General features: G+C 39.1%; 1 protein-coding gene and 1 long non-coding RNA gene across 21 annotated transcripts; one reads left to right on the top strand and one right to left on the bottom strand.

The window, feature by feature from the left end:
- The first annotated feature begins 119,251 nt into the window (after positions 1-119,251).
- ALCAM (activated leukocyte cell adhesion molecule) lies at positions 119,252-237,903 on the top strand. 5 transcript variants are annotated; one of them, XM_068694579.1, is made up of 17 exons: positions 119,252-120,066; positions 203,106-203,206; positions 205,667-205,886; positions 209,955-210,019; positions 210,411-210,498; positions 211,299-211,481; positions 215,670-215,797; positions 217,539-217,668; positions 222,998-223,110; positions 223,995-224,130; positions 224,207-224,340; positions 225,563-225,695; positions 226,457-226,495; positions 226,813-226,930; positions 228,853-228,909; positions 233,863-233,979; positions 235,585-237,903. In XM_068694579.1, exons 1-16 carry the CDS (start codon positions 119,985-119,987, stop codon positions 233,948-233,950), a joined length of 1,815 nt encoding a protein of 604 aa, XP_068550680.1. In that variant the 5' UTR covers positions 119,252-119,984; the 3' UTR covers positions 233,951-233,979; positions 235,585-237,903. The 5 variants fall into 5 exon arrangements, with proteins under 5 accessions (XP_068550680.1, XP_068550670.1, XP_068550664.1 ...); XM_068694569.1 differs by lacking the exon at positions 119,252-120,066 and adding an exon at positions 120,201-120,670 and having other exon boundaries at positions 224,207-224,344; positions 225,567-225,695; XM_068694563.1 differs by lacking the exon at positions 119,252-120,066 and adding an exon at positions 120,208-120,670.
- On the bottom strand, positions 225,848-253,904 carry LOC137862486 (uncharacterized). Of its 16 annotated transcripts, none has more exons than XR_011100352.1 (12): positions 248,153-253,904; positions 247,328-247,409; positions 245,086-245,194; positions 237,964-238,185; positions 234,083-234,440; positions 232,849-233,360; positions 231,842-231,979; positions 231,056-231,154; positions 230,734-230,884; positions 230,136-230,480; positions 228,834-228,901; positions 225,848-226,912 (listed from the first exon to the last, which is right to left on the bottom strand). It is a non-coding gene; the product is annotated as an uncharacterized lncRNA (long non-coding RNA). The 16 variants fall into 16 exon arrangements; XR_011100358.1 differs by having other exon boundaries at positions 230,136-230,210; XR_011100314.1 differs by having other exon boundaries at positions 230,136-230,884; positions 248,153-248,224; positions 249,678-253,902.
- Positions 253,905-263,931: the final 10,027 nt, after the last annotated feature.

Genomic DNA, 263,931 nt, shown 5'->3' with positions numbered 1-263,931 from the left:
TTCAGTGAACTTTGGCTCAAGCCTTATATTAAATTATAGAACAGAGTACTTGGTCTTAATAAGAGCAAATTATTTCTTCAGGGTAATAAAACTGATCCAGTTGTAGTGAGACAACTAAGAAAACAGACTCAGGGAAAACTAATTAAAACATCTTGAGTACAAGAACTAAGTTTCACCCTCCCTGACATAAGAAATTACCTTCAGAACTTTTATAAAACATTTATCCTCATACAAAGTAGGTAATAAAAGTGATATACTGTAGCCTTCTCTCTAACCAAGATCAAACTACCTACCTTCTATGAAAGGGAGTAAATTGCCCAGGATGTGTTTCTTGAACACTGAAAAAAAAATTGTTTGCCGTTGAAATGTGAAAGCCTATTAAGTACTGCACTGTGATTGCTTTTCAATTAGCTTTTACAAAGTTCTAAGGAAAAAACGAAAAGTTGGTTCCCTAGCTTGCAAGCTAGCTATTAGGTTTTTACTCAAACAAGGTTCACCAGAAGACTGCACTTTGTTTCATCATGTAGACATTTCTTTATCAAGGATAAAAGGATTTGTAGAAGAAAGAGCAAAGCTAGAGAAAGCAAGTTGTTCTTTAAGTAAAAGTCATGCTGGCTTTTCTGAGGGTCAGCTGTCCATGGCAATGGGCATAGACTGTTGCGGTAAATCTCTTTGGGTACTGAGAAGGTATTTGATTGGGTTGAGTGGGGCTGTTCAGATGCAGGACTGAAGGGAAAGAGTTTGGGCCAGAAGAGCTTTTGAGCTTGAACTAAAGCATCATGCAGCAAGTCAAATGACAGGGTGTTTGTCCCAAGGGAAAAGTGACTCATTAAAGTGATTACCGGAAACATATAACAAGGCCCTCCCTTACGGTGACTACTGTAGGTACTTCAAGCCTTGATGCAGAGGGGTTAGATCTAGATAATCATTAAAGCAAGTATTTAACTGCAGATACATGAGAAGCCCTGTTGACATTACCAAGCCAATTTCAAAGTGAAGAAGAAATGTAAGTGCTTTGCTGGATGCAGGCCAGAGGCAGATGAAGTTAACAATAAGACCACTTTGGAGACATCTTTTTATCTCTGAATCCTCAGAGCACCCAGACTTCTTCCTGGATAGTCTTGGGAAGGATTATCAAGGCAAAGCAGATCTCAAGCTGTCAGTTTTAAAACTACCTGAAACATAATTTGAGACACTACCTGAACCCTTTCCACATAGAACAAGGAATTTTCCTTTACTCCATAACCAGAAATTTTGTATCAGCCTTTCAAGCAGTTTTAGAAGCTGTTAGTTTATTTAGAAGCTATTTGTTGATTGAGAATTAAAACAAAACATCTGGGTCAATTTTTATTTCCCTCACTGGAATTGCTTTTTAATTTTCCAGGCCAGAAAGAGCATTGTGTCCAAAAGCATTTGCTCAGAAACTGGATTGTAATAATAAATGTCAGCCAGGTATACCAGATCCCCCTTTTTCTGTATATCATCCTCCAGTGTTTTCAGATGGCATTTGAAATCAATTATCACACTGGGAAGGACTGTAAAGTATGTCAGAAGGTGGGCTCCAATTCAACACAATTGGCTTCAGTGCCTTCTGGATCATGGAACAGATCTTTTCTCCTTAGTTTTATAAAACTTTCTATTAGGTTGCTACTATTTCCCTCTAGTTGTTTTAGATTGTCAGGGAAATCCCACTTCAGCTATGCTTGATTATTGAATTCCTTCTGAATTCACAGGAGTCAGGACTTTTTTTCTTTTTTTTTTTTTTTTTTTTTTTTTTTTTTTTCCCAGTATGGTCATTTCCAGTGTGGTTTAATCCCTGAGATGACCAATAGAAAAGGAAGACTTCCAAAGCTCTGAAGTGGTCAGAATCATTACAGATAAATAGCTGAGAAGCAAAGGCCCTACCACCTGTCATTACAGTCGTTTTGGGCATGACAGAACAAGTACATATGTAGAGATCTGGAACAATGCACATTTCCAGTCCACTAACTGTTGCAATTTCAGAATATAATGCAGTGCTAGAACATTGTTACCACTTATTTCAAAGTGAGTTAGGCCTTACTTGGTTGGATGTGATAATTATTGCCATTTTTTCTTCTGTTTCTCAAAAAATAGGTTTCCTCATGTTCCTACTGAAAGTAAAGTATTCAGTACAAACTTCAAAAACTGATTTTTGTTCATGACTTAAAGACTCCCACAGAGGTTTTTTTGGAAGATTTTTTGTTATGCTATAATGGAGCGCTCTCTGTTTACTCCTACAATTTATGGATTTGGACAGTACATATGTTCAAAAGAAACTCCTGCTGTACTGATTTAGAATATATTGAAGTCTGTCCTCCACTGGTTCTTATCTGGGACTTCATGAATCCTTTGCTAATTGATAGTGAAGATTAGAAAGAGTAACTTTACTTCATGTTCTCTGGGAGCTGTTTCTGTGACATCTGTGTGAGTAAACAAGGGCTACAGCTGAAGTAGGGCACTAGTGACCTGCTCTGAGCATGTTTATTCAGGGAATGTTTATTATTATTTGTCATGGGACAAATACCTGTGTGTAAGGATGAAAAGCTGAATGGTAAGAGTGAAATTCTTACTGGGGAACTATTTCTCACTGATCTTTGCTGTAGAACTGTTCAGTGCCCCAGCAGCAGGCACAAGGGAGACAGGCACAAAGTACTCTGTGTCTTAGTCATTCTCAGTGCCAATGGCTGCATCTGGACTAGACCGTCCTTACAAAGTCAAGAGAAATACACTCTCAGCACACTCACCATTTGATCAGATGCTGACTTCAAGATTAGACAAACTGTACATCACACCTGCCTGTTTTTCCCTCATTGACTACGGAAATATATAGAGTGAAAAACTTGGTGTAGTTGTTTCTTTTGATCAGGTGAGCTTCTACCAGAGAGAGACACAGACACTACACCCTAGAAACAGCAAATAGTCTCAGCACCTGCAGCTGTCAAGAGAAGACAGAGAGCATGTAAAGATGCTAACGTGCCCTTAGTAGGCCTTAAAATGCTTCATAGAGAAAATTTCACTATTATCTGGGCTTTGTGATTCTAATTCCTAGGATAGGAAAGGCTGAGAAGAGATGTCAAAAGAAGCAGCAATTAAAGGAGTGGCTATAGCTGCAGAAGAAATGGTCACCTTATCTCTGATACCTGGTACTAGCCACAGGATTCAAGAACATACAGGTTCAGGCACAGGTGGATTCACAATCACAGGTAGGTGCAGGTGTTGAAAAAGGCTACCTGGAAGAAGTGTTATCTAGTTTCACAGAGAGAGGGTTATAAATTAAGATAAATCTGCTTGCCACATTTGTATTAATGTGGTTTTACATTAGCAATTAGGCTATAAAAGAAAGACTGCTCTGAGGAGGCGTCCCTCTGGCACACCACCAAGATACAAAAATCTTGCATCCTGACAGAGCTCTCAGCTAAAGATACAATGAAATCTGTGCTCCTTCCTGATTTAACATCTGAAGTTTGGGCATGATTTACCCCTAAAAAACTCAACACCTGCCAGTGTTTCTTCTTGCCTTGCAATTTATAAATATTTCTGACAAACACTCTTTCTCCCCTCAGAAATATATAAACATTATCGTAGATAAACACTTTTTTTAATTGATATTTAAATGCAATATTTTAAAGTAATTTCTTGTGACACTTGCTTAATATTTTCAGTGAATTTCCTTTGAAACTGTTCATTTGGACCATTTTGTTCTTCTGAATGAGGTTCTTCCCTGAACTCCTGTAGCTCCCAGCTCATGTCTATGGCCAACAGTAGTTCATGTACTTCTCAACACCTCAGGAGACAGGCTTACACAAATGTCTTTCATGAGTCAGACCAATGCTCCAACTGGTGTTTCTAAATCAATTCTGTCTCCAAGATTTTCCTTCCTCACAGACCTTCTCTAGGCCTGGACCACTTCAGTGTTTATGCTCTTTAAAAATTAAATAACATTATTTTTAAAGATTGAAGTTGTAGTTGAAAGTGAGTGGTATTGTAAATATACAGTTTGATACTTTGCAACAATTTTTGTGAGGTGTTATCACCTGCAGAGAGCCATCACCTTTAAAACATTAAAAATCTGCTTAATTTTTTCAAAAGTTCAGAGCTTCCTGGTTTCCAGCAGCTTTGATGGGAATGCTGGGTCAGCTGTGGCCTCCACTGCCGTCAGGAGAATTTTTATCAGAGAATGGGTTTTGGCCTGTACATTCAAGCAGTGCTGATCAAATCACTTTCTTTTTGAGCCTAAATAAGGATTTCTATTTCTCAGTTTAATGCACTCAACCCTGAAACATTTGTTCCTTGTGACTATGAAAAAAAGGAAATGTTCAAGAGAAAGTTGTACTTTATGCTGAAGTTGAACTTGAAGTGATCTCCTGAGATGTCTTTTATTTGTCTGTTAAGCAGAATGCACATTTATAGTACTGTATAAATAATAATAATAATGTTATCACCTCTCTGTATTCTGTTTATTGTAATCTGTTTATTCGGCAAAACTCAGCAATGAAAGTAAAAATAACCTCAATATGTGTTTTCAGTAAAGATCCTTAGCCATTTTTATTTCATACAAACTAGTTCTCACTTCCCCAGTTATAAGACACTTTGTATTTAAAGCTATCAAAAAAAAACAAAACTGAAAAAAGAGCAAGTCTCAATAATAATAATAATAATAAAAAAGTTCTGATAGCATTAAGTTACTCAATTCCATAGAAGTATGGGGCCATATCATCCAACCATTTTTTTAAGTACTCCCCAATCAAACCAGTGAAGAGTTCTACTGAAAATCAGTGGTTGTCGATGGCCCAAGGAATTTCCAAAATGAAGTGGAACCATACAACTCAATAAATTAGTCATAAGACAAGGAATCTTTTACCTATAAATTTCAGTTTGAAACCACCTCAGCTTCGGTAAAAAGTAACACTAGTTGGGGATTGATGACCCGCAGGGATCAACATTAAAAGGCAATTGCTACCACAATGTGGTATCTGAGATATTAAAGCTATTTCCCGTACCTAAAAAGGGATATCAAGAAAGTATTCAGATATTAATGTTGGCCAGTGTTTTTGAAATGAATAGGCTTGACCTCCGACTCCCTTCTTTTCTAGCAAATAGACCTCAACATTACGGAAACACTGCAAAAAGAGCCTCCTTATTTGTGACCTTGAAATCACCAGCCCTGTGGATGACTAACTTAGTGCAGAGCAATAATGAAGGGACACACAATGGTAAAGGGAAGAAACACAGGGAAGTTTTGCAAAACCTACTGCTTGTATGTGCCCTTTCCATGGATAAATAGTTTCTCAATCTCTTAGGCTGTCAATCCTGCTCTTTTATCACCTATATATACACTTACAGCATTAAGAAAAAAAAAAAAAAAAGTCCTGAAATAATTAAGGCAGAAAATATGAACCGACAGTCTAGGCATTAATCATGGTCTTTTATATTAATCTAGTACAAAAGTCACCACCTTTTGAAACTTTCATTTATCATACTTCCCTGTTTAAGCAATTCATAAGGGATTTACACTAGTTTCCTTATTCCAAGTCTAAGGAATTACTACAAATGCAATAATCAATGTTGCAAGTGCAAGACGGTGCAATTTTAAAAACAATAGCTGTATACTGCTGCTTGAGATTTCAGTGTGCTTTGCTGCTCATAAGATAGTATCAGCCAGCCTTTCATTGAGCAATGTGGGCAAGAAGCAGGGGAGGGAAGTTTCATCTAGGAAGAGAGGGATATTACATGTGTTTTTAGATGTGGCCACAGAGATAATTGATTTCTTCCAGAATAAAATATAGAAAATTCAGTAAAGCACTGTTTCAACACTTCATTTGCAGAGGAACCCTATAAAATGAAGGCAAGGAGGCATTAACTGAAGACATGCCTTTCCCAACTGCAAGTGAAGAGTTTCCCCGTGCAGCAAGGACCCTAACATCTCCAGGAAAATCAATCTGGTGCCCGTCCTTGAAAAGCAAAGGCCGTGATGCACCTCTTGGGATACTTCAGCTGCATGCCAAGGACTTGGGAGCATGGAATAGCCCATCTACCCTGTATGGCAATGGCAAGATGAGACACTGGCCTGTGCTGGGCTAGTTTTGCAACCTCCTGGACAGCCTGGCCTTGGCACAGCCCCTCCCAGCTCCAAAAGCTTAATTATCCTTCAAAAATGTTCCTGTGGATGCTGCTCATATCCTGAAATAGAGTTTGCCTGGCATGGAGGCTGTTTGGGCAGCAGAGAGCAGTACACAAGATGCTTTATTTCTCTCGAGCCAATTCCAAGCCCTCACGTTTAACTGGTGCCTAATGAATGGCCTTCAAAATAAATTGCATCTCCCTGGGGCATGATGGAGGTGCTGTTCCTCTCCTTTCCAGCTGCTGGAAGAGGCTGGGTGCCTTGCCCGTCAGGGTCCCTGCTCAACAAGACTCAGTCTCACAAAGCACTGGCCCTCATTAAGTGCCACACGGTTTGGGGAGCTGATGGGCTGCCTGCGTGAAGGCTCGCATCTTGCATGCAATGCAGTTGCTCACCTGCAAAGTCTTTTTTCCCCTCCTTATTTTGTCTTTATAAGCTAAACATAGCAAGACCACATCCACCCACGTGTCCAGGGCTGGGTACATCATCTTCTTGCATCTATCCAACCCAATACCTGCATCCCTTCTGACAGCTTTTGCTACAAAGCATTCTGAAGCATTTTAATCCCATTTCAGTCCTGTCAGTCCTTTTCTTCAGTCCAGCCGTTCCTGGCCCTGGGTTGAAGTAGCTTATTAAAAATTCCATACAGACCTACATTAGTATAAATTAAGAGGTAGAGGACATTATCCTGAATAAAGTGTGAATTTTTATTCAAATAATTCTATTAGCATAATTATCTTTTTGAGAAATTAAATGTACATTATTACACTTGATGTGCTACAAATTATAAAAGCAAAATTTCGCTTGTAAGGTTGCACAGTTCTCAAGCAATTAGCCATATTGCACCCAGAAAACCAAAATTAAACACATAAATTAAAACAGCAGGGGGGATAATAATGTTAGAAAGGGGGCGTAGATTATATGTGGTTTGTTGCTTCTGAAGCTCACACTAAAGATAGTTCTGACAGGAACAGGTCAGACAAGTGGGGTTAACAGGTTTCCCCACATTTTTCTAACTGGCGATGTAAAAAACTTACTTGACAGAACAATTATGTGAGCTACTCTCACCAGCAATAATAACATAATCTAAGCAAGTCATTTACTTGTGTGCTCTGTATATAATCTTGCAACATGCCCCTGATTTTTACAATACATAGCTGCTGTTGGCATTTTACTCAATAGGTACATTGGGTCTGAATTCAGCATTCATACTCTTTTTATGATTATTGAATGCCTGTGGTTGCATCTACATGCAGCTACCTACACAAAAACATATAGCATTTCCTAGCACTTTATATATACACCTTTTATCCAGCAGGTATTAATTATCACAACCACAAAAATTTAGCAACACACAAATATTTCCAGGATGACTAAAACATGTAGATAACAGCAGTAAATTAAAGAGCATGGAAGCACATGAATGATGTTGAATGGGTTCCAAAGGTGTCCTGCACTCCCAGAGTTTGTTAAAATTCCTTAGCACAAGCTTCAGCACAGGAAATGTCCCGTGTTTGGGAAATACACATTTATCTTACCATGAAAAGTTGAATTAAATTTGAGGAAATGCTGGAAATCTGGAATGAAATAGCAAAAGTTGTCCCAGATCTCTCAGCTGAGAGCCCCAGTGTGTCTCTTGCTGTGCAATCCCACACTGTAATTATGAGGAGGAGCACTGCTCATCTACTATCCACTAGATCACAGCCAGCAGGGAGCAGGAGCACTTGTACCACATCTGTCTGTCTATGTCAGAAGAAAATTTTCTTTTGAACCAACCCCGTATATTGATTATCTTCTGCATTTTATACAGTTCTTCCTTGGCAAATGCTAAAAATTCCCTCTGTTTGCTTCCTGTTTCCTTGTGCAGAGGAGGCAGATTACACGCGCTTACCATGAAATGTTCTGGGGTTTGTGTAGTTTTCTAGCAAAATCCAGATTATTTGCTTTGGCCTGAAATATACAGAACTGTTTGGATACTGACTGCTTAAGGGAGCATCTGTCTCCTCATGGTGCTGCAGTACTGTGGTGATACAGAAGGGATTTGCCGGTTAGGGGAGATTTCAGGAGAGGGATTTTGGACTTGCTTTTTCCTTACTCCTCCTTCTTCTGGCATGCCAGAGTTTTATTTGTTCAGTTTCTGGGCTCATATCCCGTGTTTTCTTTATTTTCTTTTCCATTTATCAAAGAGACTGTTCTGATGTTCAAGAAGGATCAGATTCACAAATAATTTTTTACACAGGAAGATTACATTGTAAATATTTGTCTAGTCCATACTAACTGTGTGGCTTTTTGTATATAATTGTACATGCATCTAAAGACACTTCTGATAAAATCCAAGAAATGCATTTAAAATAACTTACAGGTGTTTTGCTAAAGCTGTTGGGAGAAGGGGGCAAAATTAATGCTTCCTGGTGCCTGTTATAATGAAACTGAGCTCAAAAAGAAAAAAAATAAAATAAAATAAAATTCAGAACATCTCTCCAAGTTCTTGCCAATGAGGTTAAATTCAAGATTACAGAAAATAATTGAATCAAATCGATCTAACATCACTTGTATTATTTATGTTTTCCAGCATAAGAAAGTCTTTCTATGCATTTCAAGAAAAAGAACCAATTCATTCATTCAGTTGTACAGGTACAATGTTTTCAACTGGCAAAGAATGGCAGGATTAGTTAGTAGCACCAGTCTCTGCCAGAACATTGTGCCTATGCAAGAGCAATCTCAGGGAGCTCAAAATATAGTGTAATTTCAAAACTCTCTGATTCACTAACACTATTAGTTTGAGTGTTTCTTCACTCAAATACTGTTTCTTTCCCTCCATACCCTCTGGCCCTCTTGGTACTGGCAATCCCCTTTCGCAGTGTATTTCCCTTGGAATTTTCTTTATCCTAAAGCCGGACATGTCTTTCCAGCACAGATCTCAACTCTCATGCACTGTAAGATTCAGCATCTTGGACATTTTGAAGTATAGATAGGTGACAACTGGCTACTGGATGTCTTCTATAAGCAACAGTGCCCAAATGAGAGTTCAAAGTTGACTGGATCTGTTCTTTAAAATACCTGCAGGCTCACGTTGCCCTGCAGAGCATTAATGACTCCCTGCCAGCACTCTGTACTTATGAAATGAGCTATGTCCACACTTCCCAGGGCTGTGTGTATTTGGCTGTGACCACCCCAGTTTGTCTATATCCCAAGTTCATCAGCTTCCATAAAAATTAATTTAGTATTTTTCCCTCCTGTTGCTGTAGCTTTTTTCCATAGTTGTTGTGGCTGCCACGGTTTTTCATTTTGCTCTTCACCTCTCTATTTGCCAAGTCCCAGCAATGGTGAGGCATCCACTCATGCCATCTATCTCACTCCCTCTCTTCAGAAGTGACATCTATTTTACCTTCTCCCTTTGGCAGCAGTAATGCCTTCCTTCTAGTAATACCTACCTCCCTGCCTCCTTTTGTAGCTACCACTCGAGGACGAGCAGAAAAAAATATAGACAAGAAGGTAAAAGTTATTCACAACAGAGAGAGGGTGAGGCTCAAGGGATAAGTCGGAAGCTGTCCAGATTGAACTAGAAGGAAGGCAGCAGGGGCAAGGAAAAGACAAAATAACTATCAGGTTATCAAGTAAAGTTGCATCATGGGGAGCGGGAAGTTTTTCAATACTGGATAAAGGAAAGGGCTTTGCAGCTGTCTTGCAAAGAAACAACAATAATGGGAAATCAAGAGTGGTATGATTTTGCGAGGTAGTGTCACATATGTCCAAAGAAAATTATCAAAAGCTCACATAAATCAGTCTTAAAATGCTCACTTTTCTGCAGTGTTATATGCAGATGGAACTTGCAGACCTTTAAACATTTTTGCAAAGAAACTGGCACAATGTCATGGTTTGATCTATGCACTGAAGAACATCAGTTTGAATGTTCAAGGGCTCTTACTCCTCTCACTATTTAGAAAAGAGCTCTTTAAAATCGGTCCAAAAACTACATGTAAACTATGTTTTTGATGATTAGAACATTAATGGAACTAGGTACCAAAAGTTCAATATAACAGGATTTCTGCATTCCTCCAACTTTTTTTTTTTATTTATCTAGTACAACAAAGTAAAACAGATAATGAAAGGTGAAAAGCATGCAAGGGAGCTCACTGGAAATGTGAGTCCAAGTTATGTGACTAGTATTCAGGAGCTATGATAAAGAAATAGAGAACTAAAAAATACTGAATACAATATATAGATGTCTTGCACCACCTTATCAGGTATAAATCCTATATTGCATATAGAGAGGCTGCGATAGAGAGCTTACGTGATTTTCTGAAGGAATTTTTGTCAGATGCAGATTGTCCTGCTTTCTGTTTAAACGCTTTGACCACTACGCTATGTGAAGTTAAAGATGATCATTGTCTTCTGAGATCTCACAGGGCTTTATCAACCTTTTATTTTTAATCTTAAATAATTAAATTAGGTGTATTAGTGAAATGTTGATGCAATTGTTGCCTGGGGCAGTTAAAACTAGAGCAGGAACCATGAGAGAATTTCAGGGTAAAAACAGAGGTAAAATGAAAATGAAAAAGATTAAAACCAAAAGCCTGGGATAATCATATGCTTTTAAAAATGTCAGGAGAGCTGGAGACAAGGGGGAGTCTTCTAAAAGCTTGTCTCCAGCATGTGATAAAAACACTTAGGGCATTCACTAGGTAGGGGAGTTGGGAGAAGTCCATGTGAGGCTATGAAGATGACCCTCCAAGGTCACTTTTGATTACAAGATAGTGGTAGGAGGAGAATTGAAATGCGAGATTCATATCTTACATGGAGAGGCTGTAGAGTTTTCAGCCACTATATAAGAGGAGAAATAGCCTGTGTTTACAGTACAGACGGGTGATAGGGGCAAGCAGAAATAGCAGTTTGCAGCAGCTGAAAGCAATAATCCCACAGCCTTGTGTTGCTGGAGGACCATGCTCCTCTCACTCTGCATGGTTTTGTAAGATTAGTTTTTTGTGGTTTAGCTGCCTGTGCCAGCTAAACATGGTTAGCATGGCTTGAGAAATGGGAAAATATAGAATAGCTCTTTTTAGCCACAAGTAAGGACCTCTTAGCCTATAGTTGTTTGAAAGGTCTTGGTTTCTTTCAGACCTGTTATGTCCTCACTGGTCATTAGCACAGGAAGTGCATCGAGTGGCTTCAGTATCAAATACTGGGTTATTGTCCTTGGTTTGACCATGTAGGTGTGAGCCAGGTGTGCTGGGCTGGACTTTTGGGGACATTTTGGGGTGTCACTGTGCGTTGGGTGCCTCTTGACTCATGAAGATCTGGGTCTTTTCACTTTGTATTTAGGACTCAGGAAACTGACTGAGCTGTAAAGGTATAATGAGTTGGGTAGAAGGTCCTAAGAAGGAAGAGCAAATATAAAGAATATACAGGTAGAATCTTGCTTAAACAAAATGTCTGCTCCATGTATACTTCCTCCAGTACTAATTTTAGAGAGAAGCAAGAAATCCCATGTTTTTGCATCTGAAATTTCAGAGAAGATTCTGTCTTTGTAGGAACAGGACATAATCTTTTACACATCCATCTTTCTTTGCCAGCATTTGGCATCATTTTATATTTGTCCAGGGACAATGTAATTAAATAGAGCAAGTTGTCTAATCATCTGTGTGACACTTAACTTTCTGAAAGCAATCCAGTACAAAGACTACATTTCAAGCTATATTAACTAATTTTCAACACAATCTAGTGTTGAGAAGATGGAAGAAGCATAATGTTGGCCAGAAAAGTTAGAAGAGAGTAAAGCCCTTCCTGCAATTTGATAAAGTTGTTTTAAAATTAATCTAAGGTGTTTTCTGAATATATAGATTCAAAGGACTTTTTTAATTATTGTCTCTAAAACAATGAAAATCAGTATTATATGAATGATGGGGCTCCCTTATTAGCTAATTATTGTTCCTATAATTAACTGAGAACAACTAATCACACTGATACATCCTTTGAATAATTGACTGATTGAGGTAATGACTAGCTTTCAAACATATTTGTCATTAATTTGTAACTCACATAGGTGAAAATATGCAATAAAGTCGATGGCTGCTTGGAATCTGAAGTAAGAGAACAATCCTCTATTCATGCCCATGTCACACTGTTGTGATGAAGCAGCTTTTTAAGTGCTCCTTGAGGGAGTTTGAACATTTGCCTTTTTGTCATTAGTATACTCAGTTCTCTTCCCCCAGAGGATATCAGCAGAAGGAGATTGAGGAAGGTAGAGTCAGCATCCTAAAAGGGGGAAGATACTCCTCTATTTATTTGAAATGTTACCCATACGCTCTCTGAATTACAAACTGGTGAAATATGCCAGGTTAACAGCCTGCAAGACTGAAATTTGTGTTTATCCAAAGGCTACAGGAAAAACAGAAGCTATCTACTTTAATATATATCTGGCTTTAACCTTGAATATTTTTCCAGCAGAATGGTTACTTTGCTAGAAAACACTGTTCCAAGGCAACAAAAGCCCTTCACAAATCTGGATCAAATACAGCAAATAATTTTGGCCAGAAGAATAGATGGAAATGGAGAAAAATGGAAATATTGTATGTCAGTATTTTGGAACTACCAGAGCTTGTTTTTCCCTTCGACAAAAATGTTAAAAAATGTTGGGGGGGGGGGGGGGGGGGAAAGGAAAAAGGTCAAATAACTGTAATAAAAGTATTAGGAGAAACATGAGTCTGGAGTGGAATGGCGAAGTTGGGGTGCTCTGGTGCTCACCTGAAGAGTCGGTGTCCATAGGCTTCAACATAGCTAACCCCAAAAGACAACACCTTCACGAGGTGACCCATACTTCATATTCTACTGCAAAAGCCTTTCTGCCTCTATTGCTTGTTCAGAAATCCTGTGTAGACAGGTCAACTAAATTAGTCAACTAAATTAGACATCTCTCTCAACTGCCCGAAATTCAACACATGCAATATGAAGCTGTTCCTACAAAACAGAATTATGACAAACAAGGGCCAGAAACTGTCTTGTGGAAAAAAACATCTTGTCATGGATTTCAGACTTGGGCTTGCAAACATAAATTTAGAGGCTATTCTTCTTTGGGGACAGGGAAGTGAAACAGTGGAGTGTAATAGGCAATTATTGATAATCTAGAGAGTAACGTGAGCATTAACCATGAACAACTTAAGAGTTGGTTTCCTCATTTTGGTATGTCACTCCAAAGGAGAACCCAAATTAATGACAGAAACACTACTTGTAGAGATACCTTCCACGACTGGATAAAGAAGAAAGGCAAGTAATTTAAATCTGAGATCCAGATATATCTCACTGTGATTCTGACCTGAATGGCATGCTCAGCAGTGACATCAGCAGTGAAGATTTGGCCTTGAAACAATTTCCATATTTACACAAAGTTACTTTGATTTGAGGATATAGATTCACAATCTGGACAGAAGTCAGGCTTGAAAATGTTAATGTTGACTTCCACCTTCCCTTTCTGCAATTACTAGGATGGTTTCCATGCATGGCATCAGGGTCACCATAACTTGTGCTACCTGATGATTCAGGAGGCAAATCCAGTGGCTCTTGATGATGATAATGGTGAAAACCAACAGGTCATGCTGCCTGGAAACAGACACATTTAAATATTCAGTTTAACCATATCTTAGGCATGAACAAAGCTAAAATACATTTTTATTGAGTTATATCACAAAGATAAAAGCATAGGAGAATATACTATGGCAAGCTACATAAGCAAACTGAATAGACAGAGGAGCCAACTATCATTATTACACCCTCTGCCCATATTATCAATAAAGCTGAAGTATCTGAGTTAATTTTATGGTGTTCCTTATTCTTCTCCTGCACTGATTTTCCTATTTTCCATCTTCATTCTGAGAAATGTCCCTATAATGAAAGCTCTAAATCCACCATCTGAGCGGGACTCCTTCCTAGATCTTCACTGTTAGACTGGATCTGCAAAAGGAAAGCAGCAACCTCAGATCCACCTTACTCACATGGAAGCACAAAGCCTTCCTATCACACAACCAATTGCCCAGGAATTCCCACAGATAAACTCTTGCTTCTATTAGAGATTGACTGAAGAACGAGAAATTTGATGTTCTTTTTCTGCTGAAACAGTGCATTTTCATTCCATATGTGATCTAGACTCCATAAGCGATTTGCTATTTGTCATGGTAAATTCAGGTTAGCCCTCACTGTTCTTATGCATTTTACCTGCCTTTGTGACACTAGAACAGTACAACCTCTCTCAGACCTTTAGTGCTTGAATAGTCCTACTTGATCTCAAATCAATTTTAAAAATATAAGATCTAACTGGGTAAAGGATCAGAGAAAAACATTCAAAACCCATCTGTCTACCCAGGCACTAATCACGGTGTTATCTGAGCACCTCACAAACAAAGCATGTCATACAGAACACTTACTGCCATTTACCTCAGGGATGTTGTTTGCATATCAGTCTTTATCTTAGGATTTTGCAAAATACCTAAAAACATTTTAATCAAAGCACAGAGAACAAGGTAAGCAGTAATTGCAGTTATACAGACATCGTGACACTTTCCACAACCGTGAAATAACAAAGCTAACTACCAAGATAGTCCACACCTGTGAAAGGATTCATAAAGAAACAGGACTCTATCTTCTCTTCTTACATGAAGGTTTCAGTTACTTGCTGAAAGACCAACCATCACAGAATCAATTCTGTGCATGTAAGTGTACCTAAAGTGAAAAAAAATAAACAACCTGCTGTTAAAACAACATGCAAGCTTGCAAGAGAGGTTAAGCACGTGCCTGTTGGTTTAATTCATCAAAGTAGGATGAAAGAACACCAGACCATCTTCAGTTCTTTTAAAACCTACCTAAGCCCTAAGCATTTTCCTCCATACCTCTACATTGAAAATGGAGATAACCATGCTCATTTGATTCACGTGGCTACTGTGAAGATGTTTTAAAATCACTTTCAGAAACTTGTCAGAAGACATTTCTGAGTTCTAATTGATCAGAAACATTTTTTTATTTTTTTTTATTTTTTAGATAGCAAGGTAATGATGATACAAAAGCAGTGGGCAGCATAAAATATTTAAAGTTTGGGTTAAAATTACATACAATGTAGACCACCACACAGCCCTTCTGTGGGAGGTGTTACAGAAATATTTCCACTTCCAAGGAACATGCTGTACTAGGGCACAAAATGTCAAATCTTATTCAAACACTGACCCTTTCTTTTCTCTCTCTCTAAGTTGCACCACAAGGGGCCAGAAGTCTAAGTGTTTTTACAAGCAATTATACATAATTACATAGTGATGCAAAGTGCCATAAAATGAATGATAGAAGACATTTGCAAAAAAGTGCTTTTATAAAACTTGTCATGGTGTATATGGAACATTTTATCCTCACTCAATCCTTATATTTCCTAAATTTACATTATGCATCACAGTCATATTATAGGTGATATACTCAATTGAAGTATGCATTAATTAGCTTGGCTTTACTTCTAAACAGAGGTCATACAGTTAATTATTAAGCAGTTGAAGGAGTCAGAGAGGTCCTTTCTTATCATGTTCTGCTCCATAAGCTTCATAGTGCAGTATCTTTCAGGGAAGGTACAAGGACTAGTCCTAAAAGAAAGAGATAGGAAAATCATTATTCTCTTAAAGTTATCATCTCCATCTTGCAGTTGTGAGTCAAAGATGTCTACATGTAGCAAGGCCTGATTTTGTAGGGAGTCTGACACTGTCCATCTATTAAATGGGGGCAACTCCTATCATAGTAATGATTAATTATAGGGCAATGTTGCTGAGTTCTGCAAAGCAAGCATGAAGGAATAAAAGCATCATGCAAAGGAGCTGTGTTACTTATCTTGTAGGCTTGGCTACTCATGGAATTAGGAAGGACAAATAAGGAGATCAATTTATATAGCCTGAACTACCTCACATTAGCTACATGGCCACATTTTCTCATTCATGGTAAATGCAAGGTAATCTTTCCCTGCTTATAAATTTACAAATTCACAGTCCATCGTAAGGGATGGCATCTTGTTTATAACAATTCCCCAAATGCCTGTTCCTTAGAAGAATCCTCTGGCCCTACATGGTAAACTGCTGGGATCTGTGACTCTTTAAGGAAATTCTTCTATATCCCAAAGACGTGCACATTTCACTATTCTGGAAAAAGAAAAAAATACACACCCCACTGCAGGCAGAAAATTTATGTTTTGTTCAGAAAATAAAAGAAACAAACACCAAAAAAAAAAGGACAAATCAACAACTGATTTACAATTTATGACTTGTTAAGTGTTTTGCTTCATAACCACAATCTGTTTACATGAATTGCTTTAGTGTAAGAGTCAGAAAGTTAATTGCTCAGTTGCAGGAACCTTAGATAAAAGCTTGTTCAGTAACTATAATTCACTACAGCCTACCAGAAGTCTGCAAGTAAATAACTTTACACCAAAGTAATTCTACTGCCCTCTGATGACTCACAAGTAGCAGAAGGGTTTTGAAGCAAAAGGAGGGAAGATTGTCTTATGAGAGGGTGTGCTACCGATTGTGATTTATTCCAATCAAAGCTGCCAAGTAGCATCATTTCTGTGCTCTTTCGCATCCGTGAGCGTCGATTTCAAGAACATCCTATAAGCTTGGGTCAAGGTTTATGAAAAAAAATGTCTGTGTTGATCTGTTTTCCACTCCTTTTCACCAGTGAAATAGCTTAAATGCCACAGCTGTACTTCTAACAATGTATGTTTTTTGACACTTAGTAAGAGTCCAGAAGCCTTTAAGATAGTGTTTTGTGACAGAAGTGATTGCATAATACCCTTCCTTATGCTTCCCATAAACTGAAATGTCATCTCCATAAACTCCTACTCCCTTTAGACCCTCTGGGCAGCACCTCACACACTTTCCTGCTGACCAAGTGTCTGCAGTTGCAGTAACTCCCAGCCAGCCCTTTGCACTTTGTCACCCGCCATTGCCAAGCTGGACAAGGACTTTGGGGAAGCTGTGGGCTGCACCTCATGAGGGCTATATTGACACATTAAGTGGGACACATGGAACCTAAACCCAAACAAGCAGTCTTGATGTTCTTTTTCCTTCCTTCCCTCTTGCATGGTTAGGCACCTTTTTCTTTTCCACCCAAGAACAGGGTCTTGTGCAGACCTATGGGACTGTTGACTGCACAGAGTGGGTTTCCATCTTCCACAGCAGCCCCCTTGAATAACACACTTCTCACAAACCTAAGGCCCAGGGACTTTCCTGTGCACTGCCAGAGCTGGCCTTGGATTACCAGGTTACAAAGACATCACTCATATCCTCTTTGCTTTTGTAGAATGTATGGGCTTTGAATGGATCTAGACAACTGATTTGTCACCTTGAGCCAGTGCACTTTTGTACCTTTACAAATCTCAGTCACCTCTGCCCTGGAATCAATGTGGAATTCAACAACTGTATTGCAGACCTTAAAAATAACAGTCTAGGCTTGTTCATGAATGCCTGCTTTGGACATTGAACTCAGAAAATAGGTAACTCGCACTTGTATTTGCCCTTTCTCCCTGGCTCCTTTGCTTTGACAGACACATTCCCAATATCCTATTATCTTACATGTTTGTACTACAGCAAATAGGCATAACTGATTTACCTTTTCTCCAGCATTCATTGCTTTCTATACTTCCATCCTGCCCCTTCTTATTCATCTTTTCTTCTGAACCGAACAAAGAACTTTGTTAGAAAAAGGAGAACAAGATTAACGCTGAAATCTACTGTGAATCTTTCTTTCCTTCACTGCACAGCCTCTACCTAAAACATTTTCCCAGATTTTTATCTCCCATTTAAAGAAACAACAATTTCCTAAACAGAGCTTTTTCCTTTTCTTCCCCAGCATGGGCTTTATCTGAGCACAGAGACAGATGACTTTCCAGCACCTTCATCTTCACAGTGTTACCCCACACCAGCCCCAGCCCTTGTGTAGCAGTCTTGGGCCAAACAAAGCAACAGACAAAACAGCAAAGTTGTAGCAGAGAAGTATTCTGTATACGTCTTCATCTTTTTAGTGCAGTTTAGCAACTGAAAATCAGGATAATTGTCAGGACCATGTCACCAGCAGGGTCTGCCATCTATGAATGTGTCCCACCCAAACCATAATCTGGTTATGAGACAAAAATTTCAGCAAGCCACATGCCATTGAGGGACTTTCAATGCACACACGATGCTTCCTTCTTGTCATAAAAAGATATTTTTCCTTTGACTTCTCTAAAGAAGCAAAATTACCTAGCAGGAAGCAAAGAGGGTTAAGAGATAAAGAGTGTTATAATCACAGAATTAGTACCAGCACAGAAGTCTCCAAGAGCAACTGCACTTAGGAAAAAATTACTCAGTAAACATCTGAACCTTTGCTAACCCAAGAATATGATTCATTAGGTACCAACTGACTGTCAGTGACTACTGTTTGTTTGTTCTCAATTTTTATTTATTTCTTCTAGCTCAGATAAATAAATCTCATTTCAACCCTAATGCATGACTCACTCTTCTGCAAAAAAGCGGGTTAGTAGCAGCAGTTTCCTCAGCTGGGAAGTATCAAGCGCCTCTCTCTATCTCTCACCTCTTTTGTAGTAATAACTACTTGGTGTGGTGATGATAAGAGAAGCGCCATTCAGGAGTTCAAATGCTCCCAGTGAAACTAAAAATTAGTGTCGAGAACAGCCCCAAATTGAAGAGCAGATGTCAAAAAGTCCCCCTCGAATTGTGTAAAGGGGTAGGAAAGAGGCAGAGGAAATGAGAGATAGGAGGATGACCTGCTTTTTCTGTGCTATTTCACAGACTGATTCCAATAAACCTAAAGCTCTCTTTTTTTGATAGTAAATAGAAAGTTACTTCAATGAAGCCCATCCCCTACAGCCACAGGATTCATTCCTTTTTTTTTTTTTTTTTTTAAAAAAAAAAAAAAAAAAAAGTTACCTCTTCCTTTTGCCAGCCTGTAAAGGTGAAGGAAATTAAAGTTCCGGGGATTAAGCCTGCTGTACCATCTACACAGTCATTCACCTCCTGACTGAACTTCAACCATGCTGCAGGGTATGGTTCAGCATGCAACTGGGGACCAGGGGGCAAGGCAGTTTCACAGCTCATGACCCATGGGCAGCATGAGGGTAGAAAGGGTGCCAGCACTTTCTGCAACCAGATATGAACATGTTACAACCTGAAGCTGTTGGAAAATATTTTATTGCCTACAACTCGACTGTTATTGTTGTTTTCTGGGCAGCTGAAGTTTAGTAAGCCCCACCTATGCCCCAAAACTTTCATTTGACTGGCATATATTTGCACAGGGAGAGCACTGCACCCCATTTGCTCACTCTAAGAATTTTAATTGAGGAGGATGTTTCCTGCCAGGAAGGGGATGCAGAGACTGTGTACAGGTTCCTGCCACTGTGGCAGGATTTCAGCCTTCCTGCATTGACACAGCTTCTGCAGAGACGTCCACTCTAGAAATGAAGTACTGACTAATATGAATTTCAGCACTGGTACCAAAAAGAGTGCAAGTAAATAATATGATGTTTGAGTGCCACTGCATCTAGTGAAGGATGCAAAGACTTTCAGAATTTAAATTTGACTTAGTTAATAATGCAAATCTGTGTGCAAGTGTGTATTCCTTTCCTCAGGTTAGAAGTGGCTTCTTTTAGCTTAGTTTGAAACTTTTGTTTTTGTGTGTATATATGCATATATCTGCATATGTATATAAAAATGAATTAAATTGCTCTTAAACAAAAATAATGTCCTCTGTCTTCAAATAAGCTGAAAACTATTCTATGGGCTGAAAGAAAATGAACAACAAAATAAGATTGTACAATTCTCCACATATACAGTATTTTTGTATTGTGCAGTCTTGAAACTTGGTCTTCATTGGCAATCACCTTTGAAATTCCTGAAATCTGTTTAGAGACAGAAAAGCTCTTGAGGACTTTTCTTATTTTCATGTGATCCACAGTACTGCACACAAAAAGAGAATATGCAGAAATTTATGGAGAAGAGGCAGATTCTTCAGGCTGTGCACCCAAGAGAACAATGCTTGAGGCCAGTGTAGATGTGTCATTCTTTCCAATAGTTCATTTCCTGCTTTCTGTATATTTATAAAGGGAAAGTAACATGCAGAAACATTTCTTGACAGATCCTTCTTCTACATAACTTGGAGCATTAGCTATTATAAGGTTTTTTTCTGTACCAGGCCATACTTGTATTGCTTGCAGTTGTGTGAAACTGCTGCTATCTAGGTGGAAGTACTCAGTGTTCAAGTTTTGCTTTTGTTGCTGGGTAATGGTTTCCCATATTTAGTGGAAATATGAGAATGGGCTTAAGGGAAAGCCCACCACTTTCTTCTTTTTCCTTTCTTCTTCTGTTGTTTTCTCCCAATCTAACTTTGAAAAGCACCAGCATCCTTGTATTTCAAAGCAATTGTGGTCCTCTCCCCATGAATAAAACTCCAGATTTCACATCATTGTAGTCCATTGGAAGAGAAGAAAGGAATCTCTCAGTTCATGTGTAGGGAAAATCTAAGTAAATGCACAGGTTTCAGAACATTTTTTTTCCTCAGATTCCTGCCCTGCTGTGCATGAGCCAGCCCAAAGTTGGGCAGATTTCTTGCAATTACATTTCTGAGAAAGCAACGTGGTTCAAATGTCAGCAAGAACACAGCCAAACCTTAGATGAGTTGTTGTTTAGGAAAAAGTGCTTGTAAAAAAAGAGAAGAGCTGAAACTGCAGGAGAAGATGATAATTCAGGGAGAAAGAGACCTGGGGAGGTCCCCAGTCCAACCTCCTGCTGAAAGCAGGGTAAATCAAGAAGCCAGACCAAGCTTATCAGGGCTTTTTACAGTTAGTTCTTGAAAACCTCCAAATACTGGAACCTCGCTTTGCACCCAGCTCCACTACCTGGCCATTTTCAGCAGGAAAAAGTTTTTCCTTATATGCAGGCTGAACCTTTCTTTTTTCAACCTGTACCCATAGCTTACCATTCTCTCACCACACACCACTGAGAAGAGCCTGTCTGTTTTCTTGATGACCTCCTCAATTTGTGTGGGTTGAGTCCTTGCAAGCCAATCTTGACTCTCTCCTCATCTACTTCTGGTCATTCTCCTCCACTTCAAGCCCTTTCTTTAAGCAAGAGGACCAAGAGACTTTCTTAGTATAGATTGAAGCAAAGAGGGCGTCGAGCACCTCAGTCTTATCTGTCTGTTGTCACTGTATCACCTGTTCCATTTAGCAATAGTCCTTCATTTTCCTTGCTCATCCTTTTGCTGTTAATGTAGCAGCAGAAACTCCTCTTATTTTCCTTGACATCCTTCAGAAGTATCAACTCCACCTGCACTTTGGTTTCCATAACACCATGCCTACCTGCCCAGGCAATGTTTCTAAATTTCTCCTTTGACCATCCTCCAGCTTCCCACCCCCTGTATGTTGACTTTTTGCAGTGCTTGGCCATGCCAGGGCTGTGCCAGACCCTGGTTCCCCTCACCAGGCCTGTTCCTGACACCCACCCATGGGTGGGTGGACACTACAGCCCAGCCTGGATCCGTCCCTATCCCTAGGGAGATGTGTGATGCCCAGGGTCAGGTCTGCACCCCATGCCCTCCATCCTGCCCTGCTCCTGGCTGGTGTGGTGGGACGGGCCCTGGCTGCAAGTCCCTGCCCTGAAACCCTGGGGAGCCCTGGGGGAACGAGGTGGCAGTGTGCTATGGGAGACAGGGTGAAGGAGAAGGAATAGAAGTCAGAAGCAGCAAAAAGCAAACTCTAAGCACAAAGTAATTTTGCACATTTTATTTTCTGGGTATCTGACTTCATACCCTGGGGCCTGATTTGCTGAAATGCTGAGTATCGCAGCTGCAACCAAGCTCAATAGGACCTGAACTCTGCTTTAAACTGATAAAGCTGAACACACTGGAAAAATCTGGCCGTAGGTGCCTCAGACTGGAAACCCAAAATTTTGTCTGTGAATCTGTAAAATAGGGCTAATAATATCCCTTATTCTCACAAGGGTCTTGTATAAATAAGTGCATTCATTGCAAAGTGCTCAGATACCACAGGGATGAGCTCAATAGAAAAGCCCAGGAGGCAACTGAAAATTCTGTCTTTAGAGAAGGATTTGAATAGTGTGCAGTAAATAAGGCTTGGGGCCTTACGTTTTATAATGAGCAGTAAACAAAAGACTGAATAACTGCTGATTAAGTGAGCAGCATCCGTCCTGTGTGCTAAATGAAGAATGATCCTTTAGAACAAAAATTAAAAAAAACTATATATGACTATGTCATTAATGACTATGTCATAATACATAGACACAATGGAGGGGACAGATTTATCTTCTCCAAGGTTTTAATTCTGACATTTCCTGGCTTTCTGGTAAAATAATTCTGCAGTCATAAAACTATTCTTTTTACTCCACTTATGCACACACTTGTATGCATGTGTATTTAAAAGAGTGTGTTCTGATACTGCTCCAGAACTGGTCTATTTTTGGTACACAGTCTTATTCCCATAACATTGATAAGGCAAGAAATACTGTCACAGTTTACATTTTCTATGTGTTGTACTAGTTCCTCCTGCTGTACATGAATCCTTCTAGCACTATCAGTGACTGAGAATTCATTTCAAGTATGGTTTGTAGTCCTTCTATTTAATCCATTACATCAATAATTGTACTACAAATGTATGTGTTAAATGTGTATCTAGCATAAAACAGGCAATCCCATTAGTTAAGGAAGGTGTATTCATGTCTCCATACCCAGAAAAATCCTGGATGACGTGTTTGTCATAAACACTTATAATGAGAAAGGAAAATTGGGTTGTGGGTTGCTAGAAGGAGATTAAATAAATTGTTTTATTGCTACTGAAAATTGCAAAGATAAGAAGATGTTTTCTAAAGCAAGGTGCAGCACTGCTCTCAGGAAGTATTTTTTTTTTTCTTTAAGCCAAAATAATAAAACCCATGTCAAGCCCTGGTGTCTACTCCAATGTGTTAGTTACAACATCACTAAAGCAAATGGGTTTCTACAAGGGAAAGGAAAAGAAAGTTTACATGAAGGTAAAATGTCTGAAGACACAAATAAGCATCACCTACATGAAGGGTTTTAAAGTTCACATCCGGTTACATCTAGCATGAAGAAGAACAGATGGCATGTCAGCACCAGAAACAGCATCAATATTTTGGGATTAACCTGACTTTTCTGTAGCCAACAAAGTGCAGGGATTATCAAGATTTCAAGATTTTGTTTTCCTCCCCATGCTTTAATGTCACACAATTTCACAGCAGCTAAATATGACAGACAATGCATCTATCCCTGCTTTGTATTTCATACCAGAAACTTATTGGAAAATTCAAGAAACAGCTGAAGATGGCTTAAGCTTTCAACACCATCTTTCTCATCAGACCTAGAACCTGGTTGGGCACAAGGGGGAAATGAGCATTACAATTACAGAGGAACAAATATAAAACTTTTCACTGTCCTCTAACTTTTGTTCTTTGGGAGGCTTTAAGGATCTTCCCACACATTCACTGTCAGATTAAAATCCTGCTGCTGTAGTGATCTCTATTCCCTTGTTGTCCACAATATCATCTCCCAAAATCTGCTGCCCCTGCAGCTGTGGTGGCTGGGTAGCTTTTGAGTTGCCTCTTGACCATGACATTTTGCAGGATGGGATGTTGTCACAAATCAAAATGGATTAAGCATACTTCAATAAGCCTGGCTGTAAACTGCAGGGTTTTTGGAGGGGACGCACAGTCCATACCATGGGGGCAGAATTTTCCAAGAGAGGGGCAAGGCAGAAAGCTATAAATGGCAAACTGTGTTGCCTACCACTGTTCAATCTGCTGCTGAATGCATGTCAAAGCCTTCAGTGAAATATAGTGGGGAAAAAAAAAAAAAAAAAAAAAAAAAAGAAAAAAAAAAAGAGGAACCTACCCAGAATAATAAGATTCACATGGTACCTCGAGAGTCAAATAACTCAAATAACTTAACATACAATATCTTATCCCTCCCAAGAATTATGTCCTAGTGCCATGGATCACAGAAGAAATCACTGCTTTTGTGAACAGGGAAATTGTCATTTAAATTTAAGTGTTTAGCTTGTTGAGGTGAGATTCCTAGGGACTGGTTGAAATTAAAAGGAGGAGAAAAGAATTGAATGGTTTGGTTTCATTAAAACTCCACATAATCTTGGATAGTCTAAATATTAATTGCCAGTTAAACAAATAAATAAAACAAGAAACAAAGCACAAAGCAAAACAAGGAATAGTACCAGCCCAAAATAGTATCTTTCTTACTCTCTCTCTTGCCTCAAGACTGGATCGATGTGCAGAAAAGAGAGAGAAATGTTTAAACTAATAGGATACAATTATAGCAGTTAAGCTTTTTCACACCCACCTTTCATTCTCTCCCCCCTAACCCCCCAAAGTGTATTTGCCATCCAGACAATAGCATGCAAGATATGACATCCTTTGTTTCGGTAATGATACTGGTGGGTGGAACAGGGCCTCTCGCATGATCCCATGGCAGAGAAAATATCCCTGTCACTACGGCACGCTTGAAACACTGTGTCTGACAGCCCTGCCTCATCCAGCTCTTCCTGCTCAGTGTGGAGCACGGAGGAAAGTCATCTCCTTTAGTTGGTCTACCTGGCTGGGCTCCTAGCTGGTGGGACCCAGGATGTGTGTGCTCCCCAGGATACCTGAGCTGAGCAAGAGGGGGATCAGGATCAGAATCACACCACGGGAGCCAGCACATGGTCTGCTCTAACATTCAACAGTTGCTAAAGCACCAGTGCAATACCTGAGTTCTGCTTGTCTTTTTGCTAGCCATATCCCACTGCCCAGGCTGCAGCAAGGAGAACCTGTTGGAGCTGCAAGGACAGTGTTGGAGGCCTGGGGACACCCAATGCAATGCAAAACTCTGTGGTGCAAGGGTGCCCAGCCATTCAGGGCAGCTTCGTGTTGACCAGGCTGCACTATCGCATGAGAGAGATGCCACAGGGAACTTGTTTGTGTCATAAGGAAAGGCAGTATATATCAGTAGAATAACAAGCAGTTTTTTTCAACTTTGTTTTCTCAAGCTGTATATTGTCCTGCTGTGTGAACTGCAGGCAGTGGAAGGTAACTGGTGACCAACAGAGAGCTGTTTTTAAAAAATACTGATACACATACTTCGGAGTAGTCTAAGTATTTCAGTTGACATCTTATTCTGAAAAGCAGCACCCTTTTTGCCTTGCATTACAGGGGGTCTGAACAAGCAGCCCCCTTATCAGCTATATTATTCCTAAAACGAGGAAGATACGAAGCCAATGAATTACATATGGATATCGGAGTGAGAACTGGCTGTTGCTTTTAGAAAATACATATCTTCATTGCTGCCTGTCTGTAACAGAAAACTGCATCTGGAACCCCTATTGTTGTGGCAGAGGCTAAAAGGAAGCTTTATTTCTTCAGCCGTGAGAGGCAACGCTATGTAGCTTTCAAGTTGCTACAAATTTTACATGCCCTGTTCGGAGGCTGCTTTTAGAAGACACTTCACCTGTAGCAAACACTGCCACAGGGCAACATCATAATGGAAAATTCAAGTCCTCTGCCCCTTGCAGTACCTTTCTGGCTGCCCAGCACAGGGTTCAGTAAGCAAAGATACAAGCTAATAACAAAAGAGATAATGCTTTTATTTATTTTTCCCTGATCTCCTGGGGTTTCTGGTGACACTCAGAACATACCTCCCAAATGAATAATTTAAGTCTTTATGGATCATTCAATTTCAGTTTACACACTGCATTTTATCCAGCTCAGGCTATGTCAGCATAATGCAAGAGATAGCCATTCAGATACTGAGCCGCTATTCTCCATATATGTAACGTTGGCCCGTATTCAAGCCCAGAGACATAACAGAGGCTTTTGTGCAGATATTTTTGGCTGATATTAGGAGCTGCTATGATAAAGAGGGATGGAAGTCATCTGCAGAACACACGCGCGCACGCGCACACACACAAGTGCAGTTTAACTGGTCAAGGAATCCAGGATCAATGCTCTCCTTGAGCTCTGGATATTATCAGAGCCATGCAGCAGCCAGAATTTCTTTCTCAGAAACAGAGCAGGACTTTGAATCTCCCCATCTCAGATCAGAACAGAAGGTTCATTTGCAGAATTTGCCCTACAAATGCTTTTAATTAAAATGGTACTTTCTATTTTGACATTTGTCATTTATACTTTTTCATTTTAAAATAAAATTTGAAGTGAAAACAGAACCGAGGGGTTCCAGGCTGATCAGCTTTAGTGTTTTCAAAACACTGCATTACAGAAAGGAAGGAGGTTGCTTCCTGAGTTTTTATTTTGTTCAAAATGAAATATCATTATCATCAATACATCCTGCAAAATGTCCCAACTATAACAAGCTGATATTTTCTAACACAAAGTTGCTTCCACCAAACATTTTGATCCTATCTACTGAGAGGTATTTATCTACATGGGGACAACTCAGATACCTGATGTTCCTTCTGTGCAATCACTTACTTCTGCTTCTCTCAACCTCTGTTCTTATTAAAGCCACAAGAGGAAAAAAGCCAGTAAAGATGTAGGGCAGGGAAAAAGATCTGAAAGGAGAAGCAACCACTGATACAGTAGAAGAATGCCTTACTCAGGGACACCACTATAGCTAGCAATCACTCCCTTGCTTGCATATTCCCCTGTCCCAAAAGGCTGGGGTAGCAAATGATGGTTTTGGTGGGAGGGCGAGCTGAGCAAAACTGAACTGAGTCCATCATTTCACTCATGCAGACTGTGTTCAGGGCTCTGGAGCCAGTCTGACTGAGTTTGGATGAAATATCTAGCAGGAAGATCATCTCTGCACAAGGTAGACTCCAGAGCTTCACTGGTCCCTGCCCTGCCAGAAGAGGAGGCAGAGGCACTGTGCCAGTATTGTGCCCTGCAGGACACATCCAGCCAGGCTCTGCAGGCATGGCAGGGAGACCTTCCTTGTGAGGGGCATCAGCTGGCTTTCAGTGTAAGGAGAACTGGGAAATTACCACAGGGAAAAAGGGCAACACATTAGTTTTAAGACCAATGATAAACACATATATTTATTTCCTTGTAAATCAAAAGATGTAGCCCAGACACTCTAGGAGGATGTAAGTGCAGTTTGCCTCCTGCTACCTTGCCCCTCTGACACTTGACCTTCATCCCTATTCTGTGCCTCAGTCCCCACCCCGGCCAGGCTGCCCTGAGGGGCTGTGCAGCTCTGGGGGCTGCAGGAAGAAGCCCTTTCATCCTTCTTCTTCTGCCTGGCCACGCACACCTGTGTGGAGGCTTGAGGCATGGCTGGGCCACAGGGAATTTATCGCTGCTCCCAGCCTCCCTCCTTTCTGTTCCCCTCCTCTCTTTTCCACCCCCTCCAGGAGCTCCACACAGGTGGCACCCTACAGTGGTTCAGTGAGAGACACGTCAACATCAGCTGCAGAGAGGTGGGTGCCAGCTCCGTCCTGCCTCTCGCTGCACCAGTGCTTCTGCCTACAACGGCATGGCAGTGACAGTCTGATTCAGACCCTTATGGCATGTTTACTTATTGCATCTCTGCGAGTTCGTTCTGCTCCATTGCGTTCTTCATGTAATGCAGGGAAGATGAGCAATCTTTCCAGCTACAGATTCAGGGTTCCAGCTCTGGCTCTGCATGCACAGAGACAATCTGACCTTAACTCACAGTCCACTCCATAAGTATGCACTCATCCTTTGAAGTTAAGACCTCTCCAGAGTTTATTCAGAGCATGTTGAGTGCTTTTTGGTAGGACAAGAACAATAAGGCATCAGCATAATGAAGAATCTGGTATAATGGCTTTGCTTTTAAATGGAATATTTCTACTTCTTTTTAAAACAAAACATGAAGATTTTCCTCCCTGTCTGAGGTTTGTTTTGCAGTGTCTCAGCACAGACTGGGACTTGTATGGTGTATTATTAATACAAGTTATTAATAGGAGTTAATAATGGAAGCACAGACACTTTAGGGAATGAGATCATTACAATTAAGAATAAGAGGAGCCTACACGATAAAATGAAACCTTACATTGCTTAAACAGCTTTAATAATAACCAGTGGGTTTCCACTCATTAAGATTACTTCAAGTATCTGCATCTGAGAGATGGCCAAAGAAAATGTATTCAGAGATAAACTGAAGAATAAAACAGGGCAATGAATGGAGAATGAGATCACACTTCTTTCTAAATATGCAAATAGATAAACATCAGAACAATAGATTTTCTTCTATTCTTTTCACAAAGGTGCAGTTTGCTTATCTGAGATCATTCTGAGGCTGGTAAGAATACAAGGCTTAATACAAAATACCCCAGAGGCAGACAAACAGTTTAGCCAGGCTGGCTTGAGTGTGATAGAACTCCCTCTATATCCACATACACACACACAAATACATCTATATGTCTATATGTAAAAACAAACAAACAAACAAACAAACAAACAAAAAACTAACAAGGACCAACCCACACTTATTTTTTCCTTTTACCCACTGTTCCCTTTATACAGAAACATAATTATGTAGTTAGAACATTTAACACAGGAAGACTTATTCCTTCGCTTTAACTTACTGGGATCTACACAGCCCTATAAGGTTGTCATCTGTGTTGCATGCATAACTAGAAGACTTCTGCAGACCTTTGTAGACTTCATGTATTTTTCATGTGTGAGATTACCCTGTGGTAATAGTAATGAAATGCCCTAGGCAGTTGAAAGAATAGAGTAAGTCCACATTTTTTTGCTAATCTAACTGTAGCTACTATGTCAGTACCTAAATAGAAACAGCATCCATCTGCTACAGGTTTTAACACACTCCCTATTTTCTCCCTATTGAATTTCCATCTCTCACCCATCCCACACCAAACAAGACTACAGATAGAGAAAACTATTATATCCTTCTAAACATGTCACCCATTCAGTGTGGCTTGACAAGGAGTCCTGAAACCTTTCTTCTGCCAGAGTTCCCATGGTTTTCTTTTGGCTGATAATACTTCAAAACCTGAACTGTGGGCAGGCTGGTTGGAGGGCATGCAAAAGCTCTGGTCTGCTCTATTCCTTCCCCTTCCATCTACTTTCCATGCCCTTGGTCCTTTCTCTTCCATCAGAAAGATTTCTGGCTCTGATTCCTGGACTCTTGCAAGCCCAGTCCACACCTCACTGCAGTCTAGAGGCTCTTTCCTCTTGGTTTGTGGGGATTTAGCTCAAGTATTGAGTCTATGGAGGAAAAGTCCAGCAGCATCACCTAATAAAGTGGTGTCTGATGTTTGGCCATCGTGACAAAAGATTTTACAACTAAGGTCTTCCCATGGAAGCTTCTTGGTGACCCTGCCATGTGAGTAGCATCTTTTACACTGCATGAAGGTCATGGAATAAGACTAAGCTTAGCACTTTTCACAACTGGACTCGAAGGTGCCTCATTGTTGTGAAAAGGGAATGGTAGTTGAGTGCCCAGTTTCTTACACAACCATGTAAGGCCTCATAAGAGGTCATGGCTGTTTCTTCTTATCACTCGCTGACTTCTAGTGCTCAGGCAGAAGCAGAGCCTAATTAGCATAGAATCATAGAATCATAGAATATCCTGAGTTGGAAGGGACCCTTAAGGATCATCAAGTCCAACTCTTGACACCGCACAGGTCTACCCAAAAGTTCAGACCATGTGACTAAGTGCACAGTCCAATCTCTTCTTAAATTCAGACAGGCTCGGTGCAGTGACCACTTCCCTGGGGAGCCTGTTCCAGTGTGCAACCACTCTCTCTGTGAAGAACTTCCTCCTGATGTCAAGCCTAAATTTCCCCTGCCTCAGCTTAACCCCGTTCCCGCGGGTGCACTTCATGTTAGTGTCATTTCACTGCCTCTGAGGGTGAGCAAAAAACGCACCCTGTGAATGGCCAGGTCATTCAGACATCCTGCCTCATATTTACATCTAGTTGCACCTTCCTACATATGTGTAATCACCTACAGGTCCCATGCAATGAAGACAAGGTGACATGAGCTTCACTAAGGGCTGGACAAAGTTTCCAGGAACCCATCTGGTTCTGAGGTCTGAACTACCACATCTTCAGTAAGATTTGCTTCAGCACTGGCCAGACTGAAGTTGTTAAAGGGCATGTGCCCATGTTGGGGTCATTCCTTCAATTACAACATTAAAAACTCACACAGTTACGATCCCAGATTAAACATTCGGTTAATGAGATGGGACAAATGTTCTCTTCAATATATGCCTTCCTTGCAAATTTGACTTCAGAATTTTTTCATTGTATGTATCACATGCATTCTGAGCTTGCAATATCATAGCATATAACCATACAGCATCCCTGTAGTCTCCTTTTAAAACTACACTTTCCTGGGTGTTGCAATCCAGATGCAGAAGGCAGAACTATTGTCCACCTGCCTGCCTCCCTCATTACATCATCTTCCCCAGCAAGAATGGGGAAGTGGAGGAGGCTACAATACAAAACAGTATGTCAAGCTTTTCAAAACAGCAAACAATAAATTATCAGGGCTTCCAGATTTTCATTATTATTTAATATTTATATTTAAGTAAATCTGTTTCTGAGACAGGTGTTTTCTGTAATCCAATTTCTTTCATGAAGAGTCCAAACCCATAGATTGTTCTACTATCAATGGCTGCAATGGGAACTGATGACACCACGTCAGCCTGGCAAAATCTAATTCATAGGCATCAGCTGTGTTAAAAATAAACTGCAACAGTATTCATAAAACATATTGTCCATGAACAAACTCATGGCAAATATAGCCTAAGTAAGTTCTCATTCTCACTGTTCTCTTAGAAAGATATGTCATTCTTTGAAAGGTATGCATGGCAAGTGGTGCTGAGAGTTGCAGAGCAAATGCACAGTGACTGGGTGCCAACAGTTCTGCAAAATAATATTCTCCAGATAAAAGAGAAGTTGTCATCCAGAAAGCTGCAGTCAGTAAAGATAAAAAGGTTGTTTTAACAAGGGAATCAGTGTCAGGAGAAAACAATGTTAAAAAAATGAACAAAAACAAAAATATAAACATGAAAAATGTCTATTACATCATTCTGTTTTATTGGAACGATAATGTACATACTCACAGGAAGAAAAAAAAAAAAAAAGAAAAGAAAAAAAAAAAAAAAAGCCCAGAACAACCAAGAGAGAAGAACTGTGTTCAACTTTAAAATGTCAATAGTAAAAAAAGAGGTATTAAAAATCTGAGCCTGAAGGGGCTTCCATAAATTAGTGTCACTGATATTTCATCCATATGTTGTTTTTTTTTCTTTTCTTGTAAATATATCTATCCTTTACCATAATTAAAAACTTCATTTACATGTACTTTGTCTCCCTCTTTCTCTTTGTTGCTTCATTCTATTCTGTTCTTTTTCTCTCTGCCACCTTTTATCTTTCCAGATACATTTTTAATTATTTTTTCCTGAAGATATTTTTTCTATTTTGTTCCTCTTCTCTCTTTTCCTGTCTTTCCTTCTTCCTTTCTTTCTTCCCTGTTTGTTTTTTTGTTTGTTTGTTTGTTTGTTTGTTTTTCTCCAGCACTTTTTCTCCCTCTCTTTAGCCAGCTCTTTTTTTTTTCTTTCATGCTTCCTATTTTCTGGCTCCCTGTGATCTCGTTTTTCCTGCTTCATTCATCTTTCTTATTTTATCTATTCTATCACCACAATTCTCACATACTCCCTTTGCAATCCCACAAAAATGCTGATTCCAGTACACTCATCAGGCACACTGTCCTTTCTTGGCAGATTTTTTTTTTCCTCTAAACCCCTCCTAAATGCATTGCTGCCTCATCCCAAAACCTGCTCACAATTGCAAACTCTCTTTCCACTGAATTTCCTCATAACTTGTATGTACTCTGACAGGTATTCTTTCCCTGTCTGTCCACAAATAGAAATAGGACAAATTATCTACTGTTATTGCAATGCCAGACTTGCAATCTCAGAATTGGATATTTTTAATTCTGACCATCTAACCTCTGACAACTGGTCTAAAATTCAGACTTGTTAGCCATAAGGCATATGCACCTTTGTGTCCTGCTCCTCCAAAGAGTTGTATATTGAACAGCTGCTACAGGAACATGCAGACAGAAAGGTTCTACCTCTGATAATAAGTGTATGTGTCTTATCATCAAAGCCATTTTAAGGCCTCATAATCTTGGATGAATACCTCTTGACCCAACAACTACACAAAACAGGCACATCAGAAGAGGGAAAATAAAGAGAAGACTAAAGAATGTGTCAAGGACCATATCAAGAGCCTGTAAAAGAGATAGAAACTCATCTTAATTCTGTTGTTTTGCCAGGCTCTCCTTCCTCAGACTCCCACCCAGGCCATGAAAATTTTCTTGAGCTTTCTCCATACAGCACTGATCTTTGGACACATAAGCATTCTGTTTTTCTTGGGAAGAAATATGGCTCTACACTCTCCTTAAACACATGTAGACTTCTTTGCTTGTTCCTATCTACTCCTCTCTTACCTAAATTCTTCCTTCCCTTCCTCTTGTTCCTTTCTGTATTCATGTTACTTTATATTTTTGAGTGCTGTCACAAATTCACTCCCAGTTTCTTGACCCCCTCTTCTCACTTCCAGATTTCCTATACCACCACCAGCATCCACTATCAGCCCAGTCTAATAAAGGCAGCTCAGTCTGGAGACAAAAAGAAAAGCATAGCTTCTCCTAACCCTGTGAGCATTAGGACCTAATTAAAGCTGAGCATTTTGCTGGAAACAAGCACCGACAGTAAGGAAGGGTGACCCAAGCTAGAGTTAAAGTAAGAAATGGAAGAAGCTCCTGAATGTTTTTAGTGCTGAAGGTGGCAGCATCACCAGGTCCAGGAAGACAAGTACATACATCATTGCTGCCTGGGCAGGGGCCATGCACTAGGGTCAGGCCAGCATTCCCTGACATCAACATGCTTCTATTAGTGCCTGTATATGTGTCCTTCTAGCATGGCTTTCTAGGTCATTTAAATACACATGCATGTGTAGCATAACATTTTGTAGTCAGTTTTCAGCCGTTGGGTGGCTTGTTATTTCTCACCCCACACACACAGTCTAGAAAACAGCCTGTTGAATAGCCAGTTTGAAATCTTTTTCCTTCTTCTCCTGATGTACCTCTGCTCGCTCACTCTTATGCAGATATTGGCACATGCTCAACAGCTGAGAATCTGTCAGAATACCAAAGAACTGGAAGTCCAAGGGAGTGATTAAGAAAATCTATGACAGTTTCTAACATACCTTTATTACCTCTATAATGAAGTTTGATTGAGTTGATGCAAGCAGGTCATTATCATTGTTTTTAAATCAATTTACAGCTCAGAAATTCTTGCAGAGCTGGCACAATGAGAGAGTATTGGATAGCTGCGAGAGGCGGCACTGCCTGGCGGCACCACGTTGTAGTGCTGCAGTCTCACTACCTCTATAGAAATGTTCATCTGCAGCAATAGGGCTGGAAAGATGAGGAGAAACAAGAAGAGCGCCCTGATGAAGTACATTAACTGGGACATTAGCAGACCAGCCAGGCTTTGTTTGTTCTTTCTCATTAGCATTCGTTCTCCCCTAATTCAACACTGAAATTTAGCTGGCTGTTCCTTAAAGATGAGGCTGCTGAAGCCTTCTCCCAGCGTCACCTTACGTTCCCAGCCTCTTACCTCTACTTATCTAAGCTACTTTAAAAATGTTTTGAAGGGATCAGCAGCCCCTCAAGCCAGACTTCTCACACACTGTCTTCATGCCCATTCACACCTAAACTTCATCCTTGATAAGAAATATTTGTCAGCTCAAGAAATATGTGTGTGTGTGTATATATATATATATATATATGTATGTATGTATGTATGCAAGCAGTCTAAGTGCTAAACAGAGCCTGACTGCAGGGGAATTGGAGGCAAGCTGCTGTCTACACTAAAGCTAACTCATGCTTTTCTGCCTTTCTTTTTTCACTTACAATTATTATTTTTTATTATTCTGTATTTACACTGTGACAGAAGCTAAAGCTCAAATCAAGGAGAGGGGCAACTGCTGAGCAAGACCCTTGCAGTCAAACAGCTAGAGCTAGTAGAAAATACCCTGAGGGAATGTGCCGATCCCTTAAGCCTGACAGGTTCTGCAGAAGAGCTTTTCATTTTAGAAAAAAAAAAAAAAAAAAACTTTATCTCTCTTTTTTTTTTTTTTTTTTTTTTTTGGCACAGCAAAAGCAGAGTGTTTTCAGTTTTCCCAGAAACAAATGTTTTGAAGCCTATTTCCAAAATCAGTTTGTATTTCAGACTATAGTACATATTACCATATGTTAGAAAAGTGTAACACAAAATAAAATAAAAATGTCCAAATTCCTGCACAATGTTACACTTTTAGCAAAAAGAACAGTGTCATGCCTAACAACATTAAATTTTGTGCAAAAACACCTTTTCATGGGGGATTTTGAATTTTCAGAATTTCATCAAAAATTGGAATAGAATTATAAAAAATCATGCTTTGAATGGTAAGGATGTAAAATTTCCACAGTTTAGGAAGTGTAAAATACTGTGTGTTCTGGAGTTACATTTATGTGTCAGGAAAAGAATGCTGCAAAGTTGTAAAGGAGACAGTTGCTAACTGACTGATGTGCTATCTTGTGTCATGTTTGCTGAATTAATATTTTGTTCTGATGCATATGTTTGATTTGAAGAGTTCCCTGCTCTGGAGATTTCATAATTACTTGGATATAAAGATCCAGATTGAAAAAAATGACATTACTAAGGCTCAGCCATATTCAGCCAGAGGTTGTCACCAGCCACAGAAAACACAGCCTCTAGAAAAAATGCCATTATTCAGTAGATAAGGATGGCAACTCACAATTATTATACTTCCTTTCAATGTTTTAATTTTCATGCTGTGTTTCAGTGACATTGAGACTAACAGGCAGGACAAACAAAGCCTAAGCATCAGCTCCTCGCCATTGCTCCTTAATGAAAGGAAATGTATCACTCTCTACTGCTTGACCTTTGCAACGAGATGTAATGAAGTGACAAAAAGAGAAGGGGTGATGCAGCTACCAAGTTTACACTTGAAAGAGTTTATCGCAATGCTCAATTGATATCTGAAACTTCCACCTAAACAACACATTTACAGAGGTCAGGGAAGGATGTTCTCATGCATTCATATGGTTCTGGTTAGGCTCTTCAAAACTGCACTGGCTACCTGAGTGTCCACTTCATCTAACACCAAATAAGCACAGAAAGCTGGTGTATGCAATAGAAATGTAAAAAGCATGGAAATAGAAATAGAAAAGATGGAAGGTAAAAAAAAAAGTGCAGTATACCAACTCTTTGACACTAATTTTCTTAAATAAAGATTCCTATTTAATCCTACAAAATACTATTGTATTTTAGCTGAATTAAACAAGCAATGTAATCAAAATACTTGTTAATCCTATGCTGTTCTTTTTCTCTACTGTTAACACCACCCAGAGTCGAGGTCTATTTAGCAGCAGACAGAATTATTGATTGCTTCTGTTTTGCATTTAAGAATAGCAAAACACCCATTTGGAGTTCTTTAACAAAATATCCAACTATTAATGAGTATATAAAAGGTACAAAAAAAAAAAAAAAAAAGAAAAGGGAGAAAGTGAAAAACTAGTCTAGACATGTTAGAAATAAAGACACTTTCCTGTCTTAAAACAGCTTGCAGCAGTAACACTTGCAGAATATTAATTCTAACTATTTGTTCTGGCCAATTTGATGACAATTTGTAGTGAATACAATTTAAAATAAACATTTTTGTTTAACAAAATATTTCATTCATTTCACCAACACACATTTTTAAAATTCTAATTCCTTCAACATAAATCAGAAAAATATTTCTAAATGAAAATTCAATGGAAATTAACTTTCTCATTTCTTACATGCTGCTAGTAGCTGAATTTCCCTAAGCTTTTTGGAGAAGAATAGGCTCTCACCTTGACCACTCAATGTTTCGGGAATTTTTGCTCAGGGAATTCTCTCATCACACTTTAATGCACTCTAGAAAGGGAACTGCCTCCCAAAATGCCATCACTTTCATGAAAGCTGAAGATTCCTATGACGTCAACAATATCTACTAACAAAGTTAGAGGAATTAATATCAGATATACAAAATTCACTCCATATTACCTACAACTTTTCTTTGGAGGCTATTAAGTTGGGAGAAAATAATTAAAATGAAGCATTAAATATTTTCTGAAAAGTCACTGAATTATTGTGGCCACCTTAGTGCTTTATTAAGGGATGGCTGCTCCTGTCCATCAGCAGCAACAATCAGCACACCACTTAGACATAGCGCTCAGAAAATTAGGGAAGTGAATAAAAATAGAGGGGAAAATGCCATGCAAAAGTGGTCAATTCATAACACTCACTTCCAATATTAGTTGGTTAATTAATTGAATGCTCAATTACGCAAACACTTTGCCTTCTGTCCTAATGATGATTCAAATAAGTGAAAGAAAAAAAAAAAAGAAAAAAAATAAGTCCAGCTAAGCTAGAAAGCTAAACAGAGAAAAAAAAAATACCTTTCCAGATGGAATACAGAAAGAAAATCAGACATTTGTTAAGGAAATAGTTCACTGAGTAACGTTCCCTCTTATGTATGATTTTTCACAGAAGACGAAGGGTGTCAGTTCAAATGTAGACATTGTTTTCATTGCTGATTTAGATAAAGATGGTGCTGTCATTAAATCGCAATGTACTCTAGCTGAGATCTGTCTCTTTGTTAAATACTAGCAAATAATTTCTGTGTTTGTCTGTGCTCACTTTTATAAAGTTATTGTTTGTTGACTTTGAACCTTAACATGAGGCATTCCTTTTCAGCATTTTAAAATAACAACATCTTTATAATTTTTTCTTAATATTTAAACAGGTTGAATTATTTAGCAAAGAGAGTAAACCTCTAATTTCACTTTAATGAGGGTTCTGTAAAGTCAAACCCTGCAGAGGTTTCAAAACTCTTCCATGAAAAACACAACCATGAAAAAAAAGTTGCAGCTATTAAATACAGCAATGTTGTGGCCACCGGGGCAATTTGCTTGCATCTAACCAAATATAGATGAGTCACAAGCACAGCATGAGCAAAACACGATTCCAGATTCAATGGGACCTGTGTAAGGTTGGCCTGAAGATTGAAACTACCCAGCTCCTCAATGTACTCATGCCAAAAACAGTAAGAGATTCAGCACCCACTGCATGACAGCTAGGCAGAAGCTTTCCTTCCCAGCTCAGTTCAATGTAGCCAGCCTAAATCTGTTCAATGGGAGCTGTACTGAGGTTTTGGGTCCCAATGCAAACAGTGTTTAACCATATACATAGCTTTAAGCATGTGAATCAAAGTCACAGACTCTTACGTTAACATTAAGCACTTACCAAAACGCTGGACTGACTGAGTACCTCTAAGATCAAATTCTGTTAACTAACAGAATAACCAAACACACTTTGAATTTTGGACTTGATCATACATAACTTTCTTACATACAACCCAAAACAAAGCAAAACAAAACAAACCCCCAAAAGCCAAGCCCCATCCCCAACCTCCGTTCAAAGGCAGTATAATGACATGCATTCCAGCATAGCTCTACAAATCTGTAATGCGAGAACAGTGTGCCCAAAAACAGCCTCTGGACATAGCGGTGCTGAAAATATGTTGTTGTCTTTTTTATCAGTGAAAACAAGGGGAAAAATACCTTATTTGTAAAAATAAATGTCCAGGTTTTCATTTACACAGGAATGACTTTGTTGTGTGGTATGCCCTTCAATAAAATTATAGCTTAGGTCCACGAGTGTGTGCATGTTTTGAGGTCTTATACTTAATCTTATCCTTTCTTCATTTTAAAGGTATTCAATATTGTTAACAACCAGGAATGTAAATTACATACATACATACTCATGTACGTTGCCTACCTAATTTTACAACTTCTATTAAATGCTTTAATTACACACAATAGGTTATAAATATTAAACCAGAAATGTATCTAAATATTTTTTACAGCAACACCTGAAGCAATGAAACTTCTTAGAATATGAAAGGTCCTCACCGAGAAATAGCTTTCAAAATTTACAAATGAAAAGTCTTTGAGAATTCAGACCCTTAGGTAGCATTTTATTTATTTCCAAATTTTAATCCACTTTACAATACATTAACAGAATTTTAAAAGACCTCTGTTTTAAGGCCTGTGTTGTTATGCTAGTGTGCTCAGATATTAAAAACTACACTGGAAAGCCATTACTTTTACCTAATTATGAAGAGAATGAAATTAATATACTTACTCATAATAACTCAACACTTCCCCAAATGCACGTATTTTCATTATTTGCTTGTACATTAGTTATTTCTATCCCTGCGACCTTATTCCTTATAAATATGTCCTAAACTTCTTCAAGAATATGGAAAGAATATTTAATACAAAGCAAAGTAATTATAGTCTGAAGGTTCTGAAATATAACTGAAGTGTATCCCTGGGGCTATTTCCTGATAATTAGGTATGACATAAATAATCATGATTAATTATGTTTCTGGATAGTCATCTGCCTCCAATGAAATATTGCTATCCTTGATAATGCTTAACAATAAAAAAATAAATAACTACTCGTGCTTAAACAGAATATTTTCTTAAACCTCATGTGAAACTCAGCCACACAGGCTGTAAAAGGCTTTGATGTTTCTCTGATATATTGTGCCACCAGAATACCAATTCTTCATTTCTGAGTGCATTGAATAATATTGTTTGGCAATAAATCAAAATTCTGGAGATGACAATTACAGCAAATAATTTTATTTGATGATTTTTCATTAAAGAGGTTTTGAATATGATCTTGATTTCTCTTTTGTCTGGTTTATTAAAGATGAGATAAATTGCCTGTTTCTTACATACCTCTAGTTGTAGATGTACCAGGACACAGTACAGGCTGGTATGTGGGTCAGAGCCTGGACATTCTAAAATGATTTTAAAGAAAAAATTGTTGATTATATTGCTGATAACTTTGTGAGTACCAACTGTGTTTCTGGATCAAGAACGGAACTTTCTTTCTTTGAAAGAATGCCAAGACCTTTCCTGTTTACATCCAGCACCATCACGTATTGTTATTAATACCCCATGACTGCCTTGAGGCTCATCTTGAACTGTACATTTCACTGCCCTGCAGAAGCAGTTCAAAAATAGAAGTGAAGAACATGGCTAGCAGTATTTTGCCCAAGAAACACAGAGCCTGATCTTCAGGACTGGACTTCCAGGTGAGTACTCACCCTACCAAGAGCAGCTTGGCTAGACCTGAGCATGCCCAACAACATACCTGGGCTCACCCCTGGCAAAGCACCAGCAAAGCCAGCCCTAGGCATGGATGCTCACCGGCATCCCTGGCTGTGCCCTACATGGGAGCACAGGCAGAAGGAAGATGACACTGTCCTGCTCAGGCTGGATCCAGAGATCCCTTCTTTGGAGAAGAGTGGTGAGAAATGGCAGTAGTTACCACTGCCTGAGCCCAGCAAGAAGCTAGCATTGCCTCAGGTTCTCTGGGCAGGATGTGATCACAGAAACACGATTAGAGCTCAGCAAGCCCAGAAAGGCAAGCAAACACCAGTTCTAGGCATCACAGGCTAGGCCTTCATTCCTTCTTTGCCTTTTAGTTGTGACTTAGTTACCACCTTCTTTGGCAGGGGAAATGGAGGCAAAGTCACCTTCAGTCTGTAAGCAGCACAGGCACAATGGGAAAATGCAAATTTGACTGCTGATGTAGCAGGGTGATCTCTGGAGATCCGTGGCTTCGGCAAATCTGCCACTGGATGCATGGACCCCAAAAGCTAAGGCAGAGGAGGTGGGGAGTTCTCAGGCTGCAAGCTGCATTCTCAACAAACCACAGGGTGGAAGCAGAAAAGCCAGAGGGGTTGCCAGATGCCAGAATGAGAAACAAGATGACTGAACAGGGTGCTCAGTTGGAAAAATAAAATAAAATAAAATAAAATAAAATAAAATAAAATAAAATAAAATAAAATAAAATAAAATAAAATAAAATAAAATAAAATAAAATAAAATAAAATAAAATAAAATAAAATAAAATAACAACAACAAAAAAAAGCAGGAAAGAAGGTGGCATATGGTTAAAATACTGTCATGGAAATAAAGAGGGGACTTGTCAGGAAAAGTAGGCAAAATAACAAAAAGCTTATAAACCCCCCACCTGTCACTTGCCAAGAGTGTCAATAAAAATTATAGGAGCAAAAGCAAAGGATTTCTTTTTCTCAGCAGCAAGAAGCACAGATGGGCAAATATATAAAACAAAAGCCTATATGAGGTTTTCATCTGTGTTACATTTCCCATGAATGAGTGCACAAGAAAAATGTTTACCTGAATTATGTTAAATGTGAGCAAACTATGGATTTGTATTCATGAATATTCTTAGCATAAAGCCATGTTAAAGATTTTAAAATCCTGTTTGTTTAGGTCTGATAGAAGTATCATAGAGCAGTTACATATTTGGTGAGGTGTGTTAATTTAAATTGTGAATGGAAATATGAAGAGTGCTGAAGAGATTTATTTTAAACATATTTGTATTTGCCGCATCTCCATTTCAGGAGTAGGGTAAAGTAACACCTAAGTTATGTTTGTAGCAAATCACAGAATTAGAAGGCATTACCAGTCACTGTCATTTTGCTTGAAGGCATTCCTCTATTTAGTATACAAATTTGTACTATTGTCACTGATGTAATCCCTGCTTGTGCAAATATTCAATAAATATGGTACAAAGTTTCTGCCAACATTCAGTCACCAAGCCACAGCTGAACTCTGTTCATGTTCTCAGTGATCGAGAGCATGTTATTTTTAATGCTGCTTGACAAATAATTTACATGACAGATATAACTAAGCAATACAATATTATCTGACTTCTGCAACTGTAACCTTAAAGACTAGTTGCATCATTTGAAGAAGCATCATTCAGGGAGACAATAGTATGGAGATAACAAAATCCCAGCACAATAAAGACTGTCAAGGGACTATATCCAAAAGTCAGGAAGAATTGGCAAGTCTCTGCTGTCTTTGGGAAATGCAGAGGTGAACAGGAGTCAATCCCTGGGTTAATTACTGAGCCTGGACTCGTGTCCTTACTGATTCTTTAGAAGTAGCCTGGCCAAATGTACATTGCATATCTTTATATTGATGCTGGAACAAATGATTTGCTCAGATCTCTCATAAGGAATGAGCTGTTTTAAGGGTGGGAAGACAACCAGGGAAACCACAATTCAGGACTGAAGCATGGAGTGAATCAGACGCTTTCACACACAAATAGGAACCCAAACCAAGCAAGAGAAGGAAGCATCAAAAGCTGTCTCCATTCCAGTCTTGATGGGGTCATTATAAGTAGATTCAGTTTTTTTTGTTTTGTTTTGTTTTTTTTTTTCCAAACATTGACTACACTTATCTTTCCAATATGGTTAAGCATTGTACATTGATTTCAAAATAAGTTGTGCAAGTGCACATATGATCCAAAGTTATCTCTTCAAGGCAGTTTGAGCACTCTTTCAGTGCAGAAGTTTCCCTGATAGTTTTTCTGCATTTGTTTGTGGTTCTGTAGTGCTTGGCTTGGTCAGCATATAGTTGCTTCTTTCTTTGTCATGTTGTTTTGTAATGAACTCTTATTTCAGCATGGGGCCACTTCTCATCCTGCGTTATAACACAGGCATGTGGTAATTGGCTCCAGGAAGAAGCAAAAGCATATGTTTCCTTCTGGCACTAACTAATTAGTCATACGTACACTCAATACTTAATTGCTATTGTACTCTCTGGCCTGTGTGACTTCTGTGAAAATATATGACTCTACACCAATCTCAATTAGAAATTCATGGAAAAGTGAAAAGTGTTTGTAGTTACTACACGCAAGAGAAGCAAAATTTCACTGGTCACACCAGTAATTTCTAGCACATCACTTTTTTTTTTTTTTATTTTAATCCTCAGAACTATGCTCAATATATTTTTCTAATGTACCCAAGCCTGGAAGCATAAAGCATCTGTGCTTCACTTAAAGCTGCTGATATGACAAAGAAAAACCTCTTCCTCAGTACTACTACTTCTCTCCTGTAGCATAACAAGTGCTAGTCAACCACAAGTGCTCCTAAGAATGGCTACTTTTAGTGCTTCTTACCAATAACAGGCAGAGGTTTTGCCCATTAAGGGTTTTATTTTCCATCTTGCAACAGTGACGACCATTTGGAGTTTTGCCCATACACTCTGTGCTGAATTTTTAGGTATTTATAACATTTCTATGGTACTTACTGCCATATTACCAAAGGTCCTCACACTCATTAATCTCCAATATAAATTGTTCCTTTGTTCATTGCTTAGATGACTTATATAAAGACCACAGCCTCTTAAGCAGAAATTGAGAATAAATTAAATATTCTTATTTTCTCATTACTTCTCCACTTTAAGTGTTCCTGAAATAGCAAGTATGATTAAAACAAACAAAGAAAAGCCACAGGGCTAAATTTTGCCCTTAAAAATATGTGGGTGACAGTGAATTTGAAGCTACTGGACAGTCAGTAGCTAAGGGAGATTTTGGGGTCTCTCTTCCTGAAGATATACAAAAGCCACCTGGACATGGTCCTGAGCAACCTGCTCTGGGTGTTTCTGCTTGATCGGGGAGGTTGGACCAGATGGCCTGAAGAGGCCCCTTCCAACCTCAACCATTCTGTGAACTCCATACGACCCATGTCGGCATCTCCAAGGAAAAAACAGAGATCATTTTAGTTTAAAACCAAGGTAAAACATAACAGAACTTTCAGGTCACTGCACTGACTCATTCAAAGAAGCACATGCTTAAAGGCAATTGTTAAAGTTCTGAGAGTTTGTAAGTTTTTCAATGCAATAATCTTACCAACAAACCAGTATTAAGCCAAAACCTCGAGATGCACTGGATTTACAAGTGGAAGCCTGGCTAAATGAGCAGAACTAATGAACTCACTATACAACTTCATGAAGGAATCTGAAAGGCAAGCAGGATGGATTACCAGGAAAGAGTCATGGTGGTCCCTATCCTCAGGGGTTCATCTCTGAGGTCCCAACCCTCCACTGCCATGCAAACCTCAGCTTCTCATGAAGCAGTAGCTGGGTGAGCTCAGTTTCTAACCCAGAATATTAAACAGGCTCCCACTTTTCTTTATATATCAGGTTTTTATTTCTATAGCTCATAAAGCTAGTATTCAAGCAAAGGAATATTCCTGTAATGATGGCAAAAAGGCCAGCTGAAGTGAAGACTTGTGCATTACAACAATAGTAACCTATGTCTGGAAACCTACACAAGATGGATTTTTTTACAAACAGAAGAATATGTACAGAGTAGTATAAACTGTATAGAGCAAAACCTGGTATTTTGAAGACAATATTGCCTGATCTAGGATTATAAACTTGAATCTAAAATCAGGTTTGTGCAAGATTTGATACAGTATGCCAATACGTAGTGATCAAAGTAAGATTTGATGCCATTCTATACATTTGTACCACACAACACATACAGCATGACATGAAAATTGGTAGTTCCCAGTGTTTTCTGAACCTCAAATTGCAAGCATAACTCAATGCTTGAGTAGCTTGAGCTAGACCTAACTCCTGACAATTTTGTGTCTTGTCATTTACACCTTGGCAATGAGAGGAGCAAAAGGAGCACTGCAGGCTGCTATTTTTCTCCCACTCCTTACAGAGATGTAAATGAGTTCAGCAAAGTGAATGCTAGCAAAGACAGTGGTGCAAACTCTAAAAATATGAGAGTCAGGAATATAAACCCCTGTACTCCTGCAGAAGGGAAATTGTCTAACAGAAGCAAATCAACAGGCAAATGTACAGAATTGACTGTGAAATTAGAAGGGAAATGTAGGAATGCAATCTGAAAACAACACTAGCAAACGTTTCTTATGAGTCAGAGGGCCAACAAACATGAGTGGAACAGTCCGTTCTCCCAATGACAATACATGTCACAGACAGAGCAGGAAAACAATGTCTGAAATCACTGTAGCCCACAGCATTTTTTCCATAGATATTTGACTGCAACATTTCTGCTGCTTAGGAAAAAGAAATTGGAAACACATTTTGTGAAAGACCATTGACATCACGGCAAACTATGTGTAGTAAACCTGAATATCTAAAGTGATGGGAGAGAGAAACTTACTGATAACCTTAAGTGATACTGACTTCATATAAAAATCTTTCATCGTCTCTTTGGCCATACTGCCTCTTTATTGAGCCAAGAAGTAAAAACAAAGTTAAATTTTAGAAGGTGATGTGTCCTTAAGAAGTGAGCTGACAAGAATTGAAAAGTCTCTGGTTTCACTACACTGAGAAAACACACAGCCTGGAATTTCATGTTAGATCTCTGGCATCAGTGGTCCAATGTATGAGATACTCACGTTGCTGACTGATACAAGTCTGGCAACATCAGTGGTGACATGTCAGTTTACATCATATCATATAGTATAAGGATTTGAACTGACATAGATTTTTTTTTTTGGAAGTTAATTATAGATCATCTTTGAGGACTCCTCTGTGCATGCTTTTGTTTTGATTTTTCAGCAAATTTTGAAAGCAATGGATTCATAGTGGCTGAGTAGCTGGGCCTCTGTGTATAATTTTATGGTTCTTATACTGAATGAACCATAATAAGGACACAGGGAGAGATCTCCTGTTACACAAAGGAGAAATTCAGTATCTAGTTTCAACTGAAAGGGGGGGAACTTTCCTACATGTCTTGGAAAACCTTTGTCCCCTTCCCCCCTCCCAGAAAAAAAAAAAAAAAAAAAAAAAGACTAATCCCACATTCCCACATGCCTACTAACTTCTGCAGAACAGTCAGCTCTCATATTTGTTTCTGAGTTCAAGCACTTATTGCAGATTCAGGGGCTAAACACTATCCACATTGAAAGACAACAGCAGTACACCCATTGGTTTTAAAGGGGTCAAAATTTCATCAATGAGAAAGAAAATTTCATCAAATTGAAACAAGTTGCTGTATGTCAATGACTCTCTCAGTAGGATTCTGTCTGAGGTCTGACTGTCTCTTGTGGGCACAGACCACACAGAGTGCTTTCAGAAGACACCAGTACAGTGTGAAATGCCCTCTGAAGGACAACTGCCATCCTCTCAAATCTAGGATGCTGCTGCACAGGTGTATCCTCAGAGTTCCTCTAATGCAACCTTATCAAAGGGCTATGGATCATCTCAGATTGTGAATGTCTGCCTGAGGTACTCACCATCTCAGTGCAAAATATTCATCTTTTGAGGGCATATCAGCACCAACACGAGCACTATAATTATGCACACATTCTCAGAGTAAAAGATTATAACTACTTATGACTTAAATTACAATGACTCTGTTTAGAATGGAGAGCCAGTCCCCTGCCTGATTCCATTTGCCTTGAGAGCTAATTCAGAGTTAAGGAAGTAAAAAAGGGAAGAAAATTATACTGAGTTTAGGGTTAGGAAGATATAAGCCCACCTCACACCCTAGTTGCCTTTCCTTACTCAGGTATAGTATCTGTATAAGCATCTAAGCTCTTGGTAGCTACAGGTGATAGACGCTTAAAACAGAGTTATTTATTCTGCTGTGGAAGGGACAAATACCAAATGTCCGTGCTCCCTTACAGTGCTAACAGTTAACTCACTTCACAGAAATTTACCTCCAGATACTGTGAGGATAGCAGAGTACCAGGAAACAACTGTCTGAATTCCTGCTTTGGGCATTTTGGAATGTTTACTGGTTTAGTTCCTCAAACTTTCAAGTTTCATTAAAATGATACAACACTACCTGCTGTTCAGGCAGAACTCTCTCTATATCTCTCTTTATTGTTCCCCTACTGAATCAGCTTCACAATAATTATGTGCAAAGATGCAAAGTGAAATTACTGTAGCAAAGGTGCAAATTCAACCCAGAATGAAAAGGGGCATCATTTTCAAAGTCTGTAACTAGATACGCTTCAATATCAAATGCTCAGTGGGAGGCCAAGAACTTCAATATTTATTGAGCACATTATGCTTTCTCATTACATAAATATGGTCTGGTGCTACAACACAAACATATATTTTTTACAAAAGACTTCAGATGAAAGTATTGGAAATGTTGCATTAATATTCAGTTTAGGTTTAGTAGCCAGAATAAATGTATTAAATCATGAAGCCTGAGGTCACAAGTTCTCCTATATATACACAGTATTTGTAACAAAAAATAAATAAATAAATAAATAAATTCACATTTCAAGAATGGAAAAATTGGCAAAATAAATGTTCCCAGATGATCTGCTAACCTCTGCTGATTGTGCCAGTGACCCTTTGCAAAAGTAATTAAAATAATTTGCAGCAATGGAGAATTAATATGAAATTCATCTCCATTGCATTGTCATTGATCAGTAATAAAGTATTTGTACTTGAAAAATCTTTTCTAAAAATGGCAAAAAATGAGAATTTTCATCGTATAGAACAGTTTAGCTTTTCTGGTATGCTAAATTAATCAATTAATGTTACATTTAACATTTTTGCAGTTGCCCAGACTTGACAAGGAATTTACAGTAAGCTGACACATCATTCACTTTTGGCAGGCGTCGATTACTCGCATCACTATTTTTAAAAGGAAAAGAAATGATAACTGCAAGAAATTAAAAGGAAGCTTACATCATTGTCAATCCAAATGAATATACATTACTGATTAGCTTTATGACAATGCAATGTTTTTCTTATATGTTGTTTATATTATTTGCTCAGTAGTTTCTTCTTTTTTTTTTTTTTTTTTTTTTTTCTGTTGTGGTAAATATCTGCAGGTAAGCATTTGCTTTCTCATTTATGATTAAAAGATATAATGTTTTAATGTACATTTCTCTGACTCTCTAGAACACCTGATGGCAAATACTAATATAATATTCACATGGCTCCTAGTAAGCCTGGCCATTACAGTCATAGTGTCAAGTTAAACCAACTCTGTAAAGAACTTCAGTGATAACTATGGAGATTTGTCATACCATTGTGGGTAGACAAATTTCATTCTTCCTATGAATGAGGATATGAGCCAGATATGAGCCAGCCACTAGAAATTAAATTAGAAGCCATTTAATTAAAGTTAGCGCAGTGCTGAACCCAAATTAACAAGGCTTCCCAAGAGGCAGCGTATATTAACTTGAGTACAGCATGGTGATGTAGGTATGTACTTCCTATCAAGTTAGCATGAATGGGGTCTCCTAAGGCATGATGCCTTCCAGAGGACCCAGTCTGACAAAGAACATGCAATGCTGAAAGAGTTAAAAGTTAATAGACAAAAGTTCTATTATGTCTTTTCTTATACATCATCTTTTTGAAAAAGTAAAAAACAGGGAAATAACAGCCCAACAGTTACACACAGCATTTCGTATTCCAGCCCCACTACATTTAGAAAGATGATTTTAGTTTTATCGGACAAGATATGCAAATGGAGATCAAAGGAACAACAGACTCAACAAGTTTCTTGTCTGGACCAGTCTTTACTAGGGATACTGACAATCCTCCTAATGAACTGAATGTGCTAACTTTCAGATTCTACATTCAGTTGTTACAGAAAGAAGTTATGCTAGGATAGCTTTATAATCCAAACCTTCCTTACTCTATAGCTCCATGTAACAGCTCCTTCAACTTCATACAGTCCAAGCAGAAGACAGGAAATGGGTTATGGGAAAAATGAAGAAAACATCATTTATTGCTCTAGATGAAGTATGCAAAAACTGTGGTCTTAAACTGCTTTGATATGCAGGTCTGGATATCGCCATTAAAATACCACGTATGGCTGAAATACTTAGCATGTAGGCAATCCTAATTATCTCTTAAGTGGTATGTAAACATCAGAAAATGCCATGATATTCCCAATTTACAAAGCAGTAAATCAAGACAACAAAAGGTTATTGCCACTCTAATACAGCAGGGAACTATTTAGCTTTTAATTGTTCTTCTTGATCATTCTCTTTTGGTTTATTTCTTTTCAACTTTTTTGTAACTTAGTTAGGGAAGAACTATAATCTAGATGCCATCTCTCAAGTCCATTAAATTTCATTCAAATCAGTAGTCCAAATTTGAAACTGGATCCAAAATTTATAACTGGTGTTTTGTCTAAGGGTCCAGGCTCTTTCTCAGATCTAGGTAGATTGAAACATTGGGGCTGCTCTGACTGAATGTTCCATTTTTGATGTGATATATATTCTTTATGTGGTGCAGTGAAACACAGTATGAAAATACAGTCTGAATGGGAAGACAATCCCGGAGGAAAGTATAGTGTATGTAAAACGATTCATTTAACCCTTCTGGTAAGTACCAAGGTAAAGCAGTTCAACTAAAATACTTGTGTTTTGGAGCATTTGCAATTCTGTTTTATTTTTTTTAATGGAAATAAAAATTGTCCTCAAAAACGTTATGTTAAATATTTTATCAAAAAAAAAAAAATCTTCGAAAAAAAGACAGCAAATGTTCTGAGCTTGACCCCTTACTATGTGTAAAGTCAAGAACATAACATAAAGTCAAGAACAGAAATATTTTTGAGCAACAGAAAGGAATGTATAGAAAGTTATAGTAAATGTTTTTCATAAGCATTTTTTAATTAAAAATAGAATGAAAATTTCAGTATAAAAGTCTTGCAAATGTTACTATACATTTGAAACAATGAAATGAAAATCCGAAAATTCAGTGTTTGAAGTACCATAGTTAATTTACATTTGCACAGAAGATGGAATAACTCAGGGAGTGCTGCTCCACAAGCTGGATCATGGAAGACAATAAGAATCCTTTCATTGACTTCCAGCAAAATAAGATGAAGGTTCTAGGGAAGGGATTGGAGAAACACCTCTTTTTAAAGAACTTCAGCTTATAAGCCTGTAGATAAAGCTACACATAGATAAGTTATTTGAGAAGTAATGGGTGATCACCCTGTTAAAGATTATAAAATACATGGGACCAGAGTTATGATTACATGATCTACCTTAGCTTCTGAAGTGCTTAACTTCAGAGTAAGTATTAGTGGAGCCATAATAGTCACAATGTCATATCCCATATGTTTCTATACTTAATGTTATTTTAAAGGATGTGTGTGCACATGAAATTCATATATAGGGAGCACACACAAATAAATACCTATATATATGCACCTGCACACAAAAATTTATATGCAACATATTATTTACACATAGTAATAAGAAGAATAGGTCAGGTTAGAGAAGTACATCCAAAGTATTTAGCAGGAATGAACATTTTATCTTCAAGTTTGCTGAGATATTTTGTCATTCAAATTTCTAAAGTGAAATGGAAAACATGCATCATACTTAGAGCTTTAAAAATAAACTTCCACACAGAGAATAATTTCAGCTGTGGAATCAAATGCTTGCTATTTGAATTTCCAAAGAGAAAAAAAAAAATTGCGTCAAAGGAGACTTAAAGGTTTTCATAACAATTACACAAAAGATGCAATTTTTCTGTTGCAAAAACAACAGAAAGACATTAAATTTGCAGGAAATAGCAGCTTCTTAGAAATGTAGAGCACAATTAAGTATCCAAGACTACAACACATTGGGACATTTACCTGAGCAAGGTCATCTTCAATCTTATCTCAGTTGTGTGAGAAGATGTGATAGTTATTGATATTAAAAATAAAACATGAGGGTATGTGTTAAATTCTACTATTCAGTATTGCAAATGTTGATTTTTTTCTAGAGGACCAGTGATGCACATAAAGAAAAAAAAAAAAAAAAAAAAAAAGAAAGGTTGCTAATTATCCATGGTAATAATTATACATTTAACAAGTTACCATTATACTTCAAAAAGTTCACACTAATGCATGAATAATTATTGGCCTAATTAAGCATCTGATATTGCATCTACACACAAAAATGAAACATTAGTTAAGAGCGTGACTGTTTTTTATGTTAGATAAAAGGAAGAGGTAATTTGGGTAACAAATGCCCAGACTGAATTTATAGCATACAGCTCACAAAAAGCAGGTAATTTCTATCCTTCAAAACATTTTAGGAGCATATTTCCCCCCTTCCTCCCCGCCCCTCTCTCTTTTCAGCCTAGCTTTCAGCTGCACATCCTTTTTTTTCCAGAGGTGAAATGGTGAAATAAAAGAATACATTTCAGGAATATTTGAAGCCAGAGGTGTCTGGGTTTGGTGTGTGGTTGTTTTGTTTTGTTTTGCTTTGGGGGGCGTGGGGGGTCCCTCTCTACACAGTATGCATCAGATTAGCATGTTAGAACTCAGGTGTGTTTTGTGGTGTTTCAAGCTGTATGAGCAGATGAAAGTATACAGTAAACATGATCATGTCTCTTAAACAGACACAGAGATGCACAATTTAAATGTTTGGTGAAAATCAGTTTAGGACGTAGCACTTCAGAAAGAATGGCTATTGTTACAATGGCGTTCATCGGGTTGTTTTTATGTTATTTTTCCTCCTACCATTGCACAAGGCATACAAATCCAGGTCACGTGGTAATAGACATCTATCCACATTGTTATATGGGCCTCAGAAAAAGTAGGGTAAATTTCAGGAAGGAAGACAAAAGACTCCCTACTATCCAGCAAGTGTCATATCACAGATTTCCATTTTTATTAACATCTGAATGAATTTCCTGGGCCAAGATGACTACATTTCATCAAATACCACTCCAAGACATCTATGCTTGAATGCCCTCTTCTCACTGGTCAATGACAGAAAATTATGCAAGCCTAAGGAACAGCCTATCTTTATGACATTTTCCCAAATGAGCTTTCTGCCTTTTCTCCCCACTCATAACAGAATCTTCTCCATGATAGACAGGCTACACAGCTGGATCTCCCATAAGTGTCATGGGTCCTATGGAAATACATGGTTCCATTCACTGTAGCTCTTCTAAGGAATGCCTAAAGCTTTAGGATAACGCATTTGAACAGAAATACAAAATCATGTATGAATTCAGTCCTGAAACTTCCAAACCCTAGCCAGGCTGCATGGCTTTGTATCAGTCTATGCATCTCATATCTGTCACTATGTGCACAAGGTTGAGAGAAACATCACAATTTGCAACTATCCAGCCTGAAATCACATTAAATGTATAACTGTTGTTTGACTCTCTGTAGTCTGGTCCAAAAAACATCTATGCCATTGCTTTGTGTCCCTGAATCTCCTGTAGTTCCCGCCATATCCAGCAACAAGCCTTCAAGACATGCATACTCAAAGGCCTGTTTTAAAGACTCACTGAAAAACAGACTGGAAGCTATGTGATGTTTCCATCTTAAGGCTTGCAGTACCAATAACGAGACAACATATAGCCTAGGTATATTCATTGTGCAAGTCCCTAAATACACACATTCCCCGCATACCCTGGAACCATCTAATAGGAATCTTTTCTTACCTGATTCTAAATGGAAAGCCCCTGGGAAATCTGAGAGCCATACTCTTCCTTGTACTCATTGGCAACTCCATTATGTCTGGGATAATTGAAGTAACATCCTTAACAGCTGTGATTGAATCTTTCCATACTTGTATATATGGATTCTATCAATAAAAAAGTACAAATTTTAATGTAACCTGCTCTTCCTACATCCATCTTCCATCTCCTGATTTCTCAGTACTTTCCATGTACCCCACGGATACTCCTGAAATTGAAATGTTCCTGTTCTCCTTTAACTCTGCATGCAAAGCTTGTTGGCAACAGTAGCTGGGGGCACCTGGAGACAGTCTCTTGTATTGCAGAGAACCTGGAGAAAAACAAGACTCATTACTCTGTAAGACCAGCAAAAGAGGGGAAATGACAGATAATTCTGGTGGAATGTGCTTCAAAACTTTCTCCAGTCTTTGCCTAAAATTGAAAGTTAGATAGGGCAGAGGCTACATCCCCTGTAATTCTTTCACCTGAGCATTTATGTTAGGGGTGCATTAACATACTGTGGAATGAGCATTTGAGAGCCCATCCTAGCAAACTCTCTAAATAAGCCTCCAATGGATATCAGCTCCTTGGATATCAGAAGGCTTTGCATCAGCCCATATTTACTTCATGCTAATCATTTGGGATGCACTTTTGCCATTAACATCAGCACAACTTGACCACACCTTTGAAGTTCAGCATATGCTTAAATGTTTTGCATAGTGACAGGCTTTATTAAACACACAGTTTAAATGTCAGCACAGATTCTTAAATGCTTCTCAGAATCATGGAATAAGCACTCTTGGATACGTGTTACCCAACACATTATGCTTTCTTCTTACTTTGCTTCTATCATATATTCCTCTGTCTTTTGAACACATCATTGTTGGTTTCCATATAGTTACACTGGGCTATGGATAGCTATAGAAACAGGGACTAATGATTATTACGCTTTTTATGAAACTTGACATGTAATAACAGAATACATTGTGTTTTCAAGTGAAAGCTTCAGATGGGTATGCTATAAACTATTCATCTGTAGAAGCCATTCTTGGTTAAGGATGTTTTCACAAGTCTTTCAAAGTTAAAGAGATTACTGGAAGAAATCTCTCTCAATTGCAGAATGAGTCAGCAATAACTACATTTGGGGGAGGGGGAGATGGACTGGACTTTGCAGGGGTTTCTTTTATTTAAGCCATTAGCAACTATTAACATAATTCTCTTCATTTCACATTGTATACTGCTGATGGAAAATGTGGGAGGAAAGGCAGTCTTCAAGGCATTAACCCCCTCACTCCTGAGGATGATTTTTATGCTTGAAAGGAATTTGATGATTTCAGCTTTCTTCTTCTTAGCTTTGCCTCCATTAGGATTGCTTGCATGAATAAGGGGTTGCAGAAACTGGCCCTTATATTGTAATGTAATCACAGATTGATTCAGCTCTGCAATCAGCTACTCATCTGTGATGATCATTTCAGGGTCCTGCCAAGACTTTCTGGAATGCTCTGTGCTAGCTCTGTACTGATCATATAAGCCGCTAAAAAAGTTCCTTACATATTACTTTGTACTAATTTATAGATCTTTATCTGAGGGCTGGGAGAAAGAATCATAAGGAATCATAAAGAATTCTGCTTCTGGACATTAATAAAATATCTATGCATACCATCCCCGACAAAAAAACAAACACTATAAAAATGCAGGCACAAATATAAATTGCTGAAAAAAAAAGATTTAAAAAAGGGAAATGGTTTGTGATTTGGAATGTGCATTTGGAGAGAAAAGGAATATCCAAGCATCAGCATCCCTGAGAATAGCCCATTTACCAATGTCTAAACAGCTAATAACTGAATGTAAAAGTGTCTACTCAATCTAATAAAAATGTGCGATTTATTATTTACTATGGCATAAACTTTAAAACATTAACATGAAGAAGGTAAACAGAAAACTGAATATTTATTGTGTCAAAGACTAAGCTTACATTCCAAAGTTTGAGTCAAATATTGCCACTAATAATAATGACAAGAATATTTCCCCTGGCATAACTGGAATTACTCAGAGATAAAGGGAGTATACAGAAGTACTGAATTTGGCCTTTTGTCTTTTGCTTTGTGATAACCATCTCTACTGATTTCCTTGTGCTTTGGACAACTGCACAGAGCCATGGACCCAGGTATTAGCCAGTATCTGGGACTCTCAGTTCTGTGCAAGGGTGCCACAAAATCATTTTATTTCTGGCATACAACCTCAGTATAACTGCCCCTCAGAAACTGCCACTGCAGTTCAACAGTTATCTTCTTGTTCAACAGCTTGTATGTGGTACTTTCAACAGATGTTTCCCCCACTGTCTATATCCTAAAAGGATAAATACATTACCTTAAGGCTGTATCCACCAGTTCGTTTCCACTTCTCTCTCAAATGGTGCTTTATTCTTCAAAAGCAGGAGAAAAAAAATCCACAAGGAATTCTGAAGAGGGGAGGGGAGCATATGTGAAACTGCAACCATTCAGTGAACTAATCTTTAACCACAAATGTCAATGTCCTTCTAAAGTACAGAACAGCCCTACAATGAGACACTGGTTAAACAGCAAAATATAAACCAACACACAGCCACCAGTTGTAGAAGCTTCTTGTATCTGTTCAATTGTTATTTTTTTTTCCTAAATTGGAATAGTTTTCCATGGTGCAAATAATAACCTGAGCTAACATACTTCCAGATTCTTGCAATCTGGCATCAGTGGATGTGCTATCTACTTGTTAAAGTTATCTACTTTTCTTCACATCAGAGGATCCTTTGCAGGAATTACTGGTTCTCTCCCAGCTCAGATAACTAGATGTTTTTACCTTGGAAAGCAGAGTGTGATCAAGGGATGGTGCAGCCCAGGCCATTGTCCTGCACTATGTTCCATGTGCAGCCAGGGAACACCACCCCAGAGCATCTCTACCTGCAGCATTGGTAAGGCAGTGTGGCTGCAGTGCCTATAAATGACCTTCTCATGCCAACATCCAGGGTCCAGATGTTTTTATGTTTGACATTTGTCTTTCTGAGGAAATCTCTTTCCTACTTCATCTAATTTGCTTTTTTTTTCATGGGGGAGAAGACTTACTGCAGCTGCATGGTTATTTCCTACTCAGCCTGTGTTACTGACTTCACTGAAAGACTTGTCTTGTTACTGTAAACTAGAAAGGTGACAATATAATCTTCTGAGACTATAAAATTATTTTCTATCTGTCTTAGGAATACATTTCAGGACAAAGTATCAAGACTGGGATTTACTCTGACAGTCCAGAAATTCCCTGCATGACAGGTTGGGTTTTCCATGCCTACAGGAGGCCACAGAAATCCTTTAGAACACTCTTACAATTGCACTCACTCCTTATGCAGCTTACTACACCAGCTGGAAGTTGAATCTAGTATCAATCGTCAGCAGTGTTCCCCTGATGTGGGAAGATCCACTTTACAGCGAGGGTCACAATATGACCTATCATTATTAAAGACCAGAAGAGGATTCAATTCCCCTTTGTGAGCTATATCATTGACTTTTCATGAGAATTATTGCCTCTCAGTAAGGGAGGTAAAACACTTACAATCCCCTTTCACACACAAAGAAAATAGCAAGTTATCATATCCAATGAAAGTTCCAACCGTATTTTCATTATGGATAATTCTATCTGTTTTTTATCAAAATAGAGAATATTAGTGATTCCCTGAAAACTCTGGAAAGCTTTTCAAATTAACTTATGTTATTGCTGTAAGGCCAGACATTGAAAAACTAAGTTGCATTTTACTTCCCAAGTATTTCCACTGATCCTATAATAGTATTATGAATTATATATGAATAGTAATAGTTCAGGTTCTACAGTGATGTTCAGAAGTGAACTGTACAGTGAAGTTCATCCAGTTTTGAAAACTGAATCAAGATACAAATGTATCAAGAAACTAAAGCTCCTTCTCCTTACCTTAAAAAAAAAAAAAAAAAAAAGTGAAATTTGGAAAACTTTCAATAATTACTCATTATTTCTGTAGATGGCTCATACTCAGATCCAAGAATAAGGAGAAAAAAAAAGTCAAACCAGTACTTAACTTGAAGTATTAAGTACACATTGTTCTCCTGTACGCACTCAACATATCTCTTCTTGTTAAAATTATAGCAAATTGGAACAGTAGTTCCCTTCTGAATCAACATTCATTTCTCTCCCCTTCCCTCCTGAAGACTGTTACATTTTGAAGTCACAAATGATTATTTATTTATTCCCCTATAAAAATGCATACATGGTCCCAAAAGCCAGAATATAACATTCTGCAGTACTCACAAATGCAGTACTCATTATTACAAATTATTAGATCACTTAATCTTCTTTGCCAGTTCCTTCCTTGAAAAAATATTCACAGTCCCCCCAATACCAGCCTAAAATACAATACAATAAAAATAATAGTAATAATAATGATATGTTTGCTTGGTCTTTTATGGCACAGAAAACAAATATCTGCTGACTTGTATTGCAGGCATATACACATTGCAAGTTGATGTATGGCTGAGTCAGTCAGTTCCTTACCCTGAGGATGCTCAGTCTGGGTAGAAAACATTGAATTGGTTTTTAGGATCTGGAAACAACTATAAGAATCAGAAGATGAAGCCGCATTGTTCCTGCTTTGAGTTCTTTGCTTTAAGATGAAATAAAACTGTCTGAGACCTTTGACTCAAAAGGCCCCTATTCTGAGAGCAGGATCATTTGACTAGACTTGTTCCCTTTGTACAACTAAGCACGCATTGCCTGGAAGAGTGAAACAGTGCAGCATCAACCTCCAGGCTGACACGAAATCCTATGTTGGATGCTTGCTTTGCCCTGGCTTTGTAGCTTCCTTTATCCCTTTTCTCAAACCCAGCTCTGCTCCAAAAAGCTATTCACTCACCTGTTTTTTTCATTAGTCCTTTCTTGTATGTCAAGGGCTGTTTTCCTGCCATTACTGTCATTGAGAGTAAGCATCTGATTACAAAGGGAATTTCCTAGCAAGAACAGACAAAAGCAAAGGCATGCTTTGCATCCCCAATCACCTAAATCATGATACAAGTAACGTAATAAAATACATATTCGTTTTCTGCTGGAAAGAGATTGTGATCAGAGGTGATGTATAAGGAATACAGGCTGTGCATGTCCTCAGAAATCCTTACAATGGTGATGAAATCCAATTAATCTCTTAAACTCTCCTGCAGTAAAATTACCTTATTTACATAGGGTACAAGTCAACTGGAGATGAATTAGGTGAGTTCTGAAAACTTCATATTTCAGCAGTGTACACTTCCTGAAAGTAACAAGTTCCTGGTTGATGTAGGTGGTATACTCTAACCCTTTACCCTGAATTGCACATCTAAGAGTTCCTTGCATACATACAAAGACTGAATTAGAAAGCAAGAGCACATTTCCACACCTTAGGAAACTACTGCAACTGATGTGGTGATGCTGAAACCTAACACATGTAAAACCCAATTTATTATTGGGTTGAGTATCTCCAGAAAAAAAAATATAAAAAAAAAAAAAAAAAGTGAGAGGTGGAAATAGGAAACTGGACCTTCCTCCACTTGCAAAAAGACTCTGGGGTTTAACAGTGAGTGTGACTAAATTGTATATTCACAGAGTTTGTTATGATTTATGTTGGTTGTTGCAACAACACCCATACACAATACCTGTGGGATTGCAGTAATCATTGTTTTATTGTATCATAGCACTATTTAAAACTACACCTGTAGGAATCAAAGTCAAGACTGAAGTCTAATATGGCAATATGAACCTAAAGGCTTTTACAGTATGGGAAATGCAGACAGCGTCTCTAGGACTTGACTTTAATTCTGGGAGAAGACCCTGTGGAAAGCAACAGAGACATTTATGACATCCAGGAATATTTTTAGAAAGGGCCTCTAATCAGTTACCTATTATGTTTGTGGTTTGTTTTTTTTTGTTTTTTTTTTAATAAGAAATGGAGTACATGTAAGAATTTCAGCACAATCTATTTTCTGTCACCAATGTGCTGCAGAAGCACATATGAAAAACAGGCAAATCAAATTTGAAAGACAGAATCTGAAGTGTTGCATCAGTCTGACCAAACCAGAACAAGGTAGGTGGCTTGATCCTGTGGAAGGAGTTGTGATTTTGCTTCTCCTTCTCCCTTTTTTTTTTCTTTCTTTTTTTTTCTTTCTTTCTTTTTTTTCTTTCTTTTTTTTTTTTTTTTTTTTTTCAGGCAAAGGCAAAAACACCTTCTTAAATAGGCTGAAATTCCTAACCCGTTCTTTCACTCCCACTCTTCTAGTACCTGATAGTGCATCGAACAATTATACAGAGACCTTAACAAGCCATGCAACCTATGTTGGGAACATACAGTAAAAGAGTCTTATTAGCTGGCTCTATTAGGTGAAATGAGCAGGAGCAAAATAGTGAGCTGAATTTTAGGTGTGGGGCATTACACATCCCACTGAGATGCACAGCAAAAATTCACGCCTCTTTTAAATGCTGTCAGAGCGTAGGCTGGGGAGGATAATACAGCACTGGGTTACACAAAGATCAGGTACTGTGCAACCAGGAAAGCTGAAAACTTAAGCAACACCACAAAAGCTTAAATTCTCAAGCTAAATCTGCAACAAAGTCAGATTTCCATGTCAGTAGGTAGCTGAAGAATCCCAGAAAACAAACAGCCATGCATACAACGTTACATCACAGGTCTTTGCAAACTTCCCACAGAAATCTGCTCTGAAGAGGGAGACTTTGGCCCTTGCACACCTCTTAGAATCACAGAATCATAGAATCATTAAGGTTGGAAAACACCTCTAAGATCATCTAGTCCAACTGTCCACGTACCATTCATATTGCTCACTAAACCATGTCCCTAAGTACCACATCTACCCTGTTTTTTTTTTTAAACTTTCAGTCACTCTTGTCTTCCCTTCCCTCTCCTGACCTACAACTGTGTACAGTCTCAGTGTGCAAAGCAGGACTTTCTACAGCCACAAGTCTGTGCCTCTACTGTTGCAAACAACTACATTGAGTAATCCCCACCATCATTGACTCCAGACCCTCTTTAGACTGTTTGTACTTTTCATATATCCATACACATATATATTTATATATATATTATATCTTCATTTCTCATAGCTCTTCCTCCTTTTTAAAAACAAGCCATAACAGCTACAAAGGACCAACTACCAAGATGACATCCCTCCTTGTCACATTTGCCATCTCAGTCAGAGTTGTACTGAAATCCATAGTTTTTCCTCTGGATTTAAATACAATGGGAAGAAAAAAAAATGAATGCTGAGCCAGGGAAGCTCAGAATGTGTGAGAGCAGAAGAGAAATCTCAGAAATGGCAGGATGTCAAGACACTTTCTGGCTCCTGTGTTCTAATTGAGAAACTGAGATGAGTAACACAGTGGAATGCTTTGGGCTGATGGTCTTACAGGCAAGAATTGACAGAAAGGGGTAAGGGTTATTTCCAGGAGCTAGGTCTGTGACTACCACTTCTCTAGCTGGTAAACAGTAAAATCAAGTGCTACTCCTCACACATGGGCATTACTTTTCCCATGAGTAAGCAAAAGGAAGGAATTTGGCACCCTGGGAAGGATTGCCGCCCCTGCCAAACCTACTGAAGCACAAAACAGCTTCCCCCAGGGATCCTCAGGTATTTTTAAATTTTCTAAATTGAATTGACAACACCATCTGCAGCATTTGGGCCTGCTAAAAGCCTTGTAGTGTCTAGTTATCCACCAGCATCACAGACTTGGTTTTTTTAGAAATGAATCAGAGTTGGATGAGGGGGAATTTGAGAATGCATGAGTTTTTTCTGCCTGGGAAATCTAACAGTTAATTAGAGAAGAACCTTCCAGTGTTTTATTTTTGCAGGCAAAAAAAGATGCGGGGATCCTTATTCCCTCTTGCACAGAAAAATACATTGACATATTTGCAGATAGGAGGCAAGCATGGATACTTTTGTTGTTGTTGTTGTTACAGAAGCAAGTATCTGCATACTCGTTAGGTCCTTCATGAAAGGGCTTAACTAAAATTCTGCTCAACAAATGTGTTCCCAAAAAGTCTCCTCAGGGGGTTGTCTCATCTTCATTAGCAGTTCAACCATTTTTAATATCAATTTGGGGGACAGGTAAGGAGGGAGAGGAACTGCTGCTGGCGATTACTGTTGACAATGTATTTTTTGGGGGGTGTGCAGAATCAATTTAACATGGACCAAAGCATATCTGAAGTGGTTAGGAAGTAATGAAACCTCTCTAAACAGACACCTGTGCTTTCCGCATAGAAAAATATCGCTCTCGACTATCTAGTATCAGAGACTTATATATGGACAAGTACAACATGGCAGCTGGAGTAGGGTTTGTGATCTGACAACAGAAAGAAAAAAATAGTTTTTCTTTTCCTTTTTTTTTTTCTTTCTTTTTCCCTGTAGGTACAAAAAATAATAATGAATGAACTGTGTTTTTATGTAATTCTGGCTATAAGGAACAGAGATATTTATTCTTATCCTATATATGGGTCCAGATCATCCTCCCTAGCACACTTTACACTCAAGAGGGGATTTCCTGACTGTAAAAAAACACCACAGATGTTGTGACACTGTGTGCTCTTGAATTCTCTTCCCCCTTCCCAAGGTATGGGGAGAGCCCTGATAGTCTGGGACAAGCAGGAATTGATCTAGGACTGATTTATTACTGTCACTGATAAAACAGCCCAGGGAATAGACAAATTTGTTTCAGGAGCCAAAATAAAGATAAAAAGGTGACAGAAATTCACTCTTGTCCACCCTACCAAAAAGTAGGTACATTCTCCATGTACACATGAACAAGGAAATGCACATGGCATATCCACTTACTTTAGACTGCAAAGAGGACTGAGTTTTTTTTTCATGTCTATGAAGGACCTTGACATACCTTAATGGAGAATGACTGCACAAAGATCAAAGGCAATTTAGCTCTGAGGTAGTTTATACATAGTTTAGGGGTGCACTATGTGAAGGATGCAGCGCCAAGTGACCTAGCTAACTCTGGAAATGAAATACCCACAACCACCAAGGGCTTGAAACTTGGCTAATTAACTCTTTTGAGTGGTTAGACTTGTTTTCTCAAGCACGGTGTGACGTATTGCCTTTGGAACCAAAATTACTGTATCGTCATCTGATTCTTTGCCAACCCTTACCAGAATGACCAGCTGATCATGTTCCCTACAAGTATGGTTCTGTCTTTTCACTTCTCTAAAGTGACGGCATTGGTTCACTGACAGCAAAGAAATTGTTCTTAATTCACTTATGTAAAAGCAGAACTAGATCAGAATCTCATTCTTTGGAAATAGAATTTCTTTCTTTGCAGAAATTTTTACTTTGCAGAAATCTTTACTTTCATTAGCTGCTAATTCCGTTTAAAAATGTTTGCAATTCACATCAGATTAAGTTATATATGAAAGTACAAGCATATCTGTTTTATTTATTAATGTATTTAGTTTGCACTATTCTGGTTATAAATATTGATCTGTTTGGATCATTATCTGCAGTACAATTTTAAAAATAGAATGATTAAATTCAATAAAACCTAAATTTAAGAATAGCTGTTTTAGGCTTTTAATACAGCAACCACCATATTAGTGAAGACCAGCTGGATTTCAGAAGAAACAGCAAGCTATGAAGCTGTTTCCCACAGCAGCTTCTGAAATAAAAGATTACAAGCGTATTATTCAGCTGTTAATAAGAATCATAGTTTCTCCTACTAGTTTACTAGTTACAAATTGCCTTAACAGAGTCAGTTTAAATGCATAATGTAGGGTAGCCTGTGTTAAATGCTTTTATTACATTATACAAAAGCATTAATCTTAAAGGCAACATGGGTACTTGCACACGTTATAAAGCCACCAGTGTGAATGGCACTCGGTGTTACAATTGGGATAGACCTCAGAGAACTCTGCATTATGTATCATCTACGACTTATAAACACGGCACCGTGACCACTTTCAACTAAATCCTTAAAAATGACAACGGGATTGAAAGGTTAACGACCATCCATATGTCATTATCTTGCAAAGAAGGCAGGAAACTCAGGTGGCCAGCAAAGCATACACAATGAGCAGGGGAAGGAATACAGAAATTCTCCTTTTCTAGAGGAATAGAATAATCCATCTATGCCAGTTGAGGATCATTGCAACAAAGGAAAAGTCCTTGGTTTACTACCCCAGACCAAACAGAGTAAGGCGGTCTCCCCGTGGAAGGAAGCTGCTAGCATCTCCACCCAGAAAGCAGCAGTTTGGATCCCCATGCTCCTTCTACCTTCCAGCCTCAGCTCAGCAGGTCTGTGAAGGGCATAGCTGGGAAGATGTGACCTGGCACACAGCAATGAGGTGGGTAATGAAAAACAAATATTTAAAGCGGTCTAAAAGAAGCCATCATATCAGGATCTGGATGAAAAAGCATTTCATGGGTTGACAAAAATGTATCAGTATTGACTACAACGTCTGGAAAAGAGATAAGCAGTTGGACATTTCACACATTATTCTCCTTCCTCTCCTCACCAACTGAATTTCCCACCTATTTTGTGGGAGTATTGCTGGTACAGTGCAAAGGACATTCTTATTCCCTATGTTATCCTCAAGGCTTTGGTTGATCATGATCAGAGCACACAATCTAGATGATACAGAATGCAGAGTGATAGCAGAGTTTGGAGTGAATCAGAGAAATAAACATGTTTTTGCCTAGAGCAGAACTGATGTTGATGTTAATGGCCAGCAAAGAAGACAGTAGGGCAGTTGGCTCAGAATAGCAGGAAAACTGAGCACTTACCTACCATTTCACGTGTGAATCTGGGTAAAGAAAAAAGGTAGGACTGAAAGCTAGGCACTTCCACTTCTGGTGGGTAATAGATGCTGGGTAGCACCCTCTTGGTTATAACTCCCACATCTAACTGATTCCAAATCTGCTTCTGAAACAGCTGCACATTTGCAGCTACTCAGGATGAAATGAGAAAAGCCAGCCCAGCCCTTGCACGGTCTAGCTTTACCCAGACAGCAAGTGGAGGTTCACAAAGTTTCGTACCTGCTGAGCTACAGACCCCTTGAAACAATCCAATGTGAATAAATGCTGTTTAAATCAATAGTGTGCATTCACAGACAAAATTGGTTTAAAATTTATTATATGTTGTGGTTCACTGTGTCAAGACAGAACACATCATATATTTAAAAAAAAAAAAAAAAAAAAAACAAGCAGGTTTTCTCAAAATAATCAAACATTCAATAAAAGAGGTTTATTGTTGCTTTCTTTATTTGTTGAGCTGGTGGATGGTGTTTTTTGTTTTGTTTTTAATCTTTCTCTTGCAAGCTCAGCAGTGTTTAAATTATCACAAGAAGGATATGGGAATTTGTTTTACTAACTTTAGTAAAAATTTGAATTGTCATTGAATTTAGTTTAATCCTGATTTAAATGTGAACTGCAGTGTATACATCTCAGTGCTTCTTGAATTGCCCACTTGCATAAGAAAATACACTCCAGAATATGCTTACTAAACACATAATGGCTTTGAGAGGGTCTTAGAAGCAGAGACATATAACAATTTTCTTTCACTGTAGTAGCTGCATACTTCAAATATGGGCAACATTTACTTTACAATTATTAATTATTATGGCTGCCAGACACAATTAAAGAATGGTTTGTGTTCTTCCTATGGTTTCCTTCAAACATTCACCATGTAAGACCTTATTGAAATGGCTAAATTAAGAAGTAATATAGAGTAGTAATTACATGATCTTTACTCCCCCAAACCCTAAAATAGTTTGCAAAAGAGGGCATTATTGACCTACATTGTTGTGAGGAGAAGTGAAGGATAGTGAGTTTCAGGCAAAAGTCATTGTCCATTTGAGGTGGTTTTGCTTGTAGTTATTGTACATGGAGAGTACAAACCTTTCCAAAGGCTTTTCACAGCACAGTCAAAAGACTTTCAAGAAGCTTTCAACAAGCTCCCTCTCAGAAGGCTTTTAATAAACATATTCAAAAATGTCCCACAAAGAGGAGGGAAGAGTGAGAAGACAAATTTGTTAACAGTGCTAAATTATTCAGGGCAGTGGAAATTAACAGATGCTGTAAAGTTATATAGAAAGATGGCATAATAGTGGAGGATAAAGTGAAAGATGAAAAACAGCATTGCTAAATGTGCAGTGGTGCACCTAGGAGACACAACCTCAACTTGATATGTGCAACAAGAGGCTCTGAACTAGCCACTGCATCTCTTGAACAAGAACTCCTAGTCAGAACAGCAGGTTCTGTGAAACCATCAGTTGGCCTGAGAAAAATCTAATGGGATGCTAGGAATTACTAGGACAGAAACATGAAACAAATCTGAAAACATAATTATGCCCTTGTATAAACCAATGGTTTGCCCACAGCTGAACACTGCCTGCAGTCCTGGCTTTCTGATCAGAAGGGTTGTAGTAGGATAAGACCAAATTGCAGATAGGGGTTTCACATAATAAAGAATAGCCTCTGAACAAGAAATAACAAGATTAAGAATTTTGTGCACTGAAAAGAGACAACCAAGGGTAGATATGACACAGATGAACAGAAATGACAATGTCATGGAGAAGATTATTAGGAAATGATTACTTTGATTTCTTGTAATGCAAGAAGTAGGAGAGAAAAAATGAAATTATCAGGTGACAGGCCGAAAACAACAACAACAAAAAGGTACTTTTTCAAGCAGCACAGTTAAACTGTGAAATTCCTTGCCCAAGCATATTCTAAACACAGGAAACAGTTACAGGTTCAAAAATCAACAAAGCCAATTTATGGAAGCAAGTCCACCACACCTGCTAAGCTCAGAAAGGACTCTAATATCCAAGGACATCGTTAAGCTATGGATTGCTGGAAGCAGGGACAGCATGCCAGGGAAGAATCATTGTATGCTTGACCCTGTTATTACAACTTCCCAAGACATTTGGTACATGACTACTGTCAAAAAACAGATACAGGCTAGATGGATTTTACTATCCTTCCAAAAAATGCCTCAGAGGTTTGAAGAAAGAGCTCTGTAAATAAAAGTAGTTGTGCTGTGGTGGTTACTTGTGTTGTTTATTGTGGTCAGTAGGTTTGACCAAAGAAGCCCAAAGGATCCCTGACAGAGTTTGATGCCATAGACAATGTCTTCATCTATGAATAATATCATGGAAGGTGGAAAACTTGACCATACTGAAATCAGCAAGAGTTTTGGCATTGCCTGACAAGGGGCAATGGGTGCAAGTTGGAACTTAGGAGGTGCTGCTTAAATATGAGATGAAACTTTTTTTATGTTGAGGGTGACAGAACACGGGAACAGGCTGCACAGGGGCATTGTGGAGTCTCCTCTGGAGACATTCAAAACCCACCTGGATGTATTCCTGTGTGACCTGATCTAGGTGTTCCTGCTCTGTCAGGAGGATTGGACTAGATGATCCTTCAAGGTCCCTTCCAATCCCTGGCATTCTGTGATTCTGTGAAGCAGGATCTTACCTCATGTTCCCTGAGTCCCAAGGATCAAGTACTCCCACTAACATCAGGGCTCCTCCTGGTGACTGCCTGAATTTTCAGCGTGAAAGAACAATGAAATTTTCAAAGCACAGAATTTTGTAGCATGCTCTTTAACACAAAGTGAGGGGAAGAGTTTAAGAACTGCAGGAACTTTATACTAAAACAGCATACAAGAATGCACTAGCACAGCCACCGTGGAATTGATCTGCTTTAGTCACTCTTGTTAATGCCTTGGCTCTGTTTTAACATTCAGACAGCTGAGATTGGAAAATGAACCCGATTTTGAATCTTAAAGAGGGGAATAGAAAATGTTTTATAGGCTTTCATGTTTTATTTGAAGATTATCATAAAGTGAATTTTTTCATGTTGCAGACTCTCAACCATAAACCTTTAAGACTGCTGACAATCATCACAAATTTTTCAGAGAATGATCTGGTCTATATTTTCATTAGAGTAGAAAGTATCAGAACTTAAGTAAAAAGTCCACCTTTTAAAATGAAAAACTACCCCTATGTGAATAAAGTCTTCCTGAAGAAAAAAAAAAAAAAAGTATTTATATGGATTCTGTTGGAGCATTTTCTTCATCCTTTAAGAACCTTTGATTGAAAAGATTATTTGATTTTTTAAAATGAACATGTTAGTGGATTTCAAAACACGTTTCATATAGTACTATTTAGGGGCTGAAACACAGAGTTACAAAATACAGAATGAGCAATCAGCCCTGTGAATCAATATATATTTGCCATATTAATATTTACTTGATCCGTAATAACACAATAAAAGAATGAAAACAGAATCACTGCTCGCAAGGAAAACCTCTCCATAAGGCAGTGTTTTCTGCACATACCTGTCATGGCCCCATATATTAGCACGTCATTTCAATATTTCTTTAAGAACAGCAATTTGCTTAATTGTGTCTGAGCTAGATGGTTGGAAAATGCTGAGATACAGAGAGATTTTTATCCATGACAATTCATGAGGTAAACTAATCTCTTCTTGATGGATGAATCAGATTTTTGGAATTCAAGTCTAAATCCAACAGATGATGTTACTCCACTGAGGGTTTTAATAATAAGAAGCAGGGAATGAGAAGAACTATATAGCTAAATCATTGTAACTAGACAGTTGGAAAGGCAGAGGCAGTTTGCACTTGTACCAACTTAGATCTCATGAAACCATGTAATGGAATAAAAACCTTAACAAAGAATTAAAACAAAGATGGAGGGCTTTAATTGAAAACTTGATCAATTAGCACAGAGGCCATAAGGAGGAGGCAGCAGAGCATGAAATTTGATTAAACAGAACCATACGTCCTACTTCATTTTCAGTGATGTCACAAAACTGATGACCTTGAAAAGAGAAGACATTAGAAGGGTGTAAAATAGCAGTTATCTCAATGCTGGTTAAAATAGAGAACCGATAATAAATATTGTACAGTAAGGAAGCCTTAAATTAAAATCACATACATATTCAGAATGGAGAGATAGGTAGCCATAAATTGCAGTAATTGACATGCAATCCAAATTTATTACAATGGATCCAGGCAGAAGGAATGTAGGAAAGTGCCCCAAACTTCACAAATCTGATAAATGGAGCACATCACACTGTAGCTTTCTGGCTACTCAGATTATTTTTTGACAGTGGGCACAATTGTATTGCATTGCATGATCCTTTTGTAGTCAGAAAAGTAAATTAAATTCCAAAGATGCACAGCATCTACAGCTACATGACACTGGAGTCACATTGTGATTCTTCTCTGTTTTGCCACAAACGAAATAATGACAGGACACTCCTCCAGCCATGTGGCACTGCCATAAACCAACAAAAACCTCTTTCCTTTTGATGGTTGAGGAAGGAGGTGAAGTTGATAACCTGCATTGAAAACAACAACGTCTTTGTTCCTGTTGCAAACAGGTGTGGCTGCACAGTCTGTCATCCTGCTTACTATAGGACATACTCACCCACCCATCCACATTCTCATAGGACCACGTGCAATTCTATATTTCTGACAAGTATCCAGAAAAAAAAAAAAAAAAGAATAGAAAAAAAAAAAGAGCATGGGACTTATGTCTTAAGCTGCATTTCAGCTTTATGCTAACTATGAATAGGCAGACGGTGCCTACTGGAACAGAGTTTTCCCTTTAACAATTTTGAACAACTTGGACTGACAGGGAGACTTTGTACAGGTCCAGCACTTTATGTTATGTGGCCATGGTGTTTTGATTCTCTACAGTGCACTTTAAAATTAGATGTAGTCATGTGGAAATTCAGTTTAAGTGATTCTGAGGTGGATTTTTTCCAAAGTGGCACGTCCTTGCAGCCACTTAGAGCCAGCAGGCAGTGAATGAGGCCAACACAGAGTGCTTTTGAGAATTCCACTCATTGTGCACTCCAAAATAAAACAAAAGCATATGTATAGATATAGCGTGATAGTTTTGCCATCAGTGTTCTTCTGAGGAAAAATATTATGGATAAAGGTCCCCTATAAGAAACTTGAAAAATTTTCGCTTAGCTTGAAGAGGACTGACAACTCACCCTACTGTTCACACATACTGCTGTTCTCCTCCCTACAAAACAAACGGAGTGTGGAAGAATAATATTAATATCATGTCATTTTCTGTTACAAAGTTAGAAAGCCAAAGAAAGAATATATATATTTTATGATGACAGGAAGTGAAAGGAATTTGGGCACATCATGTAGCATTAAATGTCTCGCTGTGCTCTCTGAAAAGAACTAAATTGGTTAAACACAATGAACTAGATTGTCGTAACTATACACTGGCACTCCATTCTTCATTGGACTATTCCCTCTGCAAGGAAGAAAGGGACAAGCACTGGTGTAACACTGAGTTGCAGTGGTCATAGCTCCAACACATCCTGTCCTGGGATACCGGTGCAGAACACATGGAACACAAATGCGAGGAATGTTTAATTCTAATCAAACCAATCATGAGCAATTTTGCTTTTCATCTGTTTCCTCATTTTTAATTCTCTGTTAAACAAACCACAAATATTTTTGCCTGTAAACTTCCCAGTCTGACCTTGTGGGGTCCCTCCTAAACTTCTGTTCCCTAACTTAGTCAGAAACAGAGAATGAAAGCTTGCAAACACTGTGCATTTGTTCTGATACATTTGTTTACACTTTACTTGGGCTGGAACAGTACAAGCAAAGGCCCTGATATTCCATTAATGCTGCATTCGTTTTATCTTCTGTTCTTCTTCAGTGCGTGCACAGCCTTGTCTCTCCAAAGAAATGAAAGACACCACCATCCAGTCCCATAAACACTCATCTAAACAACATCAACATACAAGGAGAAGGAGTATTATTTATGTAAATTGATTTTCTTTCCCTTTTGTTCCAATGAAGCTTACACCAATTTGTATCAATCTCGTTTCTTGGTGACCATGGCTATTTGTTTCTTTTTTTCTTTCTTTCTTTTTTTCTTTTCTAGCATCTGGCTCCTTTCTAAATTTCATATCATGCATGAGAGGCATAATGTATTTATTCAGAGATAGCAGTACTTTAATACATTGCACTAAATTAAGTGTGCTGCTAAATACTACTTTTTTTGACAGCCAAGTGAGATATGGGAATAAACATTAAAATATTAACATTCGTGGGCTGGTGGGAGGCGGTGCAGTCTGTTCATGCAACCATCTTAGAAAAGAAAAACCCAAGGAAACCAAGACTTAGTGTTGTAAAATATTAAAATAAGCAAAACTAATCATCTATTCACATTCCTCAGAATTCAGAGGCACCGGGAAAAGACCACTACTATGTTTTAGATGTGCACTGCTGAAATATGGGCAATAGGGACAGAAGAAGCTTGGGTTACTTCCACGAAGGCACTTTCCTTGTCGATCATGCACAGCTTTTGCGCTGCCCGTTAGCTGCTTGTAGGACATAGGTCTCAGAAAGATACAGTAACATATGAGAAAAGACTCTCCAGAAATCTCTTTGCTAGCAGAGAACACAAAATGAATAGAGTTTATCCCAGAAGTTTAGCAGATGCTGAGTCTGCACACAGTCACTGCAATCACCAATTTCTGTTAGCCAGGTACTTGCAGAGACCTTGCACACTTACAACACAAGAGTGTGGAGCTCCTTCTTCCTGGTAACAAGCACAGGTTCCTTCCTCAGCCTTCGGAGAAAGCCCAGAGAGGAGAAACCACTAGCACTTCCCTCCGTGGGACTAAATGGCCAACCATATTATTTGTTTATTTACTGAAGACTTGCCACATTCTTAAGCCAGTGGGTGGATGCTTTCTGTGGATTCCACATGCTAGCTCTGATATAGAAACACCATATGGGTTGTTAGAACTGGTGAAGTTTGCTACAGATATTGCAGGTTTTGTTACAAGAAAATAAAACAAAAAAAATGCTCCCAGCATTTCTGGGACAACATAAAACTTAGAGTCAATGCAAAACAGAAGAACATGGGAAAGTAAGAAATTGGGCTTGGGAATAGAAAAAATCAGGAAGTGGAACTGTAGGATTTATTCCCAAACAGTCCTTAAACCTGAAAAGCCAGCATCATTGTGCATCCTGTGAAAGACACAGATGAGGAATAGCTGCATTGCATTTTGCTCTTCTCTGGGGATATGCACCAGCCAACCAGCAATCATTCTCATACCTTTGCTTCAGCTCCAACAGAGAAAAGAAGGAATGCATAGGTCCTAAAAACTTGTTGCAAGTTCATGGGCAGTCAAAGACTCTAGTCTTAAGTCTACTGTCTTTCAAACCCCAGCTTGCCTGTGTCTGAAATGTGTTGAAGGAAAGGCTACTGCAAAGCTCATTTTATCCTCTGCAAACTTCCTGCAAGCAGGCAAGTCTTAGAATGGTCCTGCTGTCATGTGCAGCCAGGCAGCATAGGAATTATGGGCTGCCTGGCTCACAGGCATACAGTAATGAAGATGGACAAACAAGCTATTAAGTAATGCAGACCAACAGGAGAAGCTTTGTAGATGAAAACAGCTGGTGCTTAGGAAATGATATCTGCATGAGCTGCGCTTGAGAGCACTTGTACTTCACACTAGCTTTGGCCTGGACCCCTGCACTGAGCCCACTGCCTTTGAAGCATGACTAGAGCACAACTCCTGATTTAGCTTCATCTGAAAAGAATCCACTTTGAACAACTGGTCCACAATGTGAAAGCTTGCTAAGCATGGACAATGAAGAGATTAACTCCAAAACCAGTCAAAAGTAAACCACTAATGCAAATGCATTCTGGACTTTTCTCTAGAAGAAAAGTTAGGGAGTTTTCAGCCATTTCAGTGACCTGAGATGGTTTGTATGTTATCCCACTAACTGTGGTGGCTTCTGTACTTCCCATTTACAAAGCTTCACTGGAGAAAGTTTTTTTCACAGGCCTGGAGCTGTTATACAAATTGCATAGCAGAGTTTATGATACGCAGGATGACTCTAGCAATATTCTTGGTCATATCTGACACCAAGTTAGGTATTAATATCAATTTAGAACCGGGGGCTGTGTCTCACTATCTGCTTAAACTGTGTTATTGAGTAGAATCTGATATCTTGGCTGTGAAATATGTGATAAGCATATTGTGGGATATTGGGCAAGAAACCGTAATGTGAAGTTGGGTAAATGAGGCATTTCAGTTCTTAGTTTCCTGCATTCATATTTTTTTTAGGTATTTCCCAATTAAACCACTACTGATGTTCAGCTTTTCTCACCAAAAGCCAAGTAGGTTTATAAAACTTATTACCAACAAATTTGCTCACTTTACTGGTTAGCTGTTGACCTTTCACTCTGTCTTCACTTAACTGGTAATTTACTAATCTTATTTATTATTTCAAAATCATCAACATTATTTTAAATATGTTACTTGAAAAAAATAGTGAATATCAGTCATATGAATTCTTCCTTTCAAGTGGACACAGCAAGCCTTTTGATTTTTCCCACTTATTTTTATCTGCTATAAGGCTTTAATTGTAGTAGTTCTTATGAAAAATTCAAGAACTACAGCTATGTTTTTCACTGCAGCTTCTAATTTATGATTCACCACTTTTGGAATACCAATCTCAAGATACCCTGGAGCTAATTTTCAGAGGTGCTGAATGCCCACAGCTGCTCGTGGCAGCTGCTGGATGCTAGTCTGTCTTGAGATTGGCAGAGGGATGGCATGTTAAGCACTAGTGTACATGTATCCGCAAGATAGTTTTGCCAGTGGCCCTTTGTCAATCCTGACCAGAGGGGATTGGGTCTGAAGAGTAGAGTGCACAAATTAGGAGACTGCACAGGCTTGAACACAAGCCATCCTACAATAGCTCTCAGTTTATTAATGCCACAATCATGAGTGACATACCTCAACCCATCTTCAAAGACATTGAGCATTTGAAATAGCTTGGAGAGCCAAACAGCTTACAAAGCACATTTCTAAGTAAGCAACCTCTCTTATTGCTCATAAAAATGTCTACACAGGAAGGTAGTTTGGAGAACTTAGCTTAAGCCTGGATTAAGAAAATGCATCTGCATTTTTATTCTTTGTTCTGTACTCCTATTTTACTAATATCACATAGTGTGGTACCTGGGTTTCCAGAACATGACCAGACAAGGTCTCACAGCTATTTTCTTCTTGTCTACTGCAGATGCAGTTGTGGACACCCCTGCATTGTAGTTTCATACTCTATCTTAGCACAGGACTAACTTCCTGTGAAGAAAAGACCCACGGATGATAAAATAGCTTGATTGCTACATCCTTTTAATAACTGGTCATTCATTTAGCCCTGCATCTAAGCCAAGGCGAGTTTCTGCTACTGGCACAAGGCCCTCAGGAATCTGATTGAGACGCATTTCTGCTATAAGGAAGATCCAGCAGCAGTAATACTTTGCAGCCACTGCCAGGCAGAGTCAAACATGTATTGTTACCTAGATTAAAGGAATCAAGCAAAGACTTATGCTAATATACATTTTCTTAACAGATAATGTATGGTCAAAGTATTTTCCAGAGAAATGTTTCACACTGGGAAACGTTGAATTAAAATAAACACATGCCAGTTTCCATCCCAGAATTGAGAGAGAAGTATCAAATTGAAAAATGTTTCACCTAAAAGTATCAAATTGAATAATATTTCACCTTTTGCTTTGATTCAGTCATACTGAAACCTTGTGTTTTGATAAGTTGAAAGCATTTAATTTCTCTTTGTTATTACCTTTAATTTATGAGGTTTCAGATTCTTTATGTGTTATTGTTAATACTTTAGGTTTAACATAATATTCTGTTTCAGCACTACTGAAATAAAACTGTTCAGAGTTGCAGAATAAAATAGATCAGAATGTCTAGCCTAATTGAGATTTTCATTGTAATGGAGAAAGAAAGCACATTTTGGAACTCCACAATATCTTGTGGGATAGTACTTGCTGAGCTGTTCTGCTTCTAGATCTTTATTAATGTTAAATGTAAATAAGAAATACAAAACAGTACCTCTAGAAAATGACAATGCAGTTTTACTAAATCTTGATTTAGACACTATTTCTGTACCTTCACCCAGGAATGAGAAGTGGTACTTGTTACCAAAGATCAACGCATCCCATAATCATGTCAATTGCCATTATATATATATATATATACATTATATGTATATATACACATATATCATTCTTTCACAATAACATCAAAATGGTGAATGGTAATTTTAACTGCAGTTTACAATTTCTTTTCAGGCCTAAGAGGTTCTAATATGCTTCAGAAACATTTACAGAAATGTGGCTTGCAGGGATTATTTAATCTGCCACTACAGTTCAGACACCTCCGGCATGAAATTTGGCAACTGTTCAACAGTCTTATCACACAGGAAACTAGAGCTGAATGGGCAATTTACAGGTCAAAATATAATTACCCACCAGAGATGAGATCAGCATTGCAAGATTAATGCTAATAGCATAACCAGAACACAGCAAGGTAACATATATGTCTGAGGCAATCACCTGTATGGAGATGCCTCTTTTTGGCAATGTAAAAGAACTCCTCTTCAAGAAGAGCTTGTAAGACCCTGTCTCGCTTGCTTCTTATGGTGGCAGGCAGACATATTTCTACATGGTACATAAGTTAGAAGTTTCCCTATTCAGCCTGCCTTTCAATGAACAGTAGTTATCAAAACTGTGGGTTTTAATGTCACTTAATTCCATTAATGCTTCATGGTCATTCCACGATTTAAGAACATGCATAACTTCGTGATCTAAAACATTTCTGTGATCTTTTACTTCACGTCCCCTTGCATTCTGCTTTTGCTGGAACAGAATTGAAGGTATTTAGTAAAAAGGAGAATGTCAAATGCCTGTGCATTGCATCCTCCCCTGCAAGCACAGCACGAAGACTCTTGTCAAAGAGTAGTGCAGAGTTTATTATGATGCTACATTTGCAACTGTGAGTCAATAGACTAAGTCACACCTGCCACACATACAGAATGCAGGTGGGACCTTTCCCTTCCTCTTGCCAATATTAGGTTCTGGTAATCCATATACATGTGGCCAAATCATCACTGGATATTCCAATCGCACCTGCATTACTCAGGATCTTGGCTTCAGACCATACTGTTAATAAGACAGAGAGGTTTTTGTGCATTGAGCATACTGTGTGCATTGAGAATGGACTTCGCTGTGCTTCTCTGACTGGTCATTGACAACCTCACACAGTATAAAAGAAATGGGAATTTTTTAACATAGGTCAAAATCACATTCACTTCATTTTTGTAGCTTAATTATTTAAAGTGCCAAGGCTTAAATGAACTTCTGAAAAATGAGATATCATTCTAGCTGGAACACCATTACTATACTGAGAGCTAATGTCCCACAGGTATTGTCATTCTGACACTTTGTTTTGATTCACTCATAAATTTCCAAGGAAACACATTTTAAACTAAAGTTTTCCATATTTGGTGACCTTTCACATATCCATTTTGGTTTTGTATTGCATTTTTTGACAGTATGAACAGGAATGTTTCAAACATTACTATCAGGAAAGCGGAAACAAAGAGAAGATGAACATTTTTGCTTATAGAAAAAAAAAAAAGATTTATACAATATTTTATGAGTTCTGGCATCAGAAAGACATAAAGCTGAAAAATTGAAAAGAGTTCACATTGAATGTTCTTGTGAATGTGTGCCTCGATGTAGGTAGGTCTAGGTTGTTAAGGGGCTCTTTGAGCACACAGAGAATACATACAGTTTTACATAGGAAATAAGTCTTTAACACATCTCATTCAAAGTCCTGCCAAAGTAGGGGTCTTTTCAAGCATTATAGAAGAATATAGGTTTAACAGAAATAAAGCCATAAATGGTATCCAAATTTTGTAGAGGGGAAAAAAAAAAAAAGTTTCATTTCTGCAGGGACTCAAAAGAGTTGTCCCTCAATACATTTGGCCCTTTGGCAGACCCCATCTCTGGGACTGCACCATGGCTGTGAAAATGCAACGCAAACCTTAAATATGTCTGTCACACTACTGCTCACTGTGCCTGCACAGAGCAGAAAAGAAACTCCAGCTGGATCACTAGAAGAGACTGGAAATCTTTGCTTTAGCTCTTAATGTACATCTTCTACACTTCTCATTTAAAGAAAAATGAGAAGTTGTTGGCTTGAAGTGGCTGGCTTCTTTCTGGTGAGAAAACTTGGGCATGTGGCTCAGCAAGGAGGCAGTTCCCAGCCTTGGCAATATTGTGCAGTGGGATGAGCTCTGCATTGGTTTTACATACTGAGAAGGTTAACGAAATGATGGCTGTGCCTGGTTGTTCTTATATAGCATAATATTTAGCACACTGCTCTCTGAAGTTTGAAATTTCTTTTGGTGAGATTAAATGAGACTATCAAGGGCACATTTTCAATACAAGAAATGCACACTGAAAGACCCATTACCTTTAATGGAAGCTGCACAATTCAGGCTGCATACTTACTCCCTAAAGTTGTTAATCCTTTTTCCTACTTTTCATCTAGTTTTCAATAGTAAGGTCCCTACATGTATATTATAAATTCACAATGGAAATCTTCAAGGCAGTTTCCATGAACCTGTATAATTAAAGGTTGCTTTTTTCCAGTTTTATCTTCAAAATTCTGCTTTTTTAAAAAACAAAAACAAAAACAAAAACCACTTACTTTTTCTCAAAGTCTATCTGTTAATATGCTGTACATTCAGAAATATCATTATTTATTGATGTTAACAGCACACTTTGCTGTGTCACAAGCTATTGTTGCAATGGGATATGTAGATTAGCATCATTTGTACTGTGCCACATGATAAAATAGCTAATTTAATATGTGTTACGTCTCTTCTGTTTGTATGCTACCACTGGGATACAAATATCTTTCCCTGAAGTGATTGATTTTTTGTTGATGAAAGCTTATTGGAAATCCTAAGACTCCAGAGGCTATTCAGCTGATGGCTCTGAGTCCTGAAGATGGATTTAAAAGTATATTATTTCTTTCTTTCAATTTGCAAAAGAGGCGCTGAGAATCAGATTCTCTTTTAAGACAACATGGAAAAATTAGACACAAACTTAAGAGTGGTTGATTATGAAAAGCAATTCCATTTGAGGCTTCACATATGATTGACATAGTCTGTGCTTTGATAAGATTAAAAAAGTCTCCAGAGATAATCACTCATAATGAATCATTTATTACGTACATCTTAATTCTAGAGGGGTTAAGGATGAGTGAGCATGAAAGCCAGGGACAGAGCTTTGTGAAACCCACAAATACTCCTTGCAGATATTTATATGTGTCCTCAAGCAGCTCTGCATGAAATACAGGAATCAAGGACAGATAGCACTTTTCCTAAACAATGCTTGCTGTGCAAAAAAAGAGTTGGCTCATGCATATCTGAATTCTGTTACAAGCCCAGAAACCAAGGTAGGCAAGAACAGGAGAAGCACCAGCAGCACAGCTGCAGAGCAGAGATCCAAGGCAAAGCAACCCTTCCTCTGTGCCTTGCAATAAAGGCAGAGAATGAGAGCAGGCAGCCTGGCTGTAGCCCATCCACTTATTCACCACAGGTCTGAAAGGCAAGCACATTGCACAGGAGGCTGGGAACCACTACGGGCTGGTATAGCCTCTGCTATGCCAGAGGATACATATCTTTGCTTACTGTGCTGCCTCTTCTCATTTTATTCACACTTGGATTCATAATTCTATTCCGTAGGGTTTGTTCCAGGGCAAAAAGCACCAAGAGGTGTTTTACATCTAAATATGGTACAATTTTCTTTAGTAGTATCATCAGACTAAAATTTTCTGCCCTAGAACCAATTATGCATGGAACATATATATATGTGTGTGTGTGTGTGTGTGTATTCTTGCATAGAGTCTTAAAAGCACAGTGTCTTCAACTGTCCTTTACAGGGTCACATACCAAAATTCAGATTGGTTTCATGAAACATAAGAGGAAGATTTTGTAGCTAAACTGTTTGTATACCTTTTTACAAGCTGGCATATGAGCAGTCAGCAGGTGCCCCTCCAGAGTGACAGGCATGATGTACAGCTCTTATAGCCATACAACACTTACAGTCATAAACACGGCATGTTTTACAGGCTGCCTGATGACTTAGACAAAGAGCCATCATAATAACTTCCCTGGCTCCATAATAGCTCCATTTACAATTAGTGTTAGGAGGCAACACAGCTCAGTTCTGTGTCAGGAGCTGACATGGATTTAGATCTGACAGTCTGGTGAACAAAATGTGCCTGGGTGACCATCTGTAGAGATTCATGCTCCCATTTTACATTGCTGGTTACTGGAATCATTGGAAAAAATAAATAAATAAATAAATAAACAATAAAAAAATCTTGTTTTGGTGCTGTTGGGGAGGTCTTTTTTGCTGTTGGTTGCTTGCTTGTTTGTTTTTTACCTATGTAGTTTGGTTGTAGTACTCCTCTTAAACCTTCAGACAATGACTGTAATTTGTATTTTAATAGTCACCTTTTATTATCTGAGTTGCGTGGCCGAATGGATTTTTTCACTTTTTTGAATGGGAAAAATGCCAGAACATACTGCAGTAAGTAGGTACAGTTGGGGTGAAGTGAAGGATTGCAGGGAAGTAGGTTACATACAGGGAGATGTGGTATTCACTGCCCAGTCTAGGCCATACTCCCATGACTAGGTTTCCATTACTTGGGGTGAAAAGAGTACTTGGTTTACAGCAGGAGGTTCTATTAAAAATGTGTGATAATATAGATCATAATCAATACCAATTTTCTGCTAATGGAACCATTTTGCTTGGGTTTGGTCACAGGTCCTAGGTTAGTGAGCAGAAGCAGCAGTGCTTCCCCCGAGGCTCATGACACGCCACACAACTGTGCTTCCTGCTTCAGACCTGTGTGCTACAAATTGCCCAGTATAAAACAACTATCAACAGCAGCTGTGCTCCAGAAACATCTTGTGTGAAAGGTGCATAAGATAGGCAAGTGATTTAGAATGTCTTTGGTGTTCAAAAGAGATGCATATAAGAATTGCATTTTTTTTTTTCTCTCCTGTCTAGTATTGAAATGCTTGGTCATTGCTATTTGTCCTCCCATCTACTGGATATAAGCAACATACTCTGTCTCTGTCTTTCTACTTTTCAGGATCAGGAGAAAGTTATTTCCTACACAACTACAAACCTTCACCAAAATATGTTCAAGAGCATAGAAACAAGAAGAGTGTTCCAGCTTGCCAGAAATTAGTGAAAGGAAAACAGGAAATTGTTCCTGTTTATCTTTCACTGTGTTTTATTTGTTTACTTGCTTGCTTTATGAATGACATAAAAACCTTTTAAAAGGTTCTTCTCCACCTGCTCATTATCTAAAACAAAACATAAATCACTATTAATGTCACTTTAAAAAGACTTGGAATGTGGAATTATTCTAATTTGATGGGCAAAAGGTACTATCTGCTATGAAAAAGAGAGCAGAAAATTGCGTGTCGTACATACTAGGGAGGTCATCAAATTAAAAGAAATCTATTTTCCTTCTAAAGATAAGAACAAATAAATAGAAGAGGTGCATTCACAAAATATACTAAGCACACTACTGCTGGTGCACATGCAGATTTTTCCTAAGAACATAATGGAACATAATACAAGTGCATAGAAACATGAACAGTTGTACACATATGTGTGTGCCCTTGCATGTCCGTATGTGCATTCTCTAAAATATTTCAGGTTTCTTATGCTAAGAATTTAATCATACGAAAAACAGAAATAGCATATTCCAAAATAACTAGTAGAAGATATCTAAGTCCTAAAAGAGAGGTTTTTAATGCTTTTTTTTCTCACACTGGCACATCTGAGTAACAGAGACCATCACACTGAACCTGTGTCAAATTGACATTAAAGTTTCTTATCTGGTTATTGTACAAGTCTGTAAAGCCACAGTCTGGCAGGTCATTCTCTGAGAATCATAGAACCATAGAACTGTTCGAGTTAGAAGGAACCTTAAAACCCACCCAGTTCCAACCCCTCTGCCATGGGCAGGGACACCTCCCACCAGACCAGGTTGCCCAAAGCCCCATCCAGCCTGGCCTTGAGCACCTCCAGGGATGGGGCATCCACAGCTTCTCTGCGTAACCTGTGCCAGGGCCTCACCAACCTCTGAATGAGGAGTTTTCTCCTAATGTCTAATCAAAATCCCCACTCTTTCAGTTTAAAGACATTACGCCTTATCCTATCACTCAATTTTCGTACACAAAGTCCCTCTCCAGCATTCCTGTAGGCCCCCTTTAGGCACTGGAAGGTCGCTGTAAGGTCTACCTGGAACCTTCTCTTGTCCAGGGTTCACAATCCCAACTCTCTCATCCTCTCCTCATAAGAGAGGTGCTCCAGCCCACTCATCTTTGTAGCCCTCCACTGGACTCATTCTAATAGCTCCATGTCCCTCTTGTGCTGGAGGCCCCAGAGCAGAACACAGTGTTCCAGGTGAGGTCTCATGAGAGCAGAGCAGAGGGGTACAATCACCTCCCTCACTCTCCTGGCCAGGTTTCATTTGATGCAGCCCAGGATATGGTTGGTTTTCTGGGCAGCAAGCACATATTGCCATCTACTCTCAATCCATTCTCCACACAACCTGTATTTGTGCTTGGGATTGCCCTGGCCCAGATGCAGGACCTTGCACTTGGAGCTTGGGTTATTTGTTTCATATAGACTGCTCTATAAGGGGTCTTATAATAAGTAAAAATCTGGTCTTTCATGTAGTCTTCGTGCCACTGAAAAGTGAGCGAAAGAAAGACAAGTCTTTCATGAGACTACAGAGAAAAAGACATCTTGTTCTGCCCACATTTGCCAAGAGCAGAGCTCAGGAAAGGAGACAGAAATGGGATGACCTTCCTCAGCATCAGACAAGGACACCACTCGTCCTACTCATGGCCCTCTTCCCCTGAGCAGATGGTCACCCTCATCTTCAGCACCTGAAGGTCCTCCCCTGTAATTTTTAGGCATGTGGACTGCTGGTTGCTGTGTATGAGGCTTCAAAGAGCTTCATTATGTAGCAACAGCCTGTGAGTTTTTTGAGTTTTGGGGGGACTGTTGAAATGAATTTGAGACCCCAGGCTTGAGAGCACTTATAAAAGAGGGAAAATATATTCGCATGCACACAAGCATTGCCACTGAAGATTTGCATAAAATTATCCAGACAGAGAAACCCTAGATCCTTTCCTTAAAATAGCTCTTGCCATACTTATCTTTAGGGATTTTTCACCATGTGGATGTAATTCCTTAATTAATCACTTCATCTTCTGTCTACAATCCTGCAAACCTCTTGGCAGATCTGTTATAATACAGTTACATATTCATATGATCCAAGCTTTGTCTTAAGTCAAATGTGCTTTTTATTAATAACAATGTGGATTATAATCACAGTTCTTTTCTTTTGGAAGTACTAGCTCACCAACACACCTAGGCAGCATAAATAGCTGGTTAATAAAAAAGGTAAGTAACAATTAGGTTGAATCTTCTGATGAAGACACACTAAAGCATACATGCCATTAAATGTACATCTATCCAGACACTCAAACTACTGCACATTGTTGATAATTAAGGTAAGCATTTACCTCTTTAAGATAAAATAAGGAAAACAAGTATTCATACTTTCCTACAAACACTGACATAGATGCAGCCATTCTGTCAATGATGAAGGCTGCATCACATGGTTTAATTGTTTAAGGCCAGGGTTATTATGGCTTTGAGCAACCTGATCTAGCAGGCGAAGTCTCTGCCCATGACAGGGGGTTGGAAATGAGTGATCTTTAAGGTCCCTTCCAACACAAACCATCCTATGATTCGATAATTCTATGATTTTGGTTAGGAGTACTGTCCAGGACAAATAGGAAGGGTGCCTGGTGTCTGTTGTAAACCTTTGCTGTCCAAATTTATAGCAACCAGGAAGCTGATCTCCTGGGGTTCATCTAAAAGTATAGTTGCAAAACAAGTTTGCATATGTATTTATTTAACTATTTGAAAAAGTATTCCTCCAAGTAGCCATCAGCTCACACAGGCATGCATGTAGGTGCGGGTATACATGTCAGGTACAGAAGGCCAAGAGGTCAACAGGAAGCTTTTTGGGCTCAGGTTTCAAATGGGAGAAGATGGCATGTCTGGAAGGTTCAAGACAATCAAATGACACATTCTATGAATAATAAATAATACTAAAAAAAAATTTATCCCACAAGTTGCTTCCTAGTTATGAATATTGCTTTCAGCTCTGTGATATCTAGATGCCAGATGACTCTTAAGGACATAATGACTCTCTCCTCCATCTTTTTATTTTCCTCCTTCTCCTCCTTGAGTTAGAGCATTGGAAAAAAAAAATGTTGATTTTTGAGAAGCTAAATCAAAGAAACAAGCATGTCTGACAGATCTTTCTGGGCTGATACCCTAAGTGCTTGATAAAATAAATGTTGCAGCTGACATAAAACAAGATGTTGTTTTGCACCCTGAGATTAGAAATTTCACTATTACGGTAGAAGTTATGAGAGATGATGCTTGTAGAAAAAGATGTGCTTACTTGAGTAGCTTTGGCAGCTAGTGTGATTTGGCTGCTGTTAAACTAGTGTGAATGTCACAGGGTTTGGCTTCATTCCTGGCTTGTTTTGTGAACTTGCCCAAAAGTCATCACTCTGTCTTGTCCTTTTATTTTTTTTCTCAATGGTGCCAGTGGAGGGACTGTCCAGGTATAAATTTGCAAACTACCTAATATAGTAGGTCTCTGTTACAGCTAAGAACAAACAAACAAACAAACAAACCAATAAATTGCCTGTAGGGTTTTGAACATCAGGCAGAAATCTCTAACTTCATTTCATATTCAGTGGGGAACCAATGGAAAACAGAGCAATAGGGAAATAAACTTACACTTGACGGTGTTTCTAAACAGACAAGTTGCTGCGTTCAGTCATCTTGGGCTGCTTTCAGAGCAGATAGCTGTATTTCCAGATAATGAGGTGCAATTTCTCTAAAGAAGCTTAAAATACTGCTGCATATGATGAAGCGTTGTAATGCTTTTTCATTTTCTTATTTTTGTTTTGCAAAAGAGAACAATAACAGGGAGTTGATTGGAAAGACAATGGGGACCATCAGATTCTTTATAAAAAAAATCACAAATCTTAAAAATGCTAATACCTACAATTTGCTAAAAGAAGTAATTTTACTACACTTCTTTTAGTGTTTCTTCTTCATTAAAGAGAACTTTATGGGAGTTTAACTTACTTTTTGTCTGTGTTGACCATTTGGATGGAGCTTGGGATTTGTTTGTGTGTTTGTTTATTTATTTATTGTTAATTGGATTATAAATGGTCACAAAGCCAATTCAGTCTCCAGAGCCTAAGATTTAATGATGCTCTGAATCTGTTTCTGAAGGTTAGCCACAGGGGAGTAGTACTGAGAAAGATGCCACCTTCTCTTTGCCTAGTGTAATTAAACTTTACCTGACTACCAATGAATTAATTTACAAAGTCTTCCTATAATTATAATGAAAAGTGCAAATTATTCCTTCCTCGACTTTTTTCAGCAAGCTGGATCAACGTAGCTTAGGAAACTAAATATTACCCTGGTGTGTCATGGAGGTTGATACTAAAACCACCTCCAATCCCTTGCTTTCTCTCATTTTCTACCAGAATGGTTATACTCTGCATAGCTGAATGGCTAACCATAATTTTCTACTTTCTCATTGCTAGTACACCATCACACAATACCAGGCATACCGACACACATGCAACAAATGCATAGCAAATTCTCATCATTGGTGAATTGTCAGAGCTAATTTTTTCTTCCTATTTTTATTTAACTTTCTGCAATGTGCCAGATTGGCAGCTGTCGAAAATAAAATTTAATCTATAATTAAGTGCAGACAGAGCACACGAGGAAGTAGCATGGCTGCAGTCCTGCCAATATTGCATGATATGAGTCCAGAGAGAGAGTTTATTCATGTGCTGTGTCATTTGGACTGGGAGACAGAAAACAGGCCCTGGAGCATTAGCAAGGATGCAGCCTATGAGAAGAAGACATCTCTGAAGAAAGGCCAATACCACTAACACCAGCATGAGAAGGGATTTCTGGTACAAGTCACAACAGATCTGGTGGTACCCAAGAAAAGTGCTTCCTCCTGCAAAGCTCTGCTGGCACAGCCTGCAGGGCTGTACCCAGCCTCCTGGCACAGCCTGTCAGTACTCTGTTTTGATGTTGCAAGCGGAGGTTGCCAGCATCTGTTCAAATTATATCATGTTTCAGCTCCCCTACCTGGGACTTGGAAAGATCATCTCTGCTGAGGTCAAACGTTAGTGGAAAGGCTTCCACCTTTGCCTTATTTGCAAAGCCATCATTTCATTAATGCCTTAGTTAAGAGTACTCAGGATCTTCAAAAGTGTTTCATCTGACTCTTCTTTCCTGCAAAGCGAGTGGAGTTAGTCCAGGGCACATCCACTTTTATTCCCAGAATAATTTCCCTACATTGCAGACACCAGGGTCCAACCTGCAGTCATGTCAGAGTCTGTTCTAGTAACAAAGTTTTCAGTGGCTGGTGAATTTGAAAACTTAAATGCCAAAATTCAAGGCAGTGTTACTGGCATTTAACTGAGCGTATATGTTAGGAAGGAAATTTCAGAAGGATTTAGGGTATCACTGCAATGAAAGTAGATAGGACTTCCATCTTCTTGAGTTTCTGAGGGGCTTTGGAAAGTTTTGTCTTCAAAGTGGAGTCTTCAGTGCAGCTTAAGCAATGCTTAAACAAAAGAGTGTGTGTCTGGATCCAGACAAAGCCATAATTCTCCTGCTGTTGGAAGGGGAAGATGTGAATACAGAGCTGGGTGAGATAGCCAGTGTCAGGGCTCCACAGATTTGCTTTTGGTGCTTTTTTTGCTGTCTGGGGACCAGGGAGAATCCTTGCTCTCACCTCTAACAACAGTTGCTGGCCCCCGGTCTATCTACCACCTCTCTTCAGCATCATTAAAAGTTGCAGCCAGACTGATCGGCACAGACAGAGCTGTCAGAAGGCTGCAAACAGACTACTGCTCCAGAATAACCTGTTATCTCAGGCAACTGTCTATTCTTGCCTATACCTACGGAGAGTTCTGCATTCAGGTGTTAGTGAGAAGCAGTTTGCAGGTAAAGATGTGCTGAACTGCTGACCACCAAAAGCCCTGGAATGAACAACTCAATTTGTTTTCAGTGATAATGCCCTACTTTGCCATTGTTAACTGCTCTTATTCTTTTCATTCAGTGTTATGCAGTTTTGAAGTAAAATAAAATTGAATATAGAACACAGCAGGAAGATAATGATCAAAATAATGCCAGTAAATGGTCAAATCAAATTGCAATCATACAGCATAAAGAGCCTGACACAAGACCAAGAAAGAGGAGAACAAGGGAGAAGAAACTGTTATTTTACTGGTTATTAGTGGTACTGCTGCAGTGCCTAAAAAACATTGGCACAGGCAGAGGACAGAAAGACAAGCCTCTGTCTCAGAGAATTTACACTCCAAATTGAAGATAAAAATCTAAAGATCATTTCAAAGAGAATGTGGAAGTTGTTTATTAAAATAACAATGTAGATGATATGAGTTAGCTACATGAGTATGAAAGATAGGCACAAAAATGTACTTCCAGGGTTCAAAACCTTGCCAGATCTGTCAGTTGCATGCAACAACGGTACAGAAGTCTAAAAGTAAAAACAAATATACCACATGGAATATTACCACTTCTGTGGATTTAGTGATTTAGAAATTTTGGGTCAAACTGTGACTTAGCTAGCAGCTGTTCATGTTTCTAGTGACACTCCTGGTCTTGCAGATGAGATCAAACTTGGTGGGATGACAGAGGTGTAGTCACTGGGAAACAGACTTTAAGCTATTGGGAGAATGACAGTAGTTAAACCATTAACTCTTGGTCCTTTATATCCATGATAGAATTTAGTCCATCATAGTTTGTTCCCAACACAGCCACATGCTTTATGTTATTTTGCACATCACACAGCACCATGATAAGTCCTGATGAATTCCCCTGCATCCATCTCTCACCTGTTATAGCAACTTGTGATGAGTCTTTGCTCTGTCAACTGTATCTGCCCAAGATCATTTGCTCAGCCCCTTAGGAATAGCAGATGGGTCTGCAGTGTTAATACGTCACAGAGTACATCCAGATGTAAGTGAGACATCAGCCTATCATGCTCCTACAGTCTCCAGATCTCCTTGAAAAAGTTATTAAGTCACCTTGTGAGGTCATTTCAAAGCACTGTTGAAAATTAAAGGATGTGTTTGACTGAGCTGTGTATAGTTACTGAGCATCCTCAGAAATAGGCTGATTTTAGAAGTAATCCAGCTTGAGAAAGAGAACCAACCTGAGAACCTTATGCTTAATTCAGTAAAGGCATTTTGGCCAATTTACTTCCGTAGTTGATTTGTCCTGTACTATTGAAGTTAGCAGTGGGATAAAGACCCAAAATATAGAACCTGAATCGTTCTTATTGTGAACCTATGAAAAAGCTAAACCAATTTTTGCAAATTATATCTGTTTATATAAGGTCAAATTAATGCAAAAGCTATGGATCAAGACCGTTAGTTTTATAAATGAAAAAAACTCAGAAGGATGGATGGTTGAACCAAACAAAGGCAATAGGAGCATTTGGCTATACTGGAACGTCTAACAATATTTCAGACAAATTTCAAACTAGGTGGCCTGAAGAATGGCACCTACATTCCTACGTATGACATGAGTGATCAGAGCTACCACAAATTCAGGCAACCACTGCTGCCTACATCATCTACTGCTGATGAGTAGAATCACTCATCAAAAATCTGGCCATAGCCTTCTCAGCCTAAGTATGGATTTTACCTAAATTAGGCAGGATATATTGAAAGTCTTCAATAGGATATCTTGAAAGCTTCGGAGTTCCGAGTCTTAAAAATACTAGAAGACATCAACAAAAACTTAGTGAAAAGCCCTCATATAATATAAAACAGCACAGCCTTGTTGACATCATGACAAAACACTGATTTTCAATGAGCTGAAGATCTGGCTTTGCAGTCCACTATGACATCTGTGTATCCATGTAGAGATGACAACTCTGCATTGGCAGGCTGAGTTGGAGAGGAACAAGGGAATAGCCCCAGAAAGCAGGAGTTATGAGTTCATGCCAAGATTTTCAAACAATCTGCTGTGAGATCTTGCACACATCACTTCTCTATTCTGTGACTTTTCCCCCACACACATTCACCTCTCTATATATTTAGACTAGAAGCCTCTTCTTACTATATACTCATGCAACATTGAGCACGACTGGAGCCTCACTTCAGTTTGTGCCCTCACCAATTATTTCAAATGCTACCAATCTTAAATATATTTCTACAGTCTTAAATATATTTCAACTCATACAGCCAGCTGAGGCTCTCTGGCATGGCTGGGTAAAATCTTCCCCTGACTCAGCAAAGGAACAATATACCTGTCGAGCCGTGAATCTGCATCTGCCTAGGTGTAATAGATGTAACTGCACATGAAATGTTACAATAAATACACATAAATCTACTAAACCGATGAGCATTCAGTACGACCTGATTAATGATGCCCTCAAGAGTAGCAACAAGCAGCACTTTCATCCTTAAAAGTGAAAAGCAATAGTTTTAAAGGACATGAAGCAGTGCAGAGTGCCATTTCTCTTCTAAGCCCTTGAGAAATATTTCCAGCATGATTCTGCCCATCACTACAAGAGGTACAAAACCCCATCAGCTACACCATCACAGGAGGGAGAGGAGCTTCCTCCTCACACAATCCTAGGACAATCCTGGAGATACCCTGCAATGAAGGAGGCAGCTTCATTAGCCAGAGGTGCAGCCTTCTGCCCAGATGAGTACACCCAGGCAGGACATCTCTGCAAGTTGTGAAGCAGGGTTGGTTCTCATCCAGCCAACACAGAGGACCACAAGCTTTGGTTTACCTGTGCTCATTCATGGAGGCATATCTAAAGCAAGGCACTGGGACCTGAACTTAGCATGGCAATGTGGACTTTAAGGATTTCTGTAGCCTGTCCTGTGCTCAGACCAGCAGCTCTGCTGAATGCACACAGTTTTATGCTGCCAGTGTAATTTAAACTGAATAAATTGGTTTTCAGAGTATTTAATAAATATTGCCTGCTGGCATAAAGGGGACTGAAGAGCTGGAGATCTGAAAGAGCCAAACATCCCTTTTGGCACCTTTGCTCTAATGATACAATTGTATCTCTGCCAGCCTCTGCCAGTCTCAGCAGACTGGCATTAAAGTGATGCTTTGCACAGGAAAAAGTAAATAGACAGATTATGCTCCATCTGATCCATAAACAGTGGGATCTTTTTAAAAGCCACCAAGTGCAACTTCAAACAGCAGCGTGTTGTATCCTATGATTCACTTGCAAACCATTGGCCAAGCCAATACAATCTCTCAGTGCAGTATTTTTGTTTTGAATAACAGGTGGAAATGGATTTTCTCTTGGGACACCAAAGTAGCTCTGATAATTAGGCTACCTAGTTAATTACTAATACTCTATAAAACTGGCCAATAGCCTGGTTTGTCAACATAGCTTAATAGAGAGATGGAAATGAAATATGCCTAATTCTCCTAGCCACAGTACTTTCAGAAGTGATAGAAGTACTTATGCTTCCTTTTTCATCTGAGGTTGAGAATTTCCATCAGTCACGGCAAGATCCTAGGAACAAGTACAACCAAGATTTGATCCTGAGTACCATTAACCTTCCTGGCTTTTCCCTGCCCTGGTCTATGTCCCTGCAAAGAGACTCTAAGATTGTCTGTCTCCCAGGAATAATTATCAATTCATTTCAGTTTGTGAGCTCCTCACTGTTACACAATCTCACAAAATAAGAAAAAGCATGAGTAAGTCATAAATTTGAGAAGCTACTTGCCATACAGGTGACTCTATAACAAGGCAGATTTCTAGCCTTTGTTCTAAACAGTCAGCTTTGGAAACTTTCACCATGTCAAATAACTCTGTCTTTTTTTTTATTTTTTCCCAAAGTAAGCACAATACTTTAGAGTTAAGACTGACCCTCAATTCATGTCTCTTTTCTGATGTAAAGGACAGTGCATTGGGCTCAGCCCCAGGTGATTTATGCTCTATTTTCACCATTATAATATAATCCTTTAGGTGTGTCACTTCCCTTCTGCATGCCATGGCTTCACCAGCTGCAAAATTAAGATAAAGCTAACAAATGCCTTTGTGAAAAGCTGAGATTCTCCCCCTTCCCTCAAAAGAAAAAAAAAAAAAAAAAAGCAACAGAAAAGTTAGGCACTATTATACACATTAAAACAAATAGAGTTAGTGCTTTTGTTCTTTTGTTCTAACAGTATCATGGAAAAAGGAATTGTTCTCTAGCTTATACACATATGCTTATATTTAATCTGGCCTAGGCAGAGACTACGCCCTCCCTTTTGATAGTCTTTTAATTTAAAATGAATAAAATGAGCTAAGCTGGCACTCCTAACAACAGAGCCTGACTAGCATATTTACGATTTTGCTTAGTCCAACAAACATTGCTTCTACCAGCTCTGCAGGAGACAGCGTGGAACATGGGACTCAATTTCCAGAGAGATCAGCTATCCTTCCTCTGGTCTTGCTCCACATGCTCAGAGCCCCTGAAAATCTGGCTTAAGTTAAGAAGCAGTAAACTGAAGAACACAGAACTGCAGACTTCTCAGAAGGATGTCATTGATGTTGAGTTGTGATGTGTTATAGACTGTACTAGAGAGAGGTAAAACAACAGTTGGAGGTGAGGTGGTGTTGCTGGCGTTTGTTCATTGAATATGCAATTTTTATACTTACTAATATGACTATTTTAGAAGTGTTCAAGTAACAAGAGCTACAGCCACAAGCTCATAACTCATCTGCTCTTGTTGAGAGCTAGCAGAAGCTCATGCTCTGAAGAGCCTGCAATCAGAATAGACAAGACAGCCAAAGCCTGAGCTCAGCACAAGTATAAAGATGTGATTGTCACCAAGCTGGCAAAGTCAGCAACAAATCTAGACCCAAATCTCAGTCTAGTATCATATCCAGAAAACTCTTCTCACTTTTCCACTTTATATTTTAGCACAAATTCTGGCATTGTATAAAGACTAGCTAGGCACCTTTAATGAATTAGAAGGAAGATAAAATAAAAATACTGCCTAATGAATGGTCTTCTTTTATCATCATTAGATTCTCTGAAATACCATCCTAACTTGGTCCTCTTTTTACATTCTTCTAACTCTGTACCTTTAATAGGTTTCAAGGATAACATTTCACTGTTCTCACTTTCAACTTGCAATGGATGAGGCCGAGGACTTTTATTACAGTTTAATAAATTGTTAATATTGAATATGAATAATGAAGTAACTAATGTCATGTAACCCCTAATAACCATTACAAAAATATGCTTTCTGGCATAATTTAAATGTATTACTAAAATATATATACCTGCCTCTATGCAGGCAAATGTAGTATTTCTGACATAACTGTTTCTAATAATAATTTTGTTTAAAATAAAACATTATTTTTTATGAAATAACAGCTTTCACTCAAATAGAACACTTTTATATTTTAAATGGAAGCATTCTGTTTCAAATGTAGCTCTGAAGTTGTATCTATCTGTTCTGCACTGCTTTATATTTGGTAGTGAAGACGGTAAAGCTACTCTACATTTACATCAAAGCACCTGAGGAGAAATCCTGGCCACTTTTTTGCATACAAACCTATTGCACCTGTGCCAGAGCTGTAGCTAGACTTACAATATCTTGTGTATGCTGACTATAGGGCCATGTATATGTCTGGAGCATGGTCTCAGAAGATTTGAAGAACATGGGGTGTGTAATTCTGGAATTTCACCTGGAATTTTTAGGAGGTGGGTTTGTTTGTTTGTTTCCTTGTTTTTAAGTTTGTTTCCTTGTTTTTAAATTACCTTAACATTAGCTTCTAGCCATACTTGAAATTGTATCAAGCCAAAGTAAAAAAAAAAAAAGTCCTTTAAATAGACGAGACATTCAGATTACTGTAAAATGTCTTTAAAAGACTATGCCAGGAGCTAGTCTGCCACAGCTATCAGTGTCTAGCCATTCTCAGCGCTAAAGTAAGTGAACTAAACTAAATTGGTACGGACCTATCTTTATAGCTTGACATAGCCATATTTATGTCAGCGCCGCAGAGACAGCTGACAGGAATCGATAAACACCAATGAGCAAGGTTATGGCTATCCTGGACTCAGGCTGGCCTTCAGCTGTCTGCATCAGAATTAAGGCTTTCATGCTAAAGAGTCACACTGCAGAGGCTACCTGGTGGCGGGTGGGTAACTCCGTGCTGTTGAGTAACTCCAAGCACTTGAGTTTTCTTCCACGTTACATGCTCGTTTGAACTTACACATCTAACTTCCCTCAAATTAACACCTGAAATCTCCATTGAAACATAACATTTTATGAAGCTGATGCAGTTCCATAAATCACGGGCACCTTTAGCCTCGCTTTCCACCTCCCATTTTAATCCTGAATCTCCAGAAAACCAGTGGACGTGTCTATATGACGAGCTGTCCCATGACTGCAGCAACGAATCCGATTTCTGATTCAACAACCCATACAGATATGTTAAGTGAATACAGAATCAGGGCCTACATAATTATTTTCAAAATCTAAAATTCCACTTTTCCCTTTGCTAAGGTTGCTTGGGGAAATAACCTGGAAGTTTTATACAAAATGCATTAAAAATAGAAAATAAGGTCCTCTCATCTACAACTCTATTTCTATTGCTAAGATGTTTTTTTTTACAGTTCTCCTATGTTATCAAGTGTCACTCACTTGCCTGGCACTTTAATATTCTAGAACACTGATTGCTAATTTACACCAAAGCAATTAAACATTGAATCCTACAGTTTCTTTGCCTTCAAAGTACAGCGGAGATATGAGATAAAGTTTCAGGAATCTGTCAATATTACCAAAGCACCATACAAAACAAACAAACAAACAAATTACTATGAATATCATTTGTGTTGTTTCCTCCTGCTTCTGCCCCACCATTTTTCTCATCTATTAGGTTGATCCTCTTTTTGCTTGGGAGCAGTTTTCATTTGATCATAATCCTTCTCCTTTTCTAGGAACCTGATTAATGTCTTTACTTGAGGTTCTATATGTTCAAGATTAAGCAAGCCGTTAGAGATGCCCTAAAGATGGTTAAGTAAATCATGTTCACAGCATTTTCCTGATTTGTCCAGAGGCATTATAACGTCTAATGCTGCCAAAACATGAGCCAGACCTTAAGGTTCCATTCATATAAAAGGGGAAATAAAATATAATTTAACAAAGACCAAAAAAAAAAAAAAGGTTTGAAACCTTTCTAGTACCAGAATCATTTTGATGATAATGAGACATGAACTGTGAATTCCTACAAGAGATAATTGAAGAAAGGAATGCTTTATCAAAGACAACATTTCTTCTACTTCTTTATAAGAGGCTAGCAAAAACAAACTGAAGTATACTTTAAAGTCTATGATCTGTGTTGTGAATTTTACTGTGTTCTCACTCATTCAAGAAGTCTTTCAGAATAGGCAAGATCCATATCTTTTAACTGTAAAACAAGCCGGCAAATACCCAAAGCAACCAACCCAAAGCAACAAGAAGTCTTCTTTACATAAAAAGGGGAAGGTGATGGTCATCTTTAAGACAATAATGAAGCACAAAGGGACTGGAAGCAAATATTCACAAGTATTCCAATGAACACAGGAACATGACATGTATCACATCAAAGGGCTGCAAGTTTTTAAAGGAATTACAGAACTCACTGGGAACCTTTAATTGTATATACTGATACAATTACATATTCCTTGAGAACACTCTAATTGTGTATCCATGTAAATGTTCTAATGTGCAATGCCATGAGGGAATACCCTCTCTATTTCCAGCCAGAAGGTAAGAAATATTAACAGAAATACTGGCCAGGGCACACTTCAGGGTAGTGGTTTGGAAACTGCATGGTGCACCTGGTGATAAGTAGGGCTTGGGGTCTGAATGGAAATACACTGCTCCACTTTTAAGAGCTTCCAGTATCCTGGGACGTAACACAGCACACACTAAGTAAAAAGCAAAATGAGCTCTCCTGCCTTTTTCATAGGCTCCAGGTGGAGAAATGCCAGACTCTTTCCGAGGGCTTTCCTTGGAACAAACACAGATGTCTGGCACAAAATGTGCATTTGTGTTTTTACTGGATGCCAAGATGAAGCTCGGCTTTACTTGATGTCTCTTCAGCCATTCATCATACGGATGGGCAGTAATCTCTCTCTTGAGAATTTCTTCATCAGTTTAAGTGCACCTGACCTCCACTCAGCCCAGGAAACCAAGACAGGAAGCAACGTGTGAAAGGAGGTGCCTGAAACTCGTAGTCTGGGTCCTCCAAACCATCACACATGTGAGTTTATTCACATGAGCAGCTTCCTGAGGATGAGATGTGGAGCAGCTGTAAGCATGGTGCACGTCCCGGTTTGTCCCTCCCACCCATGCAGCTGCCCCTCAGTGATCATGGTCTTCTTCATTGACTTCTGCATGACAACACATTAATTTTCTGAACTGAAAACTATTTCAGTTCAGAAATTGATTGGAGTAGAAGGAATATTTAGGAGCAAATGCATTCGTGAAAAGAATGTGTGGAAGCAGCATCTACTATCACATTTTGATGTGCCACTTGAAGTCCCCGTGTTGAAACAGAGATAATAATAACTTACTCCAAGCAGTGTGAATAGAACTAAGAATTCTTCATGAAGCATTTAAAAACTCAAAAAGTGAAGAACGCTAAACTTATTGTAAAACACAGAATGGTTACAAACAACTATCAGATCCTAAAATCTTAGTCAAAATGACTAAAAAAAAGAAAAGCCTCCTCATTTTCAAAAGGATACAAAGGCTATATGCTGTATTTTAATACAAAAGATTCTCAAACAGAAATTGAATGCATATGTGTGTCAGACTTAACTGGAAGTACTTGCTAAGCACTAAGAACTGAAATAAAAACTTCTGGACCATTTATTAAAAAAAAAAAAAAAAGTAAGCAATCAATATAATAATACAATCTTTTCTTTATCTCTATCTTAGTACTCACAGAACAAGAGTTGTTAACAATGTCAAAAAAGTAATTTGAAAGATCTTTGATTAAAAATTTCCCTCAAATGAAAAAATAATGAAATAACATTTGTAAGATTTTATTAAAACCTCCAAGCAAATTACTACATAGGAATATAATTACACATCAAAGTAGAGCTTAAAAACTACCACACGCTTTAATAAAAGTCTCACCAAAATAGTGTAATACTGTCTGCGATATTTGAACATGATATTTTGATTGCCAAATGTCTGAATTCATCTTTCAATTCCGTGGAGAGTTAAAAGATCACACTTCCTTCTCTCTCTTCCCATTAGAAAATTGACCTGGATAATTTGATTTTGAATGAAATCCTTAAAATTCTTATGCAAAGGATCAAATCTTTATGTGGAATTGCAGACAAAATTCAAGATAATTGATTTTTATCGCTCTCTTCTATAGATCTTATACACCAGATTGGAAATTAAAACTGGAAATGTAAAAGTGGAAATGTGGAAGTGGAAATGTTTAAGTGGAAATTAAAACTGAGGCTGGTCATGTTTAGAGTGATGGAGGACTGATCATGAATAGTGCCTGCTGAATTAATATATTACCAAAGTTCAGCTCTAATTGAATTCATCCAGGTTTGCACACAAGCCTAAGACATCTCTTCTGGGGGGAAAGCAAAACTAAAATTTGTCACAGCATTTTGCTGCCACTCACATACCAAAAGGCATACTGGCAATTACAAAACCAATTTTACCGGAAGATTGTTTCCTTATTTGAATTCCTCCTGACTTTTAGATGAGCTTTAATAATATATATACTAGAGTAAAAAATATTTTCCTCAGCAAAAGCCAGACTGAGTTTTATCACTTTAATGCCTCTTTTCCAGCCCTTTCTGAGTGAAAATAAAGAGCTTCAGGTAAAAGTTTCTATCTGTGGTCTACAACACAGAGTATGAATGAATTCCTGCACTACCTTCCAGTTTGGACTAAGGGAAACAAAAATAGAAATTAACTGGGCTTAAAAGTTATAGAGGATCAGAGCATTTGACTAGTGACGGACAAGTTACAATAGTCTATCTCCAATCCACTTTGCTATCAAATAAAATATAATTATATTATCATATTGGTATACCTTACTGAAATACTGTGGTGTTTTGAAATTGCAGAGGATTGGTTAATGGAGAAAAAAGTGGGAACTTCCTAGAAGTTTCCATGGAAAAAAGATCTGGAAAACTCGTCAAGAGCTGTGCATCAAAAGATGCTGTCACACTACAAATTCTATTCCATGAGAAATTGTACTATTGTGCCTTTTCCTGCTTCAGACAGATGAATGACAGTTTGGGTTCTCCCCAAGAAAATAAATAAATAAATAAATAAATAAATAAAATATAAAAGATGAAAAATACATTCATGGAAGATTAGCACAAGCTTATCAAAGCACTTAGTTTATTTACATTTTTATCAAATGCATGCACACAATAATTTAAAAAATGTACCTACAATAGTATAGAATCAAAGCGTTAAAGACAAAACAGCAAAAATATGATCAAAGAAAAAAAAAAAAGAAGACTTTTCACATCAAAATATTTATGAAACTGCTTTTTCCTACAAAATGTTTCTATTCAATCATATAAACATTTGAAATAGTCCATCCCAAAATATTTTAACTACTGCTAGCAGTAAATGCACATGTGAAAGCCAAGGAAACATTCTGGCTTGCTACACTTACTTTATATAAAAGATACACATCTTTTCAAGCAACTTATTTCTTACTTTAACTCTTCCTGGAATGTGACTTGTCCAGCAAAGCATAACTGCAGAGCTTTGAAGCAGAATGAAGCAGAAGGAAAGAGAGAAGCAAAAAATACTAAAAGAGCTCAAAGGCAAAGAAAATATGGCACTATAGCCACTATAGTCTATGGCACAATATCTGCACAATCCAGAAGACCAACAAGGTACAGAAATATTTTCTTGCTGTGCTGGAAGCAATCAGGGTAAAAAAAAAAAAAAAAAAAAAAAAAAAGAGCAAACAACCTCTAAAGTGCTACTTACAAGTGTGAAGCAACAGTCATGACTAAAGCACAGTGCACTGGCGCCTGCCACGGCCAGCTGCCATTTCGAAAGTGGTGCTTGAATAGTGGTTTGTGGAAGGAAGCCTAAGCTGGATAAATGCCTCCAGGAGCCCCAGGGAAATACAATTGCTCTACAGACATTAAAAATAACAGTGTGAGTTCCTGCTCTGACAACAAGACTGGTGGAAAGGTCTTTGGCCCCACGTAAGTTACAAACAGATACTAAAAGCCTGGAAGCCCCTTGCAGTCTTACCCTGGGCCAGCCCCACAGATCCCACAGGCACCCTGCCTGGAAACTGAATTCTGATGAGCAAAAGCGAGGCAAGGGATATAGTTTTGGGATAAAGCAGAAAATGAATTTGCTGAATAGAAAGCTCTGCTTGGCCTCCTTAATCCTCCGCCAGTTGGAAATAATTGCAGTGATTCTGTAAAACACTGTCACAGAGGGTGCAGTGGTTAGCTGGTCATGTCTTTGGCAGGTAGTGGTTCATATTAATAATGTTCCAGGCTTTCAAAAGCAGCCTGTATGTCTAAATCAATTAATTCCCGCAGCCTTTGTATGCGGTAAGCAAGCAATGCTATCTCTTTTCACAGATAAGGAAACCAGAAGGAACTGCAATCTTTACAACAAGAATGCGAAGCAGACAGGATGAGGACCCCGTATTTCTTTTGTTTAGAGCTGTGCTTTGAAGACTCCCTCCAGCTTGTTTCTCTGTCTCCTTTCATGTTACTCCGTGTTATCTGTTCAGATCTCAAAACTGAGTTAAGCACCAGAAAATGTACGGAGTTGCTGAAACCCCACCAAAAAGGGCTCTGGGAGCCTTGAAAGACCTACAAGAGCAAACAGAAAGTGTTTCACGCTTTGGTCTTGCCATTTAAAAATGCTATTAGGTTGTGTTTGCAAAGAAAAATGTGAAAAACATGCAAAATGCAAGCTTTATTTTAGAATGAAAGCTGACACTTAAACAGATAGGTAGAGTAGCTGGGAAACTGAATGTAGCATTCCACATTGACATTCATTTGACATAATGTCATTTCATGTGGGGAAAAAGAAAAAAAAAGAAAAAAAAGAAAAAAAAAACTTATTTGAAAAGCTTGTTCTATTAATCCTCAAAATTACTTCAAGGGAGGGATTTTAATAACAAGGAGGATCTGCATGGCTGGCACCGGCTAAGATCTTCAGGGATTTCCGGTTTTTTAATGACGATTTGTAACATACCTGGAGCCGGAGGTACCCACCAGCCTTCTGGAAGCAAGTTGAGATGTGTATTTTCTGAAGAGACTAAGATTTATCCTCTTCCTTCTGAGCACTATGATTTTATTGGCACTTCCACTGGGTGGGCCTGTGCTTGGTCTTGCAGTTTATCCAGGGGTATCTTTATTAAAAACCACAGTGGCTGGAATCCCAACCCTACTCAAGCTAATGGCAAAAACTCCCAAGTGCTTTGATGAAACTTGTCTGGTATTAAATTCCAGGCTCATACTACAATTTGTGTTATTATTAGAGGGAAAATACCCAAATCTACACAGTAATATTTGAGACCAGATGGAACAATTATTAAAGTATAGGAAATATATCTGCTTTGGGGTGTCCATGCACACAATCTATAATTCAAGGGCATTACAGAATAAGCTATATACTGTAGAGATATGGGACTTAGTACAGAAGCAATCCAACTGTGTAGTACAGGTGTCTGCCTTGATGAGAGAGGTTATAACTAGCTCAGACCTCTCTGTGCATTGTGGCAGCATGCAACGAAACCATTTCCTCACTAACAAAATAAATTTACATTCATCCCTTTTCTCAGAATGATATATAAGCTAATTTATAAAGTAAACAGATGTTATAAGGGAGACTTCATACATTGGTTTACTACAAACACTCTCCACCTCTTTTTAGTATCTGTTCTGTTCTGGCTACAGCTAACTAGGGTTTTTTGAATAATAATAAGATTTTCCAGAAATGTCTCATAGCCCATCACACATTATTTCTGTTTTAAATTGGAGACCTACAGAAAGAAATGAAAGATAAGAATCTATTCCATAGCTGGACAGAAAAGCCATGCTAAAAGTATTGATAAAATAATAAGGAAAAAAAATAAATCAAGAAATATCTCCAAACTCTATCACATAGGGTATTTCACTGTTTCAATACAATATAAAAGAACAAGTTGGTACAAAGCCCTATTATTGCTTTGAGTGCAGCATCAATATTGCACACGTCTTCATATACTGTTCCGAATTTTTCTGTAAGTTCAAAAAGCTAGAACAGGCTGCCTACAAACTGAAAAAGAACTTCAGTTTCTGAGGCAAAATATGATGTCCGCATCAGAAGCAGCTGTGACAGGAGGTTCTGACAGATCCTTGTGGTCCCAGGGGTCATTTCTTGGTGAGGTACATTTGTTCCTATCACTGCAAAGCTGCAGGCAGAATCCTCAGATTGCACAGATGCTTTGCGCAGCATTGTCAGTGAACAGCCTGGGCTTCCTAACCAGAATTAATGTCCTAATTTCAGGGGAATGATGCCACAAGCATCCAGTTCCCCACAATATGACTCTGGAATCTTTTTGTCCAGAAGAGAGCTTGAGCTGCTGAAGGTGTAGGTGAATCCAAGCAACCAACAGCGTGTGTGTCCACTAAGAAAACATCAGAGGAGTTAGCATCAGAGTGACCCACCCTTTGGTGTCCTGCTTTCAGATCTATTCTTCTGATCTTTCATGTCACTAACTGCTGAAATGAGGGGGGACTGCATCTCCAAGCTGTTTGTGATAAAGGATGAAATCTGATAGTTACGCACAACAGCAATAGTGTGGCCAGCACAGGCAGGGATCACATACTCTGCTGACTCTATAGATGGCATATGAACCACAAATACAAAGCTTAGCATGAAATGGAACAAGGTGCAGGCGTGAGGGTTTCAGCTAGGGGCAGGCACAGTGCATGGGATGAGACTCAAAGAGGATACCTTAATTTTTGTGTCTGAACTGGCTTACCTGAAGCCAAATAAGGGGCAAAATAAACATATCATATTAATACTTATGAGATTATCACCTGGAATGACTGAGTTCCCATTTTGGCTCATAAATTGATACTTCATGTGCCTTTGGAAAGGGAATAAGGAGTACCAAGTTACAACACCTGGATTCATGCTGCCTTGCTTCTTGTTCTGCAAACAGCCCTATCAGTTCCAACAGAAGATATGAAGTGACACGTTATACTTCTTGAGCAAGAAAGGTTGCAATCTGATTTAATATTTTCACTCATAAAAGAATAATACATACTCTTCCTGCTGACAGTTGGATTATGAGATTTAATGTTTCTTCCAATTCTTTGAAGATGTAAAGGTTGATGCTGAAATTAACTATTTTTGTAAGTTGTTTATACACCATAAAGGCAGGATAATCTGCATAGATACTCTGCAAGATGTTCTTTACCTTACATTAATGTGTGGAATGGCTCAGTGTCAGAGAAGGAAACTTGTTGGGATTGTTTTGGAGATTTCTCTATCTGGTAGATCATAGGCCAGAATGGGCAACATTTTCCTTCTTGTCCCATCACTTTGGTACCTCTCGAGCAAACAACCCTACATTTGTGCCACTGCCTCTACCTTGTAACTCACAAATGTACTACTCTCTCTCAAGTTATAAGAAAAAGATACAGATTTTAGGGAACTTTGAGTAATATCAGGTTTAAATTGCAGTGTTTCTCCTGAAATGTAACCTTCCCAGAGTGACATTCTCTGCTGGGTAAGATGCACACATGTTAGCAAGACAGCACAAAATTTTTCTTCTTTCCTGGGGCCAGAAAGTCTGTGATATACATTTGGCCAACCTGCTTCCACCTAGCTTGTGTGCTTCTGAAATCCTATTTTCAGATTTCCGCATGTGGGGATAAGCCTCCAAAACATTAACTCATATGGTTATGAATGAACAAGACCTTGTGATCCCTCACACAGCTACAAACTCCAAAATATTGGCACTGAGCACACCTAAATCTGAGCTTTGAGAGGAAGAGCAGGGAGTTGGTTACCACATGCACCAAAGGGGCAGAAACCATCCCCAACCAATTCCATTCCCCTGCTTCCTGTCAAGGGACTTGCCACACACCTACTGAACACTGAGGGATCCTTTTTACATGCATTTTGCATATAAACGCACTTTCATATGTGTTTCATTTTCTTTCCAAAACATTCTGAACACCTTTTGAGTCATTGGGCTGGACCAAATCCAGCATGTCCGAAGTCTATAAGCAGAAACATGATGTATGAAACTGGAGAAACTGACAGTACAGGATTTCAGTATTTACTTCTAAGGCTGTGGAAGAAGTGAATATAGCACACACACACAAAATACAATTAAAAGAAAAAAAATGTGGAGGATAAAGAACTCACTAAGTTGAACTTACAGGATATTAAGGTCTAGGCTAGCAAACCTGACGCTTACGTTTTTTCTCTGAAACTCTCATAATTTCACGCTGTATGTCTGCTACAATCCATGCCACGTATTTCCTCTTCCCACTTCAGTAATGAATTTATTAGATTTCTTGACTACAATCTGGAATAGCCCCTACAATGCAAGAGTCTGGAAGAAGCTCCTTCAAGCTAAATTTAATACTACTGAAACTGTTTAATATAACGTTTTAAAACTTTTTATTATTTTTGTAAGAGCCCTGCTTCCATTATGAAATTGCTGTGGGACTCTAAGAGGGAGTTGTTACTGCTGCAGGTATCAGGTTTTAAGAACTGAGCACAGATGATACAAACTAAAGCATTGTCATCTTCTTGCATGAATGTATGTGCACATAAGTGCATGTGTGGATGTATGTGTGTGTGTACCTTTATGTATCTGTATATATGCATGTGTTTGTACATATGCCTCCCTCATCCTACCATCAAACAGGCAGAAGGCAATGTTGAAACCTATTTCAAAACAAAACAAATTGCCTGCTGGCATTTCCATTTTCAAAATGTTTCAGTAAATTGTTTTGTTAAGAGTAACATCATTTCCATCTCACTTAATCATTATTCTTCTAAACAGCGTTTTCCTTTTAAAAACTCGCTGCTTTTTACTAGTAAGTTTCTCTGATTTATAAACTCCACTGCCCCTAAAGTAGTAATATTGTAGAGTATGCTGATTATATGACGAGATTTAATGGTGCTATGCCTCAACTTCTTTCTGAAAATGAGGTCTGAGCCACAAGGCTGTACTGTCTTCATCCCGAGTGAAAACAAGGGCACAAATAACAGAATTTACTTATTTGTGTCAATGAAACAGAACCTGTTCACTTGAAAATACATTTAAAAATGCATGCCTTGCTTAAGATGACCTTTCCAATAGAAGTTACTAGTCTCGTTTGACATTTTTCTTTAAGATGTCAAGAAGCAAGATTTTCAGGGGAAAAAAAAAAAAAAAAAAAGTGACCCCTCTTCTACTGTTCTTAACTTCAAATACTTGTACCTTTTCTGTAGGTATTTCATTTGTTAACTGGTAGAAGTGTACTGATAAAGGCATATTTCCTTCAGCCCTGCAAAACAGTCACCATCACTTCCCTAAGCCTGATTCAAACATCCACTGCAATCACTGGGAATCTGCCCACTCCCATCCACAGACTGAGAAGCAGCTCCAGATATATATCTGCTAAGTGTGCAGGATGGGGCACTTTAATGCTGCAGGTACACCAAAAGCAGAACTGCAAATAGAGCATAGACATGCACGATTCAGAAACACACGGGCTCCCCTCTCAGATTCATAGGCAGATGCAAATTACAAGCAATGAAAAATAGGAAGTGCTTGATTCAGCTCTCTGCCCATGCAGTAAACTCTCAACCGCAACAAACACTATATGTAGGACTGCAGTTTCACAAAAGACTTCATCCAGCCTTCTGTGACAGTTTGAACTGAATGTGACATCTGTGGCCTCCGTATCCTCTTATGAGGAAACCTAGGTCAAATTCTGAAGAAAAAAAAATATATATATATTCATTTCCCTTTTCTTGAGCAGCTTTTTCATCTTTTACAAGCTTTATTCCTCACATAAAACCGATCAATGGTTAAATACTTAACAAATAAGATATCTTGAAAAATATTTCTGAACTAATACAACTAGTGGTAAACTTAAAAGAATTAACATGCTAATTATAACAGTTCCAATAATAATGTTAGTAATGACGATGCACATGCATAATGCACAGTAAACCCAAACTTCCCTTTCTAGACTCAGTCAAGCACAAAGAAGAGTCCAGACCCGTTTTCCTACCTACATTTGGAAAGACTATTTCTTTGCACATTGTCATTGGATTTTCTGAAGCAGCACAGACCTTTTCCTCATGCTCAGGTTAAAAAAAAAAATAAAATAAAAAAGTATCAACACATATGAGTGATTTGTCCAAACCCTAGACTACATTTTCCTAAAAAGTCAGATACGTCATACATAGCAAATATTATGTAATGCCTCTGTCAAACCCCAGTCCCTGTCATGAAGGGGTTACAGAGTAAGCAATAAGAACTACAACATTTTGAAGCAAAAGCTTTCCCCATGCTATCACATTCTGCTATGGCATTGTTATCTTGTGGTATATCTCTCAACTGAACAGCAGGTGTGCTGCGCCTTTCACTTCAATTACATGCACTCCCCGAATGTTGTAAGTATTTCTGATGCAGTGTGTATGCATTTCCTATTTTATTTTATTTATTTTATTTTTTTCTGCCAAGTAAGGGGTAGCTGGAGCCATTGTTGCCATTCATAGCAACTGGCAGCTTCCAATCTGAAGTAAAATTATTCTTTGCTAATATGAAATATCTGCTAGTCATGATGTGTGCTGTTTCTCATCTCTGAACATCTGAACATGTGTTTTAGGTATATACAGCCATACCGTGCTATCTATGGAGGGCGAGTTTCTGAAAAGTGTAACAGTTAGCAAGTCAATGGATAGCAAAATGATTTGTTTTCAATAAGAATCGGTGTAGTAAAGAGGAGATGCATTCAGGCACTCAGTATATACAGACAAGGGCAGCACACTGCATTATAAGATATTTCCCATTCATGTACTGGGAACATTAACCAGCAAAGTAAGCTCCTAAAAGCTCAGATGCAGAAGGAAGATGTCACTGCAAGCTGCACACCAGACAACCCAAACAGCTCTATGAGCATCAGTGTGATAAAAAAAAAAAAATACTGAAACAGGAAAAAATGTTGTATGGTACACAAGGACATCCATTTTCTCAGCACTTACTGTGCATATGTCAATATTTTATGGAAACAAGAAATCCAGTCAGCAAAATATATAGAATAGAACATAAGTACATAGTTTAAAGCATCCTTCATGCCTTAAGATGGTTCTGTGCTGTCCAGTGCTGCTGTCAGACATGCCTCAGTATGACTTCAATTGCACCTCAGGGAAATTTTTGGCACAAGCTGGGTGGTGGAAGGGTGGACAAGGAAAACCAGGGTAATAATGATGGTTAGCAGAGCAGAGTATTGAGTAGCTGGCAGTGGAAATCCAAGATAGTAGGCAGACAAGTACAGATAGCAGAGTGTTAGTTACTGTCTGTGTGTATATTTAACATGTGTGTGTGGAGGCAGGGTAGATATATGTACATGTGAGAGGAATGGTCTCATTTTTAAGGCATGATACATATCAACATTAAAATATATGTTGTTTATAAAACAGAATTCTTTACAAGCCTGCTAAGATGCATATAATTGTTTCTGTACTGGAGTGATTAAAATTAAATGAACAATGGTTATATTTCAGCAATGTATTCTACCACAAAAATTAGAACTAAACATGTCCGTCAGGGAAAAAGGTAGGTGCTATGTTATTTGCTGCATGCTTCAAGCGGAAATCACCTAAACAATTTCCAAGAGGCAGACATTTTCTCAGTGGTTTGCTCAGCTCATAAGACCCATTTAAGTTGAAATGTATGTCCTTGTTTCTACTATATGAAATTTTATTCTGCCTTCCTGGGAATACAACTTCAGTATGAAAGACTTTGAAATAATAGAATTTGCAATTATTGAGCTTTGAGATTATTGAGTGTTATTTGGAAGTCTTGAAAAAATTATTGTTAACTTCCCTCAATTAGAATAAAACACAGCACTCCTATTTCCAGTGACTTCAGCTACAGATGCAGAAGTGATAGAGAGGTATCATCATTTCTATCCTATAATGTTTTTACTATCCTTCTTTAAAAGTCTATGTTGATTTAAGGTTCTTTTACCTCACAAAATCTTTATGGTAGCTAGCTAGCATAGCTTTCAGATTTTATCTTGCCATATGTTTCAAGTTGTGTGCTTCAGTCTGCATCTGCTGAGTATCTGTTACAGTATGGCTACAACATCAACTCAAAAACAATTGGGACTACAGCCTTTATAATAATTACTCTCTGCAGCTGTTGAAATCAGAGTTCTTGAAAAAAAATAAAAATAAAAAATGAAGAGCTGTAGCTTCTTTCTCCCTTTATTTTAATCTAAAACAAAACCAAGCATGTTTTGATGGGACTTTTTGAATAGAAAAAAAAAATGAAGTAGATTTTTTTTCAAGGTTTAGTATAAACATGCATGGTTTTAAACTATGGAATAAAGGTATACCTGGCTTTTTCCATGATATGTGATTTATAGTAAAACCCATGTGGAAACAAGTGTGGTAGTACAATACAGCTAAGGTGTTAGAAGTCTCATTTGGAAATCTATATTGGCTAAGTTCTGCTTTTCAAAAAAAATTTGTTGGCTGTCAGAAACTGAAGAACTTATTAATAACTAAAGCCCTCACAATCCTAAGCTTCCTTCTCTTATGGTTTATGAAGGCATTAACAACCTCTTTTTCTCAACAGCTAGACAGTGAAAACAAAATTAACCCGTCTTTCTTTAGAGCAAATATATTTGAGGACCTGAACGACATTGGATACGACATCACTACAATGATTGGGAAGCTATAATGGAAAATGCTGAAAGTATCAAGAAAGGGGTTGATTCTTCAGTTCATATGGACAGTCTGGTTACACTAATCTATTTGCAATCTGAATACAATACCCATTTTTAGCTGACCCATTTTTTTATTTTCTTTTAATATTGTGATTCAAATAGTAGGATCATAGGATCATATAAAAATTTGGTTGGAAGGGACCTCAGGAAGTCAAAAGCAGAATCTGAAGTGAGGGCAGACTAAATTGCTGAGGGTTTTTCCTGTGAGGACTCGAAAAGTCTTCATAGACAGAGGCTGCACAGCCCTGCTGAGAAACCTGCTCCACTGTCTCGTGAGGAAAAACTTTTTCCTTTTATCTAGTTTGAACTGAACTTCTGTTTAGACTTCTGCCCACTGATTTCCATTAGTTTTTGTGGAGGCCAGCTATCTAGATACTTTCAGATGTTTAGCCACAACAGTGTAAGAAAACACATTACTGTCATCACCATCTGAGCCCTTGACAGTCCAGAAAACAATAATTTACTACATACATGTGAGCAGCCACCTTTGCAATAATTTCAAACCTACTATGAATATATGCATAACTATTTTCAAACTAGTACCTAAAGAAAGACATTGCACAAAAAAAAATTAGAAGGTAACAAATACAGGGACAAAGGATATGTATGTGATGCTCCGAAATACACATTAATAATGAAATACCGTAACTGCTTCACGGTAGTGTTGCAACAATTCTTCCAAATAAATCTCACTACTGTGATGTCAAAAACTTCAACTGTGGAGTAAATCTCAGTTCTTCTGGTCATCTGTGTTTTGGGAGTAGAGGAGCTGAATGCTCTATGACATTAGCAATGACTCTCAGGTTCTCTTTTGAATGCATTCCTCAGTGGTACTGAAAGCCACCTCTTTCCTTTCGCTTCAGAACTTGACACAAGATTCACATTTTTTAAATAGCATGTATAATTGTGAATATTGTTTAAATAGAAAATAATCATTTTGTCTTATTTTTGACCTACTCAGTGATTTCCTATCATTTTACAAGGATGATATTTTTGGTGGGGATTTATTACACTTTCAGATATGTCAGAAGCATCAAGAATGTTCAGATGGGTTCCTTCCTGGTAGTTTTATTTTATTAGTTTCAGAAATAATAACTAGAAAATAAATGTGAAGCAAATTACTGCCACACCATAAACCATTATACCATCATTTTATAAATGCTAATGATAATTTTAAAAATGTTGTGAAAATGCCTACCCAGATTCTAACTTAACAATTCTGTAACCTAGTCAAATCTTGATTACCTACAAAGGAGCTACTGAACATGTCTATATGTGGATGAATTTACTCATTTTCTGCAGAGTTCAGAAGCTAATTTGGAGACACTGAAAGAAGACATACAGGAAACATTTCCTTTCAAGTATTAAAATATTACTCGTTTAAAATTTCGGGGGATGAAAGATGCACTGGAATGAAGCTGATGTGCTGCTAGGATAAGATCTATAAGCTAGAATATTAAATGATGTGTTCTGATATCTCAGTTCACCTGAACTCACTTTAGAAGATCCTATAGCATTTTCTTTATCCCAGTGATGATCAGCACTATATGATTATTTTTTCTTTCTAAATATCTATATCAATATAGATATAAGAAATGAGGAAAATATACTAGGACTTAACAAAAGCAACAACAACAAAAAAAGTGTATCTGTCAAGCTACTCCTTTCTTTTCCTTCTTGAACTTTAGAAATGCATGTGGAAGTATACTAGATGAGACCTGTACACTAGAACTAAGAAGCATCATTTATGAAAAATACTTGGATAATACTTGGAAAATAGAATAAATTGATTACGCTAATGCGATAACTATATTTGAACTACCTTCACAATTCAATATAATGTTTCCCAGTCTTTCAGTTTTTCCACAGGAGCACTGTGGTGAAGACACGAGAGCTGGGAAAGAGTGCTGCTAGAATTTTCCATTTTAATGAATTTTTATTTTTTTTTTTTAAAGCAAGATACCAATCAAATACTTAAATAACAATAGGCTTTTCTTTGCTTTCAGGGACAAGGTAAAGATGATAATTATATAAAATAAGTCTTATATTTTCAAGGTTACTCCACCTTACTCTGTCTGTCTCTACACCAACTAAATGTAGATGAGAAGCACATGAAGAATAATAAATTATGGATAACAACTTTAATTCATAGACTGCATAACAGAGAACCCTCAGTGATCTGCACTTACTTTTCAATGCACCAGCAAACAAACTATAAATCTTCTGAATATTGTTACTGATGTCCCTATCTCTTCCAGTAATTACAAACAATATCTCAAGAAAATAGTTGCCTTACTCACTCCTACAGTTTTGCAGAACAGTTTGATAACCATGGATTTAACATTAGTGGAAAGTTCAAATAAAGTTTCAGCCTCAACAGAAAATAGAGATTTTAGTCTGTTACTAGGACATATGCTCATGTAAGTGCTTTGTTTATAGTATTCACATTTTTATTTTTTTTTTTTTTCCAAATTGATAGTGGATAATTGGGAAAAATATATAATAATAATAATACTTTTTTTTTTTTTAACCTTATTTAACCTATTATCTTGTCATTACAAAACAGGAATTTTAGTTGGTTTAAAACCAGCAAAATACAGCCATTATTTCTTGAGTACCAGAGGCATGCCAAGTAACCCATGCAACAAAAAATGTCCATGAGAACTTGCTTGTGGCATGCAGATGTCCTGCCAAAAGGACATCTCTTTAAAGTAAGTGAACACCATTTGGACTACCAGAAATTGGAAGCACTGAGGATGGAAATGGGAGCCAGACACCAATTAGCAATATGGTAAAAGAAAAGCAATGCTGTTACACAGTGTGTGTCTACAGCAGAAACGGCTGGTTCCAGTTAGGGCACTGAGAGCAATATAACAATAGGAGCTCAGAACAGGTTAACTCAACACACATTTATAGAATTTCATGAATATTTCTTGCAGCCTATGTTAGCTGTATCTAGGCTAAAGGGTAATGAAGACATATTTTTCCAAAACCTCTATTTCTTTGAATCAGCTATAAAGATAGTTCTTTCATTTTTGATACAAACAGAATGTACTTAAGTAGGTGCATAAATAATTCCTCAGGTCAGCAGTAATTTATGCAAAAATACTGTTCCCTTTTGATGATCCAGGCAAGTTTTGATATAGATAAATTAATGACAACTAAAACTCTCAAATTCACATTAAACTCTACAATAATCTGTTTATTAAGATCAGTTTGCATATTCTCCACAAGAGTGTTAGGACAAGGGTCACCTCTTGAACATGCCATTGGAGTACTTTTGAATAACCAAAATAAATTAGCCCTGGACTGCACTTATGCAAAGATTATCCTAATGGAAAAGCTTTATGTTAAGTGATAGATTCTATTCAAATTTACTTTAATAAAATAAATGAGTTCTAAAGCTAATAACCAAAAAGGCCAAAAACAAGAATGAGAACTAAGAGTAACTAAGACTACTATGTTAAGTGTATATCTCACTATTCTGTTTTTATATTCAGCCTCCTACCAGCTGTAACTGAATCATTCATTTTTCCAACTTGTTAAAGAGTGGTTTAGCTCTTTAGTTAATGTACTGTTGATCTGAAGGGGAAGGAATTTCCAAAATGAGTTCCAATCTGCGCTTTCCCTTATAAACACACATACACGTTCATGGGTACCCACTGCATCTTTGTTCCATGTGTTCAAACAGTAGGAGTCATCAGCAACAGCAGCTGCTCTGCATGAGGAAGATGGTATTCCTCTGAAAAAAACAGGAGCCAATTCCTACAGACCTTCATCCGTGAACAGCCTCAACCATCCAAATCACACCAAGAGTCACACATTTGCACCCACCCTTTCATATTAATGTTCAGCAAGGGTAATGATAGTACTCATCTTCTTCTCAGGACTTAGGGCCTTGGGATGAAAAGGTCAGAAAAAGTTTGAGCAGTTATAATGACTATTATGTTCAATATTCACACAACAGGCACCTCAATAGGAAAAGTCTTTCTGTCCTCTGCAGTTTCCAGATGCCCTTGTCTACATCCAGTTTGTTTGCAGGTTAATAGCCTGTCCTAGAGATCACATCTATAAGATCTCTAAAGATGCTTTTATCAAAATTAAAAAGAAAATATCCAAATCACTTAATTGTAGTTTATTTCATTATGCACAGCTGAAAGTCACTTTCAACCAACACTATCTAAAACTTCAGGTGTTGTAGGAATTCAGTATATGTATTTTTTTATAAATACCTTGAGAGTCTGCTGTCATAGGAAGACATGTACTCATCACAAAGACCTTGTGCTCTCCTTCTGTTATCTCTGGCTCAGCCTTTTCCCAGCTCTTCATTCTGGTCCTTGTGGATGACAGCTATTGAAATAGCAAAGACCGTATTTCTTTTAATGCAAAGAAAGTAAATGAGCATGCTGTCTTACCCCCTAATAACACTGTTTCCCAGATTACCCATGGCTTCTACAAAGGCCTCACGTACATGTTGTGAAGGGCATGAAGGACTCAATACCATAGAGGCCTTGGATTTAAAATTGCTCAAATTCAGACTTGTTAAGATCCCTCAAAGAAGCTAAGTAGCACACTTGAAGAGTTTTTCTCATGGACAGCTTATTCTAAAGCAACATCCAAAGGAAGAAACAAGATGGTAAAGATTACAGGGCAGTATTAGCATTCATGGGACACTACAGCTGTTCCCGTGTTTTACAGACCTATAGGATGATTTGGGCAACCATGCTGCCTCCACTGCCTCAGCTTCCCAATCTGCAAAGTGCAAACAACGACACCACATTCCTTCTTTAAAGTGCTGTTGGGACTGTGTGTGATGAGAACTTCATGGAAGCTGTGCATTATTTTTCTTTTTCTTTTTTTTCTTTTTCTTTTTCTTTTTCTTTTTCTTTTTCTTTTTCTTTTTCTTTTTCTTTTTCTTTTTCTTTTTCTTTTTCTTTTTCTTTTTCTTTTTCTTTTTCTTTTTCTTTTTCTTTTTCTTTTTCTTTTTCTTTTTCTTTTTGTATATATTTGACAGGCACTCAGATTTTAGAGAGATAGATGCCATCTCTAAGGACCTCTCAAGATCTCTGAATTTGTTTCATACAATATAAGAACGGTATGGCAGTGCCATCCTCCATGTCATCAAGTAGCATTTGAAAATGTAACATTAATTCAGCATGAGGTCGATTAGAGACTCAAATCCTTCTGGTTGCCTTGTTAGTGGATTTTGCTTTTCAAGGGGTTCATCCCTCTCCAAAGTGATATGATTTGAAAAAGAGAGTCCACAGTGAAAGCAAGGACTAGTTGCAGTGGTTAAAAAAAAAAAAAAAAAAAAAAAAAAAAAAGTGGAAACTCTTCTGTTACCACTTCTACCTTTTTAAAACCTCACCTCAATTCTAGGAAAGCTGAAATTTTGTACATTGCTGCCCTGTTTCAGTGAAGCAAATTCCAACTTCCTACCCCATATAACACAGAAAAGGACTTCTATTACATACATCCTCTCCCCTGTTTTTTTTTTGTTTGTTTGTTTGTTTGTTTGTTTTAATGTGAGAAAACAATTATGCTCAGAGACTTATACTTGAAGAGCAAGTAAGTGAATGTGTACAAGGTCTACAAGGACTCTGATTAATGCATCCATTTTCTGATGTGCCTTTGTTTGTTTAAAAACATTTTACAAATGTCTTACAAAGAACATCAAGCAAAAGTATAGTTTGAGGACCAAATAGATCTTTACTCTGCATCTTATAATTGTAAACATCTTTATCCTTGTACAAATGCATCTTCATATCTTGGACTATGTATTGAATGTATAATTTTGTTGAATAGCTGGCATGACCGCTATCTTGTGTATGTCATTATCTATCAGTAAAACTATATGAAGCCATAATAAGTCTGTTTACTTGTAATAACTATATAGCACCTCTGGCTCAGAGTGAATTGAAACAGCCCCACACAGAAAATAAAATCAGCTGATGAGACACAAGTTATTCTGGAATGAATGAGACTATAGGTGAATTTCCAAGGAACAGGAGAATGCCATGCCGCTGAACTCAGCATGGTGGCAACCAGAGTCAAAGGGTTCATGCTCATGGTGAGAGCAAGAGGAAGGTAAACAGAGAAGAGTGGGGAAAAAAACTGACTGGCAGGTTGAAGGTTGCCTGGCTGTGGACAAACAGGTAGAAACCTGCCTGTAAGCTAAGACAAATGATTTAAAAGTGCAGGGGGAGCCAAGAGATAAGCACACATGTGGACTGGGACTGGCAGAGAACAGCAACAGAGATACTGGGATGTGGGAAGAACATCTTGTCAAAATGAGACATGGGAGACTTTATGACAAAGGAGGATAGGGTGAGCGGTAAGCCTGAAAATAAGTCTGAAGTCCAGGTAGTACAATCAGGGGAATAAACTGCCCTCTGAAAAACGTTTTGGACTAAAAATGTTATTTTAAATGCAAGCCGGAAAAGCAGAGAGATCTTGTTAAGTCTACCCTTTGTAAAACAGGTAGACTCTGTGCATTGTTACTAAGTGCAATTTTTCAGAACATTAGTGTTGGGCAGGTCTGAACCCTTTTGAATGCAGTCCCTAGCAAATAACCTTTTAGCACATCCTGAAAGAACATGAACAGGACCTTGAATCCACGATGTGCCACCTCTTGCAGAGCCTGATCCTGCGACAGCCAATAACAACCATCTTTCAGCCGCTGAGCTGCAAAGCACTACTAAATAGAATTGGCAAAATATGTGTATTTGTTATCCATCCTTATCAGAAGCTCTCAGCACTCTGTATGAAAAAGGCCCCTGCAGTGCCGCTTCTACAATCACACTGATTATTTCAGCCACTGGGAGCACAGGGGGCTGCTACCCCAGTTAGCCTACCTAATAGGGACGCACCAGCCACCGGTATTATCTTTTAGGACACAACTCAATGTGAGTCCCTAATCTGACAACTTGTGCTTACATCTTCTGCCAATATACTCGTTGTCATAAATCTCCTTCCCAAAGACATCTTCACAGTTTCCTGAAGATAATTAAGAGGTAGTTTTTATCGAAATATATCTCCAGCTTTAGTTTCTGCAAATCAAGAGTTTCTTCAAGTTTGGTTTGATTGTTTTTCCTATACTTTTTGCTTTAGTGCTAAAATGCAACGTGCAGAAAACTTTAAACTATTCAACTAAAACAGGATGATATTTTACTGGCCATCTTTTAATGTGGATGCATTTTTATTTAATCCTGAAATATTTGCTACAGTAGATTGGCAATATTTTAAAATATATACATTTATAGATGGATCCTACAATTTTATTCATTTTTAAGGATGAGCTGCTTTTTTTTTTTTTATAGAACATCTTTTCTGTGATTTTTGACATATGCAAAAACGCGGACTTCAGGGCCATTTAAGTTTAAAAATTTCTTTCTCCAGAGAATCACGTCAATCTCACGATGCCTCATTGCCCCATTTGCAAAATAAGAATAATGTTTTTCTTTTCCCTTCAGCCATCCTTTTCTCATCATGCGTATTTAATCTGTAAACTCCCTGTAGCCAGAGTTTTTCCTTACTCTGGAACAGCAAAAGCTATTTAAAGGGAGTCCAGTCACTTTGGACACTTCTGCTGCTGTTTTGATGCAACATATTGCATAATAATCATCACTCCTACATGGTTTACTCCCACAACCCACTTCCTGTCCCTCCTCTCCTTCAAATCTGTTGGCGCATTTCTATTGATTTGATAATAAAAATGTATTTTCAACATTTATAATCATTGCATCCTTCTTCCTGAGGGCTAAATTTACTTTCTGAGGAACCAGCACTGTGTATATGACAGATAATCCAGTACTTCCCCCCTTTAAGTTGTCCTGCAATCCAAACAATCTTGTCTTAAAAGCCTTTCAATCTTCAAGCATTAAAATAAAATAAAAAATACAAAGTTAGCCTTGGCACAGATATCCAGTTAAAGAACAGAAGATCAAAGGCATTTTGCCACGAACCTGACTGTTCAATAACATGGCTCTAAGGCACGTGTGATGGACACATGGTGTGTCAGTCCCCTGAGGCAGGCTCATCCCTACCCTGGGTAACTAGCAGGCTGGGAAGAGGCAACTGCTTTTGTTTTCTCGGGAAAACTGAGAAAAGCCTCTCTCTTTCTAATCTGCAAGTGCTGATGCTGCACAAGCAGGGGCAGGCACACTGCAGTAAAGGTTGCAGGGAAGAAATTGCAATGCTGGAACGTAGTCAGTGGATTCATTTAAATGGTTCCGCATACGGCTAGATAAAAAAGCATCATTGATTTCCTGCTGACCCTCTCCTACAAGTTAATGAATGAAAGCTACTCATGTTAAAAGGCATGCAGCATGAGACGGTCTGCTACTAATAACAAGACTGGAGGGAAAAACTGATAAGGAGGGTTTGATGTAATACCTGTCACACAGGGAAACTGTCCAGGTTTGGGATGTACAGAATCCAGTGTGCTAGAATTGCAAACCAGTGGGAATCCAGTACTACTTCTATTTTAACTCTTCCTTTTCAGTTCTTATTTTGGTGAATCTCCCAGAGGAGTTCTTTGAAGGAGCCGAACTCTGAAGTGTGGTGCAGCCAATACACCTGTGTTATTCAACATTAACTCATCAGTCTTCAACTCTTGATCCAAGTTCTTTGGTTTGCTCAAGAGAAGAAGGGAAGAAAATCACTTCTAAAGAAGGAGTAAGAAATTTTCTTTGGTTCCAGTAAGTACTAAGTAGGCATGAAAGGCTCCAGGCTGTCTGCTGTTCTGTGCCTCTTCCACACAGAGACCTCCAGGCTGCTTGGAATTTCATTTTTTTCTTTGTTTCTACTTTTTCTTTCTTTTATTTTTTTTTTCTCTTTGGCTGCAAGCAGACCTAAACCAGTTGGTCTCTGTTTAGGTGGATAGAGTGAAGGCTCAGACCAGCCAAGGATTTGTCCCAAATCACCTGCTTTGCAATAACTATAAAATTATATCCTGTCAAGAATTCCTCTCATATCAATTGTACTATTTATAAAGCAAGATGCTGAAATACTTTGAGAAAAAGTAGCAATAAGTAGACCTTAAAAACATCATTATCATTTATTTTTATATGTTAACCTTTACTCTTTTGTTCCCTTATTCCTCCTTTACATTTCAGATTTCTAGACTTGGATCTTTCTTCTGTTATCATTATGTCCTTGTGTATTTTCTTCTTTATCATAGCTAAGAATTATGGAGAGATGAGATGGGACTAGAGGATTTTTCCCCTGCTTTCTCCTACAGACATGGCAATGGTCTGCTGGTCAAAATGAGCAATAAACCAGACTCCCTTTCTCTTTCACTTGTTGACTTCTAAACTTTCTATTAAACATACCCCATTTCTTTCCATTTTTTTCCTTTTTTTTTTTTTTTTTTCTTGGTTGTTTTCATAATGCAAAGGAGAACATCCACAACATGCTGTGATGCATGACTGCTCTGAATGAGTTACCTCCCCTTTGTTAGGTTTGAAAATTAAACATGAGCACACTAACTGCTACAGGCAGCTGCATTTCACTGACTTGACTACCAGCATTACTATGCAATCTTTATATTTGTAAATAAATGAAACATTCACAAATTAGATCTAACACAACGTATAAAAAGTGTCTTTAGTTTCATGGTAGATGATGGAGACTCAGGATCTCTGAATTTTGCCCTGAACTTGCCATTGCTTTTTAAAGTAGATCTGGGTAAACTGCTCATCTCTCTAGGCTTCAGCATCTCCTCCATTGTCCTATGCCGCCAAGCATATCTGAATTCCTCAAATGAAAGGCAGGACTAAAGTGAAAGGTATTTGAGTATCTACCTTACAAAGGTGTCATGATTTGAGGCTTAATCAGTGTAAGACCCTCAGATGAAAAATTGCTCTGCATCAGTATTCTGATTAGATTTGATCAAGCAGATTTTTAAAATTACATGGCTCATACAGAAATCAGTGATCCAAGTAAGAATTTGAAATTTTGGACCAAAACCAGGCATAGTTCCTGTTAAAAGTATGACAAAATTAATTTTGAATATAGTAATACATTCTGGAGTTGCTGTGGGAGAGGGTATCTATGGCCTCATCCATTGTTGCTGGGCTCCAGAGCCCTCGTTCACACTATCCCACACTCCAGAAGCTGTTTTGGCACCCCCAGTGCTGTCCCAACACCACCTCATCTAGTGTCACCTATCAAAATACTTTCAGATTGCTGTCTGACTGACAGCACGGCAGCAGAGATAGAAGGAGGATGTTGGCCAGAAGGGGCCTCCAGTCTTCTCTGTTGCTTTGCCAGGGTGCTGTCTGCACTTGCACTGGCAGCGGGGGCAGAATCAGGCAACAGAGGCCCAGCTCTGGTAGCACTGTTGTGACAGAGCTGACCTGGCAAGAATCGAGTTAGTTCAAGTTGTAACTAGGAGTGACAGTGATAAAACAGAAGGGGGGATGTTTTCATGTGAGGTCAACACCAAGACCAGCCCAACAGCCCTGTGAAAAGGCCCCTGTGCCCAAAAAGCAACCTGAGCTCTTCTGGGGCTGAGGGGAAGGTGTGTGTGTGTGGGGGGGCAGCTGCTGTCTTGGGGCCCTGTGTCCCCCCTGTGTCCTTTTGTGTCCCTCCTCTATGTCCCCCCCATGTCCCTTCATGTCCACCTGTGTCCCCAGGAGCTCCTGGGAGGCACCAGGCGGTCTCCTCACACCTGGCTATGGCGTCCAAGCCGCCCCTGGAGGGCCCGTACCTCCCTGTGACAGGGCCATCGTGAGGCCTAAGATGGTGGCTGGAGCACGGCTGGGGCTGAGCTGCGCTCTGGGGCCTCACCTGCCGGCTGGGGGTGGTGGTGGGGTGGTGGTAGTGGTGGAGCCTTCTGAAGCCAGCAAGGCTTATGTCCTACGTGTTCAGTTCTGGGCCCCTCACTACAAGAAGGGCATCAAGGCCCTGGAATGTGTCCAGAGCAGGGCTACGAAGCTGGTGAAGGGCCTGGAGCACAAGTCCTGTGAGGAGTGGCTGAGGACACTTGGGGGTGTTTAGTCCAGAGGAGAGGAGGCTCAGGGGAGACCCTATTGCTCTCTGCAACTACCTGAAAGGAAAGTGTGGGGTGCTGAGGGACAGCCTCTTCTCACAGGCTGGTGACAGGATTCTGTGATTCTGTGACTAGAGGGAATGGCCTCAAGTTGCACCAGGGGAGGTTTAGGTTGGAAATGAGGAGACATTTCTTTTCAGAAAGAGTGGTCAGACATTGGTTGCCCAGGGAAATGGTGGCGTCACCATCCCTGGGGGTGTTCAAGGAGAGGCTGGACGTGGTGCCTGTGGCCGTGGTTTGGTGGGTGACATTGGTGGTAGGGGGACGGTTGTACCAAATCATCTTGGAGGTCTTTTCCAGCCTTAATGATTCTCTGATTCTCCCTCTGAGAACCGTGCTTCCTTGCTGCTTGAGACACATGGAAGTCCATCTTCTGTGCAGACAGACCAGCCTTGGGCAAGCATCAGGAACTGGCTGGAGCCACCAAATAGGACAAAGAAACCCAACATCCTCCTAAATCTCATGGCATTATGCACTTTCTTGCTCCCTCATGGCGTGCCAGCAGTGCAAGCCAGATGTTGCAGAAGTGTTTGCAGGGTGCTTTTTGGCAGAATGAGACATGCCTCGTTAAGGATGCTCCTTAGTATGGAGTGGTCTGTCAGTTCCTATAGGTGGTGATTAAGGTGTTTTCCTTCAAGGACTTGAAGGCATGGAAAGTCACAGAATTTGGCCCCATGGATGCTGAGAATGTGGGAACACAGAGTAACCATTTTAGCAGTGTTAACAATCTGATTCTTTGTATTACAGCTATTTCACATCTCTGATACATTATCAGAGCTATGCTTCACATGTGCTGTTGTGTATGCTACGGGATTTTCATACAAAAACAATTCTTACAATTCTTCACTCTCTAGAGTGGCTTTTGGAATGAAAAAAGAGACCTGAAAACTGCTCACTTTTACCTGCCTCAAACCTGTTTTAAAGAAGACTGAGGAAAAGGGAATTTCAAGAATATTTTTTAAAAGGTGAGAAGGTGGCCACCAAAGTTGATATATACTGGTGCAACTTGAACAACTGGATTGGTTTTGTTCTTTATGAACTTCTTAGTTAACATGTCAAGCCACTTGGGCTCTACCTATATTTCTTGTGCACAAGAGCTGCTTCTAAGCTGGTATTTTTCTTTTATTCCTTTTTTTTTTTTTTTTAAAAAAGGCAAATCACAAACTTTTAAAGACAGTAATCACCACTGATTCTTCAAATATCTTCCTCCCACCTCTCACTCATGTTTTCTGAAAACTGTCTCAGCTGAAGGCATTCTGGATATTTTGTATATAATGTAAGTGTAATATCATTTTAATGAATGTTTGTACAGTACTGGTCCTTTAGTTAAATTATGTAAAAGCAGGTGCATTGGACATGGATAATAGGAAAATAAATTTGTTTCCGAAGCCTAATTTCTATGCTGATGACTATAATAACAATACTGTCAGCCATTTGCTGATTGTTTTGAGTGGGATCATTTCTGCAGTGAAGAAATATTGGAAACACAGATTCCAACTATTATTCCACTGCAATTTGTTAGGTTTGTTTGTTTATTTATTCATTCATTCCAAATATCTGTGTCTCATTTACTTTGATCCAAGTCAGCTAAATCTGCAGATTCTTGCTCAAACCCTGGTCAGTAAACTTTTTCCTGTGCTAAGATTGGCCACAGTTGATCATTAGCACCAGTTTGGTTTTAGTCCATTTTCTACTTGCATCCTGCACTTTGTTTGAAACACCTTACAACCCAAAGACACTCTCTACCACACGCAGTTCATGTAGTTTGGACAGACTTTGCTATCAGTTATACTAATGTGCTGATACTGAGCAATGCAGAACTCCTGACAAACAAGACTGTTCTACCAGGGCTCATCCCTTAATCAAAGTCATCAGAAAGCCTGCACTCAACTTCAACATGCTTTGGATGAGATTTGCAGAGCCTGGTGTGTAAAGGTACTTGGGTGCCTAAGGGAGCAAGAAGCACCTTGTGGATTTCCTAGCTGTCATAAAAAATGTGGCCCAAATCCCAGATAATTCACTGACAGCAGCTGCCTTTAGCAGCGTCATAACTGGCAACATAGTTTACATTCGTCTTTAATCCTTGGTTTAAAAAAAATGTTGCAATGAGTACCAACACAAATGATAAGACCCATATGCATATATGTATCACCTGAAGTAATACCTCTAATTTAACAGCATCCAGTTAAACTAACTGAACTAAACTTACAGAAACACAAGGCTGGACATTGCATTTGGTGGTTGCTTAAGGCTCAGGGACAATTTCAACAATATAAGATTTCCATTTTGCAGAACACACCGCTGAACACTGAGCCAAAATAGCATGTACTGCTTCATTGTCATGATGTTAACAACCACCCAAGACTAAAGTTTACTCACTCAGTATTAACAATGGATTAAATTACCAGGTGTCTCAAGTATTGCTCTAGTTGACAATATTCTGTACTATTAGTGCTAGGAATTTGCTCCCAGAGGAACATACATTACACATACATTGGAAATGGAAAATGGTATATCAGCTCAGCAAAAACTCATTGCTGTGATGCATGATCTATTATTAATGGATTACATTTTTAATCCACTCTGTCACATAAATACAGAATCTATGGTTTGATAGGATTAAGCATATATCAAAGAGCTTTCTTTTTTTTATTATTATTAGTGCTTTTGAAACAGTGTTATTTTCTACAGAAAAAAAAAAAATATATATATATATATATACTAGTAACTGTTTTAACTCCTTCAAAAAAATGTTTACTTTGGACAGTAAAGCCAGGAAGTTGCTGTTTTCCCAAGAGATCAGTGACTCACTCATACTCCCATTAACTTCAGTGGGAACAGGAGCATGCCCTAAGAAAATAAATTGTAAAAAAAAAAACAAACTTATATTCTGTCAGCCCAATAGACATTAAAGGAATTAATTACAAATCTTAGTATTGAGGACAGTTTAAATGACATAGCACATAAAGATATCTTTAATAATTATCTTGAAAATTTCTAATCACATTTAAATTCCTGTAAAGTTATCAAAACATTTGAGTAATCTGAGCTTGAGATGTTTTCTATTTACTCAGAATTCAAAGAGCTCCTTTCAAGTGAAAGGTAGAAACAGCTTTGAAGAGAAATGACAAAGTAGTGAGGGAAACCCGAAACAAATCATGCTTCTGATTTCAAGTATTACACCCATAATGTTATCTTCCGCATTTCTCATATTTCTTACAGACTTTTAACAACACATTCAGAATTGACATGAGAGCAGAAGAGTCATCAAAGATATTTATTTTTTTTTTTGAACATTATCGTGAGCATAAATTGTAAAATGACACTGTAAGTTCTGGGTGTTTGAAAGACACGGTTCTGTAGCTCACCTTGTAGTCTCTGCACCGTGCCATTGGAAATTATTTGCCACATTCACACAGATTTCCTCATCCTTTCTCCCACTGATAGAAAACATACACTATTTGTTATTTTGACGCAAATGAGGGAACAGTTAATCATCTGCTTTAAAAACAAGGTGCTTGGGCATTATTTACTTCTCTAATCCTGCAAAGCAATCCATGTATTTGTTTGATCCTGACAAATTGAACTCACTATTGTCATGCTCAAAACAAAACATACACTAAGTGCACCATTATTCTGGCCTACAAGCCCTCTCCTCTCACTGCTTGCATTCGGATCATTTTTAGAGTTTGACTTTTCAATCTTTTCTCCCATCCACAATCCAACTGGCTTTAACAGGCTTGTCCATATCAATAAAGAAGGCAGGGTTAGGCCCTTAACGTGTAATGGAGCCCGAGCTGTTGCTAAACCAGCACATACTAGAAGTTAGAAAACAAGAGAAAAACAACTTTGAACTAGATTAGGTGATCACCTCAAGGTAATTCTGTACAATGCCTCTCAAGATTTTGAGGGGTCTCCAGGCTCTACAGCAATAAAATTACTGAATATCCCTACTAATCGGTACTCAGCACTGCTTTTAAACGTACAAGAAAAAAAGGAAGAAAACAAACAAACAAACAAAACCAGCCCTGAATTGGAAATCGAAAGCAGCTTTAAAAGGAAGACAAAAAAGATTCTTGATCTTAAAAGTAGTATTTTTTGTAATCAGCTTAGTAAAATGCTCATTGAGAGAAATCTCCTCAGAAAACAAAGGATGGCAGAGCTTGATGAGCAGCAAATATAGAAAGTAAAATACTTTTTAAACTGATTGTGTGGCATGACTTAGAAACAAGAAAGGTAGTACTGGTAATGTGGAAGGACAGAAGGACGATGTGAACTGAAGGCAGTGCTTTAGACCTCAAGTGAAAGATCCTTACCCCATTTTACTGGAAACAAGTGCAGTACACGAGGAATAAAAAACGCACAGGCTGTGCTCATTTAAACCTTCCCTGTGCCCTGGTGAGCGCTCTTAGTTTTTAGTCATCGTGAAAATCGCTTTGGGAAGAGCAAACGCATTTGCAGAATAAACTGCTCGCCTTTGATTTCCAGGACTCTGGGGGGAAGTTCCTGTCTAAAAGTTCGCAGCGTCACATGGCGAAGCGAGTCAGGGCTCTCGTCACTTTGGGTTTCACTAGCAGAAAGTCCCCGGGGGCCGGCCGCATGCCGTGCATTAATCACCCTGGTAGGTGCCGGGCAGGCTGTGGGCTCGCTTCAGACGCCGGCTGGGGCTGCTGCAGGCTGCTCGCACGGCGCTGGGCGAGCCGAGGAGAGGCAGCGGGTGCCTGCAGGGCGCTTATTTCCCCCTTCCTCCCTTCCCCTCTCCCAGCTCTCCGCCGCACCGCCGCTCAGCTGTGGCAGCCGAGCCAGAAGGCAGCGCAGCGCAGCCCAGCACAGCCCCCAGCTCCTCGCTTTCCGCAGAAGCAGCGGACAAACCCCAGCAGCGCGCAGGAGAGCTCCCTCCTTTCCCCGCGTACCACATCTCGGCAGCACCTCCCCGCCCGGCTTCGGGGGGTCTGGCAGCCGAGCCCACCCCTCTCCTCCCCGGGGGGGCCGGCTCGGGGAGGCGCCGAGGCCGGGCTCCTCCTCCCGGCCTCCGCTCTCAGTCCTGGAGCGCCGCTCGGCTGCCGCCACCTGCCCCGCCGCCGAGCCGCTCGCTGCTCCGAGCCCTCCTCGGCTCCCGGGACTCCACCGAGCCTCCCTCCTTCCCTCCCAGCCTCGCCGCGGCTCAAGCTGCCTCCGTGCTGGGCGGCGGGAGGGAAGAAGGCCGCCTCCTCTTCTTCCTCCTCCTCCTCCTCCTCATCCTCCGGTCCCGCGGCGGGCAGGCGGGATGATGGAGCCCCGCGCCTCCCGCAGCCTCCGCCCGCTGCTCAGCCTCCTCCTGCTGCTCGGAGCCCTCTGCCTGCCGCCAGGTGAGACGCCACCTCGGGCGGCCGCTAGCTCGGGGGGCAGCCCGGCTCCTCTCCCCGCTCCCCGACCCCCTTCTCCGCCCCAAAAGCCTCCGAGGGGTGGGAGCCTCCCGGAGGCTCGCCCGAGGGGGGGACCTCGACCTTCCCCTGCGGGGGTCGCTCGGGGAGCGGTTTGGCGGCCGGGGCGCCCGTCGGCTGCGTTTATTTTATTCTTTGATTTCGGAAATGCCGAGAGTGTGAAAGTCTGAGGGAGAGGGAGAAGCCGCGAAGTGAGGAGTTCTGCATTCGCCGTGGAGAGCCGGCTGGGTTATTCCTGTAGAAAGAGCGGCAGCCCGTGGTAGCGCTCTGCATTGCTCTGGGGGTGCCTCTGCCTGGATGTGCCGGCTGTTGCGAGGGCTCGGGCTTTGCACAGGGCTTGGAGTTGGCTTTTTTTTTTTTTTTTTCTTTCTTTTCCTTTTTTTTTCCTCGCTCCCGGCCCCTGCCGTGGTACTACGTGCTCTCCGGCTGGCCGTGTGCAGGCAGCGTGTCCTCAGCGCACCGCAGAGCAGCCCTTTAGGAGCCCTTTTCCTCCACCGCTGTAATTGCGTTTGTTTAGTGCGAGCTTTGGGTAAGTAGGAAACCAGCTACGCCAGCGTAGTGAGGCTGCCAAAGCTTTAATTTCTATTAGAGTAGTTTTAAATAAAAGCTCCAAACAGACCCAGCAGCAGTAGGAGAGGCATAAGCGATACGTCGAGCTGTTGTGCTGGGTTTTTGCCTTGGCGTTGCAGCGTATAATCACCATGAGACTTACATGTGTAAGTCTCAGTGGCAGAGTACGGTGAATGCCGATTTCTGTGATGTAGAGAAACTCTTCAGGAAGGATTGTGCATTTCATGACATTTTAAAGGCATGCGGAGCATCCTGAGAGATAAGCACCACAGCTGAGCAGCAAGACGTGTCCCCTGTAGAGAGTTTTGTCCCACTTTCCTCTAACGTAAATAAGAAATGATCCTACCGACTGGGTGGCTGTCTACGCTTCCCTGCTGAAGGAAACCTGAGTCATAAAAATACTTCACCTCAAGGGCTACATTGATGGAGGGCTATAAAAAATGGAACTTGACCGGCTATTATTACATAAATAGGTTAGAGATAAACCATTTCCCTAGGCAAACCTAGCTCTCTCTGCCCTTCGTTTCTTCCTTGCCCTCTCAATGAGAAGCTCGGGCTAACCGATCACAACGCAGGCAGATACACAGGGGCAGAAAACAGCCCCACCCCAGCTTAGAAACTTTCCCAGCCATACTGCAAGTACAGGGAAAACTGATTTGAGCCTCTAGTTCTCGTGTGTGGAGGACAAAAGATACTTAAACACATTATCTTCCAAAAGATTTTTGGTATTACTCTGTATTTCATATCTCTTTCTATCTCAGCTGTTTCACTCTGATCTGCAGTCATTCACCACAAATTCTGGATATATTACTCTATCACTACATTTGGCTTTTTGGCAGTTCCGTTTCAGGTTTGCATATGGAAAGCAATAGGCAAGATATTAAAAGCATATTAAAAGTTGACGTGCATCAAGTGTAGGTTTCTCCAGCAATACTTAGGCTGGTTGGGAATTCCTACGAGAAACATTGAGGTTTTCATCTCAGAATATACTGCCTAGGTAGATCTCCATTTAAAAAAAGAGAGGTGGTCCAAGTCCTGGTTTGGTGCCAGGAGTCCAACTGTAGGTCAGACTAAATAAGAATACCAATTAAAATCTCTGGCTCTTCTGGAGAAGATGACTGACTGTATGTGGAAAAAGTCAACTCTTAATCAAGAGCTAACCACAGTCTCTGTGATGCTTCCTCCTCCCTCCTGCTTTCTAGTGGATGATAATTATAAGGATGAGTCTCTCGTTTCGTGTCCTGTTACTAAAGATTGGTTGCATACTACTGTATTGTGTAATGGTAGTAAGACTGCAGTATGTAGTCTTCTCATTTGCAGGATGCTTACTGTGTTCTCACTCCTGCCTCTTTTTTTTTTTTTCCCCCCTTTCTCCTGGTATATTTGGCATGATGTTGATCTAAGGAAACCGGTTTTTCTGTACTAAGATCTGGAGTTCACATGACTTTACCGACACTGGGGTCAGGAAACCTCCATACCGTGTTTGGTACATATTTATTTTGATACGCTGTTTCTGTAGTCCAGTACACAAACAGACTTGTTTTTAAGTGAGCTAGGAATTGTTAAATCATACGTTTTGGGAAGTGTTTGACTTGTTTATAAAACCTTTTGTTTCTTCTTTTGGTAAGAATATACTAGGAAAGTCTTGCAACATATGTTCTTTTCTTCTTGTGCTGTCCCCTTGTCTGCTGGTTTTCTAGCACTTCTCATAAAGCAGAAAGCAACAATAGAAATCATCCAGGTCTGGAGATCTTTGAAGTTTCAGACTGAATGAAACTAAATTCTTCAGCTCCTTAAAGGACTCAGCCCATTGATTATTTTTTTTTTTTTTTTTAACTGGAAAAAATACATTTTGTTATGTTCATGGGATAAATACCTCTGTGGTAAGTCATATTTAATGCCAAGATAGCTTATTTCCACTTCCCAATCTGCGCAAGAAGTAATACCCCTAGTTACAGTACCGTCCATTCTCTTTAGTGAAAGTAACCTAGAATGCTAACCTGTAACCCCAGGGAAAACAGTTTCAGTTGTCTTAATTCTAGAACTAAAACTATTTCTTGGCTTATCTCCATCTGAAAGTTTGGAGGAACTGAATCTCTAATATCTGTGCAAGCTGACGCATGAAGGGGAAAATGAAGAAAATGCCATTACTTTACATAATGCAAATTACATCTGTGCAATCAGGATAAGCCTATCTTCTCCATTTTCTTACAGATACCCTACTTCTGTAATGTGGTTTGTAGTCTTGTGCTGTTGAGTGCTTGCTGCAGATTTTCCAAATGTCATATCTTTTAACACGTGGTACCAAAGGACCTAATGTAAAAACAAGGATTACTGTAGTGGCAGTAATTTTAATGTGCTTACCAGCCGTACCACGTTCCACCACCATGGGATTTTATTAGATTACTACCATGGGGACTTCATAGAGAGTATTTTTTATTATTTTTTGCACAGTTGGAGTGATCTGGGGCTGATTATTGGGCCTGTAGTGAAACAAAAACAGATGGCAATGCAGAGAGCTGGCTGTGGGAGAGCCAGGCCTGTCTGGATGCACTTTGAACCCATTTATAGTTGAGAGACTGAATGAGTTGACTTTGTAGTAGCTCCAACTCATAACTGAATTTCCTGAGAGTTGATGATTAATATTAAATCTCCCTTTTTTTGTGACCTGCACTGTATGACCATAATCACGATAATCAGAGGTAGGTCTGGTTTGCAGTGCTGTTGTTCCACTGCTGTTTCATGCCATTTATTTATTTATTTTTAAATATTACCACACTGACTGTGGAAACTGTGTTTTCACTTCACTAATGGTTTTTTTTTTTACTATGGTCTTATTCACTTCTGGAGACTGATATGTGGCTAGACTTTATGTACTGGCTTTTGAGAGATACGGCTGTACATAAACCCCATGATCTCTGTTCAGTGCTCCTCAAGGTTCCTCTGGGTTGGCCGGTCGATAGCTCTTTATTTTGGTAATGCATTTTTTTAATAGAAGATGTATGTAAACTGTAAAGCTGTGCCTGTAAGAGAATTGAGCACCTGTTGCAACACGCTGGTTTCTCTTGAGCTCCTCTGCTTTCAAGAAAAATAGTTATGCTTCCATGCACCAATGCTCAAACGAGAGGATCTTCAAGAATTCTAAATGCTGTGGGGTGATAATTAGAATTGACTCGAGCAGAACGTGATTTTTTTCCAGGGAAAAGTGAACATTAGTTCATTTGATTTGAACACTCCCCTTGATTTGAAATTATCTTCCCTGAAGACAAGGCTTTGACCTACACATTCTTTATTTTGGTATCTTCTCCCTATTAAGAACAGTAGGAATATTAAAGGAGGCTGTGCATTTCTGTCTCTAATATGCTTGAAAATGAATCTCATCTCTTATATAAGAGAGTGAAGCACAGCTAGTGTGCTGACAATCCGCTGCTGGCAGCAATCAGATCAAGTTTCTATGCTTTTTTTTTTTTTCCTGATTTTTTTGTTGCTTGGTTTTCTTCTTTTCCAATGTGTTTTGTTGAGGGTGGTTTGAATCACAGTCGATCCTACCCCAGTGGATGTTAATCCACTGCTCTAAGGTGGTGGCACGTTTGAGGAATATCTGCCTAGCTTGAGATAAAATTGCCTTTCTTATCATAGATACAGGTCTCTAGAAAGGCAAATAAGTATTTATTTATTAAAACAACTCCTCTTTCTACTGAGCTGGTATTTTTTTTTATGTTGATAAGAAATATGCCTTTCTTGGGAGGAAAAAAGGGAGAAATTGATAAAACAGAGGAGACGAAGAGTGCATGCAGCTTTAGGGTATGATTTTTGGAGGTTATCATGGGTTAGAACAGTTCTGTAATGTTTGGTTAGAAAGCATTTGAAGTGCTTTCAATAGCAATGGAAGTACTAAGCTGTTTCCCTGATAACAAGCAAAAAGTGCAGTCAGTGATTTAATGAGTGTTTCCACAGTCTGTGTGTCTGTATCATCTGTTTTCAATTAGGCCATACTACGTCTAGTTAACCTCTTATTGTGGAAGGAAAACTGCAAGTGCTTCAGCAGCTTTCATGTGTTGCATTGTCTGCTGCAGTAGTCCAACCTGTAGAATTTCCCAGTGGATACTAGTCATGGCAATCTGAGCGCTAAGGGAAAGTGCTCAAACACTGGTAAAGAATTAAGCATTTCCTCAGGTCTTGTGGAATGCAGGAATCTCCAGGTTTGGATTTCTGGGGTATTGGTGGCATTTTGGCACGCATTGGGTGCTCTGAATGGTGGCTGTGCCCCTGCCCCTGGGTAGCTCTGTCCCACAGCATGCCTATCTGATAGGTGAGTCCTAGCTGTCATAGCTGGAGTCTTGTGGTGGTGGAGTTTTCTATTTCTTTTAAAATAAAACACTGCCCATAGTTCAGTTCTTTTAAATTGAAGAGATTTTTTGGCAGCTAATTCAATAGAGGGAGCTCCGCTACCTTACTGTTACAAGCTTGAAGCATCTTTGTGCTTTTCTCAGACCTCAGGCTTCAGGTTGAAATAAGTGTTTTAAAAAAGGCCTGTCTTTCTTAACAGTGTTCTGTGGCATCAGGCTTTTGTCTCTTGAAGGCCTTCTACTTTCATCACAGACTTCCTGTTGCATGAGGAAGAAGGAAGGACAAAACTGAGTCACACAGATAGGCAAATCCAAAGAGGTGACTCAGTTATGGAGCGTTCCCTTGTGCAGCAAGGCATTGTAGACTTTTTAAAGGGATGCATTACAGATTTTTTTTTTCTTATTGACATCTGAAGGGGGCTCCATGGAGAAATGCAAAATGAATTTAGAATAAAAAGAGGGTACTCGCAAAGAGCTAAGAATGGTGTTGGACAAAACAGGGTACAAACAAGGAAAGGGAACGACTGTATTCAAAGCTGTTGTGGCAAGGGAAATCTTGAACGCTTCTAGCAACACTGACAAAGTAGGACCTTTATTTAACGAAAATAAGTTCTTCTACGATCATAAAGGAAAACTGGAAATACACTGTTCTGTAAACAGACTCTGGACTATAGTAAAAAAGCCACCTTAGGGATGTGCTCATATGCTTTTGGCTCATTCTGTGTCTCTAACATACAAATGGCAAAATGCAGAAAGCCAGAAATTGTTCTGCAAACTTTGGACTTTGTATTTTTCTTGGGTTCAGTTTTTTTTTTTTCTTTCTGATATTATTTCTCATCAGACTATTTTGAGACTAGCTGTGAGGCCTCATTAAGGGCCAGTCCCTTCTATTAAAAATAAAAATCCTTTTAATTCAAGTTGACTTTAAGTAAACTTGTAATGAACTCAGCATTGTTTTTATGCTGCACAAATGCCCTCTGTTGTTTGACTTGCTGCTGCAGAAACTACCCATTTTTTTCCACTAATTTTTCAATTTAACTAGAGAAAATGACACTAGATATTAGATTATAAAATAGATGAAGCTTGTGTACAGCTAGAGTTAAACATGGTATTTTATGGAGCTGACATATACTCATTTCAGTATGGTTTCTTTTTTGTTTGTTTATAACAAGTAGAGCAACTTATTTTTCAGGAACTCTGACTTGAGTGAGCTTGCTAGGAAGAGTTGCCAAGGTTCATATATTAGGACAAGTAAGGGCTGAGGCATGTTATCTGTGGGGTGGAATGGTAAACTTTCACATAAGGCTCTGTAACTGAGTATCTTACAGAGAATACTCAGTTTAAATTGGGGTTAAAGCAATGTACAGTTGAAAGCAAGTGAAAAGTTTTAGTATTATTTTGTGGCATGAGCTTCTGAAATGTTCAGCTGCTGTTATGTAGGGTATTAGCCTAGGGTATTAATCCATTTTGGGATGCAATTTTGCTTTGTGAAATCTAGAAAACAGCATGCATTTAGCTGAGTGAATTCTGTTACCTATTCGGATAAAATTGTGTTTGTTGACTTGTTCTAGTGGTTTTGGAGATTGCAGATTAATGTAATGTCTGTTACATACAAAGCCATATATAGAACAAAAAATTAAGGAGGAGGAACTGAGTGTTTAGGCAGTATTTGGGGAACTTTGGTACAGGCATGTAATTTCAGAAGAGAAAAGAGTTCTGAATTTATTCCTTCATTCTTGGTAGTTTACATCAAGTACTATAAAAAGTGCTTGCATATAGACAAGATAATAGGATAAGTATTACATATTAAAATTAACTCATTAATATCGATGCAGCATTATGAGGTTTGCCTTTGCAAACTGGGAAAGTTTTAAGTTTCTGACACTGACAGCTAGTGACATAAATCAAGAAAGTATTTGGCACTTGCACTTGATGGCTTGAAAAATAGACAATGGGATAATTTTTCCAGCTTTAATTCGTGACTGAAATTTTTGTCAAGTTTCTTTTTTTAAACGTTACTCCTCACTTCTCAAGCAACTTCTACTGCTTATCTTGAACCTTGTCTGCACAGAAGTAATATGGAGGTCAGTATTATGAACATCCCCCCAGTTTCTACTTTATATTAGTAAATTACATTTCTTACTGTGGGGTTCTTGTGCGTGTAAGAGCTCTTACTATACAGAGCTGGCTGTGCAGACAGATCTGCAGATTTAAATAGCCAACATTACTATACGCAAATAATGACAGTGACTTCACGTTGCATACAGTTACATTTTGCATCTTTCTGTTGTTAGCAAAGGTGTTGGTTTATTCTTCATCAAATGTTTTAAACTTTCTGAAAATATTTTGCCATAGTAGTTTAGCTCTTGCCATGGCTTCTGTAACTCTAAGGGCTTTGCCTTTTGAAGGGGCACCCATTCCATGGTTCAGTTTCACCTTAGTCATCTCACACAGCTGAGTGATGCAACATGTTCTGCCTTAGCTTTGAAGTTTAAGTCCTTAAGTATAACCTTTACTCCCCAGGTTTAACCCTGGTTAATGTGTGGTGCCCCACAGCAGCAAATTCCTAAGTGTCTACGTGCATGTCTGATGTCCGAGTGTGTCTCCCAAAAGCTCATCTGCAAGTTTTGTAAGGGTCAGGGTCTGGTATTTCATCTAAACTCACTTGTGTCTGCAGGTCATTACTTGTCAGTCCTTATCACTTTCTTAAGAACCCTGCGGTGTTAAATCAGAGACTTCTGTCCGTCTTCTTCAGGGAAGGAGTCTAAAACTTTTGAGATGGTAAGAAAATAACTTGTGTTGTAAGGGTGATAACCAAACCATGCATGCACTAGAAGATGCAAGTGAGCCCTCTTTCAGCAGATTCAGAGTCCATCAGTGCACATATCAAAGTGTTTATCTGGAGGCTGTAAGAGATGTATCGTGGCTGTATGAGAGCCAACCAGACAGAAGCTGGGAATGATGTCTTGTTATAGGGGAGGGGGTGGGGATGGAGCTGGGTGTCAGGGTGTGCTGGCTGCCACCTTCCCGCAGCTGGTGCTGTGGAGGTACTCTTGGACAGCATGCACTTGAAGAGCCAGAGGGCAGAAAAACATCGTAGCGGTGGTCAGCTCCAGTGTCCATGGTGGCAGGCAAAGGATCTGTATTCCTCCCAAGCTTGACAAATTCCCTGCTTTTGCTAGGGGCATGCTTACCCTCTGAACTGCTGCAGAGAGCTATCTGCTTGCTTTAGGGGTGTCACTTTGTTCTCTGGCTCTGGATGGTGTGCAAAGAGCTCCGTGGGTCGCTTTTTTATCGTTATTTCCATCTGTGAGTACAGCAGTGATAAAGAAAGATGGGCTTCGGCGTACTCGGTATGCTCATGATCTCTGGCTCTGTTTCCATTACATCAGATGCAGAGGGCATAGAGAAATGAATAAAGCAGTGTATTTCTTTAATGAATACTGAATGGGTGAGTGTGAGCTGGCAGAAGCTTCATCCAGAAAGAAGTCGGGTGCTGTGAGGGATGACATCCGCACACGTGGTAGCAGAGGCAGGTGAATCACTTTTTTTTTTAGCTGGAATTCACAGTCCAATTTCATGAGATTGAAGTTGATATTTTACCTCAATAGCTTATTAATTTTTCTGGGCAGACACAGTGTTTCAACTTCCTTGAAACGAATTATTGTTGTGGATTTGTATCTAGTTACTCCTGAGGCCCAGATAATGGGTTTATGGGTTTGGAAATAGCACATTTGGAAAGTGCTTTGCATAAGCATATATGAAAACCTAGTCTTCTTAGTATGGCAGGGTGCCTTGCTTTAGGTGTGGATTCAAATTCACAACAGGCTCACAAATCGTTCTTTTTTTTTTTTTTTTTTTTTTTGCTTTTTGATGGTTGCTAGTCTTCCTTCAAGATGTTGTCATCTGTAAACAGCAATGACAGTTCTAGGAGTCTTTTCATGCAAGTGTGAAAGAGCAGAACGCAGGCATGCTGGAGACCATGGCTCCTTGTGAGGAGGATTTCTTCCTGTGGTAGAAAAATATTTGTTACTGTTTTTCAATCTACTGTACAACATGGCTTTTTTTTTTTTTTTTTTCATAACCACAGAAGGAGGCTAATGTTTTATAATCTGGATATTCTGTGACAGAGCATAGTAAACTGTATATAAATCCAGAAGTGAAGATCTTAATAGGAGCTTTAATGGGAGTATTGCAATATTTTTTTTTCTTGCTGAAATTTTTTGTAAAGTCTGGAGTTTTTTCAATTTTTTTCTTTAGAGATGGACCATCACCACCTTTAGGAAGGCAGAGAAGAAAAGATACTAGGAAAAATAAATGTTTTATCTATGATTATTCAAAATGTGGTGCTAAGACCTAAATTTTCTATGTTAATGAAACACTTGGCTTGTATTTCCCAGTATCTTCCTCAATGATAACTTTAAAAAGAAAAAAAAAAAAAAACACAAAACTTTATTTCCATTTGCTTAGGGAAGATGGAGAACTGGTTGGTTTATATTATTATTATTATTTTTAAACTTTATTTTCTAAAATGTCATTTAAGGAAGAAGGAAAGTGATCAGTGATCCCTCAAATAAGTTAAAGTTTCATAGGTTTTCTGTGCATATGCCAGGCTTTTCAAACAGCATTCTTCTGCTTACAGACATCACTGTTTTGAACTGGGACTGGTAGTGGCTTGGGAGAGGTCACTGTGCATGTTGGTTGTTTCTGTTTCATTTTTGTTTTCCCTTGCACATGTCAGTAGTCCCACACTGCTAAGCTAGGGTGGTAAGTACCACAGCATTCATTTCATTTGGGAGTATTTGAGTGGTCTAACAAACTCTGGTACTCAACTGGTGGAGAAAATGATTGAGTTTTTTTGTTTCTTGTGGCAATTTCAAACATTGTGAGCACTTCGTGGCCTTTGGCTCCTCAGTAAAGTCATAAATGGAGGGCCAGAAGATTTTTTTGTGCTGCTTCTGCAGCAGGCATACATCCTTGATAATTGCTGTTGCCATTGTGTGAGTCCATGGTGCTTAGCCTTGCACAAATTGTATTTGCAGACATAGCATGTTAAAGAGCTCTCCTGTGTCAGAGTAAGCCCAACTTTTCACTGGAGGCTGGGCAGGAGGGATCTGTGGTGTGATGAGCACCTGAAAATTGAGCACCTGAAAATAACATATGCCCATCAGGACTGGGAGCAGGAGCTGCTCCAGAAAGGGATTTCTTTGCTCTGCAGCAGGAAAGGACTGGGCTGAGCACTGGTGAATGTCTGTGTATTGCCAGCTGCAGTCTCTTCTCCTGATGGCATGTGTGTGTGGCTGCTTTAGAAGTGTGTGAAGTGAGCCAGCATGCTGATTCACACTGGAAGAAGCTGTTTGCTTTTCTACTGTTTTATATGGAGGGGAATCTGAACTTCTTTCCAAGTTTGTGGAAAAGGAAAAAAGATTACAAAAAATGGAATACTGAAATTCTTACCCTACAATTTCAATCTTTTCAGCATGATGCTTAAGAAGTGTTGAGAACAGTGGTTTAAAGAAAACAAAATTACCTAAGAGAGGCTTTTTTGATTTATAAGCTGCACTTGAACATCAAAAGGTATTTGGGAGCATTTCAGGCTGAGAAATAGAAAATGTCTTTTTGTTAGCATATTTTATTTGCTAAACTTCACTCGTTGCCTAGTACATCTCTCTGATTTTACTTTTGGGGAGCTGAGGCTTTAGAAGTTATAACAATTAAAGAAAGCTGAAGTACTGCAAGAACGGTTCTTTGAATCTTTGAGATGTATTAATGTGAAAAGGAAGCTGTATTCTTTTTGTTTTGTTTTGAATTTAAAAGTTCATTTTTTTCCTACTACTCTGTAAGCAAATGCTCCTGGCTGGATCACAGCTGAAAGAGAAGCTTGCTGACAGTAACTGCAGGCCAGACCAAAGACATGAGTCACCATCTCCACAGGGAGCGGTGCACAGGTGGAAGACAAATTGCTTAGTTCCGTGTGATAAATTTGGTGTACCCATCAGGCCTGCAGGAAGAAACTACAGAATGGGGCCTTTCAGTGGTGACCAAGATGGATGAAACTTCATTTGACAAGGCCTGTGAAAGAATACTGCCAGGACAGGCAGTAGTGAGATCAAAATTTCTGCTGTTTTGGTGACCAGAAGGAGCTGCACCTCATGCATTTTTGTCAGAGACTTGCGAATCTGAACTTTTGGAGAGCAGCCAGCTTAACCTGAGGGAAACCACGCTTCTGGCCCTCCTTTGTCAAACCCACTCCCACCGAGAAGATGGCGGGCAGTGGCTGGGGGAAGCCAAGAGCCCCAGCTTCGGCAGCGCAGAGCGAGTGCAGGCTGCCCTGATGGCGATGTGTGGCCCACAGGCCCCTTGAGGCAGAAATGTGAAGGTAAGTCTTCCACACAGCAGCACTGCTTGAGGTTTTTCTGGCAGGGGAAGTGAGTGGTGGAGGGAGAGGAGCAAGCTTTCTGTGGAAGCTTTCTGGAAAGTTCTTGGGCTTAAGGTGGATCTACTGAATGGGTGTTTTAAGGTAGAGGAGCAGAAGACAGTAGCAGAGACCACAGAAAGCAGGGGAAAAACAGCTTTCAAGATGAATAGTTCTTGCTTTTCCTTCTCCACATCACTTCATGCTCTTTGGTTTGGCATGTACTCTGCCTCCTCCCCGTCCTTCTACCTGCTGTAATTGGCAGGCCATCACCCTTCATCAAGACTGTGTGCTGCCACACCACCACCCTCAGCAACATGTCCCCTCTCCTGTTAGTCACACAGCACAGTGCTGTTTCCAGCCTCACCAAGATGCCCATCTCCCCACCGTGACTTCTCCAGGCCCAAGTGGAGAAGTGGCTGAAGAAGAGGCTGAAGTGCTTCCACATGGTGCCTATTGGGCTGTGCTTGTAGGCTGCTCACTGTCAGGGCCAACATGTCCTTCCTGAGGAGCCCTCCCTCTTCTGCTCCTGGGTCACCTCGGATAACCTAAACACTGCTTGTGTTGAGAGTCTTTTTTTGAGTGTGGGGGAAAGCCTTAATACCTTCTTCCAGTCTTTGCAAGTTGCTTTGTGTATGAAGTAAAGCGTCTGGAAAGTATGTCATATGCTAAGCATAATCGTTGACCTAAATGTCTCGCTCTGTCCTTAGTGAGCTTTCGGATTCTCTCTAGAGTAAGACACACCTTATGCTGTGATCATTTAAGATGTTCCCGAGATGAGAAGATCATGAGCAAATAAGCCTTTAATCTTACAATAAATTAATTCAAATTCCAAAGAAATGTTAGTTGTTTAATATGAAGACTGTAATAAATATAGCTGTATGACTCCTTGCTAATGAAATTGCAGTGGCCAGCTATTTTTCTTGTCTGAGCTTTGGCGTATGACTGAATTGGGAAGCTTCGACTGCTTGCTTGTCTTTCAGTTGACGTTGGATATCTGTGACTGAAACTGTGTGAAGTTGCAAAATCTTGAAATTAGGCTGACCCAATAGTCTTGGGCCACCATCCAGCACATATTTGAACATCCAGATTTGAAGTTATTCAAGTAATTAAGTATATTCTTAAAGAATAAATTTTTAGACTAGAGGCAGTGTGGTCCTTGTAGAGGGGACCCACAAAGACACAATAAGCAGTAACTGGTGGCTTGGAGACTGCTATGATCCTGGATATCTGTGAGCTATAGTGTGTTTCTTCTCCTTTGCCGAAGATTTCTGGCTAATGCAACTCAGAGGAAACAGTTTAGGCAGGGGGCTCTCATTTTGCAAAGGTTCAGTCTTCCGAAGTATGATGCAAGTGGTAATTCACCTCTTCTGCTGACTTCTTAAGCCTCTGTGTTCAAATTGCACACACATGTTTTTTCCATATGTAAAATATAATATATGAGGGAGGATTTTTTTTATGCCTGTCAGCAGGGAATATGCAGCTTACTAAGCTTTCTTGAGTATAATTTTAAATGGAGAAAATGCTTCTATATAAACTGAGATTATCTCATCACAATTTTTTTTATGACTGTTAATTAAAATGTGAGGAAATCCTTTAGAACAGATTTGCAGTTTTGAGTCTTTTATGAGACTTAATGTAAGAGATCCATTTTATAGTTATGCCTTCTTATTAGTTTTGAGATTACGATATATCTAAATGCATGGCTATCAAGTCCTGTGATGATAACTTGTTTGTTTTGCAGCATAGATTAATTCAGTTATGGTCCCATTTGTGTGTTGTTTGTGCCCCACTTTTCAAAGAGATATTGTAATTTCTATTTAAAATAAACTCTCCAAATAGTTCTAATTTGAACATGTATTTTTCAATATTAACCTTCAGTGAAGAATATTTTGTTAGATTATTGTGAATAATGACCATCTAAGTTGTTCCAAATCCTTCTGAAAATACATTTTTAGCAGGCTGGAAGACTGCAAAACCGAAGTAAAGGAAGGATTGTCGTGACTAGCTTCAAGATGCTTATGTCGAGATATTTTTAAATTATTTCAGTGGAAAACTGTAAGATCTTGGCTCACAGTGCATAGCCTTGTGATAGAAAGCAAGAAAGCTTACTGGGAGAAAAGAGAAGTTACTAAACACCAATAAGTGCCCTTTTCTCTTTGCAGCAGACATGCATGTCACTGGAAGATTGATTTGCCTGAGTATTTGAAACTAGAAGGCACCGTGCCTAGCTCTGGCGCAGTGCCTTCTACTTGAACTTTGTGCTCAGGGTAAAGCAAGAATGAGAAGAAATTCGTTTAACCCCGTTCACAACTGCTTTTTGGCTTGCCCTAACCATGCCTATAGTATCGTGACAACATGAATCTTTTAATCACAGGCTTATCTGTCATCTCAGGCATCACCTCAAAGTTGTTTAATTGCAAAATTTTCCAGGCTAGGAATAATTGAGGCATGGGGACAGGTGATTAGCTGTAAATTGCAAGGGAAGTCAGAGTCTATCAGAAGTGAACGTGGAGAGGATTCCAAGTCCCTTTGCTTTGACTCGTCTGTGTACGCACACGTGTGGAGAGCCTTGTGCTCTAGGCCGGCAGGAGGCTATGGAAAGGAAAGAAGGATGCTCTTGTTTTCTCCCTGTGGGTCATTAAACACAAGCTTTGCTTTTTGTGAAGATCTGGAGAGGACACCATCAGATAAAGGGTGACGTTGATCACGAACATAATGAGCTAGCCCAAGCACTAGTGTGGATGCACTTTCTCTAGCAGGCCTCACTGCTAAAAGCAAAGCAGGGGTGAAGAAGAGGGAGGGAGAACTGTTTGATATGCTGGCAGTAGTGCACATGCTGGTAGGAGCTGTGTTTATATTAGCAGACTATTCTGATACAGCTAATTAATCAGAATTTGACTACCAAAGTATGTGTCAGAGGCTGTGGTCCTTTTGCAGGTGTTAAAGGAGAAAACAGAATGGTTGGAGTCTGATTGTTGCCAATGCTTGCCAGAGGCAAGGTGTCAAAGGAGTTGTAGCTTTATTTACCCATAAGCAGAAGGATGAAAATGAGACCAGAAGTTGAAACAAGGAGAGAAGGGAGACGAAGGGAGACATTTTATTAAGGGAATAAATGGGAAGGAGGGGGGGGCGGGGGGAGAAGAGCTGGAGTGTTTTTCTGTGTGCCTCCTGAGGGAAAGGCTGAACTCTCCTGAGAGAACTCCTAGGTTCCCTCTCAGAAAAGCGTTACGGGGTAGTTCCTTTTGTTTCCAGTCTTTCACAGGGGAGAAGTTACTTGTGGTTACTTTCAGTTTCAACAGTTAAAATAAGATTATAGTCTTCCTGAAGTGACTTTCACATCTCCTGTAGAGCCTAGCCTACAAAACGATTTTGGTCTTGTACCTGTTTGTACATATTTGTGACTGTTTTAGCAGTGGTTGTTGATTTAAGCTAGTGATGTTCTTTGCTTTTCGTGTTCCCCATGAAAAACTGTTTATTTAGAGATGGGTGGTAGTGATGGAGAATACGTCTAGCAGAATTTAGGGAAGGGAGGAGGGGGTAGTATAGAATTACAGAATACCCCAAGTTAGTAGAGACTCACAAGGATCATAGAGTCCAACTCCTGGGTCCCCAAAGGACCACACAAAAAATCAGACCTTAGGTCTGAGACCATAGTCCAAAACACTTCTTGAACTCCCTCAGGCTCGGTGCTGTGGCCACAGCCGTGGGGAGCCAGCCCCAGTGCCTGACCACCCTCTGGGTGCAGAACCTTTCCCTAACCCCCAGCCTGACCCTCCCCTGTCCCAGCTCCATGCCGTGCCCTCGGGTCCTGTCGCTGTCCCCAGAGAGCAGAGCTCAGCGCCTGCCCCTCCGCTCCCCTCGTGAGGGAGCTGCAGGCCGCCATGAGGCCTCCCCTCAGACTGCTCTGCTCTGGGCTGAGCAAACCAAGGGCCCTCAGCCACTCCTCATACTGTCTTGTCCTCCAGACCCCTCACAATCTTTGTAGCCCTCCTTTGGACCCTAACAGCTCTCCCTCACCCCCTTCATTTTTCATTTAAGAAAAGTAAAGTGTTATTTTCTCAACTATTGCAGTTAAATAGTTGAGCATTAAAACTGGTAAATGTATGGTTCAGCCACTTTACTCCTCTAATGGCTGTAACAGGTTGGAGACCACGTAGCTTGCTTCCTCACAGTTGTTGAAAAGGAGCTCAGAAGTGCAGGGTCTCCACTTCAAGCCATATTGTGGATGTGAATTCCAGAGGTAGATGAAGAAAACTTAGAACAATTCTTTGAATAAAAATAAATAAATAAATATTTTTCTGACTTTATACACACTCTTTTTAAAAAAGCCCTCTCATGTGTTTTCATTTCCTTTAGAACACTTTAAATCCTTTCATGAGTGCATGAATATCCAAGTATGTTTGATGCCAGAGCAATCTGATTAGGAGTTTAGTTACCAAGCGCAGCCTGTAAAAGTAGGGCTGTTCCCAGAACACTCACGTGAGTAAAGTCTTATCTTGTATCTCGTTTGTCTTGGGTAATATACCCGATAACAACACCAAATGCACTGCAGTAGTCAAACCAAAATATTCTTTTTTTTTTTTTGTGGTGATTTTAGTTCACTCTTTGAAAGCAGGCAGTGAAACGGATGAAACTTTAGATGAAATATCCATGTTTCATATACAGGCTTTCATATCAGTGCAATCATATGCATATTGCAAATTAATTATGTAGCTGCTGCTTATCAGAAGCTAGAAAAATGAAACTGTGGTTACCATTTTGCTAATCAATTACCCAGCCAGCGACCTAGTTAGCAAAGGTTGTGAGCTGTAATAATTTTCTGTAAATGGCTGTATGTTATTTCCATATATTTGTAAACTGCAGATGTCCCAGGACAAAGATGATGGCATATACTTTCTCATGAGCTACTTGCTTTCTCATTTTTGCTTGTAGCTTTTGCTTGTAGCAAAAAGCTTCTGGCTTCTTTTTTTTTTTTTTTTCTTTTTTAACATGAAGAGCAAGACTTTAAGAAGGTTTGCACTGATGAATCCCTGCATGAGTAGTTTATGTACAAGTGGTCAGAATTTCCTGATACGGAAGACAGCAACTAAGGATAACTCTTTTTCTTTTATTTTTACTGTTTTCCTACAATTTTTTTCACTAAGGAGTTGAAATTTTGTGCAGAAGTTGCTTGTTCGTGCTGACAGGCTATGAATGCATTGTGTCAGAAAATTATCAATCTTCCAGTCCTACTAGCCCATTTAAGACAGCATTCACTGTCCGTACACAAGCTCTCATGTTCCTATTCTTGAAGTGTCGTCTTATCAAATGCTCCTTTATTTTTGTTCATGTGTCATAGCATAGTTGTTTGCTTTATTGACTGTCATTTCTGCAAGCTTCTGCTGGGTTTACTTCAGTTGCTTTTTGGGTGTATTGCAGCATGTTCTCTCAGCTACGTACCTCTGCATCACTTCTTTCATTGAGTTATTTTTTAAAAAGTCCTTAGACACAAACTATTTCTCTATTCTTTAAAGCTCTGAAATATTGGAGACTGCAGCTATCAGAAGTTACTGGATCAAGTTGCTCCTTTAGCCACAGTTGCAGGTGTAATTTACTGGTGGGGTATTTAATTGCTTTTATTTCTCAGCTATCTTGCATAGAGTAACGTTAATTCTTGCAATTGGTGGTCTTACACCTCTTTTTTTTTCCCAATTTTTACTTTTCTTTATTTCTTCATGAGTATTTTAAGCTGTACTGAAACTACGTTCTTTATCTGATGTTTTCACTTGTTTTTCCTTTCCTTCTAATCAAGAAAAAAAACAACCTTTATGTTAATTCAGAGTTATTTACACAAATATTTGTTATTTCTTGTTCAAGGCTAGCTTTTAAAGACCAGTTCCTGAATCACAGTGCATTTTTAGCCTCCTGTTTTTCAAAGACCCTTTCATCGGCACTTGTCAGGCTCTCATTAATTGCCTTTTCTGTCTCTATCTGATCTTTTTTTTTTTTTTTTTTTGTAACTGACTAAATTAAAGTTTTCTGAATGCTACTCTATTTTTAAACCGATGGATAACTTTTATTTTAGTCTCTGTGGTGGCGATCAGTCATTCTAAGCTTGCAAAATGTTGTTTGTTGTTGCTGTTGCTTCCCAGGTCCTCACTGGGAAACTAGTCTGCCTGCTGCAGATTGCAACAGCAGGGAAAATTAAAGCATTTTCTAGGTGCGCTTGATATCTTTGTTTAACCAGAAATCTTTATTTAACTGGAAGCAATACTAAGAATAGCAACCTGGCTTGATTCTCATTCAAATTTCATTATCTATTTTTATTCAGGCTATTTTTCCTGTTCTCCAAGATCTTGGCAGTCTTCTCAAGTTGTCCTGACTGTCCGCACAGATTCTGGCAGGGAATTCAGATCACACAGCTGGTTTAACAAACTCTCTGCTCAGCAAGGGAATGCGGGGTTGGGAGAGTTTCTTCTACCAGTGGTTTTCTGGGGTGCTAAGTGCTGCTCGGGGTAGTTCAAGATGCTTGAATGAGCAGAGCTCTTTGGTATGGTAAGAGCATCTGCTGTCCCATGGTGCTGCACTGGGAATTAATTTGTGCTGTTTCCTCATAGTTCTCTTGCTGCACTAGTTGGAGACTTCTCAGATTTTCTTGAAGTCCTGCATGAGCAGAAGGAGGACACCATATGGGCACAGCTAACTGTGTAGGGACATGAGGAGGCTGAGGTTCAGCACCTCTTCCTCCTCCTGGCAGGGTTACCCCACTAGCAGGTGCTGTAGGTGTAGTAGGGCTGCTGCAGGGTGGGCTGGCAGATGACTAACCCTCTGGGCAGGCAGAGAAGGAGGTGGAAGCTGTTCCTTTCATCCAGAGTGGTGGCACCAGGGAAGAGACAGGTTGAGGTACCCAGGATGCTTGTCTTGCTTGGAAGTAAGGGAAGGAACCCATGAAGGACAGTGGAAGTAGCAAGGTGAAGGGACAAAGTGGATGGGGATGGGAAAGGTGAGGGAAAGGCAAAATGGAGGGAACAAGGGCTGTAGCAGATTGAATTCTTTTTAAAATCACAGAATCACAGAATTTCTAGGTTGGAAGAGACCTCAAGATCATCGAGTCCAACCTCTAACCTAACACTAACAGTCCACACCAAACCATATCCCTAAGCTCTACATCTAAACGTCTTTTGAAGACTTCCAGGGATGGTGACTCCACCACCTCCCTGGGCAGCCTGTTCCAATGCCTCACAACCCTTTCAGTAAAGAAGTTCTTCCTAACATCTAACCTAAAACTCCCCTGGCGCAACTTTAGCCCATTCCCCCTTGTCCTGTCACCAGGCACATGGGAGAACAGGCCAACCCCCACCTCTCTACAGCCTCCTTTAAGGTATCTGTAGAGAGCGATAAGGTCGCCCCTGAGCCTCCTCTTCTCCAGGCTGAACAAGCCCAGCTCCCTCAGCCGCTCCTCGTAGGACTTGTTCTCCAGGCCCTTCACCAGCTTCGTCGCCCTTCTTTGGACCCGCTTAAGCACCTCCATGTCCTTCTTGTAGCGAGGGGCCCAAAACTGAACACAGTACTCGAGGTGCGGCCTCACCAGCGCCGAGTACAGGGGGACGATCACCTCCCTAGTCCTGCTGGTCACACTGCATCTCTTAGTAGCTCTAGGCATAAAAATCAGGAATGGTTCCTTGCTTTCTAGTTTACATTTGCACAGCTTATAAAAATGATATAACCGTACTTCATTTATCTTCATCAATAATTGAGTCTGTAATCAAGTGTTTTATTACCAATAAACCCTCATGATTCAGTGTGTAGTGAATATTATTAAAGCTCATTTTTTTGTTATGAGTTTCTTCTGATGATCAGTTACGAAAGTATTTTTTAATTTAAAAATCAATGACATAAAGCATTTTGTTGGCAGTTCACTTTTTTTTTTTTTTTCAGAATACAAAGTAGAAGAGTAATACAACATAGATGATGATCCAAATACTCTGCCATCTCCGTCTTTTTTTGTCGCGCTAAGGAAATGCAGGGATTTCTTTTAAACCTTTAATGTGGGTTGGGTGGGAGATGTGCTCGTTGAATGTGTTTTAAACTGTCTGTAGTGTTACTACGTGCAAATGCTATTTTGCCTTATTCCTCAAAAGCTGTGCAAATACAGATGCAAGGAAAGCAAGTCATACTAGAGGATTTCACAAACTGGTGCCTGCAGATTAACGTGTACTTCTGGTTATAGGGTACTCTGCGAGGGGAGAGTCAGGATTTTTTTTTTAACAAACAACTGAATGGCCAACTAAACTGTACAGGAGGGTGCTTGTATGCCTTAAGAGGATGATTCAATTACAAAGAAATAAATATATGGGTTGCTAACACATTTCCAAGCATGTGATTTATTTTAACGTTAATGTTCTAACATGCAATGAAGGGTGTTCTTGATTTTTTTTTTTTGTTTTTTTTCTTCTCATATTTTTATTTTTTTCCACAGGTTTATGAAATGGATATAAGTATACCTACCTTTCTCAAAATATTAAAAACAAAAAACAAAGAAATTAACTTGTTGGCACAAAAATGTGGTTATGGTCTTATAGTGATAGTTTGACTAGAAATAATTTCTAGACCATTACCATTTCAACGAATTTGAAATGAATGTAGAGAAAGAAGATTCAATTGGAAGAAAAGTAATTCTGGTGGGGAAGAAAATCTGCGCTTAAAAGCCCCCATGTGTTATATGTAAATATAACTGAAATGCAGTTGTTATTTTAATCTTTAAATTTCATTCCCTATAAGGTCACTTACTGAGTCATGCTGAAGTAGCTTTGATGTCATTGCAGAAAGGGAAGTTGGAAGAGGAAGATAAAATAGTAATAAGTGACACCGTAGAATTTTATCCTCTAATCTCTGTGTTGTTATTGCCGAACTTTGATCCATTTGCCTAGTTTGTGCTTTAATGTTTCCGTAGCGTAGCAAAGTCAGACTGACAGATGGAAAACCTACATGCTTAAACTGAAGGTCTCTACCAGCAACAGCGTTTGGTGTGAATGCACTGGTGAATGGGTTTTGCGTGTGTTACACCTAATACCATTTCAAGCTGTGATCAGATTGTCTTTGCTGGGGAGGAGGGAGGGTTTGCTACAGCTGTGCTTGCAGTCTCTGCCTGGGGCTGGATGTGATGTGCCTCACCACGTGCTTGTCTGTGCTTGGCTTTAGGCATTGGAGGGTTCTGGAGTAGGGCTGTGCTTCTCCCCTCCTCCTGCAGCTTTCCAGCTGGTATAACCACGATTCCTCCTTAAGAAACTGTCATTTCTGTTGGCTGCTGCCATTCAAGTACAGTGGCTTGGACGTTTTGAGCAATGAATGACAGTTCTGGAGGATCATACAAAGGACTCTGCAGTAGGCAGCCAGGCTACAACAGGCACAGCTCTAGGATGGTATTGCAGGTGGGTAGGACCTCTTCTCAGCAGTTTAATAATCTGTGGACAAGGTGGCAAGTTCTGCACTGCTGCATATTGAATAACAGCTGGAAAATCCCACCTGGAAATCTCATCTTGGCATGAGAGGACATTGAAGGATGTCTTAGTCCGTACCTCCCAGGCAGGCACAGCAGCCTGTCCCTGACTGGAGAGCGTTCCTAGGAACCAGAGCAAGGGCTTGATAGCGTAGCCTCTGCCTGCAGACACAGGTGGCTTCTTTCTAGAGTAGCCACGCTCCTTCTCCTGCAGCTGTTGGGATTTTGTAGTTGCTGGCAATCGGACAAAAGCAGTAAGGCACAGTATCAAAATGCTTTCATACTTCGTCTCTGTCAGCTCAAAGTGAGCTGGAAGATTATTTCCTTGTTTATACTTGTAAAGGATTGCACCAACCAAAGAAAGATAAGCCTCAATTCTTTTCCAGCCATCAGTGGTGCTTCACAAAGATCTCTTAAATGCCTATCCAGAGATAGGCCTCTCTGGAATAACCACTTCAGTAACTTCTAATTTCTGAGTAAATAGTGTAGATGTTGCCTTAGAGTGTTAGATGTTGCACCTTTAACTCTTTTTATCATGATATCAAAACCTACATTTGATCAAATTAAAAGCAAGTTATGGATGCTTCCTTCTTAATTCTTCTGTATGTAAGTAGTGTCAGCTACCTGTATATATTTAATAGAGATCTATCACGAGAAAATGACTGGTGGAGATGTTTAACCTATTTTTTTCCTCTTATGAGAATAATGTACATAAACGTCTGGAGAAGTATGCAGAGCTGTTACAGAAGTTCATTGATCTCACTGCTGTTGTCCAACGGGTAGTTTTATGTGGGATAAGAATGTTTGAGCTGCCTTTTTGTATGCAAATAGTAAAACATGTATACAAAAAAAACCTGACCTCTTTTACTATGTTCTTCATTTAGTACTTCCATAGCCTTTGAGGCAGGTGTGCTATCCCATATTAATGAAACTAGTTTGTGTCTGTTTCTGTATGGTAGAAACACTTTAAGGAAAGGAGAAGCAGTGGTACGAGTGCACTCCTGATCGCTGTATTTTCATATAGTGTGGCAGATGCTTCTTACAGTTTACTGTCTGCATTTTTATATTGGAAATACAAGTTGGATGGTATTTTTGAATTGGTAATTGACGATGAGCAAGGCATCCCACTGGCATAGCAGTGGTTTCTACACCAGCATAGTCTGTCTCGTGAAATCCTCAACCTTTTTTCCTCCTAAAGAGAGACCTTTCGGCATAGTTGGACCTGCTGCTTTGGAGACGCTTGGCTTTAGAGCATACCCACGTTTCAAACTTGTTGCCCTTTCCTGTGGTTTGAGGCACCTGGTACTGGGTAAATTCTACTTTTCCTCTCCTCCCTTCCCAGTCCGTGACATTCTGGCTGTCTTATTCCCCTTGTTCACCATGGCTCTCTCACAGCCTTGCCTCATCAGGCGAGGTAATGAAGAGGCACGTCAAGCTGCTCTTGAGATGTGCAGTTTCCAGCTAATTGTGTGTGCTTGAATTGTCCTCTTAGGAAGATTCTTCCAAGATGGACTACGTGTCCCTTCACAACCGGTGCTCAAAAACACCTTCGGGTGCCTTAAGCACTGAGGAAGCTGTCCAGTACCTTCTCTTGCTTTAATTCATTTACATGCTGCGAAAGTGGGGCATTCTAATTATGCCTCATCACTTAGAAGGTCACTTTAAGCAGCTCTTCCAATTAAGCAGCAAAACAGGATTTTTTTTCCAGAGTTTTTTGACTAAGACTAAGGCCTTGTATGTCCCTTTGGTATTTTTTTACAAAACTTCAGGAAGTGAAAGAGTAGTAATTTCCTTCTGTGATATATTGTTCTTTCAAAACTATTTTAATGTGAGATCACAGGAATTGTTTTCTGTAAGCATTGGTGTCCGTAATAGAAGTAGGTTGTTGTGTGGTTTCTGTCCACTTAAGTTAGCTTGCCTGTTGAGGTTTTGCTTTTTTTAATGTATGTAATTATTTTTAAGTTGAAGATGAGCTGTTACTGGAACTTAATTCCTTTTGTTGATCTTAGAAATTATTTAATTTTGGTAGTAATTTGTATCTTTGTAGTGGGTGACTCATAAACACACCAGTAAAGTTTTGCCTTTAGAAATACTGGGAGTTCTTTGTAATATCAGTATTACAATTATTTTTAAGCATGCTAAATAAGCAGGGAAGTCCCTGAGAATTTCTAATGCTGGAGAACTAATTCTGTCATATTGCAAGGTTACAACTCTGCCATTGACATCATTGTGGCCTGATGTCTGCTTTGTGTGTTGCATCTGTAATTTCTTCATTAAAATGAAACATTAAAGTACTGAAGTTCTGTACTAGTATATTGTGTATATACACAGAAAATGACTTTAAATTATGAATTAATGCAATTGCCTCTGGCATGGCATGAAAGTTCTTTTGAGTTTCTTTGAGTGCTTAATGCTGAACAGCCTGCTCTAATACATATAAGAAAAAGAAGTGTTGGTGACTTCAAAAGCCCGGTGTTTTTGTGTAAGGCTTATTGCTATACTTTGCTCTGCTCTTGGTCTCATAAGCAAATATTGTTTGTTTTAGTTCTGCCCTTCAGAAGTTTTTACTGGGCTAGTCATCAAGGTACTACAGTGCCCTTTACATTGGTACGTTGGATGTTCCTCGGTGCTGTATTAGCACGTTCTCTTTTGATGTTTGCCCTTTACACTAAATATTATTAGAAGAAAAATTAAAGCTAAGTACAAGAGGTCTCAAAACTAAGTACACAAATAATTGTATGATTTCAAGTGTTATGCTTAGCTTAGTCACGTTTTAACTCACCAGAAAGCACCCAAACAGAAGTTACGATGCTACAAGCTGCAGTTAATCACTTTCAATCTTTTGCTTTGCATTACATATCACAGCGCCTCAAGTCTTTCTGCTGTTTTTTAATGCTATGAAGGTGTGAGAAGATAGTATGATAATTTGCATTTTTTTTCCATAGCTCCATGATCTAAGAAATACTGTGAAGATTTGGATATTTATTTTTTTATTTTTGGGTTCAAATACCAAGAGAGTGGGAGAATATATCTCAAAAATAAAGTAATTTGTGAAACTGGTACTTATGTCAATGGAATTTTTAGGACAAAAAGTATGTTATTTTTTCAGCGAGAGAAGTAAGGGGTGTGTGTGTGAAGGGAAGAGGTGTGTATGTTTTGCTTTTAATTTTGATGCCCTGTCCGAAACAAATTGATACAACATCTTTCTGCTTCCAAAACAAGAGCATAGCATTGCTAGCTGCTGAATTTCAGGAAGAATTAAGCGCCTTTGGAAACCTGGTTAAAACTTTGGACCTGCGAGTATGTGACATGGAAAAGTAGTCCTATTTTTCTGACACGGGTTATTTAAATTGCTGCGTTAGTGTGGCTTGTTGTTGTCAAAGCACAAGATATGCGTTGTGAAGGCTCCGCTGCTTATTGCTGGAGTGGACTTCTAACAGACCAGCTGTGCCAATGCCTCCGCCTGTTGAAGAGGAGGAAGAGGTGTGGGACTCTCTGGGGATGAGCCACATAACCTAAAGGAAGGATTTGCTCCCTGTTGTGCGGTGGGCGTCTGCCAGAAATGGAGGTATGGGTGCCTCTTCTACGTGTTCGGGGCCCTCGTGCGTGGCATTGAGCTGCTTGGAGGTGGCTTGGTGTGTTGAGGTGCTGCTGAGGCCGCTCAGTTCTGTGTGGGGAACAAGGCTTTGAAAGTCTTTTGTGACCTGGGTGTCTGAGGAAGCGATCATCGCTTGAAGACCTTCCGCTCTTAATTATTTGAAACTTCAAAGGTGTTTACAAAAGCCAAGAGGATGAAGTAATCTGAAAGTAGAATAAAAGCTGCTGTAGTGCAGATTAAGGACCTCTTCTCTCCTTTCAACAACCTGTAGGCATGTTGTGAATACCCGTCCCAGGTCATCGTTCTGTGCTGACAGCTGGGCTTACAGTTCTTTCACTCGAAGAAGAACTCTTCACAGAAAGTGGCAAAAATGGTCATGCCTGTCTCTCAAAGAAGTTATTAAAACATTTGCGTAAAAGAAAATCCCAGAGCTCCTCTTTCCCCACTCTTTTTGTTGCCTATTTTAATTTATCATATACATCAAAGACCATGTAGTCTAATTTGCATGTGCCTCTTGCCAGTTTTTTTCTGTCTACATTAAAATGTAAATACATAAGTATAGAAAATTGTCCATATTAAGAATTCAGCAACTGTCTTGTTATAATTGAATTTGTGTCTCAGACTGGGCATTTGTGCTGTGGTTAGTTTAATTTGCATTTGAATGAACAAGTGGAAACTTCGAATTGGATACTCAATTAGAAAATGTTATGCAGGTACATACTTACTGCAGTCTCCGGAGACAGAGTATTTATCTGTATAAGCCCAAATTCTAGTCTTTTCTTTTTTTTTTTCCTCAAAATCTAGATTTATATTTAAAATGTGGTGGTGTGTGTGTGTGTTTATTTTTTCTCTACTGATCTCAAATCTGGAACTTCCACACTCGGGAATTAGCACTTTGTTTCACAAGTGTTGTTATTTTCTTTGTACTGCCTTGGAGAGTAACAGGTTTGGTATTTTGCTCATTAGTAGTCTTGAAAAACAGCAATATTCAGTATACGAGAAGTATGCGTTAGCCAGGGATGACACACTAACAAGCCCCAATCCACAGAATAGAAATAGATTAGATTTACTCCAACTGAGCAAAAGAAATAAATGTATATATATTTTAGAACATGTAGGAGAACATGTATTATGCATGTGGCTTGGAAGTTAGTGTAATACCACTTTCTGGGGAAGAGACTTAAGAACTTGGCAGCACCAGCATTATCACTAACAAATTGCAGGTGGAAGATAACAGGTGAATAAACACTTGCTGTTAAAACTGGTTTATGAAATGCTAAAAAGCACCAGCATGACACTTCCATGATGTCACTTCTTTAGATAACTTTCCTTTCAGAAACTCCCTTCAAGATAAAGAATGAAGAACGGGAAGGGAGGAAGAGAAGGCCCAGCGTAAACGTTTCTAAAGATGAAACCTCATCATCTGAATGTGATGGCACATCCCCAGTGCTGGATGCTGAAGTGCTGAGATGGAAGATCTGTAATGTGGCCTTTAAATGATGGCCTTTAAAGCCTCTGCTTGAAGCACGAGGCTCAAGCACATTATTGTGGGACCAACAAATTCAATTTTAAGCAAGAGAACTGTAGAGAAACAGAAGAACAATGAGATACAGAAACTAATTGTTGGTAGATCTATATCGAACATGTAAGGGGCTAGGCAGCAAGAAGTTCCTTACAGGGGAATTTGTGTAAAAATTCAGCAGACTAGAAAATGGAAGTAGTCTCAGAGGAGTCTTATGGTTCCAGTTCAAGCATCTGCTGCTAATTTCAGGCCACAGGGCACAGTGTGTTAAGGTTAAACAGGTGCTTTATGCCCACACAGAATTTCCTTTGGGAAGATTTATGGTGGCATTAGCAAGAATGAGGTGTGCTGTCAAGACTGTCAGGGGCATCTTGTGTCACCAAGTCCAGGCCCCTATTATCAAGACAGTCATATAAATTCCGTTTATGAGTTAATTGACTCCTTTTTAAAACCATTTGAGTTTTCTGCCATTGTCTTTGCCTTTCTGAAGGCTAAAAGCTTGGCGTCCTCAGAGCGCAACGATAACAGGTTAAAGCTTTGTGCTGGTATTTGAACTTCTGCTTAAACAGGTCTGTCTCCTTGACAATGGGAGTCTTATATTTCTCATGTGATGGACCCTCCCTTCCTGCAAGTAGTAGTTCTTCTTCTTACGGCTTCCAGTTAAAGCAGGGCTTCTTGAAAATATGTGACTAGAACTTGAGCTCTTTAGATAAGGTCATCGTACAGTGACATTGTTATTTCAGGTTCCTAGTTATAATTTAGGTTCCTATTTCTGTTCCCATTGAGCTGTCAGCATATAGTGTCTGTGCTGTTATCTCTTGTGCCTGTGTTTGTCCGCTCTTACAGCGCTTCCAGGTGAGATGCCCTGGAGACCTTGTTTCTGTAGCCAGCATGCTGTTCCTCTCACTCCACTCCTGAGGAAACCCCACGTCTTCCCAAGTGGTGTGCTTGTGCTTTTTTCTGATGACAAGGTCTCTCTGCTCCGCTCAGACTGTGGGTTTTATCTGCACGCTGCAGAGTGTTGGTGACAGCTGAAATAAAAATAAAGAATAATGGTCTCAAGGCATCTCTCTCAAGAAACCCGCTGATAACATCTCATTTGTGGTTACGCTTCCTTTCCTATGTGGTTAACTTGGTATTTGTCCTCATCAAAATTTGGTTTGACAGCGAACATAGTGACGAGACTATAATAGCTGTTGACTGGGATGTGAGATGTATGGTGCCGTTGTCTTGACTAAAGCTGTGGTGACTGATACCAGATGTGGATCTGGGTTTTCTTCATGCCATAAATCTTGAGGCATTCTTAACTTTAGAAGATCAGATCATTCCCCTAGTATTAGAGACTCTCCAGCGTAGGTACAAATGTAGTTTGTTTGTTTATTTGTTTGTTTTGTGGAGGGAAAAAACGTTTTATGACAGGAGGAAAATGTCCGATCTATGAAAATGCCATGAATATAGCATGATGAGGGATGTGGGTGGGGAAACTTGGTGGGCATTTCTAAGGTGCCTGGAAATTTTGGACTTCTGTTTTAAAGAATTAGTCATATCTGTTTACGTGTGTTTTATCATACAGCACTGCAGAGCTCAACCTAGTCTAGATGTTACTGAGCCTTTATCCTTCCCTTCTGTTGGTCATCAGTAAACTTTCTCAGTTTGCGTGCATGCAGGAATATATGCTTACTACAGCTGACTGAAGGGACTCTATAAACACTCAGCTAGCTTTGGATAGGAGGAAAGGGTGAGTTTATTCCTTAAGCGTCTGTGATGTCTTAGGTCTCAGAATGAATCCATGACACTTTAGGATATGATTTAGCTCACTGTTCTTGATGTTGTGATGTCCAAGAAGACTCTTTCATAGAGCAGCAGAGAAAAAAAACGACACGAATTCATATACTTCTGGAAGTAGAAGGTATGGGGAAGCTATCTGAGACAAAGAACATAAAAGAATATTAAAGGTAAAAGTGTAATCAGTTTTTACAGCATTTCAAAAGTGAGAGGTAATTTCATTGCTCTGTCATTAAAACTAATATTCTGTATTTTAAAGTATCAGTTATATTAAGACATAAAATTAATGCATGAATGTTTTATGCAGCGTAAACTACATGGAAAAAGTAATGTAATGAGAGAGGAGAGGCAAATCAGAAATGTATGTGAGAGGTAGAAAAATACCATACGAAAAATCTTGACTAAAGCTGTGGTGACGAAAGCTATAACCCTTAAAATTGTGTAGAATATTCTCCTATCGATGTCAGATCTGCTGATTTCAAGGTCAGACATGCAGATTTTTTGCAGGCCAGGAGAAGACACCTAAGCAGCCTGGAGGCTCTGATTTATTGTTATCTTCTGACTTGAGTGAGGGGGGAGTTGATATTTCCAGTGTCTCGGTGACACTTCTGTGAGCAGACGTGTCTTTTTGTTCTTCCTCCTCCCTCCCTCACGTACGCATCCAGCTTTTCCCACCTACACCTTTTTCAGGGGAAAAAAAATAGTTCCCTTCTCTGAATAGCTAGACCTGGGGGAGCTGAGCAATAAAGTACCGATGCGAGACAGTGGTAGTGGTTGCTGATTCACTGCAGGGAGGCTGGGCTGAAGGATGCCTGGTTTCTCCTACTCCTTTTTTCAGAAGTGTTGGGTTGCAAGTATCTGTAATGGCTGCACCTTGCCTGTTGAGGAGGAAAGTATCTGAGAAAGTGACAGCATGAAAAGATTATGGAAGGACAGTGATTTCCAGCCATCATCTTCTAAGCAGGATGACCACGAATGTTTTTCCTCTGCTATTATGTATATTCACCAATTATTTTGTACTTGGTGTTGCTGAAAATAGGCAGTCATTTCTCTGAATGCCAGCGAAGCAATGCCCTGCTATTTCTCACTTAGCTGGAAGAAAGGTTGCTCATTTTGTGCACCCACGAACCAACATGAAGAGCTGATTCCAAGCAGCCGTTGTCTACTCCCTGATAATTATGAAATTAGGTCTAATGGCTCTCTTCTTAACGTGCGTCATTTTTTACTACTAGCCTCACGTCTAGTGTAAATGCCGTGATCAAATGAAAAAGGGAGGGGAAAAAAGGCCCAATTGCTTTAAATAGTGAATATGCATAATTTTTTGAAGTGACAGGCAGATGGACTTTGCGCTGTGACACTTTTGAGAGTTATGAGGCTTAGGTGAGCTTTAGGTTTGCCTGTCTATAGCTCACTGAAATACTTGTTGTCATATACTCTTTCTGTTGGCTGTTAGCTGACCGCGGCTGTTCTAATGATAGAGTGCAAAAGAATTAATTTCTTATTCTGGATTTACAAAAATAAATTCAAAAAGAAAGTCAACACAAACAGTCATGGTGGTGTAAGGCTTATTGCTTTGGGATTTGCTATTTGACTGAAGTGCGTGGAAGATAACAAGATAAGCAGAATATCTTGGTTTTGCGTTCATATCACCCCAGTAGAAGAAAATTGGTGGTGTGATAAAATAGAAGGCAAGCCACGATGGCTGATCCTGCTAACATCAGCCTCCTTGGTTATGAAAGCCACTTTCCTGCTTTAGCAGGCAGCAGCAGCCTATGTGTGTATTATTTCTCCTTGAAATCAAAGAATGTGCTCTCTCAAAGTGCTAAACTGGTTTGTTTTGACGTGTTTTAACATGGTTTTAACATTTTTCTGTTTTACGATGGCCTTCCCTTTATAAGTATTAAAGAAAACAATAGAAGATTTGTAGAAGCATTTTGAAAAAATTGTTGCACTGATTTTCTTGGGAAGCGGTAAATATCACTCTAAATAAATAAATAAATAAATGCAGTGTTGGGGATGGTTTTATTTTCCCTACTAATAGTTTAAGAAAAAAGGAAAATGTTATTAAAAGGAGAAAATCCTCAAAGCTCTCTTTTATAGTTCTGTGTCTGAACACAACAGCATATAGCTATGTAGTATGAGCTCTCAGTTTCTGGGTCTGGCTGGTTAAAATGCAGTTTTGGCATTTTTCCCCGTGCTGAACTAAATCTTCATGACAAGACGGGAAGATAAAGGTTTACACATTGAAATCACGTCTACCTGTGAGATAATCATATGTTAATGTTTCCAGCTTCCAAAACTGTGTTCAAATAGAGCTAAAAACCTGAAAGGCTGCAACTGGACAACATCTCTTCTGTATTTAATGTGATTGCAGGAATTTTTTGGAAGTCTTATTCAAATACTGGGATTTTAAATGGTGTTTTGGTTGAGTGGGAAGAGACTGTTACAAGAAAAAATTACATGTCTTCCCTCCTTTTCCCACTCCCACCTTGCGTGGGAGGGACATGGAAGGAAAGGACAGATAAAGTGATCAAATAAAGCCCACAGAAAGCATACTTCACAGAATTGCTTTAGAAATCTGTCCGCTGAAAGGAATATATCTGCGCAAATGAAGACTTTGGTCTTCAGCTGTCTAACCCAGAAAAGGAAGAAAATCTGTTCTTTCATGAAAATGCAAAAAGTGCTAGAAATAAAGCGTTTCAAAAATGCAAGCAAAACCAAAATAAATAATTGATTTCACAAAGCAGCTGAAGACGAACAGCTGAGCGATTAGAGTAATTGCTGTACAGAATGGAAGCTGTTGATTTAATTTTCTGAGAAAGTGGAGATGCGAGTCTGAGTCCCCCTGCCCTGTACGTGACCTGGAGGGCTTTTGAAGACAGGGCAAGGGATCTGCACATCCGTTTCACAAATATTTATAAGTACTTACTGTGCAGAAGCAGAGTCCAGATGCATCAACGCCTAGGAAAGCGCCTTAACCCCTAGAAGAGGTAGGCATTTTCTTATGGGAACAGCCTGTTGACAAGACGGACTGAGAAGGTCGTGGCTTCCTCTAGCTCTGGTCTTGCAGCTGGGTTTGCCACCATGGTGTGCTGGCAGCCAGTGGCAGGAACTGCACCTGGGTGTCGTACAGCTCTCAAACATCCCTGAGTCGAGGGAGGAATAGAAGTACGTGCTTTCCACCTGTTCTGGGGTTGGTATTCCTGCTAATGTGTCTGTAAAAGCTGTGTTTTACATCTAGCAAAAGCAACAGATTCGATGGGAGGTGGGGTCTGTTGCTTCTAAAATTTGCTTCTGCCTGAAGAATTGTGGAAGCACAAAGCACCTACTGTCAGGAGACAGCTCCTGTCTCTCAAATTTTCTGCACATGCTAGCGAACAGACCAGTCTTGACCCTAGACTGTGGTTTATGGTTGTGTTGTGTTCAGCAGGCTTGTGTAAATCTGAGTTGAGAAAACAGATTTCTACTGGAAGGCAAGATCCTTGAAGGCAGAGCCCTGTAAGCCTTGAGTTTTGTTTTATTACTTCTGTTTGCATGTCTGTATGAAGAGAAAAGTCTGATGCCTTGCTTGGTACACCCTGGACAATGCAATGTAGGACCCTTTTGCCCGTAGGGGAGTCCAAGGCACTTGTATGTTTCTGCTTGTAACCGTGGTCTGACTTTGGAAATGAACAGTTCATGTAGCCAATATTAGACTAATAGATTTCTGTGGTTGTCTGATCTCTTGATTCAGTGTCAGTGAATTGTCTGGGGTGTGCTTTGGCAAAAAATAAATAAATAAATAAATAAATAAATAAAAGCTTTTGGAAACCCACAGCTCTATCAAAAGAAATCCCAGTTCACTTCTTGTTTGTAATCTATTCTTAGTGGCTAGGGAAAGACTAATTTCGGGGTGCAGTTACAAGCCAATGAAGGAATGGGAGGATGTTTCCTCCTGGCCATCTGAAAGTGCCAGGGGAGAAAAAAAAAACAAACACCTTTTCATAAACTTTAGACTCCGGTGGTGTTTTAATTGTCATCCATCTCTATCAGTGATGTGCAGCAGAGAAGGCAGGGGTTGAAAAATCCCCTGCAGCAAGGGAATAACTTCGTTAGAATATAGCTATTTTTTCCCCACACAGCTGAGTAACAGGAGCAAATCCAGTGTGTAAAAGCAATGTCAGGATCTGTAGCATTAGATTGTTTTTTATCTGATGTGTGATTTTTTAGTAGCCATTTCTAAAACAAAAAAGCTATTCTAAAGCACTATTCATTTCCTACAAAGGTTAAGTTTTATAGCTTTTTAAAAATGTTGTGTGCTTAGGTTACAAATGCATTTTGAATCCTTTCGTACCCTCTAAAATGTGTGGTAAAAGCTGCAGAATATGGGTCTTTTCTGACTAATGAAATAATGAAATGCATTCTTTCTCGATAGCTTCTCCTTTTTCTTATTAGAAAAGTACAGTCTTTGGATAGAGCAAATGGACACTAGTATGCAAACAAACCACACATCCCATGTGTTATAAATGAAAATAGTTGGATGCTTGGAAGTGAGGAAGTGAAGAATTGTGAGGGAGGAGAATATTGCAGAAATTTTGTGCGCTTGTAGGCTTTTGGAAGATGTGGGATCTGGTCCTTGGGCATCCAGATCTGAATGTGCAGTGATTATATCAGCCAGATTTACCTAGTGAATTACTTTACAAGTAGGCAGAGATGAAAGAAAGCTGAAGAGAACTGGTAAGCAAGGGGATGTCTGTGCATCTCAGCACTTTCTTGTTCATTTTGCTTCCAAGGATGCTTCTTGATGTGCTGCTGCAGAGGGCTTTCCTTAGGGATGGAGCTGTGACCTTGGACAAAGATGAGGAATCCTGGCTCGCGAAGCCTAAACTCCTCACATTAAGAAATAAATTTGACTATAGTTAAAGGGCCTGTTTGTGGTAACTATATGCCTGTGAAAAATCAGGCCTCTGGAGGCATGAGTTCCATGGGTTAGAACAGAGTCTCTGCTTGGTGAGGGGCGATGTTTGCAACACAAGAAATATGGGAGCAAGCTGTCAAACATTGCAGCACAGTCAAGTGCTGCTCTTATTCCCTTTAACTTCTCCGTCCCAAGCTGTTAAATTCACAAGCTGTAAATAAATCATGGACTTAAACTATCCCATCGTGTGTCAAGAACTCCCCACTGACAACAAACGCAAAAGCAAAACCACCCTTAAAACTAGGGCTGGCCCTCATAAGAGGAACTGGGATTTCTATAATCTGATGTGAATGACTGTGAGTAACCATCTATTTGAACAGGTTGTGTACTTCTGGCAATAGGCTCATGCTTGTTGAAGGTAGGTAGCCTTGGTGAAATGCTGTGCAATTTTACTTCACTTCAGAAGAAACCTGGCAGAGAATTTTACCTAGCTAAAATGGGTTGTTTAACATAATCTTATGATTTCAGCAGAACAAAAATTCACACTTAGCGGTACGCTTTGTAATGCAAAACATCCTCCACAATGAATTATTCTGTGCTCCTTGCTGACTTTCATGTAAACTGGGATGGTGAAACTTTAAATACCTGTTTATGTTGTTGCTCTAAACGGATTCTGAGTCCCTTTCTGTGTGATGCCTGGAAAAAGAAAATGATGGCCTGGGCTGCTCTGAAGACTGGAAGGGAAGTTTCCCAGTCCAGCATCTTCAAATGCCTGGCTTTAGCCACTACAATTCTGTATGTGACAATGGTTGGGTAACTATACCCAATAGGAAAGTATGTGGTTTATTAAGATAGGTTGGTAATAAGCCTTGTATGGTTCGGATTCAAGTAGGTCTGAGAGTGCTTACTGTTTGGTAAAGCTGTGAATGTGTTCTTGTGATTCCTTTGTTAATAAGTGTACAGCAATTAGTACAGCTACAAGAAGAAGCACTCAAGCAACATAGCATTTAATGGGAATGCTTAACCATTTGAAGGTAGCCATATGTGAACTGTGTGTTAGAGCATGATGTTAACTTCGTATAATTCTCAAAAATGTGGGGGTTACACATTAAAAATGCAGAAGTATCAGAAAAGCTAAGCAAATCAAAAATTTAATCTCAGCCCTGTAAAGCATTCTGTATTTCCAAGTCATTTTAATTGCGTTGTAAGGGAAGGCTAAATAAATAAAAATGCAGTATACTAAAAAGTGAAGTACAATTATTATCAAGTCTGTAAAAATTGGAAAAAAAAATCTCTTAAGCCTGTAAATCTTCTCCATATTAATTTATGCCAAGTCTAGAAGTTCGATAAGCCCTACTTATGGGAATACACAAAGGATGAAGTGGTCCTGCTAAGAAGGTCTCACTGTTGTGCTTACGAAGCAGTAATTTAAATTGCAAAGTAAATATGCTGGTTTAGTTTATGGTTTATTACAACAACAAAAAAAGTGTAGTTCAATGCATCTACATTTCAGAGCTTTTTTTCCCCCTACATTAACTCCTCCCCAGCCCAAGGCTGAACCAACCAGAACGGGAGCCATTTCGTGTTCACATGAAAATAGAGGGTTACTGTGATAATGTTCTCAAATTGAATAACAACTCTTTTTTCCATCTTTCTTAAAACTCAGAGACCCAGACAGATAACATGACCATCAAATGTTATCTTTTTAATGCGCAGTCTGTATGATTTTTTTTCCCCTGTGGAAACTGGATTAAAGCATTAATGTGCAGAGGTGGGGAAGAGAGGCTGCTAACGCTCTTTAATCTCCAAGACTTGAACGCTTGAGCTCTCTTATCCAGCAAATTGCCCTCCTTCCCCTTTCTGTTCTCTCCCGTCCTTAAGAGACATGGTGTCTCCTGCCCTCTGCTTCTTCATGCTGCCCCCGCTAGGGTCGCTGCTGTCTCCTCTGCTCTCCTTGTGCTCCTCCTGGACATGGCAGCATCTGTGCCAGCCGATGGAGAGGGCAAGGGGCAGAGCATCCAAACCACCCCACGTCCTGTGGGCAGCAAAGAGGCCATCCCATGCAGTTTTGGCTGAGTGTTTTTGGCTGAGCTGTGCCAGAGCACGTGCTAAGCCGTCAGATGGCGGGGGGAGCCTGAGGGATCTCACCCCACCCTCCCCAAATGCAGTAGGTGACTGTGTTTGGGGAGCAAGAGGAGAGCACAGCTCTGCATTAAGCTCTTCTGAAACAGACGCTTTTCATTGTCAAAAGACTTCATTAGGAGTTAATTTTACCTTTTCAGACCCAGTGTTCTTTGACTAGTTTGAGTATCGCTTTGTGACCCCGTTCCAAGGGGACTAAGGGGTTTTTGGCATATCCACAGCTTGCTCCTTCCTTCAGCCACCCTAGTGTTGCATTTATGTTTACTCCTGATGCAACCAAAATGGTGGTGGCTTTCCAGATCCACAGTAGCCTTGGGAAAGGGAGAGCAGAATACCTGGTACATGGCAGCTACCTGTGTTTCCATGGCTGGTAGGATATGGAAGAGCTTGAGTCAAGAACAAGGCTTTGCAGGATAACTTTTTTTTTTTTTTTCCTTTTGGTAGAACATAACAGCTTACTTGGTTGAAGATACCAAGATGCTCTGAGAAGAAAAGGCTGTCATTTGCCTGTGAAGGAGCTGGCAGCTAAGGCACCGCTTAGCTTTTGATGCTCATCGTAACTGCTCTTCCGAATTTGGGGCTGTGTCAACAGACACCGTATTTTAAAGTTAATCAGGCACATTTGCGTGTTTTCATCAGGAATGTGTGAAACAGTTTTTGGCAAAGCTGAAGTGTCTAGCCTCGCATTCATGAGCAGTGAGCTACTAATTGGGGAAAAACTTTTCAATAATAAACAGGATAAGGTGCTGAGTTCTCGGTATGACCAGTGGCTATAAGTATATGAGCTTACCAGTGTTTGCTCGCAGTAGCGATGATGTTGTAGGACAATAGTTTTTTTCTTCTGGTTATGCAAATCTATTGGTATACAGTCCTATAAACACTTAAAAATATATATACTTAAAAAAAATAAAAATCTGAAGAAATACTTGTAAAGATGTAGACAGCAATTTTTGTTATTGACATGCCTCTTAGGCCATTAAGAGCTCTGCAAAGGTTTCCTTGATGAAGAGAAATTTTTCCTTCCCAAATACTTAGCTCAAAGTTCAAACCAAATCAAGCAGTAGGATTTTCTTTGATTTCTAGCCTCCATTTCAGAAGATGCTATATTTTGTATATTTTTCTGCAGTTCTTTTTTAAGATTTCTTTGAAAAGAGCTGACACTTTCACCACAGCCTATGCTGCTGTCCAGTGTAAGCAGTTAATAATTAGCTCCTTATCTTTCATCTCCCTAGGCTCTCCTAAAATTAAGCCTGACTTTTTACCTTCCACTAGACATACCTTTATTCCACTGGCACGTATCTAAAAGTATCTAAAATAAATTAAGTAGTCGTGATTCATCAACATAAAAGAATTACCATGGCAAACGCCTTCTAAACTTGTTCTGGGAGTTGAGCACTGGCATTAAAAAATAAAATTGAAAAAGAAAAGTGAGCAGACAGTAACCTCACTCCAAAAAGCATGGAGATGATTGTGGGCAACAACAGGAACAGCATACCTAACAAATACACAACTGCTGCATGGCTTTGACGTTGCGTTAAGCATTTTTACCCAAGAGTAATTGCCCTAATCATTTTTATATAGTTCACATAGTTACATTCTGAGGCATACATCCTATAAACCTGCAATTAGAGCACTTAGGCGCTTGCACAGGTGCAATTTAGAGATGATACAATAAGGGTAACAATGAAGCTAATTTGGTGTTCAAAGAGTTTTTTAAAGTAACTAAATTTCATAGCAAGACATGTAATTACATCTGTTATTATAGGAGGAAGGTTATGAGGATATTGCCAGGTTACAGTGCACTGAATTCAGTAATTTAAGTTTCAGGTCATTTTTAGTTAATGAAAAACACAGCTTGAGTTCACCTGTAGCTTTTCCTCAACAACTCCCTGTTATTTATGATATATGTTCTATCAAAAACCACCCACAGATACGCTCTTCTGAAATTCCTGCATGCAAATGTCAAAACTTAAATGCTTTAGCATAAACAGACTTTTGCGAAGTTCTGCCTTTCAATCCACACGAATGCCATCGTGCATGCCTCTCGAATTTAGTACGTGGGCTTTACCGTCGGAGCCAAGACACTAAGAACATATCGCATGGCTGGAGGGCAGCGAAGACCCTGCTGCTGCTTCTCAGATGAAGGCTGTGAGGGGTCTGTGTGTATTCTTAAGGCTGGGGAGATTACTTAAACTGTGCACCTTGTGTGGGTTCGTAAGTACCACTCCATTTTCTTAACACAACCCCCTAAACTGGTGATTATTTTACTGCACTTGCTCCTGGTTGTGTGTAAGAGGGATAATGATCTTTTCAGATCTTTAGTCAGGAGGCAAGGTATAGCTTCTTAGTGCTTCCTGCACAGCTTTAACTTGTGCATCATCAAACGCACAAAAATCGGTCCTTGTTAGGGACCTGCCCACACGGGTTTGCTGAGGAAATTTAAGGCACGTCAGTTGAATGGGTTAGGTCAAGAGTCCCAAATCATCTTGTTCTCCAGAACAGGAAAACTAGATGGAGGCTTGCAGTTATCCATATCAAAGGCATGCATTTCGTTGTTTTACAAATCCTTAAAGAGTGGCTTGAAAGCGTTGAGTGTCACTAGGCATTTGATATAGAAATGAGCCATTTTCTAGTGCATTTTCCAGGCATTATACTGACAGAGGAACAGCTCTGCTCTGAACTTGGCCTCCTGGCTGTACATATACACTCCTGCCCTTTTTGGGTTTCATTTGCTGAAGCTGTGGGCTCCTATCTGGCAGTTCGCTGCTACTGTGGGCTTAGTGTGTGTGCTCTGCGATTCTTCAGCAGCAGAAAGGCACCTTGACTGCAGACACTTTTAAAAAGTGCCTGCATTTTAAAGTTGTGCAAACAGTGTAAATTATTACCTGAAGTCCATTTCCTTTTAGTTTTTGGAAATAATCTGTGACAAATTAAGTGGAAAACTGAGTGGATGAATTGTACTGTTGAAACAGCATCCAGAAACAATGGGAGAAGGTGGAGGAGAGTGGCCTTAGCCATAGAAACCTGGAAGATAAGTAACAATGCTCTTTTTTTCCCTCTTAGCATGTTTTAAAGAATTGAAATATAAATTGCTGTATGATTACAGGAAGAAGCAAGTAGTTTTGATTTCTACACAATGAGCTTACCTTTCTGTGTCAAAGCAAACCAGTTTAACCTTGCAGTACAATAGTAGCCACTGCACAAACTGTGTTATAGACTAAAGGTATAAGTGCCTCTAGTAAATCAATTGGAGAGAGAAAGTAAGAAAACAAGCATTAAACTCTGCATTTGGACTTGAAGCAAACATAGTGTTTTGTTGTTGTTGCTTTAAATGCCAGAGGATTGATTTATTTCTGTTGTATCAGCATCCTTTACAAGTAACTGTTGCCTGCTTTTTGGATGACTTAATACACTGGTCTTAATGAGCATTAACAGTTGTTGAAGATAGGTTGCACATATGTGAGTGTGTGCAGACCAGGTGCTCCAGATTCAGGCCTTTCTAAAATCGCCTGAGAGCACACACTGATCATGCCTGGAGATTCGGGTTGCTGAAGACAGCTCTGTTCACATGGGTCAAACTGTGGATTTGGGAGCCTGCGGTTGAAGAAACATTGGTACGTGAGCATGAGCTCCATCTTTACGATATTGAGAAATAATGAGTTAGGCTAGATGTTCTTTTGATGTTCCCAGTGCTATTTTCTGCTGTATGGATGTTATTTTCTAAAGGCAACAAGCTATTGCACGTTGAAAGGTTCTTATGAAAATTAACCTTCCTAAAAACAGTTCTCCAGTGTTATATAATTAACCACTTTTGGAAACAAGGAAAGACAGATTTTTGAATGTATAATATATACTGTCACAGAATCCATAATTCAAGAGATAAAGGATGGGGTTGTTGATCTTGATTGATTGTAATTGCAACAACATTAAAAAAAAAATCTAAGTGTAATTTTAAAATGAAAGAAAAAAATAAAAGACCATGGCACGGATACAAAATTTGTGACTTACATCAATGTAAATTGACCAAATCTTAATATATATCTATATATGTATTTACAGTATGCAATGGTGACATCGATCAGCCTTTGACCTTTTGTCTGTTACTTAATCTACCCTTCCTGAGGCTGCTGTAATTTCAGCCCCTGCCCCAAGCACCTTCAAACAGCAGGTGTTTCGGGCAGTGGGAAGATGAGCGTGCTGGAGCTGCCAGCTCTCCTGCGTACCAGCAGCACAGAAAAAAAAGGGGTTTGTAGCTCTCTGTGGGGTCTCATTGCCAGCTGTGGAAGATGTGTAATTAGAGGATGTGGGGTTGAACCTCTTCTCTCTTCATCTTGTGGTAGGAAGTCCTGTAAAACTAGCGTGATATAAATAGGAAACGGGTCTGTTTAGATACAGCGGGGAAGTTTGAACTGTTTTGCTCATAGCTGAGAGGTTTAATCGTGGTTATATTGCATATACAATGGCTTATAACAAAAGAGAAGCACAGGAAGAGTAAATATTTGGACTGTTGTAACAACTGTGTTTTGAGCAGACTGACAAAGGATTCTGCCCATTAAAATGACTAATAAATCTTTCTGAGGCACAGTGAAAATTCTGGGGAAATTACCTGGGGATGGGTGAATGCAGCTGGACTTAATCTCATTAATTATTGCCTTTTATGAGGCACGTATTTTTTAATCTAATGTTCTTAGGTACGTGGTTTAACTTTTAAGTTGCCATGTGTGGACTCAAGAGTTGGACTCAATGATCCTTGTGGGTCCCTTCCAGCTCAGGATATTCTATATATCTGATATGTATTTAATTTATCTTCAGAGAGGTAGATGGTGGACCCAAAAGGGACAGAATCTTCCTATTGACCTCCCTCTATGAACCAGTGAGGGTTGGCATATCTAGGAGGAGATTGATGACATTTTTGGAGGAGGCAAGCTTCTGTTTCCAGTGACTTAGGGAAAGTAAGAATTGTCCTGGAGTTTCTTTCTTTCAGAGCTGTCCTTGAAGCATTTTCTTCAAAAGGTCTGTCTGAATCATGATAGGAGTAAATGAACTTGCTTCAGCGCATACGAGGAAAATATTTACTTCATGGTGCATGTGGATTACACAGGTTAGAAAAAACAGTGGTGTGAAGGCAAATTTTAGTATTCATGTCTTGGTATTGTCAAGTGAAGAACTGAGTTATGTGGTGATTCAGAGGAAGCCATGAAAATAACCTGAACAGATGGAGAAGCGTTGCAGTTTTGGGCCTGTGACTGAAACTTAGATATTGAGACAAAGATCCCTAAAAGGAGAGAGATTCGCTGTTAGACAGAAGAGCTTGAATATCAGAGAAAAGCTATCGATCGTCCCTAGGTCTGAATCTTGTCCTCTTAATAATAATGTAGTGTTTAGACTCGATTGCTTGCTTTCTCTTAATGAGGGCTAGCAGCTGTTTGCAGTGCTGAATTAAGCCCTTGGAGACATGAATTAGCAAGCAGTAGTACTAAAAAATACATGATAAATAAATGTATGGCCGCTCATTCAGCATACGTGCTTGCATGATGGCCATGCATGGAGTAGGATTAATAGTAAAATATTTCACTTCACAGGAGAACAGCCGTAACAACCAGCTGGGAAATTCAGTAGGTGATCCTGAGCTGCCCTTCTCCTTTTGCTTATTCAGGTTGAAGTATGGCATGTGGCAAGCAAGTAGTTAAGAATAAAACTAGAAATAATTGTGTTAATCATGGTATAATTTATCTTTGTATTTGTTTATTGCCTTGGGTACTTGATTAGACAGCTCTAACATACAATTAATCAGTAACCTTCAGTGTTAACTTCTCAGCACTATTTAATTAATCGGTTGTGTTGCAGAGGCTCTGTTGGCTGGGAAAGCCAGGAACTGTGCCATGTAAACACTTTTGTTAATGTCAAGTGAAGGTTGAGATACGTATTATTTTTTTTTCTTCATTAGCTTAATTGAACTAATCAGCCTTTCAGGGTCTAGATGCAAGTTCTAGAGGCAGTTCTAAGAAGTAGACAAAAACCATGGAAACAATGTGTCATAAATGCTTGGAGGGTTTTGTGCCTTAACTATTACCATAAGTCTTTTCAAGTGTACTGATCATCACATGCTTATTAAGTAGTAGTACAAAGTAAAGAGCAAATGGAAATCTATTAAGTTATAATGGTTCTGTATTTCATTAATATTGACAATGTGAGGATTGACTTCACCTCTCCTAGGCACAGAAAAGCCATCTGCACATAGATCTATGGAGCGTGGAGGGTTTTCCATCTTCACACTGCGGGTAACTACCATAAATGCAGGTACTGATGCATTTTGAGCATCAGACCTTTGTATATGTCTAGTGCGGAAGAGGTTTTAAAGTTCCTCCAAGTGTATCCAGGAGAGAGAATGAAGGTGCAGTTTCTGGTACTGGGGTTTTACAAAGAGGCCATCTGCCAGAGCTACCCCTTGCACACCTGCACTGTTATTCAGACCCTCAAAGCACCATGAATGTAACAAATACTGGTTTCAAAAGGAACAAGTCTTGGTTACTTCATAAGTTATGTGAACTCAGAAGGTACATTTTGCACTTCAATCTTGATACTTTGAATTGAATTAGATTTATGAAGGTTGCATGAATGAAGCATGAGTGGAGGTGCTGCACGTGCTTGCATGTTAGTGAAAGCACCAAAAAAGAGACCAGAACAGGGACTGTAAGGACAGCCTGTCGAGTTAATGACAGATGTGGTTCAAGGATACGGCCTCCAGCATGCCTTTCTAGTAATAAAATTGAGGAATGTGCTTTATATTGAGACCAGAAGGCTTACACTCTGAGACCTCAACATAGATGACCACTCAGTACACAGCATCTTCTGCTGGCAACAAGATGATGGCAATAGGGTTGCAGCATAACACCTATGTGACTTTTTCTTTCTTTTTAGCTTATGAGGGGAAAAAATATACATTTCAAACAATCAAGGAGAAACTGTGAGTAACAGTCTGTCCTAAGGTTTATGGAGTATGGGGTAAGCAACATTTTGAAGTAAAGGACAGTGTTGTGACTGTTGTCTCCTGACAGAGAAGTAAGATCTGTCTCAAAACCAGTTCACTGCTGCAATGAACCACCCCTGAGACATAAGAAGGATGTGTTATCCAGCATTCTGTATTATTTATGTTGCACACAAGAGGTCCTGGCCATCTGAGTATGTGTGTCTTGGTACTTTCAAGTCTGTGACTGCAGGAGTATGAGTGAATGAAATCTATGAGAGGTTGAAGTGGGTAAAATCAATTTCCACATGAGTTCTCTCACAAAAAAAACTTTCAATGCTGTTTGTAAAAGACAGTCTTTCCCAGACTTTATAGTCTGTATGAAGTTCAACAAGGTCTGTATGAAGTTCAACAAGGCCAAGTGCCGGGTCCTGCACCTGGGGCGCAATAACCCCAAGCAGAGCTACAGGCTGGGAGAGGAAAGGTTGGAGAGCTGCCAGGCAGAGAAGGACCTGGGAGTGATGGTGGACAGTCGGCTGAATATGAGCCAGCAGTGTGCTCAGGTGGCCAAGAAGGCCAACAGCATCCTGGCTTGTATCAGAAACAGTGTGACCAGCAGGGCTAGGGAGGTGATCGTCCCCCTGTACTCAGCTCTGGTGAGGCCGCACCTCGAGTACTGTGTTCAGTTTTGGGCCCCTCGCTACAAGAAGGACATCGAGGTGCTTGAGCGGGTCCAAAGAAGGCCGACGAAGCTGGTGAGGGGCCTGGAGAGCAAGTCCTACGAGGAGCGGCTGAAGGAGCTGGGCTTGTTCAGCCTAGAGAAGAGGAGGCTCAGGGGTGACCTTATTGCTCTGTATAAGTACATTAAAGGAGGCTGTAGCGAGGTGGGGGTTGGCCTGTTCTCCCATGTGCCTGGTGACAGGACGAGGGGGAATGGGCTAAAGTTACGCCAGGGGAGTTTTAGGTTAGATGTTAGGAAGAATTTCTTTACTGAAAGGGTTGTTAGGCACTGGAACGGGCTGCCCAGGGAGGTGGTGGAGTCACCATCCCTGGAAGTCTTCAAAAGACGTTTAGATGTAGAACTTAGGGATATGGTTTAGTGGGGACTGTTAGTGTTAGGTTAGAGGTTGGACTTGATGATCTCGAGGTCTCTTCCAACCTAGAGATTCTGTGATTCTGTGATAGCTGAGAACAAGCAACTGTGCATCTTGGTCATGTTGGTTATGCTATATTAGTTAACGTATTTCCAAAACATGTTCAGTGGTAAGGAAGAAGAAATGATGAAGTTGATTTCCCTGTGGCTTTCTGATGTATATCTCACGTCTGCCTCCTGCTTCCTTAATCTGCTGGAACTCTGAAATCTTCTCCGTGATAACCATGGCCCACTTCCGGTGAGAATCAGACATAGCTTCATTTCTGCAAAGGGCAACAAATTACAACAATTGCGGGCCTAACACAGTCCTCTTCCTTGTAAAGTGTGGAAATTGTAAGCACTTGATACATCGCTACCAGTCTCAAGGACCTTTGTGGTGTTTTCAGGCCAACATAATTAGTGCTCAGTTGATGGGCAGACAGGTATGCAGCTAACTATGATGACATTAGCTTTATTTCCATAGGACACCAAGCTCTATATAAGACAGCATTAATTCTGGTTGAGCAAAACCCGTTGTGGTTTTCATCCGATGGGACTATAGATGAGAGTTCTTCATAGAAGGAGAATGAGGAATAAGTGGTAGTACTGACAAAAATCCCAGGCTCTGAGCTGAAGCAGTGAAAAGGTAAGGTATGAGAGAAAACCTGTGAGAGCACTGCATTGATTTTTCAAGATAGAGGGGCTGTCTGTCTTCTGGACAGCCATCTACAGCAGATAGAGCTGATGAGGTTAAATGGAGGCCTCATCCAAAGAAACATCAAGGATGGAAGCACTGAAAAAGACCGGTGTTACTCCTTGTACCTGACAGCTGCGTTGGGCTGGTGCAGAAAGGGTGCTCTGTCACACACACAAACAATTATGTCGGGGAGAATAAAAATAAGAAAGGCTTCTGCTAATGCTATACTAGACTAGCTTATAGAAAGATTCAACTGTGAAGGAACTATTCTCCTTTACACTTTCTCATTCAAAACTGTGCTGTTTAATAAAAAGAAGAATCGAGCACTTCTTGTGTTTGTTCTGTTGAGTTTAATGTAACTACAAAGCTACCATATATTCAAAAGTGGAATTCCCTCTGCCAATATTTAACTTGGGTGAATATTTTTCTAACACTCACTGCCATACTGCAAAGTAGACATTTTTATTCATTTCACGCATCTGGTTGCTTCAGATAAACTAAGTAAAAAGAGGTGAAATACTGATTACAGTATTTTTCAGTTCAGTCTTCATTTCCCTGGGCTTTGCAGTAGGCTGCAATACCAAAATATTTCTTAGCCTGGAAGTTCGTATTACATTATTCTTATAATACTTGGACTAATTTCAAGACACTGAAAGGGTAATTACTGCCATAAGTCTGGATGCAGTGACCACTGCCATCCACTGAAGCTTCATACCTGAATTTTTATGTTCCCAAGTATATGACTGCGCAAAATAGCTAAAACAAATCATTCAAATGGTGAGAGACTTTAAAGTCTAGAGGCAGCTTAAATGCATTTTTCACAGATCAATCATTTACACAGATTTAATACCTTAGAAATATATAATTGATACTGAAGTAGACTTAGAATTACTTCATTTTTTTTTTTTTCCCCTGGGGGCAGACAACAACACAGGGATAGTCACTGCTGATGCTCACATAATGTTGCTGTAGTAAAGGGCTGTTCTCATCCTTCTGACATGTTCCTATACTCTTCTGTCTTGTATGAGTGGTATCTTCTGCTGCTGCTTGAGCAGTAGAAGGGTAAACAAGCCAAGTTTGGACCTGTTCCTGCACAGAGCAGGTGCTTTAGTGGCTGTGGACACATAAGGAGGAGGCCCTCAGAGCCTTCTTTCCCTTAGTTTTCATCAGGATCTCTAAGGTCAAGCTGACCACAGACCAGCTGTGCGCCATCAGGGTCGACAATATCCTGGCCTGTATTAGCAGGAGAACAGCACCAGGTCAAGAAATGTGGTTGTCCCCTGTACTTGGTACTCTCTACACCATATGTGAAGTACTGCATCCATTTTTTGGGGGCCTGCTGTCACAAGAAAGATCAATTATCTGGAGTGATTCCTGTGGGGAGCCTGCTTCATGGGGGGAGGCTGAGGGTGTGGGGCTTGTTTGGCCTGGAGGTGATTTTGGACACAGCTGGCAGCAGCCTCCATCACATGAGGAGGTTACCGAAAGGATATCTATGCCCAGTGCTAAGGTTCCTGGGGTGAGAATGAAAGATATTGGTTGTAAATTGAAAAGGGGCAGCAAAGTAAGCAAATACTTTTACTGGGATGGAAAAGAAGTAGTGGAGCAGGCTGCTTAGAGAGATTGTGCAGGTTCCGTCCCTGGAGGATTTCAGGATCTGCCTGAATGAGCCTTGACCAGCCTGGTCTGATCTCGTGGCTGACCCTGCTTTGAGCAGGGAGCTGGGCTGGAGACCTCCCGACATGCTGAGTGACCAGAATTACCCTGTGAAATAGGTTCATCTCTGCAACATTGTCCTTTCTCTGCTCGCCTTCGTTAGGAGTCTTGTTGATGAATATATGTGAAAATCACATCAGATGTGTTGTAAGAGGAGGAAAGAATCTTTTGAAACACTGGTTTGGGGATTTAGTAGAATAGGAAATTGTGTTTGAAAACTAGGTAATGATAGTGCAATGTGATATGCTTGGAGCTGCTAGTCTGAATTGCGACTTTTTGTCTCTAATGGCAGCCTTTTAGCAACATACAATGCCAGTACAATTCAGTTATTTCCTTACATGTTTGGGAAGTGTATTGTGTTCCCCTCTGACTTTTCTCTCCTCCCATGCTTTACTACAAAGGCATGTGTCACAGCATAGGTTTTGTGTTGACACAAAATATCAGGAATCTAATACCATGTACTCGATAGACTGTATGTCACAGAATTAGGTATCAGACATACTGGTGCCAAACTAACTAACAAAAATCATTTATCAGATCATTTCAGGGAGGTTCCTGCATTCGCTTTATCACTCAGCATCCCCTTGAAGAGTGATGTAATGTGCTCTGCCTGCCTTCTTGTCAGCAGTGAATATACAATACTGTGCCTGGCTTTTGAAATCAAACCTCCAAGGGTATGCTGTATGTAGAGAGCCGTAACGTGACTCTTGAATTTTCAATATAGATAAGTCCACTTTCATAAAAAGGTCATTCAGTGTGAATGGCAAATGTTCAGCATCAGCCCCCCTCCCTGCTTTCCCTCCCATTCATCAGGAACCATTTCTCAGCCATGAGATTTTCAGACCTGACTTCATCAGGTCACTTGATTTGTTTAAAGCAGAGAACCCAGACATGCTGTATATACTAACGTACTACACGAGACAGTTGTGTTTTGTCAGCTGATTGCATTAAATTGTTGATCTTTTTTTCAGTGTAGCTGCTATTTTACATGTGAATTTACATATTTGCGTACTCTGTTTTACATAATCATGTTTTTGCTCCAGCCATGACTTCTTTATACCTCTCTCAAAAAACACTGCATGTAAATACAAATAGAAGGAAAACTGTATGTGCCTTTAGATGTATTTCATCTAGAGGGGTTGTTAAAAGCCCTTGCTTTCACTGACAAATTGATCATCTAAGTTGTTTTGTTGAAATAAACCCATGAGGTTTATTTAGGTAGGTCTTATGTTTTGTTCTTCTAAGAAAAAAAAAAAAAATGTTCCATGGTGTCTCTTTTTCTTCATTTGTGACCTGAGACTTCTGTTCTTGGACTTCTTTTCTTTGGGCAAAAAATCATTTAGAGGATACAGCTTGAAAGTCTCAGTGCTGGAAAGCTTGACAGGTCTTACTTTTGAATCTGTAATTTTTCAGTTGTTCGATTCCCACTTCTGCAACTTTCGTTACTTTAGAGCCTTTCTGAGAAGTTGTTGGCAATTGCTGTAGATCGCTACAGATTATACAGTTCTCTAAATGTGCCAGTAATTTTCACCTTGTTGTTCAGGGGTATTGCTTTGAACAAGCTGTGTATTTCAGTTGCAGCATTTGACTTTCATATGGGTTCAGACGAGGTACCAAGAGTTGTATTTCGTTGATAAACATCTGCCAAAGCTGAACTGCAGCTTTTGAATAACTGGAACCAGATTTTCTCAGTGCAGATTTGTGGCTCTATAGATGCGTTTCCCAGTTAAGGGCTCAGCAGTATAAGTTGGAAAACTGATTTGGAACTGTAAATTTATTGCCACGTGGACACGTGTAGTCCAGAGAGCCTTATACCTGCCTTGCCTTCAGAATCTGTAATTTATCATAAATATGTAAGCCTGCATGCTCAAGTTCTTGAGCATTAAACTAGGGATTATGTGTTCTAGATGGGTTAACTAAATATTCTGGGTTGTCTTGTTGTGTCTGCTCTTTGAAATGAAATTTCACGCACTGGGCTAATTTATAGTGCCTTTTTACAAAGCAACAAGTGTCTTGTCCCATTTAAAACAGAGTGAAGGACCTGATAACTGATGGAAGTAATGCAGCGAGGCCAGGTCCTTCACCTGATGGATTTCAGTCTGCTAAGTAACATCTTCACCAGTTTTTAGGAACATAAACAGAGTCACCGCTTCTTCAAGCACACAGAGTCACCACTGCTATTCCTTTTTGAGCTCCTTTGGGAATGGGAAGGGCCAGGGCCAGGTGGGCTGCCAAGAGATGCTGCCTCACTGTGCTACATTAGCCTGGCACTTCCAGAGGTCCTTCAGCCTCATCTCCTTTTCCTGCCCGCAGGTCCCACCGCTGTCAAGCTGGTACCTGAGATATTTGCAAAAGTGTTTCTCTCTCTGTCAGGCTAGTGACCCCTACAGAAACACTGAGCTGTGGTTTGATACGATGCTTACCATTCTGTGTTTGGTTGCACGTCCATTTCTCTGGTGGATAGAAAACCCAGACTCTCTAAGCTCAAACCTCTGTTAAACAGTTGACGTTTCTATTTTGTTCCACTTCTGTACCTGAAAAATAGAAAAGGCAGCTAGCATATGCAGATGTAGCTAGTTTACATGGACATAGCAAAAATGCCTGTAAAACAGTTCATTCAAAACAAGGCAAACCTTTGTTATTTAAAAATAAAATGGTATGAAGTATAAATCAAATACGTTGGGGTCCCTACATGTGCAAATTTTTATATTGCCTTCAGCATTTTTCCAGTATACTAGTACACTTCTTGCAATTAATTTCAATAGGAAAACAGATGAAAAAGCAATTTTTTCCCCTTTGTCAGCTAATTTGTTTTCTACAGCATTGGTAGAAACAGTGTAACATGTGTCATGTTGTCTGCTGGACTTGCAAAGCAGGGTGTAATTAATTAAGGCGAATCTTTCCAGAGCTACTTTCTGGATCAGGTGAAACCCCTGTCCTTGTCCTCTGCTTTGAATATATGTGTGTGTGTTTTTCTTGGGTAGAACCAAGACATCAAAAGGAAACCTGCTGGCTTTCATTTTGTTCAGAGCATCTCGTTTGTTGCTGGGGAAGGGCAAAGGGCAGGAGGAAGAGGGAACAAGGCCAGATGAAGTTTTGAGTTTGGTTTTGCTTGCCTTTCCCACTCCTGTTCTGAAAACTTTAAGGTGAGGGAATATAGCCTGGGCTCATCTGCAGACAAGAGAGGAGGCAGCAGGTAGATCGATGTGATGTAAAGCATGTTGGAAAGCAAGACTGGGAGCAGAGTCTCCTTCCAGCCAGCTGTAGTTCCTTACGCTTCAGTGACCAGATCAGCTAATGCTTTTCCTCCGTGTCCTCTTTGACAGGGTTGGGAGGGTGCACGCATCTGCATTGGTTATGGCTTTGAAGTTCACCAGCATGTGTCCCTTTGGGATTTTGGAGAGCTGATCACCCAGGTTGTGCCACTGCATGAGAAAATTAATTCATACCAGGTCCTATTAGCGAGCTGATAAATGTACAGTGGTTTTCTTAATTTACTTTTTGACTCCTCTCAGTGAGCAACTAGTGCTCTAAAATAACAGAAATTGCCCCGAAACAGTTTTTTGGTTGGTTGGTTGGTTTTGTTCTTGTTGTTTTGTTTGTTTGTTTGTTTGTTTGTATTGGTACATCAAGGTAGACTTCTGTCAGCCTAGAATCTTCTTGGTAAGAGGAAGACAAGCGCGTCCCAGGTCCCCAAGGAGTACAGTCTCTTCTCTCGTCTGACTTTCTTAAGCACTCCAGTACTGCAGTGGAAGGGCAGGAGAGTGGCAGAATTGGCCTCCAGTCTGTTTGCTCTCATTTCATGTTCAATAGCACGTATCTTACTTTTGAAATGAAATGTTTGATTTTTATGATCGTTAAGAATTGACTACAGAACAGTTTTCTAGTCAGTAAAAAATGAAAGGCTATGCAAACCTACCGTATCCCAGTCTGATGGCCTTAGTGATTAGCTTTGGTTGTACACTTGAGATTTGTCCAACACACAGAAGAGAGATCCAACTCCTCTCTGTGCATCAAATCCTTCTGGGAGAAACTGCTTTTAAGCTGTACATGAGCCACTGAAGTTAAATCCTGAATGTGGCTGTGGAAGACAGCCAGGGTAAAGTCACAGCCCTAAAGCTGTACAGTCTGCTGTCGTGTTTCTTACAGAGACAGCTTTCATGCTGCAGAAGGGATGTAAAGTACAACATTCATAACAAGAATTTGTTTGCTCTTGGCTTGCATGCAGTTCCCACGAAGTGACTACAAAGGCATAGGGCAGTAGGAAGTAAAACTGTGGAGACAGTACATACCCAGTGAAATTGATACAATATGCTAATATAATTGCACCAACGCAGCTTTTGCCCAACCTTGATTCTTAGATGGAGGAGGTATAGCTTATGCTTGAATAGTCTTACCCAATTGCTACTTCTTTCTTTGTAAGAGGCAAATGTAGACGTATGTTAGGGCACATAAAATGCATTTTCATCCCATTGGTATTATTCTCTGCCATCAGGTTAAACACAGTTGATAACACGTGGTGCCATATAAGCTATCCATGTTTTTATGGGGGGGAAATATAAATAATTTCTTTTGACTACTTCTGTGATCTCTCCAAAGAAACAGAATGGCAGCATTTACCCTTCCCTGTGACGGGTCACATACTAGTTATTAAAAGTCACCAGGCTGTTTGTAGCAGTGACAGTAGTCAGTCAGTGTGGATGTGAGAAGATGAAATTCCTGTCAGTGACTCCCAAATCTATTGGTACCAGCGAATTTCCCTGGTCAGTAGAGTGGATAGATACCAATCCAAAGAGACAGGTATCTATTCTAATAATCCTGATATTCTGAGGAGGCAAAAATCTGGAGTGGTATTTTTGTTTTCAAAAGGGCAGAGAATGCTGATGCAAGTAACACCAATTCCCTAGCAAAAGAAATGTGTCCAGATGTCACGTTAACACATTCTGCAAGACAGGGTTTGTTACAATCAGACATCAGCGTGTGAGGGATGATAATGCATTTAAACATCGACACCAGAAGTTTCTTGGCTGTGTCTCAAAGCAAGTTCCCTCGGCTCTTCACCAGTTTGGGAGACAGGGTTTGGACATAATCAGCTATTCAGCAAAGGGTGAACTTTATTTGAAGAAATGTGAGGAAATTTGAGAAATCATCTGGATCAGAAAAAGGAGAGCAGATCAGGAAGAAATTGCCAAGAGTCAACACTTCTGTAAAAGATGAGGTGGAGTAATTTACAGTGCTACAGGGCGAGTGAGGAAGGATGACTGTGTTCCTTAGGGTGGTAGATAGAAACAGATAAATGTTAAACTATTCTGTTGAAATTGCTAATCTTGCCAAAATGTTCCTAGATACTCCTTGTCTCAAAACAAGAGAGAGAATTTTGAGATTATTTTCTTTGAAACAGAAGCTGTCTCTGTCCTTCCTCTGAACCAGAGAGAAAAAGATAACATCTTTTTTCCTGTTAGAGAGCAGTGAAGATGAGAAAGGACTTGCTTAGTTAATCCTATCTTCCTGGCTGGAACAGACTTTCCCTTCAAAATCCAGCTGTTTGCAAATTCTTAATTGTTGCTGTCTTAAAACCATGAACAGTTTTTTGTTGGTAGTGGTGTTTTTATTCCCCCCCACCCCATTTACTTTACAAAGTTTATGTAATGTTAGGGTAAAATCTGCAGTGCCGCAGAGCTTCACTAGGAAATTTCCTTGGTATTTTCTAAGATCACAGTTATGTTATTAATTTTAGTTATTATTAACTGAAGTTACGAAACTAGTTTCAACAAATAACATAAACCATTGTACCTTTTTGTATCTTAGTTGCTTATGGTAATAACAATACTTGTTTCAAAAACTATATATTTTTAAACTAAAATATAGTTTAAGATATTTTTAATTTTTAAGATATTATAGTTTAAGATATTTTTATAGTTTAGTCTGGAGAATCTTTATACATAGATTGATATATATGGATGTTTCAATGGCATAAGTTTCATGAATTAGTGTCCTTGTTATATCTTCCAAATGCTTTGATATGTTTTAACACCACAGCCTGCATAAAATGCCCATGTGGTTTTCTCTTCTGTATTAAATGTCTGTAAAATATCTGCTGGTCTTTGAAGAAAAGAAATCCATCACTTACGTTATCAGTGAAAAGTAATACTCTCAACACTGATCTATTAAATGATTTTGCAAATGTGTACTTTTTTCTAGTTGTGTAACTTTAAAGATATTAGTAACACTTCCAGCAAGTTCATGTCAGCATTTTTACTAGAAACCTTTACTTTTTATCTGCAAAAATTGGAAAATACTGTAGCTGTGTATTCAGCATTTCTGCTTGTGAGCGAGTGATTCTACAAAATCCAGCACAAGTATTTGTATGAGCAGGACAGAAATGAAGATGCTTTTTTATGGGCAAGTGAACCAACATTTGGTAAACTTGTGAATGGTCCTTCAGGCTTTGTAATATTGTAATATTACAAAATATCATAATATTTTGTCTGTGTAACAGGGTAAAGTTCATGTATGTTTGTGGACCTCCCGGAATACCCCAAATCTCTTCATCACCTGGGTAAGGGTGCTTGCTGCATGAGTAGACCTGAAGTGGTGGCAAGTGTTGATCTGCTGGGTAGTTCTTCTCTGTAAGGAAGACTTTTGTTAACTTTGTGTATGTTTTCCTCAAATACTGTGAGTGTGGGAAATTTCTCTGACTGCATAGGGCCACCTACATCTGAACCAGTTGTCTAGACAGTGTTTGCACACAGTAATGAGAAATAGGCCATGATTCACTATCCAGAAGACTCTTCATTATTAGCTCCCAAGATGTGAAAAATATTAACCCTGATAAATATTTGCTTTTTAAAGAGATAAAATTGAGGGTGTAGCTTAAAGCAGTTCTGGAGGGGCCAAAATGGCCGTTTTACAGTGTGGATAAAGAAGGCAAGAGTGGTAGTGTGTTCAGCTGCATCTTTGTGGTAAATTTTCTTTATGCTTCAGATAGTGGTAGAAAAAAGTTACTCATACGGACAAAAAAGGATATTCATGAAGTGGAAATAATTTGTATTAAAAAAAAAAAAAAAGGAGGATTCTGACACTGCTAAAAAAAAGAAAGACAAAAACATTCACAAAACCGAACTTTAAACCATATTTTATACTAAATATAGTGATCTTGATATTTTTTCTAAAAAAATTAATCAAATAACACTTCATGATACAGAATTTTGTAATGTCTTATAGTACCCAAAAGTCTCTTTACAGATTAGGAAGCTTAATAACCTCAAAGTATTGAGTGACTTAATAGAATTATAAGAAATTATGGTTCTCAATTTTTTTCACTGTTCTTAGAATTTTCTTTATAGTATGAAATGATTTTTCATGTGACCTGTTAATTTTCCTAATGTTGAATATTGAGTCACATTCACTACACTTAAAAAAATGTTGCCGTCTAACCTATTCTTACTCAGCTGCTTCCACTTCTACATCTTTCTTATTGATATTTTTCTTACCACTGGTAATTTTTTATCTGCTTCTTTCAGTGGTGTTTATGAGAAGAACCCTGATTAACAAGAAAAGTGAATTTCAGATTGCCTCCGGACTGGTTTAACTTACATAGTAAATCAGTAATTTTCTTTTCATAATTATTTTGGAGATATGTTTCATTTGATTTACTGCAGATTGGGTTACAAGGAACGTTACTCAATAGATGCTGTGGCCAGTGGTAAGTTATCATACCTATCAAGTGAGACATTCTTTCATAGACGTGATGGTATAGGTTGTGTCCTGTCTGCTTATGTGCTAGATACTGATTTCTTTCATGATAAAGCATTAAGTTCTTGAATTCCACTTTTGACTACAGTTCTATTCCTTTTTGTCCCCAGCGTGAGTTTCAGAATAGTTAATCACAGCCTCAACAGATGGCTGTTGCTCACAGTTTTTAGAGACTGGCAGTCTAGGCATCTCTTCTACTACTGGTGCAATTCTTCTAGCAAGTAGATGGTGATCCTGGATTCCCATTAAACATCTCCGATAAAAAAAAAAAAAAAAAAAAATCAGGAAAAAAACCCTGTAGAGGTGACTACTTAAAGTGCAAATAGCAGCTATTTTAGCAATCAGGTACATAGTTCAGGGGGAAAAAGCCTTTCACAACTTGGTCACATTTCCTTCTCTTCTTTTCTTTTTTCTTTTTTTTTTTTTTCCCCTTCTTCCTTTTTTTTTTTTTTTTTTTTTTTTTTTAAGTACTCCTTTTAACAAAACTGACATTCAGAAGTTCTTTCCTCCCTGTAGTCTTAATCTGACATTGAGTTTCTTAATGGAACCACCCTTTGAGCCTTCCACTCTTGATTTGTTGTAATTTTCACTTCCAAGTGCCTTTCCTGCAGCTATTTGTTCTGCTTAGAGTTAGTGTTTCAGATCTTGTCTTACTCTTCAGGAGACAAATTTTCCTGCTTCTCCCAACTGTTCTTTTTCTAGTTTTCCAGGATTCAGATGAAAAGGTAATTTGCCCTTCAGTCAATCAAGGCTATGTTTTGCTTCTGTTTCCGGCATTATCTGAAGAATCTTAGCCAATTAGGAAATTGTTAAAACACAGATTAACCTTAAGTGTAAATTAAGGACCTAAAATGTTTGTTTTAGTCCTGGAGGGAAAGTCATGCAAGTTTAAAAGAACAACCTGTCCTCTTCAGTTAATGGCTGACTGCTTCTTGAGCAAACTTTTGAGATTGACAAAGCCTTAATTAAATTCCTTATATTCTCAGGTGTGGATCTAATCCAACACTCATTGAAGTTGATTGATGTCAGCAAGCTTTAGGTAGACCTGAGTCTGACACAGAAGAGGTGTTTGAGTACTGTAGCCACTGTCTCACAATAATTGTAAAAAGCTCAGCTTTTTCTTTCTGTCTCCAGCTGAAAAATGATGTGGTGGCTTTTCTTTTGCACCAAGTGACACCTGGAATACAAAGACTCTAGGATGCTCTGCTCAAGTCTGTGGAGCTGTTCTTTCATTAGTATTATCTCCATGTTGTTACAAAACTGAGACAACTTTTTAACCTTGCTTTAATTTCTGTGTTAATTTTCTTTAATTTTCACCTCTTGCAAAAACTTTGGTATAAGATGAAGTGATGAGTGAGGCACACCAGAAGAATTAGGAGCATTGCTTCTATAGTTGGCAAGAGTTAGATTTTAGAAGCATATTGCTTTTAGCATTTAGCAAGCAGCAAGTGGAAAATCAAAGGAACACCGGGAGCATTAATGGAGCTCCTGGCAGATGCGACAACAAGTACTGCTAAGTGGGATCGAGGAAATAATTTACTACCTTGCTCCTTTTAAAAGTTCTGTGATGGGCCTTGGACTGTAAGGCAGTTTCACGTGATACAGAGGACTTCAGGCATATTTAACAGAAAAGAAAAAAAGTTTATGCAGCTCACCTCCATAACACTGCATTTTTTGATTTCAATGAGATTATGTTGGAAGACTGATGTTACTAAAAAATCAAATGCGTCAGGCCTATTAGTAATGTCCTGCGTGCTTTTTCCATTCATGTCCTATAATGTGTTCCTTCCAAATGGTGATATATCTAACACAGATTAGTTTTTACTTGGGGAAATATAGAGTGAGTTATATCCTTACCATTTTTATTTTTATTAAATGTATACAGTCAGAGGGAACAGTTGGCACTCTGCAATTCTCTGCAGTAAAAAACAGAAGAGTGAGGAAAGCAGGGGGGATTATGGATATCAACAACTTGTCTCAGGGAACCTGCAGGGACTGGCGAGTTATCTGATGATACCTTTCAAAAGCTGGGGAAAATGATCCTAATTTACAGCACATGTGGCTGTTTGACATACTCTGAAGGGCCCATGCTTCTCAGCTGGCTCCATTTGGATCGTTTGCACAGACAATGGGCCTAAATCCATGGAGCAAGAAATCCACAAGTAAGGTTAAATTATATTTTAATATCTCATTACACCTTCATGATCAGAAGTTTTGATTCCAAAAATGTAATTTCTGGACTTGTTCAAAGATTTTGTTTTCTGTCTATCTAGGGACCTGAGATCTCTGTAGATAGTACGAAAAAAATGGTTTATTTGTGTATTTTGAGATTTGCAGCTTATGATATGCTGAGTTGTGATTGTTGTTGTTTTTTCTCTGTTTCTAAATATACAATACTTTAATGTAATTAATAGAGGAATCTGTGAGTTTGCACCAGATTGCAAAATTTCATTTAAGATCGCAGCTGGATCTTCGTGGGTGATACATTGTGTACAGGCCTAATCATAAGTTGCTGTGCATTTGGCCATGCTTAACTTTGCAGAGCTGAGCTGGATATCTTCCCAGGGTGTGACTGAGGGGCAACTTCAGAAGTCAGATTTCCCCATTATAGCTCACTTTGATCACCAGAAAAGCAACAGTGACTCTCTGAATTTATGTTAATGGCTGTGCTGTCATGTTTGTACAGAGATGCATCTGAGATTGAATTAGTGTTTTTGAGGACTCTGATTATGAATGTTTTTTGTTAATGATTCACTGAATCAAAATATATCTGTGGGTTATTGTGGATAACTGTTCTGTAGCTTTTGCCTTTTTTTTTTTAAGTACCTTTTTCTAATTGAAAGCATAAAGTTGAGACAAATGTGGCTTACATAGATACCTGTGATAAATTTTGAAACCTGTAAAGCAGAACAATAAATCACTGAGTTTTCTGTTGAATAATTCACTTATGGCTGATCATCCTGCATCAAAGCATGCAGATTGTCCATCCTTCCCAGCACTTAATTTTTCAGTGTCCCTCAGTTGTGGCAGCTTCCATGGGGGTTTACTAACAGCAGACTTTGCAGGGAGGTGTCACTTGCAGAAGTCAGATCTAGGAAAGCATGAAATCATTATTGCTCTTAGGATCTGTTCTGTTGGCCACCTCAAAAACCTCACGCCTCCCTCTTTCTCTTCCTGCTCTTTCCTTCTCCCTCAAAGCCACCTTCTCCCCACTTAAAATAAGCAAACCAACAGAAAAAAGTTGCTAGTGGCTACTTCAAGGGCAGGGAGGCTGTAGAAGATGAGGAGGAGGAGGAGAAGGTGTCTTTGGGTACTGCCTGGTATGTTGGTGGCTGAGTCTTCAGGCTGCTTTGTGCCACTGTAGCGGAAGTGCTGGCAACGCCGGCGTTTGAAATGCAGAGGGGAATTGTTATATCTTTTATCTGAGCAGTATGAAAGATCACAAATCTGTAATAATGGATAAAAAATATGCTGACATCTCTATAAAATCCAGTAGATTATGTGTGTGTTTTAATGCTTACTCTGCTGACTGCTTTTTGCTGTCACATAATTTTTGAAGAGAAAATGTAAAAGCCACTGAAGAGAAGTAATTCTGATATTTGCACAGAGTGATTTTATGTATAAGTGGAATAGCAATGAGTTGGTAGAAGCACTGATCAATGCGTGATAGAGGAATTATTATGAAATCTTGCTTTCTTTAGTGTTGTGACAGGCAGCCCAGTCAAATAAAGTTGCATTTAGAACAAGAGGTTAATACTTAGGAGACGCCGAATTGCAATTGTAATATAATATATTATGGGTTTAATTTTCTAAGTAGCCACGCTTCCAAGGGACACTTACAAGCTAGCAGTTTAAAGCTTCTTCTTCCCACCTCACATTTCATGAAGAATGAGCTGAAAGCAAAATCTGTTTTGTTCTTCCAGAACAGAAAATAGCTTTTTATTTTCACAGTTGGACACCAAATTATAACAGTTTTGTTGTTTTTAGCGATTGCGATTAAAGCTAAAGGTTAGAATCTCACAAGCAATTTATACATTCATATTTCAACTTACAATGCGTACAGAAAGACTTGGAGAATTGCTTAAATAATCTGAACATATACAAGAGTAATTTTTCATTTACCAGTTATATGATATAACCTTGTCATTAAAAAGAAAAAGAAAAAAGTCCCACAGAGTTGTCACTGTCAGACCAATTTCATATTTTTCTTTGGGTATAGGTGAATTTTTTTACTAACTGTGCATCAACAGGAGGTTATTTTACAATATCCATAGGAGCTGGATTAAATAGCATGTTCTGTAGTTCCTCTAGGGAAGCTGTTCCCATAGTATATCCCTACAGTGGAAATACAGATTGGCCAGTTGAACGTGTGTGCTGTAGTCCCATAACAAAAGGCTAGGTAAAGTATGGTGCGCCTTGGTGGACCTTGGCCTCTGACATTTCTTCCTGCACTGTCCTGTCTTAAACCTTAGTTTTGTTGGCCTGTTTTGTCAGAAGTCAACAAAATTGCTTATATGTCTTTTAGTTTGATGTGAAACAAGTAATTCATTAATTAGAAAGGGGCTGAACAGAGGTAATTATGTGAGTTGTTTGATGAAGTCAGGAGAAACCTTTAGGCAAAAGATGCATTTGTTTATCAATTTTATTTTGGTAGCCAAAGCATGTGGTCATTAGCAAGTTATGAATTGCGTATGTTTAGGTGGACATTCTGTCTTAAAAACAGCCCACCTGAGGGTTCATTGTGATCTTCAAGGGTGTTAGATGACACGTCCAACCTTCTTCATGATCTGTAGGAAAAAAAGCAGTACTCAAATGCTGATGAATATAAGTGGACTATATACATGTGAAGAAATTGTTGGACAGGAAAAGTGCTGTACAGCTTCCAACTTTTAACTTTGGCACCTGGGTTAGCCATGAGTACTCCTTAAAACTCTAAGCAAACAGCCACGTCAAGGCAGTATGATCTTGGTGAGTTTCAGCTGTATTTTAGAAATGCACTCACTGTAAGTTAGAATTGATTGTGTCTCTTGGTTTGCCTAAATCTGATTATAAAATACTTAGGATTTGGTTTTATTTGTTTATTCATTAGATATTTCATTATCTAGCTTAGTAGTGTTTAATTCTATATGGTGGCTGGTCAACCAGAATTTCTGTAGGTAGTAAGAACTGCGAGTGTACACGCAGGTGACTACATCAGGTAGCAATTAAAAAGTTATTCTTCTCAAATGTAGTGCAGACAGTCCCTGTCTGGGAGCTTCCCTGTGGGTGTCACCATTCTTCTGCTACTGCTCAGTTTGTAATTTTGGCACTGTTTTGTTTTCAGCATGTTGACTTGGGACTACTTTATGGATGGTTTATTGTGAGTTGGTTTTATAGTGCCCTTCGCGTCGGAACTCTAATGATACAGAATATATGTTAATTGTTTTAGGCTAATTAAAAACAAGCATTTGCCTTTATGCCAGAGTGCTGTTTGTCATCATCTATTGAGTGTGCAGTCTCAGTACTTAACCTAGCGGAGTTTAAAACCAGATATTGCATGAAAACCTGAACTGCCTGTCAGTAATTGAGTGCCGGGTCATTTTACTGTACCAAGAAAATAATTATTTTTCTACAAGAGCATATTGCTATTTATTCACAAAATATTACAGAGTTGGTATAGTTAAAAAAAAAAATAAAAAAAAATTTGAATGCAATTTGCCCCAAGTTCCGTGTCAGAACAAGAATACAAGTGTTCTTGTCTAGGTCTTTAGTCAAAAGTCCTTCCTTTCTGTAATACTCATAGCTTGGTTGTGGCTTTCTTTGTTACTCTAGAAATAGAACATATAATCTTCCTAGCAGTAAATCTTTCAAATTAAGGTGTTCAGTTTACATAAACTCTTTTCCCCTGCTTTATGAGAAAACTGGCTGGCAAGTTTAAGAGAATTAATGTAAAGGCAGCGTGGAAGATAATGCTGTAGAGGGTTCAGTGGCTGGCACTGGCTTGAGCAGGGAAAGAGGAAAGGATTGACGGATTTGAAATAATTTGCTTTTGATGTTTTGTTTCAGTGACCGTAACAAATTCAAATTTTCCACTCTGATTTTAAAAATGTACATGACAAAATTCAGAACATAGAGCCACATTTTGATCTCAGTTGCACTAATAGGAATCTGGAATAACTTTTAGATTTCAGTGATGTATGCGGCTGCAGCTGAGAGGGAGCCCAAGCCACAGCTATAACATTCCATCTTCTGTTCATGCATTTAAAGAGGGGGAATTTGCAGGCTGGAATCTGAAGAGATGGTAATGAGTTCACTAGCCTGCTATTTTTTATTATTTGTTGTGTTGGAGCGTCAGTATCACATGAGTGTGAGATAACCAATTTCACTGGGAAATTTCCTCATTTTTACCATATGATTGTACATATCCATAAACAGGTGTGCAGGTATGTGCATATTCTACGTGTAACCCCCCCTTTCTCTTTCCTGACTGTAAAATCTTTACCTAAACCATTGAGGGTTATTTTTTTGTTTTTCAGTAGAGGGCATACAGCAAATTCATGATATTTGGATGAGTCCCATCTTTGTCCAGTGTTTTGAACCTTTCATACTATATTATTCTACCTTTCATGAAGTCTTTCAGGAATGTGTAGCTGAAGGAATAATGCAGAGACTGAATCCTAATCGATCAAAGCTTTGACATTTTTATAGGCCTCTGTTTAGTTAGATGCAGGGTTCTGCAGAATTGCATAAAGTCCTTTGTAAATCAGTTTCCACTTGCCAGACTTGTTGCCTTGGAGGATCTGAATTGGATCGTCTTGTTTCAGATCGGGCTGGAGGGGAAGGAAGGGGAAAGGTCTCAACCAAATATAGTTTTTCAGCAATGGAAAAAGCAAGTTATACAACGCACAAGTGCTGTTAGGTTTCCAGCCTAAGAGTAAGGATGTCAAGGTACTTAAGAAATATGCCAAAATTTAAATTTTCAATCTTTCCAACACTTTTTCAGGGTAGTAAGCTTATGATAGCCAGGGATGGAAGAGTGCACCTAATGGCATATGTATTTAAAGCTTTCCAGTATATTATATATTATTTTATATATATACATATATATAATGTATCCATATTTGCAATGTAACTTTATTTTAAAATCAGATTTGTTGGCTCCAAGGAATCATAGAATCATAGAATATCCTGAGTTGGAAGGGACCCTTAAGGATCATCAAGTCCGACTCTTGACACCACACAGGTCTACCCAAAAGTTCAGACCATGTGACTAAGTGCACAGTCCAATCTCTTCTTAAATTCAGACAGGCTCGGTGCAGTGACCACTTCCCTGGGGAGCCTGTTCCAGTGTGCAACCACCCTCTCTGTGAAGAACTTCCTCCTGATGTCAAGCCTAAATTTCCCCTGCTTCAGACTCTGGTTTTATATCAGGTATTTATATCAGGTACAATTTTTAAAGTTACTAATCCAGTGAGACGACTGGTAGAATTTCAATATCTGGAAAAAAAAGATTAATCATACATTTGTTTTAAAAGTGAATGAGTAAACTTTATAAAAAAAAAATATTTTTTTCTTGAGGCAAAAATGAAGTGTGAGAGACCTAGTGTTTGGCCTAAAATATTCAGTCTAATGCTAATAAGTTCTACTTGAATTTTCTTATGGTATTTTTATTTCCAGTTAGGAGTCATGAGTGCTTTAATATAACTTCACATTTATGCAGCTTCTTTCATCTGGATTTTTTTTTTTAAACCAGCAAAACAAGTTATAAATGGAAATAATCTTATGTGCTTGTTTAAAAGCAACAGTTATCACAGGAGGGTGTAAATTGTTTAAGATCGCATATCCTCCACAAACAATTAAGACGAGAAATGATGCATTCTGTTTTTGGTGAAAGACAAACCAGAAATTAAGGCGACGAACCATAATTCTGAGTTATTCAGAAGTTGTTGTTGGCTTCAGGTTTTAATGCATAACCGTATAGACTCTGAAAAGTAATTTATTTTGGATTTTGAAGCCAAAGCACTGAACATACCAGTGTAAATGTGTTCTTCACTTAAACTACACTGTGACAATAGGTAGAAAAGAGACTCATAGGAGTGCTAGCTGTCCTTAGTGTATTGCCGCATTGCATGTCACAGAGCCAAAAGACACTTCTCCTCTGTGGCTGTATTCAGAAGACTAGGGTGGGGTTATTTTTTTGGTAGATTAATAGAAGAAGTAAGGAGGAGGTGCAGAAATAGGTTCGTCAGCAAACAGCAAGTGTTCTTCCCAAGAGAAAGCAGAGAGGTCCATCATTTATCTTATCATTAGCTTTTATGCTTTGAATTAATTTGCAAAGTCCTGTCTAGTGAAAAGTACAGAGTAAGGTACTTAGTCTGTACTTTTTTTAGTAATTATTCCGAAGCATGTGTTTCTGTTATGATAAGTAACTGCACACAGCAGTTTGGGCTGTGATGGAAAACAGGAGATATCTGAAGGCTGTCCTCTGCTTTCACAGACTATAGGAGCTCATGTATGCCAAAACCAGCAAGAATAGCTATTATTTTACTAAATAGATGCCCTTTACACTTTGGGGTTTTATTGGTTACCAAAAGGTTTGATATTTTTCCTCTTTGGTAGATAAATTTAAAAAGCTTAGTGATTTTTCAGAAACAAGCATGTGGTAGCATCACCGTCCCTGGGGGTGTTTAAGGAGAGGTTGGACCTGGTGCTTAGGGACATGGTTTAGTGGGTGACATTGGTAGTATGGTGCTGGTTGGACCAGATGATCTTGGAGGTCTTTTCCAACCTTAATGATTCTAGGATTCTGTGATTTAAGGATGCATTTACCAACTGTAAGATTGTGCAGCTTTCCTAGTGCCAGAGGAGCTTGTACATGCTGAGGTTCATATGGGATGTGGGTGTGTGTTGTGTTTTTTTCTTGTGTGTGGTAAATTTGTGTGTAAGATGAGATGATAGGGTATCTCATGAGGTGTCTTCAATGCCCTGAGAAATAGCACATTAGAACCAGTTTTGTGGTCCTGCTGTAATGGTATAATTTATGGATGCTCTTTTAGGATAGCTAGTACTTTTTTCAAGTTTTTAAATGCATCTAGTACTTTATTCCAGTTAAACAAGTAACCTTAGGAGATGCAGGTGTGAAGACTGGAGAACGTTAAGCGCTGAAGTTGAGAGCGTTTCTTTCCTCTTTCTCTCCTCTATTGGGATGATCAGTGATCCACAACAAATTACAAGAACTTTGCAAGATAAAGTAAACAGGTTCAGCATTCAAAAACACATTTGATCTATGCTGAATGGTGCTATTTAATCCTACTGGGGGAGAGGGATGCAGGGGAGAGGAGTTAGTGTGTAAAATAAACTTCTGGACTTAAATACTATCTCTGTTAGGAGTTAATCCAGCTTAATTTATCCTCTAGTTGCCACCGCTTTCTCCCTTAACTCCTGGGTAGTGCCCTACAAATGATTTTGGGGAGTGTTTCTTTATCATCTTTTAGTTTATTTGTTGTTTAATTCTGTGAAAGATGGACCTAAATGAGGCAAAGCTTTTCCGTTGCACTTCTGCGTAGTCTTGACCTTCCAAGGCAGTGGTGCCAAACCACGGCTGTGTTCCTTGTTAGGCTTTTGGAACTGCAGGTAGATAACTTCCAGTATCTGGAGTTGTGCTACTGCATGGATTGTGCAGCTTGGCCCTCAGAAAATTCTCTCCCAGGCAAATACACGATAATAAATAGCTGAAGCCATATGCTAAAGAACTAAATATCTGTGATAAATAAATAAATAGCTGAAATTACATAGCAGAAGAAATTCTGCATTGTGCTTAAGATGTACTTTAATTTATCTGACGAGCATATGCCAAATGCCAACAATCTAGAGCTTTTTTTGGTTAATTTTCATTATTTACCTACTGTAGCTTGTTTTTTCTTCAGAATGTTCCTTCTAGATTGACTGTTCTTATCACTTGTATGCTTTCGAGTGTTGTTTAGAAGGTCCTTCTTTTTCTTACGTGTGTCAAGGAAAAATGCAGCCGAATCACTGCATCTGTTTTGTTTAGCAGATTGACACTTTGTGCCTCGGGTTCCGCAGTTTGTAAGGGAAAGTGCTGCAAAGTTATCTTAACATTTCAAATTCAAATGGAAATCTTTCTTATTCAAAAACATTGTCAGTAAAAGAGGAAAAATTATCCTCAGAGATTTAGGGGGTAGAATATGGCTGAGCAAATCAAACATACTTAACCTTTTGGGTTGGAGGAGCATAAGTTTTTGTTTAGTTTTGCTTTTGCTGTGAATGATTTCGGATAGGCTCCATGTATTTCTGCAAAAGCTTTGCAGAGCTAACAGGAGTAAGGAAAGGTGCTTAAGACATTGACATGGAAATAAGCAGCTCTGAAGCCCTAGCTTTGAATGCATACCAAAGGAAGGGGTAAAGAATAAAGTGTCACCGTTTTTCATTGCTCATTTTTAGCAGACTCTTAATACTCTGCTAAAGAATTAAGAAGTAACTCACAAGGATAAAGAGTTGATATTTTTTCATCGGGATTTTTTCCCTGACAAAACCAGTCAGAATTGTTCACTTCTACATAAAATTAAAATGAGATTTTACTCAACTATGAGCTTTGTGTATTTTGTTTTGCATTTAGCTCATGTAACTTCATATTTGATTTGCTGAGTTTTATATGGACAACTATGTCTGAATGTGCCACGGTAGAAAAGGAATATTTTTGGATAACTTTCATCACTGGCAAGGCTCTATAAGAAAAAAAAAAAGAAAAGGAAACAAGTTCAAAATAAACGCTAAAGCTGTTGACGGGCATACCAGATACAATGTGTTTGCCAATTCACTCTCCTGAAATATCCCTTAAATGATTTTTAATGTCTTTGTTGTTCTTGTTAGTATACTTTTTTTTTTCCCATCCTTCTGCTGTATTACCAACTGGTACTAACACACAAAATCTATTCTGCTCTCATTTGTCACCTCTGGGTCTTTTCCAGCATGAATACTTCTGTATGTGTTCTCTCCCTTTCTGTTGGCATATGTTTTGCATTATTTTTCCCCACGTTATGTTGTGAAGCTTTCTTTTTTCCAGGTAGCATCTAATTTGGTTTTGTTTCTCACATTCAGCATTCACTTTTCTCCTTATTTTTTTTTTTTTTGTTAATGAAAGCCACAGTACTATCTTGTACAGTTCTTAAGACACTGCTGGCTGATGTAGGGATTTATACTATTGGTAGGTGTCTTTAAATAATGTGGTCATTAGTATAAGAATAATGAAATTAACCTCATTAAATAACCTTTCACTGCAGTCTAATGTTCTTCAGCATAAAGAGATAGAAGTCTATGATGATGTAGGTTTGGAGTGTTTTATCTGAAAGGTTTTAGAAGAAAATTAAGTTGAAATCTTTTATATTTATGAAGGCCTAATTTTTCTACAGTCTCTAAAATAATTAACATTCAGTGTGTTTCTTGTATGAGCTTTCAAATGTGATTGATTTTTTAGAAAGTGATGTTTTTTAACTCTGAAACAAAGGAAAAAAAAAAAAAAACAAAAACAAAAACAACCTTTAGGTTAGCTCAGGCTTTGTAATCACAAATCATCAACGTTTAGTGAGGATACATTTTTTTTAATCCATTTTAACATAAAGTATGTGCTTTTTACAATTCTTGATGTTATCTTAACAAAATGAATGAGCTTTCATTAGGAAAAAAAGTAAGAAGTACAAGATTAAAGTAGATGAGTTAAATCAAGGTGTCCTGCTTGGTTGATTTAAATCCATGATTAAAATCAGTGATTTGATTTAAATCAATCCCCTGTTCTTTCAGCCAGCTTGAAAGGGACGATTCTTCATTTCCTGCCTAATTAGAATTGCTTCTCTAAGATTAGTTAGGACTGTGCCTTGATGCAACAATTCTGCTACACCCACTGAATTGCCTGAACGGCATTTTGGGGGCAGAAGACCCTTTTTTCCTATTATCTTGTTGCTCTTTGTTTATATTGCCAGTGCTCTCTGGAATTCTACAGATATATATATATATATATATATATATATATATTGTTTTGTTTTTACTGCAATATTTCAGAAATGTACAATGGCAAAACTGCTCGCTTTTTGAGTAATGGTTTTTATGAAGTGGTGTTCTTGCTAGAACAGTCTACAAATGTGTTCCTTAATTGCTAGTGATAGAAAATTAGGTCAACGATTGTAGTTCACTTTGTCTGGTGAGGGTGTTTGCAGACCTCTCTTTCATTTCAACTTGCTGATTTCTTCCAATATCAGCGGGGCTGATGCTCTCCAGTACCTCTCCCCAGTCTTTCCATTACACTTGTAAAATCCCGATTCACCTTCCTCCCTGAGAATTTTGCCTGTTCAGTGTGGCAGCTGGCACCAGGTGAGGTGCAAAGAGGTAACCATGCAAATGAGGGGCAGCGGAGCTTAGTAAAGGGTATTTTTCCATGTACTTATGCTCCTTGGTGGGTCCTGTGCAGACAAAGCAGGTTGTGGTGGAAGCTTATCTCCTCCCAGAAGCCTCTGAAACTTCTCTGCAGGGTGGATGCTCTGGTAGCCTGTCAACTTGAGCTCATTTGCAACCTTTTTCTTAGTTGCCCCCTCCCTTTTTTTTTTTTTTTCTTCTTTTTTCTTCCTGAGCTCATGAAACTTCTGGGAGTACGGTCTCTCTTATTTCTCTTTAGAACTTACATTTAGGTTGTCGAGTTCCTAACCCATTGGCTCCCTGTGGGGCACCCATGAGCAGCGCAATCATACAAGCCTCATTTGCTTTAGGTGAAAAGAAAAACCACCAGTATATCTAAAGTAGGTTTCATGCTAACAATATTCCAGTTATTTCTAGGAGTATCCCAATATGACAAAACACTTTGTTCTTTGAAGTGGAATTAAATAGTAATAGCTATTACTGTTGTAGCTATTGTATCCATCCTGAGAAAGGAATAAGTTATTTCAGCCTGGTGCGAAATCCAGGACAAATTCAGAATTATGTGTTTTGTTTGGGCATATAAACTGGTTTCTTCAGAAGAGCCTTTAGCTGTTGAATTCCTTGTCCTCCAGACAAACCAAAGGTGCTAGGAAGGATGATCTTTGTGGCAAGACTGTGGACAACCAAACCTAAAATAATCTTGCCAAAAACTGCTTGCTGGGCATCTGCCACTCACTGGAGCTTTGTGTTGCAGTGTCAGTAAGTTTCTTCTCATTCTTTCTTAGATTGCACAACTGTTTAAGAGTTGACTACATACCCCAACTCCTTGGAGTGCCTAATACCATGAGATACAGGGGATGCATGGGACCGTATACGAAATAATAGATTATTAATAATGCACAGTAATACTGTGTTAGAAAATGATACTGCCATTAGTTCTAAAAACTAAAGAAATTACCTCTACACATGAAAATGGCAAATGTGTAAGAACTTTCTTGTTCTTATGACAAAAACAAAACAAACAAAAAAACAACACTGTATTGTTATATAGAAGATAATTTAAACTATGTTATGGAAATTTAACTTTCTAAAAAAGGAGTTGCCAAATAAAATTAGTTTTGAATTCAGGATTCAGGAAACCTCTTGTTGAGGGATTCAGACTAGCCATATGGTACTCTCTGGGAAACATCAAGACAAGGGAAGTATTGAGTGGGCTTTTATCACATTTTAGTCATTTTGAGAAGAAAATATGTTTTCATATTTTTATATGTATGAAATGCCTCATATTGCAATCTAATGAGAAATAAATGCCGTGTACCTAAGATAAATGTAGATAATGAAAACCTACTCAAATGCATTCAGCTTGATTTAAGGTGCCTTATTTTGATTGTAGAATACTTATAATAATGAGAGGGTTTTTTTTTTTTTTTTTTAACAACTATGAGGGATATTAATTTTATGTTGGACTCATTTCATTACTGCAGCAGCCAATTTCAGATACTTATATGGACTGTCTAGAGAGGAAAAATATTGCTTGGAGTGGCTGTTGGAGTGTAGAAGGCAGGTTCAGGTGTGAAGCTACTTTTAGGGGCTTCTTGTTGTTTGAGCCTAAAAAATGAGGCATGATGCTTATTAAATGATGCCTTAGGATAATGACAAGGGCACAATGTGAATGCTGCAGCCAGAATGCTCTCATAACCCTGCAGCCTGGTATTTCGTCACTCAATTCAAAGCTGCTTTGTGCCAGCTGCCTGTTGCTTCTTCCTAGTGGTCCTGGCTGTGCCGCAGCTGGCAGCACTCATCACCCTTGATGGACATGGTGTTGGGTTTGGTGGCCCTTTGTTTTGCTGTTTTAAAACAAGTACAGGAGCAGTTATGTCCATGGCAGAGTACATTGAGATTCACTAATGAAAATGGCAATATATAAGTAAGAAGCCTGGGAGTTTTAGGCTTTTATTGACCTCTTTTGGAAAGGTGCTTCAACGTGCTGTTTGTGAAGGCCCAGGTTTGTAGGTTAAACAAAGCAAATCAGCCTATTGTTTGATTTTTTTGGTGTGTTTTCCTTTTTTTAACAGAGATCCAATTAAACCCAACCTAAAATTAGATACCTCATTGCAAATACTGTTGATTTTTCCCCCTCGTGCCCACACAGCCCAGAGCACGCAGGTGTCATGGCATCCTCCTTCCCTTTTACACAAGCAGATATTGGCATTTTTACAAGGACACCGGTCTCTTAGAAAAGGCAACTTCTAAGGAATAAAACTTTGCAAAGTCACTTTTGTCTTTGCCATGCGACATTTGTTTCCTATTAATTTAGAGTAAAAAGGTCTGTTGTCAGTATCAGGGCATTAAAAACATACATCATTCCCTAGGCCGTTCAGACATGGTCAGAGCTCACATAAATAATTCCCTAGCCTTGGTATTTCAGGGAGGGCACCATCTGGCTCCAAAAAAGAAAAAAGATTCCAGAACCAATAATTAGTTTTCAGGGTTTCTTCAGAATAATTAGGTATAACAGCATTAAAAAAAGTATGATAATTAATGCCTATTTTCTACAGAAGCTGGAGACTATGAGAGATCGGCCTGCTTCCTCACAAGACAGAAGGACAAGCTTTTGTCTTTGAGGGCCAGGCCCTTCGTCCCACTGCTAGTTCCCTTGGCACCTCCCGGACACTTGGTGGTGGTGTGAGGTGGAGGAGAGAGGGTTTTGTTTCGTGGGGGGTGTTTGCTGACAGGGACCCGAGACCCAGCGGTGGCTGGGGGCTGCGGGGCCTACATGAATGTCCTCAGGCCTGAGGGCTGCAAGAGCCGCAGTGTGGCTGCACCGCTCAGGCATGCTTCGAGTTTGTGTCCAAAAATGAAGCAATCCCTTGCCAGGCCTTGTGAGTACTGCGTCTCTGCAGAAAATACAAGGTGACACACCTCTCTTCTATGAAAGAAGTAAGGTTCCTCTCATTTATCTGGTAGTACAGCACCGTGAAGATTTGCACAAAGGCTCTGCCCTCGAGCAGCCTATCTGCTCCAGCCTAGCACCACGGTGGCTCCTCAGCTTGGCCGACATGCATGCTGCATCGCAAACACCCGGCCTTCTGTGGTTGTTGCACCACAGTAGCGTTCTGGTCGTGTCTAGAAAAGAGTAACTAGCAGTGTACACCTAAAAGTTTCTGCAAAGAATCAAAACGGCAACTCAGTCTTCTGTGCGTCTCCTCAGGGAAAAGTGGCATGGACAGCAGCAGCGCCTAGATAAGGAAATTGGTAATTATGGCCCCAATATGTAGGTCAGAACATCACGTCAAACTGTGCACTACTTAGAAGTGCAGTAGTGCATTAATGCAGTTTACAAGAGCATGATGCAGTAGAGAAGCTGTCATGCTAACTAAAAGTCAATAGTCTTCTCTACAAGGAGTTTCTGGTCGGTCTTTATGGGAGATGGCCAACTTGGCAGTGACCAAGATGTGTTTTTACAGAGTTGCAATGACAGCATATATGCTTGGCCACCCTGCATGGGAAACCATGTACCTAAGGCTGGCTACTCCAAAGAAATTGCTGTTTACTCAAGCGTTCAAATCAAAATCATCCAACTCTGTGCAGCTGCTATCATTTCTGCTGCTGCTGTTCAGGAATGTCAAACTATATCAAAACCAGTGGCATATAACGAACATGTTCTCTAAAACCAGTGCAGTGTGTTACACTGATAGCCAACATTTCTCTTCCTGCAAGCCATGGATGGGATTTTACCTGAGGCTGAGGCACACAGTGCAAGCCTGGAGCTGGGGAGCTCTTTGCATTGGGGTTATGCTGGGAACAGCAGTGGCTCCTCAGGCTCCTTGAAGGGCTACACAAAGGCTTGGTCTGGATGAGGTCTTTGAGCAATCAGTTGTTAGTGCCTCTATATTACCTTATACCTGTTGTACTGTTCTCTAGTAACAGTACTGCTGTGTTGTGCCCCAGTCTTCATGCTTTGGGTCTATCTGTTATTGAAGATAAATATGTGCATAAGTACTTAAAAGACTGAACTTCTGTGTTGTTTCTGTTTCTACTCGCTTCTAGTAACTCTTTGGTACCCATTTGGGGACTAAAGATGGGCCTTACAATGCATGCTGCTGCTTTTACACTTAATAGCAACACTGTATTGGCAGAAGCAATGTCTGCAGTTGGAAAATCGGGAAAGTAAATTGTATATTAATAATAAATAAGTAAATAGGAACCTTATTTTGCATTCTCTAACCTTTCATGGTTTTCTCCAGTAGGCAGCTGAAACATATTACAGCAATTTATTCAATAACTGGCTAGTACATATATGCTGTTATGTTATATTGGAAAATCATTTGACACCATCAGCCTGTCAGACAGATTAGATTTGCAATTGAGTGGTCCTTTTCAGCATTTTTGTATACACAGCATTATTTTAAGCAGTTTTTCTTTTTTTTTTTCTTTTGTCAAAATAATACAGAAATCACACATTGAAGAAAATTAACAGCACATCAGATGCTAGCTTACATATGCATGTACATATGTGAATACATACAGGGTTGAAACAGACCCCAGTATTTGGCAGCATTTCATTCCATTGCACGTCAGTAGTCTCCACAAATAGAAATGATAGGCAGTGAAATCACACCAGCCGTACGTATTTCCACATCAGCGCATCTATGTCTCACTATTGAATAAGAGCCTGTGTAATGTTAACTATTTAATTTTTATGTACTTTGTTTGTGCTGCTGCCACACCTGTTAATTTTCAGGATACTGGTTAAGACAGGCAAAGACAGAACTTTAGAGATAAAGGTGCTGCTGCTTTCTCCCGTTACTGAAAGAGCACATCTGTTTCAGCTCATCCTCCTTCAGCAGCAGACAGTTGCCAGTACCAGGGCTGGCTACAGGCATCTGTGAAATTTAAAAAGCCGTGTCTGCGAGGAGCCCATTAAATCTAAAGAGAGCCTCAAAGGAGCTGTCAGTCACTTATTTTAGCATAAATCATAAGGATTTATCACATTATACTTTCAATGAGCTCTCCCCCCCTCACACCTATGTTATTGTGCCATCAGTGAAATGATAGGTCTTGTCTCTAGGTAACAAAGACCTGCTGATGATTCCACTGAGGCTATATTAATGTCATCTGTGTCGCTTTGTCATCTACCGTATCAGTAGGGAATGCAGTTGGAAAACAGACGTAGCAGCCAAAAGCCTATCATCAGCTAGGGGGATTTCCACTGAACCAGAGGCACCTGATGCACATAAAACTGAAACTTTCCATTTACCAATCGCTGGACGTTTACTGTTTACAGCTGATACAGCTTATTCAACTCACCCCAAGCTATGAAAGGATAAATCTGTCTTTCATCCATGCCTTTTAAAGCTGTGAGTTCTGTGAGACTTTTTTTTTTTTTTTTTTTTGAGGTGTTTACTGCTTGTTTTTCACCATAAATAAACAGAGCTCATTCACATAAAACAGTACTGTGTACACGTTATTGACAGATTGTGGTTGGTTCAGCTGGTTGGATCCTATCTCATTGCTTTGGGAGTAAACACAGCTAAAAACATCAAGCAGCAGGTTTGGCAAATAAGACTGTACGGTACGTAAGTGTGGCAGGATACTGCCTGCTAAGTGGCTGAGGACCCCTCAGCCTTGTTGAGGGGTAGTTAGTAAAAATATTCTTCTCATTTTCATATTCATACCTGATTTCAGGTGACTGCCTCAGCAAAGCATCAGGGGAAGTTACTGCATATATTTATGGAAGTTGCCAAGCAAACTTGCATTAACCAAACATTTTATATCCTACTTTTTGGGGTGTAAGGGATTATTATTGCTCCAGTAGTTACAGCTTTTGCAAGTGCTTCAGAGCTCTGATTAAGAAAGAGAAACCAAAATGATGCCTTTTCCACCTAGATTCTTCTCTGCTTACTCAAAAACCCTGTTGTGCTGTAGAGCAGGATGCTGCTACCAGACGTCAAGCCAACAGCAGTTGGGAGGTGAAATTTAGGACAGTTTTGCATGAGTAAGCAAATGCCCAGGTGACCACAATGATAATGTGAGGGTGAGGTTTGCAGATCTGGAACATGCAAATAGTAGATGTCTGTCCTTTTTCTTTGTTCAAGGATTACATGTCAGAGCAAACCATGATTTGAAGTAGAGGAACAACAAACATGGTTTAAAAAAAAGAAAAAGATTCATGAAAACTGTCAGGCATTAATTTTCAACATGGAAGGATCCTAGACAGGCAGAAGGGAAGTGCCTCTCCCCATAAGGAGGATGGTAGACAGAAAACAGAAAATTCAGAGAAGAAAATTAGTTTAGAGCTGTGGCTGTTGTCGCGGTTCCTTTGCTTAAAAGGATTACAGTGGCATTGATTTAACTGCATTATTTTTTTCTAATTTCTTGTTAGATTTTCTCTCATAATTCCTAATATTTTCCATTGCGTTTGTTTCCTATTCATTAATCTGGTCAGTTATTTATTGTTCTCTGTTTTTGCTCATTCTTTGCAAAAACGAACATCTGATTTGTTTTCTAATACGTTGATTTTCTCTTGAGGTTTTTTTCTTGCCTAAGGGAATGTAAGAAATATATGTTTTGGAGAGTATGTTACTTGTAAAATATAAATTTTTAATAAGTTGTTGCTTGCTAAGAAGCTCAATATTTTCATTTACCTTTAGAGTGGGAGGTACAGATAATTCTGTTACCTGAACTGCTCAGCCTTAGGTATGTTAAGCACACTGCTTTCTCTGAAGTGGAAGTAGAGGAGGTGCAGAAGGCAAGTGAGGAGAAACAACGAGCGCCAATGCTGCCATTGGCTGTACGAACATGGCCATGAGCCCTCCGTGTGTTTGTTAGGGAGCAGGTGGCTTCAGGGTCAGAATTTTCTGTGGTGCTGCAGTCTTTGTGTGCATCCTCGCACCTGGCTGATCCCAGGAGAAGGAAAAATATGCTTATGGGCTGCTTTTCCAAAGCTAGGGGCTCATTTGAACTATTTTACCTTTGTGTTGATGGAAGAGTTGGAACTTAGTGCAAAAGGCATACATTTCTTAGTGCATATCTCCCAGGGAAAACAAAACAAAACAAAAAACTGGTGGAATGCCCATCTGTTCTTTGTCCTTCTATCTGTTCATGGATCATCACAGACCAAAATCTAAAGGGATGTACTTAGAAAGGATGCTTGTATGTAGGCAAGCTAGTGTGTACTTTACCGACGTATGTGGATTCTTATGAACAAAAACTTGTTTTCCTGTGTTTTCCATAACTGGAAAGGAGCACCTGGGTCAGGGCCTCTGGTGCACTACCTGTTTTTTGTTGAAAGGTGATCACGTGAAGTCTTGGCGTGGTACAGCAATTGCACCTCCCCACAAACAGGAGCTGACCAAGCAGGATGCAGTGACCGCTTCCTTGCAGTCTTGCAGTTGCTTCTTCTCATTGGTGTGATCCCATGCAGGCCAATGGAAAGAGGTTGGGTGCAACATAAGTCCCGGCCATGTGGTAGGAAGGAAGCCCAAATGTGGCACCCTGAAAGAAAGAGCAGGTTTGCTTCTACGTGCCCCTGGAAGGAGCCAGCAGGTTTGGCCCCTGCTGCTGTCTGCTCTCCCCTCTCAGCTTCAGTGCAGCCACATTTCCAGAGCTTCTCTCTACAGCTGAGCAGCACAAGCAAGCAGGAGGATGCAGGAGGCAGAAGTCCAGCCTTCTTTTCTCTGTTGGTGTGCTGCCAGCTTGACATTGACTAAAAATCTAGGATGACAGGGTAATATACTCTTGGAGTACCAAAACAAAATCTCTTATAGTTCTGATATGGAAAACATACGCTGTTTAGCTTTTTATTCAGCATTTACGTATAAATTAGGTGTTTTTTCTGCAGTATTAGCCTGTGGGTATATTGATCCACACTGTCAATATCAGGTTATGAAAAAGCAAGAGGGCCAGCTCTTTATTTAGGACACTTTCTATTGTTGTTTTTTATTTTTTTCTTGTGCTTGGCGTTTTTGTTGTTTTTTTTTTTTTGCCTTTTTTTTTTTTTTAACATAGGATTTCAGGGGATTTTAGGTTGTTATTTTTGAGCTACAGGTTTTCTGTGACTTAATAGAAACTTCTAAGTCCCTTTAAGCTATTGGATATTTGGCAGAGTTGTTGACTAGCATAACAAGAAGATGAAAAATAATTGGAGCAGTTTCATCAAATAGGAGAGTGTTTTGGAAGGGCAGGTGAGAAGCAGAAAAGAAGTTTGCTGGGGGAGCAATCAGAGGCTAACCTCAGAAAGAAGAGGTTTCATCAAAATAAAGGGGCTTTGCTGATTCCACTGCCAAAATAGATGTGCCCTTTAAAGTTGAAACTTACTGCAGTATTGACGCAGGAACTATTTTTCCCAATTTTGCTGCTCATCTCTTTGCAAACAGCTTGTATCATCAACCCTTGTTAAACTACAACTCACTGCCTTGACAGATGTGCTGGAACACTTTTTTCAAAAAAAAAAAAAGAAAAAAAGGAAAAAAAGCACACCATATGTTGATAACTATTTTAATAATTTTCAAATTCCTAGTATATTTAAAAAAATACATAAAACTACAGGTATTCATGGCTACCTTTTGAACAGAAGTATCAAGATGTGCTGGTCATCTTCTGGCTTCCTTTGGGTTATGAGAACTGTCTGAAGAAATTACTGTAAAAGTTGTCATCAAAGTGAGTCATTAGCAGTGGTCTTTCTGCTGAAGCTTCAATTGTGAAAAAGTAGCTTTTCCCACATTATGATATTTCGTTCTTGTTTTTTGTTTTACTTCTGACTGCAACTTGCCAATGGTGTCTTTCAGCATGATTCCGTTCAGCTCTTGTAGAAATATTGTTTCTGCTAGCCTTATGCTAATTCAAGATTTTTAAGTAGGTATCTCTTTTTTCTCTATGCTGTATTTGCAGACACCTGATTGGATTACGTTATGTTTTACCTACTTACAGCATATATGTAATTTATTAGACCTGTAAGATTTACTCAAGGAATTTGAAAATTTAGACCCGCAAATCTGTAGAACAAATGTGATTGGTTTTGGATTAGCACCAAATCCAGGAATATTTACATAATTCTGAGCCTAAACTAGGGTTTCTGTAAAATTGTGTAATTAGAAGGCCGTTGAAGTCACAGGTAACATTTTGGGGTGGATTTTTGTTGTTGTTTTTTCTTTATGAAAAGAAGCTTAGAACTTTCTCTTCAAAAAGAAATTTTGCTATCCCATGCAGTACAAAGGCAATGGTGTCTTTCGTGGGATTTCCTTCCAGTTCTGTAGTAGATTTTGGGGTCTTCTTGATTTCAAAGGGACTGGATTAAAAAGCAGAGATGCACTTACTACTCCCAAGCAAACCAGAGCTTTGGTGGTCAAGTTTTAGAGCTGCTGGTCTTAGCAATATACCTTGTTTTCTTGGAGCTGGGTGCTGGAGCAATGGCTGAGGTGGAGCTGTAGGAAAGCTTGTGTGTTGATGCTAATAATTTTGCAGAGCATTTTGCATCGGTTGCTGAGCTTTGAACTACTCATTTGATCTCAAGCTTTGCAGATGCTAATGCTTTTGTGTGTAGTTTCAAAGCTTACCTGACCTGGAAAGCAGTGTCTGCTTTACTTTAAATTCATTATCCTTGTCACTTAATGAGGCATTCAAATTTTAAGAGACGATGACGATGCACAAATTTCTTTTGCATACCTCTCAAAAATTCTAGAAATATTTTGATGCTTTTATGATTACTGCCATGATCATTGCCTTATATATAACATTCAAAGCTCCTAAAATGACAAAATTTATTTAAAATTATTATAATAATATAAGCAGTCTGGGAGTTTTGGTACATTCCGGCTGAAGAAGCTTTTCTTCTGTACATTCTTCAGTGGTGATATAAAAAGTTCAGAGGAGTGCTCTGTGTGAACATCACTAAGGCAAACTCACTGTAATGATAGCCGTGTAAACTGTGCTAAAATCTTCTGCAAAGCCGTCTGCCCCTGGAAGTACACAACTTTCTAAGACTTCTGCCTTGAGGATTGAAATTTCCCCCAAACTTCTCAAAAGCTTGCACTACGATCACTCCAAACCAAGCCACAAACAAAGCTCACAGACAGGGAGCATGTAGATAGGAAAGTTGTAGTCTGGTGTGGGAGGTGGGGAAAATTGCTGCCCAAATACTGAAGCAGCTGGAAATTTTGAAATCTCAGCACAGAAATAGCCCTCAGTGAGATCAGCAGCAGTTGGGTGCCACCCAGAGTCATGTGTGGACTCTGAAAATTGTGGTTGAAGTGCTCGGTGGGTTTTTGCATGACTATTCTACCTAAACTCATGGAAGTCCCAGTCTTGAGCTCACCCGTAAGGTTACACAGAAAGCCAAGCTGTATGCATGTGTAAGTATAGTGACAGCTGAAGAAAACCGTGGTTCCCATGACGTGCATGACTGGCTGGACTGCAGGGGGAAATACTGGTGAGAAGCACGCGTTGGCCTCCCTCCTTCTGCCCTGAGATGGAGGAGGTGGCCAGGGGGTTTCCGTGTTGGCAACACGATGGAGCCTGTGCAGCCTTGGCCAGATGTAACAGGTCATCTGAGCAAGTTACAGACGGTCTCTTTGTACTGAGAAGGAAGCCATTTGGATGATTTATATAGAAATTGAAATCAGGAGAACAACATTAGCTACTAGTGGTCGTAGCTTGACAACATTTTAAAGGCTCAAAGATGGAAAGCGTGATTTGGGGTGTGTGTTCACACTTCTTGGCTTAAAACAAAAATTCCCTTCCAACTTTCCGTGCCACATACAATTTTTGCAGTGCAACTTGCAAGATGGGATTTCAAATAAAGCATGAGCCTGTTACCACCCTTTTCACAGCTATCAATTTTTCAGTTTTGTTTTTCTTCCCCATCAAAAGTGTTGACATGTTTCCTTTAGTATTTTTCCCCCTTTATAAGGAAAACTTCTAAATGTTTGAACAAGCATACTGCTTTGTATAGGGTAATGATACCTGAAATATGTTGATATTTGGTGCTCTCTCCAGCTCTGGTGCTTTCAGTGTTTCTAATGCTAACTACTCTGCCTGTTCCCTGTTCAGTACTGCCTGATGGCTTGGGTTTGTTGGGTGCCAAGCCCCACCTCCCTAATCTGCCTTTCTACTTGCCAAAATTAGTGTTAAGCACATAAGCATGCCTGTTTGGGTTTGACAGCTTGTATCTTTAGTTAAGTAGGTGTTTCTTTGACCAGCTTGTCAAAAAGGAAATTTAACATCTTCCAGAGTAGAAACCATGTTTTGAGTTGGGTCTTGCCAAAAGAAAAAAAAAAAAAAAAAAAAAGGAAGAAGAAAAAAAAAGATGAATGTGCATTCCCATTCAGTTATTTCACATCTTCAAAGAGCTCAAGTAAGCACTGATGCTTCCAAAGGGTAATTGCTGTCCATTGCGTCAGTGCTTAGAAGATGATAAAGGATTTTTTTTTTGTCCTTTGGTGTTAAAATTGCCTACACTCTAATATTATTCAGGGATGAGAAAATGTTGAAAGAAGGCTGTGATAAAGTGCAAGAAACCTTTCAGCAAGTTCTGTTACGTTGTTTTAAAAGTATTTTGCATTAAATACTTCTGGATATGTCTTTGTGAAGTTAGTTTCTGTCTTTAATAATACTGACGATTCTCCTGTAAGTAATATTCTTAGTCACTGGTGTGTAGATTTTTTCGCTATTTAAATAGGTAGAGGTAGGAAACATACAGTTTATATAACCTCTACTAGATAACATCCACAAACACACACTCGCTTGCTCTCAATCATATATGTAAGGTGAAGATAATCAGTGTTTGAATTTTCTTGTGGTGTTTGCCCTGCTTCTGTGTTTTGATGCCCAATGTACAAAATAAGGAACAATCATACCCACCAACCTCAAACAGGGTTTGTCGTGTGTGAATTTTGATAACATTAGCTTTTTTTTTTTCCTTGTTTAATCAGTCTTTTGACCTCTTGAAGTGCATCTCGTGTTTTGTGTGCCGTGTGTTTCTGAAATAGTGTCTTTCTGCCAGGCAAAGAAAAGTGAGAGAGAAAAACTACTTGGAAGTGGAGTCCTATCTGAAGAGTCCAACTTCCACGCAGCAGTATGGGCTGGGGGCTGAGCTGGGAGAAAGCAGCTTTGCAGAAAAGGACCTGGGGGTGCTGGTGGACACCAAACTAAATGTGAAACAGCAGTGTGCCATAGCAGCAGAGAAGGCTGGCAGTGTCCTGGGCTGCATTAGGTGCAGTGCCACCAGCAGGTCAGGGAGGTAGGTGATGCTTCTCCTTTGCTCAGTGCTGGGGAGGCCACACCTGAAGTGCTGGGTCCAGTCCTGGAGATCTTCAACAGCTACCTGGAGGTGGGCCTGGGCAGTCTGCTGTGGGTATACCTTAGTGAGCAGGGGATGGACCAGATGGCCTCCAGAGGGCCCTGCCAACCTTAACCGTTCTGTGAACTCTCTTAATTTTCTTTCTAAATAGTACTTGTAATTAAATGAAAATTAGTTTTCAATATTAAAGTCACCACAAAGCATTGTCAGCATCACCAAACAGTTGGAACAGGAAGCCAACTCCCAACTCATTCAAAGCTGGACAGTTTTTGCTGATACCTTTTGCATTGCACCAACACCCAGCTGTCATTCAAATACTGCTTTGTCAATAGAATAAAACTCTGTTAATAAAAGGCAATTTTCTGATCTCAAGAACATGCAATTACGGTCTTTGTGAAGTACTGACATTTCCTGGCTGGTACCTAAATGGGTGCTCAAGAAGACCTGTGTATAGCTAGGTACCCATTAGGAAATGGAGGGGAAGGCAGAAAGAAAAATGCACCTGTGGCTACTTCAGAGCTGGTAACAATCAATGTAATAAAATCTTTATTTCATTAGGCAAATTTTTTTAGCCTCCCACACTGTATTACATACGAGCGAACCTGGGCTACCTCAAGATAAGCTGGGAGAGCCGAAATCTCAAGTAAAGATTTGGAGTGAAAAATTTAACTGGCAGTTTCTGAAGTGGGCACTAAATAAGCGTAATAGCTCTTTGCTTTGGACACTTCCATTCTGGAAGACATGAATTGACCTCCTCTGTCTACGAGCATGCCAATAGCACAGGCACCGGTGTCCTGCTGTCCCCTGAGACCTTGCTCCCGAGGAGGCGTAATAGGAAGCATCGTTGCTGAACCTTTCAGGGGCAGGAGCATCAGTAGTAAAAAAAATTGGATGCAGAAGGAAAAGGTAGGATGTCTTTGCGCATATAAAGCATCAGTTAAACTGGTAGACTCTGGGATGTTGAGGGAGGCTCAGTTTCCCAAGTGTCCTTTGCTTTACTGAGTGGAATTAAGCTGTACTTGGAGGCAGCTGAGCCTGCGGGTGAAGGTGCATTTGGGGCAGTACGTCTGCTACTCATATTTTTGGATACAAGTTCGTGGTCTCTGGTGAATCTTGTGTCTAAAGGGTCTTTGAACAGCCTTTGGTCTGTCTTACATTTGCCTATAAATGTTACCTTTAAGCACTTCCAAAAAGGGTTTCTGCAAGACAAGCATCCGATATTTCAGATGGAAGAAAGAGGTGGAAAACACAGCAACTTCCCACACGCCTCCTACAGCTTTTGTTGTTACCTTGGAAAAAAACCATCAGTTTTCCTGATGTTTAGATATTTGCCTTCTAATCATTCCTCTTATATAACCCCACTGATTTAAAAAATAATAATTAGTCTAAATTATGACCTACATCATGCATTCTTGTTGAAGATCTGAAAGAAAACAGTAATAGCCCCTCCTCTGCCTCTAAGCCTCTGATCAACTAGTCAGATTTTGGGTTTTGTCACCCAAGTCTGCGGGTAGTAACTGCTCGGTTCTTCCCTTGGGCAACACATGCCGAGAGGGGGACAAAGAAGGATGCCAGTTAGCACTGCCACGGGGACGTGGAAAGTGCCGTAATTAATAGCATCAGCAGCAAATGTCATCTCAATTTAGCAGCATCCTGCTGGGATCTTTCTCTGACTTGAAATACCTCCTGATGCTGCGGCTTTCTTCCCGTGTCCGAACCGATGCAGAAAGGTTTAATCTGGCTCCGAGTGGAGTTTCCTCAGCACTGGGCCAAAGAGGGGGAAATGAGTTAGAAGGTACCTCAGCCTCCTCAGGCCTGGATGTAGGGAACTGGAAGGTGAGCTGGGTTAACTTGGGGTACAGCTATAGCCCATAGCTAGTTCAGCAGAGCTTCTTCCCCCAGCACTTGTGGGAAGAGATCCTGCCTCTGCACTACTGTTGTTGTTAATGATACTACCTCAGTTTTAGAAGACAACATCTGAAAATCATGTAGGGGAGCGGGTTAAAGCCTTAATTAGCCGTAGAAAGCTGTATCAGAAATGCACCAGGGCAGGGAATGATGTTTGGTAACTTCTTGCTGCGTTATTCCCTGTAATTGCCTTCGCTCCCTCCTGCAGTTAATGAGATATGAAGGCCTTGACCTTGACCCGGGGTGGTGTTAGGGCATGGAACAATTTGTTATGTATTTGTAGTCTCTCTTTCATTTTCTCTGTCTTCTTCAAATGAGCTGGAATCTATGTCCAAAAAAAAAAAAAAGTAAATAAATAAAATAATAACAAAGGCATTATTCTGTAGTTAAAGCTGTCATTTTCTTCTACTTTCCTCTCCATCCCACCATTTTGCAAATGCATATAATAGCTACGGAGAGGAATTTCTACATTTGTTGAGGTTTTTGTTTGTTTGTTTTTTAATGTATTGGTTTGCAAAGTTGTTTTGCAGAGATTACTGCAGTTCCTGCTGTGAAAGTTTGCAGTTGTTCAACTTGTTTGCACTCCTTAAATGTCCTAGATTTCTCCCTACAGAAGAGGAAGGAGAAAATTTTACTGCAGGACCTTTTGTGTTTTTCTAAAGACTGTTTCTCTGCATGTAAAGTAAAACCTATTTTTTTTTTCCATTCTGTGTTAAATTCCTAGAAAACTGTATGGTTTAGCTTAGGCAGAATTTATATCAACAAGACATGATTTTACAGGGTTTTGTCCATTTGAAGGAATGTATTTCAGATGAAAGAATCCTTCAAGATCGGAGGCCAGGCTTTCCATTTATCAGGCCGTTCATTGATTACCTGCTCTGAATGCTACAAACGTAAATCCTTTCCAGAAACAGTTTCATTCACATTCCTGGGGCTGTTTGTCAAGTATTTGGTGGCGTATGCTTGTTCCCTTAGCAACTCGCAGGGGTTAAACGACTGCCTAGGAGAGAACAGCAGCGAACAGCCTCGCAGATCCCACAGGGTTATTTTGTTTTTCCCTAATGACGGAGCCTATCTGCTAGCAGAAAGAGTGGTTTCTGTTTTTCCGCATGATGCAAAGTGCTGTTACGGAATGCCAAGTTACCGGTGCCTGGAATTTGAATGAGTACTAACCTGGTTACCAGTGGAATAAAGATTTGCAGGTCTCTTGTAATTTTGTGCCCGTGGGAGAGAGGAACCCAGAAGGACTGCTCTCCAGCTCTAGCTGAAATGAACATTAGGATTCAGCTGGCAAAGCCCGAGTTGCGTGGTCCCCCTCCTGAAGAGCAGAACGAGGATGAATGCAAGGGAGGGTCATGGGGAAAAAATATTCCTGTTTTGAATTTTACTTCTGTTTGTAGTTTGATTTTATAAAACGTCGGCCCTATTTCATTAAAATTAAAGTTAGCTGCTCTCTCCAAAAATTTCTGCTTTGCTTGTAGAGCGTGCACTTACTCAGCGCCATCTAGTGGACCAAGTGCTGTTGTAAGTTAGAGAGCAAGCCACGGCAAATTAGAGCATGCAGTCCTTATAATGCGAATAATGTACCCAAAGCATGTTTGTGACCAAGTATATAACAGAGTCAGAAGAAGATTAGCAGTTGTTTAGTTGATACGGCTTGCTATGATGAAAAGAAATTTTATGGTACATGCCAGTGCTGTTGCCTCTTACCTACTGAATTCCACTAGTCCATCAAGCTCCAGCTTGCTTGCCTGCTTCTCTGCTCCACCATACTGTGTTGTCTAGGCTGTAAGCTTCTCTAAGGAAGGATTTAGGAATAGTATTCCTCCGTGCAGCACCACAGAAAATAGAGAAGAGCCTAATTGTCACAGTGATGCAAATGACGAGTATTGGCTGGTGCTAACTGCGAGGAAAAATGTCCTGGAGTCTGTCTAATTCAAGTTGCGGGCAAGGATTTCAAGGTTTGGATCTTTGAAAATAACTCATGGAAAAGCAATTCCCCAGGGAAAGTCTCCTTAGAGAGTATGTGTGCAAGAGAACTGTCAGGTTATCCCAGTGGCTGCTTCAAGACTTGTGGAAAGATGAAGGGGCTCTGGCTCAGGTCTTTGGGGGCACCTGGGAACAGGTTTGCTCAGCCCATTCTCCAGCATGAGCAAGAAGGGCTGAATCACCAGAAAAATGTATGCCTGCAAGAAGGATGGGGTGCTGCTGCAGCCGTGGCCACATCGCTAGCATCCCACTACTCTATCTTAGAGAACGTTTCTCTGGCAGCAAGCCTTCAGCTGCAAATGAAGGCAGAGCATGGGGAGGGTCCTGACTCTGTGGGCAGAAGACCCTGGCCAAAGCCGCAGACGTGTGGGCAAGAGCTGGCAGCCGCCGTGCCTGCTCCATGGCGCCGAGTGAGCACCGGAGGCTGGCCCCAAACCTCCCAGCAGTGAGCTGGTGGGGCTGCGGTGTAAGGAGCACTGGGCTTCCCCGAGAGCAGGGGTGGCTGCTAAAAATAGGAGCCAAGAAATGTTGCACAGGGAAATCCTGGCAAATGCGCCAGGTTTTAACATCTTCTGCTTGAAACTCCCTTGCATTTTAACAGCTCTTCACTTAAGGGCCTGTTGGTTTTGTTCAGTTCGCATGTTTTGGACAATGAAAATAAGTGGGTCACTTTATACCCTGTGAATCGTATGCATTAGCACAATAACACTGTGCTGAGGTTTCTAAAAAGCTGTTTTTAAATAATTCATAGAACCATTTCACTTCAGTTTTTCAAAACCTCAGTGTACAGACTAGTTTGTTTCCTAGGTTTAACAGGATGTAGCACTCAAATAACACTCTCTTTTTCTTCCTTTCTTTTCTAAGTTTATAATGTAGTGCAGCGATCAGGGTAAGGCTTGTCAGCTGACCTCATCACAGCAGAGCATTGCAGCCTAACCCCTCCAGGCAGGAGTTTTCATACCATTTTTTCATACAATAAATGTTTGGGGGTTTTCCTTCTCCAGCTTTGCGTTTGTAATGCTAGCTGTGAATACCGACTGCAGTGTGCGTGGTCATCCAGTGGAGCAGGTGAAACCCTGTCTGAAAATTCATGTGGCTCCTGACAGCAGCAGGAAATGTGGGTCCAAGAAGGGCTTAATGTTTAAGTAAACTCATTTATTGGCAGGGATCCTGCTTTGTTAGAGGTTTGGGGATAAACCCAATGTGCTGGAAAACAACCATTTTCAAAGAACTTGGCTTTTTTTTTTTTTTTGGTAGTAGCTGTGCACCAAATGTTAGCATATTGGAATTCGAGAAAACACTTTAATTATTTCCTCTCTTTTTCTGTTTCTCCTCTAGCTCTGGGATTGTATACAGTAAACGCAATATATGGAGACACTATTACCATGCCTTGTCGTCTAGAAGTACCAGATGGTCTTATGTTTGGAAAATGGAAATATGTAAGTACAGCTTACCTTTTTGTTCATTAGAGCTGATATGAGATGTGCGCTTTTTGTGCATGAGGCTACAGGATTCCAGTTGATAGGATTTCTGCCTCATATACAAAGGTATTTATTTCTGTGTGAAAGACTGCTAGATTCCCATCTGTATAACTTCTGCCAAGTATAGATGAGAGGTTTGAGGAATTAATCTCATTGTTCAAGAGAAATAATTGTCGGGGAGTCCTCTGCCAACCTGTGTTAGAAATCTGGCATGTTACCCAGCAGCATCTCACTGGCTTGACAGAGCCACCGCTGTACATTTGAATGCTTTTGAAGCAGGCTGCCTGAGGCAGGGCCTGCCTCATCCCCAGGAAAATGCTGTCCCCGTGCTTGGTTGATGTGATAGTTGCCGGCTCAGCACCGTTTCATGACTGAGTGTACTTTATGCACAGCGAGGAGTGTGGAGTTGCAGTGGTCTCACCCTGCCTGTTTTCTCTGCTTCTGCAAAGCTGATCTAAATCTCCTTGTGTGCTCCAAACCAAAATGCTGCCAGCAACAAGTGATTTCAACTCTGAGAGTGGATTTAAAATTATTTAGTTTTCTCTATTTTAATGGCATCCACCAGTCTATTTTAAAGTAGAAGGATCTGCCTCTGTTGTTACTGCACCATCCACCTACCTCTTTCCCGTGTACCTCGAGGTTTGCAGCTTTTACAGACCTCATGCACTTGAGAATTCCTGCTGTGCAAATATGTTTTGGGATTCCAAGTCAGAAGTCTGTGGAGAATGATTCCCTGAAAGGGACAGTAAAATTGTTTCATGTAACTATTGAGAAGATGCAGGGCCTGCATTTTGCAGCATGATTTTTTTTTTTTCTCTTGGGAAGACACAAGTCCACCTCTATGAAGATAGGTGCAGGGCTGCTTAAGAAAAGGAAATTCATCATCTCTTTCTGGTGCATTTGGGTTGCTTGTCTCAGACAAGTGATGAGTACCAGTCAGCAAAAGGAGGCATTACAGCTTGGCCTAAGTGTGTGGACACGCCACTGGTACCATCTGCCTCTGATGGGAAGGGACACAAACCTGACATGAAAAAAAGCAGCTGCAATTTGTATGAAATTGTTGACATAGTCAACATATAACCAAGTGAAACTGATACCAGCTCTCCCAGGGCAGCTTCCAGCTAGTAACACTTGTTTTTTGGGCGGGGAGGGTTGGTTGGTTTGTGGGATTGTTTTTTTTCAGCAGGGTGATTATTTCATCAAAAGAAAGAGGAATCCCATTTGGGCTTGAAGAGTTAAGAGCTCGTTTGTGCTTGACAGCCAACTTCTTGTGTATAAAGCTAAGGTGATGCCTTCTTTCCTGTGTGACAGACACCTGGAATAATCCAAGGCTTGAAAGTGAGAAAGGGAAAAAGACTATAAGGGAATTCGAGCTTCACATTAACTGTTGTCTCCTGCTCCCAGCCCTGGCTCTGACACCACTCATCTCCTGTCACAGCATCGTCATGCTTTTGTGAGCTCTGCAGTCAAGCTGAGATATTGTGCTGGGAGCGCTGCTACTATCAGTGCTGCAAGGTGCAAAGGATAAAAGGGAACTAAAACCTTTCCTAGCCCTCAGCACAGTACTGAACATAGAGTTGGATTCAACCTTTCTCCTCACTGTATTTAGAGGGGACCATTGTCTTGTCCCTTCTCTGTGCAGGGGGGAAATTGAAGCCCGCACCACTCAGCTTGTAACTTGCTCTCTCATGAAAATAAAATACTGATACGGTAGGTTTGTGCAATGCTCTCAATTCTATATTCCTTTGTAGGATGGCAGCTGCATACTGATTGATATAAGGAGGATGTCTACAAAATTATTTTTTGAGATTATCCTGAGGCGCATAAATAAAAATATTTGATTGTATGTACATTCCCATGCCACAAGCTCTTGGGCCCTTTAAAAACAAAAAGGGGGAAAAAAAAAAAAAAAGGAAAAAAAAGGAAAGCTAAAACCTAATTTAGAATAAAATAGGCAGTTATGCCTGATTAAATCCTGCATTTGGAATGAAGTTTGAATATCCCAGACAAACAATATGAATATGTAAAACAATCACAAAAAAAGGGAAACTGAAGCTTTTGAGCCTAGCTCATGAAGGCTTCTATTTCAAATGACTTTTTTATATACACAGATTCAGGTGGCACCAGGAACACCAGCCTTGATCTCAGAAAGCCCTGTGTTGTGCTGCAGTTTGAGTCAAAGGACGGAAATTACTTCTGCTGATGGTATTCTCAAGATGTACAACAGCAGTCTTAGACTAGCTCTCATATAACACTGAATTTCTTGCTTGTGCAGCAGAAGTTAATCAGCAAAAAGTAATGTCATGTATTTCAAAGATTTTTTAAATTATGGTTTTGTACCAATTGCAGATCTTCAGGAACTTCTAAAATTAATCCGAGTGTTCATGCAAAATAGAGGTGTTTATCCTTTTATTATAGGAAATGCCAAATGGATCTCCAGTATTTATTGCCTTCAGATCATCAACAAAAAAAAATGTACAGTATGATGATGTACCAGACTACAAAAACAGGTTGAGTCTCTCAGAAAACTATACATTATCCATCAGGAATGCAAGAATCAGTGATGAAAAGAGATTTGTATGTATGCTAGTAACAGAAGACGATGTTTCTGAAGAGCCAACGATAGTCAAAGTCTTCAGTAAGTAAATCTCCTTGTTACTACTGTTAACTTTCATCAGTATCTGAATCATAAATTACAAAAACTTTTATTTAAGGGAAAGATTAAAGCCAAGAAAGTAAGCTTTGCTGAGTACATTACTAAGACTAGCAAATTTCTGCAGCTTTCAAAATGTAATCTACTGGTGGCATTTACGTAACGGGACTGCCTGCACTTACAGTTTATTCATGATAAGTGCTGGCTCAAAGAGAATTTTAGACTTTGATAATGACTCACTTATGTGATGTCATTTGGCCTTGGAAATGAAAAATGTAAAATTAGCACTGATTATTTTTCATTTGTTCTCTAAGCAAATTTTTATGCAGGACAGAAATGTTAACCATGTGTGGTCTAAAGGATTAGGTCAGTGTAGAGGTTTAAAGCGACTCTGAGCAGCCAGTATGCAGTGGTGTGACCTTTGAGTAAGCAAGGAGCTGGAAAACCAGCTGCTAGCCCCAAAGGCTTACTTTATTCCCAGTTGAGCTACCAGGAGAAATACCAGGCTGCAGTTCTCTTTTAGAGCAAGAAAGAGCTTCGAAGTGTATTCTGGGGCAGCCACAGAATTGGATCTGTAGGTATTGAGGACACAGCAACAACATGTTATGGGGAACTTAGAACTAGATGTGGTCTGGTCCCATGCACTATTGGTGGGAAGCATTAAGGGAATTTCTGAAGCGTGTGTTCTGGTTTCGTGGCACCCAAAGGAACCCAGGTTGCATGCTGTGAGGCCGATCTGCAGCATGAACCGGAGCAGTCCTGCTCTGGTCAGACACGAGCATTGGCAAACCTGATTCAGAGCTGAAACATTCCCTCCAAAGCTGAACCGCCCAGTGCAAGGGCATTGGTTGCTCCTTTTTAGGGATGTAGGCCAGTTGAAGCTAAGGTTAGCATTTGTATGTGCTGCAGTTTCAAACAGACCACGCCTTTGCTTAAAAAACAAGACTATATTTTAGAAAGGAAACCCTTCTGGGAGAAGGTGTCAGGGAGGCTGCGGTGTTGTCTTGGCAGAAGTTTGTCAATGGCATAAATGAGTTTGAAGGTAGATTAGGAGTCAACAATAATTCCCTTTCCCCTGTTTCACTTTGCATTTGACTGTAAAAACAAGTGAATTAACAACGACAGGGACAAGCGCGCTCAGTGCACGCATAGTAAACTCAGTGCTTCAAAGGAAACGATAAAGAATTATCATGTTTACTTATCGCACAGCAGTAAATATGGAGATGAGACAGTGGTATATGGTGAACTAAATACTAACGGCTTGAATTACTGTGTACTGTACTAAATATTAACACAATGCTAACTCAGCCATGGAGCACAGCTTGTATATTTTATAGTATGCATTAATACTAATAGAGAAAGCTTCTATTTACTGAGGAAAACAAGAGTAGAGGATGGCACATACTTAATGTGGTTGACATGGCATGGCAAGAAAGAGTTACCTTTACAGTTTTTCATTTTGAATTCACAACTTTATTTAGGGCTCTCATAACATATTTGTGTGTTTAACTTCCTTGAGACTGGCTGGGGGGCTTTTCAGTTTTTGCTCTTGCTTGTTTTAATTACAAAAGAGTTAAGAGTAGCCTGCAAGCTTCATTTATTCAGTGGTACTTCTAAGTGGTGTTTCATTTCTTCAGTGGAGTTTCTAAGCTCCTTGAACCACAGATACAGAGCTAAGCTACCGTAGTGCAAACCCTCATAAACCAAAAGCCTTGTGTATCTGAAACTCAGCCGTGTCCCAGAAGGCTTGACTGAAGCTGGGTTTCACTGGAGCTTGTCACACCCTCAGCTGTTGCTACCTGATTAGCTCAGGGCTAACGAGCCAAAACGGCTCATTGCACAGATCCCACCTGCTAGTCACACTCGCTGGACTATTCAAACAAGCTCTACCAGCTTTCCAGATGGATCCCGTCAGCTTCTTTCTCTGGAATTAAATGGACACAGTTCCCAAAGCAGAGCAGCCCCGCAGACACTAGTTGCTGTCCTGCAGCACCGATATTTGGCTGGCACAGGCAGTGAGCCGGCTATCATTGTACCTGTGCAGGGTTGCAGAGTGCTCTGGCGAGCTCTTCAGCTGAGAAATGAGCTGTGTGCCAAAGCTGTAAACCTCCCGAAGTGTCTTCTGCTGCTGCTAAGCTTAAAATTTCATCTTGCTGTAGAAAGTAAAAGCCAAGTAAGTCTTTTATAGGGAATTATCTTCACACATGTGCTGCGGCTCCTGGGATTTGGCAGCAGGCGTCTCCTTTCGGCGTCTGCTCTGTGAGCACAGGTGGAGCCTCTCAGCCCAAGCTTCTGCTCCAGGACCAGGGCAGCTGCATAGCAAAAGGTGCAGAACTGGTGGGGCTCCGACTGGCTCCCTTTGGGCAAAGGATGCAGGCGGAGTATGAAGCACAGCAGAGGTCTTCCTGAACGGCCACAGAGAGCAGTCCTGGGGGAAAAGAGAGATGACAGGAGGGAAAGCTGGGGGAAGGCTGTGTGGTTTGATTCAATCAGCTGGTGACTGTGACAGGAAACCAACTATTCCTGGTTATGGGACCAGAAAATCTAAACCAGAAGGCCTGTCATTGGTCTTGTAAAAACTAATTTGCTTGAATTGACATGAAAATGCTTTGTCCTTGGCAAGTTCTTACAAAAATAGGTTAACCATTTTCCTTCATAACTAACAAAAGAAATAATCATGCGCATGGCTTTTAAAAATACATCTTACTCTGTTAGCCCTTTGAAGATATTGTGATGGGTTTGGTGCATAGCTTCCACTGTTTCTTTTGTTTGTTTTTTGTTTTCTTTTTTTTGCCACAAGCAAGTTCTTTGAGAATGTCAGATAAATAGCTTCTTTCATTTCCTTTTTGAGCGTTTCTTCCTGTTCCATTTTGGCTTAGTCTTCCAAGCGAAGAGTATCTGTGCATTTGTGTACATACACACATACACACATGCACACCAAGCAAGTGAAGTCTTGGGGAAACACGTAGGCGTGCAGTCTCTGCCACAGCAGGAGCAGTACACCTGCAGATGAGTAACTTCACCGGGGTGTTGAAATTCTGGCAAGCTGGCATGGAGTTCACTGGGGATGGGAATGCTGGCAGTACTTCAAAGGGGAGCTTGATTTGGGGAAAAAGATTCTGTAAGCTGGCGTGGTTAAGGATGTGTCAGTCTGTAAAAGTATATAATGCATATACCTATTTAAGCAATACAGTTAGAGTGTAAAGATTTCTTTGACTGTACAAACATTGATTTATTTTTACCCCTCACTCCTCCCCACTTTTTTTAGAAATTGTGGGAAAAACTGTCTCTTCTGGAGATAAGAATTTGCATTCCGGGCTTCAGGCCAAACTATTTTAACAGACAACTTATATAGTCTCTAGAAAGTGCTTTTTTATGATGGAAATGCTGATAGATCCTCCACTTTGGCAAGCTAAGAGGTCCATCTACCATTAAAAAAACTTAAGAAGACGACACATTGGCACTGAAGAAAAAGTTTATTTTTTTTTAAGAGAGTCATAAGCAACTCAGAAATAGTTAAAGTAATTACACCTCCTTCAGTCGTCTGAATTTCCTAAATGTAACAATACCCACTAGGAAAAATAAACATTAGAAGAATGATCCAGATGAATTTGTTCCTTTATAAAGCAGCAGCTCAGCTACAGTAATATCCATAGCAAAGCTGCTTTAATGTTGCTGTGTTTTTTGTACCATTGGTTCCTTCTCCAGCATGTGTGTCACATAAATCAGATACAACAGAGCAGGTTTTCTCCTCCCAGGTACTGAACAGTCTGCCTGGCTAAAATTTATATTATCAGGAAGCATGGAATTCATTATGGAAAGTATGACACATTTTAAGGTAGTGTTTTTTCCTCCTCTCCAGTCCATTTGATGATATTGGGGTAGAAGTATCTCTTTATTTTTTTTTTTTAATGACAAAATATAGTCAAGACTATAGCAGCACAGGTTGTTCTAGTTAGTCTTAAAGTTCACACATCTTCTGGTAATGTTTGCTTTTACAAAAAAACTGTTTGTTCTTCTGACACTAGTGCTTTTATCCTATTTATGTTTTAGAACAACCTTCTCAACCAGAAATCTTGCATCAAGCAGACTTCTTAGAAACAGAGAAGCTAAAAATGGTAAGAGCAGCATTATCCCTCAAAGCTATGTGTCTGAAGGCTGCCCAAAGTTCCTTTGCAGTTGAGATGGAGAGAGGTGATGGACTGAGGCTAAGAGAGGGTGCATGTGCATTTGTACCTGTGGGAGATCGCATTGTGTAGCCAGACTGAGCACAGAGTGGTTCCCTCAGCAATACCCTAATAGCCCTGCAAGCAGGGTCCACTGTGATCTTAGACTCACCACTGAGCGCTCTTCTGTATTGTACCTAAACACTGATGGGTTTTGTCCTATTTAAATATATATGTTTTTGGGGTTAAGCATTTGAACTGTCTAGAAGTTTTTAGCCTAAGTGAAAACAGATTTATTAAAACAGTGGAGAAAACTGGCTACTAATTCCTGTCTGTTTTGCAGCTTGGAGAGTGCATTGCAAGAGATAGTTATCCCGAAGGCAACATTACGTGGTACAAAAACGGGAGAGTTTTGCAACCTGTGGAAGAAGGTACATTTCACTAATGGACACTGTTCCCATAAGCTCCCAGTTTATGGGAATTGCTCTATTTTAGTCTAAACTACTGTTCCTTGAAACATGAAACTGGAAAGAAGCTTCTCGGGTGCCTTTCGGAGCACCCAGGATATGCCATATAATCTCTCTATGTCAAGTTCCAGCTTAAAAAACACTGTGGGGAGAAAGGTTGCCTTCGTTAATGCTGTTGCCAAACCATTCTTGAACCTACATAGCTGGTAGAAACTGATCTAATTTTCAGCTTTGTATACAGTATTAATTGTCTCAGTTTTACACCTGTCCAATACTGTGTTTGGACGTAGTCATAGTCTCCTTATGCAGGTATTTATTCTCAGGATATTTAGAAAGAACACCTTTTTTTTTTTTTTTTCTCCCTTTTTTGCCTTTCAAGTTTGATTTTGATAGGCTGATCAGGCCAATATTTTAGCTTCCTTAAAACAGGGAATGCTTACAACGCTAAGTTTTAAATGTGATCTTAAAATTGCTTTTTCCAGCATTTCTGAGGCCTTCTTAGTAAGCTGAGATTTGTTTTACAAATAATTGAAAACTAGTTTTTTGTTTTGATTTAAAAATGTACAGTATGTTAGGAATATGTTGCTGATAAAATGTTCCTAGTAAATATCAGTGGCGATACTGAAGGAAAACTCTTTGTGTAGTCTGTTGGGTAATTTGTCATGTTGCTTGTGTGTTTGCAGCCTGATAACTATAAATAGAGAAAAGGCAAGCAAGATGTATCTGCAGTAGGAAGTATGAGTGAAACAATATTTCCTTTTCAGTTGTGGTCATAAATTTGCAAAAGACTGTGGACAAATCAACTGGACTCTTCACCATGACATCATCTCTTCAGTACATGCCAACAAAGGAAGATGCAAACGCTAAATTTACTTGTAGCGTGACATATTTGGGACCATCTGGCCAGAAAACGATACAGTCTGATCCAGTTGTCTTCGATGTTCACTGTAAGTTATTAAAAAGCATCTATTGCTCTGTGAAGTCTTCCTCGGGGAAAAATAAAAAAATAAAAAATCTGAGACAGTTTACAAAATTACAGACATTGCTATTTGACTATCAAGGTGGTGTTTTCAAAGCCGGTTTGAAGGTCTGAGTATAATGGCTGTATCATTTTCATTTATCTTAAGATGTACCTGAGTTTTCTTTCTATTTAATAGTAGAATACTGAATATTAAGACTGGATTGACAAGAGGAAAGTGATAACCTCAAACATGTACTGCAAAATGTTTTTTTCAGAACTTCAGTGAAGATAGGGGGTGATTAGAATGATCTGTGTCCTCTGAAATGGGCAATTAACACACCGTATAGTTTTCAATGCACTGAAATGCACTCCTTTGTTTTTGCAAAGGAGAGTCAGCACCAAGCAGCTAATGCCGGTAGACTACCTTGCACAAAATGTAGTAGCTGTTCTACAGCTGTAAGACGCTGATATTTACATTTAAAATGTGGCATTTGGGTACTGGTAGACTTCTAATTTTAAAGTAGAGAATGTGTGTGAATAATTACTTCCAGCTGGGCTAAGTCCCAAAGCAACTTCCTTACTGTGTTATTGGAGATCGTAATTCTCCTTTGAATAAAGAAAGCAAACAGTTGGCAAGGAAAGGTCAGAGAAGGTGCTAGCAGTGTGGAAGGGTAGAAGAGACTTTTCAGGGTCTTGTAAAGTGACACTTCTGAAGGACTGTAGAAAGCAGCATGCTGTAAAAAAGTAAATTGAAACAAGGATAAGCGAGATATTCAGTCAAGTGTTGTTTCTTTGTGCACCTTAGGTAATACCTCAGCTTATAAAGTCCCCATTTGAAGAACAATGAGGTCAAAGTGTATGGTCCAGATGTGCAATAGGACCTTAGCATACATTGCCTAACAACCTAGGACCTTAGCAAACATTGTTTAACAGCCCTGGAATCCAGTTGAATATGAAGAAAATGAGTACTGCATGCATGATTTCTGCAGCTGGGAGGTGTGCTCCACTGGCTTGAAAACGAAAGTCCTGGACTTGAAGTGGCAAGGTATTTTCTACCTTGCCTTCCAAGAATACCTTTGGCTTTAGAGTAAAAGGTTGCCCAATTTCCTTTTTGCATATCTTAATTTGCAATAACTTCAATTCCACACTCTGCTCAAATGCATCTCCAAAAGAATTTCTGAAACTTTTTATTAACAGACATCCAGAGCTTCAACAGATGGATTTCTTGATGGATGTTACTTGAGGATAATGATGTCTGATTTGGTTTTGTTTTTAAATTTGTTCCAGTGTTCCTAATTAGTTTCTTTCTCAATAAATGTGATTTTTTTTAACCTTTCAAATGTAATGAAGATGAAAAAAAAAAAAGCCAGACTTCCACCTATAAGAAATGGAAGTATGTCTTTCAGCCTTGACTTTTTTTTTTTTTTCAGATTGGCTGTTAAATTATCATGTTTTGTGTCTCTGAAACAAGTTGCAAAAATCAAAAAAATAGACCTGCTGTTCATTCTGATATCCTGTGAGATTGCTTGCAACTTAACCTGTTTATCACAAGCAAATGGGGCAAGCACACCTAATGCCTTTACAAGATTTTCTTTTCTGAAGACATACCTGTTTAGTCAGAATTTAAGAAATGTTTTACTGTTTCTATTAGCTCAGGGTTAGTGCCATCTCCAGTTAGTGACATGTCTCAAGTGTTTAATAGCCAGTTGACCCCCTGGAAGCAGCCAGCCACTGTAACAGTGCGAGAAGAAAAGTGAATGAGCTCCTGCAGAATTTGGTGCTAGCTGGAGAAAGGTAACTCAGCCAGCAGTAAACAGTGCTTAACCATGGGCTCTGGTTTGCAGCTGTAGCCAGCAAGTTACAGAGAATAGCATGAGTAATACAAGAGAATTGGCACTGGCCAATTAAATCTTGTCTGATTGTATCTAAATTATCTAGGCTCTGGGTACGTTCGGTTCTGCTCAGAGTTAATCAATGTAAAAAGATAATGTTAGTCAGGCAAACTTTCCAATCATGCTCTCTTGTTAAGTGTCTGTCTTGCTATAAATGAACTTTCCATAAGAGATTAGAGTTAAAGGGGATTTTCACTCATGCTGCTTCCAGCAGCTACGTTTTTGTTAACATTTCACTGAATGATGTCAGTTGTGGGTATGGTGGGTCTGGGACAGAGGCGTTCATTCACTCAATATCCGTCATTCACTTAATTCACTCTTTGGTGCCTGCTTCCAGAATTTTGCTCTTGCAAAAAGCAGATACAAAACCTCTGGTTTATAGAAGCACAAGGTGACATGGACCAAGCCAGGGATATATGCAAGACGTGCCTTCACCAAGCTGCTCCTGCTCACTAATGAAGGCAGGGAAGCATGTTGCCGAGTGCTGCTTAGCATGAGTATTGCACTGAACGTTGTCACTGCATTGCCTTCCTCACAAGGGTGACCTGTTCGCCTTAGAGAACAATTTAATTAGTCTTCTGGTATTTACTTCTGTAGGTTTTTTTTTTATTATTTTTCTTTTACAGTTTAGAGAATGAGATTAAAACTTTGCTCCCAACTGATGGCAGTGCACAGAAGGGTACAATTTGCCTAGAGGAAAAACCGGTGGTTTGCAGGAGTGTCACTCTTATTTAACTGTGTCCACTTCTAATCCAGTTCTGTTTGTTGCTGTAGGGAAAAAAGTTCCAAATTAAAAGTCCTGAAGGTCTTCCTCAGTATAATTCTTCCCTTTTTAGTCCCAAAACAAAGTCTAAGCAACTCCAGGGTATATCTAGCTATACTGTACAATAACTTTCTCATATTAGGTCCCCTGTATATAAATTTGACATAGGGGAAGGCAAGTTCTGCAGCAGGCTAGCTCTGTTGAGCCAGCCCCCAAAACTGGGGTTTTGGCCAGAAGCTGCTGAGAGGTGTGCATGCAATTCATGGCCAGCTACTGTTGTGTATTGCACCACCAGCAGTGCTGGACTTCCCTTCCTTCAGTGGGCAAAGTTGTGCTTCAGCACTGAAGGTATTGAGGACAATGTTTGCCCCTGGCTCCCCTTCCACATCCATTGCATCTGAAGGAGGGAGGATGTGGCCTTTCAAAGCCTGGTACCACTCTTCCTATGAAGAAAGATGAGAAGCCATGCTAAGGCTCTGGGTCATCGAGAGGCTACAACAGACTGCAGCTCCTGTTATTGAGAAACCCCACAGCAGAAGACAGACATGATGAATGCCTTAAGGGTCGGAAGGGCTGTAGAGCCCATGCTTCGCTAACCACACAAAATCAGCTGTCAGGCAAGGGTTTCTCTGCTGTCTAGATTTTTTTTTTTTGGTGTCTAATAAGGGGCACTGTACTGTGTCTTAATGCAAGACTGGCATCCTTGGTGGAATTTTACTTATTCATTGAAATTAAAGCAGTGAGAGTTATCTGCCCATATTATTTCCTTTAATTTTGTTCATTTTACTCTGTTTTTGAAAAATTATATTTAGGCTTCTACTTAGGAAGAATAACATCTATTAAAGTATACTCTGTCTCTGCCTTAAAAAAATGACTGAAGTAAAGCGTAAGTTATAGTTCAACTTCACTGAACATGACAGAAGTATGTTACATTTACAGTTCTGTTGACTATGTTAAGGGTCCTATTATGTTCACGAAATTCATCTTTCTGAAAGCCTGTAGTGATCAGCATATAGAACAGGCTGAATAGAGTTGCTTAGTTCATATTTCTTCCTTCTTAATGGAAGAAAGCTATTATCTAATACTAACGCAAGGCATTGAGAGCCTCTGTTGTTTTTCTGATTGCTGGAGTCCTCCAAACAGCAAGCTTCACAGAGGACAAGTTAATCCCTCATAATGAAATCATGCTGTGAAACTGTTCATACTGATCAGGGTTGTTGTTTTTTTTTTTTTCTTATAAGCTTTTGACATAGTTGTAGTTATCCCTGTTTCTGTTATAGGGTATTTTGGTGAAGAAAAATGAATTGTTGTATCATAGGGCTTCTTTGCAGTTACTTGGATTGGCAAAAATATGGAGGGTGTGATTAACTTCAGTTCTTCTATAAAAAGGTCAACACACGTGAACACCTTCACCTGCTTGATGATAAAATTGTGTACTCTTTGACTGTGAAAAACCTGTGTATAGTGTTACTGTGTATTTTTTTGTGGGAACTGTTAAGTGTATATGTTGTTTTCACAGATCCAACAGAGAAGGTGACTATTCGAGTGCTGTCACAAAGTAGTACCATTAAAGAAGGTGATAATGTCACCCTGGAGTGCTCAGGGAATGGCAACCCTCCTCCACAGGAGTTCCTGTTTTACATTCCAGTAAGTCCATCCTTGCTGTCACTGCCTAGTGAAATATTCCGTATCATTCCTTCCTACAGACATTGATGCAATGTCAGCGTATACGTGATTTTATAACAAATGAAGGAAGGAATCTGTTGCAACTAAAGTGAAAAATAGACATCAGCCATTACATCAGACTCTCTGAGAATGCCTTGCCAACTCAGGCAAAAAATTTTGAAGAACCTCTCCATTCCTCCAACCTGCCCAAAGTTTTGGGGGGCTTGGACTTACTAAAAATTGCTAGTCTTCATTTCACGTCATCATATATTTTGATAAAAAGCGATCTTGGCAAAAGCAATTTAGCATCCTGAATAAAACTATCTCATTTGTTGTCATAACGGTGATTCAGCAGTGAAAGTACAGGAAATTAATTCAGCTTTTTTTTTTTTTTTTTGGACTTTCACAGATTAATCTTTTTGCAATTTATTTTATTTATGTATTTATTAATTAAACTGTATGGTGGCATACCAACACAAAAAAGAACCAGGGTGACAGCACAGGAGAAAGTGTAGAACAAATCTGTCAAATGCATAAGATAAAAATTGAGAAAGATAAAGGCTTTGATTCTGTTAATCTTCTTAGTATTGGTGAAATCCACAGACAGATGTGGCTTTGTATTCTAAGATTCCTACCTTCTTCCTGTGTCCTGCTTCTCCCTCATTTTATATCCTGCTTTTGTTCCTATTGCAGTAGTGAGCAGAGCTGAACATGGGAGAGGCCAAAAGTGGTGGCATGCTTTTAAATATTTCAAAAACTGCATATGTAGCCCTTTGAACATAATCCTCTTCTGCTTTGGACTCCTGGCATGTTCGAATTACTGAAGAAAACTAGGAATTGAAGTCTTCTTCAGCCCCTTAGGTTCAGTGAGTCACCCTAGGAATTCAGCAGATGCTAGGGAAGAAGTGCATGATGTCTCTTTGTTCTGCAATCTCAGTGAGCAAGCTAAACACCCCAGTTTGTCTGATCTTAAGTCTCCCTGCTACCTGATATTAATTCTCTCTCTTAAGGGGAGCTGGGATTGGCAATTCCTTTGCAAGACTTGTGAGTATTGTGACAAACCTGGTAAATCTCCTTCTGGATTCAGATACGAATTAGGCTTTCATTGTGTGTGTGTTTCAAAAGCTGTTCAGTCAGTGAGTTATTACCAGGTGGAAACTGGGTGATGGGAAAATGTTGCTTTCTGGCTAATTCAAAAGACCAGTTTTTGTAGGTAACTACATGTTAAGGTAGTGTATACTCTAGCAGGCTGCATACCCTGATGTGGATAGAGCAAGGCTTGTTTGTGCTGTTGGAAAATGTACTCTTCATGACTTCTTTCTCTTAACTGAACATACCATTTTAGTTACAGATTTAAAAACAAATTGTTTTGCTGTTGGGATTTCTCCAACACTTATTAGTAGCCTGTTTTAGTCTTTGTTTTCCTCTTCTTTCATCTTACTACTGAACTTTCAGAGTTTTTATTTTTATTTTACTTTAAAGTTAGCTAGTCATTCAGTTAAAAGAGTAAAGTTTTTAATTGTAGTTTTTCTTTGAAAAAAACTCTGCAGTTATTCAGTAAATATACATAATTGCTGTTAATAAATAACTACACTTCAGTAATACTGTATCTAAATATATTTTGATTTATTTCAGGATCCTTATAATTAAAAAAAAATATATCAACAGAAATGAATGCTTTTAACAGGCCCATATACAATAAATGTTTTATTTCCATCTGCAGGGAGAAACAGAAGGTATAAGAAGCTCAGATACTTACGTAATGGCAGATGTGAGACGAAATGCAACAGGAGAATACAAGTGCTCTCTGATTGACAAAAGCATGATGGACGCAACCACCATCACTGTGCACTGTAAGTCCTTGCATTTTGTACTCATAGTTAGGATATAAAACCTATCTTGCACTTCCTGGGATGGTTTCTCTCTGCTTTACTTAAGGAGGTCAGTCCAGTTAACGTACAGGAGAACTGAATGATGTTGATTGGTTGAAGTATTTGAAGTAGTATTAGATCTTTTCTCTGTCTCTCTTTTTTTTTTTTTTTAACAAAACAAAGCAAAACCAAAAAACTTTCTTTAACATATCTCTGTTTAAAAACCTTAACTTTCTCAATTCACTGGCTGAGATAGAGATACACTTTACGCAACCTTCGTTTATTATATGATATTCTTGCACTGTCATGTTCAGTGAAAATTCTGATATTTTATGTTTCACTTATGTGAACATATAAATGGTAAATTATTGTGCTCCAACTGTGAATTAGAATGTACTAAGACACACAAGTTGGCCCACGCTGATGGTTGTTCTTTGTAGTCAAATTCATGTTAGTCTAACATCTTTTCATCTTATCTCGATGAGGCTAACATGGAAAGAGAAGAAACTTAGGTGTTCATTTTGTTCACGTATTTATTTTTTATTATTATTTTTTGTTGTTGTTGTTTTAAGTTTTTGCAGAAACATGAGAGCTTGGTAAATTTGCTTTAGCTGTATACTAGAATTTTTGCTCCCACTTTATCAGCACCACTTTATAAGCAATCATTGAACTGGTTGAACCTTGAAGCAAACAGTTTAATGGTTGCTTTTAATTTTCTCTCTATGGAAGAAAACAAGCGGGGCCTCTTTCAAACTTTGCCATACTGTCACAGTGTGTGAAATGAAACTCAGTCCAATGGTACCTGGCTTCCCTAGGGAGCACTGGTGGTGTCTAGTCTTCCCAGTAGCATAAATACATTTAATAGTTTACAGGTTCAGAGGGACATAATGGATACTGAACTTTAAATGCTCCCACAGTAGTTGTATACTTTATGTAAAAAGAAAAAATTTGACATAGAAAAATACACAACTCTAGACAGAAAATGAATACTTCAATTTATTTTTCCCCTTCATTGTGAGGTCAGGTCAGAGTGTTTCAAGTTCAGAATCTATGTACTTGCATAAAAAGGTTGAAAACTCTGGCATTTCTACCTGCTGCCTCTCTGCTCCATTCTTGAGTGGCCTCTGTTCTCCTCTTTGAGGGTTTTTTACAGTTTTAGAAGACCCAGCAGAGACTGGAGGAAACTTGTTTTGTCAATAGGAAATGAGATGGCGGCTTTCTCAAGTGCCTTCCACTTGAATGAGATCTGTCAGATCTTCTTGGCCAGGGAATGCTCAATGCAGTCCTGGCAGCAGGTGGAGGGTGCCACGCAGTCTACCCGTTTCCATTCAGTGCGTGCACAGGGAAATTTCTTAAGCTGCAGATAAATTTCTGAGATCACAGGAAAATGTCCTGTTTTATCTGCTTATATTACCTTCTCATTCCGTTGCTTGTCTTGATCTACCACACACTATCATGTATATTCTCACTGCATCTGCTGATACTTGGTTCCTGCTGTAAGTTATGCTGTCATGACTTCATTCTGTTTGCTTTCATGGTGAAGTGTCTCCGGCCCTTCCTAAACCAACTTTATTCTTTCATTAGGCATGGCTTACAAGATTGACTGTGTGTAATTGAACACAGTATTGCAAGGGCTGTTTGATTACATGGTGCTTCATTGCTTCTTAGGTGACATTTTCACTCTTCTACAACTTACTGCTCTGTGTATTCTTTTATATTTTTTTTCCTTGGAAGTGGTACAATATATGTAGACTATATCTCTACATGAATTATTACGCTATTGCATTTAATGAACATTTTACATTTAAAAAGGTAATCTGCTGCTTTACCACCCATTCCCTTCTCTTGAGCAAGAACTGGGGTATGTAAGATCTGAAGAGAGCTCCATGCTACTGCCTCTATCTGCCCCATGTCAAAGGTAGCTTGCTGGTAGCTCGCTGTGGTATAACTGACCCTTTTATTTTGCTCCATGTAGCGTGCATGTCAACCTGTATCTCCATAAATAGTTACTCTAAAGAACAACTTCTTCAACTCCAGGTTATCTGTAATGAGCCAGTTTTCCTTTCTCTGCTATTTTGTGTGCATGTCAGAAGAGTTTTACTGTATGAGAGAAGCATTTATTTTCTTGGCAGTCTTTCCAGTTTTGGCAGCAAGTGCAGCTACTCAGAAGTCACAGATCCAATCTAGTGCTCTGCTTCCTTGTTTTACTTAGGGTTTGTTACGTGTTTCTTAAACATCTCTACCTGCAACAAAGCCTTTGTTTAAGTGAGGCACAGTGGCCTGGAATAGTTCTGTAATTCCTGAATGCACAGACCTTTGTATCTGTGAGATAGCTCTGTCTTAAAGCTACTTCTGTGTCTTGCTTTATGCTGATCTACAGCATTTCTGCAGCATGCTTTGTTGTAAGGGGAACTCCAGCGAAAAAGTCATAAAATCCATATATGCTTTATAACATGAATATCCTTCTTTCAATTTCTTTTCAACTTTATGTTAATTTTTCAGCATAACCCTCTATTTCGGGAGCTTTCTGCTTCTAATGTACTTATAAATTTTTAATGTTAGATCTTTTTTTTTTGTCTTCATGTTTGTTTGTTTGTTTGTTTTTCTTCTTTGAAATAATACTTATTAATTCCTATTAAACCCTGTTTTCCTCCCTCTTTTGCTTTATTAGCTTACGTTTTATCAGATGTGTGAATATTCCTGTCTTCACAGAAGACAGTGTTACACTGAAAAAGCGTTCATTCTGAGTCAGGGCTTTTCATTTCCTCACTTCTCATCTTGTCACTTTAGATTTTTGATTTTTCATTAAAAAAAGAAAAAACAGGCAATACAATAAATTTTCCTTACATTCGTGAATCCATTTGTAGCTATTTGTTACATTTCCACCACAGGCCTTGTTCCCATCATGATTTTATTAAGCAGTGTAAGAGTACACGAGTTCCTTTCAGTGTGTAGGTATGGAAAGCTCCCTGCTGGTATTCAAATACATCAGCACATTAAGTAGTCCTTAAATATTTTTGTAGCAAAATATTCTGGCTCAATACCAAGGTCTTTTTTTTTTTTTTTTCCAAGAGGAATGTAAATTATGAGATTCACAGAAAGCTGAACATTGACATAAAAGCATCTGAGTTACCCATCATGTTTAGGGAAATACTATCTTCATAAAGCAAGCTTTACGCAGGTGGGAGGGAGAAAAGATAGAAATCAGGTTGCTCTATGGGTTGTTCCTAAAGGGAATCCTATGCTAAATAGTAAGTTAACTCTATGTTTGCCTCATAAAGAACCTTAAAAAATAGTGCTCTGGGCTATGCAGTTTGTCTCTCACACTGTAAATATTCCTGGACTTCTGGAATAACTAAGGCCCTTGTGGGAGAGGGATTCTAGTCTCAGAATCTTCTACCAGAAGTGGGGCAGTTGGGGCTCACAGGCATGCTAACCCCGGAGGAAAACTGGTTTGAAAGATTGCGTTGGACTCTGTGTCAGTCTTGCCTAAGCCGATGGCCAAAAATTTAATGAGTTTCTGCTTTGTGTGATGTGTGTGATAGGAAACGCTGTGATAGGATGGTCTGTGATCTCTTGGATTTGAGGTGCTATCTTGCTTCAAAGAATGAAAGGCTTTAGTAGATGTTGAAGGAGAGTCATCCTGAGAGGGAGAAAAAAAATCTTAGCTTTTTCTTCAGCCACCCCTCTGCCTTGGTAGTATGTGCTTAAGAGGAACCAAGCAAGAAGAAACACATCTCATGCGCTATATGATGAACTATACGCAATTGCTTACTAGCTGAGTGTTGGATTTTTTTTTTCTTTTTTCCCTCCTCCTTTTATCCTTCTGAAAACAATGGTAAAATCTGGAGTATCTTGTTAGTTTTCTTGGGTTTGTTAGTTTGGGGAAGTAAGGGGACAAAGGACAAGACATCCCTGTAGGAATAAAGAAACAAAACGCCATTTTTTCCCTTGGTAAGATCTTTGCTCCACTCATGCACAGATGGAAGTACAGTTCTTGTGACCTCTGAGACTAGTCATTAGACTTGTAACACAGATAGTAATGCACACTAATAGTACAGGATGGACCCTAACCTCTCCCTGAAGTTCTGCTTTTAATTATAATGGTGTTCCCAGGGCAACCACTGAATGAAGCCAGTAGTTACGATCACTGTTTTGTTAAGGAAAACTCACTGTTTTCTCTTTCCCATTTCCTTTACCCACTGTGATGTTGCCTAGAGCTTTTTTTTTTTATTTATTTTTATTTTTTTAAACTCAGCTTAAAAGCCAAAAGGATGTTTTGAAGTCCTTTTCTAGCAAGTATAATAATCATGATGAAATCATGTATGCTTGCCACTTGAGCTACAGAGTGTGTGTGTGTGCATCTGTGATAGTTATTTGACCAGGCAACTTGGCTCACACTGTGAGAGGAGAAGCAAAATAGAGGTTTAGCTTGGCAAACTCTGCTTTTCTTTCAGTGTCGGATTTTCCTGAAAAAGCAATCACTAGCTTGCCAAATCCATATACTAAGAAAAATCTAGAGCAGCGTTTCTTGACCTTTCTATTACTGGGTCTCACCCTGCCTAGTGTCAAGCACAGCTATCACTGACTGTGCAATTTCCCTGAAGCCAGAACAGATTAGGAAAAGCTTGGACTCTGAGTTACACATAAATGGCTTTTTAAGTTACGAATGAAAACAAAGAAATCAAAGGGCTTCATGTGTGGCCGCTCAACAATATAATTCAGACCCTTTGTCCCTTCAGTGAGTATTGTGTCTCATGCAAACTGTGTTGACCACCCTTGTCCTCTCCTTATGCTCAGGTAAAAATCAACCTGTTTTATCAGATTTCAGGGAGTTACCCTTTGAACTCATATCCTCCTCTTCACGTTTTTATAACTAACTGTTTAGATTTATCTGTCCCCCCCCTGCATGAATTCTCCCCTGAAAATATATTCCTACCTGGCCAAGACCACAACTCCCTCATAGTAGTCTGTGCTTCTCCTGTCAAGAAACATATACTGCTATGCTCAGTACTCCATCTTCTTATACCTCCTCTGTCATACTTTCAGCAGTACAGGGTGAAAAAAAAAATATCCATTTGTTGATTAGTAATTTTCAATTTTCCTTTTAGCCAGCAAAAACATGGATGCTCTGCAATTTCAGAATAATTGTCTTTTCTCTTACTTCTGAGTTTGATTGAGATTTTATTGAACAAATTAAATCTTGAATATAATGACTGCAATTAGCTGCATTTTTCTTTCCTTGGTATGCCTTTGGAATGTTCCAGGCATTCCAAGTTTACCATTTTGACAAATGTTCTTTCTATCCCAGACCTGGATTTGCAGCTTACTCCTAGTGGAGAAGTCACAAAACAGATTGGAGAGGCCCTGCCTGTGTCATGCACAATTTCTTCTAGTAGAAATGCAACTGTGCTTTGGATTAAGGTCAGTAATTTATCTAATTCACACTTCATCTGTGTATTCACCCCTTCATATTACTGCCACTACTTCAATATTTTGAAAAGATGGAAATCATTTTTAATTTGGCTTTTTAAAGAATATTGTTAAAATGAGTTTTATATGTATTGCTAAAATAAGAGATACTGCCTCGAGTTGATGACTAAAAGTTAGCTACTGTAATTATTGCCTCAGTTTTCAAATGCAGAGAAGTAATGATCACTACAATACAAATGCAATTTTACTGAAATGGCCTTACACAAGACCCTTGTAGAATCAGGTGCCATTAAGGAGAAGAGCGCCTTTGGAGGAGGAATTTGGATTTATTAATCATTTTTTCAAAGACATGATTGGTGTAACAAACCTAGTAGGAGGGTAAGGCAGGTTGAGAGATTGGATGTTGGCATGTGTTTGTTTAGTGACTGGTTGAAAAAAGTAGCTCTTGGAGATGGCAGGTTTAAATTACACATACACCGATGGAAACTGAAAATGATGATACCTAAGGTTGTTAAGTAACATATGTACAGATCATAAGCCTTAGTCCTTAAGGAGAGTTGTCATCGTCTTGGCTTGTACCACTAGCGTTTTTGATCAGCCTACTGGCAAAACTCAAAACTAGCAGTGATCTCATCTACGCCCTTGATTTGAAAGTGAAATTGTTCAAGAAGAAGATAAGTGGTTTATGTAAACCTCCAGTAGTTTCCACTTTTCCTGCTATGATGTTGTAGTTAGTAATGGGAGACCGGTTGAAGAATAAGACTCTAATCTACCAAAGCATGTGAAAAATTCTGTTAATACTAGTCACTTTTGTAATTTAGACGTTAATGTATTCTGAATTGGAGTTCATAAAAATTAATTCTTCACTTCATCAGGACAATACCAGAATGCAAACGAGTCCATCATTTTCAAGTCTGCAATATCAAGATGCTGGAAACTATATCTGCGAAACTACTCTACAGGAGGTTGAAGGGTTAAAGAAAAGAAAGACGCTTAAACTTATTGTGGAAGGTAAGACAGCAAGATACCTATGATTATTAATTGTTCTGCTCAAACAAAGTGCTTAAGTGTAATATTTTTCTTCTAGGAAAACCTCAAATCAAAATGACGAAGAAAACCAACACAAATAAAATGTCTAAAACAATTGTCTGCCATGTGGAAGGTTTTCCCAAACCAGCAGTGCAATGGACAGTTACTGGCAGTGGAAGCATCATAAATAAAGCAAGTATCTTTCTTACTACTTTATTCATTAAAAGATAGGGGGTATGACCTAAAGGTAAGAAAAATTTTCCAGGTAGTGAGATTGAAGAAACTCAGTCAATTTTAGGTATCTAAGAAAAGGAGGGTTAAATGGTATTGCATACTTTGTGGATGGTAGCTACGTGTATGATTTCTGACAATTAAGAGCTATTGAATATAGCAGGCAAAGGTACAAAAGTTCAGTTAGCTACAAGGTTAAGCTGGAAGAAGAAAGAAAAGGTTACAAATGAAACGTGCATTTTTAAGTCAGGGTATTTAGTCATCTTATCTGGATAATGTGTTGACTTTGCCATTGCACAAAGAATTTACAAATAATAATGGAACTATTGAATTTGTTAGAAAGCTGGTACTTGATGTAGTAGTTAACTGAGTGAAATGTTACAAGTACAAATCAGAAAATATGTGCACTGTAGTTCCTTATGGACTTTGCAGTTTTTATCCTAATTTTTATAGTTCTTTATAGGTTATATATTACGTATAGCTTTCATTACTTCATTAGGCTTTGCTTTAGTCCTAGGGAATTACACATGACTGTGAAAGTTTGTCCATTTACTTGCAGCTTTAGGTAAGGAATTGTGTTATCTATAAAATTAATTGAAAATATATTTTTTCTGGACACTATTAAAGTAAGAATGATGTTCAGTAACTTTAAGGAACAGTTTCATATCCTCATTACAGCACAGATACCACTAAATATAATAGTTTGGCAAAATGATTCTTAGAGTGGAAACAACTCAAGACTTGGAAGCTGGAAAGTAGAAATCTTACTGTGTTTATTCCCCTCATAAAGGCATGAATGAGAAGGAGCGAGGTGGAAAGAAATCAGAAGTCTGGTTTGGAGTTTTTCCTTAAACAATTTTGTCACTTGGCATTTTTTTTAAGTAGTTGAAAGAAACTAAAGCAAATACAGAATGTGGCCAATTTTATCAAAAATGCATCTTTATCAGTGGTCTTACAGTACATGCTATACAAAATGTAGATACAACTGACTATCTTGAGCAAAGTGTGCTCTTGCAAATAGTCATGTTACCATGTAATAAAATCATGAATTATTTTTATTGGTGTTATTTGGAAAATTTAAATATTAGTTGATCGTTATTTCATTCTGAACATTTTCATTGTGTAATACAGGTAATGCATTATTTTTTTCAAGGATAATAATCTTAATTTTTTACCTTTTCAGACAGAGGAGACCAAATACGTTAATGGAAAATTTTCCAGTAAAATTGTAATTGCTCCTGAGGAAAACGTGACTTTAACTTGCACTGCAGAAAATCAGCTAGAAAGAACCGTGACCTCTTTGAACGTCTCTGCTAGTGAGTACCTTCTAAAGATCATTTCCTTAAAATTGTAGTTTTACATAAAATACCTGCACTTCACACTCAAATGAAGAGTAATGCATAGTAATGTTGGTACTAAGATAGATATTCAGCCTTTTAAAAGGCAAGCAATTGCACATACAGCCTGGTTTTGTAGTACACTGAATTTATTGGTAGTTTTCTGGATGAAGTCACTTAGCCAAGAAAGTCATGAAGGCTAGCTATATCATGTATGCACGTATTTTATATTATTACAAAACAGTATTATAAAAATGTTACAAAATAATATTATTAACACTATTATTAACAGTACAAAATAATATTATTAACAGTAGTACAAAACAATATACGTTTTGTATGCATAAAATGTCATTTATAAAAGACAAAAGTCTTTATTACTACATAATCATCTTTTAGTCCCCAAATTCCAGTTTATCATTACTGGGATGACTTGATTCTGAATGTCAGTTTTCAGTGATGAAATGGGGCGAGAAACTACTATTTGTGAAAAAGAAACATTTAGTTAGAAATATGTAGTCAGAAATATTTCTGTGATTAATATTACAGTTTTTGAGTAAGATTCTTTAACTGGATACATTATAGTTACAAAACAATGACTTTTGCTCAGAGATTAATTATCTCATTGGGCAAATACTGCATTAAGTTTCAGTGTTTCTGTCATTGCTGTAAATAGACAATTAAAGGTGAATTTCAGGTATAACGCATTTTATTATTAATTTTAACATTTCTCATTTCAGTAAGTATCCCAGAGTACGATGAGCCAGAGGATAGAACTGGTATGTATGGCTTTCCATTTCCATAACCCTTGCTATTTATTTTCTCAGTTTAAGACCTACATAGTCTCACTGAACAATTTCCACAGCCCCTTGGACTTGAAGTAGCTTAGTGCCATGATTGACTAAGAATATGACTTCCTTGAAGTTCTAAGTGATTTTTTTTTACCTTGTTTTTAAGAACAATGCTTACTTTTTTTTTTTTTTTTTCATTTTGACATTCTGACTCCTTTTCTTGTTTCTGATGGCAATACTTTAGAAATGGTGTAACACTTTTCTTTATCGTAGGTCACCTCATTAACTTTTCTTCTTTGCTTCAGATGACAATAGCGAAAAGGTTAATGACCAGGCAAAGCTAATAGTGGGCATTGTAGTTGGTCTTCTCCTGGTTGCCCTGGTTGCTGGCGTTGTCTACTGGCTCTATGTGAAGAAATCAAAGTAAGAATTTATGAAAAATTTTATATTACATTTTAAAAAAATAATCAGAAATGTATATTTACCTGTTTTCCTTTTGGCAGCATTCCAGTAGTCTGAATAGGGACAAGTTGTTAGTAGGTGCATTTAACAGAGAAAGGAAACTCAATGCCAACTCTTGTTGGCATGCCCAAATGTTTAACAGGACATGTCTCTTGGAGGTGGAACTCCATGACTTTCCTACATAGTCATCTGTAATGAGGCTCTGTCTCCTGACAGCCAAGCCTGAGCTGATTCTTGCATTTAAATATAGTACCTGTTACTTAAGTGAGTACTGGTAAAGCCACACAGGGGTAACATCCCACAATTAAGGGTGGGGTAACTGTTCTGCTTTTTAGAAAGTAGAATAAAGTACAGAGTAAGTCTGAATTATCGCAGGGAGGAAAAAGATCTGTATTCATTTGTTCACATATGCTTTGAGATGTATGAAGTAAAATTGATAAAGATTTGTTGCTGAAAAACTAGAACCCCTCATCAAAATCAGTATGTTTTAGCCATCCTAAGAAAATACAGGATTTGTGAGTGAGGCCTGCTTGGCTTTCAAGTTTCTTTATTATCTCACAGGCTCACTTTGAGATCATCCAGTTTATTTTCTAAAAAGTAACCATGTTTCTCCATCTTTTTAAAGATGGCCATGACTGGATGCCATTTGGCCTTATCACCATATATTTGTCTCTAGGGAGAACAGGATTGCTGTCTTAAGAGTTCCTTACAACTACTTTTTGACAAGGCAGATTAAAGAAGTTATGCATAATAAGTAAAAATCAGCATGGGTATACAATTTTATAATTCTTTTTACGACCTTTCATTAAAATTAGCTCAAATGAGTTCTAGAATATACCAGAGGAATTTTACTATGAACAATTATGTTTCATTGATATGAAAGTGCAACAAGGAATTGTCCATCTGCTTGTATTAGAAAATGCTATTTTTTGAGGTATTTCATAAGGATTTTACTCCAGACATAGCTGAGTGGGTTTTGGAAGTTCTGCAAATAGAGAAATGCTGTAAATAACCCAAGCACAGAACCACATTTGGATATTTAAGGGAGGACAGGGTGGAGAGCTATTTTTTGCAAAGCTTAGGCTTCTGGTTAGATATTAAGAAGTAGTAACAACATTGTGGTGCTCCTCCCACACTTTGCTAGTCTTTAATAGTGTCCAGAATAATTTTCTTTCATCTCTGTTTGCATATGAGAATGTACAATCTGTACAATAAAACTGTATATTGATTGGGGTCTTTTTGCCCTGCAACAAGTGGTTTGGACACAAGGAGGGCAGAGAATTACAGTTTACATCATTAGGTAGTGTGGGGAAAGCTAACGAGAAACTTAGGATATAGGACGTCCTTTGGTGAAATAGGCTTATGATTTAAGATAGCTTTTTCATCTTCAAAGATAGAATGTGTTATATTCTAAACAGACAACACTTTTCATTGTGCTCAATTTCTCTTCTATAAGCTTTGAGTAAATATTAGAGCTGGGATTATTTAAAAGGTTTACTGGAAGCAAACTAAAAAAATGCTTTATAGTTAAATAATGATCTTCATATTTGATACGTTACCAGCCTCTGAAACTATTAATAACTGATGCACTGTCACTGACAATCTCATGTTCTTAGCATATATTTAAGTTGATCTGTTATTATTCTCCCTAACCTCTGAATGCCATGCTTGTAAGAGCAAGCAGAGTGTCAGTATCTATTCTGACAACGTTTTCGGCACAAATTGTAGTCTAGAAATAGGAGTGGCACTTGCAAAGAGCACCTAACAACGTCAGACACAACCTGTGCCTAATCACAACCCTCCGTCTCCATACAGGCCAACAGTTAGTAGTTATTTTTTAACACACCCTTGAACAGTAACTCACCTGATCTCTATCCCCAAAGTGACGCCAAAGGAAAGTCTGAGAAGGCAGCAGCACAGAACTTTCCAAGTCTGCCGAGGCAAGAAAAACATTACTTTTTTCATTATTGGTGTTGTGGTTTGTATAATCTTCTATTGTCTTGTCATCTACACGAAGTAGGAATTATACTTGTAGCCTTGGAATATATTCACAATAAATCACTTCTATAGTTATTCACTGCCTCAGATCCACTTGATGCAAAAGCTGATTATTGCCACATATTCTTTTCACTATGAATATTATCCCATAAATCAGGCACTCATCTATATTCCATATCCTACAACCAGCCTCCTCTCGCATTAAGAGTTAAGGCTACTGATCCCCGCATGCTATGTTTCTCCTTCATCTGAGCAGAAGGCCAAACACTTGTTTTCTATAGCTGTCTCCTTTTTCCAAAAGGGTATTTTAAACTAATTTGCACTGAACAGAGTATAATTAAACACTTTTGCTAAAATTTGAATGATTTTAGGACAGCCATCTTCAGTAAATCCTTCTTATACAAAATTTTCATCTTTCCATATACAGCTGAGAGTACTATACAAATAAAAAGTATAGAAAGAAAATATAGCATGCAAAGCCCTGTATTCCTATTCTCTAGGCATGAAGTGTTGCATGTAGATTGAATATTTTTCCCATTTTTGTTCCTTGGGCTTGGAGATGCACAGATCTCCACTTACATGAGGCTAGACCAAGGTTTAAGTAGTTTAAAATGGGCACGCTCAGAACACAACAAACTATTAAAATTCTTATTAGAACACAGTAATCAGCGTTACTGATACTTTACAGGAAATTAGCACATGAAACCAAACATGGCAGGCCAAACATATAGGAAACTTGCTTATGTTTTCAGTGAGACTAGCATTTGCATTATTTTTCATGAAATTTGCCTTCCACAGAACAGACCAAGTTACAAACATCTCTGGAAGTGTCAGTTAATGCCACAAAACTTCTGTAAATTCATAAACAGAATTCAAACAGTGTTTACTCGTTTCTTGATCACTGCAATGGTTTTCTAATTTGTCTTCTTTTTTCCTACTGATAGATATTTGAACGTAATTGTAGGAATTAGAAGGCAAGATAGGGGTAAATGGAAAGAGATAGCAAATATTTCCATGTTTGGTTGTATAATACCCTCAGCTCCTGGAAAATCTCTTGCAGCTTTGCAGTTCAGTGTCTGAACATGCCTTTCAGAAGTATTGCAAACATTAATGAAATTCACAGCTCTTGCTTCAACACTCAGAACTACATCTATGTGTATTCTCTTACCTGTCATTATCACACGTTGATAACAGGACAAAAGGCGCTGCAGATTTTCTTCTGAAATGGAACTGAGGCTGAGGCCTAGACTTGTGAGATAAGAAGAAATGAGGAATTAAATCCCAAGGATAATTTTCGTGTAATCTGTATGCAGCGTATATTTACTCTAAAGCAGGCAAATCAAGGGAGATGGAAAAAAAGTCTTTATGTTAAAAATAATGTTATCAGCAGTATCTAAACAAAATACATGAAAAAATGGCCCCTTAACACACACATAAAAGAAAACTAAAAACCTTACTTTGGTACTACTTACAGAGAGATTTTGATTAGGATTCCCTGAGGATAATTATTTTCCTGAAGAGCAAGCATAGATAAATGTAAAACATGAGTCATAATTTTAACAAGAACTTGGAATGATCTGTTTTACAAATGAATTTAAAAGAAAAAGAAAAAAAAGCCACCACCAAAAAAAAAAAAAAAACATGCTGAGAGATGTAAGCAAGCTCATATTCATACAACCAGCTTCTCACTCTTCAGAACAGTATGGCCAGAGTATACTAAGGTGGGGGCTTTGTAGATCTATGTAACATGTTGTGCATGAGCTCACCTAGGCAAAGTAGGCTGTCTTGTCCTTTTCGGCAAATCCTCTGCAATATTTGAGTCCATTCAGAATGAGTTGCCCAGCTGCTCAGATACCATCAGGAAGTCTCTCGTCTCTCTTGAGTTGCAAGTGGAGCAAGCTGACAGTAGTCAATGCACTAAAAAAGTAAGGAACAACAGTTGCTGAATATTAAACTAGCAAAGGACCATTTGGCCTGTGTCTCGAGTCACCTCAGGAAGTGACAGAGACTGTGTTTTGAGCCCTCTCTCTTTTACAAGCCCAGGCCACATCTGTCGAGCCCTGAGGATTGGTGCCATGCCAGGGTCACCTGTTCCTCTGCTGTTGGCACCACACTGCCAATGGATCGCCTGGCTGCCACTCAGTCCGATTTTCTCTTCTGGCTCTTAATAGCACTATTTACACAGCACTAAAAAAAAGCAAAAAAAAAAAAAAACAAAAAACGTTTTGTGCTGAGGTGGTGAATCTGCCTACATAACAGTATTTGTGGAACAAAATGAAAAAGTCAGCAAGATCACCGAGCTACTAGAATTAAACTTTGTATTTCAGTCTCAAGCACTCAGAATCTAAATCCATCTGGTTTTCAGACAGGAAAAACTGCTGCTGCTCTCATTTTAAACAAGCAGTATATACCATACTCTGTAATACAGAGTTCGGGGTGACCTACCTCTTCCAAAGTGAGAGAGCTGCCTTTCAGCTCTCTATTCGCACCCATTTTGGCTTTAGGAAAATAGAGATGACATTTAGTGAGGGGAACACCACAGCTTCACTGAATGCAGGACTAAAATAGAACACCTGAGAAATAAAACTTGATAGTAGTGCAGGATCTCCCAGTTTTAGTCATTGAACCATTTTAGCGTGATCAAAAAACAGTAATGCCAGTTAGTTACAGTTCCCTCTGTCATTAAGTGTCAGGTCATTTGAGATCCAGTATACTTTGGGCACTCTAAAACTCCTGATAAGAAGCCAAAAAAAGGATCATGCTGAGCCATGCCAATAGTCCATCTAGCCCATTACTTGCCTCCCAGAGCAGACATACGCAGTTACATAAAGTGGTGAGAGAACAGGGCAGACAAGCATGATGCTGCTTTCTCACCTCCAACTCACGTCAGCTCAGGTAATTGCCCAGGTCCAGATTCTTTCAGCTTTTCATCTCCTTGCCTCCTGTCTCCTCTCCAATTTTGTAAGACTTCTATACAGAAAAGGCCATGCCAAGCCTGATTCTGTGCTCTACCTGAAACCAAAATATTGTTTACATTTTAATTTAAAAAGTTAAAAAATGATTTATTTTTTTTTTCAGTTAAGGGTTTTATGTGTTTGCTCGGGTGTTTTGTTTTTTACTAGGATTAAAGAGATTTGTGAAAGGTTATTAAGAACACAGGAGAAGATTAATCTCTACTAAAGCATTGAATTTTCTTCCTCGTTGCATCTCAAATCCTTCCCTTCCGTGCACGTAATGCCTTTCAGGTTTTGAGACACCAGGCGAAGGTAGAAAGTTTACAGTACAATAGAAATTTGCCACAACAGAGCAAGCTACTTTGGGTTATAAACTCAGCATTTTTTAAATTAGATTTGCCTGTGACAAGCAGTAGTTTGGATCTGTGCATTAAGTGGTTTTTACAGCAAAACTGGATCTGCACAGACACCTACCTTCCTGTCAGCCACACAAACATGACAGAGGCAGTCTAGTAACAACAGTAAGAGGTAAACACAACTTGGAAACATTAAAAGTTCAAACCGCTTAGGAAGTAACCTACTCCAAAATCTTTTCAGTTTTGGAGTGGTGCCATTCTGTGCAACCTGTGGCATGTGGGGCCCACAGCTGGGTGCCCTGCTAGTGCTCCCCATCACACATCCCCTGGGCAGGGGAGAAGCATCCAGCAGACTCCCGGCGGTGCTGAGGGGCAGGTTATTTGCACCCCTTGGAAGCTCTTCCTAGATAAGGCCTCGGTGGCACTCTCTGAAAGGTCCCTTTCAAGGCTCCTTCAGCTCAGGGCACATGCATTGCTCAGCCCCGGCTAGCAGCCTTTGCTCAGATGGAGGACGCGCACAGAAACACTCCGCTAGCAGAAACTGAAATCAGCAGTTTTGTGAGGTACATACCTGCATGGTGTCGGCGTGACATGTCACACTATCTCACTAACCTGTGTCTTCATTGTATTTCGCAAGTCAGTGTCACTACGGATCTTTACCCTGAAGCAAGGGTGAGCATATGCATGAATCTGTCACAACAGATGTTACTTTTCTGTAGGGGAAACAAATTATCCATAGAGAAAATGCCTATACCATAATCTGCTTTGACACAAGGGATTTATTTTGTCCCACTCAAACACATTTGCCCATTTACATTTTAAAAATTGTGGCCTTCAAAATGTTATCACAGCACTGCAGGAATCTTTCACCTTGGCAGACAGTGAGGCTTCTCACACACTAAATGAATGGCTTAGTGGTTTTATTGTGCTAAGCCAGAGTAAGCACTTAACTCATTAATTCATCTCCACTACTTGTATTAAAGACAACCTGCTATTTTAAATGAGGCATACCTCTTTTCTCCCCTTAAACATTTGCACAGTCTCTTCTTTACCCAAACCTTGTCAGTCATAGCTAGCACACATCTGGAAGACAGAACATTTTTTTTCAGTGCTGCCTGAATTTTCATTAATTTCTTCCCAGTTAAAGAGCTGCTGTTTGGCACAGGCTCTGAAAGGCAATTACTATGAGTACACAAAAGATTGCTATGTTGATCAAGATACCTTAGCCACACTTGTAACATTTGGAGTACGCCTTAAAGCAAACTCTTGTTTATTGAAACAAGCTACACAATTAATTTGTCAAGATACATGGATCTGCACAACTGGTTTAACCTTAGTAAATGTTTGCTAGCTCAAAATAATTCTGAATTTCTGAAGAAGTAAAGCAGACATACACAGGCCTGCTGCAGTACGCCAGTGGGGAAACTGGTGCTATTGGTCTATTTACAAACATATGCGAGCCATTGCTCTGCTCCGAACAGAACTGTAAGAATTTCTGTTTCACCGAGAGGGGAAAAGCAGCATCGTTAATGTATGGAATGAAGAGCTGCAGACATACAAAAACAAACTTGTTTTTTCATTTTAGGACAGCGTCAAAACATGTAGACAAAGATCTTGGAAATATAGAAGAAAACAAAAAACTAGAAGAAAACAATCATAAATCTGAGACTTAAGAGACAAAATGCGTCAGTCATCATTCCAGGTAGGCTTTTCATATTGCTACGTATAACAGCTGTTTGGCCACCACTTCTCTCTAGCAATCTGTGGTTAGCAATCACAGTGGTAGCTTGGGGGCTGTCGCTTACCTTTCAGAGGCTGGGAAGTAGAGTGGTTGTTGACTGTGGTAGTACTGGGACAGACTCAAGCCCCTGGCCAGTTACGAATTCATACCTGCATAAACACACATTAAAAAAGCATAATAAGTCAGCACTTGGTTTTATTTTAATTTATGCACTTGGGGAAATAAAAATACAAATTTATATAAATATAGCACTGTGGTATATACGTATACATACCAGTGTGTGTGTTAAGAGGATGCTTAGGTACTATTTAGAAGATTCTGAGTTACAACTTCCAATGTTCACGGGAGCCTTCTTGCCCTGCTGGAAGCTGTAGTTTTTGGTAGACTTTGTTCATCATCACTGCAAGAGGCCTGAATCTTTTCTAAGAATAAAATTATTATTTTATTCAAGTTATCACATCCTGATAAGGTTATCGATATGATCTTGGAAAGAGACGCTGTATATTAAGCTAGTAAGAACACAACAGGTAAAAAAGTTTCCCTAACTGGGATCTATATAAAATAAACGGTATAAAAAACGGGTAGACACAGAGTTCTGTCAGAAGTTTCTGGGGCACTACAGAGCACCAACAGCACCACCCAGTGTTCACATTCATATACACCACTGCCGCATATATGCATGCCACAGCTGCATCTCTGCTTAGGATTCAAAGTAGGGGGTTTACGCCATTTTTTGAGTATCTGGAGTCATTGGTGGTAGCACAAGAGTGCGGAAACCAGCTAACCATATTGAGCTTTCTTCAATTAATCATCAACTGCTCTTAAAAATGGGACTAATAAAGATTCAGTGGTGCTGCCTTGGGAGTTCCTCAACAGGAAAGCCATAGAGGGTGGGTCCTGATTTCCAGTGGCTGTAAGTATATAGCATTGGATACCTTCTCTGGCTACCAGGGTTTTAAAGTATATAGCAGAGTTATCGTGTTTCTCATTTGTATAAAAAATACAGTTTGGATTATGAATAATTTCAGTATGTTATCTGAAATTTTAAAATACAAGACAATATTTTTACACTAAATATGCAGAGCTCAGGGGGTAGAATGACACAGTATGTAAAGATGCAGCATTCCTTTGCTAGGGAGATTACTGTTCTACTAGTATGGAAGAGCAAGTTCAGAATACCCAAACTAAACCTATTTGCAGTATTGAGGGGATTAGATGGAGACAAAATTACAAAGGGTATTTATTGACCATAGCAGTTCAAATAGCATCATGGACCTACAGTGCAATCTTTTATTACAATTTTATGTTTCTTCGTATCAGTAGTTCTACGTAAGTGTAGAGCTTATCCAGAAATACTTTACTTTCCAGATAAACTTACCTGATTTACCAGGAACAGCGTTGCAACAAGCTGTTCTTACAATGTACTAAATTATTCTCATCATTGAATTGCAGAACAAAATACTGCTAATGTAACTTTTTATTTAGAGGTTAGATAGTGAGCAGTTATGTTGGTTAACATATTTAAGACTAAAACTGTTTAACTAGCTTTATCTTTCTTGTTTTCAGAGAATACATATAGACCAATTGAAGCATGAACGTGGATTGTATTTAAGCATATACAAAGAAGTGACAGCTATTCATGGTTCAAGTATTAAACAGATCATACTACCAAGTTTTTGGAGGATTCTAGACACAATTATCTCAAGCTAAAAACAAAACAAAACAAAACAAAAACAAAACAACTAATTTTGGCAACAGCCATGATAATAATAGGTCACCATATTGTGTTCTGTTTGAAATATTTTTTTGTAAATGTCTGCACTGAAGATTTCTTTTTGTTTGCCTTTATGTAAATTTTTTACGTAGCTATTTTTATACACTGTAAGGCTTTGTTCTGGGAGTTGCTGTTATTCTGATGTATAGTGTAATGGTTTTATTTCAATTGTTTTTATGACACCCTTTGGGCAGGTACATGTCTAATTCTGATTGTTATCAGTGAAGCCTCTGCTTTGTAGCAAGTACCTAAAGTGTAAGATTGTCTTAAAGGAAAATATCAATCTCCTTTTTCATTCTTAGAAATTGCAGTAAAGAAGAAGGGTAACAGCTGTGACAAAAATAAACTAAACTGCTAATAAAAGTGAAAATTAAAGAAAGCCAAACAAAGGTAAACAGACAGAAAGGGAATTAAATTTATATGGAAAAGGCTGGGTATTGAACAAGGAACACAATGAAAAATTCTTAGCCTATGTGCAGATGGTGGTTAGTAATTCTTTTCTTCTAGAGTAAGACGTGCATTTTATTGATACATTACCTGTTGTCTTTCATGTTAGAATTAGGATAAGGAACTGGAATTCTGGATTGATTTTGATTCCTTTACGTTATCCGCTGCCTTAAAGTACTGTACCTTTTATTCATTTCAAAAAGATATCAGTCAGAATTGGAGACTTTTTAAAAAGAATAGAAAAAAAAAAGTGGTCATATCAAAGCTGCATTTTTTTTCCACAAAAATAGAATATATATATTTTTTGTGTGTTTTTGTTAACTATGCTACAGATATTGAATGCACCTTGAGATAATTTTAGTGTTTTTAACTGGTACTTAATTTATCAAACAGTACATATAATTGTAACAATGAAATGTCTATGTATCTTTAGTTACATTCAAGTTTGTAACTTTATAAACATGTTTTATGCTTGAGGAAATTTTTAGAATGGTACTGATAAGAAAATGTTTTGGCGTAAATGGCCAATGGAAAATTTTACTGAAGGGGGCAAGGTTTCACCTTTTTGGAAGGTTAGTTTCTGGAAGAAAGTAATAGGCAGCTTTGATGAAGAGGAACTGTAGAGCAAGCAGAACATCAGGTTTCCATTTACAAATATCCAGGGAAAAGTATGTTTTTATAGACTGGTAGGCAAAAAAATAATTAACAAAAGAAAGAGATGGACGTTAGGAAATGTATTTTGCCACTTTTGCATTATTTAGGGGGAAGAAAACACTGTTACTTGTAAATTTGTAAAATGTTACATGTCTGGGCAGTAGTGACTGATGTCTTAATAAAAGCTTCCTGTAGTGCATTGGCATGGATTAAATACATAAGATGTCCTATAAACTCTATGCTGTATAAAATAATAGAGGGAAATCCTGTTATATGACTCTAAACTCTGATTTGTTACTGTTTTATTTGGCAAAAAGAAAAAATTATAATCTTGGTCAATATCTAAACCAAAGTAAAATGGGGTAAAAAACCAAAGTAATTTGTTTTGCATGGCTAAGCCATTATGTTATCTCTGTAAATATTGTGATTTTTCTTTTTTTTTTAGAATTTTGTTAAAAAAATTCTAAAATTTTTAAACACCTGTTTTTCCAAAATAAAACGTGAACACACAAAAAAAGTTACTTTATATACAAATATATCTTTTTCTTTTGGTGCGAGAACACTGCCAAGTGATACACATTTTTTAAAAAAGATGCAGTGGGCATGACTCTAAACAGGAAAAGCTGTAACAGAATGCGGTGAAGGAGTATGCAAAAATCAACTCTTTGTTTGTAACACTACAAATTGTTCTTAAATACAAAGAAACCTCCAAAGATCATCAGGGAAAGCATAGGGAAGGGTTGAAAATGTTCATACCACTGTCTTGGGAACGTGGGGGAAGAAGAGAAGAAAAAGCTGTTCGACTTCCACAGCTATGAGAAAGGAATTAAAACACCTTCTCATCTTTTGGGATTCTGCTAGATCTCCTATGCACTTTAAATTGTCAGTCCTGGGAGCCAGGTTTTCACTGCTCCACGTTCACTATAGGCACGTTTCAAGAACCAAGAGTGCAAAAAAAATTAATGTTTCTATCCATGCCTAAACAACAATAAAACCGAAGTATGTCTTCACCTGCTTGTCTGACATCTCAGTTTCAAAGTCCATGTATGAATGTGAGGGATGGCACTTACCCAGAGCTCACACTGTCATTGACTCGAACACAGCAAGTTTGTGCCTGCAGAATCTGGCTTCAGGAAGTCCCAGGAGGTCCAGGGGGTTCTGTGGGGGTGTTCGGGCCTTCTCATGCACCCAGAGAGCACAAGCACTCACTTAGAGACAAGGTTGACTATGCCATGATGCCTTATGGGCATGAGAAACCTTCCAAGAGGCCATCATGCATCTCCACTTGTGGCCTGGTTAAAAGAAAAGAAAAGAAAACAAAAACAAAACAAAAACACATAAAAGCAAAATACCCTCTTGCAAGGAATCGTAGGCATTCTGTTTGAAATTCTGTATGCCACGTTGGTGTTCACCTTCAGTTTACTCCACGTGGGGAGGAAAAACAATACATCCCTCCTCTGCAATGGTTTAAAAGCATGACAACTGGAAGAAAGGCAAGCCTCTTGTTTTAAGGTTGGGAAATTAAGACGTGTCATGGTGTCGGTTCACAGCTATGCAGGAAACTGCCACTGAGCTTGAAACAGGTTTGTCTGCATGGTGCAAAGGCAGCATCGTGCAAGAGTATCCCACAGGCTCTGCAATACATCCATTTTTTAAGTCCTCAGACACAATAATCTCAAATCTATAGCTCACGGTAATAGATAAGAGCCACAATTACAGTGCTGCTACAGAAACATGGTGGGTAATGGAATGGCCAGAAGGCAAGGCCTTCTGGAGAAAGAGTAAGGGCTTGAACTCAACACATCAAAAGGCAAAGCATCAGGTAGATTTTTGTACCACATCTAAAGCCTACAGAACAGCTTGCTTCCTAGGATTTTAACATGCCTCCATCTACTACGCTCCTTGGGCTAGCCTTGGGCTAGCAGGTGTTCAGAGCCCTAACCAGCATTAAATTCTTACCAGATTGCTTATCAGTAAAAACAAACTGTCCGCACCCATCATCTGTATTACCTATGACGACATGCCAACAGCAAACAGCAATATGGATGGCATAGGCTGCATGTTACACCTTTTCCTGCGCAAAGAGTTTTCATTATGTCATTTTTTTTTGCAATACATGTACAAATCAGTAACTAAATTGTAAGTCGATTACTCAAACATTATGAGATGCCAACATATTTTATCCACATTGGTGGCAGCCATAGAGACAGACAAAGAACGAATAAATGTAAATTTGTTGGATTTTGTTTGTCTGTTTTTTAAGATCAATGTCTTCTCAGAACATCCAGTATTCACCTAATATCCTTGGCTGCTGCAGTTAAATCTGATTTACTCGTACTACCACATGTAGCTGGTAGCTGGATACTTTCCTGTTGACTTCATGTTTAGACAGCCATATGTACGCAATTATCTCAGCTAAGATTATCAGTGACATACGAAATGAGGTCCTGACCTCCTGTGTCAACCACATCTGTGCAAACGTTTCCTGGGTTTTCTTTTGATGAAAAAGCATCTCCACCCAGGTAGCTGTTTCCAAGAACTGCCTGGTGCAGGTTTTTAAACAGCTTGCTTCTGCAGGCAGGATAGCACAACCTGTGAGGATGGAGGGAACAGAGGGGGTCCAGCACTTCTCCTAGGGAGGTACTTCTGCCCTGAAGGACTCACCCTTCTAGAGGAGGGTGAGATCCTCAAGCTGGTGTAAATCAGTTTATCTCCAGTGCTGAACAAGGTTGGTGTCAGCCTTTCCTCATGGTACTTTGCCAGGGCGAGTGCACTACCTTACTACAGGAGTGGGGTAAGAAGGAAGGTTGAAAAGCAAAACAAAATTAAAACAGACATACAAAAAAAACACTCACACACCTTAAAATGTGTGTTTCCTCTATAATGCAGCACACACATTTAATAATGATTTGTTTCAAATTGTCAGAACCAGAAACTAAGTTTATTACTTAGTATCAAATTATGTCAAAGTCAATTTTTTAAATAAGGCTAACTCCATCCACCTATTCCACTTACATTATTAAAATGTCCTGTAACTTGTACATTTTTCTCATTTACATTCTAAATGGAGACACACGTTCTGTTAGCAGCAAGGCGTTCTCTTTGATGTATTAATGACTTTCAGCTTGAAAAGGTAAAGACTGACAAAATATTATGAAATTCTGTTCCTTAGTCAGAAACAGTAATGTACCTTTCCTGTAACCCTTCCACCCCCAAATATTTTTCCTGTTCTATGTGACAATGAAGCAAAGGCTTGCATAGTCCTGTCCCCTATCCTAGTGCTTGTTTTTCCATCTCCTGTGCTGTATGAATTGATCCTCTGCTGCCTTCACCATCATTTGTTTATTTGCAGGATGTTTAGTTCAGAAATCTCAAAGCACCTTGAGATACACAACCACAGTTTAAGTCAACCATAAACATAAACTGTCTGCAAAACAGGCTAAGTGAAACATTCCAACTTCACACACTTGTGCTTCTACGTGTTCGTGTCCATTGTTCTGGAGTCACATTTTGGAAAAATTACAGAAGATCTAATCCACACTGCAAAGGCTCATCAGTAACACCGTAACATCCAACTATACCTGCGGCACCAATGCACCTAAGCCTTTTATTATTTTTTGACTGGACCTTTTCCCACCTACTTGTAGTGCTGGACATAATGTTAAATAAATAACAAGCAGGAATCTTGGCACTGGGAATGCCAGCACAAGGATTATGTTTAAGGATGTGATCTGTTCTCATGCATTTCAGTTCATGTAACCGCGAGGCAAGGAAGGACCAACTGCGCACTACCTAGCCCTGTACCTGAGAGAGAACTGAGGGAAGAGAGCAACATCCTATTGCTCAAAGAAGTAACAAATCAAATTTAAATAAAATTATTTTCCACTCATTTACTTTTTCTAGGAAAAAGCAGCCCCTTTCAATCCTACTTCACTCAGAACTCTGTATATAATGCAAGTTATATTAAAACAGGGCAGCTACTAATCCGAAACAGGAGCAATGCCTCCTTAGTCGAGTAATCACCTGCATAGGTACCTCACTGATGAGAATTTGTTTTCTCCAGAGCTAGAAAGCATATACAAATTCAGATTGTGTTGTAAATGTTCAACAATGCCTACACACCAGATCTGAGATTTCATTAATATTTGCATCTGTCACAAGAAGAGCAAGTCTAGCATGCACAACAGAATACATTTGAAAGGAAGAGCATAATTGAATCTAAATTCAGGAAATGAAATGAATTAAAGAATCAAATAAAATCTCATATAGATAAAATATTTCCACAAATTCAATTTCAGTGTTGTTGATATAAAAGCTCTCCCTGTTTTTATTAATCAAAATAAAGAAATACCACACTCATTTCCATGAATTCAAGGAAGTAAACACACAAACATAACTGACCAAAGTGACTGCAGTTACTAAACAGAAAGAAGCAGGATATGGAAATCAGATCAGACAGGCTTTATCTAGTGATAAAATTAGAGTTAGCGAGATTACCAGCCTGTGGAATATGGTAGTTTCAATTATACACACAGTGTCTTGCTAACCCCTAGTTGCTGTACCTTGAAGTAATTTATTTTTTAGTGCAGCCTAGTTTTTCTGCATGTCTTCTGCTGAGTGCTGCGTCCCAGGTATTCCTAATTCAAAACATATCAGGAACAACATTGAAAAAACATTTTTTGTTTGTTTGTTTGTTTTTCCTTTCTCTTACATTTTTTAATGTACATACTATAGGAAAGGGTAAGAAATACCAGTTTAGCAACCAAAGCCAGCAGTGGTTAGGAGCTCTTTAGAATGTAATATTTGTGTACCGGCTCTTTTTACACTGCCTGTGCCCTGAAGAATCCATCATCTGGTCCTTCAAAAAAGGGGTGAGGGATAGAAGTGAAGAGTGAAACTACCATAACTCACTGAGAGTGCAAAATTAAAGAAAGAAAAAAAAAAGAAAGAAAAGATGGGAACACTGCTGTGATCACTGCTTCCGATGATGTAGTCCTTAGGTGCAGCGTTCTGTCCGTATGCCAACTCTGCTGCTCTCTCTGGAGTGTTTCTTCAAACATTTGCTCTCTCCTAACTATGTGTATGCTTTTCTACATTTACACTAGCTAAAAGGTACTAATAGCTATCACCAAGAACGGATCTGGATCCCACGACAGTCAGAGGTATCCTTTATAAGCTGCTAGCCTTAGTGGCCTAGCATCGTTATCTCTAACAGAGGAAGCCATCACATCTCTTCATGTAGCTCCCTCCAGAGAGGAAACAACCTATGCTGTTTAGCTGAGGCAAACTCAACAAAATATAACATCAATCTAGTTCCACTTGCAGCAGGACAGAGATTTAACCATTACGGAAAATGTGCAGACAGGAATAAGCGGGTCATATTTGCATCAAAAATTGTAAGGGAAGTCTAAGAGCTGGACCTGCAGAAGCACCCGGTACAGAACTTGCTGAAGCACTAACCCAGCCTCAACACAGCATTAGGTACTGAGAGAACACTTTACACATTTGCACTTTTCCATTCAGTGCAATTCAACTCTGAGTCCAGAGATGAAATGAGAGGAAAAAAAAAAGCCTTCTTGTGACTGTGAAAAAAGATCAGGCTGGACAGGAATAGCCTGTTCAACTCCAGCACACTGTGACCAAACACAAACGGTTCAGCTTCCTCACAATACATAATGCTGCCTTTGTTATAATTATTCTGCTTTCAATGCAAAGTACATTTACATAAATTTACATACAGAGAATATTCAAATGCATTTAAAGGTATTATTAACTAATAAACCTATCTCAAATGGTATTTTAATGCACTTGCTTCTTTTATTCAGGTAGATCTCAACACAAGATATGAGTATAATAAGTAATCCAGCATAAAAATGTGTTATTCACCATCCCTAATGAATCTGCCTGAAATATGAGGCATGGCTGTTTGTTGCTGGTGGGGAAGAATCATAGCCAAAGAAACAGTGAGCAAGGCTACATTAAACAATCCTGGCAACAGAATTTCTAAGTGGGAAAACAGCTTCTCTGTTTTTACCATCCTGAAGAGAATTTTGGTGTGAAGATGTCACAAATTGGACACCCATTTTGTATTACTAATACTCATCTGTCACTAAATTCTGGGTAATTCAAAAGCCAGAGGCAGGACAGAGGCGGTAAGAGAGAAAGTGTCAGAAACCAAGATGGAACAAATAATGTAGTCACTCAGAACACATTAAAGCTGACCAATAATCTTTAGGAAAGATACAAAGGAAATTAAATCCCAATGAGAATCCCAAACTTTCTCAAAAAGAAAATAAAGCAACAGTTGGAGATTTCACAGGAAAGAAAAAAAAAAAAAAAAAGAATTACCAGGATTTATGAGAGACCAAAACAATTTTGATTGTACAGGAACTAATGAGCTACAACTGAAATCTAAAAAAGCTTTTAAGTTAAACACTTTTAAGCAGGGATTCATAAGGTTGCAAACTACTAGAGGAGACAGCCTAAGCGGAGGAGGAATCAGACTAATATTTAAGGTATGTACAGAGCCTTTCCTTGTCTTGGGTTCTCCAGAGGCAGAGCCACGCAAGGTCCAATTTCAGGAGAATTACCTGCTAACATGTTTCCTCGGGGTCTAACTATCCTCCTTTATGTCCTCACAGGCGTGAGACATAACTCAAGATAAGGACTGTAACACTGATTGATTAATCAACATATTACTAACAATTAATAAATCAAATAACCTAATTAATTAATAAACAGCCAACTGTTACCAATTTACATTTATATTATTGGGCTTGCTGTCACACTCAGCTACGAAGTTCATCACTCCTAAATCACACTATGCACAGAACTACTCCTGAAACACGTACCTGTCAGCCTTCTCTCACCACACCACCTAACATTAAGGTGCAGCTTATCCCTCTTCACTTTTCCTTCCCATCCACACCAGGCCATTCTAAGGCAGACCTAACATAGTCCAGCAAGGCCACAGGTCTGTGGGACAGCAACTCTACCATCTGTAGAAGTTCATGCTCCTGCTGCTGGAAAATCTGCCCACCTTTGTTCTTTACCTGATTTTTACCTTGTTTTCTTTCCTTTTTTCTTTTTTTTTTTTTTTCTCCTCAATTTCTGCCTGCAGCTTTGTACCTCATTTTCTGCATCCAATTTCTTCTGAAAGGAACAAGCTGCTCCTGATTACTTCTACTCCATTGGTCCTAGCAGGTGGCCTTGCAACTCAACCGTCCCCTGCAGTTGCCTAGGTCAGGCCAGTTACTTTTAGTTTACACGTCCTCTAAGACAAAACACCGTGCTTGAGGGTGTCCTTGATCCCAATGTCTATAGATATTAAATGGCACCAGTCCCCCAAGACAGACCCCTGAGGGACACCGCTCATCACTGGCCTCCACCTGGACATTGTCATTGACCACCACTCTCTGGCTGCGATCTTCAAGACAATTCCTTATCCACTGAATGTTCTCCAACCTTCAAAACCCACCTGTCTCCAATTTAAAGATAAGGATGTTGTACGGGACTGTGTCAGCTGATGGATTCCAAAGCTGACAGGTTCTTTGATATGTTCTTTGTACAACCTGCAGGTTTCCTGCAGAGACTTTATAATACAAGACCTGGTATTCCAGGAGCCCATCTGGATCATGTGGGGTGACTTAAAGTGATCTAAGTGAGGACAAAATCCAAAGCGCACACAACCAACCAAATGAATCATCTGAGAAACAGAGAAACAAAAGCAGCCCAGCTCTAATGCAGTAACAAAACATAGCACAGAAATCGAGTCAACTGAAATGCAAAAAGATCAAATTCAAAGAGGAAACAAACACTGATTTGCTCTTATTCCCATACACTCCAAATAAAGTTGACAGAGAATTGTTAACTATGTTTTGTATTTCTTGGCAGTAAAGCGAAGCACTGTGTAGAGATAATATCCAAAGCCAGTTGTACCAATACCTGAAGGGAACAGCACAAGCAGAGCTGACTGCTTTGAGCAGAGAGCTATTTTCACCCTCTTACACTTCTGGTACCTGAGCTAGTGTGAGTGAGTGTGCGTGGAGAGGGAAACTGTCCCACAGGAGATATATTTTAGGGAAGGGAAAGTTTTAGGTATGATGTGAAACATCACAGTTAACGTTTACAGGGTTTTGACTGCAGATAGTTATCATACTAGCCACAAAGATCCATCAATCATCACAACATACCCCTCCGATCCATAATCATTCTTGACAGCAGGTGGAAGTTTGTTGTTGGAATTAGCAGTCCGTCTCCCCTCACTTCAGAGATCACTTCCTTCCAGCACAGTCTCAGCATCTGTATAGCAAGACAGCATTAATATATTTTTCCCCCTCCTGACGCTGAGCAGCCTATGATTAATCACACTGGCACCGGATCCTATTCTGATGAGAAAAGTAAGCTAAGCATTACTTATGTTCCTAAATATGTTAGGCATTTACAATGTGTTTTTAACAGCTTTCCACTTGATGTGCTGAACTTGTGTGACACTGGTTTGAATTAAGGCGAGGCAAAATGGCAGCAGCTTAGTATGTGGAGATCTGCTGGCCATTTCTAAGCCCATACCAGGCTCCAGAAGAAACATTACAATAATTATTTTCTCCTTTTCTCCTAAAATCTGCTCTCAGTAAAAACCAGAACTCTATTACCATTCCAGATAACATTCCATTGGCGCTTGCTTCTTGCATGTAATTAGCCTGTTCACGATGTGCTGGTGACATAGTTTAATTTAACACTTTCTGATAAAAAAGTTCAACTGTCAGAACTGTTTGGATTTTTTTTCCATCATTGAACTGGGCTGCAATCTGTGACTGCTTGGCCATTTTTTAATTCCTATGTTCTGCAAAATAAAGCCTTTTTCATCAGCAAGCTCAGGGCCCTTCAAACTGGGACATCTGCCCTCCTGTCTCCTCAGGCAAACAACAGCACCCTAAGAGACTTTTTTCCAAACATTTAAATTTTAACTCATTCATTAAAGTCAGATTCCTCCACCACCACCCCTTATCACCATTTTTAATGCAATTAAGTGATTTGATGCTCTTTTACGTGGTTGTTGACTAATTCCCAGTGCACTATCCTGTAATATTTAGCAATTGTCTCAAAGCACTATATCATGTGCAGAATCTCATGAGGAATTCAGACACTATAATTTTATTACCAGTTTCTTAATGAAAGCAGAACATCAGACTGAAGCTAATCTATTCTGTTGACACAACAAGCTTCAAACTCCTGGCTTACTCTTTCCTAATCAGAAGCCTAATCAAATTTTACTTGTTAATATGATCTGATTATTAACCTGCTCAGGAAGGAATTATCTTTTTTCAGTTTTTCAAGTCAGGACCCTCCTGGGCTCACTGCATAAATCTAGACAGTGACAAATGGTGGTACAGACCACCTGCCATCCTGTTTTGCTGGGATGTGGCTTCGTCATCTCTTAAATAATGGGTATGAATGAGCAAAAGCCAAGTAAACATCATGCCTGTGTCAAGGCAAGGGTGCTTCCATAGACTGCACTCCTTGCTCTCAGGCAGGGCAGAGCTACACATAGCATCTCCCACACCAGTCCCCCGTCTGATGGAGCTCCAGGTCTCCCTCACATGCATCTGGCAGAGGAGGCGTGTGTTGGATTACAGCCTGCTCCTCTAGCCTCCCTCCCCCATGAGACAAGGTTATTGCTGCTTCCTCTGCGGCTGGCAGCTATTACTTAACTGCCAGCTGTGCTCATCTTTGCTTCCCTGCCTCTCCCTGCGCTAAAGCGCTGATAAAGCTGAGGTGTATTTGAGGGCAAGCAGCCCCTTGCTTTGCACAGCAGAACGAGAACATCCCACTCTTCAGTACAGCATCTGGCTGCAATGAGGTGGCGGGGGGTCAGGGGCGAGAAGGGAACCTTGAGAAGATTGCCTCTGAAGGGAAGTTGGTGTCAAACATTACAGAGCACCAGCGGAAGACATGCCAGGGCAAAGGGGTGCAGGTGACAAAAAAAGCAAAGGAGGGGGAAATTTATTCCAGAGAAATGGGAGAGAGCTTGGAGAGCTGGGAGAGCATGGAGTGGAGATCTGAAAGAGCAGACTAAACGTGCAAGTTCGCAGGCTGGAAAGAAAAGGAAGGCTGGTGAAAGAGAAAACAGGGCAGGGAAAGAGCATGAGTAAACAGTAGCAACCGTTGGCAAGACACTGAAATGCTACTGAGAAAGGACGTGTAGCTCTTCAAAAGATAAGCAAGGAATGACATGCGCAGGACAAAAAAAAAATAAATACAGGTTATTTGAAGGAGATGAACATCCTCAACATTTGCTTGTTTTGTACACATGCGTTTCAAAAATATTCTACACTGAAAACATGCATTAGATTTGTATTTGCAAAGAAGAATTAGATTAAAAAGAGAAAGGGGAGGGAAACGTGGAACAGGAAAAAATTGCCTAGTGAATTCTACCTTGCGCTTCCAATTTCCACTGGCAGGCATTCAGAATGGATGAGGTGACTTTTTAGCACTTGTACTGAGTCCATGCTACTACCTGGAGATTGAGGGAGAAAGGATTTTGAACATTTCTGAAAAATGTGCACTTCTTCAGAGCATAATCCCTCAAAAAGAGGGAGCAGAGACTAGAGTGAAATAAATTATAATATGTTCCCTCCACCACACAGCAACAAAGATAAGCTTTCAATAAAAAAAAATAAATAATACTTGATTCCTTTCTTTTTTTTGAAAGGCAAATGAGTAAACAAACCATCTGATGATAGATGGATGTCACCATGGATAGCTCAGGAAACAAAGTATTAGGAAATCATTCTAATTACTGTGAATCTTAGTAGATTTAAGCATTCAGGGGTCATCTATCAAAATTAAAGCATGCAGTGATTAGAGAACTGCATTAGGACAGGATCCATCGTGCATTACAAGGGAGCTTTCCAAAATTAAAAACAACATACAGGGAAAAATGTCATTCCTTTGAGCTTTTGCAGAAATCTTAGACAACTTGTAATTAATATGCAAGCACAGTGACTTGCAACTTGGTGGGTAATATCACTGTCATGTGCCTTTTTAAAACTTGGTAATTTTAATGCCATTTTTTATTAATATGATTAATGTAAGCTAGTTTGCGTAGATGGGAAAGAACAGAAGCAAATCACAGTTAGCTGTCAGCTTCATTTAAATTCAGATTGGTAGGAATATATACTGCTCTCTGGCCTAAGATATCAAACGGAAAGAAGAAGAGAAGAAAAATAAAATACTTGGAGAAATTGAACCATTACTTACAGAAGAGGGTCAGATGTTGTCACCCACATAAGGAAACTTGCTCAACCATACTTTGGGACATAATTGTATGTTCTGCAGAATGCCAAGATAATGGATAAGGATTTCAAGTGAATTTTGATAAAAGACAATAGTGTACAGGCTGTAACTGAGTTTTAGGTTAACAAATACCCTCCAATAGAGAACTAGAAAATTAGATGGGCAGCTTAATCCACACTGCCTTGATTTAGGCTCATCACACTCACAAAACATCCACTGAAATGTGGGGCCACCACTTATGAGAAATGAACCTTTTTTCTATAATTTGAGACCTCTCTATAAACAAGCATGTGCCACTTTGGCTCAAGTTCAAGGCAAAAGCAGACAGAAGTGACTGGCATTTCTGAAAGCCAAGCCAATGGTATCTCACATTAAAATTTTGTAGGGGATCTTTGCAATTTGGCTGTTGTCCTTCTGTTATTCATAAAACCACAGAATGGTTTGGGTTGGAAAGGACTTCAAAGACCACCCAGTTCCAACCCCTCTGCCATGGGCAGGGACACCTCGCACCAGATCAGGCTGCCCAAAGCCCCATCCAGCCTGGCCTTGAACAGCACTACAACAAAGGTGATCTGAATGTGGGCTGCAAGTCTACAAGCAGCTTGCTGGGACAATTAAAATTCATCCTGGAGCACTGCTCCGAGTCACCTCTTCTCATGTAGCTATGTTCTCTCTCAAGACCCCCATAACTCCTCTCCCCTCTGCTGCTTACCGTGGTGCAGGAATGGAGTAGATGTCTTGTGCAAGCAAGAAATCCTGCAGAAAGTCCCATTTGTCTTATGTTTGCTACACATTTGAAGAACTGCTGCTATGCGTGCAGAGCCAGTGCTATATTTCAGGTACTGTTTTATTTCAGGGTTTGCTATATATATATATATGCAGTAAATCCCCTAAACTCCAGAGGACGTGTCCTTCACGTCCTCCTGTTCACACACACATGAAGTGTGGATTGAATGTGCAGGGGACTGGATTTTTCAGAAAAGCTGTATGCAGGGCCACGTATACACCGTGCCTGGCCTGTGCAGTTGTGCTCAACTCAGCACATCAAGAAGCTCCTCCAGAGGACACAGTTATCCCCTTGTTTTATAGGACATGACCTTTCAGTAAGACTTTGGTCAAACAGTTCTGAAGTCAAGGGGTGGAAATCACTATCCATACATTCAACCAATGCTGAACTTTGACTTTTTTTCACAGAGGGAAAGCTGAGTGAAACGAAACCACAATTGAAGTGAGAGACCACCTGGGTACAGGTGAGCACTAGAAATCTTGTACCTGTACTACGTTTAGGTAAGCCAGACAGTCAAGGTTTAGAAAGTGCAGGCCTCTGGATAAGGTTAACTGCACTAGAAAATTTGTTCCTTGGTGCTAAACTGTGTTCAGAAAAGCTGAGCATCCACCTATGAACTAGTTCCTGGACTCCTTTTCCTTTTATTATTATATTTTTTTTATTAACAAGAACATTCACAAGCAGGATGACTATTCTGCCCACCTCAGCCACCTACTTGTTTATCTTCTGTCTGATCTCCATCCTGGAAATCCTCTCTCCAGCTAGTTTTTCTCCTTTCCTGATAGGAAGTGAAGCAAAAAAGAATCAGTCTTTCACTAAAAGCCTTTTTTGCCTGTCATTAGATTTCCTTCAAAGCATTTCAATGGCCTATGAATCTTTCCCACCAGCTTCAAATATTTGCTATTTTACTCTTTGCTATCTCTGCTGTTTTAGTTCTCCCTTTTCCATCTTCAGTCTCGCTATAATTGACCACTATACCCCAGAAAGTTTTTGGTCTTCTGGCCACAGATTTAGGTAGGGGGGTGTCTTCCAGTTTTCCTTAAGTACATGATTAGCAAAGGTAATTAGACAAAAGAGGAGGAAAATACCGTACTCTTGCTTGATTGGCACCCACTTACTGCTGAGGAAAAGATTCCAGTTACTGAGGGTGCAAATAATTCCAATGTTGTGCTGTCAGGAATGACGCTCAGGGCACAAATAGCACCTTCTGCTGCAGACAGAAACCAAAGCAGCTGCAGAGTCAATCTTCTATCAAAGCACATTTAAAGCAAATTTCCATGGCAGAGTCAAAATGCCACCACCACTGCCCTCAGCCAATGCACAAGACTGTTTTTAAAAATAAAATTACATAGTGCAGATGTCCCAGGAAAGAGGTGGCACAGGGTTAAACAGAATTTCCATATAACAGTAACCAGCTGGAATCCTCCCCTGTTGAGCAACAACCAAGTTGTTACAAGGTATGTAACTTAAAAGCATTTAAATGTACCACATTTCATTACAAAATTGAAGATTTACTAAGAAGTGGGTGAAAAAAAGAGACACCTTCCCCCTCCCCTTAACTTTCCCAGTCCATATAATTTTTCCTTCTTCTGTAACATCATTTCTCTGCGCTAGTGCAACCTGCAAACTCTTACACATTTGAGCTGGCTTTCATGTGTCTAACAAATGGGCTTCTATCTAAAGTGAAACTACTTGTTATTAACACAGTCACTGTAGAGAAAATCACCAAGCCAGGCAGATGAGTTTGTTATGTGTATGCTCTGACTCACCTCCAGAAAACAGCTCACACCTTGGCCTTTCTGGCTATCATGCTTTATTATAACCCATACAACATGCTAACATCTGTGTTCTCATTTAAAAAATAAATTTAAAAAAAATCTGTCAATGAGAACCTGCCCTTTATCAAGGGACCTAGATCAGCAGCTTAAACCTGCTCCCAGAGATGCTACAACACATGCCGTGCCCCTCTACCCATTTTCCTGGAACTTCAGCTCATGTGGGGGAAGAGTAGGGTAAGCACTGGGTCTGGTGCAAGGCACAATATGGGAATTCTTGCCCAGTCGATTGCACTTGCCACTATTTTGTAGCCTCCCTTCAAGAAACAGGGCAATGTGACATCTTTAGCTGATAAAAGGAGCCATGCTGGTGATGCCTCACACAGCAGCCTTCATTTGGAGTCAACACGGACCAGTGGATGCCTGATACACTGCAGTCGTACAGCTCACACTCAGCAGCTCTTCTGCCGCTCTCATCTTACCACAAACCACAGCCTGGCTTCTTCCTGAAACTCCCCTAACAGCCTATTTAACTTAATTTTACACATTGCATGTGTTCATGGCCTGAGATGCCTGCAATCAAGACATTTTGCCAATAGATTAGGAGTTACCATTCAGCATCAAGACCAGCGAAAAGATGACAGCACTATAGATGCATACAGACAAGCGTGAATCCAACTACCAAACACTACAAAAGATACAAGCCACTAACATGTTTAAAAGCTTCTCAATACTGTACAGATATTTGATCAGCCAGACAAGAAATGGCTGCACTTAGAGCAACACTTACCTAGCTGGCCAGGTAGCTAGAGGAAGCCAGGTACTTCAGCTTCCTTTGTTGGCACCAACAGCTGAGGAACAGATAGTGAACAGCTTCTAATGACATGGCAGCTACTCACAGTGGAAAAAAAGAAGGGGCGATAAAGAAGCAAAGCAATTCTGTAGCTGAATGTTCCTAGGCATTGACAATTGTAAAGGAGGAGGAAGATCATAGTACGATGTGCCAGGATCTTGAAGAAAAAGGCACGAGCTCTCATCAGCTGTGGTACTCATGCTGCAATAGCCAGCAGGCATGTGAATACAAAATACCAAAATTTATCAAGGGAAGCCTGAACAACGCAGGAATAGTTTCCTAACGAGTAAAGAAAAGGGAAGAGGGAAGCTTATAGAATGTATAAAACGAACCAAGAGGAAAACAGTGAAGCATGAGAATGAAGAAGTTGAGGGAAGACAACTAGTAGGACAGCAGGAGATAGTTGCAAGAGCATAATCCAAACGTGCACTTGCTATTACTGAGAGTAGGACTGCAAGAGAGAATGAAAATACTAAGAAAGATCCCCAGATGGTAAGAAGAGTTTTCCCACTGCCATATTTCATGTGCCAGCACATTAAATCTAGTATTTCACAAAAATCTGCACAGGTACCTCAACATGGTACAAAATTTTCCTTTGTTGAAATTTCAATGCTACCTTTCACAGTTGCCAATATACAGGAAGCAGCGCGCATCAAGCAATTAATTTTCTTGTTCTCCCCCACATGACTATTTTCTCAGCCTTTGTCTTGTCTTATTCCTGTTTTATCCTACAATGGGATGTTAATGTATGTCTCCACCTTACACTAGAAGGAAAATTCTTGGTAGAGAACCTGGCCTTTTATTATGCAGTCCCCATTTGTACAGTATCTAGTTTGACAGGGGGCTGACTCACCACTGTAACAACAGCATTTGTCCTCAAGCAGATAAACAGCAAGAAAGATAGCAACATATTTTTCTTTTTTGTGTTTTCTCTATCCTCTACAAGATGAGAAAAAACAGCAAGCTAAAAATACTGCAATGAAGTGTCAACATCCTGACAGTTTCTTACTCATGGCACTCCATGTTTTCTAGGAAAAAAAAATAAATCTGATTTTGAGGTAGAAGAAGCTTGTTTGAGCTAAGGCCAGAGTCGAATAAAAGGCAAAAAAAATGTTTCATTATAGCATGAAAAAATAATAGAAAAAAGTACATTGATTAATTAGAGCATAAGTCCCTTCTAATGGCTTTAGCCCAGATCATCAGCTTCTAATTGTCTTTCATTTCAAGCCATGAGGTCTTTGGCACATGTACCTTAATTATACCTATCTGATTTTTAAATCAATAAAAGTGAACGACAGATGTGCCTTCATTGACATAAGTGTTTCGGTAGAAGTCTGACAAACAGAAGCTTATAGTAAGAGTGAGAGTCCTAAGTGCTTTAACAAGGTACGTTCAGAAAACCTGAGCTCTCTTAATGACACTGCAGATTTGTTTGAATCCACTTCTACATGAAACTTTCTGCTCTCCTATGGCCTTTATGCACTGAAGTATTTAAAAGCAAATAAACTGACACCAATACATGTAAAAACAGAGAATCAAACTTACAAATTGATAGTGTTAAAGCGACAATCACTATATCAGCTCATGGGAACACATATTGCAATTAGAGGAGAACTGATTTTGCTCTGTAATAAAAAGAGTGTATTGGTGGGTAGAAGTGCTAAGATAAAGATGCTCAGCGTACATCTGAACACAAAGACATATACTGAAACGTGTTTTTCTTCCTTTTAACACAGGCTATTCCAGTTCCTATGAAGGAACTTTTGTCTCTGATACAACTGCTAAGCAGTGTTCCTGAACACACAGTTACATGTTTTTCTCTTTTCTCTCAGCTTCAATTTAACACCTTTATCAAGCAAGAACTTTTTTTTTTTTTTAAGCCTTCTTTCCCTTTGAACAGTCTCTCTCTTTCTCCTTTTATTTCCCCACCATTAATATGCAGAAGGACATCCTTGTGCCATTCAGCTCTAGCCTGCTGTTCCTCCTTACACCACAGCAAGTGCTTCAGGAGGAACTTTCTCTAAGCACCACTGACTCTTTATTCCTGCACAGTGGGAATGTAGACTGCACTGCTACTTGCATCACATACAGAAACACTGGGGGGGGAAAAAAAAAAAAAAAAAAAAAAAAAAAAAAAAAAAAGAAGAGAACCACTTAGAACAGAAAAAGAGAAAGAGAGAATAAGGGAGAAAGGAAACAAACTGTATGCACCCATGTGATGAGAACTCTGTTTGTTGGCTCGTGAAGCTTGCTTTCCCAGAACAGGGAGGCAAATGCCATTCTTTTCACCTGCCCTTTGAACTATCCATATTAATTCCTGTTAATACATGATGGCTTGACTAGTCCTTTAAATTTAACTCATCAAATTTTGTCATGCAAAATGATAAATGATCCACAATCACCATTGAGAAAGCTTAGACAAACAGCAAAACTGATTGTGCAATGCTTTGTGCCATTGTTTGTAGTCAAGTCTAGCACCCTTTGATCACAGCATCATCGTAGAAAGGTTGAATTTCTTAATTCTCTTGACAAAACAAGCCCAGGTGTTTTGCAGCTTCCAGTAGATCTTCTCCAGCAGCATGTACAAATCCAACCTCCACTTTCATAAATATAAACAAGTCACACTTATGATGCATATTTAAATTCCCATAATTGTACAATTAGGCTACAACCATGCCTCTCAAGAAATAATATACTCTTACAGCATAAACAAAAGATTAGCAAAATGACTGCTTGCCACAGGGACACTGCTTTACAACCAAAAGATATTCCCCTCTGTGTGAGTCCTGGTATCACCACTCCTAACGTGGCTTTCAAAGCATTTCGAAAAACATGTGCACCAACACACGACCAACTCCTGTAGGCACCCCACACATATCAAACTACAAATTAATCTGACAGAGCTTCCATAAATAAACCAGATCCCCCCTTCCTAATTGGGAATGGTAAAACTCATTAGAAACTGTGGATTTTACTCAACAGTTTAAAGATGAAGAACATCAAGGTAAAAGATTGAAAATAATTGTCAACTCTTCACTCAAAGCTGCACAATCAAATACTCTGTCATTATCTTTACCTGATATTTTTAGTGTCAGTCTTAAATTCTAACTTCTCTCAAACTCAAACGCACAACCTAGCAAGGTTTCTTGCTGTCAGGATATGGCTTTGTAAAACCAGTCCCTTGGTTTGAATAAGGCCCAATTCATTGGTGCAAGTATGTGCCAAAGTCTTAAGGACTTTCCTCTTGTTTCTTATTCTCTAATCCAAGAAAGCCCACTGTCATCGCAGCTTCAAGTTAGCTGACATGCAGCCCAGAGATCAGGCAAGCATTTCTAAGCTTATTATGGGCTGTTTTTTTCCCCTGGAGTCTCCTTCTCTCTACATTTTATTCACTGAACATGTAAATGAAGCATTGTCCAATTTGTTCCCGAGTTTCTTACACAAATGCAGAAGTGTTCTCCTGTGTACGTTTGTAAACTAGCCTAGTGGCCTGGATCACAAACTTCTGCAGCCTATGTGTTTGTGTATTAACACTGAAACACACATAAATCATATCTTTTGAGTGATAAAACTCAAACAGGCTTTAGTAGTATCACAGAAAATAGCCCGTCCTCTACAGTTTAGAGAGGCATAGACAGACAGAAGTAGAAAATCTCCTTCCTTTCTCTCTCCTCATCTGCCTTCCACACACTGGAATGGCTGCCAAGGGCATTTCTCTGAGATAAAGATTTTTAAAATTTGATACTAAAAGCAGCTACTGAATTTAGGCACACAAATAATTTTAGATGCTCCAAGTGAGACATTTTAAAAATATTTTGTATGGTCAGGAAGCCACTTTCGAAACTTGACCATGTGAAAGTGAGGTATTCCAATTGACACCCCCTCCCAATTGCATTATATTTGTACAATAATAATTTTCAGCATGCCCACTGGCTGTATGAACTAATACAATATACAATGAGTATAAAACACAACCACATAACACAACTGCTCTGCAGTTGGAAAACGTTTTCTGCCACCGCTTTGACAAGTGAAACGCAGATTTCAATACTGAGAAAGTAATTTAACTTTCATTTCAAAGAATAACCTCTTCAAAGTTCTGCATGGAAGAAGAATGAATGTGTAACTGGACTGCAGACTACTAGCACTCAATACAGGAGAAAGTATCACCCCTAATACTGTGTAAAGCTTAAATTGATATTCCTGTAACACACAATTCCAGCCCCAAATGAACACACCCTCTGTGACTCACATATATTATGAGCCTTCCAAAGACTTGAGGAAAGGTTCTCTGCTGTAGCAAGGTCTCAACACTGTCTAGATTTAACTAGATTCTCCAAAGTTGGCTTTCATACAAAAGTCCTGAATGACAAATGAGTTTTCTTTGCTTATTCATTCATTTGCAAGATTTGGTGAACTGCAGTAGGCCTTTCTCACTATCAAACTCGCTTAATTTTATGCATATTTTCTCATCTTAGAAGATGTTAAATAAGCATATTTTTGTTACAATATTGAGAACAAAAAAAGAACACTCTAAGACTTGCTGTTAATTAAAAGCAGCCTTAAATTGGATTATTAAGCCATACTATCTACCATTTGTGTTTTAGCTAATGATGTTATTTACATTTCTTATTTACTTTTGGTGAAAGAACATTCACAGTATGAACTATTTTCTTTCCTTTTTTTATTTTTCTTTCCTCCTTCTTTTTAAGGAATATTTACTTCACCTGTCTTCATTTTCTTCTTTTGCAGTCCTTCAGTAACATCCTTCCTTCCCATTTTCCTCTGATAAACCTTTTTACCCTGTTATCACCGCCTTGCCACCAAGAGATAGATAACAATGTCTTGTTCAAACACCGTAACTATTCAACAAGCACCAGTAAGCTGGCATCATTTTATCAACTATATAAAGAGCAGTAGTTTTCTTAATTGTTGATTAAACAAGAAGAACAAAAAATAGGTGGAGATATGTGGCTCACTCAAAGCCACTGTTTAATATACACCTTGAAAAATAAGGAAGGAGACATACAATAGCTTCCAAAACCTGAAAAAATTATTGATAAAAACTAGTGAAAAAACTTTTCACTATAAGTACCAATCTCAACCAACCAGCTAGTGTTTCTCCTGAAGTCTCTTTTCTCCACAGACACGTGCTACTAACAAATGAGCCAACCAGTTCCCCTTCACGCATTTCATACAGCCACCCTGAGAGACTTCAGTCTTAAAAGAGAGAAGACCAGGCACTCTCAAGAGGCATGGATATAACTGTAACGAAGAGAACTCAAGTACAATGATGATACAGTGCAAATAATACAAGATCCCATAAGGGCAGATCATTAAAAAATAAATTTCAGCTCAACCAACCAAGAAAACCAATCCACACTGCTAAGCTAGTTTCTACATCAACAGAGACCTCTGTATTAGCTGTTAGTCCACACTGCTGTGCTTCTCACTTGCAAGAAACTGCAAGAAAGTTAACCTTTGTCCTGTGTACCCCATCACAGAAGCCTTGTGTCCTTCACAAGGGAAATTATATCAACCTTTAAATAAGCAAGAGAATGACAAGGGTTTCAGGATAGGTTGTATTTTACTGCTTCCACAGTGCATTATGCTCATGCACGTGAATGCAGTAAGTTACATGACCACAACAAGTGAAAAGTATACCCACATCTCCGAAAATGAAGCCACAGGCAAATTTATGTTGGTCTCAGCCTCTTAGGAATTATTATGGATTGTGTTTAAAATAGGAAACAAGAGTCAATTTGATGGCAGATTCACAGCCTACAGTGGTGTCCTGGTCAGCCAGTTTCTAGTATCATAGAAACAAAGCACAGATACAATTAAGATTCCGCCCCTCCTAATAATCTCAGATACTGTTTGGTCAGCAACATCAACACATCAAAGGAAAGGATCCCAACGTCTGAAGACAAATCTGTCTCAAAGCCAGCTTTGTTTATTGCTAATAGCCTTTTTGCGAGAAATATACCTCAAAACAGATAGGAAAGCCCTTCAAGGGCCTAGAAAACACCATGCTAAACCACTGGCAAGAAATGCTGCTCTGAGAACTGACCGAGCAGTTTGTCACACAGAATTTCTTAGCTATGCCAGAGGCAACAGCGAATGGGGGGTGAAGGAAATAGCGTGAGGGTAAACACGAAGGTAACAGAGGTGTTAACTATGGTACAGGTCACTTAGGAATGATACATACAGGCACATAATGCCTTTTCCATGTGACTATACTGTGCCTCAAGCACAGCAAGTCAGTGTACCCTGTGCACACTAAAACTTGGAAATTGCCTCCTCTTCACACACACTGACACAAAAGCATTTATTTTTTTTAACTCTTTAATACATATCCCTCCAGCAGCAGCATACAAAATCAGGACCCTTCTATCTAAAGTCATGTCACAAATATTGCTTCACCTTACAAATATATCATCATCACAACCAACCTACAGGCAAGGTTACCTGACAAATGAAGTATGATAGTCTCTTGGGGGGGGGGGGGGAGGGGGTATTAGTAGAATCATCCAGATGTTGCATTTTTGACTTCTTTGTGGGACAATTTTCAAGCTATGTGGTAATCATTTATTTGACATCAATGTATAGAGTCAGACTTTTAACCCAGCAAGTCATGGTAATCAGTTACCTTAATCTGCAAATGACTTCCCAACTTCATTGACACGTCTTATATTATTTATCCATTTTCCCTTTCAACCTGGACCTCACTTACTTCTAGATGTAATCAAATGCACTTTTACTGTAAGGTGGTTATTATAATATAAGCTACAGACCACATCTATTGTACAGACCTCTTAACTTTCATTTTGAGACACAAGTCATCTCAAATACAAGGACTGTTATTAGAAGATGATGCCTTTATTGTTGTCTTTTCACATCTCAGAAACACAACAGGGATCTGCTGGAACAAGCAGTGGATGTAATCTCTTTCCCTGACAAACGTACAAACTAAATTCATCATGAAACATAGGAGCATATTCCCAGACTAAGAAGGGAGCAGGAAAAAATGCTGATGATTATAAAAATGAAAACAGGCTTTCTCACAGAATTTTGGATCCTTTTTGGATGACTATGTTCACAGCAGTCAATTCAGATGTGGCACAAAGTATCTGCATAGCGATTAAGAGACAAACAAGACTAGCAGAACACTTGTGAGAAGAAAATACAGATGTATGAAAATACAGATGTGGTCACAAGCTGAGATGGCAGACTGTAAAATGTAATTAGTAAGATGAAGGATGCAGTAAGATGAAGGATGCACTGATGGTTGATGTAATTGTAAAGAGAATTGGGGTGGGAGAAGAGAAGAAAAACAGTCTTAGAAGGAGCAGATGAGAATGCAAACAAGTGATGCATCTGCTGTGAAAAAACAGACAGAGCTGAACTTGGCCCAAGCTGGGATGCATGACAGCAGGATGATTTGAGTGTCAGTGCATGAGCCTGGATAATAAAGATACTACTAATAACAGCCTCAGTGAAAAAATGCAGATTTTTGAAAGACTGGTTCAATAAATATACATTGACCATATGGAATTGGTAATGAGGATGCAAACTTCAAGAGGAAACACCTGAAAAACACAACGTTCAAGCAAGACAATAGCTTCAGAAAATTACGCCAGCTACTGCTCTGAGGTATTTCTGAATGATTGATAATGCAGACTTCCTTAACTTTGTACAGCATCTGGAATTCAACAATAATCAGAAAATTAAGAGAGCAAATTCTCGTTACTGCACTTATTGTGCAGTCCTCAGCTATCTAAGGAGAAAACCTGGCCTTCTGTAACATGGATTATGATACAAGCTTGGGTGTTCTGCACATTCAGTTCAGTTATCCAAAAGGAACAGATACTTTGCAGAAGTGAATACCACTGCCTAGTTTCAAACTCCACAGGGTGGCGTCCATTGGAATACTTTCTCCTCCATGCTTCACCAGATTAGTATGTACATACATAAACCCTTCAAAAAACAAGATGATGAACTTTAAAACAGAAGTGCTTCCACATAAACCCTTGTGAAGCTTTTGGCTGTTTTGCTAGCACCAAAAAACATTATGCGCAGAGTGCTACTTCACACTTCCCTCTGCTGCTAAGACCCTGGCATCCTGTTCCGAAATAACATATACACAGAACATCTTGGAGAAGGACATGGTAAATGAAGACTGCAGTAATCTTCCCAAATACTCCTTCATTTGCACTAGACACTCTGGAGATTCAAAACAGCTAAATCTTGTACTCCAAAAAGATAGAGGGACTTGGACTGTTGGAGCAGAATCTTCCATGCAGTTATCTGTTCCCTTTCCATTCTGCTGGCAACCATGGCAGTTACTGCAATAAAAAAAAAGCTAACTTTTTTCAAACAATTATAGTTAGGCATGCATTTTGGTAACAAAGTAACACACAGTGTTTTAAAATCCATATTTAATTTTCCTGATGGAGACTCGTTGCTACTGATAAATGCAGGAAGGTAGCTCATGCAGAATTAGATGACGAGGTCTATCAGAAAAACAAAAAACAAACAAACAAACAAAAAAACTCAGTGAAACATTCTTAAGGCACCCAGCTGCTAAAATGTATCTGTGACACAACGAAGTGACAGCTGACTTTCACACCAGAAAAGAAGAAATGAAAGAAATAGGCAGCAGTAGGACTAAGGGTGAGTATACCAAACAGTTACCTTCTCTATTTAGTAATATGTCTATAGCAACCGATATAAAGGGCAATAATTTAATATGGATGGAAGAAAATAGCAGGAAAATCCGATCATTGATTGTCTAATCCCATCTTCAGGTAATGTGGTTGGGCTTTAAGTAGTAATAGTTCTATTGTAATTCATCGTACTGACATTGGATTTTCTAAACTTTTTCAGAATGCTGGAAATACAATAATGGGGGAGGGAAAAAAATATTTTAAAAACCTAAGATATTTTTTACATTAAGAATATAATGGTTGAGTAGGCAAGTGCACAGAATGTCAAAGCAGTATCTGTGCAAGTCTGCTGTCATTTTCATCAGCAAAAAAATCCTGTAAATTAATGTACAGTTGGACTATATAGTTGTTACGTTTGATTCTAAATATTTGATGATTTTTCTGCTATACAATTAAAACATGCACATTCTGAAGTTACTGCCAATTTTTACCAATGAAATTTAGAAGTGAAGTAATGTATGGAGATGCAAAGCAAATGTCTGAATGCAATGATTCACCTTATTTTACAGTGAGGCCTCTATTTTGTGGCTTACAAAACAATGGCTTGTAAGACCTGTACAGATGGTAGTGTATGCTTCTAAAGCAGCATATGAAAAGGGTTAATATTCAACAACAGAGAGACAGAGTCTTGAAAAATCACGGAGCAACCCAACATTCTGTTAACATTAATTTTATAAAATACCTTACAAGAACAGATAAAGAACTTGAGCTTACATAATAACCACAATAAAAAAAAAAAAAAAGTTGAATAAAATATAAATTAATTGAACACGTCACTAAGTTTGCCACATGTTAGACAAGTTTATAAAAGGCATTTCTCATATAAAATAGTTTTTGGAAGAAAATCCTTCAAAATGGAAACTAATTAAGTCTTTTTTCAAGAAGTCATTCCTACGTGCGCTAAATTCCAGGTCAGCAGGTAGTAACTGAATCTGCTCAGAATACACCGTTCGTTCATCTGCTTCAAACTTTGTCAAGCTTTAAGATGCAAATTTAAATGCTTTTAGGTCAGAGTCGTCAGTGCAAAGAAAAGCTTCAAGCTGAAAACGAAACATATAACAGAAGAAATGATCCTGGTACAAACTTCCTAAATTCACATTATGAAAAAATCTGTGCCAGATGTACTCTTCAGATATTGAACATTAAATTTTTTTACCAGTGGCCATTTTAGGGTTCCAGCCAAGCCATTAACATAGCTAATCATGTTCAATTCACTTATTTTAGCATTTTTTCAAATTTTTCCTAGAGCCTTTAGAAAAGATCCGTGCTACTGGTGTCCACTTAGTTTGCTTAACTTCTGATTCAGCCAATTTGCTTGAAATTTATCCAGAAGGAGATAAAGTTTACCTACAGACATCAGAATGGTAGTCTAATGCCTGCAATGACATTTAGTTGGAGGAAATATGCCTGCAGCCTTAATCACGACAGCACTCATTTCTAAGTTTAACCAACTTTGTTCATTCTATTCATTCAAGCAGTCTCACTAGTCAGTCTTGCTTAAAGTTATATACGTGCACAACACTGCCAGACTTGAACCCTTGAGTCTTTAAAAGGTTAAGATGTTTAGAGAATTAGACTGTAGCCAAATTATTTAAGCCTATTAATTCCTGCATAGTAAGCATCAACATTCTAACAAAGCAATTTCACTCTATTTGACTTTAAACTACTAACCAAAACAGGTTTGAAATAGTCTTTACGTTTGACTATTTAGAAGCGGTAATAGCACACTCATTTAAAGATTAATGGAACTCTTTCAAGTCACCATTAAGAATATATTGTTCATCAAGCATTTTCAACACATACTTAAAAAACAAACAAACAAAAAAGTTATTGCTGGTCACAACCAGAACGGAGAAGGAAAAAGACATTAAAACCTTAATTTATCAGCCAGCAGTTTCAGCCTCTAATTAAAACAAAAGGTTGTCATTTACACTAAAATGTTGCATAAAAATGAGAAAATGAGAGGGTTCTCCATTACAATTCAGAATTCAATCTGCAGATTGTTTTCTCATCCCTGCAAAGCATTCTTTTCTTCACTGTCATCATTGCTATGCTGGCAGTTATGCTAGAACCACACTCAAGTAATTCCAGTAAAACTGCACTGGTTTAATTTAATTTTTTAAACGTTTAATTCAACAACATGTATAATTTTCAATTTATAGTTAGTAGAAATGCTAGAGTGATGCTGTAAACAAACCAAATAAATAACATGGTTCAAGACTGCATAAAACATTCCCCCAGAACAAGAGAGAGACTAAAAGCACAGAATATAACTTCAACCAAAACTTTTCATAAGCTGTACTCAACATGTGAACATCTAAAGGAAGCTGTAGATGCCCTTTTGTAGAACATAAACTCAGAATTATTTACTCAATATGGAACAGAAACACTTATCTCTTCCCTATACCCTGAATTCCCCTAATCATCTTTTATCACTGAAACAAAGCAGATTAATGATAGACATACTATGCTTTGTGATACTGTAAAATAGTTTATTTAATTAGTTTTAAGAATAAGTTATTTGATGAAATGGTGGACTTTGAGATGTCACAGCAATTTCCACTGGATACTTCCAGTTACTTTGAATCTTGCAATTCAGGCATTTGCCATATTCAAAAATTTTAAGAACAAACGTATTGGCTGCTGAGATCTGATCCTGTAAGTGGTGCAGCTTTTATCACTGGCTATGAGTGAAGGAGAAAACTGACAGCTGAAAGGGAACAATAAATATATAACTCACATCCAGCTTAGCACAATGTGAAAATTCTCATATACTGGTCACATCTCAAAATGTGAAAAATCTAACTACTGCATGGTTTTATCTTTTCAGCAGTAACAGAAGAAAAGAAGACTTGAAGTTTCCTACAAAATCGGGGAAGCAGCAATCAAAAATTATTCTGAAAATATTTGGACTCTTAACTTTCAGTGTACTAAAAACACAACCATCTTCTCTCTGTCTTTTCTAAAGTTAGAAGGATTTTCAATTTGGCTTGCATCATTTGGGGCTTAAAAATAACATGTCAAAGCCTGTAGTATCACTAGCCATCTAAAGCAAAGAAATGTATTTCCAACTAAGTAGCTGGAAAGCGAATGAATGAATTTGGGTATTAAACACATACTGGAGAATAGTGAAGTATACGGAGGAGATTACTAAAGAACTCTGCAAAAAAAATATTGCTACAGTAGCATTAGGAATTAACAGTGCATCAAAATTTTGAAGTTTCCATGTTAATACAAACTGATCCAAGCCACAACGAACCACAGGATAATCACTCAAAAAATTAACCGCATTCTACTTTGCAGAAGCTAGAACTGGAATTTACCTGAATACCATTGACGCGATTCAAAAAGATTCCTTCTAGTCTGGCATGCCTTAGTATACATACATCACAGAGAAGTGGTGTAATTAGTGTGTAATCAAAATGCAGTATATTATCACGTGCATTTGTTTTGTTGTTTGTTTGTTTTGAACATTTGCAATTGAATACTCAATTATTAAAGAGCTTTTACGTCAGAACTCAGTATTACTTCATGAAGTACTGTAATTCTTGGTTGGGATATTTTTTGTTCTTAGTTGTAGAAGCTGTGTATAAAAAGACCTT

Source organism: Anas acuta, chromosome 1, assembly GCF_963932015.1.
Source record: "Anas acuta chromosome 1, bAnaAcu1.1, whole genome shotgun sequence".
In the NCBI taxonomy this organism is placed as follows: domain Eukaryota; kingdom Metazoa; phylum Chordata; class Aves; order Anseriformes; family Anatidae; genus Anas; species Anas acuta.
The sequence above is the reverse complement of the archived record's forward strand: the minus strand, read 5'-3'. Positions and strand labels throughout refer to the sequence as shown.

What these genes read in the sequence shown, in the direction of transcription:
- ALCAM (XM_068694569.1), top strand. Translation starts at nt 120,439, where the DNA reads ATGTGCCGGCTGTTGCGAGGGCTCGGGCTTTGCACAGGGCTTGGAGTT. An exon ending in AGTTGTCTTCGATGTTCACT is followed by an intron (nt 211,482 to 215,669) that starts GTAAGTTATTAA and finishes TTGTTTTCACAG; the next exon opens with ATCCAACAGAGAAGGTGACT. An exon ending in GCTTAAACTTATTGTGGAAG is followed by an intron (nt 224,131 to 224,206) that starts GTAAGACAGCAA and finishes TTTTTCTTCTAG; the next exon opens with GAAAACCTCAAATCAAAATG.